This window comes from Perna viridis, chromosome 2 (assembly GCF_037379345.1).
Source record: "Perna viridis isolate PV_CMFRI_1.1 ecotype Kerala chromosome 2, ASM3737934v1, whole genome shotgun sequence".
NCBI classification, from domain to species: Eukaryota; Metazoa; Mollusca; class Bivalvia; order Mytilida; family Mytilidae; genus Perna; species Perna viridis.
Genome location: NC_142446.1, coordinates 26,843,538 through 27,131,895, shown reverse-complemented (window position 1 = coordinate 27,131,895; position 288,358 = coordinate 26,843,538). Strand labels below are relative to the sequence as shown.

The 288,358-nt window shown below is 32.4% G+C and overlaps 7 protein-coding genes and 3 long non-coding RNA genes across 46 annotated transcripts in view; 4 read left to right on the top strand and 6 right to left on the bottom strand.

The window, feature by feature from the left end:
• The window catches only part of LOC148624280 (uncharacterized), an 87,112-nt gene extending 2,113 nt beyond the window's left edge, over window positions 1–84,999 (top strand). The window contains exons 3-16 of one of the 14 annotated variants that reach the window (XR_015919658.1): window positions 222–265; window positions 35,151–35,240; window positions 35,832–35,948; window positions 39,494–39,609; window positions 50,240–50,421; window positions 52,900–52,959; window positions 53,342–53,460; window positions 55,399–55,500; window positions 57,791–57,969; window positions 62,217–62,313; window positions 76,698–76,783; window positions 76,986–79,342; window positions 82,589–82,680; window positions 82,983–84,999. This is a non-coding gene — a long non-coding RNA (uncharacterized LOC148624280). Of the gene's footprint in view, window positions 1–221; window positions 266–33,797; window positions 33,884–35,150; window positions 35,241–35,831; window positions 35,949–39,493; window positions 39,610–46,036; window positions 49,518–50,239; window positions 50,422–52,899; window positions 53,461–55,398; window positions 55,501–57,790; window positions 57,970–62,216; window positions 62,314–76,697; window positions 76,784–76,985; window positions 79,343–82,588; window positions 82,681–82,982 lie in introns of all 14 variants that reach the window. The other 13 variants (XR_015919655.1, XR_015919662.1, XR_015919657.1 and 10 more) reach the window with 13 other exon arrangements.
• Window positions 5,482–11,794, bottom strand: LOC148624282 (uncharacterized). The gene is made up of 3 exons (XR_015919668.1): window positions 11,673–11,794; window positions 8,108–8,535; window positions 5,482–6,232 (listed from the first exon to the last, which is right to left on the bottom strand). It is a non-coding gene; the product is annotated as an uncharacterized LOC148624282 (long non-coding RNA).
• LOC148624281 (uncharacterized) lies at window positions 11,483–19,309 on the top strand. The gene is made up of 2 exons (XR_015919669.1): window positions 11,483–16,518; window positions 16,979–19,309. It is a non-coding gene; the product is annotated as an uncharacterized LOC148624281 (long non-coding RNA).
• On the bottom strand, window positions 16,829–91,607 carry LOC148624279 (uncharacterized). Of its 11 annotated transcripts, none has more exons than XM_088566929.1 (14): window positions 91,452–91,607; window positions 89,600–89,683; window positions 53,021–53,048; window positions 30,808–30,865; window positions 26,484–26,654; window positions 25,946–26,245; window positions 25,361–25,421; window positions 24,271–24,528; window positions 23,007–23,067; window positions 22,052–22,182; window positions 21,587–21,756; window positions 21,029–21,245; window positions 19,394–20,378; window positions 16,829–18,563 (listed from the first exon to the last, which is right to left on the bottom strand). In XM_088566929.1, exons 5-14 carry the CDS (start codon window positions 26,550–26,552, stop codon window positions 18,422–18,424), a joined length of 2,394 nt encoding a protein of 797 aa, XP_088423055.1. In that variant the 5' UTR covers window positions 26,553–26,654; window positions 30,808–30,865; window positions 53,021–53,048; window positions 89,600–89,683; window positions 91,452–91,607; the 3' UTR covers window positions 16,829–18,421. The 11 variants fall into 11 exon arrangements, with proteins under 11 accessions (XP_088423055.1, XP_088423059.1, XP_088423058.1 ...); XM_088566933.1 differs by lacking the exons at window positions 89,600–89,683; window positions 91,452–91,607 and adding exons at window positions 39,349–39,420; window positions 72,057–72,412; XM_088566932.1 differs by lacking the exons at window positions 89,600–89,683; window positions 91,452–91,607 and adding an exon at window positions 87,995–88,013.
• Window positions 91,608–114,536: 22,929 nt separating this feature from the next.
• On the bottom strand, window positions 114,537–148,672 carry LOC148624278 (mitochondrial import inner membrane translocase subunit TIM50-like). 2 transcript variants are annotated; one of them, XM_088566938.1, is made up of 10 exons: window positions 148,269–148,671; window positions 144,235–144,266; window positions 143,475–143,496; window positions 141,225–141,283; window positions 140,744–140,863; window positions 137,925–138,032; window positions 136,802–136,900; window positions 133,677–133,833; window positions 118,122–118,225; window positions 114,537–115,543 (listed from the first exon to the last, which is right to left on the bottom strand). In XM_088566938.1, the coding sequence occupies exons 1-10, from the start codon at window positions 148,642–148,644 to the stop codon at window positions 115,454–115,456; spliced, it is 1,167 nt and encodes a 388-aa protein (XP_088423064.1). In that variant the 5' UTR covers window positions 148,645–148,671; the 3' UTR covers window positions 114,537–115,453. The 2 variants fall into 2 exon arrangements, 1 of the variants encoding a protein (XP_088423064.1); XR_015919653.1 differs by lacking the exon at window positions 114,537–115,543 and adding an exon at window positions 128,566–128,970 and having other exon boundaries at window positions 118,171–118,225; window positions 148,269–148,672.
• Window positions 148,673–148,883: 211 nt separating this feature from the next.
• Window positions 148,884–167,214, top strand: LOC148624277 (uncharacterized). Of its 2 annotated transcripts, XM_088566940.1 has the most exons (7): window positions 148,904–148,925; window positions 150,224–150,280; window positions 150,798–150,889; window positions 152,926–153,121; window positions 154,016–154,149; window positions 159,884–159,972; window positions 163,392–167,214. In XM_088566940.1, exons 4-7 carry the CDS (start codon window positions 152,932–152,934, stop codon window positions 163,579–163,581), a joined length of 603 nt encoding a protein of 200 aa, XP_088423066.1. In that variant the 5' UTR covers window positions 148,904–148,925; window positions 150,224–150,280; window positions 150,798–150,889; window positions 152,926–152,931; the 3' UTR covers window positions 163,582–167,214. The 2 variants fall into 2 exon arrangements, with proteins under 2 accessions (XP_088423065.1, XP_088423066.1); XM_088566939.1 differs by lacking the exon at window positions 150,224–150,280 and having other exon boundaries at window positions 148,884–148,925.
• Window positions 167,215–168,174: 960 nt separating this feature from the next.
• LOC148624274 (hemicentin-1-like) lies at window positions 168,175–264,960 on the bottom strand. Of its 10 annotated transcripts, XM_088566913.1 has the most exons (58): window positions 264,816–264,960; window positions 262,091–262,218; window positions 258,927–259,226; window positions 248,406–248,720; window positions 245,821–246,129; window positions 239,387–239,695; window positions 235,589–235,897; window positions 234,224–234,532; window positions 230,841–231,755; window positions 230,001–230,306; window positions 228,541–228,849; window positions 226,564–226,869; window positions 225,574–225,879; window positions 224,582–224,887; window positions 223,589–223,894; window positions 222,597–222,902; window positions 219,048–219,353; window positions 217,839–218,144; window positions 217,261–217,566; window positions 212,158–212,463; window positions 211,156–211,461; window positions 209,676–209,981; window positions 208,813–209,118; window positions 207,594–207,899; window positions 206,725–207,030; window positions 204,615–204,920; window positions 203,902–204,204; window positions 203,221–203,520; window positions 201,113–201,418; window positions 197,114–197,413; window positions 196,535–196,840; window positions 195,190–195,489; window positions 193,620–193,925; window positions 193,070–193,375; window positions 191,547–191,852; window positions 190,572–190,874; window positions 189,937–190,236; window positions 189,209–189,511; window positions 188,171–188,470; window positions 186,640–186,936; window positions 185,748–186,050; window positions 184,664–184,969; window positions 182,891–183,193; window positions 181,757–182,059; window positions 181,089–181,394; window positions 179,627–179,929; window positions 178,595–178,897; window positions 177,915–178,214; window positions 177,270–177,569; window positions 176,845–177,099; window positions 176,164–176,472; window positions 174,559–174,807; window positions 174,039–174,302; window positions 173,534–173,653; window positions 172,654–172,720; window positions 171,054–171,104; window positions 170,312–170,347; window positions 168,175–169,437 (listed from the first exon to the last, which is right to left on the bottom strand). In XM_088566913.1, the coding sequence occupies exons 2-58, from the start codon at window positions 262,164–262,166 to the stop codon at window positions 169,191–169,193; spliced, it is 16,608 nt and encodes a 5,535-aa protein (XP_088423039.1). In that variant the 5' UTR covers window positions 262,167–262,218; window positions 264,816–264,960; the 3' UTR covers window positions 168,175–169,190. The 10 variants fall into 10 exon arrangements, with proteins under 10 accessions (XP_088423039.1, XP_088423041.1, XP_088423042.1 ...); XM_088566915.1 differs by lacking the exon at window positions 206,725–207,030; XM_088566916.1 differs by lacking the exon at window positions 234,224–234,532.
• Window positions 212,470–217,254, bottom strand: LOC148624276 (basement membrane-specific heparan sulfate proteoglycan core protein-like). The gene is made up of 2 exons (XM_088566924.1): window positions 215,878–217,254; window positions 212,470–214,536 (listed from the first exon to the last, which is right to left on the bottom strand). Exons 1-2 carry the CDS (start codon window positions 216,230–216,232, stop codon window positions 214,214–214,216), a joined length of 678 nt encoding a protein of 225 aa, XP_088423050.1. The 5' UTR covers window positions 216,233–217,254; the 3' UTR covers window positions 212,470–214,213.
• LOC148624275 (neural cell adhesion molecule 1-like) lies at window positions 219,365–221,399 on the bottom strand (the record flags this gene model as incomplete). Its single annotated transcript, XM_088566925.1, has 1 exon — window positions 219,365–221,399. A coding segment is annotated over one exon (945 nt), but the record flags the coding sequence as incomplete, so codon positions are not given.
• Window positions 264,961–278,818: 13,858 nt separating the features above from the next.
• LOC148624273 (dynein axonemal light chain 1-like) overlaps window positions 278,819–288,358 on the top strand; it is a 13,874-nt gene continuing 4,334 nt past the window's right edge. For 2 of the 3 annotated variants that reach the window (XM_088566910.1, XM_088566911.1), the window contains exons 1-7: window positions 278,819–278,923; window positions 282,775–282,816; window positions 283,370–283,479; window positions 284,864–284,919; window positions 286,273–286,328; window positions 287,150–287,239; window positions 288,013–288,066. In XM_088566910.1, the coding sequence (XP_088423036.1) occupies window positions 278,921–278,923; window positions 282,775–282,816; window positions 283,370–283,479; window positions 284,864–284,919; window positions 286,273–286,328; window positions 287,150–287,239; window positions 288,013–288,066 (411 nt within the window). In that variant the 5' untranslated portion in view covers window positions 278,819–278,920. Of the gene's footprint in view, window positions 278,961–282,774; window positions 282,817–283,369; window positions 283,480–284,863; window positions 284,920–286,272; window positions 286,329–287,149; window positions 287,240–288,012; window positions 288,067–288,358 lie in introns of all 3 variants that reach the window. The other variant, XM_088566912.1, reaches the window with a different exon arrangement.

The window sequence follows — 288,358 nt, the reverse complement described above, 5'->3', positions numbered from 1 at the left end:
GTTATAAAGATTATTGTTTTGGTGATTAATTCGCAGATTTCATTCAGATATCTAGTTTGATATAAATCATGAATCTATTTGCCCTTTTTAGTTGACTTAGTGTAGGGTATACACTCAAGCTTGCTCATTCGTCACAGCAAACCAGACTGTATGAAGCAAAAGCCTTTGCTGAATTTAGTTGATATTTTTTTCAGTTGAAACAAAAGCGTTTTACATTTCAGAATTTTTGCACCTCAAGTCCGGAGAAGCAGAGTTGCCATGAAAGGTAAGTATATGTATAAACATCAGCATTTCTGTGCAAAATTTGATAACTTGTTATATATTGTCACTTGTTAAAAAAAACTGAATCTGATGATTAGAAGTTTGGTTACAAATATCTTTCATCGGCACTTGCTTTACAAATAATGGCTAATCTACAATTCAAAATATTTTTCGAAAGGATATAAGCATCTCTTGTGGAAAATAAGCCCTTTTTTATTTGCAAGCATTATTTGACAACATTCATGTGACTTCTTTTCCCATTGCATTCCCTGTCAGCAAGAGGTCATGTGTTGTTTCAAATTTCCATATCCAGATCCTATAAATAATGTCTCATGGACATGCAACTGTTTTAGTTTTATTTTGAATCAGCGTGTAGTTACCCTATACAATTTACAAACGCGTGTGGTATTATACTTCATTAATATGCTATTTTATTACTTTCATCGCAATGTATGAAAAAAGTGTTGAAGTTTTCCATTAATAAATAGACGTTTAGAATTCGTGCGAAGGTACCGTTACTACTTTTTTTTGTAACAATTAATGTTATAAACACATGCTTCGTAAGGGTTCTACAGATACTATAATATTATTACCTGATAATTACTTAATTGTTTAATTATTATTCTCTTGAGACAAGTCGTATTGACTTGATGCGCTTCATATTGCATAGTTGGACGATATTGCAGTCCTTTCTAAAATAATAATAAAAAAAAAAACATTTTCAGGACCGTTCTTTTTAATGTTTAATATTTTGAGCGCATTTAACCAATAGGTCTTAATTAGGATTCCACCTACATAGCTTTTGGGATAAATTTTCGCCTGTTGTACTTTAGCCTCTTGAGAATCGAATTTTAAGAGGAAAGGGCGATTTGTTGTCAATTGATGAAAAAAGATTTAAAACTGAAGACAATTCAATAAAATTAGTCAGCTAGACCATGTGATCGCATCCCCACATCTGCGAAGATTTTCAACGTTCGATTGACGTCCGATATAATTATTTGGAAGTGTATGGTCTGCCAATAGTTGATGTACAAAGAACTGCAATATCGCACAATACTCTATACACACTTAATTAATCCCCCAAAATACATAGTACTTTGCACCCGTTGAAGTAAGTTATCAATTTAAAGGTTATTTCAAGAATATTGCTCATGGTGCGTTGACAGGGAAAGCATGTGTCCGAGTAATCGAAAGACTTATAGTGCATGTCAGCGCTGTAGAATTTAGCAATTTCTGGATGCTATTCATAGAACAATTATGTAATATCGATCGAAATACATGTATTTTGATTTGTGGTAAATTGATTTTTCATTTGTGAGGTAATGTCAATAAAAGTATAATACAGGAAAGAGTGTCCATGCAAAAATCCGGCTATGGTAGAACATGACAAATTTTGGTAAAAAAAATGTTCACCCATTTCGTATTACAAATGCATCCTTTTTCAAAGTTGGAAGCTTTGATTAACTTCAACGACTAAAGAGAAACAAATTACATAGAAGGCATTGAAATTCATTGAAGAAAGGGAAATAACTTCTTATTTTGGAAAAAAACACTTGGTTGCATTGTTATGGAACTTTATAATCATTTTCTGAGCCATACATTGTCGATTTAAACAAACTTAATACTATTTGACATACATATTATGATGTATACATAACATTTGAACAACGAATTCAGTGGGATAAAATTACCCTGTGCCACCTATATCTGATTTTTATATGGACATCCTCTTAATTACTAAATCCACACAAGCTTATTTATACGTTAGAAACGTAGTTGGAGCTCCATTGCATTTCAACCTATATTGAAAGGGCGTTGACTATATTGTTTGAGAACTTTCGCGGTTCTCGTTTAGGCGTTTTTCGTGCCTTTGCTAAGCGTTTTGTGTGCGATAACCATCGTTTTACAACGCCCGATCAGCGCACGAGCGTTCGTTAACACGCATTTACACACATGACAGGAGCGTTCATATGATCGGACAATAGGCGCGTTCGTTTGTACACGATAGTTCAGCCTTCGTTTAAACACACAATGGAAACTCTAGCATATAAAGAATTTGTCATAAACATCGATATAACGGCTTAAACCTAGTGGTATTACGATGAATTTAGAAACCGTGTCTTGTCATTTTCTTATAGATAAATATATGCAGAGTTTTGAGCATCAAGAGTACTGACGAAACATTAAATAGTTCTAAAGGTTATCCGTACAATCATGAAATTAACGTCTTTGAGAATATATATGTCCAGCCTTTTTCTTTGGCTTGAAGCTCTGAACGATACTTTTAAATAGGGCGATAAGCATTAGTACAAGAAGAATTCCTGCTTTAAACCTGTCCTGTCATATCATTTCAGAAAAATAATGTCCTGCAATTTTATTTAAAATTTCATCCTTGACCCTGCATATAAATCAAATGGTACTTCCCTTAAGCTTTCTAGTGTTATATGTTAACCACCAGTTATATCACTACATGTATATGCATGTTTTAAACAAAGAAAATAGTGCAGAGTTTATGAAACATATTTCTTTAATTCAGCGAGATGTAAGAAAAAATATACCTATACAAATTAAGATTTTACACAAACCAAATCGTTCGTAGAGTATAAAAGGTTCGTTTATCGTGTGCTGGGCAAACGTTTTCGTCTGTTTGCTGAGCATTTTAACATGAGAGTACCTCAACAGCCATATTTCAACATAAAAAATATGTTTTCCAAAAATACTGAACACAAAAACCATACATTGTAGTTGTTGGAAAGGGAGTAGTTTGGAAATTTCCGACGGAAAGTGTTCAGTTTGGAAACATAAAATGTCATAAATGAATTTTAAACTATTTTTCTACAATTTTTGTATTTTTATTGATTTTATTTTCACAAATTTGCATTTCTACAGATGCCAATGAAGAATATGGCCTGCATACTTCGGGGGCAACCATTTGATTTTTTTGGGCGCTAGGATAATTTTTTTTTATCATGCCTTTTTATTTTGAGAAAATGTAGGTCCTGCTTCGTTTTTGTACGACCACAAACATTTTTGTCGGTCGTTTAATAGTATTACCCTGTCGTCGTTGATCGCGTCCGTCAACGTTTTATCATTTTTATTTACGAAAACTTTAACTTATCCAATCTTTTTGAACTTTTAAACACAATCTTTCTAAGGACATGGCGGAGGGCCCTTTTGGAAATTAAGTGCAAAGAGTAATCAAGGGAACCAAGGTTATAGCGGTAATCAAATGAATGCTATCCAGGCACAAAGACCGGACATGGAAAACAGACATACACAACAAAGAACACAAAATAACTAAAATCATACACACAAAACAACAAAAGCAAATGAGCAACTCAAACTCCACCAAAAACTGGGAGCATGGACCAGGTGCACCGGTAGGGTAAGTGTTAAAACAAATTTTATCATTGGAATTAATAGTAAAACTGATTGTTCATCCGATTTTTATAATTCAAATGTCAATTTATTTCTTTTGAAATTCTGTTTTGATTTTTTTTTTCAGGGTAGGCTCATCTTTAACTGTTTTGGAGTTGCAAAGGGTAAAAAATTGAACCATGCCTAAATAATCCACTTGTAATTTTAATCCGATTTCGAAATATTTTTTTATTTAACTCCTTATGAAAATCCCCAACTTTTTTCAATAAAATTTAAGATATCCCTTAAATAACATTTTTTTAGTTTTAAAGGGTCCAATGAGCCACACCCCAAAAACTCAACCTTTCTTCTATTTTTGGTCCGATTTCGAAATTTTATTGGAATCTTGATGACAATCCCTGCCTGTTTCTTTTCAATCAAATTTATGATATCTCGTACTGTTTTCGAGTTATAAGTTCAAAGGGCCTCGCCCTAAAGAATCGTTTTTTTTAGCTCACCTTGCCACAGGTCATGTGAGCTATTGCCATCACTTGGTGTCCGTTGTCGTTACAATTTTTCAAAACTCTTCTCCTCTGACACTACTTGACCAATTAGAACCAACTTGTTATGAATGTTTCTTAAGATAACCTGCATAGAACTGATGAGGAGATTTTTGATCTGTCGAACAAGGCTCGGTGCCGTTACTTAAAATGATTTTTCGCATATATCTCCAAAATCAATAGGTTTAACCAAATTCTGACATAGGGTGGAAGTGTTCAATATATATGATGAGATCTGTCCGTAGTGAAGTGTGTTTAAATCTGTTTAGCCGTGTTGGAGTTATTTTTAAAGGTTTATCCTCCAAAAATCTTCTCCTCTGAAACTACCAGACCAATTAGAACCAAACTTTGCATGAATATTCCTTATGGTTTCCTGCATAGATCTGTTGTCTGGGATTTTTATCCGTTGAAAAGCATGGCCCTTGTTACGAAATATAGAACATTGGGGTCAAAGTTTTTTGCATATACTTAGAAAACCGTTAAGTTAAGCAAAATTCTATCAATTGCCGAAATGATCCTCATTATAAGGCCTACAAAAGTCTGCAATGGATCAAAGTTTTTCGGACGACTTCTTGTTAGAGTTTTTGCCCTTGAAAGGTGAATCATGGTGGTTTTTAACAGTTTTTAGCCAATAGCTTGAAAACTATGATAGATAGAAACTTTCAGTTACTAAAATGATCCTTATGAAAAGGCCCACAGGAATGTGCGGGGATTAAAGTTGTTAGATGACTCTTTGTTAGAGTTATTGCCCTTGAAAGACAAAAAAATGATGTTTTTTTAGCAGTTTTCAGCCAATATTTTGGAAACTGTAATATGTAGACAGAAACTTTCAGTTGACGAAATGATCCTTATGATAAGTCCTACCATCGTCTTCTTGAGTCAAAATTGTTGCAAAATTTATTGCCCTTGAAAAACAAAATTTAAGCAGGTGAGCGATTCACGCTCCTGGGAGCCTCTTGTTTGTATATATCTCCAAAACTGTTAGTTGTAATCAAAATCTGACCACAAATGAAAGTGTTCAGCATGATGAATTCTATCTGTGGTCATTATTTTTTGGTGAAAATCTGTTATATTATCCATGTTGGAAATAAACTATTTTAGTCCGCGTTTTACAAAAAATAAAATGTGGCAAATTGAGCTGAGTGAGCGTTCTAGTTTCTGAAAAAAATCATTTCTGCTTTTATTTCAAAATCGAACCTTCCCCCATTAAAAATCAAACGGTAGATTCCTTATTGTCAGAATCATTTAGAAAATGATCGGTTGATAAGAATGGGACCACCGAAAAATTGGAGGAAGAAAAAAAACTGTTGAAAAACTTTACTAGTATTGGAAATGTTAATCCTATCTTAGTGTCATTGTTGGATAAAAAAAAACATTTCATTGCCTGCAATACATGCACGGTTGTATATGAATACACTTTCACCATTCTCATCAAATCCCCCAGTACTACTGGATTGAATTCACGGATGGACGAAAAGACGCAATTGTAGTGCGAAGTAATAATTACTAGAATTCCTTTGTTGACATTTAGTAGGGGCCATCTGGATATTTTTGTGAACACAATGGAATGATGCATTTGAGTGTTTGTAGACTCATTTATGACATTCGTAAGCGCTGGGGCTACCTGCAGTCAAATATACTGTTGATTTATTCGGGGTCAGTATCTATGTCCTCGTGGATTCAGAGAGTTGGCATTAAGTATTTGTTTTATGACTTGTAGTGATGATTGGGGGGTTTTTAACGACCTTGAATACCAATACAGGCCTCTCACGGTCGATGTTAGTGGGTTAGTGGAACCAACCGGTGTTGGTGGCGGAGCCCAGCCTTCGGGATACCTGACCGAAGAACTCGGTCAGAGTATGTCCTGCTAGCGCCTGGGCTGCTGTGTTGACGCTCTGGCCTACTCCCAGACCCCACGTGGTTCCAAGAGCGTGTCACCTCTCTAACTGTTTGGGAGTACGTCAACGTGTAGAGTGTTTATGAGTTGTCTTATGAGTTATCAGAAAGTAGCATAGTTTTAAAAGCTAATTAGGGCAATAAAAATTCTACACCAGCTGAAAAGGGAAAAAAGAATCTTATTAAAACAAACAGCCGTTTCTCGTTTCCAGATAATTGTCTTTGGGAATGCACTGATGATATAAGTTTGACAGAAAGAAAGCGACTACGGGACGCTTAATTTACGGTTCGCTCATCAGAATAAAAGAAAATGAATTTAACATATGTGTAAATTTTTAAAGCCGTTCATTATTTCGTAAAGCCGTAAAATTTACTTCAATTTAATTTCAGACACCTTTCAGTACCAGTTTTGATGGTAATTACGAGTTGGAATAGTTCAAAAGCAAAAACCATGAAAATAAAAAAAAGTGTGTGACAGGCGGAATGACGTCTATTAGTAACATGATTCACTGTAACGTTTAATGTCCAAATCAATGATAGAAACTTTGCAAATTATCATTATTTCCAATGGAGCTATAATTATCCAAGAATAATTATCTCTTTTCTTTTGCTAGAATTTAATTGTTTCTGTGCGAATGCAGACATTGATAGAAATCTAGTGCTGCATAGTCAGCAACATTTCCTTTGAGCTATCTTTAGTACGTCATTCTGGTGAAAAAGTTGGAAGTACTATACTCGTATCCATCTGGTCGGAATGTGGTTTTAAGAGTGTACGCGACACAACAATGGGTAGTGCTTGTTAGCAAAATAAACGTAATAAATCAATAATAAATTTGTTTCAGATAAAGTCATATGGTGTGACGACCTAACCTGAAATACAATTACTTTTTCTTAATGTATCTTCTTAGCACATTAAAAATCGTCGACTCGGAAAGATAATATCTAAAGATCTTCGGGAAAATTGATATCAAAGATTTCATATTTCTTCAAAGTTTGTTTTCTTCATCACATCGGTCAAACTAAATGGTCAGTATATTGACAGACGAAGTCAATATTTACTTTATCATCTGGCTTACTGTTTTGATTTCCGACGAACTTAAAAACAGACATATCCTTAGAATGTTTGTACTGAATGTCAGAAAGAGCTTCTCTGACACACAACTGCTGTTAATGTCATCAATGTATCTCGTTTACTTAAGCAGTCTGGTCATTGTTTACATACTCATGCAAGCTTACCAAAACAAAACTTATATGTCAAATGAGGGGAATATGCTGTTAAGCAAAACGTAAATATCCAATGATTGTTTGTTGTACAGGGGTTGTGACCGGTGGATCAGATAAGTCAAAATAAGTCAAAATAATAATACTAAATTTAAAAAGAGCATCTGAACTGATGGTCACCATGAAGTTACCACTTAACAATTCCATTAAACTAGCTGTATATCATACTTCTAAGTTAAAACTAAACTAATTTTCGAAAGCAAGCAATATTTAAAAAAATTACATGTATTAAGAAAGGGAAAATCAAATTTTATATCTTATAGACATTTGAAGGAAAAAACGAAAGACTGACATTAAACTTCATTGCATTTTGATTAGTACTGAACTGCTAAAAAGTTAACGACTGTTCAGAATAGTCGCGTAGTCCCTTAGAAGAATATATTTTGACCTATTGAATTAGGAATCAAAATGACAACAATTAAAACGAAGGTCATCAGTACTCGCTCATTTATTTAAATGTAAACATGTGATACTCTTTTGAATTATATGCAGAAGTTCTGGACTTTTGGGTCATATCGGGGAGCTTTTACATCGAATTTACTAATGTTTGTTTATAATAGACCCTTTAAAGCTAGCTTTGGGTAGATGAGCATGTGTGGAGCATGCTCAATATACACTTCCGCGAGGAAAATTCTTTTGTTCTACCTGCATAAGACCTACCTAGGAGTGTGTATATTGAGTATGCTCATCAACTTACCACAAAAGGGTATATGTCCATTGGAAACTACTACTACACCTTATTTTTAACTCACCTGGTCAAAGTCTGTCGTCGTTGTCGTCGTCGTCCGTCGTCGTAAACAATTTTTTCAAAACTCTTCTCCTCAGACACTACTTCACCAACTGGAACCAAACTTGGTATGAATGTTCCGTGGGGTATCCTGCATAGAACCATTGTGGGGATTTCTGATTCGTCGAACAACATGACCACAGTTATTTAAAATAGAACATAAGGGTCAGACAGTAGTTTTTCGCATATATCTCCAAAACCATTAGGTTCAGTCAAATTCTGACGGAGTGAAAATGTTTAACATGATGAGATCTATCTATGGTCAGTTTTTCGTGTTGATCAGTTAGGCCATTAGGTTTAGCCAAATTCTTTTTATTGCTAAAGGGATCTTTATTATCACAAAGGTCTCCAGAGGTCAAACTTGTTGGACGACTCCTTGTTAGAGTTATTGCCCTTAAAAGACAAAAAATATGTTTTAGCAGTTTTCAGCCGATATTTTGAAAACTATAATAGATAGAATGACACTTTCAATTGAGGAAATAATCCTACCAAAGTCCTCATTGAGTAAAAATTGTCGGACGAATCCTTGGTAGAGTTACTGCCCTTGAAAAAAAATAACTAGGTGAGCGATTCAGGCCCCTTGGAGCTTCTTGTTCCGACACACTCGGTATAATCTCGCTCTTTACCCTTTGACCTTAATGACGCTCTTCCATGGAAACGCAAGTCACTTGATCGCAATCTGTTTCCCGATTGGCCAAGTGCTAATAACTTAGTGGCGTTCGAAAAAAAAAACTGTAACGAATATTGAAATTGCGTGCCATGCGTTATTTCCTGAATGAAATGTAGAAAAAAATTAATTAAAAATAACAAATATTACTGCGTCGGCTGTCTTTTGTAAAGGTAGCACTTGTTTTTTTTAATGTACTGCCGGGTTACAAGTGCGAGAATCACCAAAAACATGTTGAGTAAAGTTGTTAAGTCGTTTGAAAATACTGACAACTTGTATGAATACCATAGATATAAGCAGCAATTACTATTCCATTCTTTCGAGCGTATGTTGGCTCCAATGAGAATGTTTATAAGGCTGTTCCCCGTTTTACAACAGATAGTCCGAATTTCCTCTGACCCTGCAACCCTCCTCTTTTTTATTTGGATATTGATATATCGGGTAGGGGTTAGAACGATGTGCCATACAAAAAGTTGGAGATTTAGCGGTACCGCGGAGTGCCGCCCTTCAACCGCTTGTAACGACTTTCAAGTTGAAATTGCGCATGTCACACCTACCTAGTTCGATTCCGGAATCATTTTCCTGTATGCTGATATCAAATTTGCTACAAAATTACATTTATTATTGAAGTTTCGATAATTTTCCACGAGAGACCCTGTTTTGTTGACATTTTGAACCGTAATAAGAATAGGCGGAGCTTGTTACCTTTGGAACGGAACGGAGCAGAAACGATTTTCAAAACCGGAATCTAACAGAATATTTCAAAATTCCGCTGAAAAATTACGTGTCCGCTACCCTTCCGTTCCAAAGGTAAAAAATAGAAAAAAATAGCAGTGATAAGACCTAAACTGCTACCACTCTCTCCGAAGTAGAGATTGTGGAAAACCATAAATCTGTGCTATCCTCTTTTGGTCTCTCTACCAGGGACGATGATTGTGATTTACCGTCTATGTACTGGATCCCTAAACTTCACAAGAATCCATATAAACAAGTTTCATAGCTGGATCTGCAAAATGTACCACCAAACCTCTTTCAAAACTTTTAACTTCTATACTCACAACTGTCAAAAGGGTCTGCAGTCCTACCACAACACTTATTACTCCCGTAGTGGTATTAATTCAATGTGGATCCTGAAAAATTCGAAAGATCTTTTGGAGACAATCAGTTCAAGACTATTATCTGAATATAATAGCATTAAAACCTATGATTTTTCAACACTGTGTACTTTTATTCCCCATACTCAGTTAAAATCCCGACTTAAAAACATTCTACATCGTTGTTTTTCCAAAAAAGATGGTACACCTAGATACAAATATATAGTTCTTGGTAGAGATTCCTCATACTTTGTAAGAAATAATTCCAAATCATCTTCCAAATATACAGAGGAAGATGTTTACAAAATGCTGGAATTTTTAATCGACAACATATTTGTCCAGTGTGGTGGACGTGTTTTTCAACAAACAGTCGGCATTCCAATGAGAACAAATTGTGCTCCTTTACTTGCTGACCTATTCCTTCACTCCTATGAGGCTGACTTTATAGCTGATCTGATCAGAAAGAAAGAATATCGTTTATCTAGATCCTTCAATCTCAGTTTCCGCTATATAGATGACGTATTATCTTTAAACAATCCTAATTTCGGGGATTTGATACATCGCATCTACCCAAAAGAACTTGAAATAAAGGATAGTACAGACACTGTGAAGTCAGCCTCATATCTTGACCTACACTTAGAAATCGATGATAAAGGAAAACTATTGACCAAACTTTACGACAAACGTGTTGACTTTTCATTCAGAATTGTCAACTTTCCTTTCATCTGTAGCAACATCCCTTCGGATCCTGCGTATGGAGTGTTCATATCACAACTCATACGTTATGCCAGAGCTTTGCGAAACTACGCAGACTTTTTGTATCGCGCTAGAACTCTAACAAATAGGCTTCTGGAACAGGGTTATGTTGCTACAAGATTGAAGTCATCACTAGTTCACTACAGAAGTTTTATGGTCGTCATCATGAACTCGTGGATCGTTATGGTGTATCCATCAGCACCATGAAAACTGATTTATTCAACGGGTCATAGTTTTCCTTTCCTCGTTTGTCTACCCCGGACTTGACATTTTATGAGCAACTCGGCGGGTGTTTCTAGAAAAGCAGAGGACGCTTACCCTACCGGTGCACCTGTTCCATGCTCCCAGTTTTTAGTGGAGTCCGAGTTGCTCATTTACTTTTGTTACTTTGTATGAATGATTTTAGTTACTTTATGTTCTTTGTTGTGTATGTCTGTTTTCCATGTCTGGTCTTTTTCCCTGGATTACATTCTTTTGATTACCGCTATAACCTTGGTTCCCTTGATAACTCTTCCAAGAGTAACAAGCTCCGCCTACTCTCTGTTACGGTTCAAAATGTCGACAAAACGGTCTCGTGGAAAATTATCGAAACTCCATTAATAAATGTAACTTTTGTAGCAATTTGGTATCAGCATACAGGAAAATGATTCCGGAATCGAACTAGGTAGGTGTGTCATGCACAATTTCAACTTGAAAGTCGTTACAAGCGGTTGAAGGGCGGCACTCGGCGGTACCGCTAAATCTCCAACTTTTTGTATGGCACATCGTTCTAACCCCAACCCGACATATCAATATCCAAATAAAAAGAGGAGGGTTGCAGGGTCAGAGGAAATTATACAACAGATTGTAATACCCAGTGTAGATAGTTTTTTTTTAACTATTGTATCTCGCCATGATTTTCCACAGAACGACAATCTCATTGAAAAAGAACTCTACGTTAGTGATAAGTTGGACATTGCCATACGAAAACACCGTGAACAGAATCCAATGACAGACTAAATGTTCATAATTACCTTTCGACAAATATGACCTCAGAGTCGCCATTAATTTCCCTCTCACTACAGACAAACCTGTGTATCTAGAATTTTTTAAGGCATAGAGAGTGCAGAAATAAACACCTGAGATTCACTTGATATGTTCCACTCATTTACACAGTTTAAATCACCTATTGTGTATGCTTTCTTTTGAAGAGTATGTCAGTGTCTTTATTACATAGGGAACATCTCAAAACATTATCTCGACTTCGTTCATTTTCGCCCTCTCTGCAGAATGGATAAAATTAAAACAGCAAAAGTTAGGCCAGTTTTTTATATAATTTTAAATGAAATAAAGACAACTTTTTTTCATGTCTAGGGGATGCTATGCCTTAATTTTTTAGGATACAAAGGTTTGTATATAGTCAGAGGGAAATTAGCGGTGAAATTGAGGCCATGTGCGTCTTTGAAAAACTCGTAGGATTTGTCAAAGACAATAAAAACCACCACCTTGCATCAACTAACTCTCCGGGGGGGGTGAATTGAAATTTCTCTTTTTATTCATTCATAGATTTTCCATCCATAGCAACTGTAATGATATTTAGTTAAGTATGAAAGTTGGTCCTTATTGGAAGTTTTCTTTTCTGAAATAAATAGGACAAAAATCCGTAAACCAAAATATTCATTATGAAATTAGACAAACTAAATGTAGTTTTTTTTTCAATGACAAAATGATTGAAATTCGATGCATATAACTGCGAGGATTTGATTTTTTTTAAAACTAAGTAACTTTTCTAGAATATGAGGTATAAAATTGAATCCATTTCAGTGATATGCTTTTGATTATCTAGAATTTACCAGTTCACGGCTAATGCACATATGGCAAAGTCGAACAGTTCAGTGTTTGCATGTTTTCAAAATACTGCAAATTACACGAGATGCAGATTCTCTTAGCAGACTGTTTTACATCATGAAGTTATTATCTATCTTACACAGCGTCAAGGAACCACAAAGAGATAGAGATGTGCAAAAACTGAGTTTCCCAGGGTTGAAAAATGCTTGTCTTTCGAACATCTGTGTTGTGTCAAACGGCACTCACTCTGAGAGACAAAAGAATATTCCGACTTCTTGAAATCTCATTAGCTTTTGAAGTGCAGTGTGCTCTCCTCTAGACATAATAAAGACTTACTATTTTTTATTATGGTCAAAACCAATTTGTATTATAATGCTGTAGTTATGTGAACTAATGAGTTTTAGTTAATTCTTTAAAAGTTGGAGCTTGGATCTTTGTTGTATTTTAAATGCTTAGTAAACCCATGTCGCGTTAGCATTAATTTTATCTCGAAGATATTTTCGTTTAGGTTATGTAAGATAAGCTTGAGCTTTATTGAAATAAATCAGAATTTAAAAAATGAACAGGTGCAATTGAAAATAGCACTATGATAAATTTCAGTCTGTTGCCTACAATAACATCATTTATTTTTCTTTTTAATTGTCGCTATTTGTTTATCTCGTTGTGGTATGAGAATCTGCAATCGTTTCCTTGGCGATAATATTGCTTGTATTGTTACAGGTTTTTTTCTATGTTTTTTTAGTAAATTGAACATTATTGTACTTTAAGCAGGTGTAAGTAAGAAAATCTCCATATCAATATGAACGAACATTACAATTTGCTTTGCCTCATTACGCGTGTGTAAAATGTATAGTACTACACTGCACTAGGACACCTTTTTTTAACGTTGCGTTGCCAACTCATTACTTATTTATTACCTTGCTGCGCATGATCAAAGCCAAGAAGAAAAAATTGACTTCACGTAATTATTCGAGGCAGTTTTATCTGTTTTTATTCTATTTTCATCCATTATGCCGCAACATATGTGTGACATATCTAGGCCAGGCCAGCACGGTAGAAAACCCATGCGTTATAATATTGATCGTCTAGAAATTTATTTTATTTTATTCTCTACTCAAAATAAAAGTTTGTGAGTTTTATATCACGTGTGTAGTATATTGATTTCTTAGCGATCAAGGCAACATATTGCATGTTTATCGCTCTCAGCATGATTTTTTAAAGGCTTTTTAGTTCCAAGTAAGTTTTGCATCGCCATTTTAAACGTCGCAAGTTATAACCATTGAAACATATTTGATACAAATGTATTAGAACTACTGTTGCATTAGACAACACATCTGTGTTCAGTATCCTCATTTTACATGAAAATTGTATTGCGTCGAGAGTACATTTGCATTGATTGAATAGTTCTAGATAACAATATTTTGTACAGATACAAAATTTCGTACTGTTCGTGATTTTTTGTTTGTTTGCGTTTTTTCTAACAACATTGCCAAAAATCGCACAACGTTAAGCAAAGGAACTTGTATGCAAAGCAATGATTCTGAAGTGCACATGAGAGGCTTAATAGATGTTTTGCAGCATAAGTTTACAGTCTGTCCAATGAATCATGTTGACTATTTACACGATCGTTGTCTTCCGTGTCAGCTCTTCACATTACATTCTTCTATCCCATTAATATTCTTTGGCAGAACAATTTACGTACAAATATCAGAAATAGTGCGTAAAACAAATGACTTCTTGTAGTAATGCGTTGTCACACAAACAACCATGGAAATACGGTTAGCACAGGGTTCGTTTAATTAACAAGCAGTGTATTGCGAAACTCCTAATGCGTTGACCCGAAACATACGTAATACATAGAAGACTTGGATGCGTGGAAAAATCTGTAAAAACTATTACTTCTCAGCTTTTATTTTATTCGCCTGTTTTCCCATTTATTCGCCATTTAATGCTTGTCTTTAGGTTCAAGGCATTATGACAGAAATTTGCTTCATCTTTCTGTCAAAGAAGAAAACATGGAAGACGTCAATAACGAGATCGAATGATCTATTTGTTATAGCTCTTGTAATCTGATAGAAAAGTTAAACATCTTTCCTTTAAGAAGGTTAGAAAGACTAAATATTACCATAAATGAAGCGTACGTACACTATAGAACACAGCGTATTTCGGAAAAAGAATACATGTTATATTTCTTTATGAAAAAATTTACACGGTATTTTCATTTGTTCATGGATTGAACTTGAGAAATTTTTCCACTAGCTAAATTTATCAAATGCTCAATTTACACTATCTTAATTTAATTTTTTGGGGTCTTTTTGTGTTTTTTTGTTTTTTGTTTTCAAAAGCAAATTTTAGCAAGGAAAACTAATTTATACTGGCAAAATTTGATTTAAACTCGAATAAGGCAAGTATTTCCCCTTAAATACGATCAACTTCTTTGTCATTTTTTGTATCATGAAGTTTAATGCAGCCAAAAGAAGCACAATCTGATTCAAAGGCGGATCTGCACAATTACTTTTGATGATTTTTATATACACAGAGTAGCTACTTTGATAGCCTCCAAGTCATCGAACATTTAAATATTGCCATTCCATTTTGTTATAATTGCAGGTATTCGACATGCAATTGTCATATGTTCTTCTACTTCATGGTCGTATATCTTGTCCTAGCTCTAAAGCCGGCCTTTAAAGTGATAATCCTCAGAATACAATCTGCCATTCCTAGCATTTTACTCAAGTAATGTCTACTCATGTTAAAAACGCTTCGTCAAATACGTCAAATGATTTACAAATACGATATTTCAATTTAAAAAATCTTGATAACGGTATAACGGAATATAAATGAACTTGAGGACTTGTCAATTATTAATTCGTTAATTTCCACTGAGAAACTCTCATTCTTTATTCAATTCATATACGGCATTGCACATTACCAGTTTAATATATTGGATCTTTCTATTTTTGAGAGGTTTTTCCAGGAGAGGTTATTTTCCACAGTAAAACGCGTTGTGTTTACGGTTACAAAAATCGTCTGTTCCATGTTGTGTGTCGTTTTATCTTTTCCATGGAATGATAGTAGGACACAGAAAAGCTGGAATTCCAAAGGTTATTTACACTGATAAAATCTCATCTGTATGGCGCAACAGAGTGGTGTTCTTGAACTTGTTCTCAATGGCACCATACAAGGCATATCTAAGCTACCATTATCGGCGACCGATTATGCACATAATCCATTCTTGCCAAGTGTTCTGTTCCGTTGCATTGGTTTTCGGACGTATTTATTGTCATATAATGCGATAAGTCTTGGTCAAGAAACTTTTTTTTCTTCACTTTTTGTCTTTGTTATTATGATTTAAACACTAAAATCCCGAAATTTAAGCCAATCAGATCGTTTGGGATTTAAGAGTAATATGGATCATTACAAGTCAATTTTAAGATTAAGACTCTATGTTTTAAGACTTTAGTTTCTTCTTTAAAGTCCAAATATTTTTCAATACGAAAATAAACATTTCAACTCTGGTGACATATTGTGAAATAGCCATCAGCATCTACCAGTATTTTAAAGGCCTAAACATCATAATGATGACATGTCGAGATACCTAACGGGACAAAATGTTGCACATATGCGATTATATCTTTTTTAATGTATGCAACGAAGTTATTTTGGTAGATATTATTTCATCTGTTTCTTTCCTGCTTTCCTGGAGCTTAAGGGTATTTTGTATGTTTCGGTGTATGGTTGTCTGTGGATGTTTTACACTGTTCGTGTATTTCTTATTGTATTTCTGTATATATTTATATGCAAGTTTATTCTGAAGAACTTTGGTCTGAGAATGTCTGGTCTACAATGTTGAAATTGTAGCCAATAACAAATTGCAATATTTAATATTTTGAATTTTACAGTTAGTAATATTTTAGCAGGTTACGGTCCGAGACATAAATTTGTTTAAAGTGAGTGCAGCTGTGCTTTCAACACTGTATGTTCACGGTGTTATAAAGCAGGTTGAACTACTATGGCTCCACACTGACTAAGGTGAAACCAAGTAAAGAATAATAATTTATTTCATTATCAATAATCCTTCAAGTATCTTCATTATCTTACTTAATGCAAAACATATCATCTGGTTAACTTAATTCAGTGGGAAACTTTTTTTGAAAATTATTTTCTGCTGATAGTAGGGAGTTTTTCTCCGAGTTGAGAACCAGTTGAAAAATTTACCAGCCGTTTCTTTTAATGAACATGAAAAGTTTGGGAGGGGGCATTGTTCCTGTTGATTGGTAACAATTTCCTTTCATTTCTACTGATGTTGCTCAATGTTAAAAAAAAATAGAACACCATAAAATTAAAGTCCTTATTGTTTACTTTAGGAAAATAGTCTTTGTGACCTCTCTTTATTCAATGATTTTCATGTGAAATACCAATAGTAATAATATAATAACAGTTATATACATCCAGAAAAAAAACATTATAAATATACATAATATATGTACAGGCATCACAGAAAAACAAAGACATGACTGGATAGATGATAGTGAGAAAAATGAGATCTGAAAGATGTAGTGTTAGGATGGGAAGCTGAGCATCATGGACCAAATGGGTTGATGTGAGATCCGTGTGGGATGTTATTTCATGCTGAACCTTGGCTTAGCCTGGTCCATTTTTGTGGAATGATGGAAGATATTACGTAGAAAGAAACACACTCGAAGCATAAGGTGTTTCTAGTGACATTTGTTCTTTATATCTTGTTGATGAAATACTTCAGAAGTAACTATTCAGTGAACAACATTTACTTTTTACACACAAAAATACCACTTTTGATCCAAATGCTAAATGTTTTGTCATAAATGCCAAAGAAGCAACAGTAATTACGATGCTCCAACGGAAAATAATAAATGCAACAAAAAATTGCCCTATTTCCAGTGTAACAACTTAGTTGATTTGATCCAATACTGCTGAAACTTGTTGCTCAGAACATCAAACTTTATATATATATGTGAAACATATATGAAAACAATAACTTCATCTGTATCAACAATTATTATCTATTAATTAAACAACAGTTTACAGACTTAAAGCCTAAGCACCAATCAGTTAAGTTTAAGCAAAAACACGTCCAAACAACAAAGGCAGGTTAAAAACATTTGTAAGATCATTTCTGTGTTTAGTTTATTTAATTACAGTAATTTAAATACCTTTAAACATGTTTTACTTGACTGGAATTGGTCCACTCTCTATTTAGCAAGACAAAAATGATGTGTTGTTCAACTTCTTTTGATAAATAGAAATTTAACTCTACACTATGCATGATCATAACTTTGTGCACATTATTTCAAACTTCACTTTTTTTTATGAAAAACATATTGCAAACTGTATAAAATTACTGTAACAATTAAATACAGACAATAAATATTTCATTTTCAACAAATATATGTATATCATCTTAACACATGTCTAATTTGGTAAAAAATACAATTAACACTTTCACCTCTCTCGTACTCTTTTTAACAAAAATAATAATAACACTGTTAACACATTCACCAGTCTCACCACACATAACAAAACATACACGTGAATAGCTGCTAAATTGCCAGTTGCCAACTCATTGGCACCAGAAGTTAGTGGATGGATTTATATCACAAGACTGTCTTTCCTTTTTCTTTGCATATTATTTTGGCAAATCTTAAGCACTGAAACTTACTTCAATGTCCGAAAGTCCCTCTTAACTGATCAACAATTGACTTCTACGAAAAGTTTATGCTCCAGTGACACAAACGAGTTCTCCTACTTGGACTCACATTAACAATTCTCGAGACAGAAACATCCTCAGTTCACCTGTCATTGCACTTCACAAGGCACTTTTCAATCCAATGTATGCACGTTCCACAGCAAAATATATTAAATAGAAAGAATTTATTGCAGTATTAGGAATTGTCTGTCATACTTCTGTCGCCAAGACGTCATCACTATAACACGAATGCCGATGTGCAGGTTCTAAATATAACGTTGACTTTCTGTTAGTGTCTTTTGAATAATCTTTGGAATAGTCTATGATGTGGATATCTGTATTATTATAACAACTGCAAAAGATGAAAGTGGCATTTATAATAACTAACTGTTCCCAAAGTGCTTTGTACAAATTTTACTCTTATCTTAAATATCACTTAACAGCTTCGTTAAGAACTCTTACATTAATGTAAGTAGCTGATTCTAATGATTTTAAAAAGAAATAATAACACTTCCCTACGTTCATTAGAATAGTGGTACTTCATAAATTTTCAGGTGGTGTTAAAACTGGCAATATTTTAAATATCCAGCGTAGATATACTTGTTTATGAGATTGTTTCTGACAAATTTCTGAGAGTTTTGCCAACATTACTGAAGCAATCTTCCAATTAAATGAAAAAGCAGAGAAGTCACACGATTGTGCCAATGTTTGTTTGAACTAATGGATATCTCCCAATTAGATGTTTTCTGTGTAATTGAGTAAATGAAAATGAAGTACCATAAGAAGTAAACTAAATCATGTAAGAACCAATTCATATATATCCTTTTCCAATTATATTATTTTAAGAACTGTTTTTTTGTTCCAGCCACTTACTTCAAAAGAAAGGCAAATTTTTTATCCAATAAGGAGTAGCACCTAAGGTTAAAGTATTTCCCACCTCAATGCGGTAAACTGAGGTAAATCCTATATCTAACAGCATCGTAGCGTTCTAGTTAAATGCTTTACAGTATGGTGTAAAGGTTTAAATACAGCCATTGTTGTCAAAAACTAAAAAAAAAAAAGCAAACAAAAAAAAAAGAAAGAAAGAAAAAACTAAACTTAAAGAGATTCACAAAAAGTTCACCTCACATCTTCTCAACCTTTTATGACTTTTCAGAGAACAATCTTCAATAATCAACTAACCTGAAATCATTTTTTGATGACGAACTAACTTCTGAAGAATAATTATCATCAATACGATTTCTGTACTTATCAATATCTTTTTGAGGCGGCGACTTTGAAAATTGTCCTTGTGTATTTAAGTCTTTTCTGTGTAAATATTGTTTACTACTTGGATATTTTTCCATGACCTTATTTTTAGGTCTAAATGTATTGAAGTCATTGATGTCTTTTTGTTCCTCATTAGAAATTTTATTAATATTAGACGCAGTCTGATTTGTTGTAAAAATGTTAGATTCTGTCAGTTTATTGTTGATATTGTTCACTATATTCTCTTCGTTTTCCTTGCTCGTATCAATTGGAGGAGAATCAGTTCTTTTCCGGAGGAGAAAAAATAAGACCATAAATATAATAAGCAACAGTGGAATTCCTGCACCCAGGCATACAATCAACAATAGCTTTGTTGTCGTGAACTCTTCTTCGGTTTGCATTTGCAGGATATTTGTTATGGCATTTGTCACCACTGACGCATTAGCTGAAGTTGTCCTTGAACTTTGGGTTGTGGGAACTTCATCACCGCGCTGAGAACAATCCTTTCCAGAAAACCCTTTGGGGCATAAACACTCAAAACCGTTCACTAAATCCCTACAAGTTCCTCCAAATTTACACGGAAAACTTGCACAGTCATTATCATTGACGGAACAATCCTTACCGCTAAATCCTGGTGCACAAGTACAGGCAAAATCATTAATTTTATCTTCACATGTACCACCATTTGCACACGGGCGCAGTTCACAATCATCAACATTCAGTTGACAGAGAGGTCCAACAAATCCGGGAATGCAACGGCATTCGTACCGGTTTTCACGATCTATACAACTTCCGCCGTTCTGACATGGATTTCCACCTGCAACGGCACAGTCATCGATATTCTCCTGGCAGAGACTACCGTTGTAACCGGAAGGACACACGCACCGGAAGCCATTTAACTCATCAACGCATCTCCCGCCTGAAATGCAACAGTGGAAATTTACTAGATTTATGCATCATTTGAGTCGTATATTTATTCTTTATTACAAATATTTTGTCCTCAAGGACGACCTGACAACCAGGCAGTGAATAAGAATGTTGTACATAGTTAGGGTCGGCAATCAATTTGCAATGTGTTGCCAACACAATAACCACATTTTATCAATATTTTTCCTGAAATACTGTTGTACTAATCACTTAACCCACAGTACCACAGGTTATGATTTATGCTATGTTTTAGCATTGTAAATATATCAACATAACAATTATTGGTCTCTAATATGTAAAGAAAACCAGCAAATTAGTGTGCTTCACTGGAAAGAGTACTATGACGACTTTGAACTATTGTGTATAAAATAAACCACATTTCATTTATTTCTGTGTCCAAGGCAACTTTGATTTCTTATCCAATATTTAAACACACACACACAGTTTCTTTCGAATAGTACAACCACATATTTTTGTACACGTGCCTACAACAAGAAACCTTGCCAAGTTTCGTGTTCAAAGCTTCAATGCATTTGGTAAAAATTCAAAATCAAATACATGCTTTATCCTCTTTGGCATCTTTTCAAAAGACATCAATCTACACAACTCTTTAGCATTTAAATTAAAATAATAAAACTTTACCATTCTGACAGAGATTGGAGATGCATTCATTTATTTCCCAGTCACAGTTGTATCCAGTGTACCCGGGTAAGCATTGACATTGGTAAGTGTCATGATCCTTCTCTATACATGTGGCACCATTTTTACAGGGAGAAGTGCTACAGGAGACAGCCACAGTTTCACATCGCTTACCAGTAAAGCCATCCGGGCATTTACATTGGAATCCAGCACCTAAATCCTGAATGAAGGAAAGAAATTTCATTATAACAAAGATAAAGTTTGTCTTAATTGTACCTATTCGTGTTTAACTGAAAACTTGGTCTTGTATGAAGTCAGTGGCTTCTAGCATACTTCATGCAAAACCTGATATTGTGGTTTTTTTTTTAGGAATAATATTCCTTCAGTGAATTGATATAACATATCTAAAGAAAGTCCCATGTCAGCAGTGCTAAATTATTTGGTTATCATATGGCTTCGAATTATCTGCTTTTTGTTGTAAAAGTGTTTAATATTTTATACATTTTTTTATGTTGCTAATGAATTTTGATCCAAAATTTTTATAACAAGTGATATGCTTACCAGACACTGTCCTCCGTTTTGACATGGATAAGTTTTACAATCATCAATCTCTATTTCACAGTTAGTGCCTGTGAAGCCGGACTGACATGAACAGGTATAACTTCCTTGACCTGTGTTCTTACATATTCCATTGTTCTTGCATGGCATGTGATGTGTGCAGTAGTTCAAATCTACAATGATGACCATATCAAATATCATAATTGTGTTGTCTCAACTAAAATTGTTGGATAAAGAATAAAACTCATTGAAAACTTTGTCTTTGCTGGGATATATAAGAAGAGTTTAAATACAGTGAAATTTAGCAGTTTGCATTGGAATTGCTCAAATACTAACAAGAAAATATGTGTTGGTAATAAGAAGGAAGTAAAGAAGGAAACTTGAAATGCGAGAGGTTGATTTGCCCACTCGACAGCGTTGAACTTTTCTTTGCTTTATTTTCCGTGAATACACTGAGAGAGTTAGTACCTTGGTTACAAAAAAGACCACCCCATCCCTCAAAGCAGTTACACTGGTATGGTTGGTCACATGAACCATGTAGACAACCCGGGTATGGTATGCACTCATCACAAAACTTTCCTTGCCAGCCTGATCGGCATCTGTAAGTGTAGAATAGGACTTGATCAATTTTATAATTCAAATTCAATATGATCACCACGTTTTTATTGATGCCTTACCACAAAAAAACTATGTTTTAGGAAGAAACAGACTTGTCAGCTTACATGGTTATAATTCAATTATTGAGAACCTTTAACAAAGAACGAATTTGTTCAAAACATTATTTCTTAAAAACTTGTAATTTCACCTGTTTACAATATTTATTCAATTAGTAATCATTTGTATGAAGAATTAGTTCAGGCTATTGTGTGATAAAGACTTCAGTGGGAAGTTCTTTTAAGTAATACTAAGTCGATAGACTAACGGTCTTTTATCAAATATTGGGAGACATTATTATTTCTCCTTATATATTGATTTAATTACTTAGACGTTGAAACTCTCAATGTTACAGTTTTGATGTTCTTAAAATAAAATATAAAGAAATGACAAAGTTATGTTTTAAATTAGTTCTCTTTCACAGCTACAAAAACACAAAAGTATTTGTCTTCTAATGAGTTGCCATCAAGTAGCTTAAGTTTGTTTTTAATTTACTTTTGTTTTGATCCCATATGGAACAACCTTTACACGAAACTTAATAAGCACTTACAAAGAAAATGTTGAAATTACAAAAGAAAAAGCACAGAAAATACTATTTATTATTGGTTGTGTGTAAAAGTTTCTAAAAAAAGAAAAAAAAACATTTTCCATTATTCAATTCAGTAAAATGTTCTTTTATTTGCCAACCAATCATCGTGAAAAAACGAGGGCACCTATAACTAAAATGATTCAGAAATTTACTTCTACTAAAATGAACTCATACACTTACTCGCACTCGTTAGGGGCATCACAATAGCCCCGGTCTTGGTGACAACCAGACAAACACACGGCTGCAACACAGAACAAATAACTAATTAAAACCAGACTCAGACTTTTAAGAAAAAAAAAAACACGCTATTTCTAGTGAGATATGGTGTAATTATATTTCCAGAATCTCTGTCTGTTTTAACATGCCACACGTAACTAATTTTCACAAGCACTGTTCAATTACGAGCCAATGGTTTATTTGAAATATCCTGGAAACCTTAATCGTTACATCCTGAAAGGTTTTCTGCAACATGTGTACACTGTAGACCTGAGGGTAAAGCAATGAATGACCGGAAAGGCATATTAACGAAATTAATTACGGTTATTTGAAAAGAAACAGTATCTTTTCGGAGTAAAGTGAAAACGTGTATTCCAGGATAAAGTTTTAATTAAAGCATGTGTGAACTGAAGGCCGAGGGAGACTAAAAAAAAGGAGTTTAACGGGTATAAAATTACGAAAATTTAGGGACAAAACAGCTGTTATATCTACCTGACCAAACCATTGGTGAACCTTTGACAGCTGGTTCAGCACGACGTTTTGTACGTGTCACTGCCTTATAATATTATACCAAATTATAACTAAATTATACGAATTGTGTACTGAAAAATTAATTTTGAGTATTAAATTTAAGTGAAGCGACAAAACAATGGAAAACACCAGATATCACGCTGGAGGTTAGGGTTATTGATTTTTAGAGTTACTTTGTGACTTACGTTAAATGATTCATGATGTCTGAACTATATAAAAGATTTTACAATGTGGAAAAGTATTTAATACCGATTTGGTCATTTCTGGTATTTTTTTTTACAGTTTTCTCAAAATATCTGCTAAATGATTTATTCCTGAAGTCACATGAACTTAAAACTGTTTAAAATAAGTTTGTCAACATTGTTAAAGAAACTGAAGTATGACGAAATAGCGACCCCGGGATAATAAAGCCTATCTTTTACTGGGGAAATGCGACAGATGGTTAGTTCGAATTCCTTTGTACTGTTAAACAGACTCAACTAAATCGTTTATCAGCAAATATTAGTGCGATTAGAATGTTACGCGTGTGCTTGATTATATCTTCTTTAGAGTATTACAGTCCCAATATACAAATATTAACAAAATCAATTAGGGAGTTGTCATACATAAACTAGACTTTTTATCTCTAATACAGTGCTTTATAAGTTTTGGTTGACTGATCAACATGGGAATGGATGCGTTTTAGTATTGTTCTCACCTTCTTCACAGTAAGACCCTTTCCAGCCATCCAAACAGATCTTAGTTCCATTACTGTCACATGTATAGTGCCCAAACTGGTCATCTCTTGGACGACAAAATATAGAACACCCTGTTCCATAATAATGCTCGTCACACACTACCCTGTATGCATATTCTATTGACTGGTATTGGGTTTCGTGACTTAGTTGTTTCCAGGAAGAGCCAGCAGTTATGGATCTTTGCACAGCTAACCGCATGATGCGATCTCTGGGACTGCCTGCAAGACAAACACAAATGATCGTGAGAAATCTTCATTCAGCTGCACGTTTGTCAAAGCTATAGCCTATTTAATTATACGGGTGAGCTTGAATAAGCGTGTCAACTTAAATTCATCGGCTTGGACAATAATCAGCCATGTATGGCTATAGAACAGTCATGGTGACCGTATTTAATACAACTGTTGATTGCTTTGTTATTTTCTCATGCCTCTTCGACTTCTGCATACAGTTGTCTCGACATATTGTGCAAAGGGTGAAAAACCTACTAAATGATGGGTGCTAACATCCACTAAACTTGTTTGATTCAACAAAACCAAGGTCATGAGAAGATTAATAATTAACTTGTATGCATGCAGGTGTACATAACATTGAATGAAAAGAATACCAACATAACTAAAGAGGATTTAAAATAAACGGTAGTAAAAAATGAAATTGTATTTAAGATAGATCTAACTGTGTCACTAATGTTTTGCCATCTGGCATTTCACATGAAATCCGGGACAACACATTGTAAATCCAGTGATATCTCAACAGTACACAGTAGGAACTATCTGTAGTGTATCTCCACATAGAAGCAGTATATTAATCCATAATCAGAATCACTCACATTAACTTGATACACGTTCCATACAAATAAATCCTTGTAAGAAATCACAACACATATCACAATAGCACGAATATATAGGTAATAATCCATAAGTTTGTTTCATATCTCCATAACTTCAAAGGAAAAAATGCAAGATTATCATATTTCATCAAATGTTATGGTACAAACACCGATTCTAGTCAATTAAAGCACTTGAAATTCGGGAAAAACACCGATTAACTTACCCTGTGTTGGACCTTGTGTTGTCCTGTCGTGCCATGCTTCCAGGATCAGTGAAAAGGTTCCCTAGAAATAGACACAACAGAAATAAACAAAGTTCTACTATGCATATAAAGATGCATTAGCCAAATATACATTTGTGCACTATGATATACCTATTCTCTGTACCTTGAAGTTGATGGAGTCTGGTTGAATGAACCCAATTAACATGAAATACATAGAAACTTTAAAAATTATGAAATATCATTTGAGGGAGTATAGAGAAACGCAGTTATATTTGAATGGTTACTGGTGAAGAGACAAGCTGTTTCTGGCGTCATTATGTAGTAAACTAAGTGCAAATCAATAGGCCGCTAATCTCCAATGTTGAACTTTTTTGTATATTCTATATTTTAACCATTCACATATGATATAGCAATGTTATGCTTGACCATACAGTTGATTCTGAAACAAGGTGACAATGTTTTCCTACTCCCAACCTCAGTATAATAAGGAAACAACTGTATACCCCTCACCCTTAGTAGTAATGTTATAAAATATGACTGTACTAAGTACATGATTTGAACTTAAATTTGGTCTACAATACTTACTGGCCATGAGAACTGGAATGGAAATAAAATTGGATTTTCAAATCGGACGGGTAATTCCTGTGTGAAATCAATTGTGTTGTCACCGAGCACAGCAGTTTCATAAGTTCCATAGTTACACGTTGGATTACTTGGTATATCTGCTTGATAATTCGTAAAACAGATAGTGAAGAAAGTTCGGCAAGAATTTATACATTGATTATTTCGATTCATTGTTCCATTGCAACATTCTCCAAATATGTTATATCCATTTGAATTTTTAAACACAGATAATTCCAATTCAAAAACACCAGTGCAGTATACCTAAAAGGAAATGTTATAAAATTATTCCAGAGGAATACTTCATTCAATACACATTTTGTATACATAATTGATTCTCAAAGCGATTTGATGTTACATTTTCTTTAAACAAGTTAGCTAATCAATTTGCAAAATATTACTAGTTATATTGTGCGCAAACTGTTGGCAATTTGATTAAGTATCTAGGTGTGCGTGTCAAATGCGCTAATTTTGATTATTACAAAAAAAGAAGAAAACATACCTTTGTTATTATCAAATTCTTTATTAATATCCAAAGTACCACAAATCGAGGTGTTTTCCACCACGGCATCTTTTCTTGTTTACTCTCTCACTCTGCAGTTGTTCGCTATTCAATTACCTTTACGCAAGCCTCGTTTTACGCTGACTCCGCCCACAAAATGATTGACAGGACCTACAAAAGCATTCAGATCATTTTCAATAATTTTATTTAATTATCTACACAGGTGTACTAGTACGCTATATGCTGCATTCACACTTTCGCAACAGTGATTATATTATAGATGCTTTGCCAATGTTCAAACAATCACTATTATTACTAAATGAGAATTGAACGCCATTACAAATTACGTTCCTTCAAAAATGATACCCATGCTTAGAGACAGGTAATAATAACCGTCTTCTCAACAATATACTCCTGCAATAAGTTTACTTACTTAAGTAATTGTGGATAATTTAGTTCACCACACGACACAAATACAAACATAAAACACATTATTTCGTGTATACGGAGATACACTATTAGAAACTTTCACGTGTTTTCTCAGAGTACATGAATTGAATACTGCCTCTATATATTGAACGTTCAGCTGTTGCTCGAGACACCTGTCTCAGAAACTGTTTTACACATGCAAATTAGTTCCTTATAAGGAGAGCGACACGCGAACGAGGTAGAAGGCTACAAAATGGACTGATAGTCTTATAATCTACTTTAAATTGAAAATCTTTCATTTTTTTTTCTAACGAAGCTACAAGGTATAGAATGAAATCATAGACCTGTAATTATAGGTCTCCGATGAAATTAAGACTATTATTTTAAAAACAAAGTTTATAGTATTTATTAATCGTTGAAGTCGGTTAGTCGGTATTTTATATTAACGTCTATATGGTCTTGTTATAATATTGATAAATTAATATTTATTTTACTTCATTTGTTTACAACATTTGTTGTTGTTTACTTTGAATGGCAAGATAAACTTGTTGGATTTCCTTTGTTGTCTCCGTCGCTTTAAGTGATAGGTGGAGCTAGTCACGGTTCAGATCCAGAATAAAATGATAAAATGAAAGTCGGCACGCGTCCACTCGTGCCATCAACCTTGAAAATTACTGAATTAAAAACCCGCCAATTCTGAAGTCGTTCAATTTGCATAAAGGTGCTACAGATGTTTTATTCCGTTTAACTTCGTCTCTGGAAAAAAAATATGAACCAAATTTGAACATACGACTGTGATTAGATTATAGATAGAATTACACCTGGAATACACCTGTATCCATAAAATTCTAATTTAACTGACAAAACTGCAGGAATGCACCTATTCAAAATAAGTGAATACATTAACTTTTTTTCATTCATATGTTTTGTTCGTCTTACCGTAGTGATTCGTGACACATTTGAAACAAAAATTAATATTAGAATTTTATCTCCTACCTTTTTACTTCCCTTTATATATTTGTAATAATGAGATAATATTGTCATTTTTAATCTTTCAAAATTATAAATTGACATTTATGTGAGTGGGCTCAGTGCTGGACAGATTTAAGCACGTTTTCTATGATTTCGCTAATCTGCAAAATGACTTATAATCCAAACCTATTACTTATGTAGATTAATTAATTGGTTGGCGTCGGCTAAATCAAGGACCATCAACTTATCCCCGTCTGTCACTATATTTTTACTATTGTCTTCTTGTTAGTAGTAATTGTCTAGGTTATGGAAAGGTATACTTGATGAAAATTTAACCCCTCGTGAGCTTTCCACTTAGGGGGCATCCCGGGAAAATTGGTACACAATAGAAACATAAATAGTATCGGCGCCTTACTGTGACACAAACTAAACGTTGTGAAAACAAACACATTTTTATACAATTACATTTGATCATGGGCACTAATTTAATAAAAAAAATAAATCTAATTATCTGCTAAGTACTTGATATGCACTTAAAAAAAAGAAAAGTTTGAAACTACGGGTTCCTATCCAGGGTTTTTTTTCCCACGAGCATTTTTTCTAGTAAAAAAAGAGTTTAAACATGAAATCTTCATTTTTATAATTATTATGATTGTTGCTTTAAGACAAATGCATATAATAAAGATAGCTTTTTAATGCACTAGGCTTTTGTGCTATAAACATTTGAATTATATTATGTCCTTGAGCGCATATATGCAACCCAAAATCAATGGCAGATTGAGATAGCAGTACTTTGGCGCGCTTGTCCTTTGAAGTGAAAAATCATCAAGATGTTTGTTTTGAATAGAAAAAGAGGGCAGGTGTAGATACCATCTGTCAGGTAACGGTACTCAGAATACCAATACAACAGGTAGATGTTCTCACCTGCTTCACTGAAGACATATAACCTTTTCACGAATGATGTGTTACCAAGAACATTTTTTTCATGATATAAGATCATGCTCTACTTAATAACAATTTTGTAAATATCTAGTAATTAGTCAATACGTCATACTTTGTTGTTTTTTTTTTAACCCGAAACCGCCCCCCCCCCCAAAAAAAGAAAAAAAAATCAACTGTGGGATTTTCGAACCATATAAAGAAGAACAATCCAACAACAGAATTTGTATGCAGTCCCACTTTTAGTTTCGAACGAGGGAACTTCACACATACACACATACAAAGTATCGAAGTGAAAATCATGTTGTTGAGGTTTTTTTTAAAGGATGGGTGTAATTGCACATTTGGCTCCTGTGTGCGGGCCTGTACATTACACTGGTGAACGTATGTTGCAACCAATATTTTTGAAGGAGTAATACCAGAAAGCAGATGTCAGATTTGTTCAGTCAGTAGTATCCGTTAATCGTTTCCGTTCAACCAAAACATAAACTAAGTTAGATTCATTGATGTATGATTGCTGAAACAGACCACACTTAAAATGTATTAATGTCTAGAAGACATTGCAAGGGACTTTTGATTAATTCAGATGAGTGCCCAGTGTAAAATTATTGACAGATGACTTCCGCGTCGGCACGTGCATATTAGATTTGTCTTCGCGTACTTTTTAAATAAAATTTGACCTTGTTGGTTATTTAGATAAATAAATATATATCTTGAATGAAATTATACGCTGCGTCTGTTTGTATCCAAAGAAAGAGTTCAATAAATTATGGAATTTAACCGAGATGAACTAAATACCGCGTATCAAAAACTACACATGCAATGCACCCGCAGAGTATTTATAAAATTATAATTAAAATTTCGCTTCTAAGCTTGGTCACATGAAAAATAAACAACAAACAAAGAAGATCACGAACTGACAGCCGAGTTCTAGAAAATCGAGAAATTAATGATGAGAATCAAAGATTTTCTTGAGCCGCTGCTTATGTAATGTTACACTTTTACTAAAATGTGGTAAGTCTGATGTGAAGATCAATCTGTCTATTAAACAATTCGTACATCAAGTGTTACTTGTACCTTATTAATTATAGCTGCAATAATTTACATATGAATGCCAGACTCCTGGTCATTAGTGCCAGATAGGTTGTACCGTACATCCCAATCGACCCTACTATTACTTCACAAATGTTTGGATGTAAAAATTCTACAAAATACATTATTCTTACCCATTTTTACAAATGGATGGCTGAATTAGTTTTTCCTTCTTGTCGGTATTTAATATATGTTGGATAAGCTTTTAATGTAATTAATTTTATAACTAACGTAACTTATTTGAGAAATGACTTTCAGTATCTAATTCATTAGAGTAAGGGGAGGTGGCTCGGTGTACGACTCGTAGAAAATTTAAAAACGGACACTTTTTATTTTGCATGAGATGTTGATTTTTTTACGAATTATGACCCCCTCAAAAGTGCGATTAATTTTCCTAAAGTCACGCGAATGTGAAATCCTGATAAACACTGGCCTTCATTTACAACATAGGGAAAAGCCGCAACCAGTATTAAATTGTTCACAAGAAACACAGTTTTTCAGAACTACTTTTTACACTGAAGTTACTGACACCATTTTATTCCTAGTGATTGTTTTGGTTTTAATTGTAACAAAGGAAAAAGGCTTGTCGTAGTCGCATTTCATTTGGCAAATGCCGGATGATATAACGCCCCTATACGCTTTATGATCTTTTGATCGGAACATTTTTTATTTATAAACATCATCATCATATAGCGGCAGTCGTAATAGTTTACATAAACTTAAACCATATGGTGAATAACTTCTTGAGTCTGTCCGCGGCACGTGGGAAAAAGTTTTATGAAGAAATTTGATAGGGACTGCTCGCGTACGCGACCTCGTTTCGTATACTGCATCTGTTATCAATGAAACGAGATTATCCACAGACTAAGGGAGATAACTCGACTGATCTTACCTTTACAAAGCAATTGTCGCTAAGTCCATTGAAGTTTTATCCTTTAGCAACGGGAAACCTGAAAATACAAAAGTTTGAAGTTTTTATCGCTTCACTTGAACCATAGACCTGGAATTAAATTTAATGCAGATCTATATGATTCAATACATCTTTGATTCAGCAACATTATGTATCAAAAACGTTTTAAAATACAGTATTAAATATTAAGATGTATGTTTGCTTGCTTTACATAGGATTTTTTTTTAATGGGAACGCAAAAATAACTCGACCGGTTCATACTGTCTCAACAAAACAAAAAAAAAATCAGACATACACAACAATTCAAGGGGGGGGGGGCGTCCAGAGATTTGCAAGAATAAAGGGGTGGGGTGGGAGGTGGCGGTGTTCAGAATATTACTTGCCATTTTTTGCAAAAAAATCGCTTAAAATAAAAGAAATTCCCCAAAGAGCGGGCAAATCCCCACACCCTCGTCTGATCCGACTCTGACTACGACGGCTTTTAACATTTTGTAGATGTTTCTTTCCCTTGTCCCAAAGCCCCCATACGACGTTCCCGTTGAGATGAAAATGAATATGAATGTCAGTGCATCAAAGTAGCCAGAAAGGAAGATAGACAAGTATCCAATATCCGACGATATGGCACTAGACCTCTTAAGAACTCGTGCAGAAGTGTTCTATTGCAAGAGTGGAGTAGACCAGTGATAACAATTTTTCTTCATTAACAATGTTTAGGTTAGGGTTTTACCTTTGCCTTTGGGTGGATAAGGAGGGATGCCAGCATGGGTTTCTCAGAAAAATGGGGTGTTAACACTGCTAGGACATTATTTGCCATTTTTTGTATATTTTACTCATGAATATGACAAATTTTCCATTAAAAAGGAGGGATGCCAAGTCCATGCACCCTCCCCTGGATCCTCCACTATTACCTTAAGATTCTGCTTGTAGTTCATATGGACAAAGTGCCAGCAATGTCTTATATATATATAATGTAAGACCAAAACTATGAGTGGCTATTAATATTCTGACAGAAGTAGACGATGTGTAAGTGTGGAGTCACAGTTATGTCTTTTTTAAAATATGAAATTGAGGTCTGTCCATCATAGGCATAGTATAAAATCAAATTTTTATTTAAAATATTGTTCTCTAATAAAAGACAACGAGATGATGATTATGAAGAAACAACAATGCAGCAAAGGGTTAACTTTGAGGAGGCTTTGGAATAATATCGGACAAAATTTTAAATTACCTTTTAAATTTTGTCATTTGTGTCATAATATCACATAAATTCAGCAATTTCAACACAGTTACCTTACAAAAATGTCTGTTGATGCTGGTTTACCATATTATACTACAACAATAGTTGTTATTACCCATATAGTATAAGACTTTAACTATTGAGGCATAAGTAAAGGGGGTGGGGCTGGGATTTTGTTTGAAAAAAAATTATTCAAAATTTTAGTGAACATTTTTACTCATCTATGGACTGAAAAAAATATGATTTAACAATGTTACGAAAATTTTCAAATGAAAATCTGCCAACATATATGTACATGTAATTATTGAGCTTGTAATAATAAAAAACTCAACATAAAATCTCTGTTCCTACCCCAAAAGCAAAATTATCTGTACCTCATGCTCGATATTTTTGGTCAAAGGAAGATGGAGCCAGGCCACAATATTTTCAATCATAACATGGTCCCTCTTGATGCTGAACATATTACCATTATTTCCTCCTTTTTAGCAGAGATGTGTGAAGATATAGTTACCATATTTACAAGACCATAACTTGTTGTTCTATATTATATGCCAAGTATATATGATGAACATATTACCATTATATCCTCCTTTTTAGCAGGGATGTGTGAAGATATAGTTACCATATTTACAAGACCATAACTTGTTGTTCTATATTACATGCCTTAACAACTGAAGTCCACTCATATCAACCAGAGATTGAAGGTTTATATGGGTCCAGTGGATGTTAATGCAAAAACAAATCATATCATTTTCTGCTTATCATGTTTCAATACTTGGATATCATGGGAGTGTAATATGTAGTTTTTCTGGGGTTTTTTTGCAGCCTGAATAACACCTAAGCAGGAAATCTGTAGTTTTTACTAAATATATAATAAAAACTATATTATGGGCCTATTTAAAAAAAATATGTTAACTGATTATGTATTGATATGTCAATTTATGTTAAATACTATTGAAAGAAAAATCCTTGCATAGCTTTTTGTGTGAGAGAAACAGGCAATAAGTATTGCCTTTAGTGTTAATCAAAAATGTCTTAAAAAAAACAAAACACAGTTTATAACACAGTCTATTTCTTACTGGTATGGAATGAAATTTTATTCACCCTTTAAAGAACTACTAAGAATATTCCTACATACTTTTACTTTTATGATATATTTTAAATGTAGTCATTGAAATTTGACAAAGAAGAAACATGTTTATTACATACCTAGTATAAGAGATGAACACCTTGGTTGTTATGTGTGTATGTTTTAAATATTAAACACCATTTTAGTTCCTATTTTTACTATTTATGTCATCTTTTAACATTCTTTCAAATTTTCCCACACTCGGTTATATACACCAGTGCATTAATCTTTCTCTGTAGATTTATCTGCTGACATTTGACCTAAGACCAAGGCAATTAGATATTTGTTTGTGGCTCTTGCTTCAGTTATGACAGAAAAAAACCATATCACTACAAGTATTTTATAAACCATTCTGTTATAAACCAATAGATTGTTATGTTATTTCCACAAAAGGTGTGCAATAAATAAGATACTTTCTCTTCAATTAATAAGATTATGATCTGTTATATACCAATGATATAGCTGTTGTAGATGGGAAATTGATAACAAAATATATTCATTTCAATGAAAGAACACTCACTTAATAGGACCTTAGTATTTACAGTGACAAATCAGATTTATGCTAATTGAATTTTTTTGTATGCATTTCCTTTTTGACTCCTCAAGAAGTTAATTGAGTGGTACAACAAACAGTTTCATAACTTTGAGCTCCCTAAAGTCTCATGTGGTGTAATGACAATTATATGAGTGAGGTAACTATGATTTGCATACTTTTTGTTTATATTTATATATCAACACATGGGCAATTCTTGTTACTATTTATAACTCTGATGCAAAAATGTAATGAAAGAGCCTGGGAAAGTTGTGTTTAAATGTGAATGGAATTACCTTGTGTAATTGATTGTGAATGATTCTGATTACTGTATGATACCTGATATAAGTACTATCTTTAAGCATGAAATTTTGTACTTAAGAGTATTATACCAAGTATTCTTGCCATAATCAAGTTATATAGCAAGATATTTCAGTTTGAATTATTTCGTCCCACTGCCATGATTATGTCAACATTCTGTTGTTGGTTCAATAAAATGGTAAACTGTACTATGACATTTTGAAAGCTTCAAAATATATAACAAATAAAAACACTTAAAAAAAAACAAATAACCAACATTTCCATAAGTATACTTGGCATTGTTCTAATCATTATAAAAGAATGACCATGGCAAATACATGTGCAAAATTTTCTTATTAGAAGTTACAGGAGAATAAAAAACAAATTTAAATCAAATTTTTGTGTATTGAAAAAAAAAATCCTTATTCATACAAAAAAATCACATTTTTCCAGTCTTAGGGAGAGGGCTATGTCAGGCTCCCTCTCCATGAAACTGGCCTTGATTTGTTAGCAAGTAAGCATTAGGAAGGGGTAAAACAAGTTGAAAATGCCACTTGTCACCTGTAACTAGTAAGAAGAAAATTCTCATATATAAACTAACATTGACCAATACAATATATTGCCCACTTAACAAGTTAAGTGACAATATTTTATCTTAAAATCTGGTAAATGGGATGCTAATTCTACTACTGTGTATGACAACATGATTAAACAACAACTTCATTAAACCGAACACCTGTAGTGAAGCAAGAATTGCCAGTCTATTTCCTTGGCTGTAGGTGTGGACTTACAGTCATTTGATCAACAATTACCTTCTATAAATTCCAATATCAGTTGTTAAAAGTACAATAAAAGACGTGACAGAATAATGATATAGCTGGTATGGGAGGTATTATTATACAGACTCTCTCATCATTAGTAGTGTCATCATTTGAATAATATTCTTTGCATGAGATAAACAATTATTTTTTACTCTTTTACTCATTTGTTATGTAAGAGGTAATTATGGACTCTGGCATTTTCTGTCACTACCACAACGTCACACCCAAATTCTCTTTGACAAAAAAAGTCATCACTTAATATTGTCCATAGTGTATTGTTATCCACCAGTTCTTTTATATTTTCAGAGTAAAGATTTAAGACATAATGGTATCCCTTGGAATAAAAGATATCACCAAGATAAATGTACATGTACATACAAGACCCAGGATGAGGAGGTAACACTTCTACTTTTGTTAATATTCATTTTGTTTCAAACATTTAGTATAAGCTTGATATATAAGTGATTGGGCTGTATCATATGATTTTGTTCAGCTGGAAAAAAGAGGATATTATCTAAGCATTCACTTCTATAATCTTAAAACTGAAAATAACTTATTTTGCTGAAACGACTGACAAATATTGAAACTCTGCTTATGGATATTTTACCACAATATTCTCTCTAACTTATGTCTTAGTTGCCTCACTAGCTACAAGGAAATCTTAAGTGGCTGTCACAGTCAAAGCAGTCAAAAAATCTACAGAAATGGAATAGAAATAACAAACATAATAAGAGGAAAGGAGAGAAGACCCCATCCCTAAGTTGGAGAGAGAAAAAAAATTTGAATGATGCATGAAATCTTGATGTACCACAAATATTTGGTATCTTGCTCAGTTGTTTACATCCCAACCTGAAGTGCTGGATTTTCCCCTGTTCCTGGCTATAACTTTCTGCTCCAAACAGCAGTAAATAATAATTTTAGTGGATACTATTGTACTTAAATTGCCTTAGCCATCCTTTGTCGTTTTAAAAAGATTTTTTTTTTCAGTTCCAAAGGATAGATGTTTTCTGAGATGAATGAGACTTAAAGGTTAACTGCTAGAAGTAATTAGCAATTAGAGTCTTAAAAATTCTGTTGAAGTATTCAATCAATAGTCTACAAAAGGTAAGATTCTATATGCACGATGTCTGCACCTTAATATTGCATTGCATTTAAGGTAGTAATGTCTTTTATACAAATAATTAGTTTTCTGCATGGAAGACTACTGACAGTTCTTTCTAATAGATCAAAGATTGTTACATCATTGTGTCTAGTATAGGAACAGAACAAACATGCCAAGCATGTATTCTTGGAATAGAAAGATTACACTGTGGTCAAATGTTATGCTAATCATGCAATGTTCTTTACAATCTTGAAACAACTTTTTGGTCCAAAAAATTACCAAATGGTAGGCATGTTGCTCATTTAAGTATGAAGATTGTTCTTTGGCTTGACCTTCCTGTTTATGTCTGGAAACTCGAAAATGATACTATAAAGTTGTTTGTGTCATGATATTTACACTAAAATTAACATGAAGATATAGGAGTTTGTTCTGATTTTTATGTTTTGACAAGTTTCAAGCACTTTAACCATTCAATATTATGCCCAGAAATTTTAAACTTAACAAATGCCAATTCAGCATAAACTGGGTGATATATGCAGAAACAACCCATGCTAAGTAAGGAATCAATATCTTCTTTAAGGAGAGGAATAATATGCACAAGTTCTGCATTATAGATAAGTGTTTTAAATTTCTGATAATCAAATTTCTGCTCTGTAGAACTTAGAGAATGTCTGATCAATGGTCTGGTATAGAATGATTTATAATGAAATGATGTGATGAACAGGAAAGACAAGCTATATATTGTCTGGAGAGAGTGATTAGGATTGGGGCAATGTCTTATTCTTGAAGCACAAGTACTGTTAAAGGTACTTAGATTTAGTAGTCTAGCAAATCTGCTGCTACATGTACACAAAAAAGTCATTGTTCTATGACTAGAACTATTAAAGACATCATGATGAGTATGTCTGCAACTTGTTTCCATAGTACATTTTTTTATGAATGGTGTTGGTGAGAAATTTTAAAACTATGGAAACTATAGAATTGCCACCTGAAATGATCCTGTTTCACTAACAGGGATGTAACTAATTTTTCTTCAAAAGATGAGTCATTGCTTATGATATGAGCAACACCAACACTGTCTTTTTAACTCACTTCACAAGGTGATGTCTAATTCATAAACAAGGTGTGAGATTTAACACACCCTGCATTTCTTTGGTCTACTCCATCACCTGTGTAGTTTCCCCATACCTGTGTCAGATCAATTACCTGATATTGCAGGTTTACATGTTACAATTAATGCATAGTTAGCAGGTCAGGTGAAAAACAAGCCATATGATTAAGTTCAAATCATCTTATCTTAACTATGAATATTTGATGATGTTCCCAATGTTCCTATGTTAAGTATTGTGCAATTCTATGAGAAAAGGTGATTTTACAGGAGTGGAACATTTCAAAAATATGAATATTCAGAATGCATTTGTTAGAGCCTTCTTGACATGAATAATATGATCAAGTTAAACTTAGAAATATGCTTAGTTTCACGATTTACAATTTTCATTCTATACCATAAGTGTGAGAAAAGTGAAGTCTTTTTAGTACATTAAATTGATATTGAGTTTTTACTTGCTGTTTACCATTGTTCTGGATTCGTTTTTCTAGATGGTCAACTACACAGCTAGAATCAATTATTTGTAGGATACACGTAGTAATTCTTTATGGAATTTCAGTGGAGGTGACGTCTGTTTATTGGTGTTTATTAACTCCACATATTACATCAATATTTTTGAATTAAAAGAAAAACTTTTAAATGATGTTTTAGTTGTTGCCAGGTTGGATATCATTCACATTCATTTAGATCATTTTGATAACTCATCTAAGAGCTGGTATAATGGCATTAATTCCTAAAAAAATTATCTGTGGCATTAAAATGTAATGGGTTTGTTGCTACCATTATTCTTTGTAGCTATTATGTAACCTTCCAGAGATAGGGTGCAGACTCAGTTCCACTGATAAATATTGTACTGGATAGTTACTTAATTCTTAATAATGAAACAAAAATGGAACAATTATGAAGATTTGTATATATTTTGTATGATATCATGGGCTGATTAATGTCATATGCATTCCCTGATGGGGGTTCATTATCAAGTGAGAGATACTAAAGTACATCATTTGATTAAACTGGGTTAGGTGGTTTTATCTGTTGGTTTATTTTTTTCAGAGAAAACTCAAGGGATTGTCATGTATGCTGAAATTTTCTGCCTTGTGATTCTTCTAAGTTCTTTAAATCTTTGATTATTCAAGAAAAGACTTACTTATTTGAACTTTGGCCAAAGTTAAACATGCTTACCAACAAGCTTGTATTTGTTGCTTACGAATTGTATAACACATCATTGTCACAAATTGTAATGTAAAACCCATCATATTTAAATAGTTGTCTTCTATCTCTCATATCATCAAGTATTATTTGGGTATCTGATTTTACAAAGCTGAATTTAAAAACAAGTTCCATCGAGTAGCCACTGAATCGGCTGATTTATTCTGAAAAGAAGACATGGTGGAGACATGAAGGACAACTACCTTCGGTTGATGTCACATCATATAGTGCTGTTGTGTGATAGTTATAGATGCTACAGGTGGTCTCTGTAGATTTTTATCACCTCTGCAATTTAAGATTGAACTTCATTTTTGCACAGAAAAGGTGCTTTTAGGTGTTCTTAGGTTATTATAATGATGGAAGACATTCTTGTAAAAGGATAGTTTAATGATTGATATCGTAAAATCTTTCCCAGAGCAGGTAACTAGGGCCCACCTGTCATTATTTCTGGGGTCAACTGTCATACAAGACCTATTAATTGGATAAATTGTCGTCAATCAATGAGTAGTAATAATGATCCATTATTTTCATAGCTACAACATTCTTATTTAAGTCTCCTCCTTACTGTTTTATGTCTAATGATGAGTAAGATCTGGCATGATTGGGTTCAGTATTGAGACACTCAAAATGAGGTTACCAGTCATGATAATAGCTGTCTTTGGAGATTAGTGCAAAATACATTTCTTAATGATTTTTTTATGTCTAAAGGATGTTCTTATTTTCAACTATTTTCCCACACTATAAAATTTTTAAATTGAATAAAACAATTTTTATGTCTTGTTATTTTTTAGCTCAAAGCATGACAGGCGTCCATGCAAGTGAAGACTAAATCTTACTACCTACGTAAATTTTTTAAAGTAAAATCATTGTGTAATATTTGTGATTATAAAAAATAAGTCAAAGAAAGTTTGGAACAGAAATCATTGATCTGTTAAATCAGTTGATCATAGAAACAGATCGATGTCCACAATAGCATGATTTGGATGACTTTATAAAGTCGTATACAGTATTGGCATTGTATGATGATAGTGATCACACTGATCCTTTATTGATATCCATTCAAATACCAGCCATTCATAACATACCTTATACGTTAATCACTGATAAGTCTCAGCAGAGACTGTGTCTTTACCAACTTTTGTCAAGCAGATACTTTACTTGAAATTAAGATAAAAGACAATCGTTATATCATTAATAATTGTTCAAATCATTGTCTCTCTCTATTGACAGGTGGTGATCTACTGGATTTGAAGTAGCAAATAGATATTGACTTCTGATGTGAAAAATATATTGACCAAGAAGGCGTACTTGAAACGTGGGTCTAGTATCTGAATCAGACAAACAGGGTATATATTTTGAGTATTTTTTGGTAAGCAGTAATTCTCTAATAGGACATACCAAAATACAGGTATCTTTTACCCAGTCCTGTATAGAGTATATTGATTTTATATTACAGAAATTATTTGTGAAATCATTAAAGTTTCAGACTTCCAGACAAAGTGATCGGGATTATCAAAATTCATATGTAATTTTTTCTATCTATTAATTACATTGTTAGAATGTTATTGCCAATATCATTGCTTGTGCCTGTCTAATTACAAGAGACATCCTCCATTGCCTAATTTAGAAACACTCTGAGACATTAATAGTTTCAGCGATAATGCCTCCAAGCAATAGACTACTTGCTCAGGAATTCTTTATCAATAGAAACCAAGACTAAATTCAGATTTAACGGATATTGCACACAGCAAGATGCAGTTGTTTAGATTTTGATATATTGAAAACGATCATTCATCATTTCATGTTGTGCAAAAATGTTTTATGTTTATGAAACATTGATAACGATATAAGTGCTATGTCCACAATTAATCTGATCTGTTGACATTTTGGTAATGAATCGTCATGTCCACTTAATGTGGGATCCTTTTATCTTGGTCTGACAAAACTTAGGGATTTTCTGATTGACTATATGTCTGGCTTTCTCTTTAAACTGTTTTTAATGGGCTACTGTTTTGCTATTTTATGCTTTCTATAAATTTGTAAGTGGACTTTTTTTCCAGGTAACAAAGTTTTCAAGTTGAAGAAACATTCTCTGCTTAAGGAGTGATCCTTGTAAGAATCATGCAAAATTCTGTAAAATGTGATACACCTAAAAAAAGGCTACATATTTTTATTTTTGATATGAAGTTGATTGATTTATTTAAATCTGTCTGCTCTTAGGAGATAATCAACATTGAAAATCCAATAGATTCTATTGTATTTGAGTGTCATTTGCAGAGTTATCTCCCTTAATTTTGAAATCTACAGTGCATTCTATATAATTTTTATCTCCTAAGAGCATGGGTTATATGAAAAACCGAATGTTAATTTCTGTTTACTATGGCATTTCAAACAAAATATCAAAAATAAAAATATGTACGCTTTTTACCCATGAATCACATTTTGCATGATCCTTAGCAGGAGTGCTACTTAAGTTCTGATTACCGGGGTACAGTGAAGCCTGTCTAACTGAACCCTGAATAAACAAAAAAAACTTCTCTACACCAGATAATTTTAGAAACCCTTCATGTCTATTCAAACATATTATGAACCTAAGTAATCTTATCATTTGTCTTCATAAAACAAATTTTACAGTGAAAAAAAAGGGGGGTTTGGTTTAGATAGGTTTCACTGTGAAAGAATCAATGACATTGTGCTAAGGAAATTCAACTGATGTAGTCTTTTACAATGAGATTTGAAACTTTAAGAAATTTGTAAAATGCTTATTTAGCAACTGTTTGGTGAGAGTGAACTTCCATGAGATTCTAATGTTAAGCACTGCCTACAAAGTAATTTACAGTATCGTAACAGTAGTATTTAGACTGACACTTTAATATCTTTCTTTTATATAGATAATCAGATATTTGTATTTTTATTATTTTAGCCAGACAGGGCACTATAAAACAGCAGATTCTAATGCATGCTAAAAGCCTATTCTTGTGTATTTTATTTCATAGCAGGACCAAAATTTTCAGATTGAGTTATCAATAAAAATGCTAAATCAGCCAAATTATTGATTTGGGGAAAGATGTAAGATTTTCTAGTCTGAACCATGTAATCCTATTAGTCTTATGAAAATATTTTGTTATTTCAAGAAACAAAAAGATGAAATTCAAAGGAGAGGAAAGATTAAGTTTTTGTCCAGGCAATGTAAAGTATAAACACCCTGTATGAATTTCCTTATGAAAACATTTTGATATAAAGTTAAAATTCCTTTTTCTTTGGGTGGAATGTGGTATTGTTATACTAAGCTATCAAGGGTTTCTGCACTAAATTCTTTTTTACAGGAAGTTAAATCAAATTGAAAATAGCTTTGTAAGTTCTTTTGGAGTTTAATGTCAACATTCATTATGAATTTAGATTTAAAAAAAAACATGTAAAAAAATCATCTTTTGTGATAAAAAAGGGAAATACAACCTAAGATCAACTAGTTACTTTGACTCAATTTCCTGTTCTTAGCACACATTTTCTACCAGTCCAATCTCACTATCTTATATGAGGATAAAACACTGGCTTTAGAATACACTCTTCTGGTTCTGGATAAGAACAGTCCATATGACAGAGAACCTTACTGATTCTGTGAATAGTACCAACACAAAAACACGATTCTCCATATTATTTTAACGTTAAATTTATGATTTACAAAACTGTTTGATTCTTTGAAAGACTATGAACTTATGGAACTAGCTTGTTCATAAATTACTTACCACCAAGTTGGAAAAGACAAAATCCAAGAGTCAACTGTTTTGAAATGATCAGTCATTGATTTAAGGCCATGAGAAATATAACAAAAATGTGGAAAATATTGTCAGGTTTATCTTTAATATCTTGAGTTCAGTTTAGGATCATTTAGGAAATGGTTTATCAATAATTAGTGGTTAAAAGACCAGTCCATTTTTCTTTGTTTAGTAATCAGAATAGTTTCAATGTATCAAGTGTATATAGGCATTATAACAATGTTCTGCAATAGAGCTGAAAAGTTTAAATCCATAGGAGAATTGAAGCCCAAGTGATGCATTAAAATGTTTGTGTCAGATTTGTAGCTTTGACTGGATGTTAAACAAAAGATACTGATAACCTGTTCAACGATAACTATCTTCCACAAATTCTATTCAACACTACAGAGTCAGTTTAATTGTGAATTAAAAGGATTTTAATAAAAAAAACTTTAGATGAATAATTTTTAGTTTTATCTCAGTAAATGATCATATTACTCAAATAAGAATTAATGAGTTTGAATACATATGTAAATGGTACATTTCTGTATTGAAGATTAAGTCAGCTCCACTCAGGCTATTGTAATTGTTGTTTATTTTATTATAAAATATTTGTCAAATTAATATACAAAAGTTAAAAGTCTTATTTTGAAGTTGTAAGTGGTCATTGATATAGAGCACTGTTGAAAGCTCTCAGGATAAAATCAGGAGTCAGTTCCTGTTTGTATGCCTCCCCTTGTTACTTCCTCTTGATTCAAAATTTTCCAGAAGTCATATTATTAGTAGTTATAAACTGTTACAATGCTTCATGTTCATACAAGATACATCTTCACACAAACTGGTGAACCTTTAAACATTTTAATCTTCTTCTAATATATTGCTTTTCAATTTTGTCAGTTAATTTTAAATAGGTTTCAGATCACAATTCTTCAAATTAACATAACAGAAAAACATCAAGATGTAATTCTTACAATGACTTGCTTTTATATAAATTTACTTGACTGATGTGTGAAATAGGCAATTATCCCAGTGATTTGTTATTTGAGTGGCTTATTGAAGCACTCGTTGAAAGTGTAACTGAGAGTGATAGTTTGTAAAATAAGAAATTTAAAAGGCCTAACTGTGACAGGTCATAGTATCAAAATTTAAGAAGTTTGGAACCCTGAGAAAATTTAAATGTGAAAGTTGTACAAAAAGGATGCATATTAAAAAACCAATTTTTGATGTAAGTTGAGAGGAGTTATCATGGTTGTGTAGTTGGGATGTTAAATAGTAAGTTACAGTACATTTTCTCAGTGTTTTTCCCTCAAACATTAGAAGTAATAAAGAGGGCCATTGAAGCTTTGTATCTGCACAAAGATGCTAGAACAAGTGTTTAATTCATTACCAGTGGAAAATTTTTTGTATTAATATCATATTACTTTTATATATTTCCCTTTTCCTGATTTGTTTCTCACGCTCAAAAATAAACTTTGAAGTAAAAGAAGACATGATCAAGTTCTTTTGTTAGATAAGGTGACATCTCAGAAACTAGAATACCTAAATAGGTGACCGCACAGAGACCAAATAATAAGTGAAGGTAACAGCACAGTAACCTGAATTAAGAATAGATGACAGCACAGAGACCTGAACTAAGAATAGATGACAGCACAGAGACCTGAACTAAGAATAGATGACAGCACAGAGACCTGATTTAAGAGTAGATGACAGCACAGAGACCTGAACTAAGAATAGATGACAGCACAGAGACCTGAACTAAGAATAGATGACAGCACAGAGACCTGATTTAAGAGTAGATGACAGCACAGAGACCTGAACTAAGAATAGATGACAGCACAGAGACCTGATTTAAGAATAGATGACAGCACAGAGACCTGATTTAAGAGTAGATGACAGCACAGAGACCTGATTTAAGAGTAGATGGCAGCACAGAGACCTGAATTAAGAATAGATGAAAGCACAGAGACATGAAATGAGTGTATGTAACAGCACACAGTCTTGAAGTAGGCAATAACACAGAGACCTTATGTATGAGAAAACAACAACACAAATTAGCGTATATAAGAGAAGATGACTGTCAGGGACTTCATTAAATAGTGGGTTAATGCACAGAGATTTGAAGTAAGCACAAATACAATCAAAGCTGTCTTAGCAATTGCATATATTCAACAATATCCTGTCTTAAAAGACTATGATTATAATATTCCTATGTAGTACATTAATGTATTTGATCAACCTGTTTAAGTAGACCATCTGTCTAATGTGACCAACATTTTGCTTTTCCTTCAAATGTCATGTACCGGTAAGCTAGTTTGGACTGTACTTGAAGTTGGAATAGGTGTCAGCACAGAGACCTGAAGTAGGAGTAGGAGACAGCTTGGAGACCTGAAATATGAGCAGGAGACTGCACAGAGATCTGAAGTAAGAGTAGGAGACAGCACAGCAACCTGAAGTAAGAATAGGAGACAGCACAACAACCTGAATTAAGAGACAGCACAGAGATCTGAAGTAAAAGTAGGAGATAGGAGACAGCACAGAGACCTGAGTTCAGAGTAGGAGTCAGCACAGAGACCTGAAGTAAGAGTAGGAGACAGCACAGAGATCTGAAGCAAGAGTAGGAGACAGCACAGCAACCTGAATTAAGAGACAGCAAAGAGATCTGAAGTAAGAGTAGGAGATAGGAGACAGCACAGAGACCTGAGTTAAGAGTAGGAGTCAGCACAGAGACCTGAAGTAAGTGTATGAGACAGCACAGAGACCTGAATTAAGAGCAGGAGACAGCACAGAGACCTAAAGTAGGAGTTATTGGTTAATGCTCTCCTTAGTCAAAGTGGAAGTGTTCCATTGATATTTTTTGTTTTAATTGCCTTGCACACTTTAGTACATCCTGCTACTGACCTCAATGAAAGAATTGATCTCAATAATATGGTATCCATCATAAAAAATATAACATTACTTGTTATTTATGGCCAAATGTTACCACACGGTAAACAATCTATGACACATAACTGAGTTGACAGCTTAGCCAACTGCTCCTAACATGTTTATACTTTTTCTAAGATTTGTAGACTTTCTTTTGATATTTTACTTAGATGTGTCAGGTTAACTAATGGTGCTTTCAATGTCAGTGAACTTAAGTTGTTTTGAGAAAGCTGTTGTTACCCTGGTTACATATTGTTTTATCCTTATTTGGGCCTCTTTCAGATTGGGCTGCAGTCAATAGATTCTGAATTACTGGTAGACTATAAGTAAAAGTATTTCTATTTTCTAGTCTTCAATGAACCATAGTGCAAAGTATGTGAATGGGACTGCTATCTTTTTTTAGGGAACAGTTTTACAATTGTCTGATGGTCTTCATATGTTAATATTTTTCAAGGTTCTATATGTAGATGAACAAAACATGTAGAAAATTCAGAACAAGTTTGATATTAACATTTGTAAGTTGTGCAGTATTTATAAAGTATGGAGTGTTAATAAGTTTTTGGTTCCAAAGAAACAGAACCTTATTATGCCCAAATTATAAACAATTTTAATGAAACTTTGGATTATAAAAAGTAATCTAACTCAACTGGATTATTCAGATTTGTTCTTAAGATACATGTAAAAGAGTTTTCATTGTAAAACACTCTTCTAGATCTATTGCTAGTTGTCATAGGTTCACTTTACAAACAGCATTCAGTAATTCTTGGAGTGTAAATTGCTATTTTGAGTGCATTTTTTTTTTTTTACAAAAATATGAAAATATTATATAATAAGAAATTCTAAGATGTCACCTGGTAGATATGATTATGTAATGGTAATTGCATCAGACATGAAGCATATGAGTATTTAAAGCTATCTAACTATACTCCTAAAGTTGTAAATCCTGATAGAGTAGTAAATTGTTTCCATCAAGTGTACTACAGTCAAATCAAAGTTCATTATTTTTATCATATGATAGTAATGTTTCACCATCAGCTCAATTTTATACAAGTTATAAGAAGCAGACGTATGCAAGTCTTCTCTTTTACTTTCATAGGCATATTCTAAAAGGATCAGATGTATCACTATCTAAGAAGAAATTCAAATAATTCTGAGTGTGTATAAGAAACAAAAGAGTTGATGAATAACCTCATCTTATGTATAGACAACAATGGGCAAAGACTTGACTGTTGGAAGAAATTGTGTGACTGAATGTTTGGAGCTATGCATATATTGTATGACAACTAAAAGTTGGTGCTGTGTACAAAACAGTGAAATGTAAGGTCTTCTCAGTTCTACAAAATCAGACTATAGTTATCTCTTAGTCATTGTCTTGACAGTTTTACAGGAAAAATGATCTAAATCATTCAAATCATTTTTCCTGTAAAACTGTCTAGAATGTATCCTCTTAAAACAAAACAAATAGGGTAGCAGTGAAGTTTTAAAAGACCTTAGAAAATGTTTAAATGCATATCAGTAGAAGATATATAAAGTCTGCCCTTAAAAATTTGTTATCCACTATGGTGAATCAACATTAATAACAAGCTGAACTTTAGGTTTATTCCATGTCTATATATAGTGGCGTATCTAGAATTAATTAATGTGCATGCCTATTTTACGGCGAGGGGTCTAGCGAAGCCCCCTGAAGCTCCTGGGATTTAGGAAACGTAGACAGTGTTTGTAATTGAAAAAAAAATACCCCAAAAAGCAAGGAATTATCGCAGTTAAGATCTCTAAAATTAATCTCAGGAAATTGAAATTTTACAATTTTGATGATTCTTGTATATTTGCAAGAGGGATTATTGTCTTACCGTTTCTATGTTGTATTGTGTCATTTTCGGGTATTCTTTCATTATCAGTGATTTTCTTATATTAGCAAGATAAGTTGAAATTCATTAAATAGTGAAATGTTTAAATTTGTGTATTATATAGCTCAACTACATGTATCAACTATTGGTATCAAAATATGCAAATGAAAAAAAAATACATCATGCAGATATCAATCAACCTCTTTACTGGTTTCAGAAGTGTTTACAGTTCTAGTCAGTCTAATAATAATTGAGGGTCATCTTCCTGTTTTTGCGTGGTGCAAAACTGTCAATTACTTTCTCTACAACTATAGGAACTTCCCGGTGAATGTGCAACAACTCCAATGATTTTTTTTGTTGATGTGTATGCCCGGGCGTTTTGACGTAAGCGTAGCTACGTGCCTGATATATACATAATTGTTATTCTCACTTCACACTTAATATTGTTTACGTGTTGGTAAGGTAAGAGTAATGTCATAGCTTTTTCCTTATGAAATAGAGAAGATGTTCCATGTGATGGTCCATGTGAAATAATGAACACTCAGAACTCTGTTTGTTATGTCACATTGAAAGGTCATATAACCTTTTCAATAAGCTAGATATAGGTTCGCAGCTAGAAATCTATTGGTCCTTATAATGAGTAGAGAATTGTTTTAAATTATGTTAGTGCATGGCTAATTAACATGCAAAAGAGTTACCTCCCTGTCAACAAAGTTGCAAAAGAGTTATCTGCCTGTCAACAAAGTTGTAACACTACAATCAACATCCTTGGATGGATTTTTACTTGGTACTGAATGTGGCACCTTATAAAAAGTCAAAGGTTAAGTTCATAAGATCTAATGTTTATACAATTAGAGGATGCCAGGCTTCACAGTGCCCTTGTTTCTTTGGCAACTTTGGTAGGGTTGCTTGTTTGGACACAAGTTACTCTTATTTATTTTTTTGTACCGTTTCCCATAAAAGGAATCACAGGTTGCAAACAGTGTAGTAAAACATCTGTACTTGAATTGGTATGTTATATGTTGTTTGAATAATTTATCAAAATTTACTACTACTGTTGCAGTAAATGTGGAAGTTGATTAGGTCAGTGTCTCATGCTCTAGTATTAACTAACCTTTTTTGTTATCATGTCTTAAAGTAAATCCATTTGTATGAATTGTCCAGTGGGAGTATCAGTCCACTTCAAAGGAAAATAATACCACTGTTTTTTACAGTGTTTGCTTATGTGGAGGTTGTAAGGTCTCTTAGATAATCAGAATGGTAAAATATTTGTAATTCACATTTTCAACTCATTTAAACATGAAACAGAAATTTTATCACCGAAGCAGTGGAGTATTGTAAATGGTATGTAGAAAATTTTTCATGATGCAGTCTTTTTTGCCTGTTCTTTAAAGCAATATAATTGAAAAAAAACTTTAAAACTAAGCTTCCAATTGATATACTGTTCACATTTGTCAAATACAATACCTCAAACATATTACTCTATTTCTTACAAGTTCAGAATTAACTGTATTTTGAACACCACAGCACTTAATTTAATTTGAAAGTAAATTACTGATAAGGTTCCAACTAACACATCCTTTAAAATCAAAGCATCAATCCTTGTGCATTTTTATTATTCATCAGTGAGTAAAAAAATGACTGAGAGAATGCTAATGCTATGAATAATATATGTATGGGTAATAAAAGGAGCATCAGATCTAACTAGATTTCCATAAATCTTGGTCAGTACTTGATTACACCTAATTGTTAACTGGATCTAATGTCTATTCTATCAATATTCTCCATGTTCATTATTTATTGTTTACTTGTACTTCTCTGTGTAGTCAGTCAAATGAATGATATTCTTTTATACTCTACTCCTAATTTTTAGCAGTGTAATGAAAGTAGCTGTTAAAGCATTCACAGACAGTCAAATATGGATTTTGCTTCAACTAATGAAATAAATGTCTAAAATTACAGCGAAGAATTTTTTTCTTGTGAAATGAGAGAATAGGAGTATTGATGGCAGACAGTTGTCTGTAAGTTTCTCTGATATCAGGAGTTTCCTACTGAGGAATTGTGATTTTATCTGGAAATCCTTTGTTAGTCATGTGGAATAAAATTTATTTTCTAAATGAAGTTTAGTGAAACCTTAAAAGTCTATTTTTACTTCCTTATTCAATAGAAACCATCACTTTCTAAAAGCCCCATACCCCTATCCTGTTGGTTATGCTAATCAGTAGAAGTTTTAGACCTAACTTACAACATTAAATGTAGAGAAATGAAACAAATCTAATATGTTTCTTTTATGGTATAATTTCTGTTTGTTCTGATACAAGAAGCAATTCACTGTCATGTAAAAGAGTCATTCTAAAACAAAATCAAGTATCATATAAAAATAGACTAAATTTTATCAGTTGATATTTAGTCTCTTCTTTTCTTCTGAATAATGGAAGGTAGGTATTTATCTTTCTCTATGGTGAATTGATACTTTAACTATGTTTGAGAACACTGATATTGTGTACCATTTGGTTCTTGTCTTAATGCTTGCAAGTTGTTTTCTAGTAATTAGTAAACTTTGACTATGTGCTTCTACTCATGTAACAATTAGTTCAAGGTTAAAAGAAAGAGATCATAGTGTTGAACATGTGGATGGCTTTATCTGAAACCATGTACATCTCACAGAATGTGCAAATTTTAGAAGCCTGGTTTCATAAAAAGTCAAATGTGTGACTTTGGTGTTACAAGGTAATTTTTTTATTATGACCATAATTTAGAATTAATATTTTTGTCTCTTTAATAACATATTATGAATTCAACCACTGATCTTCAGTGACAAAAAGTCTACAAGTACAGGATCTACCTAAGTAGAGTAAAATACTGTAACTCATTTGATAGTATAATAAGTACTAAGGTGTATAGTAAAAATAAACTAACAAATTTCATTAGTCTTTGACAACAAATATATGGTAGCTTTGTTCTAAATGTCAAAAACCAACAAAATAAGTCACCAGGAAAGAAATAAATGAAGATTTTTTTTTTTGCAAGGAGGGTTAAAACTTAATGCTGTATTACGAAACTAAATTGACTTGCTTGGGATAACATGTCAGTGAGATGTATATTGATTATAAAAATAAAACAGAATGCAGTCTACTGCATATCTAGGTTGTAGCTTGTTTAAATCGACATCTTATTGGCATTCTTTTCTTTAACCCTTTTGACCAGGAAGCCTTATTAGTTGTGCATCTTTACTCAATGCATTGATCTTTCTTTAAAATACAACAAGGTTTAATGCAATTAAAATGTCTAACTTGTTATCCATAACCCTTGTAAAGTGGATTATTGTTCCGAGTAAACATGGTTGTGTAGAGTTATTGATTGGAATGGTACCCTTTGGACAAATGCCACATTACCATTAATTTTTCCCTAAAGAAGTGCAGGTTTCTCCAATAAATTTTCTTTGTTTTTAGGTGATGAACTATTCTTTCCTTTAAAAGATTGTTCTAGAAGTCTTTAAGCAGAAAAATGAGAAAACTTGACTAACCTTGTATTTAGAAAGAGAAGTCCAACAAACATTTTATTGATGTGGTAACACAACCTTTGTGCCAGCTTCCAGTTTGAATTATCACACCTGACTGAAATGTTTTCCCAGGTAGGATAATCAATTAAAGGTGGAAAATTCAATAATGTTTATAATAATATAAGTAGAATGATATTAATGGTCCCAAGTGTCCAGTAAATGGTTTGTTATATTCCTTCAAGTTCACATTTCACAAACGAAAATGCATTACTTCTAAATCTAAAAAAACAACTTGTATATTGGATTTGAAGGCAGATTTTTGTATTGATTTTTGAACAACAGGCTGCAGCCATTGTGTGATAAGGTAATACAAGGTATATATTTTCCTTATGGAGTAAGAATTTGATGTAGTCCCTGTGTTCTATTACTGAGAGAATATATTTTTAACTCATGTAGGGTTAAAAGGGTTTTTCACATGAATATGCAAGTTAGTTTACAAATTGACAAAAAAACTTACTTCATTAAACTTTTTTATGTCTGTGGTAAAAATCCTAATTTAGAGAGTTCAAAGTTTATATTTGCAGAATTTGTCAGTCAATGACTGGCATTTTTGACCGTTTCCGGATCCATGCATTGGGCATTAATTCAGTTTATTTCAAACAAACTCAACTCTTTATATGATGCATCATTATGTTATGTGTATTATTATTTTTTGATCAAGGTAAATTATGCAGCTATACCCAACAGAGCAAATTAAGTAATTACCCTTAATTTCTGCCTAGCTGTGATGAAATCCAGTCAATATAAATTCCATGTTGTGTTGTTTCAGATATAAATGAAGTTTAAACTAATGCTACATTAATTACATAGGGCTCTTGAAGTTGTGAATAATATTAAATTTCAGTATGTCATCATTGAAAAGTTGAGAAAATAATGAAACTATTGTTTAGTCAACAATAGATGGGAGTCTGAATTTTAGTAAATTTGAAGTAAAATGTGATCTTTGTATGTTTAAATGACTATAACTATAGTATTCTAGTAAAAAATAACATTAAATCAAATTTACTGATATGAATCCTACTTATATTTGAATATTTTATACATATTCTATTGTTAGTAATACAGAGATGAATAGTTTTAATTCCAACTTAAAATTAACCAATACAAGTGAATGATCCTTCTCCATTTCAATGATCATTTTCCATTGACTTATAATTCAATACTATCTTCCATATTGAAAAAAAAATACTTACAGATTTTGATACATGATGGAATTTTTCATGTTTAATTATTTCTATTGAATCATTTTATCTAGTTCCTTTGAACAACAATATCCTCGGAATGCAGTAGTTATTGATATTCTAGAGAATACAAGCTAAACAATAGTCACACTATCATACTTATTCTGTCTTCCCATTTGTTTAGGGGATTTTGTTTGATTTTCTTTTCGATTATCCATTAAAGATAATTGTAGGCTAATGTGTTGCTATTATGGACATGATTGTGGTCATTTTTTGCCAATTATTGGTCTTGGATGTTATAACAACATGTTGTGGAACATTGAGTGATTTTATTGATAGTTTATATAGTACCGATCATTGATGGATCGTTGTGGTTCATTTTAGTACTTTGTTCTAGTATAATAACATACATCAAAAGATTATAAAGGGTTTTTATCAGAATTAATAAGCTTAGACAATACTTCAATAGAATGATACTTGACTTTAGAGAAATGGCCAGTTTTGGGGCTTTAGCAATAAATGTTATCTGATGCCTCTCTTTTAAATGTATAATATTACGCTGATGATATTTGCATTATAGATATAACAACTGATAGTTTGTTGTATTGTTTGTCTGTCTGTAATTCTGTCCATCATTTCATCAATATGAATTACAATAAAGATATTTGGAGTTCGAATGAACACATTGATTTCAAATTTGGTATGTGGCTTTATATATAAATATGGCATACATTGTAAGTGATTTTAGTTGCTTCATTTTTTGGTGGGGGGGGGGGAGACTTTGCCATTTTTCACTGTATGGAAGAAAATTCAAATGACAAAAATATTGGCAGCCACGCAACATATTGTGTGGCTAAATGTGGTTGAGGTGTATGTTTTAAGCTGGCTGGTGTCTGATTTTAACTTGTTATTTCATGGGCATTTCCCATTATTCACTAAATGGACTGAGTGAAGATATACCTGGCACAACAACATGTGCAACTTCATATTTCATATTGAAATTGTAATAAAAGTATTACTGTTTTAATCATGCAAAACCATTAAATCAAAGAATGGGAAATTATAATCATAAAGATAATGTACTTTTGCATCATCTTTTTTTCAAAAACCTGTTTTGAATATTCATGTCTTTTTTGGACTCACATTTGGAAGTAATTATACGATAAGATATACAGCTATAAGGTTCATTTCAACTAGATCCTTTTTATGTATGGAGGACAAGAAGGATGTTTAGAAAATGCTGTTATCTTTTTGAAGTAAAGAAAACAAGTATGGTATGCATTATTCACATCAGAAGTACTTATTTTTTTGTAACTAATAACTTGTCATGCATTTTTACTTAGTTCAACTTTAAACATGAATTTTGCAGGCTTGAGAAGTTAATTCTGGGCAGACGTTAGCAATGGAGGAAAGATTATATTGAAGTTTAGTTAGTAATCTGTGTTTAAATCTTTAACAAGGGAAGTAATAGAAATAGATATAAAACTTACTTTTTGATGCTTTTCGACATTTCTTTATCTGTAAGAGAAAAACAAAAATTGATTAATGAATACTGTTGATGTGGAATTACTAATTAAGAATCAGGTAGAACATTATTTGAAAGCATTTCACCTAGGCCACCACTGTAATGTAATTAAGAACCCCATAGTTTATCTCCTGCTTCTTGAACAAAATATGCATTGGGGAATAAATAAAGATCATTAGCATTGATTAGTCTCAGTGGGCATGTCTAACTTGTTTTTATGATTTGACCAAATCTTGTAGCTTTATTGAATACTTAATTTTGCATTTATATTTACATTGCCCTGTAGATGACAGTTTAGGTTGTGAAGATAGACTAAACTGAAAACCTTTTATACCAGCTCAAAAAGTTTACAGTTTACCTTACAGTAAGATAGTCCTCCTTGAAGTTTTACTTACTTATGATAATGTAAGTACAAAATTATAATGAGACCCCAATGTCAAAAAGATATCAAAGCCTATAAATTTAAAAGTTTAAAACAGTTGTTGAAGTTGATCTTGCATGAATTAAATCCTAAGAATTTATTTGTAGAATTTATTGACACTAAACCATGGATGATTTCAAAACATATTGTTTATTTGAAGAGGCTATGTTCCTCAGACTTCTTCTTTAGCCAATGTGATAGTTATTTATTACACAGGATTTGAATATTGGAAATTCAGTATCTAACCAGCTGAAGTATTGGGGACAGGAAATTGAAAAGAGTGAAGAAAAGAAGTGATGTATTATCTTCCTTATTTGACAGAACTTTCTCCTCTCCCTATCTCCCTATTTAATTTAGATCTTGTATAAAGATGCTATCTTTTTCCACAGGTAACTTCTTGAATAACATTATAAAATTTATGTCGGTAATTATTTTTATTTGGTAGGTTTCCCATGGTATATATTTATATGAACGAAGTTGCACAAATTGAAATTTAAAAGTCTATAAATTTAGAGAGGTGTCTTGTTTGGTTCAGTTTCCCACCCATTACTTCGTAAAATTTGAGATAAAATATATCTCTGATAAATGGAATAAAAGTTAAACTTCCCTCTTCACAAGATATGTGAGATTCCAGGTAAGTAAATGGCATTGTTTGTCCATAGTCTGTTGATCAGAACCTTTGTTTATAAATTCATTGACCTGATATTTTAGGAATTTTTATTCGCAGTAGGTTCAGTCAGAGTTGGTAATTCACTGGTCAATATCTCTAAAGTTTGTCTTTTAACCATGTGTCAGCATTAAAAGCACCCACTGAAATAGACTACATTTTTAGAAGCAATGGCTTCCATTGTGTCCAATATTATGTTAGGTCATTTGGCTCAAATGAAGTCTCGTGCCAAATATTTTTTGGAAGTTTAGACAAGAGTTGGTTAATGACTGGTCAATACTTTTACTGGTAAACCAGTTCAATCACTATCTTTTGAAAATTCTTGGTTTTATATAGAGGCTTAAATTCCAGCCAGGTAAAATGAAAAAGTCAATATATCTGTCTGTCCTTCAAAGCTTAAGAGCTTAGCAAAGTCTGAAATTCTGGATGGATTTGATTAATCTGTATTGGATACATGTAGGTTTCATTCTGTGCTAAAATGATTTAGAAAGAAAATTGAAATTGACATCAGACACAGATGAGAGTTGTCTGCTACAAACCAGTTATACTGTTTTAGAAATCTTTTACATTTTTAATAAGATAAGCTTCCAAAGAACCCTTTCAGAATTCCTATGTTATATCCTCTTACTTTTTTTCAGATCATTTGCATTATAGAAATGCACTTAGTTGTTTCTAATGAGGAAGGATAACTATGAGAGGAATAGGAACCTTTTGTTAGGAAATTGCCTCCCTTCTGATCAAATACAATTTAGGAAAAATTACTTTCAGTTCAAATTTGCTCTTTAGATAAAGGTTCAGGTGGACATTAACACATAAAGTGAACAAGTACTAATGAAGTAGTGCATGATATCTTGTCTTAGCTAGTATGCTTCAATATGTGAAGGTAACACCAAACATTGAAATATGACACAGAACCTTCTCAAATGTCTTGTCTGCATCCACTTGTCCACAAAAAAACCCCCAAAAAAAACAAAGCATCAAATCTTCAGTATTGAAACCTCAAATATCACAAGTTAACTAGATCAAACATGTTACAGACTAAAGAGCCTTTCTGGTTGGTCACAGTTGGTCAATTATTTCTCAATTAATGAATGCAAGGTATTATAATATCAATATGACCCTATGTCATGTTATAACAATGGGATGTCAGCACTTGAGAGTAGTATGTCTTATGAACATTACACTTTTCATATTAAAAAGATGTTTGCCTGCAAACACAAAAGAATTGTTAAGAGGATTTACTTTGTGATTTCAGATTGGCAAAAGAATTAGCAGTAATGATGAATAAGGCCAGTACGAGAAGATCTTAATAAGGACATGCAGTTTATTTAGTCATAAGAAGTACAAATAAGTTTAGGTAATATTTAGGGGTGATGGAAAGGATTCACATAAAATGCTTGTTATGCCCCCACGACAAACTTTCATATTAATTTACCCCAGTCCGTCCGTACGTTCATCGGTCGTGTGTCTGTACCTCCGTCTGTCCGGATTACATCTGAAATATTTTACAGGTTATTTCTACACATGATGAAGGTGTGCAGGCCCAAAGGATTTTTATTTTCGTGAAATATTACGGAAATTGGTGATAGTTACACTTAGACATTCCACTCAGGAACAGGGCTATATGGTTGTTCAGCTATCTTCTTGTACAGTTTTTGAACTACATCCAGAATATTTTACAGGATATTTCTACACATGGTGAAGGTGTGCAGGATCAAAGGATTTTGATTTTCGTGAAATATTACAGAAATTGGTGAAAGTTAGACTTACTTATTTTCTTCAAAAATAGGGCTATATGGCTTGTATGGCTATCTCTTTCTGTAGTTTTTGAACTACAACTAAAATATTTTTTGCAGGATGTTTCTACACATAATGATGGTGTGCAAGGTCATGGGATCTTGATTTTTCATGAAATATTACGGAAATTGGTGAAAGTTAGACTTAGTCAGTTTCATCAGAAATAGAGTTATATGGCTTGTTTGGCTATCTCTTCATCTTAAATATTTTTTGCAGGGTGTTTCTACACATAATGATGGTATGCAAGGTCATAGGATCTTGATTTTCATGAAATATTACAGAACTGGGTGATAGTTAGATTTTGTTATTTTTGTCAGAAATATATCCCAAGCAACAAAGATATTTTTTATGTGTCTATTAATACGTCCATTGGTCCCCTTTTTCTCATCCCAACTAGTCTGAAACTACCAAACATTTCATGACACTATGTGGCCAGGATACAATATGTAGATATGCATATATTTAGGAATTTCTGATCCCCAAATTGATTCCCAGTCCATGAGTAACACAAGTCTTGGAAGGATTTCTGAGTCTGCAAACCATGTCTTCATACAAAAATAAACATATTCCTAATTTGGCAAATCTAGTGAGCGGGGGAATCATTAGTGTCTTACAGACACATTTGATTTACTAAAAAAAAAAAAAAAAAAAAAAAAAGAAAAAATCACTGCTAACAAATGAGGCGGGGGCTCCTGTGATAAACAGGGCTTCTAGTTTTTTTTAAGTATTTTTTATTCTATCTTGGGAAAAAGTTAGGCTAAAATTTTTAATGACTTTAATTACAGCCAGTCATGTTTTTATGTTGTTTTGTATTCTGATATTAACAGGAGCGAATGCCAGGACTGCCATTATGCTAAAATTTACACTTTTGTTAAATAAAATTCTGAAAAATAAACTAGTAAGGCAAATAAAATGGGTTTGTAATTTAAACCTTTGGCTATAATTTAACTGTATCATGGCAAGCTGTTTTTTTTTCTGTGCTTTTAATTTTCTAATCAGCCTTCTTTTTATTTTGTTTTTATTTAGACTTTAGTTTCTCTTAGGTTCTGCATTCTAGGATACCTTCTGAAGTATTATCTTTTCCATGTATCTTTTCTGTTAAAACCGTATGAAATAATTGGACCATTACCTTCTACTGACATATGTCTTCCTTTATCACTTTAGGTGACATGGTCCTAGTTTTCCCACATAAGGTATAATGGACTAGTTTATTGAATGTTGCCTAGTAAAATAATTAGTCACTTAATATCATAATGCATTGTTTAGGTCAGTGACTTAATTTGGTGAAATAGGAGGTACAAAAGCAAGGGAAGCATTAATATTTACACTTGGAAACACCTGCAAATTGGTTTTCAAAGCTTTGGGCTATGAACACTGTTCATTCTTTATACATAAAACATTCTTATTTCCTGAATCTTCTGATGATCAATAAACATTTGGTTAGATTGGCTTTGTTTATGTTATGGTTGAGTAAGCCTATAGATATGTATTTTTTATGACTTGATGTTATTAAGCCATAATTTTTGTTACCTGCTCAGGTGAATCTTTTTCTAATTTTTGGTCAATTTCACTGCACAAACAATTCTAAGGCCTTTAGGTTTGTACATTATTTTATGCATCATTTGAAATTTTATAATTATAATTGGTTGAGATCTTCCAACAGTTATAGTTTGCCTTCAACTATTTATTCATGGTCATGTTAGTATTGTTATACACTTTGATGTTTTATTTGGTTCCAGTTAATAGTCATTATAATGTTTGTTTTGGAACTGAATATTACAGACAGAAACCAATGGTCTATTATCTGTTTGCTTTTAAAACATTTGCCCATTCTAATCCATTGATTATAGAATGATGACAAAACCATTCAGACCACAAGAGAGAGAAAAGACAATCAGAAATCAATGATTGTGGACAGCATTTTACCTGGAACATGATCTGGCAGAATGATTACTTGCTTCATTGATTGTCAGGTGTTTATTGATGCCAATTGATCTATTTATAGATTAGGAGAAACCCATTGAATTAGGTTAGATAGAATTCTAGGTATTGTATTGTTACTCCTTTTGGTTCTTAGACTTGAACTACCATATTTCTTATCCTACATTTAAAAAAAAATCCTGCAAAGCCATATTGCAAAAGCATTGAACTGTGTAGTATTTATAAGAACAATTCCAAATCTTCACAGTTATTTGTATCTGAGTGCAGGTACAAATCCAGAAATTTAAAAGAGGGTCCTTGGCTATAGTATGCTCATTTTGCCCATATTTTCACAGAATAAACATAATTCCCGTACAAATGTAGGATTTCCAACCCCAGAACCTTTTGGATCTGACACTGGTCTGATGAATAGGTGTTCTGTTATTATTCTTTAATGGTTCAATCATTTGGTTTCCTGAAGGAACAGTCATTTTCTTCTCCTTTTCCCCATGCATTTGGTTGTATATCAGTTTTGTCATCAATTGCATGTCTATCTCCATTGTGTACAACTGAACAACTCTTGATTGGTTTATAATCCTTGCCTTTATTGGTGTACAGTGCATTATGCTTTACTTTGTATAGGCTGTTGAACCTTATGCAAATGTTTTTAATATCAAATATTTAACATTAAGATGTGGTTTCCTCATATTAGTATTATTTTACTATCAATACCAGCTGGTGAATTTTGGTATGTTTTGGTAAGACTCTTGTATTTTCCATTGTATGATTTTGTTGTTCATTCTAATGAATGATTTATAGGATAGAAAGAGGCCCTTCACTATACTTAAATTTTAATTAATTTCATAGAATTGGTCTTTTCTGAGTTAACATTTTTGTGAAATCTTCCATATCCCTTAAATCTACTGAATTGTTCATGTAATTATTTTAACTAGCAGAAAAAATGAATTATAATAAGCCAAAAACATTTTCTTTGAGAGAGATATTTCACCGTAAATTCTCACTCGTTATTGGACTACAGGTGTACAGACCAAACCTAATTACCGAAACTTTGAATGGTTGATAATTATTACACTTTGTGGTAGCACAAAGTAATTTATTATTATGTCAAAACTTTGTTCTTTTCCCATGCTCTTTGTTGATACTTGAAATAACTCATGTCTGTCGTACTTTCCATTTAAGGATTTTTACTTAAAAAAGAAATCATTGTTACAACATTTTAAATCTGTAAATTAAAAAGTGAAGTGTTTTGAAGTGTGCCTGAAGGTTTTTATAACAATATGAGATTTTCAGTAATTGGTATACTCAGAAAATATTCCCAAGACATTACATGAAAGGAGCATTGGTGTCATTAGTACAAAATGATTTTTATTTGCTTTAATTTTTCCCCAAGTCAAATCAATTGTTTAGGGGTATTTAGAAGCCTTGGTAGTATTTAAAGCCATCTAACTTATATTAGAAAAAAAAAAGCATTGAACTTACAAGATGTCTTAAATGAAAGTAAGAAAAATTTCTGATCCTGTACACCCAAAATATTTGTGGATCGACGATGTTTTTGTTAAGCTAAGTCCTTCTAAATTAAATTTCTTGTATTTAAAGATAAAACACCTTGCAATAATAGGTCTTTGTCATAGAGTATATTGTTTACTTCATAACTTTATATTGTTTACTTCATAACTTTATATTGTTTACTTCATAACTTCAATTACCTATTTCTTATTATTGAATGAAAGAATCACCCACCAAATGACGAATCTCCCTATTCTTTTGTATTGTATTAAGAATTTCTTCAAATATTTAATGATTTATCTGTAGCCAATGACCATATTAGATGTTTGAAATATTTAACATATTATTTTAATATTAGTAATTAAATTTAAGGCTTACCTCCGATGGAATGCAATATCGGTCAACATGTAAATCCCAATTAACAATATATAAATGTCCACCAAAGTTTTAACTTGAAATAGTTAACTTTTGTCATTGTATAAAGTTCCTCGTTTGTTTTAAAGGTAAATGAAATATAATTAATTTACCTGACTGTAAAAACATCTCTAAGTGTCTTATTGAATTGCATGTCTTATGAATTTGTCAACCCTGACCTTGCATGAAGTGCCTTAACACCGTGGGAAAACTTGTGAGCTTAAATATTGATATAAAAATTAAGTGATTCACCAATTGTTGATAAACTTTTACCTGTTGGTATACCTGTGTAGGTTTCAGGTAATAGTATTATCGGTATAAAATATCACTTAATGAGTTTTCATGGTGTATTATCACTTTCATTTTAAGAAGCATAACAATTGTCACTTAAGGGGGTAGTGTAACCAAGAAAAGATGCAGACACAAGTCATGCGTCCTTGCCCAGTGATTGTCATTTAACTTTATTCGCGTACTAGTAGTTAATTTGTCAAGCAAGCTTAATTTAAAACAAGGGATCTTCAGTATTTTAGAATTGGATATCTACTTCTGTAGTCACAAGAAATTGCCACCATGTAATGTGACTACATTCTGTTGGTAGCATCAAATATTTTACAGAATATTGCCATCAAATAAAATCTTAGTTTGAAATTAATGAAAACTTGTTAGACTTTTTATTTTGTTTGGTTTACTCAGGTTCAAAATACTGGAAATCCAGTATAACCTGACAACACATAAAAGATTTAGACAAGATTTGTTGTATTTTTGGAGGATGTTCACAACATTTTTTTGTTGAAATCACTAAAATGACATAATACAGCAGTTAATTATGTTTTGAATTATTTTCTATGTTCTACTATGGCATCATAAGATTGGATATAATTATAGGAATGAAATTGACTTGACGATACCCTAATCGATATTGAAAAAATGCCAAATTTAACCAAATGCTCAATGAAAGTGCATTTCTGTGGCATGGTGTAGTGATAATTTCTATTGCAATAAGTAACATGAAACATATTCTGAAAGGTTAACTTGGGGAGGATCTGTTAAATTACAAATGAATTAAATTCTATTTTCATGTTTAAAACAGCTGGGCATGAAAAAAGTAAAAGGGATTCATTTTCTGTCTTTCAAAACATCCATGATAATAAATCATCACTTCTCATCTTCCAAATAGTGAAGAAGAAAAGCGAACTGTGGAAAATTAACCTTTGACCTGACATTTACTTATAACTTTCTATATTTTTTACTTGATCTTTACTTTGAAGATTCTGTATAAAGTTGTAGTAAGAGTACATTAACTTGAATCATTGTGAATATTATGTTTTTGTTGTTGCTTAAGGTATTATTTTAATGAGACCAAAGTTACACTCACAAATCAAGATTCCGTCACAGTTTGAAAAAGTTGTATGTTGATAAAAAAGGACGTCCTATATGTCTATTGTGGTATTTTCCCATACCTTTAGATTATGTGATAAATATAACAGGTTAACTCATATCACATGAAGATTGAAGACTGTGAATGAAGCTTATATGAATTTTAAATGATCATACAATCCTGGACCATAGTTTTTACATTCAGTGCTGTTGATTTGGACAATTGTTAATAGAGTTGCTTGTAACAGATAGAATTTATAAATATTATTAAATTCTAATTATCTAACTTGAATTGTAGTTCCATATTTCAGAAAAGGTCTAACTGAACTCATTGTTAAGTAACTACTCTTCTGGTATCAACTTTGATCATTGCTCCATTAGAACAGGTGTAAATAGGTGGACCAGTTCTATGTACAGAATTATCTATCACACAGAGAGCTGAAATATTTACTGTAATAATGCAAAAGTGGCTGATCCCAATGGGTGAGGGTGTAGGGATTGGAAAAAATGTTTTCATTTGGTGCAAAATTTAAACAAAATGTGCAAATGATAGCCTGGGAACCTTCCCTTTATTAATTTCTTGAACTGTCTTATACTACATCCGTTGAAAAGTCCCAACCAAACTGCCCAATCCAAGGGAAAATGTATCAACCAGGCATACCAAATTAAGGGACAAAATATTTCCTCCCAGTAGACAGTGATATTTGAGTTGGTTTTAATTTATTGAAACTTCTCTGTGTTTTATAAGGATGCTGTTTTAAGTTGCCAGGATGCATATAAACAGCTCAATTTCTTTGATTTACATAATGTTTGAGAACAAACAACATCAAGGACTTGTATTATATTGGGAGCCATTTAGTAACTGATCAGAGATCTGTATACAGACAGCATTGTGCATGTGCATTGTTAGAATGAGTCATTGTTAGTTAAGAGACAAGAGCAATGCCATTTTAAAATTAATTTACTCCCAACGTCTCTAGGATAGGTATTTTTTGCATAAAACACCACTTTATAGGACTTAAGACTCTTAATTTTCAGAGTTGCCATGAAACTGCCAGCACATCAAAGATTTTCTCATCCATATGATGTCAAGGACCTATCACTGATGAAAAAAAGGAAGAAAAAAGATAAAAAGGTAGTAAGATAGAGTGATCTTTTTTATCTGGTGTTGACAGGGAGACTTGTACCTTTTAAGAACAGATGAGATATGAAGGAAAACTTGAGATGATAATAACTGTATGCTACCAAAATATTTAGTTAGGGTTAACACAGGTTAAATCATTAGAGCTGAAAAGGAAGAGAGGAAAGGCAAAAAACTATAAAAAAAACTTTGAAGTATATGATAGCTGGAGGAAAATATAAAGAAAGTTACCTTAAGCATGGTCTGCAATATAAAGAAGCAATATGTTGTAATTTTGTCATCAATGTAAACAAGACTTTACCATTTTTAACCTTTAGTTTAGGATTTTGTATTGTGATTCAATTCATTCACATTATGTAGAGTTGATGGGTGTATTAATTTTTTTTTGTATATTTAACCAACAGATGTATAGATCAATACAGGTACAGCATTGTAACAAAACATGCAGTATAAAGAATTAAGGAAACTTTCTAAAATTAAAACAATTAATGAATACAAATAGTTAAAAATATTTATATAACATCTGGATATGCTAAACAGATTAAATTTGAATATTAAACATTTCAAATGCTGGTGGGTATGTTGGAGTATGTTGCTCTGCTCTGAAGGCATGTAGCATTGCTATATTATCTAATCATATAATATTTATAGACAACTGCACTGTCCTACCTTTGTAATGTGCATGCACTCATTCACTACTGTACAATCCTTAGGGAAACAAATATTGTTGTAAACAACTAAACTTATAACTGATCAATTTTTCGTTTTCCTGCTCGAATCTCTTAATTTAAAAACCCAAACAAATACAATATTGAGCATTATTGATGAATGGATGGTTGTTTTATTGAGCATGCCTCATTGTAATGTGGAATGTAGCGTTAAAACTGATTCAGCTTTAAAATCATCTATAAAGGGTAAAGAAAATGACCTTACACATTGATTAATGGTAGAACAAAGTAAAGCTTACATGGAACAAAGGTGCGTTTGATTTTTGAGCAAGGTAATACAGGTGCTTCATGACAAAGATTATGTTTACAGATATCAGTTCCTATATAAACAGTGATAGCTGAAAAAAGTATTTTTGTAAAAATATGACCACCTGTAAAGCTCTGTACAGGTTCCTATTTAGACGTGTAGGGGTCAATGGAGGATTTATTGAGTCATATCCAAGTCTTGATTTTGCCGTGGTTACACCTTTATCTAGAATTCAAACTCCTTAGTTAGTATTTACTGTTTGTATTACTAAGAGCAGCTGGTTGATTTCAAATCTCTTATTCCTATTTAAAAAAATCAGCATCATATTCTTTGAGATGGAGGAAATAATAGTAAAAAAAGGCCATTTTGTCGTCACTTGGCATTCCACATTGTCATTGTAGTCTTAGTCGTCTGTCATTAACTTTTCTTTAAAAAAATCTTCTCCTCGGAAACCATTCATTGGATTATTACCTAGCTTGGTCACCAGTATCCTGAGGGCATCAAATGTGGCCACCATTGCTATTTTTAGACCACAGGGTTCAAGTCACTAAATTCTACATATATATCTCAAAAAGTATAAAAGATATTGGAAAATAAATGTGACCCCCCTTCTTCAGCTTGAAGAACTGTACTAATGTATGCATTTGGTCAAAGTTGTCGGGCGACTCCTTGTTCAAGTTATCGGCCTTGAAAGGTGAAAAATGATGTTTTTATTTTTTTTAGTTTTTAGCCAATATCTTGAAAATTATAACAGGTAGAAAAAACTTTCAATTAATGAAATGATCTTTATGATAAGGGCTACAAAAGAATACCGTAGGTCAAAATTGATGGAAGATTCCTTGTTATAGTTATTGCCTTTGAAAGGCGAAAAATAGGTGATCTTTGCAATTTTCAACCAATATCTTGAATACTAAAAGAGAAAGGGAAAAACTTTCTGTTTATAAAATAATCCATCAGATAAGGACTACAAAAGTCTCAATTGGGTCAAAGTTGTAGGAAGACTACTTGTTAGAGTTATTGCCCTTGAAAGAATTGAAAACTGTTCTGCATAATAAGATCTGGTGCAAATTTCAGAAAAATCGGTTTATTTTTCGTTTAGTGGGATCTGAAAATGTAATTTTGACCATTCTTCCAGCTTTTTCCTTTATCCAGAAAACCAAAGTTGCTGAAATTGTATATTTAATTCACTACTATTTTGATTATAAATACATAATGATATAAAGAGTTGAATATGGCAATACTTTCAATACTGTACAGGTGAGTGATTCAGGCACTTGTGAGCCTTTTGTTTTAAAATGATTTGTTTTTAAATTCTATAAAAAAAAACTTTTCACAATGTGTGAAGCATTATGGTCTGAAATTTCAAATTGAATTGTGGAGTGAATACAATTTCTTTCTAAATATATAGAAAAAAATCCCTTTTTTTACATCTAAAATTAGAATGAAATGTAACTGAGTTTGAAAAATGTAGCAATTCAGTACTATTTTTAAACACAAGAGCTGATATTTTTTTACATGTCAGGATTAAGTTTGATGCTTGGCAAATGAAAAAAATGGTTGCTTCAACTGAAAAAGTTGGTAGCATATGTAGAGATATTGATGGTTACGTAGTTGAATCAATCATCCTTACTTTGACTAATTACATTGCATGTTTGAAATGATGAGAGGTTCTTCCTATCCTTCACTTAGAAAAAAAAAAGGATTATACATCTGTTTTCTTTAATAGCTTTATAGTAATGATACAAGGCAGACTGGTCTACAGGGATAATGCCTATATGGTATTTTTAAAGGACTGTAATTTCATTTATAATCAAATGAATTCATGGCCACATCTTTTTTTATATGTTGAAATAAGTTTGTCAGTCTGTAGAATCAGTAACAGTTTTGTAATAATATTAAACTGTTTTGATTGAAGTGAGTGGAAAAAGCAGTGTGTGCATGTCCATGTACGCCATAAATTGCCCAAAATACATTGAAATCCTTTAACTTTTAGTATAATTGTATAAATACATGTAGTAAAATTCATATGTTAATGATTTTCCCAGAACTAGATTTTATGTTAAATGCTTTACATCAACTCAGGTGGGTAATTTTCTCTATAAACTCATCACAAGACCATTAAATAATGATAAACTTCAAATTGAGAACTTTACTGTAGGAAAAAAGTGAGAGTTAAATGTGTTCCAACAAAAGATAGTGAGCTGGTACTATCAGTTGTTGACAGAATATAGCTTCCCTGGCAGAGATGTCTGGTAGTGGAGTAGAGATAATGCCAAACTCTGCCAATTTAGGTACACTTACACAGTAATTAGGACTCATCAATTTCATAATGAAGAATTTGGGTTTTTTTTTGCATTGATTGATTGTTTTTTTCTCATGTGCCCTGATTAGTTTTTGTGTCAGGTAAGTTTGTGTAATAGTCATAAGAATGGGATTGTCTGAGTCCTGGATTTAAACTACCGGTAAGTTGATGCATTAGATAGCTGTCTATCTGTCTAGTGGTATACTAAGTCTGGGAGAGAGTTATGATTGGTTAAAGACAGTGGATCTATTAAAGATCATATGGTTGATTTGTAGGACTTCGTTCCTCCTAATTGTAATCTTGTAGTCTTTTTTTCTGATCATAAAGTCTATAAAAGATAGTTTTGTTCTTAAATTTATTGCTGTAATGGCTGTGGTGTGGCCAGATGGCCTGTATCCATGCTCAATTATTGCTATGATTGTGGTGTGGCTAGATGGCATATCTCTGGGCTCAGTTATTGCTATGATTGTGGTGTGGCTAGATGGCCTGTATCCATGCTCAATTATTGCTATGATTGTGGTGTGGCTAGATGGCATATCTCTGGGCTCAGTTTTTGCTATGATTGTGGTGTGGCTAGATGGCCTGTCTCTGTGCTCAATGTGGTGTGGCTAGAATGCCTGTTCAAGTTTTTTATGAAGCATAGATCATTTCTTTTTTAAATTAAGACACATAAGAAAATAAAGGTTACTTCTTTGTATTTTTGTTGCACTGCATGAAATCTGTTTTGACTTTTATGATGTTGCCAACTTTCAATTTATCACTTCAATCAGCTTTCTTTTTTTCCTATTATTCAGAATGATATTGGTCTGATTTGTATCTTATCTCCATGAAATTGATGGAATTGTTTTTATATTTTGCAGACTGTAAAATTAATATCAAAACTGACTAGCAAAGGTATCTGATAAGAATTTAGTGCATTATTTTACTAGTTCTGTTTGATATATAAAAAAGATTATTAAACTTAAACTGTTATTCCAGGTAACCTTGACTTCAGGTGCAGTTTGGAAGCTCTGAATACCAACATTTTTTTTTATACAAGTTTCATATATATTTAGTTGAATACACCAAAAATCTACCTTGTATCAAGAACTGAACTTTCTATGATGAGGATGCATTTATTATTTTCTGCAGTGAAAAACATTTTTAAGCAGTGTTACATATCACTTGTTTTATTTTTACCTATAGTAATATAATACTCCTGTTCTTATAAAGAAATTGACTTTTGCTTTTTATGTGGATCTGACTGAAATTTAAGTTAATTTTATTTAACTTTGATTTAAAGTTCTAACAAACCACAAACACCCCCACAAGGTCAATAACAAGTGATCCTTAAAATTCTTCATTCTTTTCTCAACTCCACCTCAGCTTACTCAGATCCAATGTAAGATGTCTAGATCCCATACCCCTTTATGTTCCTTAAATGTAAATTGCTAATAATGGAAAAGGAATGTTGATATTTTGAAGCGTCACTATGTTTTACCTATTGGTTCTAGAAATAGTGTCAGGAATATCAGCAAATGTACAAGTCATGTACCATGTCAGTAATAAAAACAATCACTGCTTATCCTTACCATCCCTGAAATAACATCAGTACCCTTTAACTGGTATCAGCCTCATGGGAAGTGATAAAATTTAATTACTATCTGTTGGAATGAATCCTTATCAGATAAAAGTCTATTACTGACCAGTGTCAATCTGATAGAGACATCAGACTAGAACAGATGTTCTGGATAATATTGAGTATTCAGTATGCAACTCTGGTTTCTACTTGTTATACAGACTTGTGTTTGACATTTCAAATATTTGATAAAATGTAAATGTAAAAGTTTTGTCAATAAAGAGAGTCTCATTATTTCTGCTCTCTTATGGCAAGTAGTATCTGAAGCACAACATCAGATTGACACCCTGTAAGAATCTTTATGATTCTTGGCAGACAAAAGGTTTATAATTTTGTTTTTAGAGGATCGAAACTTTCTTTGTGTTAGACACAATTACTGAGTTAAGATCTACCGTTGAATGATGAGAACATGGCACATGGAAATTTTCCTTGAGCAACAAAAATTGTAGAACAACAAACTCTAAGATACCATCTTAGACGATCAAAACAATACTTTGCATGTAGGATTTTTATAATTAAGTTCATATGGTGATGGATTGGTACATGACATACAGGATTAGACTGAATGTATGAAAAAATGCTAGTCTAAACAAAGAAATAACATTCTAAGTTCACTTCAGGGCCTTCAATGTTGAATGCATACTGTAATTATTGCAAAGGATGAGACAAATTAAATCAGAGTTTAGGGGACAACCTTTTGGTTCTGATGAGGGCTTGCAAAATTCATGGGGTCAGAATATTTATTTTTAAAATCTTGGAGGTCAGAAATCTTATTTTCAACCACATGGTGGCAAGATTATTATTTCCATTTCACTGTATGAAGTATGTGGACTGAGGTCAGAAAATTTATTTACTTCCAAGGACTTATAGGCCAGAATATTTATTTCTAAAAACAGCCAGCCTGCCTCGGAATCAAATGTTGTCCCTAACAACGAACTCAATTGTCAATCTGTTATGAGACTGCCTCATGTTTATTGTGTTTTCTATTGAGACTGATGCTGTAAAAAAAATTATACATGTATACAGTTTACCACAAAAAAGTTTGTTTTTTTTTATACTGTTGAAGTTCAAGGTCAAAGAAATAAAAATAACTTGTTTGTAAAAGTTTTTGAGGCCTCACGAGACATTTCCATCTGGAATTGTTATTTACAGTTTAAAATCACTACAAGTATTGCACTTGATTGCAAATGCAGTAATATAGTGTAGTGTTAAAGATTAAAATTTAAAAAATCTAGATATGAAATTTTTGTTGGAGGTTATGATATCAAAGTAATGATCTGTTGTGATCATCTTCGGTAACCAGAAATCAGTGGTGAGAGTGAAATGTTATGTAACTTATTGCTATTGCAGCTAGTTATCACTATTCTCTGGCAGGTATGCATGTCAAAGAAGTGTGGAGGACATTAACCCATACATCACTAATATCTTGTCAAGTTTGTCACTATATGTGTTTATGAACTTTATTATTGTCCATGTTAATATAAGATTTTGATAGCTACTGATATAATGGATGAGGCGTTTAATTCAAATATACAAGTTCTAGTTTTAGGGTCCAGTGACAAAAAAAAAATGGTATGAGTGGTTAAAACCATTCTCATTCCAAAAAGAAGGTGATATACAGGAATAAAAACATTTGTGCTATAGGTACATTTTTGTGTTTGTCTATGTCAATAGTATCTAGAATTTCTATTGAAAGCATAGGAGGAACAAAATGGAGGTCCATGACTCTTATCAAACTGATCATTGGATTCATTTGTAGATTTAAATATGTCAAAAATATGGTAAGACAAGACCAGACATTTCAATCATTTCATGTACATTACAATGTGTTTCTACAAATGGTACTTTGGGAATTTATTTGTCACTACACACTTTTAAAGAAAAACTATTTCATTTGGGTTAAATTAATGTAGACTGTATTGTTTGGGTCTTATTGTTGAATTGAATGTAATTTGCATATAAATATTATGCAGTGAAGTAAACTTAGTTAAGAGAAAGTGGAATGAAATAAGTTTGACATATTCATATTAGTTTTGCCAAAAGTTGTAAGAAAAATTGTAATGAAAAGTGCTTTGGATAGCTGCCATTGACAATTGGTTTCAAAATTTAAAGAAATAGCAATTTTTGACTGATAATCCCACCCTTTGTTATACATTTTAAATTGAAACCATTCTAAAATAGATGCTATTAGATATGATACACCCATTACCACACTGTTGGTACAATTTAACAGAAAACAAGTAATACATCTAATTTGTAGTGGCACACTTCAGAGTATGCTTTTATTTACCATGAAGTTTTTATCTATGTTGGAATGCTATATATATTATTAAGTTTCTGATAAACCCATATCTAATGCCAACTATCAAGCTTATATGTTTGTTTTTGATATACAATTTATACCATCTTCAAAACAAATTTTTGCTCCAAGCTTCTTAATTATAAGGGCAAAAACATTAAACTGATTATGCCTGTATGCCACACTGACTATAGTATTACAAGCAATTTGTTTTGTCCATCTGTTCCTCATTTTCCTTTCTATAAAAATCATACTTTTGGTATAGATCAGGGGAATGGGTTACAGGCCTGTTCAACTTTTGACCATCAATGACAGAGTCAATACTGCTCAATCATAGCCGATATACTTCACTTGTTTTAGTCTTAGTTTATAACCCTCTTCCTTTTTATTGTGCCTATGCATATTGTGACTCTAACACATGTTTGAAAGAACATCTGCCCTGTAAAGAATTTTTCCCAAAGTTACAAGTTTAAGCCTTCAACTTCATTTTTATTTTGCAGGTTTATAGCATATATAAAAAGCGCATGATGGTTTTTATCAAGGCTCTAATTGAATTGAGTAATATTTCTGCAGACGGATATGAGTGTCCTCTGGACACATTTTCTGAGTTTTTGCTTTGAAACTGTACTTTGTTTCAAAACCAATGTTTTTTTTTATTTCATAATTAGAAATATTTGTGGTTCAGCAAATGAACAGCAGCCAAAACTGTGGTCTCACCAGGCTATCCTTACTGTACTTTTACAATCAAGTTTAATGGCTGTAGGTTTAGTTTGAAGCTGAACATTAACTTTCTCACATTACCAATATTAGTTCAGCTGCTGTAGCAAGTGTTATATGTTCAATTGAATGGAATCAGACAAGTAAATCAGAAAGAAATAGAACTTCTTTTGAAATTACTCTAAATACATGTAAGTTCCTTAACCTTAAACTGTCTAAATGATATCAGGGGACAACCTTGGTAAAAGTGGGGTGGGAATAATACTGTTCTTTCTGGCTATTGCCTGACTACTCAAAACCCCTTCACTTTGTGGACAACCATGGTTATGAAAGTTACTGTATCTTATCCATTAGGCATTGGCTCAATTAGTTACATTGATACATTTAATTTCATGACAGTTGATGAGTAAAGAGTTTCTTTAGTCAATGAACCACATGACATACCATCATAAAGAAAATTTGCCTTCATTTACTATGATGGAGGATAAGTAAGGTTTATGTCATAGAAATATTAGGCAAATATCCATTCAAAATCTGAAGTTGTAACAGTGTTAATTGACCATGAAAGACAGTAGAACGATTTCCTTCTCTTACCATGTACCAGACCTATCCGTAAGCAACCTTTATGCCCTGAATTGTAGGTGTAGAGTATTTTTTTTATGAAGGTTATTCAAAAGTTGCCAAATTTAAGTCACGACAATTCTGGAAAATTCATTTACAATTGATTGTTTTTGGTGATTTGTATCAAGTTGAGAAGTAATTACTTAATTATTGTTGACTTACACTTGTAAACAACTAATTACGTGTATTTACTTAGTGAAACTAAGACTGTATCTGGAACACTATGTACTAGACACAGAAATTCTGGGTAAGATTCAACTATTTTATTATAAATGGCAACTACTATGTTATTTATGATAATATTTTTGGGATGTGATCAAAATAATATGTGTCAAAACAATGGCATGGGTTCCTGTCTGTAAGGGAAGTGTTCTGGCAGGGATAAGCTATTTTAGCAAAACGGTCTGTGATAATTATGCACACTTAAACTGTATTGATATCTTTCTTTTAGGGCTAGGAGTGCTATCCCTTTAAGTCTTTTTTAGGCTGGTGAACAATGAATATTCATTGAAAAGAGGAAAGATTTGATAGAATTGTTTTAGCTCGATGTTGTTAACAAGCTCAAAATCTCAAATTGTCATAATTTTACTGGATACAATTTCTACAAATTTCTACAAATCTACTACTTTATGTACAGCTACTAATCATAGACACCAGGGTATCTATTAATGTATCAACCCTATTACAAGAAAGTGTGATGTTGCATTGACAACACCCTTTCAAAATATTTGTACTTCCCATGGACTTAAAGAGACAATGATTAATTCTAATTAGCTGAAGTTCAAAAATTTTCATCACAAACTGTTTTCTCTCTCACATAGCTAATGGTCATTTGTCTTGAATATGTATATTCTCCTTCACAATTAACCATACGGTAGTAATATTTTTCAGAAAACTCATGCTGTAGAACATTTTCCAATTTTTGCTTTGGTATAAAGCCACCAGTTTAATTGAATTAATGAATTGTAAAGTATTGCTTATAATTTGATTCAAGATAAATGCTCTGATTAGGTCATTTGATTAGTCCACAAAAAGAAGATAAAAGCATATATTGATTAAGCCTACACCATGAGCCCAGTAAAACATATTAGGTAGACTTAACAGTCCACTCTGTAGGATACTTAATATGCTGAACTTCAGTATTAACCATTGAACATAGATACAAAAATGTAATTAAAGTCAACAGGAATAAATCTCAGACTCACCTTAACAGCTAATAGAAATTGGTTTTAGATTCCATGAAATAAAAATTCTCTATCAATTTAGTGTTTCTGTCCTATACGTAGATCTGGGCAGAACTCCAGATCATGGCAGTTTCTAACTCTCCTACCAGATGGCTTACTATAGCTTGTTTAACATCCATACAGGACTGGTTCATTCATCTGATGTAGAATTTAATCCGCTTGGAAGAATTTCATTATGTTTTTACAGATATCCCATTATAATTTGCACTTGTTTATATTACAGCATGACAAATCATCTCAGCCTTGTTGGCTTGTTACAGATATTTTTTGTTATGATACAGAATTATTGTTGAAGTTATTCCAACTACTTCATGATAAATTTTTTACAGTTTTGATACGACTCCAGAATCCAGAGTAATGTTACATACTGATTGCGTAGTGCTGCTGCTAACAAGATACACAAGGATCTAACACTTACATAGTGTAAAAAATTAATAAATCTGACAATGCTTTTTTTAATGTGATGTATAACTGGTTTGGTGGGTTGATTGGGCAAGACTTCAAAGTTGGCATTGACCTGAGAATGGTGCAAATATTTGGCTGTTCATGTACAAACAGTCTCTTTAGTCCGAAGTCCTACACTTAAGTAGTTCACTCCCAAGAAGCTAGTGTTTGACAAGAAACAGATAACAATTTTACGATTGTGTTGCATTTGCAAGGCATTGTAGAACTTCTTTGTAAGTTTGTTCTGCCATCACTTTTTAGTTTCCATAGCAACTGATGTATACAAAATAGATTACCCCTATGTTTGCTGGGTGTTCCTATTATGATATAGAAATTATAGCACCCTTATGCTATTAAATACCGCTAGGGTCAGATAATGGTGAATTTGTCAGGGAGAAATATTATGTCAAAGATGTAGTAATCCATCATTTATATAAAAAAAAATAATATATATAAATCTTCCTCAAAAAGAAAAAAAGATTTGATACATTATTGACCTTGTAATTTATTGGGAAGTGTAGGATAATATAGGTTTTACTTGCCAATTCTCATCTGTATTTTATGATAGGAAAAACATATGAACTATAATGTGATAATTACATTATTAACATAATTGATGTGTAATTATATTGCATAATTTATACATTGTTATTTTGGGTCATTATGTTTCCTTCCTCAACTGACTTCAAAGGGCAGTCACTCATTAATGATATGGTTTTATGCCAGCTAGAGCAAAAGGCAAGCTGAGTAGGAATTTTGCCGTACTATATAATGGAACTGTAAGGCTGGTTTACTCTTGGCAATGGATGCTCATTTATATTATTTTATTGTTACGTAACTTTTACACTTGGGATTGATCATTGACGTATAATCAATGGAAATTGTCAGAAATATGAAGATTTTGTGTTTTTTATGTTTCTTTGCTCAAACTTTATCTATTTACTAGGAAAGAAGGATAGACTTTGACACTAGATTGCAATAAAAGGAATGATTGAGTACTCTTGACTCGACTTACGGTGCATTATGTTTATAAGTTACATGTCTTGGATGGAGTTATGCCATCAACATGTAGTAAGGAAGTACTTACAATATCAGTGCTTTACCATATATGTTACGAACTTCATAGTATGCCAAGTTAATGATACCATATGATGTTACCTTTGAGTTTTCTTAACTCTTACTAGATTGATATGCTGTATCATACTGTAGAATCAATCTGTATTGTACCAGGTGAACATGCACCTGTAGGACTGGCAGGTGAGAACAGGTGGGCAATGGTACATGTCTAGATTTACCACAAGGATAATACAGATTGAGCCATTCATTAGTCACAGACTTGAACCTTAGAAAGTGGGTATATTCAGTAAATATCAACATAAGCCCAAATTAACTAGAACATTTCAAATTCAAATAGATTAAAAGAATCATAATTTATTAGCTGAATGTGAAACAAATTTATATTGTTCAGGGAAATCAAGCTAAATTTGACAATTAAGCTAAATTGTTGATAGAGTAATCAAGGGAACCAAGGTTATAGCGGTAATCAAAAGAATGTAATCCAGGGACAAAGACCAGACATGGAAAACAGACATACACAACAAAGAAATAAAGTAACTTTATGAAAAATCATTTCAAGTCAAAGAGTATTAATGTGTAGGAAAATTGAACTGCGGAACTCATTGATATAACAAAGCCTCTTGTTTCATGGCAACTTCTGGCAAAATATAAAGTTTCTTTTAAAACTACCACTGAACCTTCCATTATGATACAAATTATTTGAAAACTGTTTAAAAGCAATATTTCATGACATACTTGTGATATAACTATGACCTAATCATTTTGTAAATTCTGTGTGCCATTATTGGATTATCTGTTTATGTTTTAATCTACCAATATAACCTTTCAGATAGCAAGTTGAAAATTAAAGTGATATGCTAAAAACTGGTGTTACTTTGTCTAATACTCATTGACACTATGGTTTTTTATCTGGGTTATACCCTAATTAATCTTGTTCAATTTTTAGCAAAGTTGATCCCTTAATTCAGGGCAATACCACCCCCAGAACTGAGTTTGGTCCTAAACCCATTGTGACCCTCCAATCCCAACTGTTGGATCTGCAAGTAGACATCCCTATCTACATCTAAGTATTGCTATTAAAACCCATTTGCATTTTTGTAATACATTTAATAAAAACACCATATCAATTCTTAAATTCAGTTTTATATACTATGGATGCAGTCAATGGTTTATGCATGTACTTTCTAGTACTTTTGATACAAAAAGTTAATATCCTGTGCCTTATTGACTGTGTATATAATGGCATTACATTTACATACTACAGTGACTGGATGTTGGTTCGTTTATTATGTCTGTAGAATTGTATATATCTTTTCCTATGCTATCTTGTCCATTATGATTTCTCAACTGATACCGTTTTAGAACCTCTACACCTCTGGAAAGAGCAAGTTTTTACATCATCAACTAATCGTGAATCATTTCTTTTCTTGAAAAAAAATATCCTGATATTTCTAATTAAAAATTTCCTAAATATAAGCCAGGATTTATTTCTAGACATGGCTGACAGAGGAAAGAATACCATCAATTAAGGCTGAAGGCTTCAATGTTTTCTTGTAGCCATGACTTCAAGTTTGCCTTATCACTCTTAATTGATGAAAATAATTGACAGAATTTTCTGGATGTTTTTGAATTAAGACATCACTTCTTTGGTATTGTCTTTTTTTTTATTGAATAAATGTATTTTGTATGATTTTATCCTTCTCTCTACAATATTTCTAATCAAAAGTAAATTTAATTGTAGTAAATACCATCTGTTTGAACAAAATTATGGTTGAATTTTTTTTTATATAATATTTGCAGGTATTAGTTAATAACTGGGAACTGTTTATGCTTACTCACAACCCTGGGAAAATTTTAACCTGGGGTTTATTATATCATCTTGTACACCTATTTTGTTGGGAAAAAGATTTAAATACAGGAAAAAAACCAACTCATCCTTCAGGTAAAATCTACTTGAGACTTTTCTCACACAGAGTCAAAGATAAACCAAACCACAAAATTACAAAGGCGTTGAAAACAATTCTCAGCTTGGTTGCTCTATCAGCTAACCTTTTGATATTACAAACTTAAGCCTTAACTATCATAAGTGCCTATCATGTGATTGCTTGCACAATATGACATCTATTACAACAAATAGTTCAAATCAACAGAATTCAGTCTGATGAAAAAATACAAAAATGAATTTTAAAAAAAAATCATATTTGTACAATTTATCATTGTCAAAGGGATAATCTATCTCTTTTATGAATATTGATTCCTCAGTCAGGCTTCTGTCAACGCTGGACTGACAAGAGATCCAGATCTGGTTGGGATCATAAAATTCTTCTGATAAAATTTGTCAAATTTTATTGGCAAAATCAATTTATTAATCTAATCATAAAAGTTGTCAAGGGATATAGAACTAACAAAAAAAAAGGCCATAAGAGGTTTTAAAAAAAATAGGCCATAAGAGTTTATAAAGTTTTAACTGTATGTGGTTATTTATGTTTTAGAAGTACTTGTTTAAGTGGAGATCTGTACATTGCAGAGATAGCATTAAACAATCTCCATGTTGGCACCTAAAAATTTTCTCAGAATAAAAAAAAAAATTCAATTATTTAGAACTCAGCATGGAATTTGATAATTGGTGGAAAGTAGTGAGTAGAAATGAAGAAGATAAGATTCCCATGCTATTATCAGTCAACAATTTTAAATTACTTGCACTTATTTTGAATTTCAGCAAATAAATATGAAATTTTCAATGATAAACATGAAATTATCATCCACATATCAGTATGGATCTAAGAATATCACTTTGATAAAGTAGAACTTGGAGTATGACAGGTGCAGTGTAGTAAAATGTATAAAATGTTATCAAATCTTCAAAAATTTGAAGATGGTGTGATATTCAAGTTCTGTTTTCAAGACAAAGATAATTCTAAAATCAAACTCTTGTAAGATCAAAAAGACAACTGTTATGCTTGTTGCAATCCATTTAAAACTCGAAAAAATCCATTTGAGTAAATTTTTAATCAAATTAGATATGTAAAGTAAATTTCATTGGTTTTTAATGTATTCCATGATGTAATTTCAATTATATAGATATTTCATTAAGCCATGACTGACTATAACAGGCTGTGTACTTTTTGTTGAGGGCTGACCGACTTCAGTACATAGAACAGTTTTTGGTATGTAAAATGTAAATAGTAGATTTGTTCTTTGTACAAGCCATATTTTATCATTTTTAATCAAAGGGAAATGCATGAAATAGTCTAACAACCTTGTACAAAAACTTTGCTATTGTTTCAATTAGAAAGCCTATTTATTGATTGTCAAGTACAATATTTTTGCTTCTAATACATCTTTGCAGACTTGCTTCTCTGTTTCCAGGAAAAGAAACAATATTTACATCAAGCACAAACAAACAGAATAAGAACCATTGTCATGCATTCGACTGCTATCATATCAACTGATTGCTTTCCTTAAATATGCAACATGATGCTGTCGAGATCCTGCTGTAGGTAACATTGCCTGGTACAGCATTCTGGATCCTACTGTAGGTAACATTACCTGATACATCATTCTAGATCCAGCTATAGGTAACACTGCCTGATATAGCATTCTAGATTCTGCTGTGGGTAACACTGCCTGATATAGCATTCTAGATGCTGCTGTAGGTAACACTGCCTTATATAGCATTCTAGATGCTGTTGTAGGAAACATTGCCTGATACATTATAGGTGCTATAGCAGGACACATGGCCTGATACATTCTAGATGCTGTGGTAGGAAACATTGCCTGATACATTATAGATGCTATAGCAGGACACATGGCCTGATACATTCTAGATGCTGTGGTAGGAAACATTGCCTGATACATTATAGATGCTATAGCAGGACACATGGCCTGATACATTCTAGATGCTGTTGTAGGAAACATTGCCTGATACATTATAGATGCTATAGCAGGACACATGGCCTGATACATTCTAGGACACATTGTCTGATACATTCTTCCCTGTGCAGGTCCGGGTGTTAAAAGAATAGGCCTGCAGCAGCGCTAAGCTTGTCGTAAAAGGCGACTAAATAGTGCTCAGAACCCTAGCCGGGGGCTAGAGCACTCTGCCCACAGAGCAACTGGGATGTGTGCCCAGGTGGTGGAATGGGGTACCCCTGGCATGTTACATGCTGGGGTTGTCAGGCTATAATACGGAAAACCTGACCGCAAACCATAGTGGTGCACCGTGTTGGGAAAGATGCCACGTTCCTTGCACGTTAAAGAACCCTACTGTGGTATTCCCGGAGTAGGAACCATGGGGCTCGGCCACAGGAGGCTAAATTGCCCGACCCTACCCACCTCTCCCAATTTCCAGTGGCAATCAAAATTTGTCGACCCCATTGTCCTTGTGTCCCATCCCTTTTTCATTTCATCATCATTTCATGTTCATTTTATCATCAATTTCATGTTCATCGTCTGAATATAGCTGAAATATTGCTGCTCGGACGTTAAACCCCAACAAACAAACAAACAAACTGATACATTCTAGATGCTACAGCAGGACACATTGCCTGATACATTCTAGATGCTATAGCAGGACACATTGCCTGATACATTCTAGATGCTATAGCAGGACACATTGCCTGATACATTCCAGATGCTATAACAGGACACATTGCCTGATACATTCTAGATGCTATAACAGGATACATGGCCTGATACATTCTAGATGCTATAGCAGGAAACATTGCCTGATACATTCTAGATGCTACCGCAGGACACATGGCCTAATACATTCTAGGACACATTGCTTGATACATTCTAGATGCTATAGCAGGACACATTGCCTGATACATTCTTGATGCTATAGCAGGACACATTGCCTAATACAACAATCTATAAGTACACTTTATTGCTCCTTTAAGTAAACTTACATCAGGGTATAATATATATAAGAGATTTAAACTCATGTGTAAGACATTTTGTGTACTAGTATGCAATAATATTAAAATAATTAATGATAATGTTATTAATATCTTAAAAATTATATATAATATGAGATACTTTGTGTAATAATCATGATATTTTTATGTATAAAATATGAAATACTTTATTGAAAAGTATTTGCAAGACCTGTTAAATGCCATATACTTTGTAACATATCTAAAATACTAGTGAAATATCTATCAATATTTTATGTGATATATGAGATGTCCAATATATGTAAATTTATATGATGTAATTTACTATCGTATATATTATATGACAAATCTTTTTAATTGAAAAATTATTTATTAAAATAACTTTCCATATATAACCTATGACATGATGAGTATTTGTTGTATAACACATTATAGAGTAAGTATTTATTAATTAATTTTAGTTATAAAATGTATATTGAGTGGCTCTTTTACTCTATATAAGATTTGATTTTGATGTTTTTATTTAATTATGAGCAATATAAAAAAATTGCTTTCAAAACCAATAAACTACAATTACGTAAGGAACAGCAAAGACCATCAAATTGTACCCAAGAGATAGACATACTTTTACATATATTTGTATGTCTAAAAAAAAAAATAGAAGAAAAGAAACGATGAACTTTGTATTTGCTACAGGTGTAATTGATGATATTTGATGGTGGAGTGTTAGGGAGGAATAATTCTGATACAAACACCTTAGCAGTGTATTGTGTAAAGTACAGCAGTACTGAACAGGACAAGATTAATGTCTCACATTTATGTCTGACAGTAAGTGGTTTGATGACTTGCTGTATAGCTTTAGAACTTTACTGCATACAGTAGATATAGAGTTGAGTTCATCAGAAACTACCATTATAGTTCTAATAAATAACCATTAGAAAACAACTACATTGAATGGTACTTACAGAACTTATCATGTTTATATGACCCAAAAAAGTTGCCGTCAAATAATGCTTCAGTACTGACTTTCGTAGTCCCCTTTTTTGTAGTCACTTTTAAAAGTTTTCATATGAATCTGTAACAAATTTTGTCATTTTGAATAGATTTTTTAGGGTTATGGCCCTAATCATGTAGGACTAACTGTCATAAATTTGTAAAAATTGTGAGTTTTCTTCAAAATACTTAGTTTCTAAACAGTCTAAGGTTTGGGTTGTTACAATGCAAATTCAAATATCAAGGAATTTGTTGAAAGCAGAAATTTAAGGATAAAAGCATAACTGCATAATAAATCCCTAAAATTAGGTTAGTCTCACACTTAATCAATGAAAGCTTGATCCTTTACTTTGAAGTACAAAGATTTAAGCTTTTCCAAGTTGGAACAGTTTTTCCTTTTGAACCCCTGTTTTCCCTAATCACTCTCTTCAAGTTGCTCACCCTTGTATGTGATATTAAGACACTATTTAACAGCAGTTTTGGTAGGTAGATGAAACTGATTTAAAAGCATCTGTCTTAATGTTAAACTGTCATAAACTGATCAAAATCTACACCAGTCAGTTAAAAAGTCATGTTATGCAATGGTTAGTAACATTTGTTAAGGCTGATAAAGTATGGTATGGCACAGAGAAAAGTTTGACCAGGGTTAGGCACCTGATGAGTAGTCTGATAAAGTTATAGACATTTATTACATTAAAATTCAAAACTGAGGTAATCATAGAGAATAAGATACCATTTTATCACTATAATCTTCCCACAGATCGTACAAGGTTAAACTTAAGCCCTATTTTCTGTTAAAATGCCCTGCATTGGTTTAAATAGGAATGTTTTGACTTGTGATCATTAGTTTTTATTGAGAAAAGTAGAAATAATGGAAGTCTCTGGGTTTTTTCTGACCTGCCAAAGCACCTGTGTATGTTTATTAGTATGTGTATATGTTGATGTTTCCCCTTAGAATTAAATATTTATAAGCAAAAATTCCATTGAAATATCAGTAAAAACAGCATTTTCTTTTTCAGAACTATTCTTGTGAGAAATGTACAATTTTTGTTTACAGAATTCATGTAAAGTCATTTCTTCCTATCTTTAAATATCTTTATCCAAATATTATATATCCCGGTACATGTATAATTTTTTACCCCCTCCCCCAGAAAAAAAAATCCATCCTTTCAATACCTGGGGTTCAAGTGCAGATGATGATAAGGTCCATTCAAAAGTGCCCTTAGGTAACCAAAAATTGCATAATAATTCATTATTGTAATGAAGAGGGGACCTGAAATAACCTGTCAATAAAATGTATTGGAGAGGGCACCTGAGATAACCTGTCAATAAAATGCATTGGAGAGGGCACCTGAGATAACCTGTCAATAAAATGTATTGAAGAGGGGACCTGAGGTAACCTTTCTATATGATGTTTTGAAGAGGGGACCTGAGGTAACCTTTCAATATAATGTATTGAAGAGAGGAACTGAAGTACCCTGTCTTAATGTGTTGGAAGGGGCCTGGGATAATCTATCTATATTATTTATTAAAGGGGGGCCTGAAGTAACCCGATTCTGGAATTATTTGTTGTGCACACTTTTTATGTGCGGCGTGGCCTGGGGGAACTTGGTTACCTGAGGATACTTTTGAATAGTTCTTATCACTATCTGCGGTTTAAAAAAGTACAGTTCCATATTAAAGGGGAGATAATCTAGCTGTATATGATTGTGTAGGAGTTAAAAAAATTTTTTATTCAATTTTACAATTTAAAATTTTCATATTTTTTTTCTTATCTCTTTCGTTACAACATTCTTGTACATCATCATCATTTCATATCACAGTTTTCATGTTTCTTGTGAAGATAGTTTACTTATTCAGCAATATAATACATTTTCTTTTAATGTCTGTCCCTGGAGACTACATGCATAAAAAGCAGGTCTTACAAAATAATAGAAAACCTTTTTATAAATGTACAATATTCATGGAAGACAGTTGTATTCTGTTTAACACACATATCTGTCTTGTGATAAGAGTTAATACAGTTAGGTCCCCATTAACCCATTATGTTTACTCATGTGAAGTATGAGCTCAGTATTGAAGGCTAGACTTTGCCCCTTTTGCCTCTTCTATACAACTCTTTCTCCGCATATAAAAAGGACAAAGTTTCCAGCAGAATTGTACAGGTTCTGCAAATGTATTGGGGGACAATTCTTATTTTTCATTTGATAACTAGAGGTTTGTTTTGTAAGAAATTTGTTTGGGAGATCCCTACCCTTAGTGCAACAATGTTTATAATAATATCTGATGGCTGTGGTCATATATAAGGTAACATTGCTGCTAAGTTCTCCTTTGTTATCTATTCAAAGGGAGGTAAGTATGTACCGAAAGAATGCACACGATTTGGTGCATTATTATGCAGATTTTGAATTAAATTTGGTAAATATGTCACTTGAAACTTATTTATGTAATGGTCCTGTTTAAAATTTATCCACGATTCTTACAGATTATTGCCAAGTCTTTTTATTTAGCAATTGAGGATTTTTTAAAGTCAAGACGTATAAATGACAAGATTTGTTTTACAAATAATGTCATAATGGTATTTCTAGTTGGTTTTAGTCAGAAATTAAATATTAGATGTTTATAATCTTATTGATAATTTATCTCTATGAAAAGACTTGAATCATCAGGAGTTGATAATAAACTGGTATTTTAAATATCCACTTTACTCGTTCCAAAAGGAAAGAATGCAGTATGAATACTTGTCCATTAATCCAATCTTATCCCTTTCATTGTTGAAAATGACAAAATCTTTTCAAAGGCACAAAATGTCAGATTTTTGTGAATTTACTTGTTTCTGTTTTATACACTAAATCATTGTCTTGGCTACTGAAAATCTTGCACATAGTCATTATATCTAATATTTTTCTTTTTGAAAACCCAGCTTTTGATTCAAGAACAAGGGCTTATTATTGTATTGTACTGTATTTCATTTCACCTTAAGATGAAGGAACCCCTTTACAGTAATTTTTATCAAGTTGAAAGACATTAGGGTCTCATTTAATGATTACTGAATTACAATTTAATATTTTTTTATTCCAGTGATCAAACCCTGTTAGTGAATTTCCATTACAAGTTTGTGCAGAAAAAAAAGACATCAAAGAAAATAACAATTGTTCAGGTAAAAAATACAGGTGAGTAGAGACTATTAAATCAGTGATAGTGATGGATTACATGGTTAGAAGATAATGACCAATCATTGAATCAAGGAATATATTCCCTTTAATTGTCACCAGTATTGTTCTCACATGATGACACTATAACCAAATGACATACAAGGCTGAGACACTATAATTTTTGGCTTATTCGGAAATACTTTTGACAGAGTATTACCTCAAAGACAGAAAATCGTTTGTTCAAAAGAAGAGGGTGGTCATTAAGTTTAAATGGATTAATATATTGTCACATGATTTCTTTTTCTTCTTGTTTATTTTAGAATTAAGACGAGACATATTTTGTACTTTTTACTGGAGAAATATTGACAGGAATACGTCTATTAACTGGAAGAAGTGGAATGTGATCAGAGAATTATTAGGCCACAATATCCAAAGATCAATTTGTCAAGCATTCTAGGCCATTACAAATATTTATGTGTTTTCAGACCAAAAAATGGAGTATAATATCTAAAATTAATTCTACTAGAAAAAAAATTGAATTTACAAATTGTGCCCTTAAGCTTAAACAAACTTTTTGTACAGTGTAAAGAAGTTGAATATTTTTAGGATAAAGAGAGAGTACAGTCATGACTTCCTAAAGTTTAGATCAAATTATAAAAAAAAAATTAAGGGATGGAATTGAAAATTATAAAAATTTAAAAAAAGAGAAATGGAGTAGGGACCATAAGTCACTCAGTGTCATCTGGACAGATACTTAAAATAATTATAAGAAACAGAGTATAAATTACTAATTTTAAAAATAAATTTTACACAAAAATTATTCTGATATCTTGTACCAGTAGCAGCCCATATTTTGCCTTCCTATTTAAAGCAGGATAGGAGACAGAGAACTTATGAACCAAGAATTTATTATTTTGGCCTAATAGTAATAGAGAATGCACGGAAGGTGACAAATTTGAACAGATTGGATTATGTAATCATACTAGTCATCGAGAAATCGACGAATACATGTACAAATATTTGTCTTCTTAGATTGGTCCTTAGGAAGACGGATTACAGCAGCTTAAAGCTATTGTCTTAGTCACGCCACCTGCTCTCTACAAAGTTTTTGACTTTATGGATATTTTTCTAGTGGGAAAATCCTGGGCAAGAAACATACATGTCAATTTTGCAATATTTTTTTCTGCACTGTGATTAAAAAAATATTTTTTTAGGACTGGTATATATGTATGGTATTGAAGGTCATTTTGGTGAGAAGTGATTTAGGTATTGAACAATTTATACATACTGGCAGTAAGTGTCTCCTTGTTTTTATTTCTCCAACACCCTCCAGCAAACTAAATTTTCATCACCCTGTCTGTTTGTCTGTCTGTCCATTTATATGTCAAGGCATTTCCTTCCTAACTGCTCCATGGATTTTTATTAAATTTTATAGGAAGGCTAGTCATCATATGTAGGTGTGCATTAAGGAAGATAATTATTGGCCCATACCTGCAAAGGGGGATAACCCAAGTTAAGGGTTTTACATGTAAAATCCTCTTAAGTCCATCTCTTCTTAATTCTCTCAATATATGTTGTGAAGTTTTTGAGGTATGTAGGTATGCATAATTGAAAATATCTAAAATATCAGGTCACTGCAAAGGGAGATTATTGAACTTAAATGTATAACATGATTAAAGCCACTTGAATCATGGGATATTCCCTGTGAGAGCTTGCTCTCAGAAATTTACTTATATGCTATTGAGTAACAATAGTATAAAATCCATAAAGTCTTATGAGCTGCCTAAATCTAAGAAGAATCTTTCTAATTGTTATTTCTTTACTCTGTTAAAACCATTCCAGATCAGTTATTATTGTGTCTTTTGTCTGATTAGGGAAAATAATATAGGATGGGTTGTGTTGTCAGATTCATCTAAAATCCATTAACTGGTTAGAAATAATGAAAATTTAATGTTTTTGATGGAACCTGAGCTGCTTTCATTCATATATCAGTGAAGAAAATATTAAAATGGATCAAGTAGTGAAATTAAATATTCTGATACACTGTGTTGTCATTAGAGAAACCAGACAATAATGAAGTTGACAGATTTGCTGACCTAGTAGGTTTTCTGCATTAGATAAGTACAATGTGTACTAACTGATTATGCAAGATATGGAATTACTGTAAAATATTATTTCATTGATGTGGCATGACAGGCTGAAGAGGTTTTGAATGAGTCAAAATTTTATTGGCTTTATAGCTTTATAATGAATTTAAATGTTAATGCTTTATCTTTTTATGCATGTTTAATAGTTATTGAAAATGACTTGGCGAAATAAATGTCTTTATAATAAGTATATTTCTATTATCATATTGTTTTCAATATTCTTTAAAGAATAAAAAAGTCCAACAAAAAAAAAATGCAAATCAAATTAGTAACATGATAGAAATTCATTGATTGGTATAAAATATCTGCAGGTCTTCACTGTATATGGTTAATAATTTATTGCATGAAAAATTGATAAGAAATTCATTCATACTTGTAGATTAGAGAGGTATTAGTGAAATCAGAGCTGAAGATGATGAATAGATAGCTTTAGGAGTAGAACTAGGTGTTAGTTTCCAGTTTTCCTTGACATAGAAAAATCTTGTTTATCTGAGGGTTATTTTCAAATATCATTCATGTAGAATAATAGATCTTACTTACAATCTCTGACCTTGTCTGAAGTTTTTTCATTGTCCAGTTACTGATAATTTTCATGGTTGATTTTTAGTTGGACTTCCTTCACGTTTTTTAGTTACAGTGCTTGAAGTAGTTAATAGGCCTTTGATTTTACTGTTACCTCTCTGACAATGACCTTGACAGAATTTTGGTTGGTTTTTGCTTACCAAAAAAGCCTTAGACTGAGTTTCAGTTGGGTTTGGCTTACCAAGGAAGCCTTGACTGAGTTTCAGTTGGGTTTGGCTTACCAAAAAAGCCTTGATGGAGTTTCAGTTGGGTTTGGCTTACCAAAAAAGCCTTAGACTGAGTTTCAGTTGGGTTTGGCTTACCAAAAAAGCCTTGATGGAGTTTCAGTTGGGTTTGGCTTACCAAGGAAGCCTTGACTGAGTTTCAGTTGGGTTTGGCTTACCAAAAAAGCCTTGATGGAGTTTCAGTATGTTTTCACCTAAGGTTAAAAAGCTTTGACTGAGTTTCTAATTGTTTTCACTAAAAGTCCTTGACTGAGTATCGGTTTTAGCTATGACTGAGTTACAGTTGGTTTTCACTTACAAAAGCTACGACTGTGTTTCAGTTGGTTGTCACTTACAGACAAAAGCTATGACTGAGTTTCAGTTGGTTTTCTACTTACAGACAAATGCTATTTGTGAGTTCCATTTTGTTTTTACTCATTGACAAAATGTTTTACTTTTTTTAGTTGGCTTATCCTGACTGAAAAAGTTATAACAAAATTTCAATTTTCATTTAATGAAAAAAAAAGCTTTGACTGAGTTTCAGTTGTTTTTTTCTTACTGACAAAAGCCTTGATTGTAGTATTTCAAAACATTATATGTGTTTAGAAACATCAGAAAGTCACATACAAAACTTGTTACAATTATACGAAATTACTTGCGGCAAGAAGAATAAATAAGATTGAGGTATCTAATTTATGTAAATAGAATATCTGCTCCATGTAGAAATAAAGTCTTTAAATGCCCGTAAACTTGTAACACTGAGTATTGATGGAGTGCAAATCGATCAACCTTGCATAGTTTTGCTGTAATATATGCACATACATGTATCAGCATTTCTTTTGTTAAGTGAACTTACATTGCAATGTTAATCAATTTTCTGCATTATTTAGTATTATGTGACTGAACATGCAATGTAAGGCTAATTCAGCCACAATTTAATTAATGTTGCAATACTTATGCACTGTTATGTATTTACATCTGGGTACTACATGTACTTCATACTTTAAAGCCCTATTTGTTCAGTGAACAGTATCGATTATCTTAAACTTCAAAGGAAAGATCTTGTAAATGAAGAAAAGAAACACATTGTACAATCTAAAATTAAAACCATTTTGTCCAAAATCACTTTGCAAACTTTGTGACCATTTGATAGATTATTTGTTCCTGTTATAGTACAACATATTGCTAGTCTGTCTTTGCTAATTTAGCTCACCTGAACTGAAAGTCCAAGTTAACTATTGTCACAACTTAAATTAGACCTGATTTTCTTCCTATTTAAATAAATATTTATCTAAAATTCTGGTATCTTAAGTTACAGATCTTTGTCTGAACATTGTTTTTCTAGACCTTACCCCCTAATTCCTATTTTTTTTCTCCAAGTATCTACTTTTTTTGCTATGAGTAAAATCATATCAAATTTTGCATTTGTCATAATTAACTTTTCTTTAAACCTTTATATCTTGAACTAAGTAATGAATTGTTACCAAAATGGGTCACCATCATCTTTCAGTTGCCCACTTCCAGAAATTGTATCCATTATGATTTGACCTGGCCACTCTGGCTTTTTTAGAGTGAAAAGCTTTACAAAAGTCTTCATTAGATTGGAGTTTGATAATAATTTCTTATTAAGGTTATAGTTCTTGAAGGACCAAAAATAACTAATTTGCAGTTATTTTTATTTTATTTGATAACTTTTGATTAATGAAATGATCTTAACTATAGGGCCTACAAAATTCTCCATTTGAGGAATTTATGATGTTATGACAATTCCTTATATGAGCTAATGCATTTGAAAGGCAATATGATGTTTTTTGCAGTTCTTACGGATAAAATGACTTATGACTTGGCCTCCAAAAGTCCTCAAGGATCAAAGTTGTCTGACAATTTAAACTATTCGAGTTATAGGCATTGAAAGACAAAACTTAATGATCTCTGGTATTAAGCATCAATATATCTTGGAAATGATTACAGATCAGAATTTTTTTTATTTATGTACCCTTAGACACAATGATGCCAGGAGGAGTCTCTCTGAATGATAAGCATTTTGTTCTATTTGATCAGATGATAAGTAACCAGAATTTTAATATTTCAGGCTCTTTGGAGCCTCTAGTATATAGTAAGTCTTTCTATTTAACTTAAAGAAATCTTACTGTGGAATTTTACTTTTCATTTGCCCATGGTATTCATGAAATCACTTATGACTTTTTTCATTATTCAATGTTGTTTCCGTTATTTTGAAATTAAGAAATGACCTGAGGGACAGTATGGCACATACCCTGTAACATTAAAAAATGCCAAAAAGCCATCTTGTTCATGACTATCCAGATCACCTTTTCACAGAACCCTTATCTTCCAGTCATGGAAACCATTACTACCAACAACAAAAAACTGAAGTCTTACCTGAACTGGAGCTCTAATTACAAATATCCAAATCTGCTAGAAAAATTTGTTTATAGCTCAGTATCATTTGACAATTATCCAATTATGAAATACAGCATAGTTCCTGTGCAAAAAATATGTAAGGAAATAATCTATAAAGAAACTAAGAGATCGATTACAATTGAATGATGGATGTGATTGTAGACAATTGTCTTGACAAGGAGAGGTGCTAGATGCTCCAGGCTAAATGCATATCTGATCACTGACCATATTTTGTATGATTGACTGACTAATCTTGACAAAACGATTGCCTCCCAGTTAAAACACAAGAAAAAAATAAAGTCATCATTTATACAGCCCCAATATACATCTGCGTAGATAATCAGCTGATTATAAAGTATAATGATGTGAACAGAGAACACCTCCCAGTTGTACAGGTGGGTCTACCAAAGGTAGATTTCACCTAAGTTTCAAGGTATACAAAGATTTTTTGATTTAATCAAATTGATGTTGACGGAATTCAAATTCTATCAAATTTTAATATCTCAAATCTTGCATTCAAGGACATTTACATTGCATTTTATATAATTTTTACTCATTCAGTCATGTTATTGGTCTGTTGTGTTTTAACAATGCTCATTTATTTTGACCGTTAATGTTCCTCATGGAAATTTTCAATTACAGTTCTCTGTACAGTCTGGCATGTTAATTGTTCTTTATGGGGAAACTTAGTCTAGTTAGTAGCTAATTTTTAAATAGAAATTGCAATATCTTTTTGCAGATATGTCATTTATTTGTGATTAATGCATCAGGGCCTTAGAATTGTATCGGGATTTAGTACATGTTTTTGCAATGTTTTGCTGACTGTTTATAGTTGCTATGTATTCAGAAAGTTGAAACAATCAAATAAATGTTCACATAGTGTGCATTTACCATCATGAAGTTTTATAATATGGTACCTTGATTTACAAAAAATGTTTATCTAAAAATATTTTTATTGACAAATAGCAAGGATAAAGTTATGGTGCTTAAATAATAAAAGGCTTTGTTGATCAAAGGGTCATGTTTGATGTTGGACTAAAGTTCATAGAAGATGATAAAAGTGGAGTGGTCACTTATTTAATTCATGCAAATCAAATCATATCTTATACTTTAGATGTCCAATTTCAGATGCCATGGGCAAATTTATCCATCATCCTGGCAGATCCAGCTATGCTTTTGTGGTAAAACTTATAACTTTATCACATTTATATTGTTATAGATTATAAAACGGGGCAGGAATTTTCACTCCTTTTTGATACCCCAAGGAAATGATAAACATTGAAGATTTTCAGATAAAATTAGCTCCCTTATTTATGACCAGACCATTCATCTCTTAAATTAACTTGAATTTATGTCAATGATGATGTTTTTCAAATAGGTATATAAATATTGATTCTTTGGTTTTACAATTAAAAGCACTTGTAGTGTGTAGTTAATTCCCTCCAAAACACAAGCTATTTATGAAAGTCATCTTAAGGAAATATGAGTTCACTTTGTATTATTTTAATTTACTCACCTGTTTTTAATGAAGTGTTTTTATGAATGAAAATATGGGAAATTTGAAAGGAGCATTTAGAAACTGACCTTATATGGCTGTTACTGCATATAGGTTTGATTTGGGAGGAACAGAAATTCAAGTTGTTAATAGCCTCACTTGTTACACTGCACCTGTGTGAGAAGAAAAATATCATTATTATATAAGTTGTAATTCTCAGACAGATTGTATGTAACAAAAATAATACTTTTTTATGAAAATTGATTTGTAGAGAATATATTGTTAGCTTATTTTCACTTATTCATGTATTAGATTTTTGGTCTGGTTATATTATTTTTATCATTTTAGCTGTTTGGTGTATTGTATAATTAGCCACAAGCATTACTCTTGATAATTCTAGAATCAGTCAATGACAATTTAGTTTGAATGCATAACAATCTCTATACATGGATGGGTGATATTCAGTATAACAACATTATGTCTGAAATATATCCTACACAAATTTTTGTCATGATATAAAGAAGGAAACCAATAAATTGAGTATAGATATCGCAATAAATCATAAAGGTAATTATTGCTATAAACATAAGAATAAATTATTATATTATTGTCCCGTCATGAACTGGACTATTACACTAACTCCTGGTCACACAATATATGTACGTAAACTACGACCTTAGGCCAAATTTTACACAAAAACTGTGAGCACTTTTGTTTAGAATATAAATTTTGTATCGGATCATTTGACTTTAATCTCTATTGGTTGGCATGTTTTTCTTTCTGATTATGACTGAAAGTGGTCATTTAATATGAAGTATTCTAGGTGGGAACATTTTTTTAGACGCCAGTCACGTAAAGCACCTGACGTTTCAAAGCCATGGACAATTATTCCTAATAATAACTAGAAATTATTTTTATATCTTTTGATAGAAATATTTTTTAGATATTAAATTCTTTTTCAAAAGGAATTATATTTATTGTTTATTAAATAGTTTAAATTCTTTTCATACTGCCATTTGGCTTGTGAAAATAGAACTTTACAACATGTTGAGCATGTTTTTATTAATTATTCTGTCAAGTGGAAGTCTTTGGGCTGCAAATGAAATAATTCAATTTTGTTAATTTCAAATTATCACATTGTTACATGTCAATTTCAGAATTATCAGTAATCTTTTTTACGTAACCAGATCTGTTTTTATTAATAAATTCCATATTACTTGGTTAGTCATGGAATAAAGGTATTTGTCACACATACATGTATATATTTGTAGATAATGAAAGGTCTTTGTTAGGAACTAACAAAAATGTCCAGATCCTAAACTTTACCTGTAGATACGAGTCCTTCATATGGCCATTTTAATAATAATTTTGTATAATTTAATGGGAAATATTGAAAATGTAAGAACTTTTTCTTTTCAATATTGTAGCAGAAATTTTGATTTAAAGGGTTCCAACTACATACCAACCAATTAAACGGGTTATTTGTGTAAACCACTTTCTAGCCTTGTGTTTTAGTGCAAAATTTTAGCTTTTTTTAATTTTGAAAAGAGGGTCTTCACCTTCATATCACCTTAAACTTGGCTGTCAAAAGATAGAAAATCAGAAAAAAGTGCATGGACCATAATGGGCCTTCAGACACTGAAGAAATTAGACAATGGGCTTGCTATTGAGGTGTTTTTTTGCCATTGTTAAGAAAAAAAACAATTTCAAAAAACACCTTACTTTCAAGATCTTGTTCAAGTTAACTGACATAGAAATCAATTCAATTGACTACCCAATGGGGACAAGCAATGAGTTGACTATATTGTAATTATTGTTTTCACCATTATTTTTACATTATAGCCACTAGTAATTTACTGTGGTCCTGTGAGAAAAAATATCTAATAAAAAAGTAATTTATATCAATAAAATAAGTATATAAAAAGATACAATGATATTTACCATGTAATATGAACTTCTTCCTTTCACTACTTCTTTGATAATAAGGATCTTCCACTTAAATACATCTTTGGGAATAGACTTTAAAATATGTCCAGATGAATATAACCATTTTAGTTTGCTTGAAGTATCAATACGATCCTTATCATAGCTCGAAATTTCACAAATAAATTTTTAAAAAGCTTTTTCAAAAAAGCTTTTAAAGCTGCATTTTGAAACGGATTTGTCAGGTTGAAAAAATTATATTATGAAATACAGGGCAAAATTTAATACTTGTAATAATATTCAACACCATTGTTTTGATTAACAATCATACATCCAAAATATTGATGTTTTGATTCAATGAATGCAAAAAGAAGGTTTAAATTGAGACATAGTTGGTTTAATTGAAAATATTTCTATTTGAATAAGATGTCTGGACTGTTCAAAGAACAAATTCCAGGTTATTCATTAAAAAAAGATAGATTAATATATTTAATTGACTAGAAGGTCATCATTAAGTTGTACATCTTTGTTGTATCAATTCTTTCCAAGGATTAATGTTTTTCAATTTTTGTTAGTACCCTTTCTTGTATTTTATTTTTATTTTAAAGCTCTATTTTCACAATATCTATTAGAATGCTTTATTGGACACAGCTTTATACAGTCACAAATGTAGAACACCGAAGAGTGAAGGGGTATGCAAGAGTACTCAAGGGAACCAAGGTTATAGCGGAGATCAAAAGATTGTAATCCAGGGACAAAGACCAGACATGGAAAACAGACAAACACAACAAAGAACATAGAGTAACTAAAATAATACATACAGATTAACGAAAGTAAATGAGCAACTCGGACTCCACTAAAAACTGGGAGCATGGACCAGGTGCACCGGTAGGGTAAGCCAAATAGGCTTTACACCTAAGCTCAACTAATCTCTTAATTTCAACTACATATATTGTTAAATAGAGTGTTAATAATTGCCCCAAATACATGGGTCAACATTTACAGCCACATGGAGCTGTTTATTTTTAAGTGCTGGAATCTGTAAAAATTAGGCAAAATTGAATAATACTGAAACAACACACAGATTTGACAGTGTAGGCACATAGTTTATGGTTTTATTGAAGAGGGATTGACCGTGTTCGTTTGTCTTAGAAGTGTCAGAGGATGCAAAAAAGCAAGTTCAAACTTACAATAGAACAATGGGGAAATACGAGTTATTTCCCTTTGCAAAAATGAAATTGCAATCCATTTTCATATAATTTATACTTAGAATTACTGACAATTAAAAAGAAATGAATGCCATTTCTTCATTTCAGATAACATTTTGAATAAGTTTTCATGGAAAGACTTGTGTTGTTTTCCAACATGATTTACAGTATGCCTGATTCTTACAGAAATTAGTACTTGATTACAATATTTTGTTTTGTTTGTTTGTTGGGGTTTAACGTCCGAGCAGCAATATTTCAGCTATATTCAGACGATGAACATGAAATGGATGATAAAATGAACATGAAATGAAAAAAAAGGATGGGACACAAGGATAATAGGGTCGACAAATTTTGATTGCCACTGGAAAAAGGGGGGATGGGTAAGGTCGGGCAATTTAGCCTCCTGTGGCGAAGCGCAAAGGTTCCTACTCCTATCGAATACCACAGCAGGGTTCTTTAACGTGCGAGGAACGTGACATCTTTCCCAACACGGTGCACCACTATGGTTTGCGGTCAGGTTTTCCGCATTATAGCCTGACAACCCCAGCATGTAACACGCCAGGGGTACCCCATTCCACCACATGGGGCACACATCCCAGTTGCTTTGTGGGCAGAGCGCCTAGCCCCCGGCTAGGTTTCTGAGCACTATTTAGTCGCCTTATACGACAAGCTTAGCGCTGCTGCAGGCCTATTCTTTTAACACCCGGACCTGCACGGGGCACTTGATTACAATAAGAATTAACTTAAAAAACATTTCAACTAATGGCACCTATTAGTAGTTAGTCCTTCCATCAGTTATTAAGTCTGTCAGATAGACAATTCCATAGGTCTGTCAAATAGACCATTTCACAGGTCTGTCAAATAGACCATTTCACAGGTCTGTCAAATAGACCATTCCATAGGTCTGTCAGATAGACCATTTCACAGGTCTGTCAAATAGGCAATTCCATAGGTCTGTCAGATAGACAATTCCATAAGTCTGTGAGATAGACCATTTCACAGGTCTGTCAAATAGGCAATTCCATAGGTCTGTCAAATAGACCATTTCACAGGTCTGTCAAATAGGCAATTCCATAGGTCTGTCAGATAGACAATTCCATAGGTCTGTCAGATAGACCATTTCACAGGTCTGTCAAATAGGCAATTCCATAGGTCTGTCAAATAGACCATTTCACAGGTCTGTCAAATAGGCAATTCCATAGGTCTGTCAAATAGACAATTCCATAGGTCTGTCAGATAGACCATTTCACAGGTCTGTCAAATAGGCAATTCCATAGGTCTGTCAGATAGACCATTCCATAGGTCTGTCAAATAGACAATTCCATAGGTCTGTCAGATAGACAATTCCATAGGTCTGTCAGATAGACCATTCCATAGGTCTGTCAGATAGACCATTCCATGGTCTGTCAAATAGACAATTCCATAGGTCTGTCAAATAGACAATTTCATAGGTCTGTCAGATAGACCATTTCACAGGTCTGTCAAATAGACAATTCCATAGGTCTGTCAGATAGACCATTTCACAGGTCTGTCAGATAGACAATTCCATAGGTCTGTCAAATAGACAATTCCATAGGTCTGTCAGATAGACAATTCTATAAGTCTGTCAGATAGACAATTCCATAGGTCTGTCAAATAGGCAATTCCATAGGTCTGTCAGATAGACCATTTCACAGGTCTGTCAAATAGGCAATTCCATAGGTCTGTCAAATAGACAATTCCATAGGTCTGTCAAATAGACAATTCCATAGGTCTGTCAGATAGACCATTTCACAGGTCTGTCAAATAGACAATTCCATAGGTCTGTCAGATAGACCATTTCACAGGTCTGTCAAATAGACAATTCCATAGGTCTGTCAAATAGACAATTCCATAGGTCTGTCAGATAGACCATTTCACAGGTCTGTCAAATAGGCAATTCCATAGGTCTGTCAGATAGACAACTCCATAGGTCTGTCAAATAGACAATTCCATAGGTCTGTCAAATAGACAATTCCATAGGTCTGTCAGATAGACAATTCCGTAGGTCTGTCAGATAGACCATTTCACAGGTCTGTCAAATAGACAATTCCATAGGTCTGTCAGATAGACAATTCCATAGGTCTGTCAAATAGACAATTCCATAGGTCTGTCAGATAGACCATTTCACAGGTCTGTCAAATAGACAATTACATAGGTCTGTCAAATAGACAATTCCATAGGTCTGTCAGATAGACAATTCTATAAGTCTGTCAGACAATTCCATAGGTCTGTCAGATAGACCATTTCACAGGTCTGTCAAATAGGCAATTCCATAGGTCTGTCAGATAGACCATTTCACAGGTCTGTCAGATAGACAATTCCATAGGTCTGTCAAATAGACAATTCCATAGGTCTGTCAGATAGACAATTCTATAAGTCTGTCAGATAGACAATTCCATAGGTCTGTCAAATAGACAATTCCATAGGTCTGTCAAATAGGCAATTCCATAGGTCTGTCAGATAGACCATTTCACAGGTCTGTCAAATAGGCAATTCCATAGGTCTGTCAAATAGACAATTCCATAGGTCTGTCAGATAGACCATTTCACAGGTCTGTCAAATAGACAATTCCATAGGTCTGTCAAATAGACAATTCCATAGGTCTGTCAGATAGACCATTTCACAGGTCTGTCAAATAGGCAATTCCATAGGTCTGTCAGATAGACAATTCCATAGGTCTGTCAAATAGACAATTCCATAGGTCTGTCAGATAGACCATTTCACAGGTCTGTCAAATAGACAATTCCATAGGTCTGTCAGATAGACAATTCCATAGGCCTGTCAAATAGACAATTCCATAGGTCTGTCAGATAGACCATTTCACAGGTCTGTCAAATAGACAATTCCATAGGTCTGTCAAATAGACAATTCCATAGGTCTGTCAGATAGACCATTTCACAGGTCTGTCAAATAGGCAATTCCATAGGTCTGTCAGATAGACAATTCCATAGGTCTGTCAAATAGACAAATATATATGGACAGTATAAGATGATGAACATGTATATATGAACTGTATGTTTTAATTTCATTAATTTAAAGTGGCGATCTAGAAGACCTGGAGACCAAGTGATATTGATATATTGATCAACTGTTTAATAAATCCTTTTGTTTGTGTAAATAAACTTCACCAATATGTAGTGTTCCAGATGTCACAGGGGTCATTTGTATATATGAAGGTAATTATGTAAATAAGCTTTGGATAATGGAGGACACTCTGTGTTTTAGGGCTTCTGTCAATCAAAGGAAAAGAAGAATTAAAAAACAAAAACAAAAACAAACATTGAAATTAATTTTCTTCATACTTCAGCATAACTTATTTTATTGATAATAGACAAAATCAGTATAATTAAGATTTTTCATGACAAATATTATCCTGACTGTTAATAGTACTGTCTCTCCATTGGTTACAAAATCTTGTTATCAATTATCAGATGATTTGCTCAATGCAGATTTTTTTTGACAGCTTATATGGGAAGAGGGGTTGTTGTGGAATGTGATAATGACAAATCCATTTCATATTCTGTTTATTGTATGCTTAAACAAATAGATGTATTTCAATGTATTTTACTATGAATGATGTTATTGCTCGACATAATGGTATCTATTAGTTACCAAGTAAATAAACACACCATGACATAAGCAGGATCACAGTTAGACCAACTTAAGAAAAGGGGGGACTTAGCTGTGAAATATCATAACTATAGGACTTATTTGTCGTTTTTTTTTTTTATACAGGGGTCAAAGGTGCCACACCCTAAAAAATCGACTTTTTTATTTTTGGTCTTATTTCAATTTTTTTTTTATTGATACCTTATAAAAATTCTTTCGAGCACTTTTCAATCAGATTACAGATATCGCCTATGGTTTTTGAGTTATAAGGAGTCAAAGGGGCTACACCCCAAAAAATGGACTTTTATTTTTGGTCTGAATTTGAAAATTTTTATTTGAATTTCAAATTTTTAGCAATATAGTGTCCAAACCAGTTGTTGTGTCCATAATGAAATGTAAGTCCCTATGTTTAAGTGTGTCAAAAACTGATATTGTGTCCACGCTTGCACCAACTGTTCAGGGTTGGACCACTGGGATTGTATTATGTTTTATTATCATGATATTATAAGTGTTTGATGACAATAAATTCTCAGATACCATTCTGTAGATGTACACATGTACCTGTCTTATTCATTTAGAGAGAGAAGACATATTAAATATCAATATTTGTATATTACAAAGAGGAAAATTAAGTTTCCACATGTTTTACAGTGTTTGATGTTTAAGCTTGGAAAATGACATCTGTGGTCATATCAAGCTTGCCAGTGGAGCATTTTATATCTTGTCAAATACCTGAAAGCATTTAAGAATAGAAGCAATGCAGTTCAACTGTACTTAGAAGGCATTAGCATTTTTTTCTTTTAAATATTATATTATTTAAGGCTTAATCTCTTTAAAAAGAAATGGTAATTCATAAAACATATAGATTAAGGTGCAGCCATTTAACATCTTAAGGGAGTAGGGGAATTATGTTATTCAAGGGTCATTTAAGGGACAGCATGAATGCAATTTAGGTGTTTACCATTTTATTTGCAGGATATTTTCATCACTGAACAAATTGTCATCATACACATCCCACTTATTCACATTAGTTGGTAATATAAATTATTTTAGTTAATTTTTTATTTAATAATGGGTTTTCATTTAACAAGTACATTTTTAGTTGCAAATGAATTTATAGAGAAAAGAACAATTTGTGTGTGTGTGTGTGTTTCTTGCAATGTCAGTGTTGTTCTGACATTCAGAATATTCAAATAATTTAAATGGTATTTATAACGGTAAATTTTTTGGAAACCTTTTGATATGATCTTCAGTCTCCCAACACTGACAATCTGCTGGAAACCAACCAAAAACCTTATTATCAGTGTTTAATTTACCTCAGTGCTAATGAACTGCTGGAAATACCCCAACCCATAGTATGATCTGTGTGAATTTGAACCTAATGATTTTCTTAAAAACAACCCAACCCTTTAGTGAAACTCAACCAAACCTGTATGATCTAGTGAAAACACAAACTAACCCAGAAGTTCTGCTGGCAACAAAACTCAACCCATATGATATGTTGGAAACAGATCCAACCCTGATGATCTGTAGCAAACACTCTCCAACCCTTAAGAGATCTGAGTGTTATCTAGAAATGTATTACAAACATGACTTTTATATGTTCAGAAGTATCTTGATGTTCAATGATTTTTTTCATGGTAAAATTAATTTCTTATTAAGAATATCATATAATTTTCTTGAAATTAAACACATATATATTAGAGTGGGGCTATATTGCAGTTACCTTGTCTGTAGGTTTGTTAGAGATATCTGTTGCAGATTTTTCCACTTCTATTGGGGGGAATGCTTGGATATTTTGTGTAATACTTTTGCCTGATGAATTGTACTATTTCTCTCCTTTCTCACTTATTTACTTCCTGTTAACTGTGCAACTTAATTTGACAGAATTGATTGAATTTGGGTATTCTTAGCACAGCATAGCATTTAACATCTTGTTTGATTTAGGATATTTATTTATTAAAAACTGGGAAAATATTGTCCTAAAGTTTTATTCCTACTATTTTCTTTTTATATAAACTTATCTTCCCGGGCAATGATATTGTGTCAAAAATATTATTGAACTTTTGCTTCATGAACTGTCTGTTGTAAATATTTAGGTATCAGTCTTGTATTACATATTCCTGAGCGGGTGTATGTCAAAACATGGAGGCTAAAAAATATAGTGCACCTCCTTTTTGCCTTTTCCTGTTTTTGTTTCTTGTCATTTTTCATCAGAAGTACAGAGTAAATATCAAGCTATGACACAAAAAACTTGTTCTTGAGGAAAAACAGTATTTTCATGTAAAATAATGCTTCAGGAAAGGGCCTATTTTATAAACTCAAAATAAAAGAGGAAGTACAAAAAGTCTATTTTTAGTTTGACCTGACCTGGTGTACCAAAGTTCGTGCCTTTTTTTTCTAAAATGGACTAAAAATTATTTTTGACATTTCCTTAATTGGAAAACATGATCAAAAGTTAGATTGAAACTCCCTGTCTATTTTTTAAAAAATCATGAAAATATAAGGTATACTATAGAAGCCTATGGGTCAAAGTATAGAAGACAGACCTTTATGGATACAGTTTTGTTGAAGATAAGTGCTTTTTTGAACTTTTCTCAGTTGTATTTTTTAGACTTTCATGTATCATGTACATTTGTTCTGAATGGTTTAGTAGGCAAACATCAAATAGGAAACTTTAGACACAAACTTTTCAGTAATGTGTTGGATATACTATTTAATAGTCCTCATGTATAGCTCTTAGAATAACTTCTACCATCGAACATTTTGATTCCTAGACCAAAAATTGACCTGCATCACACTACAATTGGAGAGGCACTCAAGAATAAAGATTTGAGTCTAGTCTGAGCTTAGATCTCCCAGACACAGAGCAGGTGTTTTATGTTTTATCATTTCGCAGATCTGATTTTTCTAGTGGCCACTAGAAATCCAGATGACCAATGTACCTGATGTTTACCTGAAGATAAAGTCACTTTAGGTGAGAAAATAGTTTAAACAAGTATTATTATCTGATAGGGCAAGGACATAATTGATCTAGTCGTCCATGCAGTGTGTGATAATGCAAAATACCTAAACCAAATAAAGTCAAAGTACTTATCTACAGAGTCAATTAAAATTTAATGAGTATTTGATAACTAGAACTACAGCACATGAACTAAAGAGTATGAGTTAGAAATGGCCTTGACTTGACATGCATCCAGTTTCTTTGTGATCTGTGCTTTTATGAAATTAGCCATTGTTATACATGAATTATTCTCGAAAATAGTTTTTTATTTGGAAATCATATTCAAATGAAGGAAATCAAGAAGAAGAAATGATCCATACAAATAGATTGGTACAGTAACTTTTTAAAGTTTTTATAAATAAATTAATTGATTGAAATTATAACAAAAGAAATAGAAGAAAGACACTCAATGAGAAACTTAGTGTATGTCTTGCAAGAAGTGGGAGCTCTTAATCCTTCTGGAACACATGAGTTCATCCTGGTTTTCTGGAACACATGAGTTCATCCTGGTTTTTTTGGAACACATGAGTTCATCCTGGTTTTTTGTATGGTTCATGCTGTTTGTTTTTCTGTGTGTACTTTTTAGTTCTTTGTGTAATCTGTTCATTAGGTGTTTCCTGTATTGTTTTGTCCAGTAATTTCCCTTTGGTTTGTACTTTGACTGTTGCTATTCTTCAATAAACAAATTTTTTATTTGACTCTTTTTATGTGGAACATATAGCACATTGAGTTTATTTGGTTTTATTCATCCCAGTTGACCAAAAATCACACAAAAAACAAGGAAGAAAATGATATATTGCAAAATATTCTACTTTTGTTAAACCTTTATTTTCTTAATTGATTTCAGTATTGTATGTCATATACTTTTATAAATGAAGTGCACAGCGAAAAAATATTTCAGATTTACTTTCAATATTTACTAAATCCTTTAACTAATTTTTATAAAATTATTCTGAATATTACAGTCGTATAATCTGTTTTATAATCTGCAAATACAAATACCATACTTCAACAAAATTAAGATGACAGAAAATCTATGTATATGTACTATGAGATGATATTGAATCTTGGTTTATTTGAAATTGCCTGAAGACCTGACCTTAAGGTGATATGAAATATAATTGCTTAAACTGTATGGTTACTTCTGAAGTTATGAATTTTAAGTTGTGCGGGGGTGCATTTGTTATAATTCTTCATTACTGTCCTTTGTTCCATTGTCTATAAAGAAATGGTGAATTCTGATTGCACTAGATTTTTCATGGCCACATTAATTCTGAATTCTCCTAGAATAATTTATGAATCTCCAGAATTGTATTTCACATTTTAATTAAGAATAATTCTGGACTTTTTTGTACCATAAGAAAGGTATTTATATAAGAAGTAAAATACAATTGATATTTTTTTTTATAATAATACAGTCATCAGAAGGCAATATTATAGTATGGATGTGTATGATGGAGATGATCAAAATATGTGTATTTTTCACCTCCATTTTTTTTCTTACTCTGTTGTGTATTTTAACAACATATAATTGTCTAAATCTTTAATACAGCATTAGTAATAATATAACAACTACATTTTTTAAAACACACCATTTAATGAACTGTCCATACAAATTTTGAAAGAGTAGAGGAGGAAGTTAAAAAAAAAAAAAAAGAAACTGAGTAAGTTAATAATTTACTGTCCATTGTTAAATTTGTTTTGCTGTGTAATTAATACAGAAGATCACTGTTTTGAATAAAAAGGAAAACTTCAGATTAGGTAGTCTTTATCATGTCAAACCAGGCTTCAAAATGATTTAATTGGCACTGATTGTACTTCTATATAACATCAAATTGTTTAAATAAGAAAATTACCACAATTCACAAGGGGATTAACAGTTTTAACCATGATACACCTAGTACAGAATGTGAAGTAGTCATATTTTGGTCTGATGACAACCACTAAGAAGAGGTGTTGGTGATGACACTAATAAAGATAAAGACTTTATCAGGTCAGATGTCAGAGAGAAAAGGACCAAACATAAACAGGAAAGGGAGGGAAGCTGGTCCTATGTCAATATTTGGTCCATTATGATATTAGTAAGGATTTAGTTTGTTAGGACTTGGGTCAATACCAGCATGAAGTTATCAAAACGAACATCTGTATAGGTTTGAATTATGACAAATGAAGATTTTTGATAGAGGACTAATTCTTTTAAACACTAAAAAGTTTTTAAGTTATCAACCTCTAATCTTAGCATGAAATTTTCTCCAGTCTTACCAAAAGTACTAAGTTGTGGATCTTTATAATATAATAACTGCTTTATGAAGAGCTATGTATCCAGTGTTTAGTATGTTGCAGAAGTCTGAAACAATTTTTATTCTTTTATTCTTCTTTAATTCTGTATTGTGATTTTGCTTGATATATATTTATATCCTTTATTTCCTCCAATAATGAAGAGTATTATGTTATTTTTTTTTTGCAAACTGAAACCTGAACACATACTATCTTCAAAATAAAGGATAAAGTAAAAGTATGGTACTAATCCTATTTTCTTAGAACTACCATTTTGATTTTCCTTTCTCAGGAAATAAAATGATGAAAAGTGTACAAGGACAATATGAATTTGTTACGAAAACCCCCTCCCAAAAATGTGAATCAGCTACATTTGGTTGCTTCTGATCAACTATTTATGACTTCTCCACCCCCAACCCCCCACAACACAACTCCTCTGAAACTACTCAACAAAATTTCATAAAACTTGGTAGGTAGTAAGGACATCACATATACCTGGTAGTTGTGCATATTTTACGAGGAAGTTTTAGTCCCTTTTTTTCTTGGAGTTCAGAAATTTCACAAATATACTACTGAAGCAGTTTTCACCACAAGCTCAGAAAGTACTCATCCACATTTTGTGAAAATTGATAGGTGTAACATAGAAATCGTGCATGTAATTAGAAAATTTTGATTCCCTAAACTTTGTAGGTGATATGCACTTTTGAAATTATCCAATTATACTCCTGAAGCAGCATGTCAGTACAAAATAAGACCCTCTTACTCCTGAAGCAGCATGTCTGTACAGGATAAGACCCCCTTACTCCTGAAGCAGCATGTCAGTACAGGATAAGACCCCCTTACTCTTTTGAAGCTTGTAGTCAGTGTGTACTTGCTTTAACTTCGGGAAAGTTATTTACTGTTATTCATTGTGTTATGTTATTTAAAAAATAATTTGTGGAGGGGGTAGATTTGTACTCATTTTAACATGGGTACAGCATTTATAAATGCCAAACCCTTGTTAAAATGAGTACAAATCTAACCCCTCCACAAATTATTTCTTTTCTAATATGACAAATACGGTAATTTTTGTGACAAAAATTTCCCTAGGCGTAGCCAAATAAAAGCTGTTCCGTTTAACCTCCCCCATATTGAAGTTAAATTAAATTTGCATATTTATGTCACCGTACTTGTTAAATGTGTGTATTTATATAATTGATTTCAATTAGATAACCTCTCAGCCATTAAATCATTGTGTAAACATTTTTAAATGAGTGTTTTGTCTCGATGCGACAGCAAAAGAAAAGAGACAGTGCGCAGTTGCTATAGATGGGATTGTACCGACTGTTTGATGATATGAAGACGTCATATTAGAAGGCATATTAAACTACATGTATAAAGTCATTTTTACATAGTATTTTATTCCAAGAATCAGCTTATTGGATTTTTTCAATTATCTAACCATCTTTTGTTACTGTTAACATGATTTTCCATCAAATCATTTCCCATAAAATTTATGATAGTTGCACATTTTTAGAGTTTAATTAAAGTCATGCCTAATTACAGACATGAATTCCTTGTTATAGGCTTGTATTTGTAGTTTCAGACATGTATCCTTAGTTACAGTCATGTATCCTTAGTTATAGTCATGTATCCCTAGTTACAGATATGTATCCATAGTTAGAGACATGCATCCTTAGTTACTCACATGTATCCCTAATTACAGACCAATATCCCTAGGAACAGACATGTCTCCCTAGTTATAAACATGTACCCATAGTAACAAATATGCATCCCTAATAATAGACATGCATCCCAAGTAGCAGATATGTATCCTTAGTTACAAACATGTATCCTTAGTTACTGACATATATCCCTAGTTACTGACATATATCCATAGTTACGGACATAAATTCCTAGTAACAGGTGTGTCTCCCTAGTTACAGAAATGTATCCCTAATAACAAATATGCATCCAAAGTAAAAGACATGTATCCATGGTTTCAGATCCCTGTTACAAAAATGCATAATTAGTTACAGGCATGAATCCCTAGTAACAGACATATATTTCTAGTAAAAGACATGATCCATTGTAACAGACATGTATCCCTAGTGATAAACATGTGTCCCTAGTTACTGACATGTATGCCTAGTAACAGACACATATTCATAGTAACAGACATGTATTCCAAGTAATAGACACATATCTAAGGTTATTAACATATATCTAAAGTTATAAATATGTATCCTTAGTTACAAATATTTCCCATTGTTACAGTCATATATCCATAGTAACAGACTTGTATCTCTAATTCAGGACATTTATCCCTAGTTATAAACATGTATCCCTGGTTACTGTATCCTTAATTACAGACATTTACCCCTAGTAACAGACAGGTATCCATAGTTTAAAACAATGTATTTCTAGTTACAGACATGTATCTCTAGTTACATATATGCATTCTTAGTGATAAACATGAATCCAGATGAGGCTGAGCTACTTGCTTTTTTAAAAACTCAATAGAAAGTCAATGTCTGTTTTGCTACAATTACAACTTTTAAATCAATATATTTTTTCTGGTGTCTCATTTAAGCTGAAATAAAAAAAATTCATTAATTTTAAACAGAAAGTTACAAAATGATATCATTTAGTGTTTTCTATTTTTTTTTTATAGATTCATACTTTCAAATTTAGATAAAAGATGTCTAATTAAATGAACCCAATACTTCTTTAATTATTGTTAAGATGCGTTTTTTTATAAACATTGAAAGTTTTGTTTTTTAACACCTTTATCTTGACAGAATGAAAAAAACGATTGAAAAAAAAAATTGCGGTGAAGCTTGATAACAAAAAATGCCAAGCTAGTATAGGGTCTCTGATATTGAAAACTACTTTGCTGCATAATGTGCTATTTTCTGCTCCATTGGTGTATTGATGTGCTATTCTGAATGACTTGTGACATGTGACAGTTTGTGCCCTTATATGATCATCCTCGTCAGGGAAACAATAACTCATCCCATCACTATGGCACTGAAAATTTTAATTATAAATCCCAAGCAATTCAAAATAGGATCAATTAAACAAACATTAATAGACAAAGTATTGACATAGCCGTGTTCTGTGATTTACTTCAGCGATGGACTGACTAATATTTTAGATCAAGATCAGAAATTTGATCAGGATCAGTCCTATACTTCACTGTAATTCATCTTCTTTATCTCCTAATCATATTAGGCCTCTTTTCTTCTGAAGTAATTGCACCAGCAATAAACTATTCAATCTAGTTCTGTCGTTATTTTGAATAATTAAAATCAAAGAATCTTATCGTAATTAATAAGTTCTGATAAGTATCAAGACGTTTAATTTAGTACAGTTTCATGATGTATTACTATTGAGGTTAGCTGTTTGTAAAGGATATATTGTTATAAAACAAAATTGGGTATGCCAATGTTTTATGTGAAAAAACCTATATGTAGAATCGTTGTTTTATGACATTTGTTGCTATTATCTATCCCATTTCTTGCCATTCTTTAAAATTAGGAAAATACCTTTTTGTATTTAAGAATATGCTCGAACTTTTGATTTTTAGTTTTTGTCTCCTTTCAAATCAATTTTTGTAAAAGCCGTTTTTTTCTGTTGTACTAGAACCATAAGAAAGTTTTAATGAGTAAATCAAAAACCATTTATAAAGTGTTTATTTGTGTTGTGGTTCTATGTATTACTTGACAAGTCAGTACATCCACGTACACTCAGATACTGTTTGACAGGGTTTTTTGCAGGATTTTGAAAGCTTTAGTTACTTTCGCTTGAGAAAATGAGGACCATTTTTTAAAGTAGTATTTGCATCTGACATAAGAGATTTCATTGTCATCTGTTATTTACAGCACTGTGTAAAGAAAATAAATAAAACTTGAATGTACATTACATATGAATAAAGCACATTATTTTTAAATCACTGTCATGCAAGCATGTTTTCCACACAATCCAAATAGCATATATACCTGAGATTTAATTAGAAAAGAAACTCCACAGCCTTTAAGATTCATCAAAAATAGAAATCCTTTTACACTCTTATACTTAATCAGGGACTATATATTCTATATGTCCATGGCATTGTTCAAATTCTTTAATATTGAAAAAAATGTTGAACACAAAAAATACATAGGTATTTCCCCTGATATGCCTCATGAAATTCTATTTTTAGCACAATTTCAACTCTGCTTTTGGGATCCAGACTGAGTTAATGACAAATTTATGTTATTATTTTGTTAGTATTTGTGAAATTTTCATATTGTAAAGTATAGACAATAAGCTACAATGGCTAATAATTGTGGGTAAACTCAGAGAGAACTATGGGCAATTGTAAGAGATTAGTGCAAATTTTACTGGAAGCCTTTGACATTGTGGTTTGTCCATCTGTTTAGCCTTTGATAGTTCTTCATTGAGCAATTTTTATTCAGTAGTCAAATAAAATAACACCACCTATACATTATCATTAGGTTTATGTCTTCCTTAATTGGATTAGAATCAGTAGCCCTTTAAAACTGTTTTCTTAATTTATTTATACAAAATGAATAATTAGTACTGAAATAGTATGACCTGAAAAATGGTTTATTTGTGTTCTGAGGTTAAATTGAGTTCAAAGAAACATTGAATGTTTTTAAAAGTACAACAGTTTATATTTCTTAAAAGATATAGAGTCCATTTTTGCTGACAAGGTTAACAATGATATGCACCACTGCTGCTGAAGAGAATTTATCATTAGTATGTAGTTTTATCATCAAACTCTTTTTTTATACTCTCATAAAACCAGAGCAAAGGGAGATAATCCAAAATTTACACTCTGCCTTGACATTACTGGTTAGGCAAGTAAAGTTCTGCTTATCACTTAATATTTCCAACCATTCAATCTATGAAACCAATACCTATATTTATACAGAGTTTATTTCATTGCTATGTTAAATCCAACATATGCTGCTTTCTTGGTCATTCTTATTTACAAAGAGTCTGAAAAATAACAAGTTTCTGGACACTGCTAAAACCAAAATAAATGACAAAATTATTTTGAGCAAATATCTTTACTTGAAAAATAGAATTTATGGATTAAATTTCAATAAACCAAAACAAAAAATATTTACGACTTTGTTAGTATTAAAATTTAATTATTATTATTGACATAATAGTATGAAAATAATAATTTAGATAAAACCTCTCTTGAAACTTCAGAAACCTTAACTATGACCTTCATATTTCAAAAGAAAAAAAAAGCATTTCAAAGTTTTGATTTGAATGGAAATTTACAGTAATAATATGATGTCATTGCATGAAATTGGAAATTGTTGACTAACGATAGAATATTCACCTAAATATGAATTCTGTCAAAATGTCTATTAGACCACAAAAAAATGGTGTTGTATAATGTTATGTGGCTGTTATTGTGGTCATAGGTCATATACATATAGTTTCTCACCGGGACTTAGGAAAATGTGCAAGGATTTCTATGAAGTTGTACCACACAAGATTTATCACGTCGTTAGTCTGGTTAGATTTTTTTTCCGGGGGCATGACCCCAAGTATTAGGGGTCAAAAGAGGCTAAAAACAAACATTTTCTGGCTTCTGGACAATAACTTCAGTAAAATATAAGCAAGTACAGATCTCTATGAAACTGTAATACATAGTTTAAACCACATTTTATATTAATAAATTTAAATTGTACTCTTTGGAACTGGATACAGACCATGAAAAAAATGACTAAATAAACCACATAAGAACATTGGTGGATTTACAAGGTGTGTTTGATTTTTGGATGTTGGATCTTGTAGTTCTTTTGCCACTTTCATTCTTGTCACAGTCATATCTAATCACATTCAAAACTGAGAATGTTATGTCCATACTTACATAACTGTTTAAAGCTGTATCAAACTGTCCTCTTTGAAGTATTTAATTATTATTTAGTCACCTTAAGAAATTTTTGCCAAAGGGAGATAACTCAATATTATTATCTCTTCATCTTTGCTTGTGTGACTAACCATAATTACAGGTTTTCAGAATAGCATCCCACTCTGATTACCTAATAACACCCACACCCTTTTAACAATCAATTTAATTATACCTTGTTGAAGAGGAAGTAAATTATTTATTTTGACTATATATCCTTGGTAACTAACATGTCTTGTTGATCACTATTATGTAGTCAAAAGAATTAATTTTTCTTTTTTTTTTCTGTGAGTAAATAAATAATGTAGGCAGGTTTTTCATGACAAGAACTTATATGCCACTCAAGACAGCTTACATCAGGATTAGATTAAAATGAATTAGACAGAAATCATACACCTTTAGTTTTTGCAAAGACATGAAATTTGTGAACAAAAAAAAAACTTTTAAAAGTTTTATTTATTTCCCTTAATGTGTAGATGACAAAAGAGTAGTTTAAGCATGTAAAGTCATCAGCATGGTAGTTTTTATATGTGTCTATAATTCTTAGATTTTGGGAATCATTTATCTTCACTAAAAACCCTCACATATTGCAATAGTGCTAAAGAAAATGTTCTGAGCCATTTTGCTAATGTAAATCACTGTTAAAGGATAACTAAATGTAGCATTTAGTTCTAACATAATCTCAGTTTAATTTGGTATGTGTTATTGGAAGCGGCTCCAGAGATTTTAAGAAAGGTTGTTCTGGAAAAAGGGGAATCCAGTCTAAAATTTTGCACAAAAGTAACAATTTTTTCCAACGATAGTGGAGTTAAAACCCCCAAAATCCCTTGATCTGTTACTTATGTAATACTAATGTTCAGTTTGTTCTTCCTTTGAAAAATTGTGACCCATCTGATTAAAGTATATATGTATACTCACCTACAAATTATATCCGAAGAAGCAGTTTACTTGTTTAACCTTAACTAAGTTGTTGGTGACCAAGAATTATAAAATTGTATTTGAAATTGACATGTTATTGGAGGGCCTTCTCCTATTATTTACATACATGTACATTGTCATAGTGATCTTCATTATGATACTAATATCAGTGTAAAGAGGGATAGTGGAAAACATTCTTTATGCCTTTTTTGTCGAATAAAGAATATTATGTAATACTTCATTTCAAAAAGAACTTTGGTAATCAATTATCAATGACTTTAAATAAGTTTGACATTTCTGACAAGAAGACAAAGTAACAAAAAATTAACACCAATTCATATATATTTTTAAAATAATTAAACCAAGTTAATAATGATTTAAGACATCCTTTTTTATTTCAAAATTATAGTTTTTACCAAATAATTTTTGATAATTTTTTCCAGAATAAGAATCGGACTTACCTGCTAGGCTGCTACAGACAGAGTAAGTATCACATCATGTTTGAGAACCAATCGTTAGCTCTTCCTTATATTTATTGATTTAAAATCTTTGATGAATTTCCACTGTCTGTCTCCTTATGGGCTTAATTAAAGCTAGGCTAGACTGCTGCTGTTTTAAACCTCCTAGAATTCTTTCCTTTATAGCCAAATGTATTGGAGTAAAAAAAGATGGTCAAAATTAAATCAAGACATATTTAAGATCTTTTGAGAGAATGTGAATTAAAAATAATAAAAAAAAAACCTTTGAAAATATTCATTAAAATCTTTCTTGTAAAAAAGTTAAAACAGAAAAATTACTGTTTGTAGTATATTGTTTAATAAAGATACAAATATATTTTTTGGTGGGAAAATTTTCAGAATGTTTTTTTTTTTATTATTGTTTCATTGGTAGAATCGATTAGCTTGGAGTTCTACAACAGAAATGTTTTTATTCTGTAACTACAGGTTATCAACTGAATTATCATGTTTCACATGCATCTCTCACACTAAATTTTATGAAAAAAAATGTACACTTTTCTTTTAATTTAAAAGTCTGTGTAAAATTGATGTAAGGATTGGTTTTTATTTTATCCAGTTCTCATACATACTTTAGTAATTGTTGCATCAACAAGATGTTATTATAATAAATACAGTGTAGATATAGGAATATTTTTATGACAAATGCTTGAATGGTTTTTTTATGGATGAATTAACAAGTTTTATGATTAGGCCCACTTACTGGTGTCATATAAATGGCCATGCCTGCATCAGTTTTTCAGGGTTCAGACATTTACAGTTATAGTCAGCTGCATTTTAGCAGAGCAATTAATATGAAACTTGCACAGATAGAAGCAAGTGCACAATTCATTTAGGAGCCAGTAGAGCAAGGCTCAAAGTCATAAATTTTTTTAAATTATTGTATTTTTAAGTGGGTAACCAAGAGCACTGTTTTTGGTCAATCTGTTATGCTTGAACGTGTCACTGTAGATTTTATACAGTAAATCATTCTCATTAAAGAGCCCACACAATTATTTAAAAATAGACTTCAATGCCAATAATGGTAAATATGGTTCTAAGTGTTACCTCCAGTAAAAAAAGTTATATCATGCTATCATCATGCAACTACTATTGTTCTTAAATATTTTATAAAACTGTTCATGTGTTGCAAGGAATAACTGACATGACAATTCAGATTTATTTGTTATTTTTTGGTTCTAGGATTCTAATGTCATTGGCAACAACAGAGAGATAAGCAGTGTATGTGTGATCAATAATTTTGAGTACAAAAACAATGACATTTGAATTTGTTAAAGTAATGGAAAAATCAGCAGTGCTGTTAACTGATATCGATTTTCATAAAGTCAAAACTTTCAAGATGTTTGCATTTTAATCAATATGTAATAAACAGTTTCATAGACAAGTTATTTTACCAGTACTTGTAATACTTGTAATGTGGCCATGACAACTAGGAGATAGAGTGAAATAAGGGACAAATGTAGTACATTTTTTTTGGCAACCTTGTGAAATCTGGAAAGATAGTATACCTTAACCAAGAAAGTTTATATACTGGTTCATTTTTGTTTCATGTGTTGCTGTTTTACTATTCTAGTGAGGTAGCTCAGCATGTTTTATCCCCCCCCCTCCCACAAATAAAAATCATCTGGTTAGGTGTGGAAATGTAAGGCATTGGACATAACACAAGGGTTAGTTTGGACTGAATTAGAAGGCAAAGTAATATGAAATATGAAGTTCAAGAGTGGAGATGGCATTATAAACAACCTTATAAATCTCAAGGTCAAAAGTCCTTGAACTGTATTGTACTGTTACTAATCAATCATGATTAGTGCAACGCCATATCTAGTCTTTGTCAGCATATTTCAGTATCAGTAGGTGTTAGAAGCATTCTCTGCATGAAAACATCCAGGCTTCAGTCTAATGAAACTGAATAATTACCTTTAATGCAGTGATAACACAGAAACAAAAAAAATCTTCTCACAATCAATGTCTTATCTCAATGTTACATAATTCTGATGGAGTGATATTGTACAACAAAACTTAATCAAATCTGTTTTTAATTGGAAATTCTATGATTTTAGAACCCAGACAGCGATAATGTCCAAGCCTGCATTAAAAGCAGTATCATAATCATTCTGTTAAAATGACTTCACACCAGTTCTGTGTCTGATAGACCTTAGTAGAGATAATGAAGGTTATTGTGTATTTATAAATAAAAATTTAAAACAAAAGGGCATGGTAAGACCTTTTGGGTATGTGATATTTTTGGCAGGGTGAGATATTAATCTTTCATATACCGGTGTTCTGAATCAATTTTTAAAAAGTTGAATTGCAGAAGATAATCATTTGACTATTTTATGAGGGAGTGGGTTAGAAAGGAACATTAGGAATAATTGTATTTAAAAGTTCAAAATGCATTGAACATGACATGTTAAGTAACAAATATAAATGCCCAAAAATGTCTAGCTGAGAACAATGCAGGCAGTAATGGACTATATTCAAGCTTGTTAATTTTTTTTTATTTGGATGATGAAATAATTGACAAATATGTGTATAACTAGAATGGATATGGTGAATATGTCTAAGAGACAACAACCTCACCGAGATGTCAGGGTAGTTTATGGACAAAATGTAAATATATGTGAACTAAAAGCTCTCAAGAGTCTGGATTGCTCCTCTGAAAACAGATCTGAAGTTTTTAATTGCACTTCAAAGGCAACAGTTCTTAAATGGAAAATTATACATTTTTTTAGAGAGAAGGCAAAGGAAGAATTGTTATATATTGCCTATGATGAAAAATATCATATTTAAAATTTTAATGTAATAAATTTTTAGCTCACCTGGCCATAGGCCATGTGAGCTATTGCCATCACATGGTGTCCATCGTCATCGTTGTTAACAATTTCTTCAAACATCTTCTCTGAAACTACTAAATGGATTTGGATGAAACTAAGATGATTGTTTCTTAGGGTATAATGCACAATATGACCATTTGGATTTTTTATCTGTTAAAAAACATGGCCACCATTACTAAAAATAGAACATAGGGGTGAGACAGCAGATTTTTGCATACATCTCCAAAACTAAGGATTAACCAAATTCTGACACAGGTAAAAGTATTCAGAGTGATGAGATCTATCTGTGGTAAAATTTTGGTGAAAATCAGTTGACCCATGTTGGAGTCATTGCCCTTTTTGGACGTTTTTTGCTGTTTTTGATGTTATTACTTTCAAAAATCTCCTTCTCAGAAACTACTATACAGAAGTCAATGAAAGTTGGTATTTTTGTTTTATAGGGTATCCTTAACAAATGACTGGATATTTGATGTGGTAAAAAACATGGGCGCTGTTTCTAAAAATAGAACATAAGGGTCAGACAGCAGATCTTTGCATATATCTCCAAATCTGTTAGGGTTAGCCAATATCTTTCAATTGCTGAAATGATCCTTACTATAAGGCTTACAAAAGTCTCCAATGGATCAAATGGAATCATAATTGTCGGACAACTCCTTGTTCGAGTTCTTGCCCTTGCAAGGCAAAAATTTAATCAGGTGAACATTTCAGGCTCCTGGGAGCCCCTTGTTTACCATTTCATTGATAGAAAGTTTCACCCTATCTATCAACAAGAAAAGAACTGCCCTTTTCCACTCCATAAAAATCATACAGGCAGTTCCACAAGTCTGTCATTCAGATGAAATAAAGATCAACATTTAAACTCATTCCACTTATTTCATCATGATAACACCCATTTAAACTTATTCCATTAATTCTAATGATAACACTCATTTCAACTTATTCCATAATGATAACACCCATTTAAACTTATTCCATCAATTCTAATGATAACACTCATTTCAACTTATTTCATCATGATAACACCCATTTAAACTTATTCCATCAATTCTAATGATATCACCCATTTAAACTTATTCCACCAATTCTAATGATAACACCCATTTAAACTTATTCCATCAATTCTAATGATAACACCCATTTAAACTTATTCCATCAATTCTAATGATAACACTCATTTCAACTTATTTCATCATGATAACACCCATTTAAACTTATTCCATCAATTCTAATGATATCACCCATTTAAACTTATTCCACCAATTCTAATGATAACACCCATTTAAACTTATTCCATATTTAAACTTATTCCATCAATTCTAATGATAACACTTATTTAAACTTATTCCATCATGATAACACTCATTTAAACTTATTCCATCAATTCTAATGATAACACCCATTTAAACTTATTCCATCAATTCTAATGATAACACTCATTTCAACTTATTCCATCATGATAACACCCATTTTAACTTATTCCATCATGATAACACTCATTTAAACTTATTCCATCAATTCTAATGATAACATCCATTTAAACTTATTCCATCAATTCTAATGATAACACTCATTTCAACTTATTCCATCATGATAACACTCATTTAAAGTTATTCCATCAATTCTAATGATAACACTCATTTCAACTTATTTCATCATGATAACACCCATTTAAACTTATTCCATCAATTCTAATGATATCACCCATTTAAACTTATTCCATCAATTCTAATGATAACACTCATTTCAACTTATTCCATCATGATAACACTCATTTAAAGTTATTCCATCAATTCTAATGATAACACTCATTTCAACTTATTTCATCATGATAACACCCATTTAAACTTATTCCATCAATTCTAATGATATCACCCATTTAAACTTATTCCATCAATTCTAATGATATCACTCATTTAAAATTATTCCATCATGATAACACTCATTTAAACTTATTCCATCAATTCTAATGATAACACCCATTTAAACTTATTCCATCAATTCTAATGATAACACTCATTTCAACTTATTCCATCATGATAACACTCATTTAAAGTTATTCCATCAATTCTAATGATAACACTCATTTCAACTTATTTCATCATGATAACACCCATTTAAACTTATTCCATCAATTCTAATGATATCACCCATTTAAACTTATTCCATCAATTCTAATGATATCACTCATTTAAAATTATTCCATCATGATAACACTCATTTAAACTTATTCCATCAATTCTAATGATAACACCCATTTAAACTTATTCCATCAATTCTAATGATAACACTCATTTCAACTTATTCCATCATGATAACACCCAATGTAACTTATTCCATCATGATAACACTCATTTAAACTTATTCGATTAATTCTAATGATAACACTCATTTAAACTTAATCCATCAATTTTATTGACAACATCCATTATCCCCTTATTTTCAAGAGAGGTAAGGGAAAAACCTCTGAAAACTATAGAACTCTCTGTCCTGTCCCTAGGAACAATGATTTTAAATTTCAAAAAGAAAAGTTTTAAACAAGTTTTCATAAATAAACTGAAGTTAACAACCCAACTGCCTTGGTGGTCTTAAGGTAGTGTGCTCACTTACAGTGTGCAAGGATGTGGGTTTGATCCCCGGCCAAGTCACACCAACATTTGTTTGTTTCCTTTCCTTCTTCAAACAAAATTAGTAACACAACCATTTATTCTCATAAAAAGAAAGCAAGACAATCTGATTCTATGACCATTACTCTATATTTAAAGCTAATTACAAATTGAAATCAAATAATTAAGTCATACAATATAACATGTAAGTTTATTGTCATTTAAGTTTATACACACATTGGAATAAGTTTTAGTTTTCTATGACTGTGACGGCTAAAATGAAGAGTTTGTGAACACTCAAACCTGTTTTTTAAAAATCCTCTATACCATAATTTACACATATATGTACCTTAATTAAAACAGTTAAAATATGTAAAAGATTACTTCTGTATTAGACCAACAGTCTAAAAAGTCCTTTTATGGATGGAGCTTCTTCTCAAAAGGGTTAAAAACAGGTTTGACTGTACAAACAAATGCAACATAGTCATTTTGAGTACATAAACTAAAAATTGCCAACCCACCCAAGGGGATAAGGTGATGACTGAACCAAAAAAATTGTCAAAAAAGGTGAAGCCTTCAAACCATATTCCAAAAAATAAATAACAACGCCAATTTAAATTTCACATTCATCTCATTACATGACCCACAGGGTCAATGAAAATTTTTAGGTCAAAGGCTGATTTGTTAGGTGTGTCTGAAATAAGTTGGATCTGTTGGCAAAAGTTTATACTGAAGAATCTACACACTACATGGATTTCCTTGTCGAGAAAGGAAGCGTTACATAAACTTTAGCTACCATGAGACTACTTTCAAAGTAACAAAACCATATTCTGCAGCCATAAAATCATTCAATTCATTTAACAAATAGTATATTAACAACATGCAAGTTCTAATTCATCCATCATTACACTTAGGTACACAATATTGTGCTCAATCATCATACTTGAGTACACAATATTGTGCTCAGTCATCACACTTAAGTACACAATATTGTGCTCAATCATCACTTTTGAGTACACAATATTGTGCTCAATCATCATACTTGAGTACACAATATTGTGTTCAGTCATAGGTCAAAACATTAACCAATGGAAATGTCTTTGTACATATAAACTCATCGTCTTCCAAAAAGTCTGCTTCCAAGGACAGATGTTTTCTTTTTATCTCTTTCTTGCATGAATTTTGCTTGTTTTTCTTGCTCTTCCTGCAAAAATGAAGGTAAATTAAAAATAATATTTTGCCAATGATTTGTATAACTTATCATCTAATAGTCTCCTTACTTTTACTTATAACCATAGGTTAGAAGCAATGTACAGATATAAATATACTTTCTAAATATTAAATATGAACCAGAAAATGTATCTCTCCTGGTGGTGCAGCTTGATTCAACCACAAATGTTTAACCTGAAAAGTTGAGGGAAATAAGAACATTATGACCAAATATTCGGAATTGTGGTGAAATATTTGACATATGAAAGGTTATTGACATATTGTAATATGATTATCAATAGACAATTAGATGTATCTGTAATACAAGCAGAAAAATGAAGAAAAGCAGGCCATGCCAAACTTGTAATGTCTTTTTTACATTACAGGAGGTCCAGTGACAATGGATTTTTACTGGGCCTCCATTGCTTTTACAGATCTAGCTGTTTTGAAAAAGATTGCCTTGAATTATTAAAGCCACTTTGTGTAAGTCCTAAATATTATCATCTTTCAGCCAAAATTATATTCTCAATCTTTGAAAAGATATTTAATGTTGAAAGCCCAAGTTTGAAATCGTATCCCTACCTACAGTGAAAATTATGAGTTAGGTAAATTAGGCCTCATAATGAACTGAAGCTCAAGTTATTGTCCAAAGGTAAGAAAAATGCCTGTTTCATGTCCCTGTGTGGTCCCTAATTCTTACTTGGCTCAAGTCACAACCTCAAAACTCCATCCTGGTCTTCCTTTTTTTGTTATTGAATCTTGTAGTAAAATTTAAATGAAATTCATTCACTTTTACTCTTGTTATTGTCTGAAAATCAGGATAAAGCTAATTTCAGGTCCTTTTTGGCCCCTAACTCCAAAAAGGCTCAAGTCTTAATCCCCAAACTAATCCCATGCTACCTTTGGTGGTATGGCACTTTGTAATACAATTTCAGGGCAGTCAAGGTATTGACTGAAAATCAGGAAAATTCATGTTTCAGACCCCCCTTTTAGGCCCCTAATTTCTAAAATGTTCAAGCCCTAACCCCAAAAAATCAATCCCAGTCAGACCATTATAGTAGAAAATATTGTGTAAAAATATCAGATATTCCTATGCTTTTACTGGAGTTGTATAGTTAAAATCTATGAAATGCTTATTTTTGCCCTTTTTTGGCCCCAACTTCTAACAAGAGGCTCCCAGGATCCAGAATCTCTCACCTGGTAAAATTTTTGCCTTGCAAGGGCAATAACTCTGTTGTCTGACAATTTGACTCAAGACAACTTTGGCAGGACTTGTCATAAGGATCATTTCAGCAACTGAAATCATTCTATCTATTAGTTTTCAAGATATTGGCTAAAAACTACTAAAAGCATAATTTTTTTGCCTTTCAAGGGTAATAACTCTTAAATGGAGTTGTCTCACAACTTTGATCCCTGGAGACATTTGTAGGCCTTACAACAAGGATCATTTCAGCAATGGAAAGTTTCCTTGATCTATCATAGTTTTCAAGATATTGGCTGAAAACTGTAAAAAAAAAAACATCATTTTTCACTTTTCAAGGGCAATAACTCTAACATGGAGTCGTCTGACAACTTTGATCCTTGGAGACTTTTGTAGGCCATATGATAAGCCTCATTTCAACAATTGAAAGAATTTAGCTAAACCTAAAGCTTTTGAGATATATGCAAAAAACTACTGTCTGACCTGTATGTTCTATTTTTAGTAATGGCAGCCATATTTTTCATCGGATAAAAAATTCCCACTACATTTCTATGCAGAATACCCCAAGAAACATTCATACAAAGTTTGGTTCCAATTGGTCAAGTAGTGTCAGAGGAGTTGATTTTGGGAAGAAATAACATTAAAAGTAGCAAATAACTCCAACATGGCATAACACATTAAAACTAAAATTTATCCACAGATAGATCTCATCATGCTGAACACTCAACCCCGTCAGAATTTGACAAAAACTACAGTTTTAGAGATTATGTGAAAAAATACTGTACGACTCCTATGTTCTATTTTTAGAAACAGCAGCCATGTTTCTTGATGGATCAAAAAAATTTTTTTTGAAAATAACATTAAAAATAGTAATAAAAAAAAAAACCTCAAAAAGGGCAATAACTCCAACATGGCTCAATGGAGTAAATCGAAAACTTGATCACTGATAGATCTCATCATGCTGAGCATTTTTACCATTTCAGAATTTGTCTTAACTTAGTTTTGAAGATAATTGTGAAAAACTACTGCCTTACCCCTACGTTCTATTTTTAGTAAAAGTGGCGATGTTTTTCAATGGATCAAAAATCCCCACTAAGTTCTATGCAGGATACCCCAAGGATCATTCATACCAAGTTTGGTTCCAATTGGTCAAGTAGTGTCAGAGGAAAAGAGTTTAAAAAATGTTAAAGACAACGGACGATGGACACCAAGTGATGGTAATAGCTCACTATGCTAATGGCCAAGTGAGCTTAAAACTGTTTATTAGACATAGGCATTAAAGCTCAAATATTTAAGCATTGACAATTCCATTTCTCTATGAACCATAATATGGGTTTTTTCATAAAACAAAATAATTTTATTGCACAAATACCTGCAGCTTTCTCTGGTTATCCTTAAAAGCTTCTAGTGGGTCATCAAAGTTTTTATAATAATCTAAAACTTCTCTTACATCTTCAACTTTGCTTGCTGCAACAGCTAAAAGTAAAAAGATATTATAATGGTTACACTAGTGCAGGGTTTTTTTCCAGGATTTTGAAAGCTGTAGTCTCTTTCGCATGAGAAAATGAGGACCAATTTAATGGTATATTTTTTATGGTATGGTATGGGAGTATTTGCATCTGACATAAGATATTTCAGAATCATGTTTTATTTACAGCTCTGTTATAAGACATGAAATAAAACTTAAATGTACATGTACATTGCATGTGAATAAAGCACATATTATTTTTTCCTATAACCATGCAAGCATTTTTGCCAGAGAATCCAAATAGCATGCCTGAAATTCAATTAAAAAGAAATTCCCCAGCTTTTAAGAATAATCAAAAATAGAAATTTTATCCCATTAAACTCTTATACATTTATCAGGAGCATACATCCCTGGCATAATTTTAAATGTATTTCATATTTTAAAAAATGCTGTTTTCTGCATTGCCACCTTTTGCAGAAACAAAAATACATCTAGCACAGTGTAGATATACAATTGCCATAACATGCGACATTGCTACATTGCGCAGATGTAAATATTTTCAAATAAGTATTTCCGTATTGCTGCCTCATAAGATTCTATTTTAAGCACAATTTTCAACTGTCCTTTTGGGATCCAGACCAAGTTAATGACATATTTGTCAGTAGTTTTCAATTATATTTAGTATTGGTCCCTGAGGAATTAATAGATAGCATATATTTTCAAGAACATAAATATTGCTGACTTGCATATACAAAATGTATTGACACTGAGGTAGTCACCAAAATTACCCACATTGATGTACAAAAATAAATAACTTTTATGTCATGTTGATACAAATTGATGAGAAGTAAAGGAATTTTCCCAGCAGTAATGAATAGTTATTGGCATTTGAACTTTCACTTGCCTGATTAGTGTAATTGGTGATTTGGTGATTTGAGAATTTTAATTAGGTTGGGGTAATAAAATTGTCACTTTTGCCACTTGAACCAATGTTGGGCTTACAGCTCTTAATGTTTTTAGTACTTTCAAAGATTTCAGGTAACAAAGTGAGACTAGATTTTTTCATCATTCTGAAGTCTTTCATCATTGGCGAAAATGACAAGCGCTAGAAAAATCACTGCTAATGTAGTTAAAGCATTTTTAACATGTAAGGACAACTGTATATGTTAGTTCCATTTAATTCAAGTAAGATCATACCTGTTACACCCAGCATTCTTTTCTGTCATCTTACAAGTCATACAGACATGTAAAAACAGTATGTTCAAATTATTTTAAAATAATTTTTAACATAAAAAGTTGTATGGTAAGATTACAAACATTTATTGTGTAAAACCTCATTTAAGGGGAGACAATTGGCAGGAAACTGTTCTAATGAAATGTAATGGGAATTTTAGTTTTTTTTATATTACCAGGAAAAAAGTTTGATGAATATTTCAGCATATTTTTGATGGTTTTTGTGAAAAACAAATGTGGCCGCATGTATGTTCATTCTTGATCTTTATATATATTGTGTTGTATTGTGAGATACAACATGTATGTCAATATTTTAGATAAACATGGATGCGGCCACTTCCGTTCTAGGCAAAAACCATCGAAACTAATGTGCAAAAATACAACAAAATGGAAGATTTCACTAATATTGTGTTAATTTTTCCTGCTATTTGGTCAAAATCATTCATGATATCGCCAAAATCGATTGAGATGCATTTACTACAACCATTATCCTTTCAAATAAAGTAACTAGTATAGACCATAACAAATCTTTCAAAAACGTTGAAAACTGGGGCCAAAATAGGGCCTTACTGAATCTACTTTAGAAGAAATTATTATTTTTTTTTTTTTTTTTTTTTTTTATTTCGGATGGTTTGCCAAATAGTGAAATTCACCATAGAATACACTTAAAGTTGGCTTTATTAACTTCAAGTTTAAGGCTCATCAAATCAAGTTTGGTGACTTATGCTTCTTATATAAAAACTCTAAAGTATGTTCATTCAATGTCATATTCCAGGAATCTAGGAAAATTTATCTAATTAGGTATAATCTACCTTAAACATATTTTATTTGTAAATTAACAAAAAGGACTGGACATAACTTCATACTTCCTCTCCTCAATACAAATCTTATATTAATCTGATCATGATAAATCACAAGGTACAAGAATGTGTAGAAGGAAAATTCAATATATCTTACATGTATAAAAAAAATCTTTTAGATATCATGATTTCTAAAAATAGTTACATTATGTTAATAGGTAAGTTCACGATTTCTGCAATTGTTCCATCAGGTAAAGATAGATCAGATAAATGATATAGTTTGTATACAGGGACATTCAAAGAAATAATGACATCCTTCTTCAACTTCATGAAGCTAGATCAGTAAGATGGATTTAATTTAGAAATGATGCTGAACTAAATAAGTGAGTAACAATAATATTTAATTTACATGGCCCAAATGTCAAGTGTAAATCACCAATCTGCTACCTAAACTATTACTTTTTGCTTTTTTGAAAAAGCATTTCTAATACTGTGAAATTACTCCACTATCTAATTGCAGCTAGAAAAAAAGACTGATTAGTGACAAAAAGTCTGCAAAACTGAAGAATGATATCATCACCATATTGCAGTGGATAATTACTTGGGCTCTGAACTTTAATCAAAACTAGTCTAGTTAAGTAGTCAAGAAGGTCTAATATTCCCAACAAATTTACAGAATAAAGTCTCTATTTTAAGTGAAATAATGTAGTCTTTATACATGTACAATACGAGGTGTTTCTGTCTGAAGTTTTGAACAGCACCACAACTATTCTAGACTTCAGATATGTATTTAAGCAGAGGTCTTATGTAAACAATGCATAGCTTTTTCCTAAATTGTTTCTACATAACTGGTGTTTTAATTTTCATTGCAGTACATTAAGATGCTTTTGCACACATGATATAATCTTTCGATAAGTGTGGCCCTTTAACCCCTTATGACTAAAAAACTGTAGGAGATGTCTGAAATGGGTATACTAAACACTTATTTTACTCTTTAAAGCCTCTTTTCTTCGCAGAACAGTAGGGGTCAGTGACCCCATTTTAAATAGCAAGCCTCCACTAGCCAAAAGTAACAATAAATCAGACTTATGGTTTACTACAACTAAAGTTATTGTAAGGAAACAAAGAATTAACAACAACAGTATCACAGCATTAATACAACCACAAAATTGTGGTCGAATAAAAACTTGGGTACATACATGTAGCACTAAACTCAATTTATCTTTTAAATATCATTATACTGACATGCTTTTAAATAATTCAGAAACATTTTCACAAGAAGTAGAGCAAATTCAATCTGCAATAAAAGAAATAATTTCTTATCTAAAATTGAAACTTATTAAAAGTACCCTTGGAGGCCTAAGACAGAGGCTACTGAAGCAGAGGTAACTTGACATGAACTGGAAGGGTAAGAGATCTGACAGAATAGAATATATTCATAACAGTAATCAATGATGCTAGAGCTTCTCAACTGTCTTTCTTTTTTATGAGTGTAAACTGTAATGGCGATGTTGTAACCTTTCAAAACATGCAGTTTTCTGACAATAAACAAGCTTTGATGTGATTTGTTTACATACTAAATATCTGATATTTAAATAAAAAGACAAAAAAAGTTATGACTCATACAAAATTTTGTATGGTATTTTGCCAAAATTGTGTATGTTATTTGACCTTGGAGTCAGAGGTCAAGGTCAACGCTCACCCACTCGACAATATTACACTCCGCCTTGGTGTGATACACTTACATACCAAATATCAGATATGTAAGTGAATACAAAAATGTTATAGCCCAGACAAAATTTTGTATAGTATTTGGCCAAAATTATTACAGAATAATATTAGGAGTCTAGGTCAAAAGACAAAAAAAGTTATGGACAAATTTTGTATGAAAAGCATCAAGAAGAAAAGTCTTAATTTGGGGGGGGGGGTCATTTCTGGTCCAGATGAGCAAAAACAAAGATAGGTTACATATTTTTATTTTTGATGTGTTTCAGTAGAGAGTTCCTGCTTTACAACCATGCATGTATTTAGATATCTTCTTTCTTGTCTTGGCAAAACAGGTCTGAACATAAATTATTTTAACATAATTCAAAATGTCCAAATTTACAAAATTTGGTTGTTATAGTTATCAGATTCTTTTGTACTTTATGGTAAATCATTGTACTCAAGACATATTTCATTAATATAATTATGTATTTTGACAAATTTCCACCAGTTAATATAAAAAACTACATTCCAACAGTGATATTTTTGTGATTTTTAAGCCCAAAATTGGTGGTTGCTAAGGAGTGGCTATTGCTATGGTAACAGTGAAAATATTTATCAATTTTTAATATTTTAATGTTTTTTCCATTATATACACCTGATTGAAAGTCAATAAGGTTCAAATATCTGACATCAATAAATCACCCTCTGCATGATTCTTACGGGGACTGCTACTTAATACCACAAAATATAGCATGAGATTATTTTTAGAGGTTGTGAGTTTTGGAACTATGGGCCAAAAAGGTTTCAAACTGAAACTGATCATAGGGATTGTGGTCTCAAATGATTTGGAAACTGCTTATTTTACTAATTTTTGATGGAGTTAATTTCAAGTTCTAACTTACTGGTTCAAAATTGCAAATAGTTTTCTGTAAATATTCAAACATTTTTGTCATAAATTGGAAGTACAAAATGTGCTTACTACATTTTTCTATTTCTTTAGTTTATCTCATGTGTTTGTCTTGCCACTGCCTAAAATATTGATGACGTAATCTGTGCATGAAAAAATTAAATTAACTATTATTTTTTAAATCAAAAAATCTTTTCCAACTACCGCATAAGAAATTTGGAAGAATTTGGAAAAAAAAAGTAATATCTGTTACAAACTTTGAAAAACAAGAGGCTATTGAAGAGTCTGAATCACTCAACCGGAAAACCATGCCCCATTAACTCAGTAAGTGAAGGTAACAGGCTGTGTTACCATATTTGATAAAAACATTGAAAAAGCATATATTGATGAATGCTGTACGTTCAATTGAGTACCTTAGGCACTGTAAAATTTTGGAAATGCCTTCAGAGTGTTTCTAGAACCTCTGGAAAAAAAATTAAACAAGCCACCCCCAACTATTGCCAGTGACTCATGTTAATTGTACTCATTTTTGTAACATTTCAAGGCACACCGTAACTATGTACCCTTTGTAACGTCACATAATTATTACATTTATTAGCTGTGAATACATTACGTTTTGAGTTGCATACACTCATTTAGAGAGCTGCATATATATCTTTGTTATTCATGTTTTACGAAGTTTAACACAGTTAATATATCCGTGACGCCTATGCCCTGTTGTCCCACCAAAGCCTGCTATATATTTACTGAGAAAGAACATAAAATGAAGTTGAATCATGGCTAAAAATCTTCACATCTGTTCTATGCAGGATGCCCAAGGAACATGGGGTCTCACAATTTTAATCCCTGGAAACTTTTGTAGGCCTTACAACAAGAATCATTTCAGCAATTGAAAGTTTCTTCAATCCATCATAATTTTCAAGAAAATGGCTGAAAACTATAAAAAAAAAAAAAAAACCATCATTTTTCACTTTTCAAGGGCAATATCTCTTACATGGAGTCATCTGACAACTTTGATCCTTTGGATAAACCTAATGGTTTTGGAGATATATGCAAAAAAGTACTACCTGACCACTATGTTCTATTTTTAGTAATGACAGCCATGTTTTTGTAAGGATCATAAATTCCCACAACGGTTCTATGCAGGATACCCCAAGGAACATTCATACCAAGTTTGGTTCCAATTGGTCAAATAGTGTCAGAGGAGAAGAGTTTTGAAAAATTATTAATGACGACAACGAACGGCAAGTGATGGCAACAGCTCACACGCCCTTTGGCCAGGTGAGCTAAAAATTAGCAGGAAAATGGACGCCCAGAATGATCTTTTGTCATCACCATTCAACAAAAAACACCTAGTATCCTTAAGAAGAAATCTGAGCAACTAGTGAAATGGTCATAAAATGGCAGCCAATTTGAAAATGGCCTCCTAAAAATAATTTCTATATGATTTGCTGCCTGTTGTAGGATCTATGACCCCTGAAACAGATTTTTTTTGTCATTTTAATGTGTACAACTCTCTGAATCCAATTGCAACAAAATTTAATAAAAGTTGGCATAATTTTTTTAAGGGTTTCCTCCACTAACTTATCACTTAAAATTTTTCATTAATCAAGAAACATGGTCATCCTTACTAAAAATAGAACATAGCAGTCAAAATGCTTTTTTTGCTATTTTTTCCATAATTATTGAAGAATAATGAAAATGAAAGCTACCCACAAGATAAACATGATATTCTGGCAGTATTGAAAATTATTATTTTTAGGAGGCCATTTCCTAACAATTATGGCGATATATGCAAAAAATTGCTGTCTTACCCTATGTTCTATTTTTAGTAACAAAGGCCATATTTTTTAACAGAGTCAGAGGAGAAGATGATTGAAGAATTGTCAACAACAACAACAATGGATGCCAAGTGATGGCAATAGCTCACATGGTCTGATGGTATATCCTCAGTCAGAATTTTGCTAAATTCAATGGTTTTTGAGTCATTTGCAAAAAACTGTATTCTGACCCCTATGTTCTATTTTTAATAACAGTGTTCATGCTTTTTGAAGTTTCAAATTTTTTAAACAATCAGCTTACAGGATTTTAATGAACAACCAAGCCAAATTTCATTCCATTTGGTCAAGCAGTTTCAGAGGAGAAGATATTTGAAAAAAGCTAACAACCACAGATGACTGCTGCAAAGTGATGACAAAAGCTCACACGACCTTTAGGCCAAGTGAGCTAAACATTTAATCATTGTCCTAAACACGATTCCCATCTTGAATACACAGGTTTACTTGGGTAACATTTTCATTTGAAAGAAGTACATAGGGAGTACCTGAATCTTACATTGGTCCTAGGTAACCTGTATGAATATCCTGTTTTACACGCCAAACTTCTACTTTATGTCTGAGTTGATCTATGGATATCTCAAAGTCTCCAGTCCAGTACATTTTGAGATAACAAAAATTGACTCTTAGTAATTTTATTAATTGAATCTATTTTTAGCTTTCATTTCCTAAACTATAATATAAATGAATAAAGCTGAATTTCAATATCTCATGAAAACCTATACTGGTTTATTGGTATGACTTGTGCCATTGCTTTCATTACCCGGCTACGGTAGCGTCTGGTACCGGCAGAATAAAATAAAAGCAAAAAAAAAATCATGAGGAAAAATCTAGTAAATAGATAACTAAGATCATTCTGTCTGTAGGCTACGGGTATGTCTCCAAATTCGCGATCTGTTTAGTGTTTATTATTGTTTATAAGGTGTAATACCACTGTTTCGGAAACCAGTCGCCTGAACATACAAGAAAGTAGTTCGTAATGACACGAAGTATACAAATGTCATCTGAAAGCTGAATGAATCAGAATACTCTAAAAACTTCATTTTCTTTATTCAGTGTAGGGTAAAACAATTTTGAACAAAAAATCTAGGCCCCTTGAAATGGCTAAATTTCAAAACGAAAGTATTGATTTCAGCACCTGTCTACTTTCACTTTACCATTCTTTCTTAGAAGGCACATAGTAATGGAGACCAGAAATAGTGGCATGACACCTATAAAATTGGTGTCCTTGTCGAGGTCCACGTCGGAATCTAATTGGTAAAGTGCTTTCACCTACGACAATTTAACATAGTGTCAATTAATAGAAAGCAATCACCGATTATTTGTGCGGAACAAAAAAGGTCTCTTTGCCCCATAGGCTTCTATAGTATACCTTAAATTTCATGATTTTTTTTTAAATACACAAGCAGTTTCAATCTAACTTTTGACCATGTTTTTCAATTACGGAAATGTCAAAAATAATTTTTAGGTCCATTTTAGAAAAAAAAAAGGCACGAACCAGGACAGGTCAAACTAAAAATAGACTTTTTCTACTTTCACTTTTCAGTTCATAAAATAGATCCCTTTTCTGAAGCATTATTTTTCATGAAAATACTGTTTTTCCACAAAAACAAGTTTATTGTGTCATAGCTTGATATTTACCCTGTACTTTTGATGAAAAATGATAGCCATTTGCCAAGAAACAAAAACAGGAAAAGGCAAAAAGGAAGTGCACTATATTTTATAGCCTCCATGTTTTGACGTACACCCGCTCAGGAATATGTAATACAAGACTGATACCAAAAGCTAAACACAGGTGAAGATTCTATGAAAACGTATTAAAAAAATGCCGTTCATATTAGGAATTGCCCCTTACCCGTAATTTTCCCAATATTTGTTGTGATTTGTGCAGACAAATGCAGGAATTTTTAGTGTTGACAACGAGTCAACACGTGAAACAAACTTTAACATATTAAGATTTAAGGGACTACCATTCAATTCTGCGGGGAGGGGGAGTTTTGGCAAAAATGTTCTGGCAACCCTAAATTTGAAAAGAACATGTCTGAACTTTGCTCACAAGAATATAAGAAAAATATTGGATCCGAGATTCAACACTGCTATAGATATTAATAGAGAATTAATACATTGTAATGTTTAAAAAAATCTGTCTGTCTAAAAGTCAACCAAACTAAAATTGCAGGCCTTGTTCTTTTTCAAAAGCAAAGAATTTCTTATCAGACTATGATTTTAAGACCAACATTTCACAATGCAACACATGCAATTGCTCTACATGACATAGTAATAATTAAGCAATAAACAACAACGAAGTTTTATTATGAAAATAATCAGCACTAGGAACCACCACATGTTATGGAATTTCATTTAATAAATGTTTAGTTTTGTTCCTATGCTTTTATTTCCATGTGTTAACAAGTAAATAAAAGCCTAAGAACAAAATATGACAGGTATCAAAATTTCATATAAAATGGCATAGTATTAAACAGTCAACAAAGTTTATCAGCATTAGTCTAGAAATGGATCTGGATATCAAGATATATCTTGATTTCAAATTCATATATTTTAAACAAAACTGCAGCAAATATTGCAGACTTAATCCAATATTTTCAAGTTAAAATTTAAATCTCAAAATGGTTAATATCCAGGAGCTTCCGGGGGGCTATGCCCCCCCCCCCCTGGACCACCCACCAAGGCATTGCCCTGGACCCACTGGGGGTCTTAAGCGGCCCACAGACCCCTTGCCAAATTTATTTGGTACCTCCTACTTTCTGTAAAGTACCTCCTGCTTGAAAAATTAATGAAACCCCTCTTGCACAGTATTTTTTTCTTCTAAAACTGGTTTCTACATGCATGCAGTCAGATAAACAAGTAATAAAATTAAGATTAATCAAATAGTCAATTGTATTGGAGATATTACATAATCAGGGCTTAGAAACAAATTATTTTCACTTTTATCACAAAGTCTTTTGTCATAAACTCTGTATCATTTGCATCACATGTAGCCCATCATGGATAGCTAGTGAAATTTATTGGACTGATTACAGGTATGGTATTTAATGCAAGAAAATTATAACATGCAATTCATATTGAACTTGTTAAAAAAAACAATTAAATTGCAAGCATTACAGTATGAATAATAATGAATTCTATTCTAAAAGCTTCCTGTCTACCCTGAAATGGTTTTTGCCATAAATGGATTGGAAGCAAGTCATTCGGAAAACTCTAGTTTCTCAAACACAAAAATAACCATCATGTTAATATTACAAATTTCAATCTGCTGTTTACATGCTTTATGAAGTAACCTCTCATCAGCAGCATTAAAATCAAATGCATAAAAGATATATATCCAAAAAATAACTGCATACAAGAAATACTCAAAATCAAAACTGTTGAAACTGGAAACCTTCCATTACGCAAGTTTGTGTTAAAAATTACCGGATATGTTTGTCACACTAAGATTTTAATAGCTTTGGTATGTTGGTAGACAACTTCAAGGTAATGTGTTGTGAATAAAGATGGCTTCCTTTGTCTTAAATCTGACCCAGAGGTCAAATCTTGTGGGTCTTTTTCTTTCTTAATGCAACAAATTATTAATTTTATTAATAATTATAAATTTATTATTTAATGTTTTTTATTTCCTATTTTGAAAGAAGGCTTCTGATCACAGGTTATAAAAGAACACCTTTAAGTCTATAGTTAGTGACCTTTGACCTTGAAATGGTGAAAAAAAAGAAAAAGATTTCTTTGCTATCAAGACTAACACTTTCTCAACTAGGACAAAAATTCTTCTATGAGCCACAATCTTATAATAACAAATTCATATATTTACATATAATAGTTGTTGAAATTTCCAAGAGATGTACACTTACATTGATTTTTGATCCTGCTGATGTCTGATGCAAGTTAATAATTTATCTGATTTTATCAGTTGTTCCTAACATGATGAAAGGTTAAAAGCTGTAACGATGGTTATAATCAACTAATAACAAAAGGAACTAGACATATCAATCACATGCTGGTCAATCTTATCATTGTACAAAACTTCTTTATAACTATGATTACTCCCTGCTTAGATACTAGTAAAGCTGTAATGGCTGTTAATGATGAGTTGAGTTACATCTTTGAATGCTATTACATTTATCAAATTTGTTAATATCTTATTGCATGAACCATTCAACTTAACATAAGTTCATGTGGTCTCTATTGAATTTCTGTTGCTGATATACAGGAGAGCAGGAACTTCAATGCCAGTGAAACTTTAAGGCAGCTCCATTCTAAGGATACATCACCAAATGTAAATCAAAAGCACTCATAACTTTCTCCATTCTATAAATAACCTTTATATAAATTTATGACAAGAATAGAGAATAACAGGTTTTTTTTAGAACATTAGGGCACTATAAATACCACCTCCATCATCTTGCATTATATAACAGTAGACATTCTTACATAATTTTAATCATCATTCCAATAATATGATACTAAAGCATCTGTAATGCTTGCTGGTTTGTCCACAACCGTCTGTAATATATCAAGTATTTTGTGAGGTTATTGATATCATGTTCCATCATATTTCCCCTTTAAAACTGAACAACAGATTAATAAATCATTTGTATTCAAAAGTGAAGTAAACCACTTACAAGTTCTTCTTTGTTATGTAATGCATACTAAGATTAAACATGTATAGTTCTAAAGTCCGATAATCTCCCATTGGAGGCATTAAACAACAAGAAGTTCCATGCTTTGTCATTCTATGTATACCCAACTCTTACACCAAATTTGAAATCAATCCCTCCAGTGGGAGCTAAGATTTTTGTGACAAAATTTCCATAAGGTGACAAATGGATTTGTACCACGAAACAGGAAGTTGACAACAGATAGCACCCATAATCACTTACAACATTCAACCCATCTATTTAAAGCCTCACACCAAATGTGAGATCAATCCATCCAGTATGAGTCTAGATTTATTTCCCCATTGAAGCATTTAACAACACTAGGAGTACACCCACTTTTACAGTAAGTTGATAATGGACAGCAATCAAATTGATTTCAACCTATGCCCCATCTAGATAAAGCTACACACCAAATTTGAAATCAATCTATCATATGGGAGCCAAGATATTAGCACCTAAATTGGAACACTGAATGACAGACCGAGTGACATATAGACAATTTAATTCTAATACATTTTGTTGGGGTAATTATATTCCATCAACAGATCTGCATATAACAGTAAAATTTCATCAAAATTCATAGAGCAGTTATGTAGTTGCACTTATAAGATATATGGACAGACACACTAAATTTTTATAAGTAAAATAAAGAGCTTGGCCCAATGTAATATGATACAACTGTAACAAGTTTAACTTGTGTCAAGTGTGAACACAATTTAAGTTTTTGATGCACTTGAACTTAGAATCTTACTGTTTATTATGGGCAAAAAAAAGGGTTTAGACAAATTATTGCACAAAATTTTGAAATAAACCTAAAATTAAAAGAAGTTCTGCTTAAAAGGTGCTCATCAAACACCTTTGTCTTTGATTCCTCAAAGAAACATCAAAATCAGATCAACAATTAACTGTTTCTACCATTTTAGTTAATTCTTAATGAAAGCAGCTTTTTGGCCCCTTAGTACATTCATGATTCATAAAATACAAATAACAATTGGACAAGATTTTGCACAAGCAATTTGAGGTGATATATGCACAAATTGTTAGTTCCTCTAGTAAGAACAATAAGTGACAATTGAAGGAATCTCAGCAGTATCTAAGACAAATTTATTTGTTTGTAAATCAATAAATTTACAGTTTTGCCTTTCCCTATCATATTTTATTTCTTTATTCAAGGGTTATAAAGATAAACAGGTTGCTTATTGTCTGCTTCAAGTTTCTCGGCAGTTGCATTCACTTGGTTTTGAATGTAAAATTAGAATTAAATAATGACATTCTGACTTATTCTCTGGCACATGATTGGTCAATGCTACCATGGTACTTAGCATAATGTAATCACAGAAAGGCACAAGTGACTCAAAACTAATGATCTCCACATCATTCTGTCAAAGATTTTTTAAGTGAAAAATATGGTGAAAACAGGGGAAGGAATTTAAAAACTTCTTTAAGAGCATGCCCAACTGGCTTCTTGCAAGTAATCAAAGCACCAAAGGTGCTGAAACTCGGAAGTCGCTTGGCATGCAACCTACAAGATAGGTTCCCGATGGTTATTTTTTAAGCAATGTGCTAGAGTGCCAGTCATGACATGAACTAAGGTTTGAGAATGTTTTGGTGTTGAACCCATATTTTCCTTGCAACCTGCAGCAAAACAAAACAAAGATGTACACAAATATCGTGAAAAAAAGATTATTGCATTTGTTTACGTTCTTGAGACCTTAAACTTGATGTTGATTGTGACGCTTCTTGATAAAATGATTTTGCTTATAATACCATTCATGGGGCATAGTTAAAATTCAACACCACCAAAAGAGAGATAACTCCAATTATTAACTATCTTCTATGAAATTACTATGCGGACAAGCGGCAAAAAAATAGTTCGGCATCTCGATTTACCAGTTCGACAATATTTAGCTGAAAATTAACACTTAAAATGTTTGAAATATCATTCATTTTGGATATCGGTGAAATATTTAAAGTTTAAAAGAGAATCCCGCATTAATTTGAAGGAATCATTTCCGTCCATGAAGTTATCTGCCGGAAGCCCTTTAGTCGTTTTTATACTTACAATACTCGAAGCCACTCACGTGACTTCGGAGTAAAAATGGCAAACCCTTTGTTTCTACTCCAGGGCATCAGGGATGAATTTTCAGTCCCTGCATAAAGGTCTTACTTTTAACATATTATAAAATTAATATGCCCTTAGAGACTTATATATGCTCTTACACCTGTTTTTAAATACCAGTGTAGTGAACATTCAGAAAAGAATGAAAACTAAAAAATAACATCCCTCAATCATACGGTTTATAAAATGCTACACAGGCATAACTTTTTATGACCACAATTATAGATCTAAAACTTTATGTGCAAGCTCTAAATATCTTTTTAATTGGATTTGGATTAGTTATTTAAAGTTCTGAAAATGAGTGAGTGTGAAAACAGACCTAATAGAAACAGAATTTTTACCTGACCGTAACCAATAAAGATTGTTAGTTAAAGCTTATATATATAATTTTGAACTGCCTTTCATAAAAGGTGTTCAACATCAGAATTTGATAAATTATCAAAATCAAAATGCTGATAGCACTGGAGGTTTTTGATTCTTGTGAAAATTATAACATGAACAAGATTTCAAACATTATATGATGTTAAATAACATTGTGATCATACATTGCATTTGATATATTATTAAGAACTGTCCTTTTTTCATATGTATTAACTGAAAGTCAATCTATACTACTGATCCAACTTCACACACATTTACAACTTTTTGTTTCATTTTACCTTTTTCCCCAATTTTAAATTATCAAAAAGTTAATATGCATTTTCATTCAAAAGTTATATTAACAGAGTATTTATCGTACATATTAATTATGCTAAAATAAAACCAATATCAGCTTAAGATAATAATTTCCTTAACACAAGGTTGTCAAAATCTAAAGACTTTTATCAATTCGAATTTTCCCACCAATTTTACTTGGTTAAAATCACTGCTCTTCACGTCCTGTTGATAAATGGTAAAATATTAATGATAGGATGGAAGATTTGATTTATAAGTGTGTTAAAATAAACATATTAGATGCATTTATGCAAGAAATAAATTTCCTAAATGTAAATTTATTACTAAATATCTTTCAAGGCCAAAAAGGAGTCCCCCAAATCTTGAGTTGATATGAAGACTAGATCTTAATTTTATTTGCATAAATAATAGAATATTACTGAGCAGATAAATCTGTAAGAAGCATATTTACTTGTTTTAAAAGAGGTATTGAATGATATAAAAGGAATTACATTTGGACTATATTTTTGTGTAGTGTTCAGAAATAGTAGGGAAGTTCCAGTGATAGACCGGTGACATAAGGTATTTTGATCCTGAAGGATCACAAACCCCAAAAATAGACCCCGTTTATGTCATAATCAAGATAGCCTGCATCTACATATAGATCAGATCTATAAATCCAAACTTTGAAAGAAACTGCATTTAATTTGATCAAGCCTGACTAAACTGCAAACCCTTTATGCCATGTACAAAATTAAGTTATTCCCCTTTACACCAAAATAAGCAATTTTTCTACAGTTTTATTGAGTTTTGTGCAACTGTTTCTTAGCCCCTTATATGTAAATGGCCAAGGAAACAAACTCCAAATCAGTCCGATACTTTCAATAAGATATCTATTGTGCTAATTTCATGTGGATCCATTCACAGAAACTCTATCACTGTCAACAAAAAGGAGCTTCTTGTTTATTAGTACAGGAATTCATTCTATATTTAATGCAACCTTTTACAGAGTAAGATTTTCCCCACATTTGAGGTGGTCTAATAATATAAAAACATACAATAAGACTTATACAAGATTACATGGACAGACAAACAGAGAGCAGACAAAGAGATTCACATATATCAAAAATTTTGTTTGTAGAGAGTATGATAAGAATGTGATTAATAAAGAGTAATCAAGGGAACCAAGGTTATAGTGGTAATCAAAAGAATGTAATCCAGGGGCAAAGACCAGACATGGAAAACAGACATACACAACAAAGAACATAAAGTAACTAAAATCATACATACAAAGTAACAAAAGTAAATGAGCAACTCGGACTCCACTAGAAACTGGGAGCATGGACCAATAAATGTATACCCTCAATGACATGACAGTGAATCTTTTCTATTCACCAAATTTTGTCTGGACACCAAATGTCCATGGATGATGACAAGTATATGACCGCACATTTTTTTGCAGACATATAAAACACAGTTGTATACACAAAAGAAATTTATTTCTAAATATATATCTAAAAGACAAACAAACCTTGTAAAAAGTTGGCCAGATCTATCAAAGTTCTATCCTCATCATTTCCATCCCAGCGGTTCATTTTTAGGGCATTCCTAGGCTGTAGGGAGTATGACTTCTCATTCCAATCAACGAATATAACCTTAGACAAATCTCTGTTTAAACATCCCAAATCCTACAACAAAATATATTACCCTAAATAACTTAAGGGTACATAATGTAACCACCTCAATCAGAATTTGTTTTTTATCTGATCTTGATTTTTTGGCCAAGAAGTACTCCTACACACAAGAGATTGGAATTCTGTCCTTCCATACCCTTACCTCTTAATTCTGAGTGCAATATTGCATACTGCTCATTCCAATGTTCTTTGAAATCAGCAGAATTGAAGTAAAATATTTACCATTTACAACATTTTATACAATTTCTTTACCCTAAGACAGGAGAATGTGACAAAACAAGATAAACAAATGACCTACCGGATTAGAAAATCTAGCAATCCTGGAAATCCTTTGTAAAAGAGTTTAAATGAACTTCACATTTGGTTTTCAGTATTTTGAATGGGTACATCTGGTTGATAAATTTACTTTTTTTAATTGCAGAAATATTAAATTAACCAACATTTTGCCATTACCAATTTTAAATTTGTTTTGTCAAAAATACATATATTGTATTCCATAAATTTAGTCACCTAATTCAAAATGGATGGTTACTATGATAACTATATTACAAATGTTTTCTAGGTATTTAACAAAAATTTAGGATTTTTGTTGCTTGGTTTGCGGTGGGTTAAACTATTTTTAAATAAATTAAAACACACACGTTTAGCTTATTCACATTTGTGGCCAATTCAGAAAATAGCTTGCCAGACAACCTCTAGCACCAAGAGTAGGATAAGAAAAAGCAAAAGCAAAACCCCAAGTACACATGAAGTTGCAGGTGTTGGTGTGCTAGGTATACCCCAACTTCTACAGGAAGTTTATGTCAGACAGCAACCTTAATTGCTTGCAACATTTGCCAGATCTACATAAAGCCATAGGCAAAATTTGAAATAAATCCATCCATTGGTACCCAAGATAATTGCGACAAATTTCAGACTGTTTAAAAATTGAATAGATGGCAAGTAATGAGACTTTTGCTATTAAGATACAGGAAACAATAATGCAATATACTCAGGTAATATTATAATCAAGGAGACTGAAATCAAATTAAATTGCAAATTATAAAAATTCAAAAGTAATGGAAATATAAAAAAAAAAAATCTATGCTTAAGTTTGAAATGATTTAGCTTAGAGTAGTCAAACTACCTTATGTTCGACCGTATGCCTAGACCTTATGACCTCTTCATGTGGCTTCAGCAATAAGTCAGGATGATCAGAATGTATTAAAATATAAGATACCCCCATTATTCAAACCAACTGCATCTATACATTTAAATGAGGAGACCTCATTTGTGTGTCACTTCTCTTCCTTCTGCGATAAATTAATCATGATGCCTTTGTGTGCTACAGGTACCATGCATAGTTGATAAATTTTTTTTTTTTTTTTTTTTTTTTTTTTAGGGGGGGGGGGGGGGCAATTTAGCCTCTTGTGGCGGAGCGCAAAGGTTCCTACTCCTATCGAATACCACAACAGGGTTCTTTAACATGCGAGAAACATGGCATCTTTCCCAACACGGTGCACCACTATGGTTTGCGGTAAGGTTTTCCATATTATAGCCTGACAACTCTAATTTTTTACTTTCTATTTTATAACTGACTCTTGCCTGGCCCTGTTCAAAAATATGTATATAAAAAAATAATCTTTAGAAATCACTCTGATCCCACCATAATGCTTTCACATATTGAAAATGAATACATGTAATTTGATAATAACTTCATCAAATAAGTGGTGAAAAATTAGAACAAAAAGCAGATTTATGATGGAAAGGTTAAAGGGTGGCTTATTCTTAATGGATTATTTTGTTATCCCCATTATATGTAATTCAATCTTTTCTACATGGCTTACATGCACATGTATCTCTTCTGGACCAAGGACAAATTCAAGAGGGGGCCGGACCACAAGCCTACCCCCTTTTAGTTACTGCTCAAAAAGTTGGATTGTTTATAAAGTAAAAACTGAAGACCAGAAAGATGTCAACTCCCTAATTTGGAAATTTTCCTGGATCATACTGGTACCATAAACATTTTTTTTTTTTAATCATAACTGCACGTGCAATTCAATGACACAAATTCTATCCCCCATGATGTTATGTTTTCATGTTAATTGGAGAAAATTGACTTCCAAATATATCCATTTGGTCTGCATACCCCTATTGTCAAACTTCATGATCCAGGACTGTTGCCATGACAATGTATATCCATATTCCAGGCAAGGCAACATGTATATATCTACGGCAAGCCTAAGTGAACAAAAATTCCTGTTTATTCATATTTATAAATATTTATAATATTTATAAATATGGCAGTTATAAATATCAATAATTCAATTATAATTATTTACAATTCAATTATAAATATTTATAATTCAAGCCAAAGTGGATAAAAATGCTCATTTATAAATATTTATAAATAATTATAAATATTTATAGTTCATTTATTAATATTTGTAACTCATTTATAAAAATTTACAAATACACTTTGCTGCTATTGTTTTATCCTAGCTATTAATGAACATATTCTTTGCTGCAATATCAGGGGGGGATCCAGGTTTCTAGTGTTGTGTATGGCAAGCCGCTTTCATATTTATTCCAGATTTTAGATACATCATACAAGTAAGGTACAGACTGTGAGATGAATGTGCTTTGGGTCCTGTTTTGCCCCTGTTGAATATATATATATGGCCAAAAATGGACAAAAAGACCATTTTTTTCTGCACTATCAGAAATACCAAATTTGATGTCTCTTCCATATTTGCCAGCATTGCTGACATAACAAAAGTTTATAAATTTCTGTAATATGCATAACAACATATCATATCCTAACTACCTACAAAGTCTTAAGAATTCTAAGGAGTTGCACTTACAAACAGACAGACAGACATATGGACATGGTAAAAACAATATGTCTTCCTACAAAAAAGGGAAGACATAATTTCTACCTCTCTAGATTTGGCTTGTACTATCAACAACATTAGTATACTACCTTTACATGATGTCCATCCATGTATCTTGTAGCATCTCTGTATAGTCTGTAGTTAATATAACCTTTCTGATCTAATGTGTGTAGTATTGGGTCAGCATTCTATAATGAACAGAGTAAAATATTCTGAAGAATGATAACCTGTATCAAATTGCCTATACCAACTAAAAACTTAATATTTCATGACTTGGTCTGATAAGACTGGCCAAGCCTAGGTCTGAAGTTGGGATGTAAAATACCTGGCAATGTGAAGAAAGGCATGATATATTTGCATGGTAAACATTCCATGAGAGGTCAATGCACTTGGAAGTTGTCTTTTGCTATTTTTTTACTTTCTAAATGTATGTTGTATTCAAATAACAGCTGCCCTTTAAGCACATGATACGCCCGTTGCCCTTTTAACTTGTCCTTCTGCTTTTAATGAATTTATTATGAATTTGACACTATCAAGGCTACCTCAATTTTTACTAAGTTTGTTGTCTTAATTTTTCACACATACATTTCTACCTTGTTTAAAACACACTTTTCTGACAAGGTTACCAAGTACCTTTTATATTTATTAGTCAATCATCAGAATAAATGGTCTGTTTTAAACGATTTTTCAACAAATAAAATTCCCTTGGCTGTTTCCTGCCATTTTTATAGAGTTAAAATTCCTAATATGGAAAACTTGAAAACCTCCCTTTTTTTAAGTATAAAAATTCATAACACAGAAACGAAAAATCTGAATTTATAAAAATCGAAAGGAAACTTATGTCAATGGATATGAACAATTCACCAAAGCTTCATAAAAGTTGGTGAGAGTGTTTTGGAGTTATTGCCCAAAAACTTGAAGATCCCCCTTTTTTCAAAGGAAAAAAATCCATAACACGCAAATGAAAAATCTGAAATTTATGAAAATCAAAAGGGAGCTTACGTCAATACACATGAACAATTCACCAAAGTTTCATTAAAGTTGGTGAAAGTGTTTTGAAGTCATTGTCTGAAGTGTGGACAATGGACGGACGAATGGACTGATGGACAGACAACAATATACCATAATACATCCCATCTTTGATGGGCGTATAAAAACCATAATAGTTTTAAGAGGACACCATAATGATGTCATGATAAATTAAATAGTTACCATGCCCGAGTCTTGAGTGTATACCACTACTTCATACACAGGAGCACCTACACTCTGTAGAAAATATTCTAAATGTGGTCTTTTCTTAAATCTCCAACCTGTTCCATACTGAAATAAAAAGCAGTTCTTTAAATAATCCACCATTTCAAAAGAGTAAACAAATGAATTTGCGTGGTGTACCACATTAAGATACCACAAAGGACAATAAAAACATGAACATGTACATGCAATAACTCAGCACATAATGACCAAAATCAAGGGAAAATAAATTCTTCTTGGGATACAGATATGACACCTGAGGTCAAATTATGAACAGATGGGATACAACATTAAAACTTGATACTTGACCTGATTTTTTTCAGCTGGGAGAAAAAAAATAGATATTCAGTTTTACATTATCATTTTTACTGCCCCCAACTACTACTACCTACAACTTAAGAGGTTGGAATTCCATTTCTCTATACCCAAACCTCTTACTTCCAAGCACCATATTGAATAACGCTCGCTCCAACATTCTTTGAAATCGGCAGAATTATAGTAAACTATTTACCATTTAAAACGTTTTATACAGTTTCTTTACCATAACACTGAAGAAAGGGACTAAACTGAAGAAAAACAAATGACCTACCTGATGAGAAAATCCAGCAATCCTGGAAATCCTATGTAAATGCAGTTAACATGAACTTCATATTGGTTTTTAGCTTTTTGAGTATAAAATTACAGATTTTAAAATTTAACAAACGAACTGCCTTTACCAACTTTAAGTTCGTTTTGTCAAAACTATATTGTATTCCATAAAATTAGTGACCTAATTAAAAATTACTGATTATTTTGACAACTGTCTTCATTACAAATGTTTTCTAGATATTTAACAAATATTTAGGATTTTTATCACTCGATTTCTGGTAGGTTAAACTTCTTTTATGTAAATAAAAGACTTAAAATATTTTAAAACACGTGTTTAGCTAATTCACATTTGTGGTAGCTTTCATCATGTCAGATGTTAGAGGTTAGGAATGCACCAAGTCACAAAATAGCTTGCCAGACAACCTCTAGCATTGCTGGAGTACCAAACTACAAGAAATTGACAATAACAAATTGTAACATCTTTTTTTGAAATAAAGTTATGGACAATGCCTGCTTTTAGTTTGTTCATTTAAAAACTAGAAAAAAATCAGGAAGCCAAGTCTGTGAAAAGATCAAACAAACATGACTGCATAGATTTTACCACCTCAATAAAATCATGTTGAAGGATTAAGGTAATTTGGGAAACAAGTTAACACTAGCTAAAGATAATAAAATCATAATACCTTTAATCAAACAGAATGTTAACAGTCCATATACACAAACAAACAAACAAAACACAAGAGGCTCCCAGGACCCTGAGTTGCTCACCTTGTTAAATTTTGCCTTTCAAGGACAATAAATTTAATAAGATGTTGTCCAACAATTTTGACTCAAGTAGACTTTGGTAGGACTTATTACAAGGATTATTTCATCCATTGAAAGTCTCTTTCTACCTATCATAGTTTTCATGATATTGGCTGAAAACTGTAAAAAAAAAAAAACCAACAAAAAAACTTCATTTTTCACCATTCAAGTGCAATGACTCTTACAAGGAGTCATCTGACTACTTATATCCCTGGAGACTTTTGTAGGCCTTATAAAAAGGATCATTAGCATCAATTGAAAGAATTTGGCTTTTAAACCTAATGGTTTTGGAGATACAATAAGCTGTCTGACCCCTATGTTCTATTTTTATTATAAAAAATGAAAATGCAATCCAGGGGCTGCTCTGGCTTTCAGAATTCTGTTGCCAGAAAAATTGCCAGCTGATGCATGAATAAAGCAGGTTTTTAGCTCTAGTCTTAGTCAGGATCTAAAACCATTAGTCACTTTTTGTATGCAAAATAATAAAGTACTTCTCCAGAAACAAGTGTTTCATTTCTACCAAGGACTTTATATTACTATGCTCATAAAACATGCTCATTGTTGACCTTGTCCTTTGTGGTCTAATTAAGTTTATCTTAAAATATAATTTTGTTTTTAATTTATAAATTCTCAGCAAACTTCGTTCTTTTTTCAAGTGATAAAACTTCTAGCAAACTACCATTGACCATTAATTGTGTCCCTTTTAAATTATCTCAAATTCTATTTATCTGAATATAATTAGAATTTGGGAATCCCCATCTATTTGTTTATCAATTTTCCTGCCAAAAAAGGCACAATGACAAAAGTGTAAACAAATGTCATCTATTTTCTTTTATTAATTCTTGCTTTTCAAAGTGTTTTAGACACATCCTGATAGGATAATCATTGTTAATTGGATTTAATTTATTCTGTTATAAGGTAAATCTGTTTCTGAATGTATCATATAGTTTAACAGGGCTGTGGCTGTGAAGCTTGTATGTAGCCACGTGCACATGGCAATGACTGTGTTAACCTTTTACCAGAAGATAAGAGTTTTTATTGGCTCAATAATATATTTACATCTGATTGACACATCCCAGGAGGATATTGTGAGTCACAGTCACCTGATCTTATTACTTTTGATAGGCTTCAGTCGTAAATTGTTTATGGTCAATTAACTTTGACCAGGTGTCAACACAATTGTTTAACTGGAGAGAATATCCATTGCTGAAAAACTTCATGTCAATTTTAATATACAAAACCTAGGCACCAAGGAAATCGCCAACTGGTTAATTTTGTTGCCAGGTCAAACAAAATTAGCAAATTGCGACATTGGCGAAGCCCAGCGCGGTCCTTGGCACCAAAACATTATACAACCACAAAAATTATATAAAAAAGACAATACATACAGTCCAGTCTGGATGAACTAAGACGTCATTCATTTCTAGAACCAGTGTGTATGGAGGTTGATAGTAGGGGTACTGTACAGGATCTGGTAACAACTTCTCTCTAGATGGCTCAATTATTGCCTGCGTAACAGTTGAAAATGTTAATAGCATATCTATCTGTATATTTGTGAAATTTAATTTCACCTAAAACTTCAATTGATTAGAAGTACTTTCTCTCAGGGGTTTAAATATAGGGATTCATACAGTATACTGGATTGGAATTAGTCCTGACTTCAGGAAATGCTTGCTTCTGATCCTTTACTAAGTCCCACTCCAAAACAGTTCAAGTCTAAACCCCCAAAATGATCCAAGTATGACCTTAGAATATGGTAGAACAATATCATTAACATTGATGTTTTTAATGGAGTTCTTTAGGTAATTACAATTAATGTACACAACTTTCTTTGCTCTCTTATAAAGCCCTTTTTTCACATGTACTTACTTGCTTTTGTTTATTTGCTTCTTTCCAAGCTCTTTTAAAGTAAGCTTCAACAACTGGTACTGTGAAAAGCAAAAAAAAGTCATTTCAAGAATGATCCATGTCTATTTCAGGCCTTGACTTAACTAAAATGATGAACATATTAAATTCCCTATTGGAATCTCTCAACACCTGAAGAATCTGTAACAGCATTCCAATGGCAATAACACTGCCTACCATAATCTTCCATGTAAACAGCACACTTTTTTTAAAGCTTTTTCTTTGTTCTAGAAGGGGGTACATGGTATACATCAAAACAATGAGTTTCTAGATTTTTTTCTGGAGACATAATTTTCAAGAATCAGAACCAAAGTCGTCAACAAAAGACAACATCAAGCCATTTTGTATTTTTGAGAACAGTTTTATGTGAAATAAACAAATAAAGTTTTACTGCTATTTAATACTTGTTTTATCCATAAATGCTGTTTTCTTGCATTCCAGTTTGTATGAAAAATCACGACTAGCTTTTAATTTTTCTCTCAAAACACATCCTAATTTGAACTTCTTCACCTGTGTGCGGTGGAGTGTCAAATACACAATAACAGGAGTACCAACCTGTCATTGGACCCATTGTCACTTAATTATCAAATATCAAAAGATCAACTTCAAAGGTGAAAACAATTGTCACTAGGATTAATCCTTTAATCTGCTTGATGTCAAATATCAATACACAAGAATGGCAAATTAAAACATCATTTTATAAACGGAGGGACTTGATGCATTTTGTTTTAGTGAAATACCTAATTTGCATACGAACAGGTCTTCTAAACATTTTAGCTGACTTGATGAACGGATCCAATACATTGCTGTATATCAATCAATGAATGGCATGCAAATGTACGGAAACATAAAAAAATACTTTTATTTAAAAGATTAATGATTGAAGGAAATGGATTTCAGGGAATTTACCATAAGTCTTTCACCTCAATGTAGTCTTCAGACTTCTGCTGGTGATTTTTCCTTGCTTCCCTGTGTGTCCTTTACACATAAACTAACTTTTTTTGTTGATCTGCCTTGCCAAGAATGTGGTGTGCAGTACACATGAAATGTGTGTGCAATACACAGAAGAAAACAGTAAACTTCCTAGCACTACCTGTAAACTTTACTGGTCACTTTTAACAAAATAAGCATTCTGAGAGTATTCACAATTGCATGGCAATACAAAGTCCCCTACCAGAAGAAATTTCTGTTGAAGTGAACAGAATGCAAACTTAATCATAATTTGTTAATGAGAAAAATGCAGAAAACTGAGTTTGCATTAATTTCCTATGTCCAACGGCCATACCTGAGCAAATATTCAATAGACCAAAACATAATTCCAGCTTAATTTGCAACTTGTCAATGTAAGCAATGTACCAAATACCAAAGGTATATCTGCTAGCATGAGGAAAAAGTGCAGAAAACAGTTTTTGCACTAATTTTCCAAGTCCAAGGGCCATGACTCAGCAAAAATAAAAACAAAGGACCAGAACACAATTCAAACTAGATCTGCAACTTGTCATTGTTAAGCACTGTACCAAATATCAATTATACTGCAATCATGATGAAAAATGGAAAACAGAGTTATCACATGAATTCTTAGTGTCCAAGGGCCATAAATGAGCAAAAAAAACAATGGACGGGAACAAAATTTAAACTTGATCTGTAACTTGACATGGTAAAGTAATGTACCAATATCAACTGTATACAGGTAGACATCAATGACAATGAGAAGTTTCTGTAAATTCTGTTTGAAAATTAACAATTGACATTTTCATCTATGAAAAACTTCTCCCTGTCAAAGACAAATGGGAGAAATGAGCACAAACAAGGGGAAGTTTTTGCATATATGTTAAGCCCTGGTATCTCAGCAAGCATGTAAAAAAAAAGTGCAGAAAACTGACTTGCCAGACTGATGGACAGTGCATAAAGTCCCCTTCAGCCGAAGTTGCCAGCAGGAGACTAATAAATTACGTGATACAGACTTGAGTCAAGACCCTGAACAGATAACCCTTCATACTAAGGCTGCAAAAATTTCAAGTTATTTCTTTGTAAGGTTTCAAAGTTTTAGCTTAAAAATACTTGGAGAATATGCAAATACTATAATTATTCTACAATGTCCTAATAATATAAGTGAGACATGGATGATAAGAATAACCTGAACTACATTAACAACTCTTCTCAAGCATTACTATCATGTTGAGAAACTTTATCGACTTAAATATGTGTACATACATTTTGTAAACTCATCTTCAATCTGTAAGAGAGAAAAAACCATCACATTTCAGTAAAAAATTTTATATTATATACTAACATCATCAGCAAATATAAAGCTTCGCAGAGTACAGCATGACATGACAGCAGCCAGTTAAACTCGAGTGTGGATACATTATTAGTTTTTGACACACTTAAACATGAGGATTAACAGTTCTTTATGGACACAACATGACTGGTTTAGATACAGAATTGCATAATATTTTGAAATTCGATTTAAGTAAAAAGTTCGGTTTCAGGGTGCTTTCACATGTCTTTTTGTACCACATTATCCCAAAAACAGTCAGTGATAAAGTAAATTTGATACATACTTCTTAAACCTCTTGTAAAGAGGAATAGTTTACAAAAAAATCACTAAAATCAGCTAAAAATTTTTATAAATAGTCTTTCAAAAATAATGTGTATGGTCCCATTGACTCTTTGTATACTGGTTGAAAAAAGGCGGATATGGACTTTCAAAAGAATCTAATGATAAAACTTCTAAATCAGACCAAAAATTAAAAAACTGATTTTTCAGGGGGTATGGACCCTCTTTTAACTCGAAAACTGTAAGAGATATCTGAAATCTGATTTAGACAGGCAGGCAATTGCATAAGTACCACAGCAGTTTGACGGTCTTAAATTTAGGGCAGCTCATTCCTCTACCAAAAAACTTACAGATCAAATGGTGGAAAAGCAGCTTTTTTTTGGATTGATTACATAAAGCTAAAATATGACTTACTTCATTTCCACCAGGATCCACTAATGGAGCTCCTGAAATAAAAAATACATCACAATTTAATTTATCTAAATTACATGTTTTATAGCTAATTCAGTATTCTCTATTTAGAACCCTAAACCTATTTATTTGCCATTGTTTGCAGCACTATAAATTTTAAAACTGTACTATTTTAATTGAGTACACTAAAGGTACTGTGCTATACATGTACATGTATTTTCCAAGAAAAGCTGCCAGAGCTAAAGAGAATGGAAAGCATTTTCCACTACATTGTCCTTGTCGAGAAACTAAACAAAAACCATTTATTGATAACCTTAAGGTTAATTGTAGAACTTTCAAGCTTGAGACTGCTGGTATTTTTGTTCCTGTACAAATGTATGTCTTTTAGTGTCAGAGAAAAAAGTTATTAAAAAATGCTGCGCAGGGCACAGCTTGTTCCGACCTTAAAGATAGAACATTTTGGGCATGTATGGACACATTTGCATTGAGTCACAATCTCCAAAATGAATCTTAAACTTTCTTTGGGAATATGACACCTTGTGTTACATATTCAAAGAGATCCATTCTTTTCCACTAAAATTGCATTTATCATCCAGAAATCAGAAAATGCTCGTTTCTGGCCTTATATTGGTTCAAGACACAACCCCCAAAATCAATTGCAATCTTCCTTTTAGTGGCATAGCACCTTGTAGTACAATATAAAAGAGATCCACTCACTTTTGCTCAATTTATTGTACGGACATCAGGAAAACAATTGTTTTACTGCAGTTAAGCTTCACGATCACCTTTTAACAAGTATGGGCTTTACATGTATTTCACCACAATTTTCTCTCTAACTAAAGATGAACCTGTGCACTTGGGTATAATTTAAAGCATAATTAAAAGGAAAATTCCTTGTTAGTTTTAAAATATCAAAATTGCTTTTGCTGTGCATTTTTATATTACATGTAACAGTGTTCTCCCCAGGATTTTCAGATAACGCTGTATTCAGTGCAAGTGACACGACGTTAATATGTATCGTGTCGAAACATGCCACTTTGTATTAATGTACTATATAAAAATTGATCAGTGTATTAAAAATATCCATTGCTGTTTATGTTTACATGAGTTATTTGTAGATAAATATTATACGTTTTTTCTTCTTTTGCAATAATTATTACTTTGATACCATTTTTTATTTTTCCTTTTTAAATTAACAGGAAAACCAAAGATATTCTATCAAATTATGATAAGTAATTCTTCATAAACATTTCCTCTAATTCATACAAACCCAGTGTTCTTCGAATTTTTGCTGACAGCAGAAACATTGGAAATTACAATTTTTCATTTGTTTGGAGGCTCAATGGCTCATTTGAATGTGATATTCATTTGATTAAGAGCAGTCTCTATTAAACTCTTTTTCTAGTCTGTAACTTACAATACATTTATAAATTTAGAAAATTATCTAATCAGGTACATATAATAGACTATTCATGTTTCCTAAAAAAAATCAGTAGTGTGGAGTCGACTTAGTTATACCAGAAAAAAACATAAATCTTATTCTTGTTATTTAAAGCTGGCACACTACTTGTTTTTTTTGTTCTTAAATATTATGTTAATATGTAGTTTATTAGTGACAAAAACCCCATATAATGACTTACAAAAAAAAAATTTTCCTCATAACCGTTGTACCATTTTTAGACTTGGTTTTTCCCACAAAAAAAAATTGTGCTCTTGATACACAACAACATGGCAATGTAAACAAAAGACAGCCGTTTCCTTTTTCTTTTCAAAGTGTTTTGGAAGTATCTGATGGAATAAATATTGTTTGGGAATTTAATATGTTCTTTTATAAGGTAAATCATCTTCTTAATGTTGAAAACATCTTGTGATTGTGCAATTATTCAACTTTGCATTTATAAATAGCCATGTGCTTTTGGCCGGGGGTTGAGTGAATTTTTACAATAGTCAGTTTTGACTGGTTCAGTAGAAGATATTAGTATCTGATTGACACCTTCATTAAAATTAATTTGTGGCCAGGTGGAGTGACTGATAAAGAATTTGTCGGCAATGTCACAATTTGTTATTGGCTTCAGACACCTGTGCGGTCATGCTGTGATCAACTGACCATAGCGTGTTTACTGATATCGGTTTCAAGGGCTAATTACCTTGTAGGATGCCATAATAACCTTGGGGCACATGTTTCCTGTTGCAATTGATTTTTATTCCTCAAAATTAACTTTATAGCACAGCGCTGGTAGCAAGATAGTACAGTACCGATCTCGATAGTGCAGCACTCAATCGTGATAGCGATGTAAAGCGCAGAGCTTTAATGGCCTGGAGAGAACACTGTAATTTTGCTGAGAGTGCCAAAATAAACTAAGAAGAGATAATGTTTTGTGATCTTCCACATGCGTTAAAAAGGTATTCAAATTGATGTGTTGGTCAATAAAAGAACAATAGACACCTATAAATAATAGATAATTTAAACTGTATAAGTGAGTAGACCATATTAAGTGACAATCAGGTGCTGGTTTATTTTGTGACCCTCTGCAGAGCACAGCAATAGTCAGGCCATTTTTGATATAATTTTACATGAAATGAAAGTATCTTTCTCATAACTGGAGCATGCAATGCCATAATAACTTTTTAGAAATGCAGTTATGTCTCTGGTCAGAAGGAAAATTAAGGTCAAACTAAACCCATTTATTGAAAGGTAATGATGGACCTTAATATACTGTAAACCAAGAAATTTTTGCACTGTCTTTTTTTTTTTGGCTATTTCTGTGATCAATCTACTTCCATGCAGCTTTCAATTCGCAATCATTCCACACATTGCATTAGAATGTTCCTAGAAGAAAATATTCACGACAGTTTAATTTTTGCAAAATAGGTCTTACCATGAAAATTTCACAAGTTACAATAGTAAAATTCTAAGAAATGCTTGTTTTTGGTCCCTTATTCCAAAAAGTTGGGTTCATACATGTAACTCCTATAATTAAAACAGACTTTCCTTTAAAGCTGCATTAGCTGTCAATTTCATAAATTTTTGTTGCTGTTGAAAAATATACCTTAACTTTGAATTATTTCTACTAAATTGTACTTTTCGTGTATAACTTCATTTGATATCCACAAATAAAATGCATTAAATACATGAAATAGGAGTCTATATATTTATTGTCTTGCAAGACAAAAAATCGACCTAGATGAATTTGTATGCATGTGACTTCTGATAACCTTCATCCGTGCATGTGCTGTAAGGGTTGCTTCTTTAATAACAAATCTGATTGCAAAGCGAAAGTGGTTATTCAACGGTAAGAAAGACTGACGGACTCAAGCTGTAAAAGAAAAAAGTTCGAATATAGCGCAAGGATCCTTTTGAAATTTACCTACTGTGATATAATGTGGCTCAAATATGGTCATTATTTATTTATAAACTAATCAAGAAGTAGATGAAATGAAATGAAAACAAGACACATGCTCACCTGCGTATCCCTTATTGTTATTTTTTACAAAGGTTAAAGCGTTTCAAACCCAGGTGAATGTCCTGTCAGCCATCTTCAGAAGTAATGGTGAAAAATAATTAGATCAAAGCTATCGATCTTCTCTGATTAAAAAAACATTGTTTTCACAATATTCTATAGGTATTATCGACATTTATTGCTTTCAATTGGATTACTCTTATTTCATTGAATCAGCAAATTTCAGTAGAATCATAACTGAACAAATTTGGCAGCTAATGCAGCTTTAATAGTATGAAACCTTGCTATAGTTCAACATTCTTATATTCAAGTTATTGCACAGAAACCCAGTGTCTACTGACATAAAAACGACACAGACAAAAACACTGAAAACAAAACAGACGAAGACAACAGTGCCATACCATTAAATAATGGCAAAGTTAGTGATTGTATAAAAAGGTATATGTAACTAAACCCTGATGTTTCATAAATACAATTGGTATCAATGTTTTATACTCCACCAGCAAAAGAGAGTCAAATGTATATATATATTTGTATGCAAATGATTATGGTTGGAAAATGATTTTTAAAAATTACCCCAGGAGTATACAATGGTGCTACCAGCGAACAAAAAAGTTCCTCCCATGGATATAAGTCCCAACTTCCAGGCATTCTCTCCGGTCCAATTGGACTTCTTTTTTTCCTTTTTATCTGATTCCTTGTCACCATTGTCCACTTTTTCGTCAGTTTGAACTCGTTGGCTTAAAATTTCATCAGTCAAAGAAGCAGTTTGCTTTGTAGAATAGTATAAAACGGTAGGAATATTGTGTACTGTAGGCGTGCTAACACTCTTGGACGACAATAAAATAGTGCTTTTTTCATGGAGTTTAGAGAAGTATGTCCTTGAGTAAGTTTTATGTGATTTTAAACCAAATAATGTCCGTAATACACATGTCGACTTGAGGGCTGACATCTTGAGACCGAAATATGGCTATAACGTCCCAAGGACTGTTTGTCCCTTCTTCGTTAATTTTTGTGTGGCAACTATTTTATTCTAAAACGCATGTATGGAAGTATTTTAATAAAATAATTACTAATCATTAATCATTTCTCGTAAACTTGACAATAATAATGTTAATCAACCTAATGTGTAAACGTGTATTGTCAGAGATTTTTTTTTTATAAAATCACCTGCCCGTTTAGCACTTCCGGTTTATTTTGTTATCTCCCTTGTTACAGCTGAACTGCAATCCAGTGAGTTACTGTGTCGTCATAAGAATTACCATCATTTATGAAATAGTATCGAGGTTGATGCCTGTGACAAAAACTATACAATTTTTCAGTTACATTTTCCTAGGTTCCCTTTATTTAGTATGAATTTAAAACAGGAAGGACAGGTTATCTTGTCTGACACTCCATATATCCATGGCATTGGCATTATAGCCTATAGGAACTATTTTGGATGCTGGCATCTATGGCACTATATCTTACTCTGATTGATTGTTCATTCAGCTAGACTTTGAAATAATATTTCACATCTTGATGTTTCCAATGTTTTTCTAGTCCTATTTAAAATTGTTTCAATGTTTTTGCGTTCACAACATCATTTGGCAAACTATTCCAAACGCACACTATCCTATTTGTGAAGGAGTATTTCATCAATTTCAGACGACGTTTTTTTTTTTTTTTTTTTTTTTGCTGTGTCCCCTTGTCCTGGTGTTGTTGTCTTTATGGTATGTCTTACGGAATTCCTTTCTGTACAGGAGCTTAAATCTTACAGTAAATGTGGTATAAAGCTCCCAAATATAGATTCGCATTCAGAATAAGTTACTCCTTAAACAGCATATCAGGTAATGAATATGTGCCATTTATCATTTTGCCAAGTTCACAATTTTTTTTATCAGTAATAATTTATGTGGGAACAGGCAAAGGACATTCCAAATATTTGTGAATTTATCAGAAGACTGGGTTCAGCAAGGATTACTGGTTTTTATTAAGATCCTTCAACTGGAAGTAACTTTTCTGAAAATATCAGAGAGGTTCCTAATAAATAACTTTGATGTCTAAGTTACGTTTTGTCTAGCCTACATTTTTACTATTTCTGAAGTTTCAATGGATTGTGATATAGTATTATGCTTGGATGAAAGTTTCATAAGTGTCAGAATGATTAATTTTTAGATGAATTTCTATACATTTAAGAGCAAGCTTTGCTTGCTTATAATACAATTTTAAGCTTTGCCTATGAGGGGCTGAGCTATTTGTACTCAGATAACATTTGATTTTGTTAATAATTAATGCACTTCAATATTGCTTACATGTATGAAATGTTTGTCTTGATCAATGGGAATATGCCATACTTCCTACAGCACATGCTGTGCATCTGCATTCAAAATTCGAACAAACACTTCCTTAGCTGCATACATCATTTCATAATAAGTCACTTCCTACAAAACAGTTTTGAGCCATTCTATGAAGTAAAGTGTCTTCTCTGCTATAAAACAGGAAATTAACCATTTAAGGAACCAAATACATCATAGACATATACATTGTAGGAGGAACAGTTAAATGTGTGAGAAAAAAAACCAACATGTGTACAAGTTTTGATCTACGTATGTATTTGTAGATTGAAGTTGGATTTATTAATTTATATATGGAAGAGGTCTCAAACATGAATTGCTCAAAATAGTTCAGTCAGAAATGACTTGCATAATTCAGAAATGATATTTTTTAACTTTAAATACAGATCAAATGTTCTAGGAAAACTTATTTAACAATAAAATGTAGTGGTGCATTATTAAGAAAGTCATATTTGAGTACAAACATGAAGCTCCACCCCTCTTATCGTACATGTATTAGCCTTTTTATATACATGTACATGTAAGTCATCCTGAACATACACCATATACATGTAGCAGAATGTGCCTCAATCTATAAAATGCAAGTTCATGTATTTTTAATGTTGTACTTACATCATACTCTAGTGATGGTCTTGATATGTATAAAATATGCATGCCTGCTTTATTGAAAACTACGATCTTCGTCTTATTAGGAATCATCTAAATGTACATATTCACTGTATCTATTTTTTGTTGTTAAAATCTTTAAAAGTATTAAATGAATTTCCAGATATATGTACTGGATGAAACTGGATGCAGTCTTTAAAGAACTCTAATGTATGATATTCTGTATGATAGTCACTTGGGGAGTAAAGACAGAATGTAAGTTGCATTTATTATCATTATATGTATAAACAAACTTTGCAGGTAAGTGCATTAAGAGGTTGAATATAGTATTTTATCATGCAGTGTTTAAAAAGAGGTCCTTTAGTTCCAAAACATTTTTAAACAACCACAAAAAAGTCATGCTACATGTATTCCCCTGGTGTCCTAACAATAACTTTTTGAATCTTTTTGAAATTGAATCACAATTGCTATACCTTAAAAGGAATGCTGGAATTGATGCTTGAAATGTTTAGTACCGGTAATTAGGGGCCAAAAAACAAACACCTGAGTATAAGTGTTTGGATCTCTATGTTACAAAGTTTTCATACCACAAAAGAATGGTTTGATGAATTTAAAGGTTATGGCCCAAATTCTTTATGGGTAAACAGGGGGTCAACCATTAGTGTATTCTTCAACTTTTTACAATTTCTTATTTGTTTTGTCTAATTGCAAATTTTTTTTATCACTTTTCATTTTATCCCTTTCTTTCCAGAAGTGTACACTATGTCAAACATTTAAATAACAATTCAAACTCAGAGCTGTAACAATTTTGAATGTTTTTTCCATACATGTCCCAACTGTTTAGGGTTTGAATTCTGTGGCCTATTCAGGATGCACCCTGCTAAGTTTTTCATATTGTTATATTATACATTACATGCTATATACTGTATAGGCGAATTCATAGTTGTGATGATCCTCAATTAGTTTTAATAAAAATTCAAGACAAGAACAAAGTTTCTGATTGTTTGTTGTAAATTAAAGACTGTAAGTCTTCAAAGTTGTTTTTAGTAGAAATTCTATGTAAATTACATTTTTTAAAAGGTGCATTTCTAGCCTCCTGAATAATTCAGTGGATTTTGAAATCTGATGAATGTCGACTCTCTTTCATGTGCATGTACTAATTTTAATTATATTTCCCATACTCAGTTAAAATTCCCACTCAAATTCATTATTCATCGTTGTTACTCGAAAAAGATGATACACCTAGATACAAGTATGTAGTTCTTGGTAGAGAAACTCAAACCTCATACTTTGTAAAAAATAATTCCAAATCATCTTCCAAATATATCGAAGGAGATGTTTTCTGGAGCTGAAATTTTTTGCCGTCACCATATTTGTCCAGTGTGGTGGGAGTGTTTTTCAATAAAAGGTCAGCATTCCAATGAGAACAAATTGTGCTCTTCTACTTGCTGACCAATTTTTGCACTCCTAGGAGGCTGACTTAATAGCTGATCTGATTCAAAAGAAGGAACATCATTTAGCTAGATCCTCTAATATCAGTTTCCGCTGTATAGATGATGTATTGTGGTTAAACAAAGAACTTGAGATAAAGGATACTACAGATACAGTGAAGTTAGCCTCATATCTTGACTTACACTTGAGATTGATGGTAAAGGAAAACTATTGACCAAACTACATGACAAAAGCAATGACTTTTAGCTCCATATTGACAACTTTCCATATATCTGTGGCAATATCCCGTTAGCACCTGTGTATGGAGTTTTCACATCACAACTCATTTATGCCAGAGATGGCAAAACTATGCATACTTTTTGTGCTAAACTTCTTATTGTTAGGCTTCTTGAACAGGGTTATGTTGCTACATGATTAGTCATCACTACAGAATACTTATGGTCGTCACCATGAACTCGTGGATCGTAACGGTGTATCCATCTGCACCATGTAAACTGATTTGTTCAACATGTCATAGTTTTCCTTTCCTCTTTCATCTAACCCGTATTTGACTTCTTATAAGCAATTGGGGGGTGGGGTGTTTCTAGAAAAGTAGATTACGCTTACCCTACCGTTGTATCTGGTCTATGCTCCCTGTTTTTAGTGGAGTCTAGTTGCTCATTTACTTTTGTTACTTTGTATGTATTATTTTGGTTATTTTATGTTCTTTGTTGTATTTGTCTGTTTTCCATGTCTGGTCATTGTCCCTGGATTACATTCTTTTGATTTCCGCTAGAATCTTTTCCCTTGATTACTCTTTAACCCAAACAGAGTAAGCACAATTTCTATATCTATTTTAGGACTTAATGCAGGCTAATAACATAGTTATAATGTTTCATACTCACACCAGCTGGGCAAGGGCACATAATACTCGATCTGGTCTACATACATTTTTTGGAACAGTTCAATACAGGAAGCAAATAATTAGACGAGCCATTATACTGTGTGTTGTTGCTGGAATATTTCTTTTGGTTGGAAGCATTCTAACTTGGCTTGGTAAGACAAATTTGTTTCTAGTCAGTGATATTGTTTGTCTTAAGTTAATTAGGATGTTTCCCCTAATGAAAGTTTCCCATTTTGTTAAAAAATACCTAAAAATTATTCCAAATAAGATCATTTTTTTCTCAATCAAAGTGCAGGATATGGTGTTAATTATTTCACTGATTAATCATTTCTGACTCATCTTTTTTGGTTATGCTGTATAAAATTAATGATTTTGACCACTAAATTAGGTATTTTACTGTTATTGCAAATTTCCCATTTAAAAAATGTGACCCACATTTTCCCTCTTAAGGAGGATGGGAAAGTTTTGAAAAATGTGAACAATATCACTGCAGATACTTATTTAATACCAATACACTATTTTATGTACTATATACACAATGTAGTGTAGTGTATTTAAGGATACCTACATTTTGTATATACACTGTGTATTACACATGTACAAATATATCTACTTTTGAAGAATTACGGAATAGTTTTGGAATTTCTTTTTCAACTAGAGTTGAAAAAACAGTCACACAATAATTTGAGAACACTTTTGAGGATTTTGAAACTTATTAATATACCTAATGTCTTGTTGGAAGTTCACTTATACTTATGTTTTACAACATATTCACTGAACATTTGTACAATAATTATAAGTGTTGTTATACAGATGTAATCAATATTATGATAAGTGTTCACCATCATATGCATGTAGAAAGTATTTACGTGTTGGTGTATAGAATTGTATATTTCTATGAACATAAAATGAATTTTAATTGATACAAGACCAACTGCATCATCTCTTACCATTGTCCATCAAAATGGAGAGCCCTGACATATTTACAAAAGGAATATCAATTGCCTATTTAAGACAATAGTGCAGGTATATATTATCTGTTGTAGCATTTAGAGACATCTTTGGAAACAGAGTAACTGGTCCTGTATTCCTTGGTTTATCCTTCATCATTGTACTACTAGCTGTACAGAGATTTGTCAAAGCAAAGAAACACGTCTCACAGAGTGGTAACCCTGATCAGGTTGGAAATTTAACTTAATCAATGAAGAAAAGTAATTATAAGTGATTTTGTTTGTCTTTCTCATTGAAACTAGCAATAGTTTTGAGGTTGTTTTTACTTGTTTTTTTTATTACATGGTATCAAGCTGTCATCATATCTGTCATATGTGCTGTCATTATCATCATATTAATTTGAGATTTGTCTGATGACCACAAAGTTCCAAAATCACAGTAACCCACAATTAACAATATCACGTTCACCGTCTGATTTGTCAAATGTAGGGTTCTAGTATTGTCAATAAGTCCTGTGTCCATCCTTGTGAAAGTTAAAGTTAGTGTTTCATAATATTTTAAAAGTAGTTTAAAAAATGAAGTTACATGTACATTTATATATCTAAGATCCTTACTTACAAGTGTTATGCAAAATACATGATATCTATCCTCCAAGACTTTAGGAAAACAACTATCGACAATGAGTGCATTTTTAATTGATAAAATTTGAATTGGAATTAATCAATCTGGATCAAATATTGAAAAAAAGTCTTCATTTTGTATATTTAACGACGTACATGAGAGGATGACCAGTTATTAGAAAATAATTGAATGTACTGGTAAAAGAGAAAAGTTAGTCACGTGAAATTTACATGTATTTATAAAAAAAGATTGTTTGAATGTTCATTGAATGAAAGAATTTTTTCAATACATGTATTTAAATTTAAAATATCTTACACATTTTGAGCTGATTGTTATTCAGTTTTATTCAGAGAACTTATAAATTTACATTTATTTCCAGTAACCATGATAGGGAGTTGGGAAGCAAATTATAACAGATATAGCCTATATACATTTCAGTTGATTCATTAATAAGATAAAGTCTTATTTATAAAGCACCCTATAAATTTTTAACTTTTCATGTTTTAATTTCTGAAGTCACAGCAAAATAGCAACATCAAGTTCATGTGACAGGTGTGTTAATTGAATGTATGGGCACTGCCCTGGGGTTAAATAATCCTAGATACTTCCTTTGTAATAACTTTTGACATTAAACATGCATTTTAGTTTGGTTAGAAACAATTCAATGAACTTTACAATCTCAAATACATAAACAGTCAGGAATAAAAAGTGGCTTAATATATGTATATCTAGAAATTATCTGGACTATGTGTACATCTAAAACAAACTTTCCACACTATAAAGATTAAATTGATTTTTTTCAAATGCATTAGCATCCTTATTTCCCTTTTTACCTTCATCGTTTGTGGCAGAAGTGTAAGACTAAGGATAGAAAATTGTCTTATCATTAAAGGTTATACACATTGACCAATTATCCTGACTCATGGATACAGGTCTTTGCCGATACCTAAAGTTGGAACAGTAAGGGTCAATTTAAATTTACATTTATCAAAATGATATTCAATTGTTATTCTCAAACTAATGAATGAAAGTAAGACAAGAGATATGGCATACCCATGATTTGTAAAAAGACAATATACTGGTATACATGTAAAGTATTTGCTATAAATCTTGAGAAAAAAGAACATTGTTCATCTAGGAATAATTTGATGAAATTTCGTATATTTAATCTCGAGTGCTTGCAACACAATTCATAATGACCATATATAAAATGGGTTGTAGCCCAAAATGTCGAATCCCAGAATGTCTAAAGGTAAATTTTACCTAATTAGACCTTTAATTCTCAGAATGTCTTATTACAAATTTAGGGTAATTCCCAAAATATCTGAAGGTAAATTTATAGTTGCTGTAGTCAGTTGCTGAAGCATCAGGTCTGTTGCAAAAGTGACGATACATTGATCTCCTTCAACGTCATCAGCTATCAGGAAATGTTGCTTGTTGAGTGCCTGTGTCCACTGCTCATTCAACTCAATGTTCTGTCCAAAAGTTGGTAGAGTTGGGTACATCTTCTGTCATGCCCTGTAGAGACTTGAACCAATAGAGGTTAATGTAGGCATAGCAGCATTGACGGCGTCTCTGGTCACAGGTATCATACAATATTTTGACCCCCGCGAAATACTGACCTCTGGGTTAAAATATTAAAGTGTAATTTTGACCCTCCCCCCTGTATGATATTTTAATCCCCTTGCTGTGGTATTTAATACCCCTGCTGTGATATTTTAACCCACCTGCTACAATAAATTAATCCCCTATAATGATATTTTAACCCTACTGCTGCAATGTTTTAACCCCCCTGATGTGATAAATTAACCCACCTGTTATGATAATTTAACCCCCTGCTGCAATATTTAACCCCCTGTTATGATATTTTTACCCCCTGCTGTGATATTTTAACCCTACTGCTGTGATAAATTAACCCTCCTGCTGTGACATTTTAACCCCCTGATGAGATAAATTAACCCACCTGTTATGATAATTTAACCCCCTGCTGCAATATTTAACCCCCTGTTATGATATTTTTACCCCCTGCTGTGATATTTTAACCCTACTGCTGTGATAAATTAACCCTCCTGCTGTGACATTTTAACCCCCTGATGCGATAAATTAACCCACCTGTTATGATAATTAACCCCTTGCTGCGATAAATTAACCCCCCTGCTGCGATATATTAATCCCCTTTCTGTGATCAGTTAATCTCCCTATAGGGAGGGTTAAAATATACGGGGGGGGGGGATTATGTTAAAATAACCCCAGGGGTCAATATTTCGTGAGTGTTAAAATATCTTATGACACCATTTCAGCAATCTCCTCTAGTGCATTATTGTAGACTGTGCTAATAGCAATGTAGGTTTGTGTCTTGCAGGACTCGCCCAGACTGCTTTTGATCTTTTGTACTGTAGTAGAGGTTGTCATGAGTGCTGGATGATACAGTTTTTGAACTACATCTAAAATATTTTACAGGATGTTTCTACACATGATGATGGTGTGCAAGATCATAGGATCTTGATTTTCATGAAATATTATGGAACTGGGTGATAGTTAGACTTTGTAGTTTTTGTAAGAAATATATCCCCAGCAACAAAGTTAGGGATTGGTTATTGGGGGTATTAACATTTTTTATGTGTCCGTCAGTCCGTCCATTAGTCCTCTTTTTCACATCGCGACTAGTCTGACACTACCAAACAGAATTTCATGACACTATGTGGCCAGGATACAATATGTAGATATGCATATATTTAGGAATTTCTGATCCCCAAATTGATCCCCAGACAATGAGTAACACAGCCTTGGAATGATTTCTGAATCTGCAAACCATGTCTTCATACAAAAATAAACATTTTCCTAATTTGGCAAATCTAGCAAGCGGGGGCATCATTAGTGTCTTACAGACACATTTGATTTACTATATAAAAAAAAAATGTTACTAACAAATGACACGGGGACTCCTGTGATAAACAGGGCTTCTAATTTATTTTGTTTTAGACCACTTAACACTTATTGTTAAGACCACTTTGAAAACCTTATAAAAACAAATTGTAATGGTGTGCTAAAATGATAAAAATATAAATAAAAATTCATATTTTCAGTAAATATTACATTTTGTTTCTTTTATTACTATTTTTTCCTTTTTAGACATTTGGGGGATAAAACTATTTTTAAGTTGCTAATATTGTAAGCGACTTCTTGCACTCGTAATTTCAGTACTTTATATTCGCATATGGTTCACATGATTATATATTACTACTCCACATTATGCTGCAGTTCTGTGCCGTGTATGCCACCATAGCGTCATAGTTCTAGCTTTATATGAGATGAAAATGTACCTCTTAAATATCACACATGTGTGTTCTATGTGCTTCTTAGTTGTATGAGAACAGGAAGTTTACATGAAATGATCGTTTAGCTTTGAACATTACCCAGTTCTCAGGCACAGGGGCTCGTTACAAGACTATATAGGTCATATACATTAGCAGGATCCCAATATCTATAAATATTCATTGCCAATTGTTTAATCTGGTTCCCTGGTGAATGTCATAAGCGACCCAAAGATCGCTAAAATGTACATCTTTTAAAAAATATCATACATATATCTAAGTGTGTTTTTTACTTTAATGGGAATGGGAAGTTTACATTGAACTAGAAATAATCTGTTTACATTGAATTTATGTAATATTACCCAGTTTCCGATTCATACACAGGGGCTTGTTACAATTGACTATATAGGTCATACACATTATCAGGGCCCCTATATCTGTATATAGCCATTTTCAGTTGTTTAATCTGGGTCCTGGTAACAAGTTATTTTGATTGAAAACATTCAGGACATCATGGTAATTATATCAAGAGAACCAAGATTCTAGCAGAAGTCAGCCGATTTTAGAGCATATGGCATCAGTGCCACTGCGGATGTTGAAAGTAAGCCAAAATCAGTGGCAGAGAATATTTGGCAATTAGTGACTTTGAAGTTCTTTGATTTTCATTGGGCATAAATTCATTAGCCATTCTTGGATAAGACATTTTGGGAACATTCCATAAAATTTTACTTGTATGAAGTGCACCTCTGTATTAACATTGTAAACATTGATGTAGTTCTATGAAATTTCTCTTGTTACACTTGTACCTGATGTATGATAAAAGAAGCTTTCCTCAATTGGTATTTACAAGGTCATGGTACCTAATACACTTCTTTGGGACTTTTTATATATTAACAACCTTTCATTTAGAGTGTAATACTCAATTACAAAGTTAGTTACAAAATAGTTAAAAGTAAGAAAAACAATGAATTAATGAAATAAAACAATAGCTATACACAATAAATGAAACTAATGGTTAAAATAGTTAAAAGTAAGAAAAACAATGAATTAATGAAATAAAACAATAGCTATACACAATAAATGAAACTAATGGTTAAGTTTTGAAGAGGAAAATTGATATATGATATTTTAACCCTACTTCAGTTATGACATAAGCTAATACAAACCTCCTCAATGTAACTATGCATTTTATCAAGTTTTCAGTCTTGTTATGCTTTGATTAACAGCATTTATAGTTCATTTTGAATAACTGGTAATCAACACTTTAATTGAAATACACAAATTAACAGCCCAGGTGTACAGGTAAAGGTAAAAGGATTATAAGATTACATAATCTTGTCCAGTGACATCTGTGGCTGTTCCTTTGCTACCCATTGAAAATTGACTCCCTTCACGTTTACAGTTGATGTTTTTGCAAAGAAGCAAGTCTTGTCATTTCTATAGGATATCATGTACTGAGTTAAGTAAATGTTTAGCATGTTTTAATTATTAACAGTATTTCAATTTAATATTTCCATTTTTTTCTGTAAGTGTGGATGTTATAGCATCCTTTATATATGTCCTGGCATTTTGAGGTAAAGCTTGTTTCTTTTCGTTAATAATTTTTAACTTTTAAGACACACCCAAACACACCAAATATGCAAACATCATCGGTCAGTATCAGCTTCCAGTCCGGTCGAAATAACCTATACTAAGATGGCAAAATGTATTAGTTTACTAGGATTTTTTTAATGATATCATTTCTGTCTGTGAGTGCATTTGAAGGAGGTCAGAAAGTCTTAATCTAAGAAGGAGTTTCTGATTTTTCAGATCTTCATTTATGAAGAAGCTTAAAGACCTAGTTCTTACATAAAAGCAGTGTTTAGGCCTTGCATTAAAATGGCTGTGGTCTAAAGAAACATCAAATGACAATTTACATGTAACCAATCAGTCCAATTGATTATAGTGTTAGTTCTAATTATAGAAATAATGTAATAATGTGAAAAACATGAAGAAAATATATTGCACATTGAACTTGTTATTTTGTAGACTGTAGGGGTAGTATTGGAGGATAACACTGGTGATGGAGGTGCAATCACAGTTATAATGGATAGCCTGCAGTTCACAAATTCTTGGAGGTGGTTCCTTAATTTATCTAGAATAGATCTTAAATGCAGCCATTGATTATCTGGTTTTTGTCTATTATTTGTCATTGTTAGATTTCAGTCATTCTACACATTGGTAGACATTGGAAATAATATACATGTATCGTAATTCATGCCTAATCCACTTCAATTGTATCAGTTGTTACTTGTTGAAATTATTTGGTTTTTTTATTAGCATGTAAGAAATAAGCAGTCTTTTACCCTTATAGAAAGGACATTAACAATTATTCCTGGAATTCTGACCACAAACAGGGCCATCTTTAGCCAAGGAACTTTAGATTTACACTTCGTGCATCTATCCATCTGTCCGTCCATCTGTCTGTCTGTCAGTCTGGAAAAAAATTGAACTTTTCCACACTTTTTTCACTAAATGCTAGCAGAAATTAAGCTGTTTTTTTTTTGTATCTGAGTCAACCTTGATTAGTTACAGATCAAGTTTACATTTTGTTCCACTTCACTGATTTTTGTTCGAGTTAGGGCCCTTGGAAAAATTTACCAAAAAATTTAAGTTTTCCACACTTTTTTCAAAACACTTGCAGATATATTGAGCTGATTTTTGGTATGCAAGTTTACCTTGATGAGTTGCAGATCGAATTAACATTTCGTTTTGCTTTGCTGATTTTTTTCCAAATTTAACAACTTTCAGTTTTACATACATTACCAAAGTTTCAGTTTTACACACTTTTTTTTGGCTAGAATTTCAGTGAGTTTCCTGCCCTGCCATTGCTAAAATAAGAACATAGGGTTAAAAAGGCAGTTTTTGCAAATAACTCGAAAACCATTGCTTGTAGCAAAATTGTGGCAGGGGGATAAAATTGTTCAGCATCATGAGATGAATCTATGCCAGAATTCGTCTACTGATGTAGGAGTTATGGCCCCTGAAACAGTTTTTGTGTTCTTTTTTCACATGTACAACTTTGAAAATCTTCTCTTAAACCATTTAAGATTGTTGAATGAAAATAAGCATATTTTTTTAGTGTATTTTGCTAAAAATGACTTTTGTGATTTTTAATCCATGAATAGATATGGCTGCCTATACTAAAAATAGAACATAGGGGTCAGAAGCAAAATTCTGGTTCAGATCATAAAAATGCTATTAAAAGTACTTCCTGTATTTGACAATTCAGTTGATTTTAACTTAGCCTGTCTCATTCCTCAAGTTTTTCAAGTAAGCAACGGTTAATCAGGTGAGCGATTCAGGCTCTCTAGAGCCTCTGGTTTACTTTTGGTCAGATTTTAAAAATTCTTTTATTAGATTCATTAAGAAAATAATTGCTGTTGCCATCACTTTGCGTCTATCGTTGTTGTCCATAGTTTGTCGTTAACAATTTTTCAAAACTCTTCTCCTCTTACACTTCTTAACTAATTGGAACTTATGTGGGGATTTTTGATCCGTTGAAAAACATGGCTGCCTTTACTAAAACAGAGCATAGGGGTCAGACAGTAGTTTTTCACATATATCTCAAAAACCGTTAGGTTTAGCCAAATGTTCAGCATGATGAGATTTGTCTGTGGTCAAATTTTCATTTTAATCTGTTCAACCGTGTTTGAGTTATTGCCCTTTTTTGATATTTTTTTGCAATTTTTAATGTTATTTCTTTCAAAAATCTTCTCCTCTGACACTACTTGACCAATTAAAACCACACTTGGTATGAATGTTCCTTGGGGTGTCCTGCATAGAACTGATGTGGGGATTTAATATTCATTAAAAACATGGCTGCCGTTACTATAAATAGAACATAGGGGTCAAACAATACTTTATCACTTATTATATCTCCAAAACCTTTAGATTTAGGCAAATTATTTCAAATGCTGAAATGATCTTTATTTGAAGGCCTAGAAAAGTCTTCAGGGATCAAAGTTGTTGGATGACTCTTTGTAAAAGTTACTGCCCTGGAAAGATGACAAATGATATATTTTTTTTTTTTTTTACAATTTTGAGCTAATATCTTGAAAACTATAATAGATAGAAAGAAACTTACATTTGCTGAAATGACCTTTATGATATCTCCTACCAAAGTCTTCTTGAGTCTAAATTTTTGGACAATTCCTTGTTAAATTTATTGCCATTGAAAGACAAAATTCAACCAGGTGAGCGATTCAACCTCCTGGGAGCCTCTTGTTTTTTAATCTCAAAATAATTGGTGGTTTATTGTGTCCAAATCAGTTGTTGTGTCCATAATGAATTTTAAGTCCCCATGCTTAAGTGTTTCAAAAACTAGCATTGTCTACACTTGCCCAATGTGAACAGAGTTCAACATGTTGTGGTTATATCATGCTGTGTACTGCTAAGCTCTTTTTTATTTATCATACCCTACAGAAACAAATTCTGGGATTTATAGAAACCACTTTTTGTCTGTTCACATAATCTTTTAAAAGTTTTATTGCTAATATGTGAGTTACTTCATTCTGGACAACATATAATCCTGTGTTATACATTTAATCACAATCAAAATGGAAAGCTGTATCAAGCTTGAATTTTGTGTCCATATATGCCGGGATCAGGGTTAGACCTCCTTTGGTGTATCTAGCTACACTTGACAAAGCATTTTATTTGAAAGAAGTTAAAGTTGGGGTTTAACCTGAGTCTTGCTTAAATTTTGTTGGGCTCATGACCTTAAAAGTTCAGTATCATCTAAAGTCTATATTAGGTCAAGTTTAAACTAGGTATAAGTTTTCTACTAAAATTGGCCTTAATGTAACTCTTAATTTTTCTGTATTTTTTTTTCCGTTTTCAAAGTTAGACATACTGGCAATTTTTTTTAGATGTTTACAAATAATACTTAAGCGTCAGCAGTGGAAACATTCAAATACATAATAAATGTGAATACAGGAAACAAAGACGATACATACTGTGAAAGTACTTATATTCGTAGGGTACCAATTTTCGTGGATTTCGTAGTTGACACAAACCAAGAAATTAAATTGCTGACGAAATACGTATTTTTCATTTATTTGCAATATGTGACATATCAAACAATGAATTCAAGAATTCACAAAACAAAGGTTTGTCTGCTATCCACGAAAATTGATATTCATGAATAAAAGTCCTGTCACAGTACATAATGTAACGAATAATAAAATAGATTACACATAAAAACTGAATATTAGGAAAACAAGACATCACTTAAAAAACTTGAGCACTAGCAATAAGAACTTCCCCAAAAAAACTGGGAGTGACATCAGGTGCCCTTAAAGGGTAAGCATGTCTTGCTCAAACAATAACACCTGTCGTACCGGTATTGCATGCGTGTATAATCCACTAATATACTAGTAACATGAGTCACAAAGAAGTTATTAACACTAGGTGAAATTATTCATTTCAGCAAAGTATTTGACTGCATTTCAGTTGAGTTATAACTGGAGATAATTTGTTTTATATTTACTTATAGGGACCCAGATATTGGAGATAACATAGCCCCTCCATCATACACAGAGGCAACTGATAGCAGTTGTTTAGAACCACCATCAATAGTGCCAGAAATTCACCCTGATGAAAATGAGGCTCCGCCATCTTATGAAGAAGCCATTGAAGAATCTCAACATTCCATGAGTGACATTGATATGAGACAGCCAGGCTGAGCTCCTTGATAAAACATTAGCATTATGCATCTATCTATGTTACCAAATGTTGCTATTGTTTTATGTCAGTAAAACATATTATGCCGTCCATTTTACTATGGTCTTCATAGCAAAAATCATCATTTTTTTAATACTGCATAGAATGAAATCTATTTTTGATTTAATTTGATTTTTTTACCTCTTAAATTTCTATAGCAGTCAGCCCTTTTGAAAAAAATCAAGAAAAGGGATGATTCAGGTAAGTTAAATTGTAACCATTCACATCTATTTCTTTTTATCTATCAAATTGCTACATATGACAATCATCATCAGGAGAGTTTTTTTAAACTCGTGATCATTCATGAAATTTCTTTTTGAAAGATTAGGCATAATATGACAATGATCATGAAGGGAATAGAATTATTGTCTGATGCCTCTAAAGGGATATAATCCAAATATCATAACCTGATAAGTACAACTTCTTTTAAACCACTGAAGGGATTTTTATAAAATTTAATAGGGAGGTTAGGCATCAAATATAAGTGTGCATAAATGAATATAGATATTGTCTGATTCCTGTAGAGGGAAATAATTCAAATGTAGAGTTTTCCTTAAAACCATTAATCACAATGAATCCTAAACCAATCAATGGATTTAGATGAAACTGAATAGGCTTTATGTGTAGATGAATTGTAATTTCCAGGGCAATTATCCAACTGAAGGGTTTTATGATTTTTATGTCCACTTCAAGTGGGTATTTTTGTGAGCTGTGTGCAAGACTCTGAGAATCATGTTCTTTCCATTGGGACAAGTTTTATGTGCCTATCTGTCTAGATGGCATGATTTGTGGTATACCAGTGTCCGTTTGTCTGTCTATATGTCATTCACATAACTATAACATGTCACCAATTTTTATGAAGCTTTGGTGAATTGTCTTTTTCTATTGATATGAGCTTCCTTTAAATTTATATAAATTTCTGCTCTTTCATTTTTGTATTCTGGGATTGTAATGGCTCAGAATTGTGGCAATTTAATGTTTTGGGACTATAACACAAAAATCCTTGCAGCAATGCCAATAAAATTTTGATGAATTGTTTGTCAGTATTGTTCGTCTTAGTTTTTGTTAATTTCCTCTTTTACAATTTAGAATAATGGGACTTAGTTCATAAAAAAGGATGGACTTCACAGTTTTTGGACTATACATAACTCAGTAGTGGTTTCCTCATTAAACTTTGGAAAATAGTTTATTACTATTGAAGTTAGCTCCCTCTTCAATTGATATGTGACACTGATTTTCTGTTTTCTTGTTTTTGAGACTAATCTTATAAAAATAAATGCACAATATCTTTAAAATACTATAAGCAATTTTCATAGAGCTTTGTTTAATTGTTTTTGGTTTTTAAGCTCACGTTGCCAAAGGCCATGTGAGCTATTGCCATCACTTGGCGTCCATCATCGTCAACAATATTACAAAACTCTTTTCCTCTGAAACTACTTAACTGATTAGAATCAAACTTGGTATAAATGTTCCTTGGGGTATCCTGCATAGAACTGATGTGGGGATTTTTGATTTGTCGAAAAACATGGCTGCCGTTACTAAAATTATAACATAGGGGTCAGACAGTAGTCTTTCACATATATCTCCAAAATTGTTAGGTTAAGCTATATTCTGACAGAGTAATAGTGTTCAACATGATGAGATCTATCTCTGGTTAAATTTTTGTTATAATCTGTTAAGCCATGTTGGAGTTATTGCCCTTTTTCAATGATTTTTGCTATTTTTAATGTTATTTCTTTCAAAAATCTTGTCTTCAGATACTACTTAACCAATTAAAACCAAACTTGGTATGAATGTTCCTTGGGGTATCCTGCATAGAACTGATGTGGGGATTTTTGATCCATCAAAAACATGGCAGCCGTTACTAAAAATAGAACATAATGGTCAGGCAGTAGTTTTTTGCATATATCTCCAAAACCATTAGGTTTAGCCAAATTCTTTCAATAGCTGAAATGATCCTTTTTATTAGGACTACAAAAGTCTTCAGGGTTAAGTTGTCATAAAGTTGTCAGATGACTCCTTGTAAGAGTTATTGCCCTTGAAAGGGGAAAAATGACTTTTCTTTTAACAGTTCTCAGTCAGTGTCTTGAAAACTATGATATACTAAAAGAAACTTTCTATTGTTGGAATGAGATAAGCCCTACCAAAGACAAAATTGTTGGACAACTTCTTGTTAAATTTATTGCCTTTGAAAGGCAAAATTCAACCAGGTGGGCGATTCAGGCTCCTGGGGACCTCTTGTTTTATAATGATATAAGCTTCTTTTTTATTTTTTTTTTATATTTTGTGTCAAATATTTAATCACAATCAAATTCATAGTTGTTTCAAGCTTGAATTTTGTGTCAGTATTTGCCCCATCTGTGCAGGGTTTGACCTCTGCAGACTTATCTAGCTGTGCTCTGCAAAACATTTTTTGTAATACTTGAAAATGGTGGTGAAATTCTAAAAATTCCTATGTTTTGTGATAATGTATGGAGTTATTTTATTAAGTCATACTTCTTGTAGATTTAAGACTGAACATTTTCTTATCAATACAATGTAAGAATACAAACATGCTTTTTTATTTATAAATTTTATTTTATGGGTTTTTTTTTACAGTTGCAATATCAGAATGTGCAATAATTTTTGTTCTTATGTTTTGTTTTTTGTTGAAATGTTAGTTTGTTTTGTAAGAGTTATTTGTTGTGCAATATTGTATTTAGTAGATAAATAAGTTTGAGTATTTTAAGTAGTGTTGATAGAATAACTGTTTATTTTTTGTTTATAAAGTTATAATGTTAAAATAAATCGGTATCAAATATGGTAGAAAAGGTCTATTAGAAAGAAAATTGTCAAAAAATTTTCTAATGTTCAGATTATGACAAGTCAGATTTTAAGGATAATCCAGTCACCTGATTTTTTGGCTTATCACCTCCTCTGTTCGCAAGCATTAATAAACACATTATTGAGAGATATTCACTACCCAAAAATATTTTGTTTTTATGTACTCATTTAAGATAACATTGATGTACATTCAGTGCATGTGCATACCACCATTTTAAAGCCAAGATAAGGTGATTGTTTTTTATCAAAAAACATACATACATTTAACATTGCAGTTAAAAAATATACTGTTATTGTGTTTAAAAGTCTTCCATTCATGCAGACTATTTGGAAATATACAATTTGAATAGGTTGTTTAACTAAAAGACAGATAATAAAGGGATCTTTTTCAGTTAAAACATAAAGTTCAGATAGTTTTCAGTAATGTTTTCTTCTATTATGAATTTCAAAATGCATTTACTGTCAATTTTTACGTCAGCAACTGAAGCAGGGTGCAATAGTTGACCATTCTTTGTTTGTATGGTTGTTTTTTTTTATAATTACTTTTTAAGCTACTGGTATATTCAAGACACGGTTAAGATAAATAATTGTTTGTTTTAATTGTTGAGAAATGTACATGTAGTTGATAGGATGAATTTGATACACAACTGTTTGCATTGTATTAACGACATTTATGTAATGTTTCCTATAAAGCATTTTTGTTCATGTTTTTTTTTTTTTGTTATTTTAGATATTTTTGTTGTTAATGAAGAAATAAATCTTTTTTTTTAGTTGTTCAGTGTTAACTGTCATTTTTTCCAAAAAGAAATCTAACTTTTAAAGAATGATATTCTTTTCAAAGCTTGACTGACCTATATGAGAATTTTGAGTGGTAAGTTTTTCTTTGTTATACCTTAAGTTGGCTTGAAGTATTTTTTTTGGGATCACAGGCCCTTCATTGCCTCTACAGGATGCCTCATCCACAATTTTTTATCACCTTATCATTCAATTCTTAAAATTTTTCAGAAGGAATATTTTTTGTAAAACCTGTACTCACTATTCTCCTATCTGATTGGTTGGACACTGGTTCTCTAAGAAAATGACCATGGTGTGAAGGTCAATGAAGGTTACTTACAGTCCCATTGTATCAATATTAGTATGTTTCCTTTATATCAAAAGGTAAAGGTTGGATATCAGCTAATTACAGAATTCTAGTGTTCCATTCACAATAACTTTGGAGACATTTTTAGCTATGATATTTTTTATACTTGAAACTTTTTTCCTTCTCAGCTATCTTATAGCACAACAATGTTAAAAGCAACTTCTTATATCAAAACATGTTTGAGCCAATATAGACCAATGAGCAATAACCTGGTGTAATATTGATCAACCCTAAGAGCAGCTTTTCCTTTTGGATTTATCCAGAGCAACCAACTCATGGTGAAGTTATAATACCAAGTGTCTGTGGACAAAGATGACAGAGCCATACCATTATACAACTGCAATATTTTGGTAACTACTATCCGAAAACAATTGCAAGGCTGGGTTGAATTCACACTAAGTAAATCTCATTAGTACTCTTGTCTAAAATGAGTAGATAAGACTCCTAGAAATCATTGAAGGTCCAATGTAATGGACAATATATACATGTGTATATATGCATCTTAAAGCAGGATGGAGAGTTACAGACTGTTATCACATTGTCTGTATAATCTCTACAGACCCTAAGGTGGACAAATAAATAGGAAAAAAAATATATTAAAAGAGATTTAATTAGATATTAAAAAATTCATATAATGTATATACATGTGTGTATATGTTTATATATATATATATATATATAAAACAAATCAAATACATATGAGAGACAGATTATATGATCAATGCTACATTCACTCACATTCATTCATTACTCTTAGATCCACCTTAAAATATCTCGTAAAATGAGATGACAAACTTACTTAAAATGAATATCAATGATCTTTGCTTTTAGATCCACATAATGTCCTCTCAAAACTCTGACATTGACTAATCCATTTACATGAGTTCATTCCGATTATATTGGTAAATGTTTGTTCTACGGAAAACAAAATAAACTGCAGAAAATAATTTGATTTTGAATTAATGATAAAGACCTCCAAAAGATCTTTGACAAGTCAGAATTGCATAGACAATTGTTCTTTTTAGGTTAAAGTTGCTCATCTGGTAAAAAAAACAATGAACAATAATCTGTCTTCAACAAAATTGATATAACAGAATTTATAATTAAGCTATCATGGAATCTATATACAAGAATTGTAAAAAAATAATATTTATCTAATTCTAAACTACCATTCTCTACTATGCTAAATTCCAAATTTGAATAAAACTTTCACTAATCAATTTATTGTACTAGAAAAAGAAGAATATCACAATTTTAAGATTTCTACCAAGCTGGTTTGTCTAACTATTGAATTCTTTATTCTAACCAAAACAATAACAAACAATATATATAATGTAAACTTAACAAATGTTGATATGCATAAAAGATCATTTCTAAGTTTATAACAATTGTAAGATGATCTAAAACCCCTAAAAAATTGTTAAAAAGAGAAAAATTAAATACCTGTAAAAAAAGTGGGGAATACAAAGTCATTATTATGTTAAACAATGTTATATATTATAATCAGTACCCATGTACTATTGTCATTAAATTGCCACTGAACTTGTTCACACATGGGGAAGTGTAAATACATATAAGTTACTAATTGGCATATTGATTTGTTTTTGTTTACTGAGTTTCTAAGTAAACATCCTGGCTGCCAGTACTTGGTCTTTCAACAGAGCGATAAACAGCACTGTCATTATTAGCAAGAAGGTCCCCACCATAGACAACCCTTTCCTCCATTACAACCTGCTCTCCTCTTCTGGTTTTCTTCTTTTTCCTCCTCCTTCGTTCCTCATCGTAATCAGAAAGATATTCCACAGCAGGTAAGTATTGAGATTCTTGGTAATACCTTGGAGAGTTATCATAACGTCTAAAACAGAACGAAGTGTAAACAATTAACAGAGATTTTGTAAGAAAAAATAAAACATTGGAAAATCATTCTTCAAAAACTATAAAAACTGTAAGCAATGCTCACTTATTTGATACCACACCTTTGATAACATGCACCTATTAATTTGATCAAAATCTAACAGAGGAGGTGCACTGCACAATGGGAACATGTCATAAAAATGCATTGAAAGATCCAATTCAATTCCATTCATTGTTATAGGAGGAGTAACAGATAAGAGATGGGTCCCCCATGTCCCTATATTTACAAATGACAAAGTCTTATGTTTTTCTATGAGAAACCCCCAAATAAGGAAGTTACTTGATACCCTAACTACCCATTTGATAACATGCACCTTTTGATTTGGATCAAAATCTGAAATAGGAGTTACACAGTGGGAACGTGTAATAAAGATTCTGTTTCGATCAATTTCATTCAGAGGTATAGAAGTAGTAATGGATAAGACATGGATCCCTCCTGTGGCAGGCGGAAGGAAGGACAGGCACCCCTATCACTGCTGACCCCCACTTGCAAACAAATATCTGTTACAATGCAAAAATATTTTTAGAAAATACAAACCAAAGACTTCGTGTCATAAGGAAAAATATTTACTTTAATCAAATTCTAAATACCAGTACATGTAACATGAACAGTTGGGAAGGATGCAAATTACCCAAGCATTCATTATTTAAGACAGGACACATATTGAGATAGTTATTGGTTTCATCATGACACAAGCTATAAACACTGTTTTCTTGGTAAGGACAAAATCAAAAGAATAAACTTATCCATACATAGTCCAACAAAAAGGAATTGTCAAATTAATTCACATTATCCTATAGCTATCGGTACTTACAGATATTGTGGCTCTTGCTGAACATATTCAATGGACCTGAAAAAGAAAAATAAAAGTTTTCAAATAATTATGTCTGTAAACTGCAACTACAAACACGCCCCTCCCCATAAACCATATAGGAAACCCCAGAAGTCATTCAAATAGATATTATAAAATGAGAGGTACACAATGTAATCATATAATATAGGATTTGTGAAAGTTTCATCAAATTCAATTCAGTGGTGTTATAGGCGATGTGAATTAGAAGGTGGTCCCCATAGTTAGAGCAATGACTAAGTCCATGTTTTACATCTACCTAAAAAAAACCTAAAAATCATTCAGATGTACAAATGAAATAGCAGGCGCCCATCACATGATTAAGAATATGTGATAGTTTCATCATATTCTATTCAGTGGTTTAAGAAGAGTTGTGGACTGGAACTTGAGACAGAGGAACATCACTACATACTTCATTACAGGGGTATAATAGTAATCTTAATTGTCAAAAGATTTAGTTAACTACTGTAAATTCTGAAATTATTGCATCTATTTATTACTGCAATATTGTCATGCAGTTTGACAATGCAATTTTGAAATAAAAACCTTACATCAGTACATGTATTGTTTAAAATTCCATAATGCATGTTTTCATTGTGAATATGAAATCGGTAATAGTTGCACACAAATATCAAAATAATTTCTGCATTTACAGTTTTGAGGAACATTAGTCCTCTGAAGATGGAAGTTTTGTTAGTAGACTTACTTGTATTGTGGAGCCATAGATAAAGCTACATCCTTCAGATAAATTGGTTCTCTAAAACAAAGAAATTATACTAGAATAATCACAGAAACATCATTGGAAGAGAATCAACTATTGACAATAACATCTTCCCATACATGTTTTTACATTCTAACACTGTGTGTGTGTGTGTGTGTGTGTGTGTGTGTGTGTGTGCGTGTGCAAGAATTTAGTGACGAACTGAATATCAAGCAAAAGTTGGAGGCTCAACTGCTATAATTTTTTTATGAAATCATACATGCCATTGATTAGGAAGATTAAAAATAATATCCTTACTTTTTCTCTGAAGACTATCATATATTTATCATCATTACTGGTATTATTACAATTTTTCTATAGGGCTTAATCTAAAACAATATTACTCAAAGAGCTTTACATCACATCACATGTTTAAAAATATACTACTGATAAAAATATAATACATTAACACACAAAAATATATCAGAGTAGTAAAACTTGTCTAGTTATTTATTAAAGTTAATAAATTGGAAATATTTAGAAAAACAAGAATATATATAAATGAATCATAGTCAAATTGAGTAAAAATATATTGAATAAATTTGGTAAAAAGTCTAAGATAAGTTTGCTATTTAAAAATTACCAAAAAGAAGTTTAAAATTTGAAATCTTGGAAAAAAAAAACTTTGAAAAGAAATATATGTGCTACTACAACATACAATGTACACATTAAAAAAAGAAAAATATCACCAGTTAAAACAAAGGTTCAATAATCAAAAGCAAGCAAACATCTATGGCACTACGTATCACAGAAACGAAATTAAGGGCTTCAAAATGCTTGTCACAAAAAGTGAGTTTTTAACTTCATTTTGAAAATAGACACTGATTTTGCATTATGCAGTTCTTTTGGTAATGCGTTCCAAAGGGTGGCAACCACTTTATCGAATCTTCTATTGCTGTAGGTTTTGGTTCACACAATATGAGTTACAAGTGTTAAGTTGTTTTCAGACCTTAACAATCTTGATGGCCTGTATAAGTTTACAAGTTCACTTATATATAGTGGCATTTCTTGTTTCATGGACTTGAAAACATACAACAGAATTTTGTATTGCACCCTGTACTGTACAGGCAACCAATGGAGAGACTCAAGTGTCGGAGAAATGTGTTTGTGTTTCTTTTTTCTTGTTACCACCCGCCCAACAGTGTTCTGAATCCTTTGTAGTCTCTGAATGACACAAGCTGGTAGTCCATAGAGTAATGCGTTGCCATAATCCAATCGAAAGACAATTGATGAATTGACCAAAGTTTTACATGCATCCTCGTTGATGTATGGAGGTATGCAGCCTATATTTTGGATTTGAAACATGATCGCGACACTGAACCAGTCAATATTACCAGTTGAAGTACTGTATTTTGTATAATTTTATTTTTTTTGACACAGTAATTATCTTTCCATTTTCATTTCACAGTTGATTAGAGACATAGTGAATTTTCTCATTATCTTGAGGATTGTTTTCATTATGGTCAAAATAAGTACTACATTACTGTGTAGGGTTCCATGGGACCTGATAAAGGTTAAATGATGACAATATAAAGATGAAACCTACTTGTATGTGGTTCTTGGTTCAGGTTGGACAGGTACTTCAACGATTCTTTCCTTCTTCTTACACATGCCTGGTAAAAATAATTAAGAATGTGATGTTATCAAATCTTAAAACTCCACAGCCTTTTTTTTTTTTTTGTTTTCTTTTTCTAAGCTACCAATATCCTTTTAAATTCCAAACAGAATATCTTGGTTTTTTATTTGATTCAGAATCGTTACTTTCAGGCATTTTATAACTAAACCTATATTTAGCTTTCTAAGAAAACCATTGGTAGCATTACCCACATTCCTTACTGTCAAATTACAAATTATTACTAACAGGATAATTAATTGGAAAGAGTGAATAACCTTCATATTATTATGAGTACCAAAGAACACCTAGATTTAACGAGTTAAATCCTCAAGCGTTCTTGGTACGAGTGATAATATTTTGGTTATTCATGATTAACAACTGATTATCCTATTTATTATATAGAATTTCTTCATAACTTGTCGATATTTTTAACATGAATTTTAAATTCTGTGAGTGGCGGATTTATATCAAAGTTGTGACATTTCAGGTGGAGAAAGTCAGAGAGTGAAATTACCAAATTTATTTCACAGCGTGAATTCGATAAAACACTACTATCTATATAATAAAATTATTTACAAAAAAGTCAATTGAAAGTGTAATAAACAGTGATGTAAAATTAATCAAAAATGTTTATTTACATATTATATTTTGAACCATTTTTAATTTTCATATATGTTTGAAGTGTTGCTACATTTAATATATTGTAGAATTATCAATGGGAGGGTAAATAACTCAAACAGGATTTAACAAGCATCTCTGTTACACATCTGTTGTGAAAATAAATCATTATTAGAAATTATGAATCACTTACCATGAGTGAAACAACAGATAATGAGGATAGCTACTAAAGCAATGGCAAGTAAACAACCAACAACAATGGCTGCAATTTCTCCTTCAGACAAAGCACCACTAGTTGTGTTGACAACAGTAACTGAAATAGAAATATGGAAAAAATATTTCAATGGTTGATTCAGTTTTAAATGTTATTATCTGTAGGTGTATATCTCTCTGTATAATCCTGAACAGCTGTTTAATGATCATTTTTCATATTGAACTTTAGTCCCAAGTATCTTCATTTGAAAACAAAAGTAAAATTATTGTCATTTTCCAAATTTTGCTCCATTACAACATAGTCTTACAGGAGCAGCTGGCATAAACAATATAAATAGAAGTTTGCCACAGATTTAATTCAAAGGAGAACTAAGACAGCTTAAATGATACCATTCATGTATTCATTTTTACTATTAAAATTTTCATAAGTTCTGTCAAATGTTTGGGGTACACTACAAGCCCTTAAATATAATCTAATATCAAACCTCTCTCAGCTTCCTTGATATGGAATTCAATGATAGAAGATTGTCCAACTGTGTTCTTGGCAGTACATGTATAGGTTCCTAAATCCTGAAGACTGTCCATGTCAACCAACAAGGTATCAGAATAATGATTGAGCAGATTTGAACCATCCTTTGTCCATATCCACTCAGTAGCAGCCGGGTTGGCACGGGTAGAACAATGCAGGGTTACAGGGTTACCAATAGCTCGTTTGAATTCTGTTGTTGTTACTGTGCTAATTGGTGTAACTAAATGGACAAAGAGAAAGAAATAATAATAATAAAACAAATTAAGGTAAAAACATACACAGTAAAATTTTAAAAATAACAAATATATAATAGACTAAAGAAACTTTTTTACCTTTTTGACTAAAAAAAATGGTCTTTTTTCATATTAAAATAGAAGAACAGACTTTGTGGGTATTAGTTTTGAGTGTTGTAATATCACTTATCACTTTTTCATGACGAAAAAAGGAATTATTAGTTCAAACTACACAGTACTTACACCTAACATTAGCATCTAATGTAGCTTGAGCCATTCCAAGGGCATTAGTAGCTACACATGTGTACAATCCATCATCAGTGCTGACAGAACTAGTGACAGTAAGTTTGGGTCCAGTCTGAATCATCCTGTCAGAATAGTACCAAGCAAAGCTAGGAGCAGGATCTCCCTTGGCTGTACATGTAGCTTCAAATGAATCTCCGGCCACAACATCTACATACACAGGGTTGATGGCAATATCGAAAGGTGCAGCTACAAACAAATCCAAATATACATGTATAAAGGCATGCTTACAATTGTTCATTCAATTACAGTTTGCTTCTTTACAAATTAGTTCAATTTGTGAATTTGTTTTCTAATATCGTTATAATTCAAATTTTTGTAACAAATAGCAGCAGTTTTTCAAGTTATAAAATAAAGCCAAAATAAGGATGTTTCTAAATGCCAAACCATGATAATTTTGCTGTTGATTTTTTTCAGTATTACATTTCAGTTATTTATTTCAAAATTATTTTCCAAAACTGGAAGGCACAGGCATATATTTCTTTTTAAAAATGTTGAAAATCACTGTGATGTAGGTTTTGGTTACTTTATACACTTTGTTATGCTTGCTTTGGTTATATACAATTGGTTATGTGTGTCTGGTATATTGACTATGAATGGAAGATTTGCTTCTTTGGCTATGTCTGCATGGTTGTGCTTTATAAAGAAAATTACAATAAGAGTGGTCAGTTTTGTGTGTGTAGTTACAGTTACAAGGTCTGGCCAAAGGGCAGGTACTTGGTGAAGGAATTTTAGTACCAATCATGATTGAAAAACAGAAATTACTGATGAAAGTGTTGAGGCAAATCACAAACATAAAGATGAGGATGAAACTGATGCATACATGTTAAGTTTCCTGCTTTTGGAGGGAGCCTCCCCATATTTCATGAAAAATTTAAGTCTGGTACTCATGTCAAAGCAGGAGATTTAGCCAAATTTGTGTAAAAAATTTCTCTGTTTACTTAAAATTTCAGTAAAATCAATTACTTCAATTTCTGTCAAAACATGTCACTTCAATTACTGTCAAAGCATGTCACTTCAATTACTGTCAAAGCATGTCACTTCAATTACTGTCAAAACATGTCACTTCAATTTCTGTCAAAACATGTCACTGAAACAAAAACTTTAAAAATGCCAATAATGATGAAGAAGAAACTTATGTGACAACTAGTTCAGGGAGGAAAACCACGGACCTGGAAACATGTTATTTAAATATATGGCAATAAATAAATGGTATTCAAACAAGAAAAGTATATTTCTTGTAAAGAATACTTAAAACAAAGTAGGAGGTTTTCATTTTGTAGAATGACTAGAGAGGGAATATTTTTTCTTAATCAGCTTTAGAGGTAGGTTACATATTTTTTTCTGTTTTCAATTGTTAGAGATAAGGAGTCCTGCCAGTCAAAAATCATAAGTTCCTTATGTAGTTCTGATTTATATATTGTGGGACTTATTCAGGCCAAGATTGCAAGGTTTTGACTAATAAGCAGTGTTTATGTTTTCTGTTGACTTTTAAAATCCTTGTCTTTTTTTGCCAAAATTTAAAACCTCCACACATATCATTACCTCGTGTGTCTACAGAGAGAGTAACAACTTCACTCTCTCCAGTACCAATGGTGTTGGTTGCCAAACATTGGTATGATGCTATGTCATCAGATCCTAAGTTGTATATAGTAAGACCAGCCTGGGAAAGACCACCTCCACCATATTTGCTGCCTGTGATGGATAAGATATCTGTAACTCCAGCCTTAATCTTTCTCCAGCTAACACTAGTCACAGCTGGGTTGGCAACATATGTGCATGGAATGTTGATTGATCCTCCTCCTGTTCCACTAAAGGCTGATGTTGTTTTCGAAATTGTTACATCAGGTTTATCTAAAAAAATTCGAAGTCATGAAAATCTATAAAGAGTACATCATCTAAAAATACTTTTCAAACAAGTTAACCAAGTTCAAGTGAGAGTAGATTTATAAATTTATTTCTTGTTTCACCAACATTACTCCCTTTCTGCAGAGCAACATGTTTTTTTTCTATTCCCAAATTCAAATGAAATTCAAAATTGTGTCAAGCCTATATTACAGAATAAAGAATCCTATAAGAATTCTTCATTAACAGTATTTTGGGTTGTCATTTAGATATGTACAACAAAAAATAACAAACTGTGTAAATCCTTTTCTATCCTTTAATTTTTTTGTGTATTACCCTTAACTAAAAACTCTTCAATAAAACTGCATATCTAAAGCTTACATTGAACATCAACAGTGAGCTGAGCATCATCAGTGCCATAATTGTTACTGGCTCGACATGTGTAAACACCCATATCACTCCTCTGAGATGTTGTAATCCTAAGTTCTGCGCCAGTGGCAAACACCTGATTGCTATTGTCCTTAAACCACCGGTAGGTTGCGGCTGGGTTGGCTGTACTGACACAGGTGGCTAATACCAACTGACCCTCTGGAACTGTTATCCTGGCTGGTGTCACATATGTCAGTCTTGGAGCATCTATCAAATGAAATTTCAGAACAAAATGAGAATATTCTGTTTAATAAGATAAGAAGTCAAAATATTAGGATTCATTTAGTAAATTAGTACAACTTTATGTCAACTGAAAATGCTTATCACCTTGATTGTTAAACAAAATATCCAAAAAAACTAATTTAAGAATGACTGACCTCCTACAACATCAAGGTAAACCTGGTTACTAGATCCAGTACCAACACTGTTAGTAGCCTGACAAATGTATTGTCCTTCATCATTGTCCTCAACATTAGCAATGGTGAGAGATGGTGTTGTTACAGTTCCACCGGAGTATCTACTGTTAGATGTTATAGACAAAGAGGTAGGAACATTGTTAATGACTTTCTGCCAGGTGATGGATGTCTCTTTAGGATCTGATGTAACAACACACTGAATAACAACGGAATCTCCTACACTGACAGTTGGTGTAATACTAGCAACAACATTTGGAACATCTAAAAGTAGAAAAATAATATTACTGTCCCTGTAATATTCAAATCACAAGCATAGCAGTTTTGGACCAAGGGTAATCCTATAACTGATTTACAAAGACATAACAGTTTTGGACCATGGGTAATCCTAAAACTGATTTACAAAGAATTACTATTTACAGTTATTTTTACTTTTTATGAAACTGTTATATTGTCCTTATCATACACTTTAATATAAAATATTATTATAAACATTATGACACAAATTTTCAGTTCAACAAGTTAAATATTATCCCATTAATTGCCCCAAAAAGCTAGTATGATAAATCTATACATTTTAATATATTCTAATTTTACAAAAAAACTTACAGCCTTGGACATCAAGAACGGTTTGAGAACTGTGGCCTGTACCAATTCCATTGGTAGCATGGCAAATGTATGAGCCTTCATCACTTTCTGCAGCATTAAATATAATCAATGATGGTGAACTTGGTGTAGAACCACCATATTTAGCACCAGTCATTGTTAGAGTAACAGTCTGACTATTGACAATACGTGTCCAATAAACACTGGTATGGGCTGGAGTACCAGTAACCTCACATTCCAGTGTAATGGGATTACCTTTCTGGACAGAATAACTGCTTTTCAGTATTCTAACACTTGGTACACCTTAAATAGATAAATAAATAATTAGCATCTACTTAACTAGGGTATTGCTATACTCAGCAACACTGATGATATATTTGTAATGTAAGTGTTGGCCATTAAGAGGGAGCCCCATCGTTTATTTAGTCAGTTAATTCCATTTTTTAATTTGTAGTATTCATTTTATAATAGTTATAATACTTCAGCAATTTAGAGAGGCATTTCATATTTCCTCCAATAACTTGCACTTTTGACCACATTCCAAACTTTTTTTTTGATTTTATAGAATGACATTTTTCTTTTTTTTATGTTTTCACAGAATGGCAGAAGAAATTAACTTTAAATTATAAAGTTTCGATTTTACTTAAAAAAAGTGATTATGGAGAAGTCTTATTGAAACTGACTTCCAGTAACATCTACAGTTCCTCTCCCACTCTGACCAGTTCCAACTGCATTTGTAGCAAAACATATGTAATCTCCCTCATCATTGCCATCAGCATTGAAGATGGTCAGTGACGGAACCTGTAGGGATGATCCAGCATATTTGTTATTATTCTGTACAGTGATAGTTTGGGTAACACCATTGCTGATTCTCTGCCAGTAAACACTAGTGTGGGATGGATCAGATGTGATTGTACAAGTAATGGTCAGGGTATCACCATATGGTACAGTGTAAGCTGATTTGTCCAATACAACAGTTGGTACATCTAAAAAAAATATCAATAATCAACTGTTAATAATTCTAATCATGAGATTCTTCGTGCTTATAGCCATTTTTGATTGATCGAGAACATTGTTGCCAGAAAGTTCATACATGCATGAACTTCGCCAGAAAGTTCATACATGCATGAACTTCGCCAGATCATTCATACATGCATGCACGCCAGTCAACTTGAAACCAATATGGCGGTCATGCAGTTCGAAAGAGTGTGGCAATGAACTTAATGGAATAATATAGCAATAAGAATAGTTTATTATATGCACACTGATTTTACCGGTCAAGAGAGTAATTTTCAGCTCCGTAAAAAAAACTTAGAACTGAGTCTGACTGAAACCTTAAAAACACCTTGTTGTAATTTTCCTTCTTCCTAGTTATATTTCCTTAACAATTATATTCCTGCTGAATTTTTTACATGTCATATTTTCCAATGCCAACTATCACTTCATCCACGCCGCCTTCACTGTCGTTGTGCAGCCGATTATGTGTAAATATTCATCCATGCTCCCATACGTATGCAAAGGAATATGTGTGTATTGAAGCGTAAATTCATGTATAGTTTACCTTTTTATTCAATCATCCACTGCAGACACACTGTCTTCTTTTTTTGTCATTAATTAAACTTTGACATTTGAAAAGAAACTTACGTATAATCATCGATAAAAATTTCTGTCTTCTTCATTATTTTGAAAAGTTTATCAAATTAAGTGTTACTTACTGCCAAGTACATTGAGAATTGTAATCTGTGATTGGCCAGTACCAACACTATTATCAGCCAGACAACGATAACTTCCAGCATCAGCTTGCACAGTATTACGGATAGTAAGTGATGGTGTTGTCAAGGTAGATCCACTATACTTGTTAGATCCTGTTACGGTTATAGGCTGGGGTTGGCCATTAACTAACTTGTGCCAGTATACAGTTGTATGGGCTGGATTAGATGTAATTGTACATTCCAGTTCTATGTCACTTCCAAGGTTCACTTGGTATGAGAGCTGAACAACATTGACAATTGGTACATCTAGAAATTTAAAAGTCAAAAAGAATTTTATGTAATAGGTAAATTGACTCAATATCAATCAAAAACATGCGAACAGGGGCCTTGTAATTAACTCATTGATGAAAACAATGGTACATTACTCATACATGTATTTTAAAAAAAATTAAGATCTGATTTAAAAACATAAAAAATATTCCCAATATTTAAGTCACTTCATCAGAATAGAAGAGATTTTTCTCTTATTATAAAAAAATGTTTATTACTTTTTTGAAAAGAAATGAATTTTTTTACAATGGCCTAATAAAGATTCTATTAGAGGACTAAGTTTAGAAGCACTGAAAGCTTGATTTCAGTCTGACAGGAGTTTATAGTTTAGAAGCACTGAAAGCTTGATTTCAGTCTGACAGGAAGTCACGTCTTACAGAGTTTCCATACATTTCATATCTTCTTCACTAAAAAGCCTTAACTATATGGTCTTAAATAATTATTTTTATTCAGTTTATTATTCTATTTCTGTGTAAAGAATAACAACATTGCCATACCATATTAAACCCAATTTTCAAATTTACATATATAAATATGAACAACCAAAGCACCTGCAGTTTCAGACTCTGTTTGACTATTGTAAGCAAATGTATGTTTTTTTTACAATGCAACATGAACCACCAAGATACCTAGAAAAGCAACAAAAAGGAAAAAAATTGTGGCAAGAAGATTTTGAAATATGTCTATATATTCAAGTGTCCTCTGACAGGTTACACCTGCCATAAATTAATTACTGGTATTTTACCAAATTGAAATGTTTTAAAGAGTACCATGTAATCAAGATAACCAAAATTCTACTGGAAATCAAAAGAATGTAACCCAGACATGAAAAACACACACATACAACAAAGAACTGAAGTAAATGAGTAATTTAGACTCAACTAAAAACTGGGAGCATGGACCAAGTGCACTGGTAGGATAAGTGTCCTCTGTTTTTCTAGAAACATCCGCCGAGTTTCATATAAAAAGTCAAGTACAGGGTAGACGAAAGAGGAAAGGAAAATTATGACACATTGACCAAATCAGTTCTCATGGTGCAGATGGATACACCGTAATGATCCATGAGTTCATGATTAAGAATTTCCACAAGTTGAATATACCTATATATGTATTTAAAGAACAAATATGAACTTACTTCCTACAACATCTAAGAATGTTTGAGAACTCTGTCCTGTTCCAACGCTGTTATCAGCATAGCATACATAGTAGCCTTCATCTGCTACAACTGCATTGTTTATAACAAGAGATGGAGATGTGACGGTAGATCCACTATATTTGTTGTTAGCTGTAGCCAGATTTACATTAGTTGGAACTCCATTGACAACCTTTTTCCAGTATACTGTTGTATGTTGTGGATTGGCAGATACAACACACTGCAGGGTAACAGAGCTACCAACATTTACACTGTAGGTATTGGCTAAAATATTCACTTGTGGAGCATCTACAAAAAGATCATTAAAGATAATTTTATGATTCAAATTAATTTTATATCAAATTATCAAGTTATTATATTATGGACAGACAGTGTTCAATACATCTTCAAAACAATAATCTGGATTTTGTAAAAAAAAAAATAATAGAAGATATTTTTTCTGATTGTCAAACATTTCATTACATAACAAAATATGATAAGAACACATTGTAAAACATATATCTTATCTGTGAATTTTTTTTTTTGTTCTAATGACAAACACAAGTGTTTTTTATATGATGGTTTATGCAAGGAAACAGATATCAATAGTAAACAGATGATAAAAATCTTGCCACTTGTACAATGATATTTTCTATCTCTACACCACTTACTTCCAACTACATTAAGGAAAGTACTTTGACTTTGTCCAGTTCCAACACTATTAGAGGCATAACATTTGTAGTATCCACCATCAGCACTTGCGGCACTGCTGATTGTTAAAGATGGTGTATTTACTGATCCTCCACTGTATTTGTTGCTGTTGGTTACAGTGATGTCGGTTTCAACATTGTTCAGAGTTTTCACCCACCTTACACTGGTATGAGCAGGGTTAGAGGTCACACTACAGACTAAGGTTATACTGTTGCCAATAGTAACACTGTATTGACTCTGTGGAATGCTGACAATTGGAGGACCTAAAATGATACCAAAATATTGTTTACTGCATCCATTTTATCATTCAACTTTCATGAAAGACATAGATATCATGATATTTTTCTAAACTGAACCACTGTACAATTTGTTTGAATAAGACAGGTATTTGATTTACCCAGGTTCAAAATACATTTTAGATTGATTGATTCATTGTTGGGGTTTACCACCTGAGCAGCAATATTTCAGCTTTATTCAGGCGATGAACATGAAATGGATGACAAAATTAACATGAAACAATGATGACGAAATGAAAAAAAGGGATGGGACACAAGGACAACAGGGTCGACCAATTTTGATTGCCACAAGATAAAAGGGAGGGATGGGTAGTGTCGGGCAATTTAGCCTCCTGTGGCAGAGCGCAAAGGTTCATACTCCTATCGAATACCACAGCAGGGTTCTTTAACGTGCAAGGAACGTGCCATCTTTCCCAACACGGTGCACCACTATGGTTTGCAGTCAGGTTTTCCGTATTATAGCCTGACAACCCCAGCATGTAACACACCAGGGGTACCCCATTCCACCACCTGGGGCACACATCCCAGTTGCTCTGTGGGCAGAGCTCCTAGCCCCTGGCTAGATTTCTGAGCACTATTTAGTCGCCTTTTATGACAAGCTTAGCGCTGCTGCAGGCCTATTCTTTTGACACCCAGACCTGCACAGGGTCAAAATACATTTTAGTAATATACAGTGACTTCACAAAGTACTTTGGTTTATTCAGAGTTCAATTTAGACATGTTTCACTACATACAGTAACTAACTATAAAATGAATATTTTTATAAATATTCTGTAAGTATTTTTATTATCAACTTACTTCCAGTTATGTCTAAAAATGATTGCTGTGAGGTACCAGTTCCTACAATATTGGTAGCAGCACACGTATAGTATCCTTCATCACCGTTCTGTGCGTTAGAAATAACAAGTGATGGAGAGTTGACAGTTCCACCACTGTAACGTGCCGTACCAGCAATATCTACAACATCAGTATTACCACCAACTAATCTAGTCCACTGTATAGTAGTGACAGCAGGATTACCAGTAACTACACATTGTATGGTGACAGATCCTCCAACAATGACTGAATATTGGTTTGATTGTATCGTGGCAGTTGGTAAATCTAGAATAACAACATGATTCCATTTCTAATTGCCCTAAAACTGACATTGTATAAACCATGGTGAACTGAATGTTTATTGACCAATTTTCAACAAAATTAGCACTACTGTGAGCATACCTCACAAAAGAATACCCACACACCTACAAGTCACGTAGGTACATAAATACTTTCTAAAACTTCCATGTGATCTTTAAGTTTTGATCTGAGCCTAAAACTTATTCAAATCAAAAGTTTTAATCTAAGATGCATAAAAGCATTACTAATATAGAATAGGAACCTCGTTGGAGTATTTCTAACATGGAAAAGTCTGAATACGGCATAAGGAAACCCAAAGTCCATCATACTGATCAAATAAATCTACATAGCAGGTGCACAATGCCATTTATACTACACACACTTGAGCAAGCTCACACAAATTATATCCCCTGCTTTAAGTAGTAATACATTAAGATAAATCCTTTGCAGGTTTAATAACCTCCTAATGCAGCAACCTGACATTAAAAACATTTGAAACATTAGCTGGATTATCTATTCCTTCAAAGACACCTATATATGAAGCATTACATTAAAATTTCAACAAAATCCATTGAGCAATTTATGAGTTGTGCTAAAGAGAGCAACAATTGGATTTTAATGGGGTTCAGGGGGTTAGATGAAATTTTCTATCCTGCTTTTTTTCATTATGAAAAAATGTATAAATATATATTGCCTGAAAATAAACAAAAAATATCAGGATAATAATAGGTCCTGCCATTTTATTTTTCTTATTTCTTATGGCCTGTCTGCCTTTTTATTTCTTAAAAATTTCAATCCTGCATTACTTATTTCAAATCTCCTCCTCCCTTCTCCACCAAAAAAAACCAGAACTACTCAACCTTTCTTCTTACATAGGAGAAAAACCTCAAATGTACTGGGTGAAAGAATTTATCCCAACTTTGTCTGATCTTATTCTTAAATTATAGATAAACTAGTTGATTTTTTACCCTTACTTTTTTTAAACTCCTCTTTCTTCTTCCTGATTAAAAAATCAAATGGTAGTTCTCCAAGATATCATTATGTAAAATTCTGAACTTGAATTATCTCCCTTTGAAGGCATCAAATAATTATCTTCCTTTATGCCCATATCCATTTACTGCCTATCATTCCCTTAAATTTTCATTAAAATCCATTAAGCAGTTTAGAAGGGTGCAGACAGGATAATTCCTTTAAACCCCAAAAAGAATGTTTGAAGAGGAGGCATGATGACTGGTAGTTAAAGACTGAAAATATCAAAATGTTTTAAATGCAGCATGTTATAATTCATTTCATGATAAATTATATCTATACATTCTTGACTCAAAGTTTCAAAGTGTATAAATATGTTAAATGGAAACTGCAGTAATATTCAAAATATTAAAGATAACAATATTTTTTTCAATTTGTACTTGATACTAATTCTTTAGTGTAAATTCGAACAAATATAAGACTTACTTCCAAGAATAGAGAGAACAGTTTGCTGACTCTGGCCTGTTCCAATAGAGTTAACACCAAAACAGGTGTAGGTGGCTTCATCAGAATTATCAACATTACTAATAGTCAGTGAAGGATTCTGCAATGTAACTCCACTGTATTTGTTACTATTGGAGTTGGTATTAATTGTTGTAGTTTGGCCATTCTTCACCTTCTGCCAATACACAGATGTAGCTGCTGGTGTTCCAGAAACAGAACAAACCAGAGTAACAGACTGGCCATAGTTAGCACTGTACTGTGACTGGGGTACAACAACAGACAAAACACCTACAAAATATTGATAACATTTAAGGTCAAATATGAATAAAGGCTATAATGTTTTCATATTTCATTTTGCATATTGTTAATTTAGAAAATATTACAATGTTTTTATTACTATGAAAAAAGAGGCAGGGTTGTACTAAAGGCAATAATCAAAACTTTTAAAAGAATGTAACTGGATTAATCAGATTATTGCAATAATTAAAATCACAATTTTGTCTTAAATCACAAAATTTAAACATCCACAATTGTTTCTGAATTTACAGCATATCTTACACTACTTAAGTAGCACTCCACATAACAATCAACACATGCAAAATGTGATTCATGGTTGGAAAACCTACATATTTTTATTTTTGATATTTTGTTTAAAATGTCAGTAAACAGAAAGTACCATGTGATTTTTCATATAACCCTTGTTCATAGGAGATCAAAGTTATATAGAATGTACTGTAGAATTCAAAATTAAGGGAGATAACTCTGTAAATGTCACTAAAATTCAATAGAAACTGTTGGATTTTCCATTTGGAAAATCTCCTAAGAACAGACAGAATGGAATGAATAAACATTTCATCATATGCACCTATAAAGCATCTTAATAACAAAAATAAAAAATATGTAGCCTTTTTTTGAGGTGTATCACATTTTATTGAATTTGAATGATTCTTAAAAAGACAGTTACGTAATAGTTAAAACCAAATTAATTCTAGAATTCTTCTCTTTATGAGCTTTTAAAGGTTATCTCTGCATGAACAATACACAAACAAAATTAGGTTTTACTTACTTCCAATGACATCAAGATATGTTTGAGAACTTTGACCTGAACCAACCGAGTTGGTTGCCTGACATATATAATATCCTTCATCAGCGTTAACAGGATTATTGATAGTAAGTGATGGTTGGTTTACTGTAGAACCAGAGTATTTGCCAACAGTTCCAAGATTGATGCTGGATGTGACTCCATTTAGGACACGGAGCCATTGCACAGAAGTGTGAGCAGGGTTAGAGGTCACTCGGCACTCTAATGTAATGCTAGCTCCAACATTGGTACTATATGTGTTGGATAAGACTTGTACAATGGGGACACCTGAAAATCAATTTCAAACATATTATGTGTGTCATAAAACTTCCTTCTGTTTACGTATATACAGTGAATCCACAGTTTTATTTAGAGAGATCCTCAGCAGATAACTTTGATCTTTTCAAATCAACTTCACAAAGTGTATTGTTTGGTTTTATAGCTGTTATCCAAGACCTAGTTAATCACAAGCAAGATGTTTAGCTGTGGAACTCACCAGTCAGGTTTCCAAAATAAAGAAAACTACATTATTCTTTCTTTTCTCTTTGTAGTAGATACTGAAGATCTTCTAAGAGTATGATCATACAAGTATATTACAAGTAGCTCAATTAACTGTTGTTTATGTAAACTTTAGCCAAGTCCCATTCACCATAACCTTATTTTATGATGGCTGAGCAAGTAAGGAATACAAGAATTATGAACCCAGCTGTAAGTACTGCCCAATTAGGTCTTCTATATACATGTAATAGTTTAAACTAAGAAATTGTGTAAAATGGAAGCTGGATATTAACTATATGTATATCCAAGTAACATTTTACATATTTACTTTACTCAATACAGACACACCAATCCCATACCTAGTAGACTCTACACTTACTTCCAATAACATCTAAGAATGTTTGTTGACTGTTTCCTGTTCCAATGCTGTTAGTAGCATAACATACATAAAAACCTTCATCTGATTGTTCAGCATTTGTGATGGTCAGTGAGGGAGTACTGACAGTTGAGCCAGAATACCTGTTGTTGACACTGACAGTTGTAGCAACACTGTTGACAATTTTTTGCCAGTAGACTGTGGTATGAGCAGGGTTGGCTGTCACAGTACAGGTCAAGGTCACAGTACCACCATAATTAACAGTGAAAGTTGGACTGGGAATGTTGACAATTGGAATACCTGAAAACCAGAGGGAATAAGTTCATACAGTATGTTGGCAATTGTAATACTTGATAACCTGGGGAATAATTAGTTCATAGTGAATGTTGATAACTGGAATACCTAAAACCAGGATGATAATATGCTGATAATTAGAATACCTGAAAACCAAGGGAATAATTAGATCATAGTGAATGTTGACAATGTTAACAATGTCCTTTGGCCAGGTGAGCTAAAAATGTTGAAAATTGGCTTGCAATTATTATACCAAAAAAATATACAGTATATATAAACTTAGATGATTTAACAATCACATGTTTATTTCAACACAAAATCTCAGTGTATTGCAGAGAGCAAACTTGAGTCACCTACAAGCCACAATATGAAGAAATAAAAGGGTCAAAACTGTACTTTCTATCAAAAATTCTGACAATAATTTTATTCCTTTATTTACATATACATATGATTCCCATCCTACATATAAAATTCCACAAAAATCCAATGAGTTCAGAAAGAGTGGTACTAACAATGAATGAAGACAGACCAAGGTATCAATGGACAGACAAACAGACAGACAGGCTGATCCCTACATACCCCTAAAATTTGTTTGTAAGGGGTACAAAAATGTCTTAACAATTGAAAATTGCATATAAAAAAAGACCAAGGGCCATAACTCTATAAATAACAAACTAAAATGAGCTGTTACTTATTTATTTATTAAGATCTACGTATAAGCAAATAATCAAATCATTCAACTCAGAAAAAGGTACATACAACTTAACATTTCACAAAAAGACAATGTCAAAGGGCAAAACTGGCCAAAAAGTTATTCTGATTGATCAAAGTTGGAATTTAATGTGTTACTAAACTAACATACCAATTACAAATGGAGATCAATAACGCAAACCACTTTATCCACTAAAAAATAAAGCAGAGTGACAAATCAAACCTATACTATAGTCTTATTCTGCTTTGCCAGAAAGAAATTGAAAAAAAAAACTTACTCATTAATGGTCAAACTGCTCTTCAAACATATGCTCACCAAGCTATAAGAATATTATTTCACAACAACTCTTACAAAGAGGGAAGACTTATATTTATAGAATTTTTCAACTACTGAGCCTTTCATCATCAAGATGCATCAACCTTATGAATGGTTAGACAAAAGGACTAATAAAGGAATACCCTTTCCATGCCCCTTTGTCACTTCCCAGCAAGAAATATAAATTAAATTGATAATTATTAACACACTTACTTCCAATAACATCAAGGTATGTATTAGCACTTTGACCAGTTCCAACACTATTGGTAGCAAAGCAGATATAGAAACCTTCATCATTATTCTCAGCATTATTTACAGTCAAGGATGGGTTACCAACTGTAGATCCAGAGTACTTCACATTGTCAATTGTGATTTGAGTTAATTGGCCTGCAACATTCCTCTGCCAATATACATTGGTATGAGTAGGGTTGGCTGTCACTGTACATTCTAAAGTCCTGCTGCTACCAATGTTTACTGAGTACTGACTCTGCAGAACCTGAACTATTGGTATGTCTGTAACAAAGTCATATTCAATTATACATGTACTTAGAATAGTTTTGTGAAAAAGATTTGTGAGACAAGAGATCTCCATGGTGACATGCCCTTATGCTGAAATTTTATATTACAGCAAATATGTAAATAGTTCGGTCATACTGCTTGAAAACTGAGAAAAAAACTTGCATTCTAATTAACTTTTGGCAAATACATATAACACTGATCTGGAATAGTTTCAGATCTTAAGCCATCATGTTGATAAAATGTATTTTGAGGGTGCTTCCAAAAAAATTAGCTCAATTAAATCAATCGAAACTTTATTATCATTCAAGTTTATTTTGGTATTAAAAAGTATCAGGTGAACTAAGCAAAATGGCAATTTGATTAATTATAAACTAACAATACAAAATTTATGATACAATGCATTGTAAAACAAACAATGTTTATACTTACTAACATGTTTACACTAGTTCCCATTTTAGATGTAAGGTGAAAGCTGTTTCCAAGACCATTTACTAATAGAATATCTTTATTTGAGATATGCTTTGAACTGAGAGTGATATTAAAATAATTTAAGAAATGTTTCAATGTAACTAACTTCAAATATAAATGGTTAGTGTTTTCAAAGAGTAATCAAGGGAACCAAGGTTATAGCGGTAATCAAAAGAATGTAATCCAGGGACAAAGACCAGACATGGAAAACAGACAAAGTTAAGTGGCATCGAGACTGTAGGTATACTGTACAAATTAACATACTTCCTACTACATCAAGGTAAGTGTTCTGACTCTGTCCAGTTCCAATGCTGTTGGTTGCGTAACATCTGTAATTTCCTTCATCACTGAGCTGGGCATTGCTTATGGTTAAAGATGGATTCTGAACAGTTGAACCAGAGTACTTGACTAAATTCATATCAATGGTTGAACCTGCACCATTAGAATCAATTCTTTGCCAGTACACAGTGGTGGCTGCTGGACTTGCAGAAACAACACACCCAAGAGTAACAGATTTTCCTGTATCTACATTGTAGTTTGGCAGAGAAACTTGTACTATTGGTGCGTCTGAAAATAAAAATAGGTTCATCATGATAATACTTGATATCTAAAAATACTGCTGTTGCTTCAATCTTTGTTGTAGTTACTAATTTTTATACAATGCTTATGTGGTACACTGTACTTTAACATCTTTTTGACTTAGTAGGTTTTCACATCATTTCCATTGTTATCTTGTATAAATTAATTCTTTAATGTAAAATTAAACTTTTTCAGTGAAACTTTTTTAACAGACTTGGATTTAATAGATTATTTTAGGGGAGTGTATAATTACAGGTACAAACATATATAATTCAGACAAATTACCATATTGATTAATAAAATCAAATGTTGCCTTGGAAAAATATTGAAAATTTATTGTTAGCAACAAAGACAATATATAGACAGTTTGGAGTCTAATGTTTTGAAGATAAGCTAGTCTGTTTTAAACTTACTTCCTGTAACATCAAGATAAGTCTGCTGACTACTTCCAGTTCCTGCGATGTTGGTAGCAGTACATGTATAATATCCCTCATCAGTGTTCTGGGCACCAGATATAGTCAGAGATGGAGTTCCTACAGAAGAGCCGCTATACTTGCTATTAGTGAGGTCAATATTCTGAACCTGTCCATTGAGAACACGTGTCCACTGTACAGAGGTATGTGCTGGATTAGCAGTGACAGTACACTCTAATGTAACAGTATTACCTAATAGTACAGTGTACTGGTTGGAAAGAACTCGCACCACTGGAACGGCTGTTAAAATAAAAATTTTAATGTTTAGTTGTTAAGCAGCAAAACAGAAGTCTCCTGTCAGTGGGGGATGCAGTCATTGCCTGGTCCAACATTGGATACAAAATAGAAGTCTCCTATCAGTGGGGGATGCAGTCATTGCTAGGTTAGATATTGGATATAAAATAAAAGTCTCCTATCAGTAGGGCATGCAGTCATTGCTTGGTTAGAAATTGGATACAAAATAGAATTCTTTGATGTCAAGGATAAATGGACATGACACAAAACTAGTGATGAATTCTAGACCATCAAAACGGAAAAAGTGTATTACTTAAGTTTAATAAATGAACAATACTCACAACCCTGGACATCCAAATAGGTCTGCTGACTGTTCCCTGTTCCTACACTATTTGTAGCATAACATGTATAGAAACCTTCATCTGCATTATTAGCTCCTGTTATTGTTAATGATGGTGTACTGACAGAGGAGCCACTGTACTTGTTGTTATTGGTAACGGTAATTGTTGTGGTGACACCATTAACAGTTCTCCTCCATTCTACAGATGTATGACTAGGTGTAGCTGTAACCTGACACTCCAGCTGAATGGTATTTCCAAAAGGTACAGTGTACTGGTTTTGTGGGATAACAACAACAGGAATGTCTACAAAAAGAGAAACAAATGTTTTATTGTAAAGAGTAGATCTAATAAACCCAGTAATTTAGACTTAAAGAATTCTTAAATTTAAAATTAATGCATTTTTCCAGTTTGATCTAAGTGAATATCTATATCTAGCTCAGTAACAGTCAGAGAATGTATGCTAATGTGTTTTGAAAATAGATATTTGGGCATTTTTTGACTCAACTGTAAGTTTGTAAGTAAAACTAAGGCTCAATCTATTTGGAAAACATTATAAATTTTGACCTCTTGACAGTTGTTCTAACAGAATCAACCTAGATATCATGAGTTGGAACCTGTTTCTGTGGGTCCTGCCATAAAGGAGTTTAAATTTGTTAAGACCCTCATGCCAAATTTCAAAATCCTATTATCAATGACAAAAAGTTACAATTGGAAGATTGTTTAATACTTTGAAAAAGCAACAAAAATGTACAAAACTTTAAAGGTCAAAAGTTACAAACCCTGGTAACTGACAAATTCTCTAGAAGTTTCCTAGCTACCTGCAAAACATCAAATCCTTAGCTTGAAATTCGAAAAAAATTTCAACCTGGACACCATTTGCTATGGATAGAAAGATCACTATAAAAGGTCCTCCATATATTGTGGCAGGACCTTAAACAATATCTAAAGGTTATTCTATCCTTAGGCTGTACTTACTTCCAAGAACATTTAATGTAGATGGCTGACTGTTACCAGTTCCAACACTGTTGGTTGCAAAACAGACATAGTTAGCTTGGTCACTCTGATCAACATTAAAGATTTGTAGTGAAGGTGACTGCACGGTTGATCCACCATATTTGTTTTGGTTGCTTCCTGCATTAATGGTTGTAGTGACACCATTCTGTATTTTCTGCCAATACACGCTAGTCTCACTTGGATTAGCACTTACAGAGCAGCCTATGGTTACTGTGCTGCCAATGTTCACGGTGTAGGATGGGTTTGTGATAACCACTGTTGGAATTGCTGTAAGAATAATAGGTGTGTAAATATTTTAAGATATTTATTTATCCTTAGTTATTCCTTTACATCTTTACATTATAGTAGCAGAACAGATAATTGTAGATTTTTGTACTAAAGACTTGTATAGTTTTAGAGATTTTGGGTTCACAATACATAAATATGGACAAAGTGTCAGCGACGTCATATATATGTAGAATGTAAGACCAAAACTATGAGTTGATGAAAAATCTTCTTACGGAACTGACAAAATTTGTCAACACTAAAGTAGACGATTGCACAAATGCAACATTGAACTCCGTCCATCATAGGCATAGCATAAAATCATATTAGCATTATCTGAAGCCTAAACTTAAATATACACACCTGCAGATGATATTAAAGAAGTGTACATAATTTGAACTTTGAACAATGTTTAGTTTTCATTATTGCATTCTCGAAGTCTTACTCTCATAATCATGTGATTTTTCATCACAACTATTTTTACTAAACTTTTCAGCATTGAAATACAATACACACTTCTGCAAATAATAATAAAAAAGTGGGAAAAAAATAACCAGTTTGTCAGACTTTCGTACTCCTCTGGTATTATCCATTTCATAGCAATGCTAAGCATTGCTACTTTTTGCCCAGTGACCCTGATTTTCTTTTAAATTCATTAACACACCTGAAAATGTTATTTGGGAATTTTTTATGAAATTCTTGTTATTTCTTCAGGTTTTTTAATAGATAAAACCTACTAAGACAAAACATATGAAAAGTAAGAGAAGTCCTTTTCCTGCCAAAATTTTAAGGGCTTTTATCCCTAAAACAAGCACACTGACCCATCAATTTTGATTACTTATAGTGTTCTTGCAAATTATTTTTAAACAGAACAGCAAACATTCTTCAAATATCTATAGATTGTGTTTTTTTTTCAGTTAAGGCAGATGTTTGGTTTAGTCAAATTTAAAATAATTTAAACTTATATGAAGGGGAAAAAGGACTTGTTTATACAGGTTTTCTGTTTTGGTTTTTTCAGGGTTCAGGTTAGATAGGTTTCACTGTACTAGGTAAATATTTTTTAGATACTGTACTTACAAAAACTGTCAACCAACAGTCAAATGAGCAAAGTGAAAATTATAGGATGTCTGTCACTTCTCTACGTGCAAAAAAGACAAATTACATTCACAAAAACTGTAATAATTAGGGCTCTTTAAAAACAAATATGTATAGTAACTTACCACCAAAAACATCCAGGAATGTTTGTGAGCTCTGACCAGTACCAACTGAATTACTGGCAAAACAAACATAACTGCCCTCATCGGCTGCCCCAGCATTATTTATGGTCAGTGAAGGTGTACTAACTGTGGATCCACTGTACTTGTTGTTACTATTGGCTACAGTAATATCTGTGGTAATACCACTGACAGTTCTTCTCCAATAGACACTAGTATGGGTTGGGTTTGCTGTGACTGTACAGACTAATGTGACAGAGTTTCCTACTAGCACTGTGTACTGTGCCTGTTGAATAACAACTGACGGTACGTCTATGGAGAAAAAAAAGGTACAACAATGAAAAGAAGTTTTGGGATTTTATTTGAAATTTGAAAGTTTGAGAAAAAAACATGTAATACTATTAAAACTGCTGACAGAAAAGTTACTATTTTTAAACAAATTCTTAAAGAATATTTACTTTATACCAATTCAAAAAAAATACCTGAAACAAAAATGTGTAATGATGTAAACCTGAAACAGCTATTAAAAACAGCTATACATTAAAAAGGCACATACTTCCAGTGACATCCAAGAAAGTCTGTTGACTATTTGCAGTTCCCACAGCATTTACAGCATAGCAGACATAATTAGCTTCATCAGACTGATCAGCATTAAGAATGGTTAGAGATGGTGTAGAAACAGTAGATCCAGTATACTTATTAGTGTTAGTGTTACTATTTATAGTGGTGGTAGAGCTTCCAACAATCTTCTCCCAATACACACTAGTAGCACCTGGTGAACCAGAAACTAGACATTCTAATGTTCTAGACTGACCAATCAAAACTGAGTATGATGATTGTACAATCTGTACCGAAAGGACGCCTGAAAGATAAATCAAAGATCAAATGTAAGTCCTGCAATTTGATAACAAATTTTTTAAAAATAAAAAATAGATTGCTTCTGATAGGAGTTAGTTTCAAAGGTTTTACTTTTTACATAAATTGCAAGGTTTAGACCAATATTAATAGTGAATGGACCTGAGACAAAGTTTTACTCACAAAGAAATTGTCTTGACTTTTATTCCAAGACAATAAACATGGAGGACCTAGTGAACTTAGAGATTGTTAAATAACTGTTCTTTTGGCTCCCTACTAGTCTCGATTTCTTAACATGGTAATACCAATAGAATGATACCAATCTGCGCGTGTTAGGAATTAAAAGTCTTACAGTAAAGCAGACATATGTATCTTTTCCTATTATACAGAATATACAAGCTGTTGTGTCATAATTGAGTCACAATGATGTCACAAATACTGTATCTTTACAGTTTTCACAAAATTTCTACAAAAATGGAAGGATTAGGGGTAATTATTCCAAAAATGTATGGTACAAGCTTTGAGCAACAAAATATTTTGTATGGAGTTGTAATGATACAACTATCAAGGCTATTTTTGTATAAATATCAAAGAGTTTGACAATTTGGCAATTTTTTCTTATTTTGCTTTATTTTCATTTTCATTATTAGTTCAACACATGTCCTGCAAGGGGATTATTACTTAATGAATGAACAAAATCAAGAAGTGAATTATGCAATTTTCAAATTTATTAGAACAGTGCAGTTTAGCGACTGATTCTGATGCTTTCTGAATATATCTTCTTCGATACAAAATGGAACATTTTTTTTTCTTTTTAAAAAAGGTGATACCTGTGCCACAGTACAGAATCTAGACCAGCCAAAATATAAACCATAAGACTACTAAAGAATAAAGATAACATCAGCTCTATGTTGGCAAAGCTATCTGTATTTCATCTTTAATTGGTAAATTACTTTGTAATTTTCTTTTTTTTAAATATTAAGATAACCTAACTTGAGTTTTTGACCAAAACATTCAGTATAGACAAACTGTAAATATTGGCAATTCAACTTTTTAGTTTAACACTTTGGTTAAGTATGGAAAGTTTGCTTGGATTCTAACATCAATTTTACAAAAACTAGTACAGCCAATATCCTCACAAATGTGCCCATGTATATCAGAGGCCTAACAGCCCAAAATTGATTGGTACTGCAGAATGAGTAAAACAACATATTTTGTAGAGTTTCTAAACCCCTGTGTATTGGACATTATAGGTAAATATGAGCACATACTTCCTACAACATCTAGGAAAGTTTGTTGACTCTGTCCAGTTCCAATACTGTTGGTGGCTGTACATATGTAATTGCCTTCATCAGAGAGATCTGCAGAGTTGATTGTTATTGATGGTGTATTAACAGTTGATCCACTATGCTTATTCTGGACAAGATTCAAATTTTGAGACTGTCCATTAATAACTCTCAGCCACTGTACACTTGTATGGGTAGGGTTGGCTGTTACTGTACACACTAATGTGACAGTGCCTCCGAAATTGACACTGTAACTGTTCTGAGCAATTTGTACCACTGGAATACCTACAAAAAAACACAAATCTTAATTCCTTTTAATAAATGTGCATTTTCATTTTTACTTTTTTTAAAAAATCATGTGAACCATAAAGCTCACATACCGAGTTCATTGACCTTGATCTGCAATAAAATACAATAGGAAAAATCACATAGAATACTGCAAGTGTACTAATGTTTTTGCATATTCTGTCAAGTGAACATAATTGTGGATATCAATTTCAAATGTTTAAAAAAAATTATAAGCATTTTAAAGTCTTGTGAATCAATTCCAGGGGTACTTTTTTTGTGCTATTCTGTCAATCACAAAAATAGCAATAACAAGAAGTTGCATATGTTGTTGTGCTATGCATACCCCCACTTGTACAGGAAGTTAATATCAAAGAGAAACCAAAAACTGCTTATAGAATATGCCTATCTATATGCCTCACAAACAAATTTGAAATCAATCCATCAATAGGGAGCCAAAATTTTTGTGACAAAAATTTTCTCTATCATCCCATATAGTAGAAAATGGCAAAGTCCCAAGAAACAGGAAGTTGATTTTAGAGAGCAATTAAAAATGCTCACAACATATGCCCCATCTATATGAAGCTACATACCAAATTTGAAATCAACTAATCCATTAGAATTCAAAATAATTGCAAAGAAAATTTGGACGGAATGACGGAATGACAGGGGGAAAAGGTGATTCCAATATACCACCCAATGGTTGAGTGGGTATAATAGAACACCATGAAAATTAATATGTTTACAATGATCAAGGCTAACGTTAAGTTAAGCATTCACTAGATTTTTATTGTTTATTTGCAAAAGCTGTAATGGTACCTATCATAACAGCTTTTCAGGTGAGGGTCCAGGTGAGGATGTAATGGACATATGTCCCCCTTTTCAAAGAAAAAAAAACAAAAAACTTATTGTAATCTGCTGAATATTTATTGAATATGTCAATTTATCATATTCATTCATTAAACATGTCTGGTTTAATTATGCCTCCCATTCATAAAATCCTGGATCTGCCCCTGCTTTTCTCAGCATAATTACATGTACTTACTGCCAGTAACAGTTAAGAAAGTAGGCTGAGATTGTCCAGTACCAACAACATTGGTAGCAAAACACACATAGGAAGCTTCATCATTTTCCTCAGCATTAGCTATAGTTAAAGATGGTGAATTGGTTGTGGAGCCAGAGTACTTGTTGGTGTTTGTATTGCTATTTATAGTTGTTACAACACTATTGCTAGTTCTCTGCCAGTACACATTGTTAGCAGCAGGGGAACCTGAGACAGTACATCCAAGGGTAATTGTTCCACCACGAGTTACACTGTAAGCTGTCTGCTGAATAGTTACTGTTAAGATGTCTGAACGAAATGAACATAAAATATTATAAACAGAAGAAAGGTACATTCTTTTTTATTATGGAAAAAATTCACATGATTTTAAAATTCTATAAAGTAAATATGCTTAATAGAGGTTAATAAGAAGTCTACACTTTGATCAGAGAGTTTTCAAATAAAATTTAAAAAATTTTGTTAAATTAAAACCCATCCTACTATAAAGTTAACTTTGAAATACAAATGAGTACAGATAAAGTGTACTTTTCAGTAGTGTAAGTAGAATATAGAATCACTTACTTCCAAGAACATCAAGGAAAGTCTGAGCACTCTGTCCAGTTCCAAGACTGTTAGTAGCAGTACAGATGTAGTAACCTTCATCATTCAGATCAGCTGAGTTGACAGTCAGAGATGGGTTGTTGACAACAGATCCTGAATACTTGTTGTTAGCAAAGACAATATCAACAAACTGATTATTGACCTGCTTCTTCCATTGCACACTGGTATGAGTAGGGTTGGCAGAAACTGTACACTCCAATGTTATTGAATTTCCAAAGTTGGTACTATATGTAGATGAAAGCACCTGCACAGTAGGAATACCTAAATATAAAGAAAAGTATTAGACTTTTCATCTACTGGTAAGTGTTTTATTAGCGAGGAAGGGGCTGGGATCTTTTTGAAAAATAAAAAAATATTCCAAATTATTTAAAAAAACATAAAAACAATGGTCAATTTTTTTGCTATTACTTTACAAGGCAGATTTTCAAGTAGTTCCTGTTGAAATATAAATATAATTTTGTACATATGCAAAAAAAAATGTCTTATCTTGACATCAAATCCCAAAAATGGTCAGTGTCTATAAGAGTGTTATGGGTTATTGCATAAAAAAGTCATTGACTTTAATCAACCAATACCTCATTGAATTCTGTATGGGTCTGAGAAGTAACAATATCAACTAGAGGCTCAAGAGAGCCTGAATTGCTCACCTGGTTAACCATTTGCTTATTCTAAAAACTTGAGGAATGAGGCAGGCTAAGTTAAAATTAACTTAATTGTCAAATGTAGTAAACGCTTTTAATGGCATTTTTATGACCTGGACCAGAATTTTGCTAAAGGCAACAGTTTTTTAATTATTTTCAAAAAAATGTCTTCCAACCACTTCGTTCAGTTTTTAGAAGAGGCAGCCATATCTATTCACAAATTAAAAATCAGATGTCATAGCACAATATACTTAAGAACCAATATGCTAATTTTCATTAAATGATCTTAAATGGTTTTAAATGGTTTTAGAGAAGATTTTCAAAGTTGTACATGTGGAAAAAAAAAATTTCAGAAATGTTTCAGGAGCCAAAACACCTTCATTAGTAGACAAATCATTTTTAAAATATCAGCATTGGTAGGACTCATGATGTTGTACAATATAACCCCTGCAAAGCTTTTGCAAAAGGTAACGGTTTTAGAGTTACATGCAATATCAATATGCTTATAAGGCAACAGGTTTTGAATTATTTGCCAAAGAAAGATCTTCTGACCCCTATGTTTCATTTTTAGTAATGTCAGCTGTATCTTATCATGGATTAAAAATCACATAAGTCAATTTGAACACATACCCTATTGAACAAATATGCTTATTTTCATTGAATGATCTAAAATAATGTTAGAAAAGAAGATTTTCAAAAGAGTACACGTGAAAAAAAAATGATTCAGGAGATACAACTCTTACATGAGTTGACAAAATGTTTTGAACATTTTAGTACAAGTCCATCCCATTACGTTAAATAATATAACCCTGCAGAATTTTGCTAAAGGTAATGGTTCTTCAGTTAATTGCATAAAACTGCCTCCTGACCCCTATGTTCTATTTTTAGTAACAGCGGCCATGTTTTTTTTAACAAATCAAAAATCTCAATGGTCATTTTGTGTGGGAAACAATAAGGAACAATAAGCCAACTTTCATTGAATTCTCTCAATGGATTTTGAGAAGATTTTCAAAGTGGCACAGGGAAAAATGAAAAAAAAAACTGTTTCAGGGGCAGTAACTCCTACATCAGTTGACGAATCATTTTGAAAATTTCGGCATAGGTCCATCTCATGATGCTGAACAATATTACCTTAACAGAAATTTCCTTAAGACAACGGTTTTTGAGTTATTTGCAAAAAATGCCATCTGACCCCTATGTTCTATTTTTAGTAACGGTGGCCATGTTTTTTCATGGATCAAAAATCCCAACAGTCATTTTGTGTGGGGTACCCTAGGAAACATATATTCCAACTTTCGTTGAATTCTGTGCAATGGATTTTGAGAAGAAGATTTTCAAAGTTGCAGATGCAAAATATGCATACAAACTGTTTCAGGGGCCACAACTCCTACACCAGATGACGAATAGTTTTGAAAGTTTCGTCATAAGTCCGTGTCATGATGCTGAATAATATTACCTGCTCCCAGAAATTTGCTAAAGGCAATGGTTTTTGAGTTATTTGCAAAAACCTGCCATCTGACCCCTATGTTCTATTTTTAGTAATGGCGGCCATGTTTTTTCATGGATCATAAATCCAAATGGTCATTCTGTGTGGAATACCCTAAGAAAGATATATGCCAACTTTCGTTGAATTCTGTGCAATGGATTTTGAGAAGAAAATTTTCAAATTTGCACATGCGAAATATGCAAAAAAAGCTGTTTCAGGGGCCGCAACTACTACATCAGTTGATGAATCGTTTTGAAAATTTCGGCATAGGTCCATCTTATGATGCTGAACAATATTACGTGCCACCTAAATTTCCTAAAGACAACGGTTTTTGAGTTATTTGCAAAAAACTGCCATCTGACCCCTATGTTCTATTTTTAGTAACGGCGGCCATGATTTTTATGGATCAAAAATCCCAACAGTCATTTTGTGCAGAACACCCTAGGGAACAATCCTGCCAAGTTTAAAACCTAGGGAACAATCTCGCCAAGTTTAAAACCTAGGGAACAATCCTGCCAAGTTTAAAACCTGTCAGTCTAGTAGTTTCAGAGGAGAAGATTTTTGAAAATTTGTCCACGACAACGGATGCCAAGTGATGGCATAAGCTCACTTGGCCTTTGGCCAGGTGAGTTAAAAACAATAACAAAAAAAAACTTCCAAATAGGGCAATAAACCAACATATAACCACAGATAGGGCAATAATACCCAACATATGATCACAGATAGATCTCTCTTCACTATTTATCCTCAGTCAGAATTTTTAAGAACTTAATGATTTTTGAGATATATGCCAAAAACTGCTGTCTGACCCCTATATCCTATTTTCAGTAACGGCCACCATTGTTTTTTCGTGAATAAAAAATCTGAAGTAATTTTGTGTAGGATATCCTAAGAAACAATCACACAAACTTTTGTTGTATGTTAGTTTCTGAGGAGAAGATATTTAAAAGTAATAACATCAAAAATATATAAAAAAAAATTCAGAAATTTCAGTAACTCCAACATGGGTCAAAATATTCTCACAAAAATTTGATGACAGATGGATCTCATCATGCTGAACAGTTTTACCCCAATGTCAAAATTTGGTGTAACCAAATGGTTATGGAGATACATGCAAAAAACTGCTCTCTTATTCTTGTGCTTTTATTTTTAGAAGCATCCTCCATTTTTTTTCAAGGCTCAAAAATCCCAAATGTCATTTTTTGCAGGATACCCTATGGAACAATCATACCCACTTTCATTGAATTTTGTCCCGTAGTTTCAGAAGAGCATTTTTGAAAAATATGCTAACAGTCAAAGCCAAGTAATGCCAATAGTTCACATGGCCTTCAGGTGAGCTAAAAAAGTGAAAGCCAATGCTTATTCTAACTACCGGTATACAATCCAGAATTCAAAAAACATTTTTCTGCTGTATATTTTAATAGTCAAAACAATTGACTATGTTATACAAACTTATAAACTTAATTTAGAACTCTGCTTTTTAAATTTGCTATTATAACCATTACAATAGGCATTGTTTCTACAGGTGTTGACCTATTCTAAATAAGAACAAATATTTTCTTGTAGTTTTTTATCATTAATAAAAGCAATTGATTTCAGATGCATTAAAAAAAAATTTGTTATTTCTTTTTCAAAAAACACTACAGGAATACAATTTAATGTTGAGTGCATTACCTGAGAATATTTATACAAGTTAAAGAATGATTGTCCATAAGCTTATTATTACAATAACATTAGCAAAGTAGAAAACCCAAGTTAGTTATCAAAGTTTTTACTAACACAGTCCATTGTTTTACCTATAAACCTTCCTCAAAGTTTAAAATGTATACATACTGCCTGTAACTGTAAGTGTAGTAGTCTGACTGGACCCAGTTCCAAATTGATTAGTGGCTCGGCAAACATAGTCTCCCTGATCACTATTGGCTGCATTGAAAATTGTCAATGAGGGAACATTCAGGGTTGAGCCTCCATATTTATTGTTATTGTTGACAACATCAATTGTAGTTGTGACACCATTTCTGGTGAATTGCCAAGAGACTGAGGTAGCAGAAGGGTTGGATGTGACAGTACAAACCAATGTCATGGTGCTACCTATCAGTACAGTGTAAGAATTCTGTGCTATCACTGGACTTGGTGGATCTGCAATGGAGAATGTTTTATGGTGGGTCAAGATATAATTCAATGTTACCACGCTTTATCAAACATACTAGAGATAAATAATATTTCTTTATCTTAACAAATCCAGGGGATAACAAGCCATTCCCCTGGATTGGGAGAAAATACATCAGTTTTTGGTATAAAAAAAGTTTCATTTGTACACTATTTTAAAGAGAGTTCATTTTTTCACATCTTTTGACATACTTTTTTACAGAATAATGTGTCAATTTCTGCAGCTTTATAATCTATTGCATAAAAGGCAAAATTGCAACACATGGAAACACATGTTTAGGACTAATAAATATATGTTTTTGTGCATTTAAAAATATTTAAGAGGCAGTCCATGAAAAAAACAGACACTGGGTGGCACATGACAAAATTTGTTTTAAAAAAGTTTTCTCCCATTTCATATCACAAATGCATCTTTCCCCAAAGTTGAATGTTGGTGTTTCATTAACTGTAATGATTTAAAAATAAAAAAATTACATAGAAAGCATTGAAATTCATTGAAAAAAGGGAGATAATTCTTTAATTTGAGAAAAAATTGGTTGCTTTCTTAAGAGAATTTTTTTCATTTTCTGAGCCATTCATTGATGATTTAAAACAATCTTTATACTATTTGACACACATATGATATATACATTACATTGGAACAAAAAATTTAAGTGGAATTTACACTGTGTCATCCATATCATAGGATCTGCCTGAATTTTACATGGACAATCTCTTAAAATCATTTGTTTTTGACAACCACACTCTTTTCATTTACGAAATCCAACTGAAAACACAAAATTACTAAATGATTCTTTTAATTACTTGTTTTTCATGAATTAATTTGTTAGTTTGCATATGTGTTTCATGGTTATCCTAAACACAAGAAAAGCATATAACAAACACATGTTTTTTTGTACAAGAATATATAATAAAGATAAGTAAAAGTCAAAGCCATCATCATGTTTAGATTCACTTTTGAAGATTTAGTTAGGACCTAAGTAATATGAGTAAGGCACAACAGCACATCACACTAATACACTTTTCATACCTATGTGAAAAAGGGACAATAGCTTGAAGAGGCTAGATAGGAAAGGTAAATGATTGTACATTTTTTAAAAAATAATTTAGCATTACAGAATCTAGATACTGTATGTAATACTGTAAATCATTTTTTCCTGGTTTTGAATTGTATGCTTTAATTTTAAATCAATTTAAAAGCTACTTCCACTTTGAATGAATTCACTTCCCTGATCCATTTCTATGGGCCTGTCTGATACCTTTTCCGGTTTGACTGAACGTCAATCGTTAGTCTGGCATGTGATGCTCTGTAACAACTCACAATACCACATTTTCAATAATGGTATGAGTATAATGAAATTTCATCTTTCATCTTGCTTAGATACTCATATTAAATGTTTTGAACAAGAATGAATGCTAAATAAACAATCAGCCTCTACAATCTTGTTTTTTTTTCTAAATGTTTAAAGCAAGAAATTGGAAGTTAATTGGAAGTTAATTGCAAAAGACAAATAGTAAATATAAGTAATAAAACAATTAAAATGCAAACTGTGAATAAAAGGTGATCATATTTAAGGAATGACTATTTTCTAAAAAAAAAAAAAAAAAAAAAAAAACAGTTAATTTTACATACAAAAAAACAACAATGCAACAAATTTGTCAAAAAAGTTATTGATATAAATAATTTGGTTTAAGTGGGCATAAATAAATTTATCATAATTTTTTTGGTTGTATTTATTGTAAAGTTACTATTGGATTATGGAACTACTTACTGCCAGTGATGGTAAGTACAGTTGTTGAACTTCTGCCAGTTCCAACAATGTTAGTGGCAGTACAAACATATTCTCCATTGTCATTAAGATCTGCATTATTTATACTCAGGGATGGTGAGTTAACTACAGCACCACTGTATTTACTGGAGGCTGTATTAATGGGTGATTCAAGACCATTCTGAATCCGTCTCCATTGAACACTTGTGTGAGTGGGTGTGGCCGATACTGTACATTCTAGAGTAATAGTTCCTCCAAAAATCACAGAGTATGTTGGACTTAAAACTTGTACTACAGGAACATCTAATAAAATAGGGGGAATGTTTCATTGATGATTATTGTTAGTTTTGAGATGATCAATCAACATATCCTTGAAGTGTATCTTCATCTTCAAGAGTAATAATCAATAATTTCGGAGAAATACCCTGGAGACAAAATTTTATAATTTTCACATAAATTTACATATATTGTTCAGAGCAGCAGGAGTTGAGCTATTCATCAAAACTTTAAATTTGATAAAATTTCATCTTTTCACTAATTAAATTTGTCCCCAATATCTCCTAAATTACGAAATAACATGTTTAATTTTCTGTTCTTATATCTTGCCAATGACAAGCGTCAATCAGTAGGATTTCCCCTCATCAGTAAATTAATTTTCCATTACATTCCATTGTCATAACTTACTTCCAGTAACAGTGAGTGTAGTCTGTTGACTCTGACCAGTTCCTACAGCATTAGTAGCTGTACATATGTAGGTCCCAGAATCAGTATTATCAGCATTGTTAATAGTAAGAGATGGGGTATTGACTGTTGACCCTGAATATTTATTGACAACTCCAGGATTGACAGGAACAGTACCAGTGTTTGTCACCTTACGCCATTCCACAGACGTATGTACTGGATTAGCTGACACAGTACAGACAAGAGTAACTGAGTTTCCTATTAAAACTGAGTAAGTTGGGTCTTGAATGGTTACAGTTGGTATATCTAAAACATTTCAAATAATAAAAAGGTTAGAAACATCTCTTTTTTTAAATGAATTCAGTTTTAGTAAGAATTTGGCCTTTTTATCGACCTTGAATTTAACAGTACTTGGACAATAACTCAATTAAGGCTTACAGGAAATAGGTACCACTAGTTTTATATGCAATGCTTACTTATGATTTGGGTATGCTGTTTAAACTATAATATGCCTCTACTTTCAGGGCAGATACAGGTGTTTGGATTTAAATATGAATAAAGATGAATATAAATCAATTAGCTCATGGTCTCTACCAATCATATTGTCAGTAAATACATTTTTCAATGAAATGAGCCATACCTCATGAACCTTCACCACTTAAGGAAAAAAAATCATCAAGATAAAATATGACTTTCCATGTAAATGTTGTACTTACTACCAGTTACACTAAGTGCAGTAGCACCACTCTGTCCTGTTCCCACACTGTTGGTAGCAAAACATGTATAAGATCCAGCATCAGAGGAACTAGCACTGGATATCGTTAAGGATGGATTGGCAACCGTACTGCCACTATACTTGGCAGTATTTGTGGATGATGTAATGGTAGTTGTGATGCCACCAATATTACTTTGCCAGTACACAGAAGTTACAGGTAGGATAGAACTGACAGTACAAACCAAGGTAACAGGCTGGCCAGTGGTCACTGAGTAGGAGTTCTGAGCAACAGTAGGCACAGGTGGAGCTAAAATTATAAAGCTAATAATGGTAAGGTTGGTTTAAACCTTTAACATATCCATAATGTAGCCAGCTCCAACTATCAGGTTTCAACTTATAAAAGATTATGGTAAAACATGAAATCACAACTATATGTGATAAACTACGGAGTAATTTATACTATGCATAACACACGAAAAGACAAGCAAACAGATGCACATGATTTGTTTTAATTATATTCACATCATTTTATTTGAATGTCTTTAAAGAAACCTGTAAATAAATACATTGTTGTACCTCATTATTTCAATACTGATAAAAAGTAAAAACAAAAATTAACATACAAATGTACACAAGTATCGTTGGTTAATACCTGCAACACAAAAGTAAAGATTGTTTGACTATAGACATATTTACACTTGTGGACACCATTGACAAAAATAACACATTTTTCATGTTGTTTTCTTACTGAATTTTCCTTCAACATAAAGATTAATGACATCACAATTTAAAAATTACATTGTTTCAGTGACGTCAAAAGGTTATTAGGACACAAATATGAGGTCATTCAGAGCAAAATGACCAGTGTTAATTCATGTATAATAAAGAAACCTGTAATTAATATTAGAAAAATTAAAACATAAAACATAAGCTACAATCACAATTTTATGTCTATGTTGAGTATTCAAGGGAACCAAGGAGTGAGCAGAACTCATAAGAATATATTCCAAGGATAAATACAAGACAGGGAAAATAGACACACACAACTAATGTTCTCAGTGAAAGTTCAAAGATCAATAAAAATATTACAGACAGCAAACAAAGAATTATAGATACAATAGAAAGTTAATTGTCACTGTTCCAGTTTTTACTATGGTTGACCAATATCAGTAAATCAATAGACAGTGTCAAAGTTTTGACTATGGTTGACCAATATCAGTATAATACTGTCCAAGCTATTGTTATACTGACCAATATCAGTAAATCAATAGACAGTGTCAAAGTTTTGACTATGGTTGACCAATATCAGTATAATACTGTCCAAGCTATTGTTGTGTTGACCAATATCAGTTAATCAATAGACAGTGTCAAAGTTTTGACTATGGTTGACCAGTATCAGTATAATACTGTCCAAGCTATTGTTGTATTGACCAATATCACTTAATCAATAGACAGTGTCAAAGTTTTGACTATGGTTGACCAATATCAGTATAATACTGTCCAAGCTATTGTTGTATTGACCAATATCAGTTAATCAATAGACACTGTCCAAGTTTTGACACTATTGTCATTTTGTTGACAAGTATTTAGTCAATCATTAAATATTACCCAACATGTTGCTATACAGCATTGGTTGATCATTTACCAAACTATCAAACTGTCTAATGACCGAATTAACTCTGCATATTAGCTTAGTGTATAAACTTAAAATTGCAATAAATCATTGTTTTGAATATAAAGTACTGAAATCAACCTTGTACAGATGTAAGGTACGAATTATAACATTTGTCAGATATTAAGTAAAACATTGCAAATGATTAATGTGATAAAAACAGAATAAGAATTTAACTCATTTGAAACTTTCCTGAATTAAAATTAAATGTCAAGGTTAATGATGTATGCTTAAAAGAGTTGAATAATACCAACACAAGGGAAAGATACAATGTGCGGAAAAGAAAGTGGGGACCTAGGGAAAAATATACGGGAAAAGGGCTAGAAATATTCCTTTCCCGCATGGAATACCAGTAATGGATATGTGAATAAATGTATATGGGATGAAAGTGATGTAGGATGAAGGCAATGCATAGAATGTCCTTTAAACAGGAACCTACTTCCCATAACTGTAAGAGATGTAGTACTACTCTGTCCAGTTCCTACACTATTAGAAGCATAACATGTATAGTCTCCAGAGTCATCCAATTCAGTAGCAGATATGGTCAGAGAAGGGATATTGACAGTACTTCCTGTGTATTTGTTGGTGTTGGTGGTGGATGTGATGGTCGTTATGGTGCCACCAATATTCCTCTGCCATTCAACATTAGTCACAGGGAGTACAGATGTAATTGTACATTCTAGAGTGACCATATCACCAACAGTCACAGAGTAAGTAGGCTGTGGTACTGTGACAGTGGGAGGGGCTGAAATCAAAGGATTTACTATCAGTAAATCATAGCAGGAAAATAATCCGGTCTTTGTCTTCTTTTATATGCATTTTAAGTAATGCATACATTTTAACAATTATATACTGCAAAACAACTTCAAGATATTTTACATTGATCACAGATTTGTGACATAATCAATAGTTATCAAGTCAACTAGCAATCATTAAAACTGTAGGTATTCTTAATAAAGCAATAGTAATGGTATATAAAGATGGAAGAAAGAATGAGAAAATACATAGTAATTCGTTTTCCCTGCAAACTTGATTGCTAAGCTGCTTCAAATCTGTTTTACTTGATATCAGGGTTATATCTATTCTTTAAAGCAACAATAATGTGGCAGGAATGGTAATATAGTTGAATATGTTAGAATGTTTTTGGAGGCATGGAATAAAGCGGAAGGGGTGTAATGATAATGAAAGGCATAAAAATAGTTTGTGAAATGGATTATTGATAATTTTTATATACAAATGTAAAAGTGTAATATGATAAAAAAAATCAGATAATATGGGAATCTAATCTATGTGACCATCAAAACCTACTGCCAGTAACTGTCAAGGCTGTAACAGTACTCTGACCAGTTCCTACACTGTTGGAAGCAAAACATGTATAACTTCCAGTATCTGCTAATTCTGTTGACAAAATTGTCAGGGATGGTGTACTAACAGTACTTCCTGTGTATTTGTTGGTGTTGGTGTTGGATGTGATGGTTGTTATGGTACCACCAATATTTCTCTGCCATTCTACATTAGTCACAGGGAGTACAGAAGTAACAGTACACTCAAGGGTAACAACATTGCCAACTGTGACTGAGTAAGTAGGTTGTGGTATTGTGACAGTAGGAGGAGCTGAAATTAATTATTAAGGATAGAGAAACACAAAGACAGAGATAGACACTTCAGATATAGTTCATTATGTTTAATATTTTTAAATAAATTAATTACGCTAAAATTTTAGGACCAAATTAAAAATTAATGACTCCATTTTATACGACTTCAGACAGTGCATTTAAATTAAAAAAGGTTCTTATTTATCAGTAACTTGTAGTACCAATGTTTTCTAGCTCCATTAGAAAAACATATCTTTACAAGACAAGAGTAATAAGAATTACTTCTACCCAAAGTGTAACACCATTCTAAAGTTATACACTATTGGCTAAATAATTGAAATGCCTCACGATTTTTTTAAAATTTTTTCCAAACTTTTTGTTGAACAGAAATACAGGGTTTTGCTCAATCTGACTGACTAATTTAAATTTATATTTGTTGATGTGAATGACAAAGCTCAATTAATACACTACAATTCAAATAAAAAAACTTCCATGTGATTGGTTAAGTACTTTTTTCTTGCTTACACATGAAGATACCCTTAAATTTACAAATGAAAGGAGATACAGTAGTAAAGTCGTAATTCTAAAGATGATATAAACAAGTGTAAAATGAAAATATGTACATTGGTTAATTATAATTAATATATCTATTGAGATAGAATCCATCTCTGTGAGTCCTGGTGCAGTAAAAATGCTATATACATTTGCAAATCATAAAATTGACAACTTGACCTTGACCTCTAAATTAAAGGTAACAGGTCACAAACCGTGGTATGCATCATCAAAAGACTAATGTAGAAAAACAAATAAGAAAAAAAGTAAAACAACAAGTGTATGTAATAATATCTAAGGACATCTGTGGATTGGAGCAGTGGGTTGGTTACAAGAAAGGTTAATAAATACATGGGAAAGCCATGCCAACAGAAACCTACTGCCAGTAACTGTCAAGGTTGTAGCAGTACTCTGCCCAGTTCCTACACTGTTAGATGCGAAACAAGTATAACTTCCAGTATCTGCCAATTCTGTGGTTGATATAGTCAATGACGGAATACTGACAGTACTTCCTGTGTATTTGTTGGTGTTGGTGGTGGATGTGATGGTTGTTATGGTACCACCAATATTTCTCTGCCATTCAACATTAGTCACAGGGAGTACAGATGTCACAGTACATTCAAGGGTAACTGAATCACCAACTGTGACTGAGTAGGTTGGCTGTAATATTGTGACAGTTGGGGGAGCTGCAAAACAAGAGATTAAAACAATAACCCCTAAAAAGCAGGTTTAACAAGGGTAAAACAGTATACCCTATTGTCTTTGGAGTAGGGGTATAAAAGGGGTGATCATAAAGAAAATGAAGTGATCAATATATAGTTGAAAACAGGCAAAAAGTCCTAAAATAATTGCATGTTTAAAGAAAAAGAAAGCTAGAAGCAATAAATACCTACTAACAACTTTAACAAAAAGAAATATTAATACTTGGTACATAGGTGATATGTCAGAGAAATAATTACAGCAAAATAGTTACAGAAAGAGTCTGTAAAGCAAGGTTTATCTATCAGTAGCTACATATACCAGACAGAGTTGATTGCCACTGGGTTTGGTGAGATCATATTTGAAAACTTGGATTGTGACACAATGATACATGTGACAGTGGGAAATAGCAGTGTAAGAACCATCAGGGTTTGATTACAAAATTATCTTAATGTTTGATACAAGATATATCAGAGTGCAACAGGGATCTCAGGAATAATGTGAAGATAAAATACATGGGAAAGCCATGCCAATGGAAACCTACTGCCAGTAACTGTCAAGGTTGTAGCAGTACTCTGCCCAGTTCCTATACTGTTAGATGCGAAACAAGTATAACTTCCAGTATCTGCCAATTCTGTGGTTGATATAGTCAATGACGGAACACTGACAGTACTTCCTGTGTATTTGTTGGTGTTGGTGGTGGATGTGATGGTCGTAATGGTACCACCAATATTTCTCTGCCATTCAACATTAGTCACAGGGAGTACAGAAGTAACAGTACATTCAAGTGTAACAGAATCACCAACTGTGACTAAATAGGTTGGCTGTAATATTGTGACAGTTGGAGGAGCTGCAAAACAACAGATTAAAAACAATGACCCTTAAAAGGCAAGATCCATATCTTTTTTTTTTGTGTGGGGGGAGGAGGGGGGAGGAGTTTTTTTGTGGGGGTTGTTTTTTTCTATAAAACATCTGACAAAGGAGAGGAAAAAGAAAAACTTATTAAAAAATATCAGTTAAATTGAGACATATTTATATTAAAATGGTATTGATAAACAAAATGAAGTCATACACAATTTACAAATAGATAAAAACTATAAACATTGTAAATAACCCCAAAAGATAATACCCCTGCTTCAATTAGACACCCTTCATGTTAAACCCCTCTCATTACATTAACATGGGATTAACCATCGTATCTAGTGTATATATACAAATGATGCCTTAACTTTCTATAAAAATTTGTCAACATCAATTCAGTGTTTTAGGAGATGTTTTAAGAAGAAAACTCCTTAAGTTGTATTATCTCTGTTTGACAGGTATAAGACAATTATTATCTCCTTTCATGCACATCTACATTTGATTTCTATCTTCTACACTAAATTTCATTAAAATCTGTATTTTCCCCTTCAGTTCAACTGTTGTTTAAAATTGTATGGAAGGGGAGAAGACCGTGTTAGTTGGAAGAACTGGTATTCTATCCCAAAAAGTTCTTATCGTTACATGTATAAACTAAATCAAAACCGACTGAAAAGTGCAGAAGGAGTTATAATTACAAGATATGTGGACAGACATATATATACATGTAGGGTAATCCTATATAACCTACAACCTTCTCAAGGTATAAAAACAAAAATAAGTGCATAATCAAATAAAACAAAAATTAGAAACAATATATAAATCTTTTAACTACTTGGTCAAAAAATATTAATACTGGGTCCATTAGTTATTTAATTATAGCAGTATGGGTTACAAAAAGATTCTGTAAAGCAAGGTTTATCTATCAGTAGCTACATATACGAGACAAGAGTTGGTTGTTACTGGGTTTGGTGAGATCATATTTGAAAACTTGGATTGTGACACAGTGATACATGTGACAGTGGGAAATAGCAGTGTAAGAACCATCAGGGTTTGATTACAAAATTATCTTAATGCTTGATACAAGATATATCAGAGTGCAACAGGGATTTCAGGAATAGTGTAAAGATAAAATACATGGGAAAGCCATGCCAATGGAAACCTACTGCCAGTAACTGTCAAGGTTGTAGCAGTACTCTGCCCAGTTCCTATACTGTTAGATGCAAAACAAGTATAACTTCCAGTGTCTGCCAATTCTGTGGTAGATATAGTCAATGATGGAACACTGACAGTACTTCCTGTGTATTTGTTGGTGTTGGTGGTGGATGTGATGGTCGTTATGGTACCACCAATATTTCTCTGCCATTCAACATTAGTCACAGGGAGTACAGAAGTAACAGTACATTCAAGTGTGACAGAATCACCAACTGTGACGGAATAAGTAGGCTGTAATATTGTGACGGTGGGAGGGGCTGAAATCGATAGATGTATGTTTTAAACAAAACACGGGACAACTACATTTGATTTATATTTAATACTAATGAATAGGATCAGCTTTGAAAATTTTAAATAAAAGACCCTTATGAAGTTATCTAATGTTTAATACAAAACCCAGCTTATGTTTTTCACCTTAAAACAGAATCCTTTTCACTAAATTTAAGTAAATACTAACATAAAATAAGTTTAAGCATTTTTCTTCTCTCTCATTCATTTAAATCAATTTGAAGCATAATTTATCTCTTATCTCTCAAATTATCAATTGCAACATTTCAAATTGATTTTTTTCCCTCACACTCACTTTTCATTCTAAGTAAAAGGATAATTAAGACTATTAAAAAAATCAAGTCTAATTACAATATTTCTTTTATCAGTTTTTCTTCAGTAGTTCAAATAAAGTAAGCCTTCTACAAAGAAATACCATACAGAAGTCACTAAATCAAAAGTTCACTGTTAATAGATGGGCACATTTTAAGAAACAGAAAGACAATAGACAAACAAGCTGGTAAAAATAAAGATATAACATGGATTAAGTGTTAAATGCAGAATTGGTGAAATAAAAAAAAAAGCATCAGGATTGTAACTGGGATAAGAAAGGTTGGTAAAATGGGTTGCAAGAGTGATAGTGTGTTCATTAGATACATAGGAAAGCCATGCCAATGGGAACCTACTGCCAGTAACTGTCAAGGTTGTAGCAGTACTCTGCCCAGTTCCTACACTGTTGGATGCGAAACAAGTGTAACTTCCAGTATCTGCCAATTCTGTGGTTGATATAGTCAATGATGGAACACTGACAGTACTTCCTGTGTATTTGTTGGTGTTGGTGGTGGATGTGATGGTTGCTATGGTACCACCAATATTTCTCTGCCATTCAACATTAGTCACAGGGAGTACAGAAGTAACAGTACATTCAAGGGTAACAGAGTTACCAACAGTCACAGTATATGATGGTTGTAAAATGGTAACAGTTGGAGGAGCTGAAATGAAACAGGAATCAAGTAATGACTTTCAAAATACAGATGACGGTATAAAAGACAACAAACACTGTAATGCAGTGAAAATGAAATACTGCAGAACCAACAGACATGTCTTGTTTTTTTTTTTTCAGTTGCCCAAAATAGAAGAAAAGTTCAAATAAGAGATTCGGTCTGGTACCAATTTGGCATACACTGCTGTAATGATGTAACAAGCATGAACCCAATACTGCAATGATAGCATGTTTGTATTGTAGCATAACTGAGTGTACTCATATGAAAAGCAGGTTATATATATATATATATATATATATATATATATATAAAAAGGTCTGAAAAATTCCCAACGATGTTAGAACTGTCAAATTTGCGATGCAAATTTTTGGTCGTTCCCTCCGCGGGACTCGAACTCGCACAGCAGAGTGACCTTTCTATACGTTTATATATCTTCCCTGTATCAATTTGATCCGATGGAGCAGTGTTGCAAATAGAGTCATCACATTCTGAGACGTTGTATATATATATATATATATATACACGCACGTTTGGAATTTTTCAGACCTTTTTACATTATCTTCCTTATCAATTTTGATCCGATGGAGCAGTGTGTATGTATATATATATATCTTGTAATGTTTGCAGAAGTATATATATATATCATATATATATAAACTTCTGCAAACATTACAAGAACAAATAACAGAGAATAAAAGTAGATGGAAACAAAAAGTAGAAAAATGTTTGATGATTCAAAGGCTATTATCCATTGTTTACTTTAAAAAATAGAATGAACAAAAAGAAATGTATTAATCAAATAAATAAATCCATGCAGAATTTGCAAGACCACATAGAAAACTGCAACTACTTTTCACAAATTGTGAAGAAAGAGTTGAGCAGCAGCACAGCACTGTTGATTTAAAACATCATTTGTCATAATTAAATTGGCAAATTAATTATACAACTATACATGAAAAATGATTGGTTACATAAGTAAGTAGAAAAATAAGTTTTATCAGTCTGGAAAATCAGATTTTGACCATAATAATCAAATGAAATTGAAAAAACTATTGTACAGTAGTTTACCATTAGTAAATGATTACAACTGTATCTAGTTAAAAAATATACCGGTAAACATGCAAGAGTATTTCAGTGGTTTTAAATGTACCAGTACATGATGTGGTATCAATAAAGCACAGTTTTTAGGTTATTGAAATAAGACAGCAGAAAATACCCAAACAGAGCATGAAAGATATATATAATTCAGACCATAGGTAGAAGTGATACAGGGTGCAGCCTATCAAACAGATGATGCTTTTTTATCTAAGTACACCATATTTTCATGTAACTGTAGTTCTTTCTGTATATAGATCTGTATTTTGGGAACAGACTATATATTCCTGTACTTCCTTAATAAATTAAATCAAGAATAAAAGCTCTTTGATAGCACTAATATACAGTCTTTATTATTTTTACAACAAAAAAGCAACAATCTAGTGACAAAGTGGCCTGTAGAAATAAGTTTTTGGCATTATTTAGAAAACAGAAGAAAAAATGGTTTTAAATTAGATGTTTTGATATAACTACAACCATTGAATACATAATAAGTCATATGCATTAGATATTTCAGACAATGCTCAGAAACAAATACCAGCAAAAACTAATACCATAGAAATCAAGAACAGGGTTGACAATATTATGTAAATATGGAAGAGAGTCATTTAGCCCTGATAGAAGTTGGAAACCAATAGCGAGTTTATATTCGAAACCTACTGCCACTAACTGTTAAGGTTGTAACAGTACTCTGACCAGTTCCTACACTGTTGACTGCTAAACATGTATAAGTTCCAGTATCTGCAAATTCTGTTGACAAAATTGTCAGGGATGGTGTACTAACAGTACTTCCTGTGTATTTGTTGGTGTCAGTTGTAGATGTAATTGATGTTATTATACCAGCTATATTTTTTTGCCATTCCACTTTAGTGACAGGGAGGATAGATGTAACAGAACATTCCAGGGTTACAGCATTGCCAAGGGTGATGGAATAAGATGGCTCTACTATTGTGGGGATGGGAGGAGCTAAAATTGATTTGACAATGTTTAAAATGTTATAGTACTTCAAATATATTCTGAAGTATTATCATAAGTAAAATGAGAGCAGTACAGAGACAAAAATTCCCTTCAGCTTTAAATTAACGTCAACTTTTTCTGTCATTAACAACACTTTGTGAGCTCTTAGTAAAGCTCACAAAAGAATGCCCTCCACAGAGACACACCTAGGTCATGCATACATGCAAATATAATCTTGACTTTTCATTCTATGCTTTCGTCTGAATATAGCTGAAATATTGCTGCTCGGACGTTAAACCCCAACAAACAAAAACAAACATCATTCTATGCTTAACTTTGATATAAACTACTTCAATAACGAGATCAAATATATAAGCAAAAACTAAAATGAAATGGATACCTCAACAGAAGGCATAGCCTAAGTGAGGTAACAGGCTGAAAATTAGTTACAACACATGTACCATCTAATTGAGTTTATGGCAATTTACATCATTTTAATGGAAACCAAAAATTCATTTTTATCAAAAATCAAAAAAGCAGGTGTAAAATATCATTAAATAATCATTCACTGAAAATGTCATAAAATACCATCAGGCAGGTTTGGAGTTGTGACTACTTCATGATACATATGATTTAAGTCCATGTAAAATTGATGAAAACCTAAAATTCGTTCAGATAGCAGATGCACAGCAGCATTGCATAACTGTAAATTTTGAATCAGTGGCAAAATCCATATTCTTATTAAAGATATTCCAAAGTCCCATTAAAATCAATTAAAAATAGCAAATGTACAACAGGAAAAACAAGCACCTAAAAATTATTCCCTGAAGGATGAATTCAAAAATGCATAAAGGTATACAATGTGTGGATAAACAGACATCCTGATCACTATACTCCATTAGTACATGTATTTAAAGAAGGGGGTATAAAATACATACAGTTTACCAATAAAGAGTTTTCAACCAATATAATTACCATTAACTGTTATCTATATTGGAATAGTTAATTTCTCCATATAATAAAAGTCAGAAAGTATATTATAACTAGTAAGTTATCATTGTCAATTTTATTGCTCAGATACAGTTGACCCATATTCCTAATTTGCAAAAAGAAATATCCAGGAATTCAGATCATGCAAAAAATGTCAAGAAAATATTTAAAAAGAAATACATCATAGTAAACCTAGATCAATGTAAAAAATATAAATGTTTTGTGTTGAGTGACAGAATGCATAGGACACAAGGAATAGGAGGCACATCAATGTTATGAGTATAAGAGCTTACAGTAAAGATGAGAAAAAATATATAAATAAGGTTGATATTGCCATTCCAAGTGTCAAGAGAAACCTACTGCCAGTAACTGTCAAGGTTGTAACAGTACTCTGACCAGTTCCTACACTGTTGGAAGCAAAGCAAGTATAACTTCCAGTATCTGCTAATTCTGTGATTGATATTGTCAATGACGGAACTCTGACAGTACTTCCTGTGTATTTGTTAGTGTCAGTGGTGGATGTGATGGTTGTTATGGTACCACCAATATTTCTCTGCCATTCCACATTAGTTACAGGGAGTACAGATGTCACAGTACATTCAAGAGTAACAGAATCACCAACTGTGACTGAGTAGGTTGGCTGTAATATTGTGACAGTTGGGGGAACTGAAATAATTTCATTTAAAAATGGCTTGGGAATAACTATTGAAACCATTTAGAACATTTTATTACCTACTCCACTTGTAAAATCCGTTTTATATGAAGGTCAATAATTCTTTTTTTTTTGTGTGTTGAAGTTTCCATTCTAAATTAGGGTCACTTTCATATCTTTTTTACTGATAACAACTGTAAACGAATGCTTTCCAAATTATGTACAAATATTTAAATAATGAGGACAATATTTACAAAATAGTATAATACATTTTAATGTAACATTCCTGCTATTTTAAAGCATTTTTTTCTTCCAAAATAAATCCATTTACCGGTACCATTATTATCAGTTAAGGACACATTTGAAAGGCTACAAAAGTGTAGGCACAATACTTAGGATAAGATAAATATATAAAATGTACATTGAATTTGTATAAGATAAGGGTGGGTGTATATAGGTGTACAACAAATATGGTATGGTCATGTATACTTAACAGCGTATGTCAACCCAAGACAAAAGATGCCAAGTGAAAACTTATATCCAGTAATTATGTGGTTGAAACAGCCATCATCAAAGAAGTTAACATTATTTGATACAGGCCTAACACAATGGGCAGTCAAGTACACTGACTCTCAGGATTTTTTCATCAATTTTATAAAAAAAAAGAAAATTAAAGGTCATTTGTTTGGGTCATATCATTCATAATTGATAGTCCAAATGTTATCTTACATGCATTTCTTTTTTGTTATTATTTAAAATGTTGTCAATTTATTTACTTTGAGGATAAAAAAAATAGAAAATTCAAATAATTTTGCATGTATTCAAAAAGAAATTGTTTTGTAAAGTCATTTCCTATGTATGTTGAGTAAAAAAAACAAAATATTTTTATTCCTATAATTGATTATTAGAATAATGAAAAAATACACAGTTATAGCAAGAAAAGAAAGAGTATGAAGCTATATTCCAAGACCATATTATGCTTCTAGCTTATGGAGTACATTAAACAAACATTCTGTAATGGTAATGGAGATTATAAAGATAATCTATGTTATATATGAGTATCAAGGAACACAGTGCAAATGAAAACCTACTGCCAGTAACAGTGAGGGTGGTAACAGTGCTTTGGCCAGTTCCTGCACTGTTAGATGCAAAACAGGTATAACTTCCAGTGTCTCCCAACTCAGCACTTAAAATGGTCAATGATGGTGCATTAGCTGTACTTCCAGAGTACTTGTTGGTATTGGTATTACTGGTAATAGTTGTGACAGAACCCCCGACATTTCTCTGCCAGTAGACAGAGGTGACCGGTAGACTAGAAGTAACAACACACTGTAAGGTAACAGAGTTACTAACTGTTACGCCATATGATGGTTGTAATACATTAACAGTAGGTGGATCTGAAAATTGATTCAATATTTTGTTAACAGAAAAAAAAAGTTCCAATCTTGTGTATTGTTCATATTATTTCCTTTAAAAAATCAAATCTATTTGTCAAAATAAAGTTAGAAGTTTTTACCTTTATCAGAAAAGAATTATCCATAACAAAAAATAACTACATGTATTAGAACCAGTATAATGATTATGAAAAATTATAAATCAGTAAAAAGCTCAGGCAATCCTGAATCAAAATTAAGTTGTATGAGTAGACAGCAAAAATCTTTAAACATACTGGCATTGACAGTAAGTGTAGTAGCACTGCTCTGTCCACTTCCAACAATATTAGTAGCAAAACATGTGTAACTGCCACTATCTCCAAGTTCTGCTGAATTAATGGTCAATGAAGGAATACTGGTAGTACTGCCACCATATTTGTTGGTGTTGCTAGTGGATGTGATGGTGGTTATGGATCCACCAATGTTCCTCTGCCACTGGACAGAGGTAACAGGAAGTGTTGATGTAACAGTACATTCTAAAGTTATGGTGTTTCCAACATTGACAGAATATGATGGTTGGAGAATAGTGACTGTAGGGGGAACTGAAATTACAGTTATTAAATACTTGAAGTGCAACAAAATTACAAAAATGGCAAAAAAATGTCTATGCTTCACATTCTCTCACTGTTATATACTGAACCTGAAATGAAAGCCATGTAATGGAAAAAATTTTTCTAGCTTTTGATAAAATGATTTATTTAAATAATCACAGACTAATTTCTATTAATACCATAAAAGGGAACCAGAAATATATATCATTAGCTGTCAACTACCAACTAAAATATCTGTTTAATACAATTAGTATCTATGAGGCTGAAAATAACAACATAATGACTTCTAAAACTACGTGAAATGTAAAGGAAATGCAGATCTATTCTAAAAAAAATAAAAGGCAAACAAAAAGGCACGAGATGGAAATTCAATGACAAATTTTATACATCATATCCAAAATAATGCAAGCAGATAAATCCTACTACTACTACTAATGATTATAACAGAACTCTTTCCTATTCTTACACATCAGTAAACAGGTATAAATCACATTACTTATACAAGGCAGTTTGTGTGAACACTGTACTGTCTTAGTGTACCTGTTTGTAGCATTGTACATGTCACTCCAATTTCTCTCAAATTATAAAAAAAGTAATATTTGGTGTGAGAGCACAATTAAGGATGACTGAACCTTCTGTTGTTATGTATAAATTAACCCATAATTGCTGTTTTGAAACTTATATGTGTCATTCACTTGTTTTTATTGCCTTGTCAATTATAAGAAGTCTGAACAAAATCAAAACTTTATATCATTTCATCTTCGACTGAAAATAAAAATCTTTGGAGTCGTAATGTCATGTCAAAATAATACTGGATTAAATATGTAAATTAATCTTTGATAAACTTTTTTCAAACTGATAAATCATTTCATATAAAAAATGCAGTAACCATACCTCCTGTAACACTGAGAGTGGTCGTTGTACTTTGTCCAGTTCCTACACTGTTCGTAGCAAAACAGGTATATGTACCAACATCACTCTGGGCAGCATTAGAGATGGTTAAGGATGGTGCATTAACAGTACTTCCACTATATTTGTTGGTGTTGGTGTTAGATTGGATGGTTGTTATGGTACCACCAACATTTCTCTGCCAGTAGACATTATTGACAAGTAGGTTAGAGGTCACAGTACAGACCAAGGTCACTTGTTGTCCTGTTGTGGCAGAGTAAGATGGCTGAGCTACTGTAACTGTGGGTGGACCTATAAAAAATTAAAAAGTTATATGTATGAAAACTTGTCAACCAAGCATTGCTACGATTGTATTGTTGTAACTTATGCTATTAAAAATATCAAAATTTAGGCAAACAGTTGTCTAAATATCTCAATATTCCTTGAAAATTATTTCAGCAAAAAATGATATCTATCGAAGACTTATTGATCAATAAAATGCATAAACAATTGAAAAAAGCAATATTAAAACCTTTAGCTTACTGATATTACTGTAGACAGGGGGTAAAAATTAACCAGATATATCACAAGAATCATTTATAGTAACACCAGCAAATCTCTGTTCCAACTTAAGAGTGTGAATAAATGAGACAACAAAAATATAATTACAACACAAAAAAATGTGTATGGTAGAAGTGTAACAAAACATAGGGATTTTTCCCCGAATGTTACATTTGCAAAATATTTTATTTTTTATGTGCTTGTGAAATGTCTGAAATTGGTTTAAAATAAAATGGGCATCATTATTGGAAAGTAAATTAGTTTAGTCTGAACAAAGCCTTGATTACACAACTCCTGAACAAAAGGGCAATGAACAAAGCTATAGCTAGCTCAATAGAACATATATATAATATTTTAAAAGCAGTTCATTAAGTAGGCTTGTATGGAGATGTTAAATAATTCATTATATAAGTATACATATCTGCATTTTTCACAAGAAGAATTCATTTCTTAAAGTATTTTTCAAAATCTTATCCTTTAAATTTCCTTTCCTTTTGCATAATTTCAGAAATATAGATTTTAGCTGTACATTTTTCTATATGTATACTGAAAAAAAATTGCTCTTTCTACACTTTCATCCTTAAAGTTTTCAAGCGATTATTCTGTTGCCACAATAGTAGCAAAAATGTCAGCTCCAGGTCACTCATGTGTCTTCAAAGAATTTCATGGAAGACCCATGAGTGGCCTTGACATTTTTCATCCTGCCAGGTTTGTTGTCTCTTTGACATAATCAACATTTTCACTCTCCTTATAATTCCTTACACGTGTTACATGAAATACATGGATTACATAATTCAAGTTGGAAGCATGAAAGCTTGCATACCTACTTTTATAAACATGAACCATGTAACATTATGAAATACTGCTACTAAACCTACTTCCAGTTACGCTAAGAGTTGTTGGGTTGCTTCGCCCAGTTCCAGCGCTGTTAGTAGCAAAACAAGTGTAACTGCCAGCATCATTGAAGTTAGAACTAAAGATTGTTAGGGATGGTGTGTTTGTTGAACTGCCACTATATTTATTAGTGTTGGTGTTAGAAGTAATCGTTGTTATTGTGCCACCAACATTTCTTTGCCAGTAGACACTGTTGACAGGAAGGGTAGAGGTCACAGTACAAGTCAAGGTTATAGCCTGGCCAGTTGTTATTGAATAAAATGACTGGGGAACACTCACTAAAGGAGGCAACAACACTGTTAAAGTTGTTATGGTACTCTGGCCTGTGCCAGCACTGTTAGAGGCATAACAAGTATATTGCCCAGCATCATTCGAGTCAGTGTTTGAAATTGACAACGATGGAATGTTGGTAGTACTGCCACTATATTTGTTGGTATTTGTGTTGGATGTAATGGTTGTTATGATACCACCAAAATTTCTCTGCCATTGCACAGATGATATCTGAAGACTTGATGTTACTGTGCAGACCAAGGTCACTGATTGACCAGCACTGACAGAATATGATGACTGCTGAATTACAACAGTTGGTGGAAAGGAAATAACTAATGTAGTGGTACTACTTTGTCCTGTTCCAACAATATTGCTGGCAAAACAGGTATAAGTGCCCAAATCAGATGATGCAACATTAAAGATGGTTAGGGATGGTGAAGACGAAGTACTGCCACTATATTTGTTGGTGTTGGTGGTGGATTGGATGGTTGTTATGGTACCACCAACATTTCTCTGCCAGTAGACATTATTTATAGCAAGGTTTGAGGTGACAGTACAGACCAATGTTACAGACTGTCCCGAGTTAACAGAGTATGTTGCTTGTTGTACATTAACTACTGGTATTGCTACAAAATTTTGTGATAAATATATTTAAAAAAAAATTATGAGTTAAAGCAAGTCAGTTATTAATTACTACCAACTATAAATGGTTACTTAAAGAAAGCTTCTGACAGCAAAAGCAAATTAACTGAGTACTAAAAATTAGCAAGACAGAATTTTATGCCAGTGGTTTAGGTAAACCAAAAAAGACAAGACCCTCAAGCTATGGAAGGCAACCTTTGTTTTTAGTTACTAGTATCCTTAAATTCATTTGAAAGAGGTGATGTAAAGGGTTCTACAAATCAACAAATTTTCTTTATTTATATTAATAACTGAAATATAGTATTTTACTATCATTCAATTCAGGCTTGACAAGGTTAAAAAGAACAAATCATATAAATAAATATATCTGGACTGTTTGGATCATCGGCTTGTTTTTTTTCTGTAAATCAGAAGCACACCTTTAATTACCTGAAGAAAGTGCACACTGAATTTTAAGATGACATAAGCCAAAATTTTGTCAACTAACATCCATGCCTATTTTCATTTTTACTTACAAATTGTATACGTAGTTTGTTTTCTTTCACTAACAAAGGGATCTTTGATTGACATTTAACAATCACCCCTTATATGAGGAAATCAAATCACATTCCATACATATAGACTTAATAATGATGGACTATGTGCGACATTTTTATCATCATTTACAAAGTTAAATTACTCAAGAAAATATAAACAATTTTGCCATTTTGTTGAATGTTATTATTTTGCAAGAGATAAAAGACAAAGACAAGGAAAAGAAGCAAACACAGAAGAGGGACAAACAACATTGTCTGCCTACAGCTAATCAAGATCTAAAATAATGTGGGAAATGTTTTTTAATGTAACAGGGAAAGTTTTTTTTTCAATTATTTAAAATTACTTTTATATTAAAAAATGAATTCTTTTTTGAAGGATAATAAATACAAACTACAACAAAACAGTAGTTCATTCATATTTAAAAAGTATACAAATTTTCACTTTTATTTCTATGCATTTAGTTATATTCATCAATTTGTGTATATTATCATGACCTGCATCCTCAAATAGCTGTACAAAACTGGAATTCAATCACAAAACTGATGTGTAAACCAAAATGATACTCAAAGATACACAACAAAAAGACATCTCTATATTGCTAGAATTCTGGATATACATTATAACTTATTAACCAAACCAAATTATACATACTTCCTGTAACACTGAGAGTGGTCGTTGTACTTTGTCCAGTTCCTACACTGTTAGTAGCAAAACAGGTATATGTACCAACATCACTCTGGGCAGCATTAGAGATGGTTAAGGATGGTGCATTAACAGTACTACCACTATATTTGTTGGTGTTGGTGTTAGATTGGATGGTTGTTATGGTACCACCAACATTTCTCTGCCAGTAGACATTATTGATAGCCAGGTTAGAGGTCACAGTACAGACCAAGGTCACTTGTTGTCCAGTAGTGACTGAGTAAGATGGCTGAGCCACAGTTACTGTTGGGGGACCTGAGGTTAATGAAGATGGAATATGTATCAGTTATCCAGATATTAAAGTGGGAAATTATTTTGCATATAATAAGGACAGAAATACAAATATTTCTATAAGTTGTAAAAAATATCTAAATGATGATCATAGTAATTTATCAGTATACAATAAGTAAACCTACCATGATTTGAAAGGCAACCAAGAGTTTTGTTAACAGACTTGAAATACTAATGTTTATTGGCAAAGGATTCTTTAAATTCTTACAACATTTTATCATTATTACTGGTATTCTTTATATTACTGCTAAAAACATTGAAATTCAATTTAAGCTCAATGTTGATTACTTCATGAATCTATAGCATAAGCTGGCTATATTTATCTGGCAAGGATGTAATTCTTATAATAAAGTGATCATATGAACAAACTATCCATCTATAACAAAGGAAGCATTAAAACACTTTTTTGTATATAGCAGGACAATTATCATACAACAAATGTTAATATTTCAAGTTATTTAACATCAGCAAAAAATAACTTTAATTATAAACAAAACATGTTTGGTGGTAAAATAGTGTTATATGTGTTAATGACAAACTCATATATAAAACATGCAAAAACAAAGGTGGGACAAAACACATATACAAGTAACTTGTCTTTGCAAAGGCACAATTTCTATTACCAGATTAAAAGAGACAAAAATACATACTTCCTGTAACACTGAGAGTGGTCGTTGTACTTTGTCCAGTTCCTACACTGTTAGTAGCAAAACAGGTATATGTACCAACATCACTCTGGGCAGCATTAGAGATGGTTAAGGATGGTGCATTAACAGTACTACCACTATATTTGTTGGTGTTGGTGTTAGATTGGATGGTTGTTATGGTACCACCAACATTTCTCTGCCAGTAGACATTATTGATAGCCAAGTTAGAGGTCACAGTACAGACCAAGGTCACTTGTTGTCCAGTAGTGACTGAGTAAGATGGCTGAGCCACAGTTACTGTTGGAGGACCTGAGGTTAATGAAGAAGGGATATGTATCCGTTATCCAGATATTAAAGTGGGAAATTATTTTGCATATAATAAGGACAAAAATACAAATATTTCTTCAAGTTGTAAAAAAATATCTAAATGATGATCATCGTAATTTATCAGTATACAATAAGTAAACCTACCATGATTTGAAAGGCAACCAAGAGTTTTGTTAACAGACTTGAAATACTAATGTTTATTAGCAAAGGATTCTTTAAATTCTTACAACATTTTATCATTATTACTGATATTCTTTATATTACTGCTAAAAACATTGAAATTCAATTTAAGCTCAATGTTGATTACTTCATGAATCTATAGCATAAGCTGGCTATATTTATCCGGCAAGGATGTAATTCTTATAATAAAGTGATCACATGGACAAACTATCCATCTATAACAAAGGAAGCATTAAAACACTTTTTTGTACATAGCAGGACAATTATCATACAATAAATGTTAATATTTCAAGTTATTTAACATCAGTAAAAAATAACTTTAATTATAAACAAAACATGTTTGGTGGTAAAATAGTGTTATATGTGTTATTGACAAATTCATATATAAAACATGCAAAAACAAAGGTGGGACAAAACACATATACAAGTAACTTGTCTTCACAAAGGCACAATTTCTATTACCAGGTTAAAAGAGACAAAAATACATACTTCCTGTAACACTGAGAGTGGTCGTTGTACTTTGTCCAGTTCCTACACTGTTAGTAGCAAAACAGGTATATGTACCAACATCACTCTGGGCAGCATTAGAGATGGTTAAGGATGGTGCATTAACAGTACTACCACTATATTTGTTGGTGTTGGTGTTAGATTGGATGGTTGTTATGGTACCACCAACATTTCTCTGCCAGTAGACATTATTGATAGCCAGGTTAGAGGTCACAGTACAGACCAAGGTCACTTGTTGTCCAGTAGTGACTGAGTAAGATGGCTGAGCCACAGTTACTGTTGGGGGACCTGAGGTTAATGAAGATGGAATATGTATCAGTTATCCAGATATTAAAGTGGGAGCTTATTGTGCATATAGTAAGAACAGAAATATAAATACTTCTATAAGGTGTAATAACTATCTAAATAATGATCATAATAATTTATCAGTATACAATATGTTGACCTACCATGGTATGAAAGGCAACCAAGAGTTTTGTTAACAGACTTGAAATACTAATGTTTATTAGCAAAGGATTCTTTAAATTCTTACAAAATTTTATCATTATTACTGATATTCTTTATATTACTGCTAAAAACATTGAAATTCAATTTAAGCTCAATGTTGATTACTTCATGAATCTATAGCATAAGCTGGCTATATTTATCTGGCAAGGATGTAATTCTTATAATAAAGTGATCATATGAACAAACTATCCATCTATAACAAAGGAAGCATTAAAACACTTTTTTGTATATAGCAGGACAATTATCATACAACAAATGTTAATATTTCAAGTTATTTAACATCAGCAAAAAATAACTTTAATTATAAACAAAACATGTTTGGTGGTAAAATAGTGTTATATGTGTTATTGACAAACTCATATATAAAACATGCAAAAACAAAGGTGGGACAAAACACATATACAAGTAACTTGTCTTCACAAAGGCACAATTTCTATTACCAGATTAAAAGAGACAAAAATACATACTTCCTGTAACACTGAGAGTGGTCGTTGTACTTTGTCCAGTTCCTACACTGTTAGTAGCAAAACAGGTATATGTACCAACATCACTCTGGGCAGCATTAGAGATGGTTAAGGATGGTGCATTAACAGTACTACCACTATATTTGTTGGTGTTGGTGTTAGATTGGATGGTTGTTATGGTACCACCAACATTTCTCTGCCAGTAGACATTATTGATAGCCAGGTTAGAGGTCACAGTACAGACCAAGGTCACTTGTTGTCCAGTAGTGACTGAGTAAGATGGCTGAGCCACAGTTACTGTTGGAGGACCTGAGGTTAATGAAGAAGGGATATGTATCCGTTATCCAGATATTAAAGTGGGAAATTATTTTGCATATAATAAGGACAAAAATACAAATATTTCTTCAAGTTGTAAAAAAATATCTAAATGATGATCATCGTAATTTATCAGTATACAATAAGTAAACCTACCATGATTTGAAAGGCAACCAAGAGTTTTGTTAACAGACTTGAAATACTAATGTTTATTAGCAAAGGATTCTTTAAATTCTTACAACATTTTATCATTATTACTGATATTCTTTATATTACTGCTAAAAACATTGAAATTCAATTTAAGCTCAATGTTGATTACTTCATGAATCTATAGCATAAGCTGGCTATATTTATCCGGCAAGGATGTAATTCTTATAATAAAGTGATCACATGGACAAACTATCCATCTATAACAAAGGAAGCATAAAAACACTTTTTTTGTATATAGCAGGACAATTATCATACAACAAATGTTAATATTTCAAGTTATTTAACATCAGTAAAAAAACATTTAATTTTAAACAAAACATGTTTGGAGATTAAATAGTGTTATATGTGTAACTGACAAATTCATTTATAAAACACGCAATAACAAAGGTGGGACAAAACACTACAAGTAACTTGTCTTCCCAAAGGCACAATTTATATTACCAGGTTAAAAGATACAAAGATACATACTTCCTGTAACACTGAGAGTGGTCGTTGTACTTTGTCCAGTTCCTACACTGTTCGTAGCAAAACAGGTATATGTACCAACATCACTCTGGGCAGCATTAGAGATGGTTAAGGATGGTGCATTAACAGTACTACCACTATATTTGTTGGTGTTGGTGTTAGATTGGATGGTTGTTATGGTACCACCAACATTTCTCTGCCAGTAGACATTATTGATAGCCAGGTTAGAGGTCACAGTACAGACCAAGGTCACTTGTTGTCCAGTAGTGACTGAGTAAGATGGCTGAGCCACAGTTACTGTTGGGGGACCTTTAAAAAATAAAATGAAAATTGCTTATCACATAAAATAATTGATCTTTTATGTCTTTTATTGATCTATACAATTACAACATTGAACTTCACTATAATACAGTTACCTTAATTACTTGCCAGACTTGAATGTTATCACAAGTTAATTCATTGTTACATGTACGAAATTTTTGCAGGTCAGGAAATACAAAACCTCTCCAAGTACGAACAATTTTCATGGTTAATCAGATCAAGCAAGCACTTCGTGAAGTGTCTGAAGTATTAAAATCTTCAGATTTTATAAAAAGGATGCAAATGTTAAACTCTACAAAACCCACAATTTATGCCTGAACATTAAATTGTTGCCAAAATTTGTTTTTAAAATTAACCTGCCCTCAAATGACCCAAGGTTGTCATACTTCCTCTTTATTCAAGTGTGATAATTTTTCTTTGAAATTACTTTTTTAGACTTGATAACTTTGCCCATACAGCAACCCTCAGTGCCATTACAATGAGATATTTTAGAATATTGTATATAGCAATATGCACCAGCTCTGAAAACAAAAAATTAACCAGAGATAGATCTCATCATACTGAACACTTTTATCCCATGTCAGAAATTGGCTAAACCTAACAGTTTTGGAGATATATGCACAAAACTTCTATCTGACCCTTATGTTCTATTTTTAGTAACATTGACCATGTTGTTCAATGGATCAAAAATCCCTACAACAGATCTATGCAGAACACCCTAAGGAACATTAACACCAAGTTTGGTTTGTATTGGTCAAGGAGTGTCAGAGGAGAAGATTTTTGAAAGCAATAATATTAAAGATAGCCCCCAAAAAAATCATAAAAGGGCAATAACTCCAACATGGCTCACTGAATATACACGAAAATTTGTCCACAGAATGATTTCATCATTCTTAACACTATTCCTCCTATCAGAATTTGGCTAAAACTAACAGTTTTGGACATATATGCAAAAAACTTCTGTCCGAACCCTATGTTCTATATTTAAGAACAGCGGCCATGTTTTTAAACAGATCAAAAATCCCCATATCAGTTCTATGCAGGATACCCAAAGGAACATTCATACCAAGTTTGGTTCAAAACCCCTTCATCAGTTCTATGCAGGATACCAAAAGAAACATACTAAGTTTGGTTCAAATTGGTCAAATAGTGTCAGAGGAGTTGAGTTTTGATAGAAATAACATTAAGAACAGCAAAAAACATTGAAAAAGTGCAATAGCTCCAACATGGCTACACAGATTAAAACATAAATTTGACCACAGGAAGATCTCATCATGCTGAACACTTTCAACTATGTCCAAAATTGGCTAAACCTAATGGTTTTGGAGTTCTATGCCAAAAACTACTGTCTGACCCCTATGTTCTATCTTTAGTAACTGCAGCCATGTTTTTCAAGGGATCAAAACCCCTTCATCAGTTCTATGCAGGATACCAAAAGAAACATTCATACTAAGTTTGGTTTCAATTGGTCAAGTAGTGTCAGAGGAGAAAAGTTTTGAAAAATTGTTAATGAAGATGAATGATGGACGCCAAGTGATGGAAAAAGACATGTTAATAATTTCTTGGGCAGTCAAAATGGAAAAATACATCTCCTTATTTTAAAATGATATTGTTTCCTATCATTCAGTTTTGTCATGAAGCATTACTACAATTACTCACTTCCAGAAACTGTGAGAGTGGTGGCAGTACTTGAGCCTGTTCCAGCACTGTTAGAGGCAAAACATGTATAACTTCCAGCATCACTGGAGTCAGCATTAGCTATTGTCAGAGATGGAGTAGATGCTGTACTGCCACTGTATTTGTTTGTGTTAGTATTTGAAAATATAGTGTTAATATTCCCTTGAGAATTTCTCTGCCAATACACACTGGTCACTTGTAGATTAGGTGAGGTCACAGTACAGGCCAAGGTCACTGACTGACCTGTGGTTACTGTGTATAGTGGTGTTGGAACAGTGACAGTTGGTGGACCTGTAATTAATAAATGTATATTTAAATATGTTGTACTTGAAATTGAATAACACAACATTGGCAGCATAGAAAAACCAAATAATTGTATTTAATAATTTAATTCTTAATTTTCTTTGTAAAATTTCAATGGCACTTCTGACCTTTCTTTACAAAAAAACATGTTTACGGTTCCCATTTTTATGTACTTTTACAAAAAAAAACAAGTAAACACAACATTTGAAGTAGATATAATAATAGCAATTAACACTAGAAGTCAGCAACATGATATTCAGATTCAAAAGGGGTTTTTATTTTTTTCAGTGTGCCCATTTAAAGTAAAAATATAATTTCTTTAATTTCATTTTAAATATCAAAATGTTTTTTTTAAAACATGCTTTTCATTATCCTAATAGTTAAACTTAAAACAAGATTTTGACGCAATAAAACCAAATAAAATTAACAGTAGATAACAAGGGCTAATTTACCACTACTTATTTGAAGGATTTATAACCTAAACAATGAACATAAAAAAAAAACCAAAAAACACAACAACAAAAAAACAATGAAACACTAATGACAATCCTTTAAGTATCCTTTGTTTTCAATGAAGCAAGAAAAAATGATACATATGTAATGATTTCCAATTTTTTTTCAAATTGGCAAAAAAGGTACTTTTCAATTTGGGAACATTTATTTTTTTCAAAATAACCCGTCAAAACCCAGATAAAAAATTTCTGACACCAGGCCTGTACAACTATACCCTGATGGTATATCAAGTCTCTAGGAGGTTGCATCATGTATTACTTATTCAGAAAGCAACCTAGAATTAGTTTTGACATTAAATATTTCCATGAAAGTTTCAACTTTTTGAGGTCATACTGTTATTACATTTTCTACAGGAATACAATAATCAACAACTAACACACCAAACTTTTTTACAAATAAAATTTTGAGAAAGGTTTTGTATCCTCCAGTAAATGATAATCCTTGTTGGACACATCATGAATCTGTTGACTTATATCATCATTTATTTTTACTCAAAGCTATAAACTTTACATAAGTAACATAAAGGGTGTTCCATTAATAGCAGAGACCAAATACCAGTCTGTCTTCATTGGTCCTTTTTTTATGTATACCATTTTTTTTTTTAACTTTTATTTTTAAACTCTTACTTCCTGTAACACTGAGAGTGGTCGTTGTACTTTGTCCAGTTCCTAAACTGTTAGTAGCAAAACAGGTATATGTACCAACATCACTCTGGGCAGCATTAAAGATGGTTAAGGATGGTGCATTAACAGTACTACCACTATATTTGTTGGTGTTGGTGTTAGATTGGATGGTTGTTATGGTACCACCAACATTTTTTTGCCAGTAGACATTATTGACAGCCAGGTTAGAGGTCACAGTACAAACCAAGGTCACTTGTTGTCCAGTAGTGACAGAGTAAGCTGACTGAGATATTGTTACTGTTGGTATATCTAAGGTAAGTGGATAAGGGAAATATAAGAGAACAATGCCCATGTTATACAGAAAAGAATTTACAGTACATAAAAAGATAGACACAGGTATGAGAAACAATAGAAAATAAAAAAGTGCATGTGTATCCCATTATGAAAACTAAATCATGCGGCTGATTTAGTTTTGATTCTATCAATTTAATGTCTCAAGTGTGTTCAAAAGTAACTGTAATAAAATGCCATTTCAATACATTCTAGTATGTCTTAACAAATTTACAGCATGGCAAGTTTTAGCATATTAAGGAAACATTATTCCACCATCAGGTAGTGCTATAATTCTAATATTTTATTTGTAGTTAATGAAACATCTATGTACATTGTGTTCGTTTCTTAACAGTATGAGTGTTGGAAGGCATTAGACAGTGTGACATGTAACAGACAAACAAATTGAAATACAGACAAAGGTGAGACAGAACACATATACCAGCAGCCTATCATCAATCATTTCAAAGGTACAGTTTCAACTGTTATGTTAACAGAGACAAAAATACATACTTCCTGTAACACTGAGAGTGGTTGTTGTACTTTGTCCAGTTCCAGCGCTGTTAGTAGCAAAACAGGTATATGTACCAACATCACTCTGGGCAGCACTAAAGATGGTTAAGGATGGTGTATTAACAGTACTACCACTATATTTGTTGGTGTTGGTGTTAGATTGGATGGTTGTTATGGTACCACCAACATTTCTCTGCCAGTAGACATTATTGATAGCCAGGTTAGAGGTCACAGTACAGAACAAGGTCACTTGTTGTCCAGTAGTGACAGAGTAAGATGGCTGGGTCACTATAACAGAAGGTGGTGATGAGACAGATAAAGTTGTAACTGCACTTTGTCCTGTTCCTGCACTGTTTGTGGCAAAGCATGTGTATGACCCTGCATCACTCTGGGCAAGACTGGTAATGGTAAGAGATGGTGTATTAACAGTACTACCACTATATTTGTTGGTGTTGGTGTTAGATTGGATAGTTGTTATGGAACCACCAACATTTCTCTGCCAGTAAACATTATTTACTTGTGTTGTGGATGTAACTGAACACTGAAGTGTGATGGTGCTTCCAGTGTTGCCAGAATAGGAGTTCTGTAATACCTGTACAGTGGGTGGACTAGAAACAGTAAGGGTAGTTCCTGTTGCACTTTGACCAGTTCCAACACTATTGGTGGCAAAGCATGTGTAAACACCAGCATCATTAGCATCTATATTAGAGATGGTTAGGGATGGTGAAGTTGGAGTACTACCACTATATTTGTTGGTGTTGGTGTTAGATTGGATGGTTGTTATGGTACCACCAACATTTCTCTGCCAGTAGACATTATTGACAGCAAGGTTTGAGTTGACAGTGCAGCCCAAGGTCACTTGTTGACCACTAGCTACTGAATAGGAAGGTTGTACTATGGATACAACAGGAACACCTAAGAAAAAGAGACGAAATAGAATTATTCAAATCATTTTGATTCATGGGATTCCAAGACTATGGGACACAAAGATTTATGAATCCCTAGAACTGTAAAAACAAGGACAAACTTGTTTTGTCCAAAAAATCAACCCTTAAGGACTAATAAGAGAATGACATCAGAAAACAAAAAGTAAAGTCTTTTTAACATTTATTTAATTGAAAATATAGTTGTGAAAAATTAAAAATTGTATTATCATCTAAAAGTCACCACTTGTTCAAGTATTATCAATTGGTATAATTTGTTTTAATGATGCCTGATATGACCATTAACACAACATTTCTCGAAATAAGACAAGAGAGTATAAACACTGTCTCAATATAAACTAAAATATGAATACTGAAATAAAGCAAATTGAAGGCAACTATCAAAAGGCAAATCTTTTTTAAAAAGGTTATCATGTTGTTGCAGGAAATCTGTACGTCATGGGTAACAATTTTTCAAGGAAAATTCAATTGGTTAATATTGTTATAAATGTGGCTAATGCCTTTTCCCTAATCTTTTTTTTCAAAAAATTTTTAATATATATTTTAGGAATGTTTTGTACAGGTTATATGAATTAACCTGGTTTGTGGCAGTTAACAAACATATAAACCATGAAGCGGTATAGAAAAAGTGTTAACTGGTCCAATCCTTGTTTTTGAGTATAAACTGTTCAAAAATCATCATTATATTAGTTTCAAATGAGTGAAAAATATTATTAACTAATTCCTTGTTACCAATCAAATATAACTATACCAGTATTAATTTAACTTTGAAAATTGACACCCATGCAGTGCATCAGTTACTTAACTACAGTGAGAATAATATGTTAATGTTAGATAAGTAGTCTTTTGTATTAAATGTTGGATTTATTAAATTTAGACTGACATTAGTTTTGATGCAAAATCAAAAAGGACATAAAAGATGGTCATAAACATTTAGGATTGAAACTAATTAGATCATTACATCTCCATCACCATTCGTATAAAGTCACCACAATCACTGTCTTTATACATAAAGTTATGTTATTCCCAAGGTACTCACATTCACTTAGTTACTATTATTTTAATCTACTTTCAATGGTCAGATGGGGCAAAAACCTTATCTTAACAGTCTTTAATGTTTTTGTGACGTGAGTATTTCCCTGCTTATTGTACTTATTAAAACACAGTACATGTTTTCTTATCATACATAAGAAGCTAGCCAGGAAGTTTTTAAAAATTGGTTTAGGGATATACTGGTGACCTCAACTTCAACAGATAAAAATCCTGGCTGTTATATAAAAAAAAAATATTTCCAATCATTGTTGAACTCAAGTAAAATATTATCAACAAGAAAGCATATATATGCACATACGACACCCTCAAGTTGACTTTAATGTAACAATCCTACAATTCCATCATTAACATGGGCACGTATAGAATTAAATGGCGAGCAAAGTGAGGTGAAAAATATATTTGGTACAAATTGTGAAAAATCAAGATTTCTTGCTTGAAAAATAAATTTCCCAATTTTAGGTTCTGCCACTGATTAAATACAGGTAATACGGCAAACAAATATCAAGCTTAAGAAAAAAATTCAAATGTCAGGCAAGAAATTGCAGAGGAAATTTGTTACAATTTTTTTAATCAAAGGTCAATTTAATATAATGGTTACTTCATCATAAAATTTGATGGTGGCCTCAGTAAGTATATTGTATGTATATAGTGATATTATTGTAGCTAAGGAAGTAACAATACCACTCTTTATCCCTTCAAACCAAACCATTACAAAAGGCAAACTCTGTTCACATAGTTTCTTTAATTTAAAAGAATTTTTATAGTGAAGACTTAAGTAATTATATTATAATTCTTGAAAAAAATAATGTTTGTGAGTGTGTGTTTATTTCTACATATCAATTTTCCAACTTTCCAAGATCTGTCAGTGTTAAGGGATTGAATGAATTTTCAATTAAAATTTGTATATCTTATCGAATCAACAATTTTGACTTGATTTACAGTCTTCTATATCATTTTTTCAATAATATTTTAACATTCATCTGTCCGTGTTATCATTTTAAGGGAAAAGATGATAAAAAAATAGTTCATGAAATATATCATTCAGCGAATCAATTTATTGATAGTTTTATAAACATGTAGCTCCTTCCAACCCATTGTTGTATAAAATTTGTAAAATATTTAGATAATGGAAGGAAGTAATCATCCATTTTTCTTTTTTTTTTCAAAGTTGTTACACTGAGAATGCTGAAAAAATAGGTGATAATTTTGCAGAACTGTTTATTCCATATACTTAAACGAGACTATGTCCATGATATAGGTAGATAATTAGCTAGTTACATCTATAAAAGTAAATTCTGATTTACTTGGTTATGGCAAATTCAACTTAACATTTCAATGTCATGACACATGCCCTATATGTAATTAGACAGATCTCCACAGTCTTACTTGGTGCTAGAACTGTCAATGTTGTGACAGAGCTCTGTCCCTGTCCTGCAGAATTACTGACATAACAGATGTAGTTTCCAGCATCTCCAATATCAGCATTTTGTATGGTAAGTGATGGAGTGGTTGGTGTGCTCCCAGAGTATTTGCTTGGATCAGTATTGGAATTGATAGTGGTTATGCCACCTAAGACATTTCTTGTCCATGACACAGATGTTATGGCAAAATTTGAAGTTACCGAGCAGACAAGTGTTACAGCTTGTCCCTGAACAACATTATAATCTGGTTGACCTATAGTGACTATAGGAATATCTACAACAGTTATATAAGTAAAAAAGAAAAAGTGCAGAAATTATCCTATATCTTTGCAAAGAATAACATATAATACATGATAAGTGCATACCCTAAAGAAATGACAGCATTTTGATTGGGTAAAGCATAGCTCAAAAAAGAATAACCCACCCCTAGCTGGCTATTTCCCTCTGAAACAAAATGGGTGCCTCATGAAAGACAACTGCATTGTGCTAATGGAAACCAAATATTCTTCCGGATTTAAAAATGAAAAAACAGGTGCTCTCTGGTACTTTTTATAATCATTCCCTATACTGGTAAGTTTCATAAAAGTCCATCATGTAGCCAGGGAAGAGTTGTGGATACAACATTGGTACCCCTTACCATTTATTTGAATCAATGTCAAAGTCAATTAAGGTGATTGGAAACAACAAATTCACTGGATAAAAAAAAATTACAATATGGCATTAACTAATAAATATTCCCTGAAAGTTTGATAAAATTCCATCATGCAGTTAAAGAAGATTTGTGGATACAACATACCCCTTACCATATATATGGGTCAGGGGCAAAGTAGGTGATACCAACGGAAACCCCAAATTCATTCAGAACAAAAAATCAAATAGAAGGTGTAATAATCGTTTCTTGGAAGGTTAAAAAAAGTATATCACAAGGATTAGCCGGACTATAATACAAGATAAAGAATGGCAAAGCCTGGCAAAACAAAAATGCTTCATAAACTAAAAAGATTAATATAGGAAAAGGAACATTATGAGGCTTATAATGAATAAGTCATATCTCTACATAGGAAGTGGTGGAATGTTTCAAATGTTAGCATATCTAATTGGTATGATGCACTGCCAAAGATTCAATTCATCTGAGAAATAGATACCATCTTCCATGTAGAAATAAGGACTTAAAAAACTATTGGGATTGTGAAATATATTTTGGATGGTGCTTTAATAGAGGAAAAAAAATATTGTGAAACATTTAAAATCAAAGAGGATTTTACAATGGAAATTAATAAAAATTTCTAGATTACAGAATTTCTATACTAGGATATTATGTCAAACTCACTATTACTGTTCACAGTCAAAACAGCTGTGCCACTCTGACCCGTTCCTGCAGCATTGGAGCCAAAACAAATATAATTTCCTGCATCATTGCTGCTCAGACTACTGATTGTCAGAGATGGATTATTGGCAGTGACACCAGAGTACTTGTTTACATTGGTGTTGGATCTAATGGTGGTTACTGAACCTCCAGCATTTCTCTGCCAATAGACATCTGTGATGGTTGTAGATGATGAGATGGTACATCCCAATGTGATGGAATTTCCTGCATTTGCTGAATAGGAATTCTGGGAAATAGTGACACTTGGAATACCTGTAAAGAGTAAGAATAGATTTAATTTAATCATGGACCATACTACACTATTAATCATGGACCATACTACACTACATAGTATCACTAGGCAAATCAAATATGCAAAAGTAATTAGGAAAGTTTCATCTCCTCAAATGCCAACATCTTATTATAATATGTTACCTTTTACCTGAATACCAGAAAGCAGTTTTAATAGTTGTTTATATACTAAAATAGATTTAGTAAAAAATAAATCTGTTAGTAAATGCCTACTATAGTCAATATAATCAAAACTGGATTTATAAATTGTTCCATCCATATAGTGATACCCCTGGAATTTTAGTATAGGCATCATAACCACATGGTCAAAATACAAACATGATTCAAGTTGTATTCACCGAAGCCAAAAATCTAATCCTTAAATAAACAATAGACAATTTTATTTGCACAAATACATTTACAGTAAATGGTTATGTCATGAACAAAAACAGAACAATGTAAGAGTAATCAAGGAAACCAGGGTTATAGCGGTAATCAAAAGAATGTAATTGAGGTAAGAAGACCAGACATGGAAAACAGACACACACAACAAAGAGCATATAGTAACTAAAATCATGCATACAAATTAACAAAAGTAAATGAGCAACTCGGACTCCACTAAAAACTGGGAGCATGGACCAGGTGCACCGGTAGGGTAAGCGTCCTCTGCTTTTCTAGAAACACCTGCCGAGTTGCTCATAAAAAAGTCAAGTCCGGGGTAGACAAATGAGGAAAGGAAAACCATGACCCATCAAACAAATCAGCCCCCATGGCACTGACAGACACACGATAACGATCCACGAGTTCATGATGACGACCATAAAACTTCTGCAATATATACTGTATATATGTAATATACATTACATATAAACTAAATTTATGACCATGGTGCGACAGTGGTGTAAATCTGATCAAAACATATAATAATCTGTAGTTTAACATTATATATTAATATAATTTCTGTTAAATTAAGTTGACCTGCGATTCCAACATTCATTCATGAATTTGACAGTTATTTTTAGTACAATGTATTTCTATAGAGCTACTGTTTAATATATATATGCTATGTCTCTTGGTGTGAGGTGAGGTTTTGATGAAGAAATTAAACTATAGTTGTCAATTTCATTCTGTACTGATTTCTTTGCAGTGTGTCGTGGGTGCACACCGAGAAGATATGATATTCTTCCTCTATGTTCCCATTATTACATGATTAACAAATACCTTTTTTTTCTCTCTATGTACCAACCTCTTTCTATTTCTAGTGCATGTGCACTCAAATGAAATTAACTGATAATAATCTTTCTATTTTAGATTTACTTAATTCAATATATGGGGGTCTTTTAGACAGAATAAATATTTTACGGAAAAATGACAGTTTTTCATTCATAGCTAGTAAGCCTACTAAATTTTGCTTAAATTGATCGTGTAGTCTTTGTTCGATTCTTTTGATATAAAATTGAAGGTTATTAAGTTGTAAGTTAAGATGACAGCACCCTAATTTATTTAGTATATTCAAATCTGACATACCTGTATAAACCTTGCATCAAAATATCAAGTGGCTGTGACAAGTAGTTGCTGGGAAAAAGGGTGACAAAATGATGTCATTCATCATAATGGCTTGAAAATACCCATTAAGTCAGGAAAAGTAAGTTTGTGAAGGGTCTCAACTTGGTTAGCATAGTATAATTGCATATCAAGTATCAAGTGGCTGTGACATGTAGTTGCTGAGAAATGTGCAACATGTGTTTTGGACTAACAGACAGAGATACAAAAGAATATCACCACTTCTTTGGAGTTGAAGAAAAATAACTACTTATAGTACTCTTTTCCCTTCTTGGGTTGTGTATATTGCCATTGGATTGGCCAGACTCATATATATGTTTTAAAAGTGGTTTGTCAATTGCATTTACCAGATTAAAACCAATTATTTCAAGAACTGCTACTAGAAGCATTCTAAAACAACCATATGAGATTCCTTTTTTTTGCAAATCATATAAAAAAATATTTCAGTAAATATTCAGGAGTCATTCCCCTTTACAAATTCAAAAATTGGAAAAATGGTCTCTGGTTAATGTAGGTAAACAATTGTCTAGTATCTCAATTTAGAGCTTTTATCATTTACAGGTGTATTACAAAAAATCAACTAAAACTATTACAGCTATCATCCAATAAATTATCACTCACAAAATAGGTGTCTAGTAAGTTGGCTTGCTCAGAGGCCTGAAAAGAGGCTCATTAAGGAAATTCCAAATTTATCATATAATTTTTAGTGGGTATTTTTCGTGGGTATTTTTTGGTATCTGTTTTATTTCTTATTGTATCCATGAATAAAATTATAAACAAGGATGTATATAAAGATGATTGATTTAATTTATTGGAAGGTATATAAACAAGACCCAAGTGAGTTGTAATAATGTTTTTATGGTTAAGCTACCAAGCTTTGGGCACACCTCCTAATTTAAAAGGCTGGGTTTCTTCATATATATCTCAACCAAAGTTATAATACATGTGATACTCAATCCATTCTTATATCACCTGTCATGAGTAAAATGCAGCTCTTTTTCCAAATACCAGGGAGCACCGTCTTCACAAGTTGAAGAAGAGGACAATTTTTTTAACAAACTCAAAATTATGAGAGAACATCAACATTTTCAGTTGTGTGAGGTTTAATGCAAAGTTACATTACAGGTGATACTCAATTCATTCTTATATCACCAGAAAACAAATGTTCCAATGAACAATTAGAGACACAGTAAAATTTACTTTGTATTTCTGAACAGCACCTTCTCAAAGGTAAGTCTTGCTTTTGCATTCTCATGAGCCATTGCTGTCAAAACCTTTTAGTTAGATTAGATCCCTTTTGGGGACATCCAACAGTAATTACCTGTATATTCCTTCATGCACATCTCCATATAATGCCCAACCTTTCAATAAAATTTTATAAAAAAATCCCTATGGTGGCTTACTGAGAGTTGTCCTGGCAAGGTTTTAACAAGTAAAATTTACTTTGTATTTAAACCCTATAGATGGGTTATCTCCCTTTGGAGTGAGTCCTCCCACAATAATTGTATTTCATGCATATCTATATACAATGCCCAACCTTCCTATGAAATTTCCCCAAATCCCTGGAGCAGTTAAGGAGGAAGTGTGCATACAAGGTTATAAAATATAGAACCCTGAATTTAACCATCTTCCCTTGGAGCCTCCTGGGAATAATCATTTTCCTTCATGCACATATACACATAATGCTACTTCCTGCAAAATACCATCAAAAACTCAGGAGTTGTTTAGGACCAGTTGTGCTTACAAGAAACAGACAAACAGACAAGGTAATTCCTATATGCTTCCTTAAGTTTTATATGAGGGGGTATAAAAATATCTCAGGGCTTCATCAAAGGTCATACCATTTGTAGCTTGCTACCAAAGCAAAGGTCACCTTATATTGAAAACAATAATTTGATGAATACTTACTCTGTTGTATAACACTGAGAACAGTTGTTCCACTGTTTGCTGTTCCTCCAGAATTGGTGGCAAAACACACATATGATCCTGCATCATTACTATCAGCATTGATGATAGTCAGAGTTGGTGTACTTGGTGTGGAACCCTGATATTTGTTTGTGTTAGTATTAGAAGTAATGGTTGACACTGTACTTCCAACAGTTTTCTGCCAATAGACATTAGTGATGGTTGTTGTTGAGGAGACACTACAAACCAAGTTGATATTGTTACCTGCATTCACTGAGTAGCTATTCTGGGTAATGGTCACAGTGGGAGCATCTAAACAAAAGATGAGAAAATTTATTAAAAACAATATGTTGGGCACAACTTGTCCCTTTCTAAATATACAACATTCAGAAGTGTCTTTACGCTACAGCTATTTCATATTAATGTCATGAATATTGCGGGAAATTAACATAGTTGTAACCATGGTTGACGTCAGTGACGCCAACGACATCATAACATAAAAAATGGAGATTGAAACATAAACGTAAAACTACACACGCTGTTTTTCTTGTCTTAACACGATCAATGCCAAATCCCCAAAATTAGTGGTGCTGGACTGTCGACAAATCAGAAAATGAAAAAGCTCAAAGCAATTTGCGCGGGGAACAAAGTGCAGTAACGAGATTATTACGGAAATTCGACGAAGTGAAGGAGAACCAAATATTTGGCAGAGAAGATTTCTAAAAACTTGAAAGAGAAGGCAAAGTTCTTAGAAAAACAGATATTGAAGAAATGGGACCAGAAGACGTTGAAACAGAAATAGACAACACAGATGAGTATTCTAACAATCTAGAAACTAAACTTAGACATATTCATAACTTTTTGAAACTTAATTAAAACCTTATACCCCATTCAAACATCATCCATTCTTCAATTGAAATTCTGAATGTTGAGAGCCCACAGTTTGTCCCTTCTACACACCCAATGAGTGAAGGTAAAACCCACCATAACATGTACGTCAATCATCCAATGAGTGAAGGTAAAACCCACCATAACATGTATGACAATCATCCAATGTGTGAAGGTAAAACCCACCATAACATGTATAACAATCTCCAAACAAGTGAAGGTAAAACCCTGCAGAACATGTACTTCCATGCTCCCAATGACCCACAATTGTCATCTCAGAGATACATGTATTCCGCATCGGAAACCAGTAGAAATATGCCACATGGTACAACACGTAATCATATACTGCCAAAGTTATTAATGTCTACTTTTAATGGAAGCACCTTAGACTGGCAGATGTTTTGGGACTCATATAAGTCAGAAGTTCATTTCAACCCCATCCTGACTAACTTTGAGAAGTCAACTACTTGAAATCTCAATTGCAAGGGAAGCGTTGTATATGATTACAGGATTTTCACTTACATATGGAAATTACATGGAAGCCATCAGTGTATTAAAGGAACGATACGGGCAACTACACAAAATAGAAATCGGCAACTACACAAAATAGAAATCCCATCACCAAGGAATACAGTTAAAAGTCTATGATCACTTTTATGATAAGTGTGAAGCCTACAATAGAGGGTAACAATCACTAGGTCTAGCAGAAGATTCCTACAGGACGCTGTTAGTGCCAATAATCATAAAGAAGTTGCTGTTTGAAGTTCGTAAAAATCTTGCCAAGGAAAATGGTCCTACAAGTTGGAAGCTGAGTGAGTTGAGATAAAGTATATTGAAAGAGATACAGATTATGGAAGTTGGACAAGGATCAATATTGAATTTTATTGACACTCAATACACAACCACATCTACATTGCACACAGGAGCTAAGTCACAACAAAACAACATAAAGTACCAACGAAGACACATTACAGAGAAACTATGTGTATACTGTAAAGAAATGGATGCACCAACAAATTGTACAAAGGTATGTGATCCATAAGTTAGAGTATCCATAGTTAAGTGCAACAACCTTTGTTTTAACTGCTTAGGAAATCACCATGTCAATGATTGAAAATCAAAAAGTACCTGCGGCCATTGTAGTAGAAGGCACAATTCTAGTGTATGTAATGGTCCAAGCAACTCCTCGACATTCGAGTCAAACAAAAATGAAAATATGAAAGACAAAAAAAGTCATGCTACTAATACTTTACCAGTATCAGTTAACGTAGTAAACGACAACAAAATCGTAACGAAAGAAGATGACACTTCAATATTTCACTCCGCAACAAGAAGAAATTCCAATATTCTCCTCAAAACAGCTGTCGCACATACTTTTTGACAAAAGTGCCCAAAGATCATTCGTTACCTAGCAATCAAACTGAACTTGAAAAGCAATGATATTGAGAACGGTACAGCTTTCAAGAGCCATGAAAAGCTATCATTTACATTGAAACTGAGTCTAGACAGAAAATCCTGATTGAGAAATTAGTAGTATCATCGATAGCAGTTCCTCTACAAAATTATATTGAACAAGTCAATGGAAACATGGCATATTTGTGAGGGTTGCGACTGCCTCATCCAATAACTGAAGAAGATATGTTCAAAATTTCAGTATTGATAGGAGCCCATTATTATTGGGACTTTGTAGAAGATGAAGTAGTCAGAGGAAATGGACCTACTGCAGTGAAATTGAAGCTAGGCTATTCTACTCTCAGGACCGATACGACGAAGAAAGATGAACTCAAACGATCCTAATTCATCAAACATACACATTAAACGTACTATTATCACACAAGACTGAAGAATAAACCTACAGAAATTTTAGAACCTTGAATCTCATGGCATAGATACATCAGCAAAAGAAGAAAGAGAAAGTAGTTATTTACAAGAATACTAAGAGTCATCCACTGAATTTAGAGAAAACCGCTATTATGCAAAATTAACATGGAAACAAGAATGTAACGAGTTGGCAACCAACCACAATTCTCCAAGAGCAAGAGCGCCGTGGATTTATCGAGAAAGTAAGTGGAGAGACAAGCTTGACAGAGAACTGAATACACTATCTTCTGCATCACCCGGTATACAAAAAAGACTCTAGTACAACACCAATAAGAATAGTGTATGACTGTAGCTGTAAAACATCATCAGGACAGCTCAGTCTCAAAAATTGCATCATGTCTATGCCACCAGAGCTCAATGACTTATCAAAAATCTTGTTAAGATTCAGATTAAATCATTTTGCTATCACTACTGATATTGAAAAAGCATTGCTACATGTAGGTCTTTGTGAAGAGGACAGAAATGTCACTCACTTCCTATGGCTAAGTCATCCTTCCGATGTCCGCAGTCAATTAAGTTTATTTGGAGCAAGGTGCTCACCATTCATTTTGAATGCCATTTTACTGAAACAATTACGGAAGTCTGAAAATAAAACAGCAAAATTACTTGAACAGGATCTATATGTTGACAACATTCTAAGCAGCATATCCAACAAGGACAACGCATTGTCATATTTCTGAGAATCCAGAAGTTTGATGAGCGAGGCTGGATTCAACTTTAGATCATGAACTTCTAACAGCCAAAAAGTATGAGAATTAGTCGAGCATGAACAAGTTTTAGACAAAGACAAATTCATCAAAATACTAGGCTTGAGATGGAACTACAAAACAGAAGAACTATTCTACCAAGAGAAAGAAAAAGTAGTTGGAAACCTTGTTACTAAAAGAGAGATTCTTCGATACTCATCAAGAATTTATTACCTGTTAGGATTTCTCAGCCCAGTTACGATAGGAGCCAAAATATTACTGCAGGAGATATGGAAACTTGGATCAGAATGGGATTTACCCTTAAAAGGAAAGATACACACCGATTGGACAAATTTGAAGAAAGACATCAGTAAAGCTACACAAACTACATTACTGAGACACTACTTTACAGATAGCAACAACTCAGATGATCTACATGTATTTGTAGACGCAAGTGTAAAAGCATATGGAGCCGTAGCGTATGTATGTAAGGGAAAGAAAGTTCAATTGTAATGGCTAAGACAAGAGTAGAACCATTGAGAAACTCACACTGCCTCAACTTGAACTAATGGCAGCAGAAATTGGTGCATGACTACCACAAAATATTTGATCAACGATTGATTGCAAAACAACAACAATGTAGTCAGACAGCCAGATACTGTAATTGTATTAATTTTCGCGGCAGCTAATTTTCGCAGTTTCTGGAAAGTCAACATGTTAGCAGGTATTAATTTTCGTGGTTCTCAAGGTTGAAGAAATAAAGTTTTTGAATAGTCTCGACAGTGCGTGATCTTTCTTTGATCAATCATATTACTGTTAATATTTCAATTAAACTAATGATGGATGTTAATACGACATTTTATAAATTGACAAGTGCACATTTATAACTTGAAAACAGTAAGAGATATCTGAAATCTGATTTGGAAAATGCAGGCAGGGATTTTTTTTTCCAATTTTAGCCCCTTTTTCTACAAATAAAGTGGTCACAAAGCCCAAATTAAAATGGATCTTTCCTTTAGTACTTAATAAAATCATATAAAAATTACAAAACAATTAGTCAGCCAAACTAAAATTATTGCACAGAAACAAAGTGTCCCCAGAAGAAGATGCCGCCACGGCCACCACTGAAGATGACTGTGCCATAACATTACACAATTGCAAATTTTTTTGTGGTCGTATAAAAAAACAAATAAACAACCCAAACAAAAAAACATCCAAATATGTACCTGTATTATAGACAAAGATGTATATGTCAGTACAAAAATCACTTGTCACTTAAATAATGTCTGATTTTATGTTTAAAGCCATTTGAATTACAATATTACATAAATTACTGGGTAATTCATTCCATAGAATTGAACCAGAATATTCAAAAGCCTTTTTGTAAAATTCACTCTCAGGTTTTGGGACTGCAAACTTACCGCTTAACTGTATTTGGTTCTCACTAAGTAAACATGGTTTTTTAGAAGCATACCAGTAGTTGAACTTATCTACTAGATATTTTGGAGCTAGGCCTTTAGTTATTTTATGCATAAGCAAATATCCTATGGTCAAAATTCATAATACAAAGTTGTTTTAATAATGGGACAGAAGGTGACATAGGATCAACATCTACTATTGATCTAGCTACTCTCTTCTGCAGTTGTAATGTTTATTCAAATTCTCATTGTTACATCTATCAGACATAATACAACAGTAATCTATCAGAGGTAGTATGTAACCACGATAGAAAGTTTTCCTTGCCTCAGTACAAGAAAATATTTGATGTAGACAGTAAATAAATTCTAAGTGACATTTTTTACAGATAGTGTAAATTTGTTCTCTCCAAGTCAGACCATGTTCAATATTTTACACCAAGTACTGTTTTACATGATGAATTGTTTATCACTTCTGATAGAATTTTCATTTCTAGTGGACAAGTTTTTGATGACATTCTTTGTTTTGTTCCAATTAGCTTATACAAGTACATAAGTATTGTCATTTGCATGTAAGTCAGATTTACTGTTATTAACACATAAAGGTAAGCCATTGATGAATAATACAAATAGCAGAAGGCAAAGGATTGAACCTTGTGGAACACCATATTCAATTAATCTTTCTTTCTGATGAGGCATTGTGGATGTTTACTTGTTGTGTTCGTCCAGTAAGATAGGATTTTAAAAAATTCACAGATCTGTTACAAAATTAATAAATTTTGGGTTTTCTACAAGAATATCAAGATCAATTACATCAAAGGCCTTTTATGTCTTGTAACCATTGATCTGTAATATTTTTGAGTGATTATTGTCAGGAGTGATTTGGCTGAAACCTAGATTGTGAATGATGCAGCAGGTCAAATTTAGATAAAAGATAAAAAGCAATATGCAAGAAGCAAGAAGCCCAAAACTGACTACATGTTGAAGAAGGTATACTGTAAATTTATGTATGATTAAGTTCTTGAGAATGTTTTTGTTTGTTGGGGTTTAACGTCCGAGCAGCAATATTTCAGCTATATTCAGACCATGAACATGAAATTGATGATAAAATGAACATGAAATGATGATGAAATGAAAAAGGGATGGGACACAAGGACAATGGGGTCGACAAATTTTGATTGCCACTGGAAATAGGGAGGGGTGGGTAGGGTCGGACAATTTTGCCTCCTGTGGCGGAGCCCTATGGTTCCTACTCCGAGAGAATACCACAGTAGGGTTCTTTAACATGCGAGGAACGTGGCATCTTTCCCAACACGGTGCACCACTATGGTTTGCGGTCAGGTTTTCCGTATTATAGCCTGACAACCCCAGCATGTAACACGCCAGGGGTACCCCATTCCACCACCTGGGGCACACATCCCAGTTGCTCTGTGGGCAGAGCGCCCTAGCCCCCAGCTAGGGTTCTGAGCACTATTTAGTCGCCTTTTACGACAAGCTTAGCGCTGCTGCAGGCCTATTCTTTCAACCTTGCACGGGGCTCTTGAGAATGAGTTTAATGTCAACTTACTGTTAACAATTACATTAAGTGTTGTTGTGCCACTCTGACCCGTTCCTGCAGCATTGGAGCCAAAACAAACATAATTTCCTATATCATTGCTGCTCAGACTACTGATTGTCAGAGATGGATTATTGGCAGTGACACCAGAGTACTTGTTTACATTGGTGTTGGATCTAATGGTGGTTACTGAACCTCCAGCATTTCTCTGCCAATAGACATCTGTGATGGTTGTAGATGATGAGATGGTACATCCTAATGTGATGGAATTTCCTGCATTTGCTGAGTAGGAATTCTGGGCAACAGTGACTGTAGGTGAAGCTAAAAAATATTTTTAAAATTTCATATTATTCAACTAATATTAATTTGTTCCCTTCTCTAGAAATCTTATCTATACTTGGGAAGGAGGGGCTAATGTATTTTAATGTTTTGCTTGGTTATTTTTATTATAAACAGAACTTATTATTCCCTGTGTACCAGTGCACATTGAGGATACAGATAGATGAACCATGGGGATACACCACCAAAGCTCAAAAGAAACAGATATGTCTTCTTTTTTTATATCATCCTAAATTTTGAGTTTTGTTTGAAAACTCCATATTGCACATTTTAATCAACCTATACAACACACTAACATTGTCCTCAATGAAAAAATCAATGTTATCATTTTACTCTGCATTTCATTCACATTTAACTAAATATTATTCAATCTTTCATGACATAGATTCTAATATCAACAGTGATAATAGGCAAGAAAATTAATTTCGCTAAAAAAGACTGATCACTGTGAAAGTACATTTATTTTCATGGTGAAAGGAAAAAAATATAATTGCAGAGATTCCTTATATTTGAATAGACTTGACAACTCCATCATATAAATGAACGAATGAGACATTTACTTTTCATTAGGTACCAAATTTCAATTTGTCGATTTTTAAACCCATATGATAACTACAACTACAGGCTTCAAAAATGAAAACATCAGAAAAGTAACAAAAAATATCTAAAAGGACAATAACTCCAACACAGGTCAACAGATTTTCACAAAAATAATGCCATGGTTTAATTACATCATGATGAATACTGTAATGCAAGTAAGAATTTGTTTAAACCATAGGTTTTCTTCTGTGCAATCAAGGCACTGATGGTGTTGAACCTCGAAAATCAAGAGATATATATAGATATTTTAAAAACTTAATAATCTACTGATAGTAATTTGTTCTTTCTGTATTTCTAAAAAAAACTATTTACAACGGGATCAGCGCTTTCATCACTAAAAGAACTATATATCCACACAATTCTAATGATTCATAATTTCAATATAAATTTTGTTTTGTTTTCTTCTTTTTTGTTTTTTTGTTTTGTTTTTTTTTTTGTTTCGTTTCATTTTGTTTTTATTTTCTTTCTCAATGTGTAATCCTGACAACCTATTTTTAGGTTCAAACTTTACAGATCATGTGTAATCCATATATGGATATAAAAGGCAGTAATAAAATATAGTTCAAACTTCTATATATGTATTTTTTTCTTTGACAATCATTTATACTTTAAAAATGGGCAATGTATTTATACGATATAGTCAATTTGATACATTTTAATATTCATCCGCCAGATCTGTTCCGCGGTGGTAGTACTTTTAAACCTGAAGTCCTTTGATTGACATCAGATGGTTTTAAGACTCAGAAGACACATGACTTCCGAGTAAAAACTGCAGTTTGACTCCTGCTGTCTATTTTTAGTAACAGCAGCAATGTTTGTCAACAAATCAAAAATCCTCACAAAATTTCTATGCACAACACCCTCAGAAAATGTTTACAAAGTTTGGAAAGAATCTGTTATAAAGTTTAAAAGAAGTTGAGTTTAGAAATGATAACAATAAAATAGCAAAAGTTTTTAAACAAGAGGCACTAAAGAGCCTACTTTGAGTCTGAATGGCTCACTTGGCTTGATAAGCCACAACCATTTCTTGTAAAAGCTAAGGAACAATCATATCAATTTTCATTTAGTTCTGTCCAGTGGTATTTGAGGAGAAAATTTTTGAAAGATAACAAAATGGTATTATAAAAGGTAATAAGTCCAACATGCCTTAACAGATTTTCAGAAAAATTTGACCACAGGTAAATCTCATCATGCTTAACACTTTTACCCCTGTCATAATTTTGCTAAAATGGTTTAGGAAATATAAGCGAAAAATCCCCGAATAAGTTCTATGCAGAATACCCAAAGGAAAATTCATACCAAGTTTTGTTCTAATTAGCCCTTTGGGCACAGTGAGCAAAACAATGGTAAGAATGACATAAAGGGGGAACAACTCTTAAACAGGTCTTCAAGATTTACTTGAAACTTGAAGGGAAAATAAAATCTCATCAGACTGAAAGGCCAAAATAGGCAAAAACTGGTGACAGACCCCTATGGTCTATTTCAAATATCAGAAGCTACTTTTGTCAACAGATAAACAATTCCCACATCAGTTCTAGGTAAAATACACTGAGAAACATTTATACTTAGTTTGGTTCTTAACAGTCCAGAGGAGAAGATTTTTTTAAAACTGAGACTAAGAATGCAAATTATATTATCAACAGGTATAATATACTTACTGAATGTTGTGACACTCAATGTGGTGGTAGTACTGCTAGAGGTACCAGCTGAATTGGTAGCATAACAAACATAGTTTCCAGAATCTCCACTGTCAGTGTTCAGAATGGTCAGTGATGGGGTTTGTGTTGTCACACCTTGGTACTTGTTAACATTTGTGGTGGATCTGATGACTGTGACAGTATTTTGAACAGTTCTCTGCCAGTACACCTCAGTGATAGTTAACCCAGAGGTGATACTACATCCAAGAGTTACAGAATTACCAGATTGGACACTATAGGATCCCTGACTGACAGATACAGTTGGAGCATTTGGTACTGAAAATGAAAATAATACAAATTAAACCAGGACTTCATATAACCTCGATGTTAATGAGCTGCTCCCTTGTGTTTCACAGCTTTCTGACTTGTGGATGATACCGTTTGTTTATCATCCTGCCCTTTTTTTATTTTTAAATACAAAAATCCAGGTCTTACTACTTTTATTTTAACTTTGGTAATGTTATATACATAGTAAGTAAAGAAACATGTTATGCTATCCATGTTTTAGTCATTACATAATGTATTTTCTATTTTTTATATTTTAAATTAAAATCATATAATCATAACTACATCTATTCAATATAAAAAAATTGTCTGACCAGATGATGTTTTTTTTAATACTTCAAGGATAATAAATGTATCATCTGAAGGTTTGTGGTACTTTAACTGTTCTCACTTTCAAATTATCTATCCATGCTGATATCTATCTTTATCAAAGGATACTCATTTTTTTTTCTTAAAAGATATGGGAAATCTTAAGGTGTACATCACTATACACAGAGATATCATCCATACTTACCTCACATTTATCTCAAATAAACAAAAAAAAACATGACAGAATAAAATATTGCACGAAAATTCATTCTTAAGATATATTATCGTAATATTCAGACTTGCATTCACACGAGAAACCAACTGATGTAAAGCTAGGGGTATAATAAATTTCATCTAAGTTTAAAAATTGGTTTAGTTACACTCATTTTCTATGGCTTTTTATTTTAATAAGAATTCAATTTTTTTGTCTATGTCCAAAATGCACTTAACTGGACTGAGTTACTACTACTACTACTTCGTGTACTTTGGACATTAAACATTTTTGTACATGAATCAAATTTCTAGATTTAGTTAAGTAAACTAGCTTATTTACACAGCTTCACATGACCCTGTTTTCCACCTACACAGTGCTTTTAGAAAAGATAAAAAAAAACATCACAATTCGTTCATTTTATCAATTACAATTATAAAACCCATCAACCTTACATATCAATAGATAAAACCAACAATTTTTAACTAAGGTTTTCCCATTTGATGGTCCATTAAGATGTTAAACTTGGGATTTTCCAGAAGATTCAATGCTCCAGTACATCTGAATATATTTTTTGTGATTCAAAATAAAATGTACATTCATTTTTAAAATCATTTCACAATAAATGTGTTATTAAGTTGTTTTGCACAAAGTTTAAAATATTAGGCCTCTAAAACAAATCTTAGATTCAGCTGTCTATAAACATACCCAGACCACCATTTGAACCCTTAAGGGTCTAGTAAGGTATTACTATTGTAACCATTGTACAATCATCTACAGACAAAAGGGTAAAAATTTATCTACTTTAAAATCTGACTATGGAACCAATGAGACAAAAAATCTGTCTACAGAACCAACAAGACAAAAACAAGAATTGTTAATAGTTAAGCCTAATAAGTGTTCTGCAATTTTTTGTACCCCTATAGTTTTCCAATTTTGAAAATTTACTTACTGTATCCACAGCTAAAATACTGAATAAACAATCACCTAGGCCAATAAGCAGAACTATGTACCAGAGGTGAGGTTTTCATATACTGGTACATATGTCATATGTGCCAACAAATATGTGTTTGTTCTGTTAAAAAAGTTTTGGGCAGGAATTTTTTTCACAGGCTTACGATATGATTTAAGAACTTATATCAAAATTATTGTCATTTGTTTTTTTGTGAATGAAATATTGATTTATACAAATTGAAGAATATGAACTAAACACAACTAGAGGCTCCCAGGAGCTTGGAATCATTTATTCCCCTTTCAAGGACAATATCTATAAAAAAAAGTTGTCTTTACTTCAACCATATGTAAACTTTGGTAGCCCTAATTCCATAGATCATTTCTTCAACTGACATGATGTCACTACTAGTTTCTTGTTGGAGTACAAACTGCTAGTACTTTAATTTTTTTTCTTCTGACATCTTGTTTCCCTTATCCTAAGGATTTGTGTATAATCTTTTATATTTGATTCAACTTGGGGGCACTCGTTATACTCCTTTTGGCGTTTTCAATTCCATTTTTCTGGAATTACAATCCCCAATTCAGACTGCACAAATGCTTTTATGTTATTAACCTGCTGGGCTCCCCCCAGGTTATCTTTTACTCCCTTAAAGTTTTTTCAATGTTTAGAAATCAGTTGTGGCATCTGCCGGGCTACCCCCAGATATCTAGTCTGTAGCTTCCAAACATCAGTAGGTGTGCCTGCCGGGCTTCCCCATGTACTAAGATAAGGTTGTAGGCATGTCTGCTGGGCTCCCCCCCCCAGACACTAAGATTTAGGATGTAGGTGTGCCTGCTGGACTCCCCCCAAGGTATTAAGATTAGACAAAATTTATACAGTATCTGCCGGGCTCCCCCCATATACAATATACTTTTGTTTTCTTTCATTTTTGTGTTCACATGTATTTTCATTTTTTACATCTTTCATGTTTTTATTATTGAATATTGTGTTTATGTAAATATTGTGTACTTATGTTTTACTTCGTTTAAATGCAGTTATTTTAATAGATTTATTATAGTCATGTGTTTGTGTTTACAAAAATGTTACAGGTTTTAACTGTATATACTCACCAACTTGTTAACTTGTAAGATACAAATGTATATTAAGACAAGATGTACATATACATGTATTTAATACATGTAGTTTTTTAAATTCCATGAAACTTACACAGAGGTGTCGACAGTGAAAATAATGGAAAAGATGTGACAGAAGTTTGATATGTGTTGAACTTGCATAAATGGGCACCTAAGGTAGTGTTCCTCTTCTAAGTATGAATTTGGTTTCTCAGTATGATAAATGCATACAGATGTACAGAATAATTTAATGCATTTTCATGGTTAAGAGTGCATTTGGGAAGGTGTGTATCTTGTTCTTGAAAGTATATAAAATTTGGTTCACTACATTGTGTTATAATGTAGATTGTCTCTGTTTCATGTGTTCACATTTAGGCCATGTTTTGGGATTTTGACGTATTTGAATCATCCTGGTGCTGATTCTTCAGTATTTTTTTTTGCTAATATTGACAACTTTTTCATCTATCACAGTTATCAAGGTATTGGCTAAAAAACTGCATAAAAAGTAATTTTTCACCTTTCGAGGGCAATAACTATAACAAGGAGTCATACTTCAACTACAACTTTTGTTAAAACTCCCCAAGCTAAAGAATGAAAGTCACATTTATTTTCCAGCATCTCTTATAGTTTTTTTTTAAATTGATGACTTGACCCTGTGGTCTAAAAAGTAAGGGGGGCATATTTTACACTTGATCTATATAATCAAAGTAGATACCCTAAGGATGCTGGTGACCAATTTGGTAATAACCCACAGAGTGGTTCCACAAGAGAAGTCTTTAAAAAAAAAAGTTAACAAGGACAGAATACATACAACAGACGGCAAGTGATGGCAATTGCCTAAGACCAGGTGAGCTAAAAAAGTTACAATGTATGTATTACTATTATTTCCTTTCATTTCATCTGACTTGCTGCATAATTTTGGGGACATTTTTATTTCAAATGCACATCATTGTCATAATGCACATTTACAAAATTCAGCTCAGGAGTTTGAGAGGAAATAAATAACAAATTGCTTCAGCAGTGTTTTTGGATAGTTCAATGAGAAACAACTACCAGTGATGTAAACAGACCAGAATTTCAAATCCATACCCACATTTTCATACAGTAATCTTACATCCAGTTTAGCAGTTCTAAGGAAAATCAATGATTGACTGTTACTTAAGAATGTATCAAAGTTCAATGGAACAGACTATATAAATATGCAGATTGGATATTTCCAACTAATTTGTACATATTATCATTGTGTCTTTAAAATCTGCCATATTTCATGAATTTTATTTCAGAAGTTACAACAACAAGAAAAGGACTGGTGGATGGGTAAAAAAACAATGTGTGTGGTTGAATTATTCCATAAACTGAATGCTTCCCATTATATAAAAAAATACTGATAGATATTTTCTTCTATAGACAACCATGTATATTAGGAGGGATTAGGAAGTCAATTATAAGGGTTTAAATACTAAGTTCTGGTTACAATGTGATTACTATCCAACACATTGTTGGGATTTTAGTAAAAATTACATAACAAGATTAGAACTTTAAAGTTACCCAAAAACATCTAATTCCAAAAAGAATGATATATAGTTATTTTTGACAATTCACCATGAAACATTTAATGTCCGGCTGTTTTTGCTTACATGACAACTATAAAATGTAGCAGGTTAAGTAGCTCCATGATGAACAACAGACTGTTTCATCTCAATTTTGTTTATAAACTAAGAGATGACGGAAAATAACTGAAAAGGTGGCATCACCACATTCAAGTTTTTATGATGGCTGCTTTTGTAGGTAAGTATTTTGGTCATGAAAAATCTAGAAATAAAATTAACATGATCAAGTAAAACTGACAGAAATGCATTTAACAAAACTGGTGATGGACTAGGGATGTCCTGGACAAACCAGCAAGCATGATATAAAGCTTTAATGAAGACTCCTGCAGGAAAATGAATGCTATGAAACTCAGAGACCTGGAAACATCAAGTTTTGCAGATAAGCTTTACATAAGGATAAACTAGAGCAGACAGTCATATCATAATGCAGACAAATGAAAACTCTAGCCCCAGGCCATTGTGTCTCAGCATTCTGATGCAAATGAATAGTTAGTAGATTAAACAAACTTGCTGATAATGCTTTTTCACAAATGAACACTATATCTAAATTGAACATGAAAATAACTGTATTGAAAAGGTGCTAAGGATTATTTCAAAAACTATCATGTTCATGACACGCATGTCATTGTGTACTATTAGAAGGTTGGCTGTATCCAACAGTGAGGGGAAAGGTCTATATCATTATCCAATACAAGTTTTAGTGTTGAAAGAAGATATTAAGAAATTTTAATCCCTTACACAATTACTTGAAGGTCTACCCTTATACAATATATAAATAAATACATAACACCCATGGTTAGGCACATGAATAAACAAATGACCTTCAAACTAAATTGAGAAAACCTGTTTGCCACTCCCTTGCATTTTGAAGGACATACCTTACCTTTAAATTATATAATTGAGGTTCAGGAATTTTTTTTTCATAGATGGCTGATCACTTAAATTAATATATTCCTTGTAAAAACACTTTGAAATAACAAACAAAGGACTTGACAAGACAGGCTGCATGAAAAATTTTCATACAACCAACTCATAAACTATATCAATATTAGTTAAAGAATATTATGAACTTTTAAAAAAATTCAATGCAAGATTTTTTTTTTCCTTTTATCAAATGATGTAAGCATCTTGGTTCTAATTCTTGTTTCTAGGTTTCAAATGTAAATTATATGCACTATTTTATAGCATGAGAGTAAATGAGGGTTACTGTCAAGAGCCATCAATTCTGACCTGGGTTCTAACCATCCTAGGAAATAAAAGTTTAAACATTTATTTTCAGCGTGTCAATCAAATGGCCATTTTATTCATAGAGGTCACCACTGTGATACAAAGGTACACATGTAGTGGTTGTACCTGCCATTTATAAGCTTTATTGAATTTATTTTAAATGATAATAGACTTATTACTCAGCAAGGTGAATATTCCCTCAGGAAATATTGCCAGGTCAAAACATTTAAACATTTACAAATCCTGTCCAAAGGATATGAATACCTTCTAGTAGATGGTCAATTGAACAACATTAAAATGGTCTCAGAGGAAAGTAGTTCATGGCTATTTACTTAATGAAAATTACAAGAAAAACACTATATACTATTTTAATAACAAGAAAAATGATGACTATTGCCTTTTTTAAAAACTAACAACAAATTTGAAAAAATCGCATAATTGCAGAAGTTCAAAACTTGGCAATAACAGCTGTTACAATCCAGTATGTGCAACCAAGCCTATCAAACCAAGTCATTAACATAGCATAGTATTAAAACAAAACTTTCAAGTCAAGTTTAAGTCTGGTCATAAACTTACAGGGTATTTTTTTCCTTAAAAAAGAACTTGTTATCATTAACAGACTGGATACATGTAATAAAATCATTGATCTAAATCTCAGTGACCTAAATTCTATCTAACATTTGATTGCATGGATGTTACAAACTATCTGTACAAAAAAAACTAACAATGCTCCCTAAATGGACACCCCACGTCCACATTTAATAATATACCCACTAAATTGACGTCCAAATTGACTTAGATCCAAATTTAAGGTGTACAATGTGATTATGTTATACAGATTCTGTGAAACTTATATTTAATTCCATTCAGTGGCAAAGGATGAGTATATGAAAATACACAGCTGTGCCATTAGTGCACAATACGCCCATCATCTAGTGAAAAAAACATGTTTCTGGAATAACATGGGGTTGTACAGGATGTCATGCTAAGTATACCCTGCTGCATTCCTTATTCCCAATCAAATTAAAGTTATATATGAGACTGACAAAATTGCTAATAACATGTTTTATATGATACCAAATTGAAGCAATAATTCTGATTAAGGGAGAAAAGATTTTTGCAACAAAAATTATGCATGTCAATACAAACATTTAAAATTTCAAAGTTCCATATAACAGAAAGTTGATTAAAGAGAGAAACAAAAATTGTTACAACATGTTTCAGTGTTCATGGTATAATGTTTCTCTAAAATCAATTTCCCATCAGTGGTGGATTCAGAGTTCCTGACAGGATCACCGGCGAGGATCACAAAGTGAGTGTTTTTCATGACTTAACACATAATTTTTCAATGATTTTTTTTCTAAAAGGAGGCCCAGTGCCCCCCTGAATCCGCCACTGCCCATATTGGTTCGTTGTAAGGGCTGTTCCATCAATTAATGTATGGGAGGGTTGAAAGGCAGTTTTTGTGACCCAACCAACCATACATATATTTTAAGGATTAACGCACCCCCTGAATTCCCCTCATATGGTGAGAAATGTGAAAAAAAAAAACATCCCTCTTTTCAAAAAAAAAAACTCAAGAACTCGAAAATAAAATATAATATATACAGATCTTCAGTTTAACTAACAAGTATGTAATGTTTTAAGCAATAATCATTGCATGAGATACAGTGCGACATGTCATATAACTACCCATCCATCCCCTATTTTAGTTACAAAGTCTTGAAAAGTTTTAATCTAATTTTCACCAAAAACTATACAGACCGTTTGACCATTATAGTAACAACTATTCATAGTTTTTCTCATTATATATTAAGTTTCAAGAAATTTGAAAATTTGGATAAGTTGTTCTCAAGTTACGGTGCGACATGTTTACAGACAGAAGCCAGACATTTGTATACCATTATACCTCCTGTCAAAATTGAAGGGCATATAAAAGGGTGAAGTCAATGTTTTGCTACAAAAAACCCTAACAAACATTCACATGCTCTTCTCCAAAATGTTGTGTATACCTCTTTGCCTCTAAATCGCCAAATTTTACACCCACCAAAAAAAACCTATATGGTATCTATTATATTTTTAGGTTAAATATGGGGGATGTATACCGAAGTGATCATGCTGTCCATCTGTTCATCCATCTGTTCCCAGTTTATGTTCCTAACTCTTCTAAAACTGTTTAATGGAAGTCAATGAAACTTGCACACATTCTAATCAGATGATACCACTGAGCACCTCCTGTTTGTATTTTCATCTGACTTACTTTTTCGGTTATCCATGTGGTTTCTGGGGAGGGGTGTCGCCTAGAAAGCTTTGGATAAAATTTGTGAAGTTTGGATGGAGTTTTGTTACAATGGGAAAATTCAATATGTCACAACTACCTATAGGATAAATATAGATTCCCCTTCAATCTCGAGGGGATTACAGGATTTCTCCACTTGAGACAGTTATAATCTAAATTCAACTATTGAGAGTGGAGAAATCCTTTAATCCTCGAAAAAAATGTGGGAGAATCTGTTTCTCTCATAGATAAAACCACCAAAAATAAATCAAACAACACCCTAAACTCTCCAAACATCAACTACAGCATCAAGAACCTCCCCTGCAGTCATTAAGTTATTGCGTCATCGATATCACTACCATTATGATTAGTTGATAAAAAAGGATTATTTTTACGGCAACAAGAAAGTACAGAAAAATTTCCTGCCTGAAATTTTACACTATAACCAGTAAAAATTATGTGCTATTAAATTAAACAACACCCTAAATTCTCCCAACATCAAATACGGCACATGGCAGCAAATTACAAATTTTTAATCACTTGCTCGTGGGGTGTGAATGAAGCCCATGAATGGGAGAAAATCTAATTACCCATATCTAAATAACAGCCTGCAACATGTTTGAGTGTGTAACAGACCTTAATTGATTAGAGGAGCTTTCTACAGTTGAGTATTGAGTAAATGGCATAACATAATTGAATAAAATAATGTGGTCTAACTAAAAATCAGAATGAATTCAGAGCCAATGCTTGCTGTAATTAATCTCTACAGACCTGGATTGTCACCACTGTATTTCTCTCTATGGCTTGGTCATATAATATAACAGCCTGAGAGATCACTCACCTGGAGAATTGAATTGAAATAGTGTTTTTGTGTTACCTACCAGTATGTGGTTTCTGTGGAGGGTAGTGGGGTTATCACCTAGTGAGCTTTGATCACAGCTTTGGGCTGGGTGATCTAATAGAACTTTTAACACCCTATTAAGATCTTGATAAATAAGAACATTGAAAAATAATTATTTAAACCTAACTTTCCCCATGCCTACAAAGTTCTACCAGTTTGTTAATCATATACTGATATAGCCAAAACCAATTAACTTTACTTTTAAAACATTAATTATTTTGTAAAATACATACACTGCAAAATCATATTAGGTTTCTATAGATTTTGTTAAATCATGTTGGAGTTCTCCTCCAGTAATAATACAAGTCATAAAAACAGCATTAAATTTGTTCTGGTTGAAAAAATAACAGAATTAAAAGGTGTAACAAGTACAAAAAGGGAATCCTAGATTAAAGCTCATTGTTGGGAATCTTTTCAGAAAGGGATGTGGGGCCCATGATTCATTTATCTTTGTATATTCTTTTAAACAGAGAGAAGGGCAAACTACAAAATAATGATCTATAGAGTTAGAAATGTAGTACTGTTTAAAATGTTAAGACTTTTTGCCATTTCTTAGTTCTTGACATAATTAACCCATCATTCAAAACAGTGATGTTACTTTTAATTTACATACAAACACAGGCTGTTTCTCCTGGCAAAATTATTGCAAAATTGTGCAACATTACAAAATTTCACAGTTTGCCACAGCTTTTTTTGGTTCCCAATTGCTTTATTTTCTTCCAAAATCCAACATGAAGGGGAAATTTTGAAAAAGTGACAAAATCACTGCAAAATAGTAAACACCTTACCAATCAAGAGAATACCATTACCATTAAATGTACATTTTTTGTGGCGAGAAAAAAATGTTTTAAAATTTGTAGGAATTAAAATGGCAAAATATACAACGAAAAAATGTAAACCAGACAGTTATTGGTTGACTTTGTATGTAAGATAAAAATCTGTCAAGAACTCTATATAACTCAAGTGATACATAAAACTTTAATGGATCTCCTAAGAAAACCTGTTTTACAAAACTAATACACATATCAAGTTTCCGTCTCAGTCTTTCTTTACAAATTTTAATTTAAATGCTCAACCCACTATAATGATTCCACTTTTTTTCAAATACTAAAATTCATTATTCTTTTTACTTAATGATATCATATTTACACAAGTTTTAATAATGATTATCAATTGAGCTCTGTAGATTCAGAATAGACATTTAATGTGTCACCCAATCACCAACATTTTTAATTGTATTATTACATATCCTTATTCAATGGAACCTAAAAAAATATCCATCTCCTACAGATCTAAGTACAAAATTGATGCCTACTGTATGCAATAAAATATTTTAGTATCATATAAATATTCTTTTTTACATTTTTAATACAAAATGTATTTGCCAGACACATTTTTGTCAGCAGCCAATTTACAAAGAGAGTGAATTGCTGTCAGCTCTTTTCAGTTGGTTTCTAACAACTCATGCAGATGAAATTTTAAATAGTCTGTGATGCATGAAATTTACGGCAAGCCTATAACATTGATAACAACAGTACTCACAATGAAATACATGTACTATTTTTAAGCAAAAGGTACAAAAATGTATACTCACTTATAACAGCAAGGTTGGACTGTGAACTGGATCCAGTACCAAATGCATTGGATGCAAAACAAGTATAGATACCAGAATCATTGTTGTCAGTATTTAGTATGGTCAATGATGGTACTGTTGTTGTACTTCCACTGTACTTGTTAGAATTTGTGATTGGGTTGATGTTTGTAACAAATCCACCCACATTTCTCTGCCAAAATACTGCTGTAACAGTTGTACTAGATGCAACAGTGCAGATAATAGTGACACTGTTGCCTTGATTTACAGAATAGGAGGCCTGCTGAATTGTAACAATTGGGACTGAAAAAAAAATAAAGCCTTCATTACAGCAAATCTATGAAAACTATCCATATAAAAAATGGAGATGTGGTATGATTGTCAGTAAGTTAGTTACCCATTAATTACCCAGAAATGAACAATTAAAATTCTACAGGCCACCATACAGTCTTCAATGAGGGGCAAAACCCATATCATAAAGTGAGCTGTAAAAGGCCCCAAAACAAGGCAGGAAGAATTTTTTACCTGAATTACTAAATTATATATCTATAAATAAAATTTTTGACTACTGTACTATCAATCACACTTCATATAAACCTTAGTATATTGTGAATGTCCACTACTCAACTTCACCTTCACTTCACACAGAACTCAGCTACAATCAATATTAAGTTAAAACACCTTTAATTCATGTAGAACTCAGCTTCAGCCAACAAGTTAAACACCTTTAATTTATACAAATGACAACTTCAGCCAACAGGTTAAGCACCTTCAATTTATACAGACCTCAGCTTCTGCCGGTAAGTTAAACACTTTCAGTTTCAATTTATACAAACCACATCTTCAGCCAACAAGTTAAGCACCTTCAATTCATATTGACTTCAGCTTCTGCCAATAAGTTAATTACCTTCAATTCATACAGACATCAGTATCAGTCAATAAGTTAAAAAAAAGTTTTAAAATCATTGAAACTGCAGGGATACAATTGGTTACTGGAATCCTTAGAACTATACTAGACTCACAGTGATATCAAACCTAATTGAATGAAGTGTCTTACCTCTCAGCCATTGTCCCAAATTAACCTACATGTAACTGGTGTCCATGACAGACCATCAATATTACATGCCAATGATACTTAATGCAAAAGTATTGTGGTTAATTGGGTAGGCTCACTAATTTCTTATTATTGCACTTCATTATATTCTATATAAAAAAACATCTCTGTTATGTTTTTAATATGTTTTAAACTTCAGTAGATAACAAGTATATGCCTACATACATAATCTATAACTTGCTGTTGATACAATTTGCATATTTCAAATTATAATATTAAACTGCACTGTTATGATCCTATCCTACTTTCAGATTACCATCTAAACAAAATTCTTAGGTACTTATGTGTGTTTTCTTTGTTTCATCTTTCATTTCCAAAGTTTGGTCTTCTTGTGAATTTTTTCTAGTGTTGTCTACATTGTGGGTATCCATCTTTCTGTTGAATGCATTAAATATCCAATGTACGTCAACCCATTTGGCATTAAGTTAAGTACAGTACTACCATGTATTTAAACATTATTGAATACCTGTTTTTAACTCATTACATTTCGTTTTGTCAAAAATGTATTGTGACCTCATTAAAAATTGCTGGTCGCTCTGATAAATGTCTTTATTACAAATGTTTTCTACGTATTTAACAACAATTTAGGATTTTTATCGATTGATTTCCCGTGGGTTAAATTTACATTATGTAATAAAGACATAAAATATTTTTAAAATAAATATTCAGCTTTTTCACATTTGCGGTGGCTTTCAACATGTCAGATCCTAGAGTTAAGGATGGCACCAAGTCAGAAAACAGCTTTCCAGACAACCTCTGGCACAGCAGGAGTATTTACTTCCCTTGCCGTCTTCAAGCACAAAGCTAATTTATATTTTTTAGTGTTAGTTAATTAGTAAAATTTAGTTCCTGAATCCTGTGCCTATTTGGGACACTGTTTGTGATGACCAGGGAAAATAATTAAAACCACTGAGATTTAAAGAGTAATAACAAAATTACCAAACTGACATGTCAGGCAAAATATTCAATGTTATGCTCTCAATCCGGAAACTTCTTTAATAAATAATGCACTGTTGTCGGAAAACAAAGATGTCCTTAATCAGTGCGGCGTGTTGTCTTTGGGAACTGATTACGTAATGAAATCCGAGACAAGTAAGGAAATATATAGGGTCACCTGAACGAAGAGTGATACTAACGATAAATAAGCCAATATTCGGAATACGGTTATGCCCATTGGAGAGCCTCCACTAATGGCCCACGCTTGCAATTGATTCCCCGCGATAGCTATCATGTTATTATTCAGTTGTCATAAACTATAACTAGGTCTTAAAATGCAGCAAACCAAACAAGTAGCCATCCAAACAGAACCATATATAAGGTTACAGACCACCAATTCAACCAATGAGCATTTGGAACGTAGGCAAAAATAGTCCTACGCAGAAATTACCCCTGTTCCTCATAGGGCTGTGAAAAAAGTTCTCATCTTATTTAAAAAATGTAAACAGTTTCTGAAAGGAAAAACATTTCTGTACATTTTATAGGTGCATTTTGCTTCTTGTGATGTGAAGCCTAATCTCCATAATGATTTTTAAATATACCCCTATCTTGTGAAAACACTGGGATTTCCCATGCTATTTATAGACCCTTCACTTCCGGTGACCAGTACTGCACTGCAGGTCTGCTAACCCCACATGCCATTCTGAGGATTGTGAGCTGACATATGTAGAATCATGCTGATATATAGTCCTCTGCAGGTTAAAGTTAAGGTAAAGTCCAGAGAAGCCATTGAATATTGTGAAATTAGCATAGAAGCCTATGGAAAGTGGAATTAGTGGTTTTTAGCCTATAAACACTTATGTAAAAATACGTCAAATTCAACAAACCTGAGGTGCCTCAAGTCTCTTACATGTAAAACATCCGAAGTGGGACACTTTTTCAGTTGTGGAATCATCAGTTCATAAGGGTTGTAGGTTCATATTGGACGTGACAGAGATGAAATCCCTTGAGGATCGAGATTGATTAACCATTGCAATCTACTTAACTGACATTATTACAATAAATACTTTTATAATCAGATTTACCATGATATATATCTAAAATAGTGTATACTTGCCTTGGGCAATTGCTGAGTGAAGCAAAACCCCAACTACCAACGCAAAAGGCAAACTATATGTAGTTATGCCCGACATTTCGTATGTCAGGATGACTAATGGGAATCCGCCCTAACCTCTGTTTTATCACCTGCAATATGAAAACATTAAATCACCAAAATTTAGTCAGTGCTAGAAAGAAATTAAACGTGGTCAAATCGCAAATGGGCTTACATAGTAGCTCAAAAAAGTCAAAAAGGGATTTCCTGTTTTATATTGTTGTTACATGTAAACCCCAAATTTTTCTTATACATGTTGTGATCTTGCTTTGTTTTGTGCTTTCTGTACTTATATGTATAGACACATACAAGCAAACATTTATTATAGATGTTTAACACCATATTAACAGTCCACACTTTTATCGTATATTGTAAAACTTGTCCATAGTATACAATAGAACAATTAATATACATTATTAACAAACTTACTATAATATGTAGAGAAATGCCCGTTCTTTATGAACCGGAAATTTCGACAACTGGACATTAAATTGGCGTACATTTCTTACAAAAAGTGACAACTTTTATTAAGTGTGACCTAATAATTTAATTAATCAGATTAGGAGATTTAAAGTTGCTGAAAGATGGTACTGGGACTGAATATATTGATTTATTTGGTATGTTAATCTTGTACTATAAATTTACGATTTTTTTTGTTACTGGAAAAGACAAAAAAACCTTCATGATTAATTTTATAATTATATTGCATTTGATTCATCGAGATGTGAACTTATTTCAAATTAATGTGAAATCATATGTATTGATAAATGGACTCTATGTCCTGAAATATAGTTGGTTAATAAAATTATCAATGTATGGCCTTCTCCATATTGGCCATGTAAAATGCCTTTGGTATCAATAATGACCTCAGGCATGTTAAAGGGCCAATGTGGAAAAGCCCATACTTTAATACTGTACTACTTTAACCTAAATGACCATTACTGTATCAAACCTGGTTTTGGCTTTCAGGAAGTTAATCATACTTTACACATAAACAAGGACAACTAATATTCTACTATATTCGATTGAATATCAACATAATATAGCTATTTAACTAAACATGCATTTTACGATAGGCTTGTGGATAATCCTGACAAGCTCAGAATTTCGTCAAAATTAAAATAGTATATGGCAGAGAATGTAACCTAAAACATCATTAGATGTTAAATTGTACGACGGAGAACCCAACCTTAAGGCGAAATAGGCGGTAGAAATGATTTGTAGAAGGTAGAACCCAGCGTTGTAGCTAATTCTATAATTTGAAAGGATGATTCCAGACTATTCAATATAAAGAAAGCCACAGTTACATCTGACCAAGTTCTTGTCACCAAAACCCGACTATCTTACAATTTTTACTATTGCATTTCTACTCATTGTTCAACTGCTAATCGCCTTGTGAGGTTGGATTAGACCCTTTGTAAATAACCATTACGTAATTTAAGTTACATTTCAGAAAAATATCTGCCAAAGGTTTGGTCATCACGGCATGCATGCCCATCACAGATACTAACCAGCGAGTTCTAAACAAAATTATTAAAATTTTAAAGTGATGGTTTGCAATTATATTTTCACGTGATGCCTCCTGTAATTAATTGAATTTCGCGTACCTTAATAAGCGGCTGTTGAGTCAAAACACACTAATAAAATCGATCAGTGTCCGCTTTCAGATTTAAATGCCATTCTCCGAGAGACGTTAAATCGATCCAAAATAATGAAACGTCTGAGATGGCACACAATTGCCAACAGATTTAATCTTTAAACAGTGAACCCTGACCATGAAAAACCGGTTTCTTTTATACATTCAGCAAATATTTAATTTTTAAAAATATTTCACAGATGAATAGGCCATTGGTCAATAAATATTTCTGTTGAAAGCTACACTTGAGTTAAACGACTAAAAGTGTTAAGAACCTCGTAATACAAAAAATTATGATAATTATACAATATTTTGGGGTTTTTTTTCAAAATCATTAAATGTAAAGTACAGTTTTCCATAAAGTCCAAACATTGAATGTTTAATGTTTTGAGAGCAATTTGCATTTTGCTTTTTTTTTCTTGAGAAAATGTTAATTTGCGGTGTTAGCTTTCGTATATTAGGCATAAAATGTTGCACACTATATAAGTATTTAGTGCTTCTCAGTTTGTTTAATATTATGCTTTATAAGACAATAATTCCCGCTGTAATCACACCATCAACATCTGCTCATCATATTCAGGTTATGAGATGCAGCTTTTCGCCTTTTTTGGCATTTGATATACGATTGGTATTTTTGTATTAAAACAGTATTGTACCCCATAATGGTTAAATGTGTTGCATTTACGATATTCTGCAGGATAAAACAACTCTAGTAAGCACTTGCTTAGTACCAGTTTAGAGTCGTATTTTCATAATGGTTAAATGTGTTGCAGCATTTACGATATTCTGCAGGATAAAACAACTCTAGTATGCACTTGCTTAGAATCAGTTTAGAGTCGTATTTTCATGATATAATATTTCACAACTTAAGTATTGAATCTGAAATAGAATTCAACTGTAGCACAAAAGTATTTATAATGTAAATGAAAAACTTTGAGCGTAAAAAGTTAAAAAAAAAAAAAACGCATGTGCATTTTTTATGTCATCGACTTTCAGAATGAATTAAAACCTGTTGAATGCTGAGGTGTGAAAATATATAAGGCACTGGCCTACCTTTTATCTGTGCCACCAACTCCCTACTGACGGCTATTGAACATTTAAATGTCTTTTTCTGAAACAGTTAACGCCCACTGGTAAATACCACAATGTTTCATTGGAATATGACAATCAGAGATCCCATTCTAATACCCGTTTTGAAAAGAAAGCTTGTTTATATTAAGGTAGTGATATATATATTTATATCTAAATAATAACTGGAATGCTGAGGGCGGCAGTGTTTGTACTTAATACTTTACCTGTAACACATGGAATTAAAAGTTAATAGTTTCTTGATTCTCGAAAGTGGTAAAAGTGCTTGGTATTTTAGTAAAATTTTCAAACAGATTGAAGGCTGTATGAACAAAGACATGTTGTTAAATGTCTTTTCTAACTTTAATTCATCCAATATACGTAGAGTTTAACCGGTTTGGATGTACTTTCATTCCAAAATAAAACGTGATTAAATCATTTCATGGTGGAACGACTAGAAATAATATTTAATAGAGAATGAAGCACACTATTATTGGGTTTATTTATTACTTGTTTAGTCGCAGGCGGTGTTGCCATAGATGTCAATAAAGAGAAGAGGTTCCAATCCTGCTGAGTGAGCGACCAAATTCTTGATGAATTTAGAATCGATGCAAATTTGGTCTCTCCCTCAGCGAGTTTCAAACCCATTCTCTTCTCTGATATCTATGGCAACACCGCCTGCACTATATATATAAAAAATTACACAATATTTCGGACAACCAATATCCTTCTTCAGCATAAAACTAGCAAAGGTCAAGATCAAAACATAGATTCTGAAATTGATACAGAGAAAATAAAGTAAGCATAACAGGATCTGAAAAATTTCCTACGATGTTATAACATCCTCCTGCATGTTGGAACTGTCACATTTGCGAAGCAAATTTTTTGTCGTCCCCTCCGCGGGACTCTATTTCGTACCGTTGTGGCATCTATGGCAACACCGCCTGCAGAAATTCCAAGACCTAGACCATTGGGCCAGCTAGGCTATGACTCGAACTCGTACCGCTGTGCCATTGATATTACAGCGGTACGAGTTCGAGTCTCGGGGAGGAAACTACAAAAAATTTGCTTCGCAAATTTGACTGTTCTAACACTAAGTTTCATACGCCAAATTGTTGAACATTATTTTAACCGTCGGCTAGAAATATATTTTATTATAAATATCCATGAATTGTCTTGACCAAAAAATGTTATAAAACCATTTAAATCTCTGAGGTAGAACATCAAAGTGCTTCAAAATTGTTTAGAAAGGGTGCGAGGCTCATGACAGTGATCATAAGGCGGAAAAAGTAGCTGATTAAATGTATTGATGATACATGTTATGAAACATGACAGTAAGTTTTAAAAAAAAAACACTCATCCTCCGTGTCTCTCTTAGCGGGATTCGAACCCCTTCTCTTCCATCTATGGCAACACCGCCTGCATTAAGTCCAACGCTCTAGACCACTCAGCCAACTAGACTATACAAAAATGTAGCACCCCTCTAGTGTCATTTTTACTGAGTTATCTCCCGTTATTCTGAATTCTACAGTACATTCTATGCAACTAATATCTCTTATGAACAGGAGTTATATGAAAAACTACGTTAATTTCTGTTTACTATAACGGTTTAAACAAAACATCAAAAAATAAAAATATGAGGCTTTCCAAACATGAATCACATTTTGCATGATTCTTAGTTGAAGTACTACTGAATAGAATATGGAATCGGAATCGGATTCTATACAAGTGTGAGCTTTCCAAAAAGCTTGTTCACCGTGACCATTTCCTTTTTTTTTGTAGTGTGGGATTTGTTTTCAATTTGACTGAATGTTTGTGTTGTATGTCCCATTTAAGTTTAACTATAATTCACAGCTAAGATAGTTAACGAAATCAAGTTTGGGGTTAATAAAGCTAGTGTCGTAATACCAGTCTTCTATTCATTAGCAAGTCTAATGTATACAGGTTCATTGATATTATTCAGAATTGTTAGGCTGCCTTGAGTTATTAAGTATACATCAAAGTTTTTGTAATGGACGCTTTTTATGTATAAATGAATGACTGCCACAGCTTCGGCCATTACACCATTGTGCACCTCTTATTTTGTTTTTACATCCGAATATTTTGGGATTTCCTAATGTAAAACATGGACTTCGTCATTCATCGACCAAAAAAGGGAGATTTTCTAATCCACAACTCCTCTAATGAATCTTTCACATGATGTCAACGTGCACCTTTCTCGTATTTCTATCGGAGTGACTTTGGTGGCTTCCTTGTGTAGAACATGGACTTTTTCATCTGCTAATGAATAGTTACACAAAAACTGCCGAATGGAATTTGGTGAAACTTTCACAAATTCTTTATTATATCATGCCATATCTTTATTCTTATACACCGGTTGATATAGAACACAAGCAAGTACAATTTAAGACAACAAACACACACAAAACACTCACAATAAATAAACAAACACACTTTTTGGATGACATCAATTTTGAAAGCAGTGATTTAGATAAATTGAAATATAATTCTTTGTAAAGGAGGAACATTCGAGAATATAATGGTATCCATCACCTATAGTTCCTGACTCTTTCTATACCTTGTCATCTATATTAGTTTCGATAAGTAAAAATGATTTGTAGTTCTAAATCTGCAGAATGTCATAGTATTGGAGAAATTTAGAATATCGAGATATTCTTCGAATTCGAAGTGGTAAATTCACTAACACTAGTTTCTGGCCAACTATTTTGCCGAAGTTTCAACTTAGTATTGGAAATTTCCATTTGCCTAATTTAAAGCTAAAACACTACCTTAATACTACTCTCCAGAAAATACAAGCTGTTGCATCATGATTTAGTCACAAGGAAGGCATAAAACTCTGCTTCTACACAGTTTTAAAAGAATTTTCACAAAAATGAGGGGATCATGAGTATTTTTTTTACAACAAGATCTTTTGTCGGAGTTGCGATGGTCCAGGAGGCTGTTTTGTATAAATATCAAAGAGTTCGACAAATGCGCTCTATATTTTCTACATAAAATGTCTTATGAAGTATGCCAATTTAACACAATACGGCTATTTTGTTTTCTTTATTTTGCTTTGTTTTCATCCTCAGTTTCAGTCTAACACATGCATTTACAGCAATGAAACTTAGTTTTTAATGAAGGCATGTATACTACTAGTGAATTATGCAATTTTCCAATTTATTTAAAACATTTTAGTTTTTGGGTCTGATTTTGATAATGTCTGAACCTACTCCTTTGGTTTTGAAAAATCTATAGTTTAATCTTTTGGCGGATTATTGGATTCAGGGACATTTAATAAAACTTCGGTATCTTTCCTACAATGTACTGGATCATTGTAAATCTCTGAATTTTTACTAACAATATAAATTGGTGCACAACTAGGGTAAATATCACATGCCAGGTTGCGAATTAACAGTGCTTCACTTAACGAACATATGTTCAATCATTATCTTGTAATGCCCCTATTTACACCTATGGTCATGCAACTTCCTATTTTCTGCCTTTTATTACCCAGATAATCTGGTTTTTACTACCATTTCCATCGAAAATGTCTGTACCAAGTAAGTTAGGTACAAACTTTCCGCCCCCGTGCAGGTCCGGGTGTCGAAAGAATAGACCTGCAGCAGCGCTAAGCTTGTCGTAAAAGGCGACTAATTAATGCTCAGAACCCTAGCCGGGGGCTAGGGCGCTCTGCCTACAGAGCAACTGGGATGTGTGCCCCAGGTGGTGGAATGGGGTACCCCTGGCGTGTTACATGCTGGGGTTGTCAGGCTATAATACGGAAAACCTGACCGCAAACCATAGTGGTGCACCGTGTTGAGAAAGATGCCATGTTCCTCGCACGTTAGAGAACCCTACTGTGGTAATTCCCGGAGTAGAGCTCCGCCACAGGAGGCTAAATTACCCGACCTTACCCACCTCTCCCTATTTCCAGTGGCAATCAAAATATGTCGACCCCATTGTCCTTGTGTCCTATCCCTTTTTCATCGTCATTTCATGTTCATTGTCTGAATATAGCTGAAATATTGCTGCTCGGACGTTAAACCCCAAACAAACAAACAAACAAACAAACTTTCCGGTTTAAAATGAACTTGGTATTGCATTTGTTAAACGGACTTTCCTCCAGAATAATGCCCATAGTTTATCTGTTCGGTAATTTTATTTTTACTCTTCATAGACACAATTGTTTAGCCAAAACACTCAAAAGGCACTACTCTAGAAACATCAGGTTAAAGACGCCTAAGTTGTCTATTTACACTTCGGCAACACAATCAATAAGAAACTTTTCATTGAGCTGTCAATTTAAGCTGCTTTCTTCCAATCCTCTATAAAAAAAAAAATACATGTGTCCGAAGGGGAACACATATAATGAAAAACCGTGCCGATATGGATCAAATATAATCACGAAATTTCTGACGTGTCATGTTGCTGCAAGTGTAAACCAGTTTTTCAATGAAAAATTTAATATGACCCTTTTTTTTAAATTGAATGCAGCTTACCACCATGGATATATACACTTACCTAAAATGTCATTGTAATTGGTGCAAGCGTTTTCTATTTTTTTTTGTGTGCAAAAACTGGAAATCATTCGCCTTTTCATGAATAAATTTTCGTGACTCGATATTTTTTTAAGGGTTAAAGGGGGTCAACCACATTTTTCATAGTTTCATTTTCAAAAATGGCATTAGTAGTTTTGAATTATTGTGAGAGAACTGGCGGAAGCACCCACTTTTCTGTGACCTGAAAATTGAAATTTTTAATTTAAAAAAAATCAAATAAAGATTAAACACTGTAGACATACACTTTCCTAGGAAAGTTTAATTTTCATTGATGCAAGCGAAAACTTGCGTGACAGACAGACAGGCAGACGGACATGATTTAAATAATATGACCCAACTTTTGGTTGCGGGAGCATAACATGTTTTTTAAAGGCAGATCTGGTATTCTTTTGGACAATAGAGCCTTGTTCCGAGAGAATCGGTGATTCAAAGATGAATGGAATCACATTCCATGTCACGATCCAGCGATATCAGTATATAGTTTGTACCGTGGTTCGACCGGTTAACTACAGGTATACATTTCACCTGCTGCAGGCTAACACTGAACTACATTAATGATACATACAAAATGTGTTCAGTCTCCTTGAAATGACATGATTTCGTATGCTTTATTAATCGAAGTACCCAAGCAAGTTTACATATAATAGGCTAGCAGTTCCATACTTCAGAAAGAACAAAGTTCAACATATTTGATTTTTTTTAATGAAACAACATATAATTTGTGAAGTTTTTATTTAATATATAAACAAAAGAATTTCTGCCAGAAATTACTGTTTCGATTGATTGATTTATTTATTGATCCGTATATATATGGAAGATTCACTCTAGTCACACTGTCAATTGAGAGAACACTGGCCAAATTGAGAATAAGTTTGTTTGTTGTTTTGTGAATCTTGTATTCGTTCAGGTATTAATGAAATTTGGACCAAGCAAACTATGGTTTGAATACGGAATCACGAATTTTATAAATTTGCTAAGTTTTCAAATGGAAGGATGGTAAATGGCTGATGCCGACTTTCGAACTATAAAACCCATGGTTCCGATCACCCCCTTTTTCGTCGACAACCATTAGGTTCGTCTGATTCGTTAATCTAGTTAAAGATCTACATTTTGTCGGTTTTTAGGCTCATTTATTGCAGATGGTAGAACTTCTTAGTGCTGGGTTAGAGAACTTATTTTTAGCTTTAGATCTTCATTTATATTTGATTTTAATGCTGCTGATGAGAGGTTACACCTTGAAACATGTGTACAGCATATCGAAATTTGCAATATCATATGTTTTGCGCTTTTGTGTTTAATAACCACTTGGTCGATGCCACTGTTGGTGGACCAAAGGTCCTCAGGGGTATTCAACACAGTAGTGACTTGTCTGGCCACGAATGCTACTGATGAGAGACGACTCCTAGAAACACATGTACAGCATATCGAGATTTGTGATATCATATGATTGGTTCTTTAATATTTGAAAATATCGCAGAAACTAATGCATGATTTCAATATATGATAAAAAAATTACTGAATTACTGGTTAATATATCTTTTTTGGGGCCTTATGATAAGGATAATGTCATCAGTTGAATTTTGTTTTAGGTTTGTCTGTTTTCTTTTAAATTTACCAATTTAACAAAAACAAATGTCCATTTGTTACCTTCAATTTGCATGTGTTCTGAAGGAGTCATACCCTATTTGGAGAGAAGTTATCGTGAACAGATCGATCGAATTGATCTTTTTTTGTCCCCATCTCTTGTGATATCAAACTCAAAATTAAAGATCCAGTTTTTCAAATGAAACCGTATATGTACGAGGCGCCGAATGGGACTCTTGTGGTTTTGTACTCAAAATTCAATTTTGTACATACAAAAGTAAATTTTGTTCAACAATAATGAATTCAGATTAACAAAATTTATAACATATTACAAATTTTCAATTTTGTGTCACAAAAGTCAATTCTATGGCACAAAAATCAATTTTTGAGACTGAAGTCAATTTTGTGTTACAAAATTCAATTTTGTCACAAAAGTAAATTTTGTATGCAAATTAGTTTACAGAATCCTTTGAGTATGCAAATGAATTCTCTCATCACGAATTTGTAAGGTTTCTCTTTGGATATAGGCTAAAAACCACTAATTCCACTTCCCATAGGCTTCTATGCTAATTTCACAATATTCAATGGCTTCTCTGGACTTTACCTTAACTTTAACCTGCAGAGGACTATATATCAGCATGATTCTACATATGTCAGCTCACAATCCTCAGAATGGCATGTGGGGTTAGCAGACTTGCAGTGCAGTACTGGTCACCAGAAGTGAAGTGTCTATAAATAGCATGGGAAATCCCAGTGTTTTCACAAGATAGGAGTATAATTTAGAAATCATTATGGAGATTAGGCTTCACATCACAAGAAGCAAAATGCACCTATAAAATGTACAGAAATGTTTTTCCTTTCAGAAACTGTTTAAATTTTTCAAATGAGATGAGAACTTTTTTCACAGCACTATGAGGAACAGGGGTAATTTCTGCGTAGGACTATTTTTGCCTACGTTCCAAATGCTCATTGGTTGAATTGGTGGTCTGTAACCTATAGTAACCGCAGGTTTCGATTACTTCGAGCAACGTAGGACGGTTAAGGCCGTTTTAAGTGAAATTAAAAAAAAATCTTTTAGTTGCATTCTACAATAAAACTGTTTTGAAATGACTAAAATTGCTAGTATACGTTTTCTATAAGATTTGTTTGATAAAACAGGTTTTAAAATACGCGATTTTTCTACTTTCGATTTGTCGGGATTTCTCCTAATGAATCACGCGATCACTTCCTGACATCTTTCAACTCAACTATACAATGCTTTGACCGACCTGTTAATCGCAACCAAATTTGTTAAAACTTTTGACAAAATAATTTGGATTAATGTATTTGTCCCAAATTTTGCTGGTGTCAGATTAGCCAAAAAAAATCATATAAGAAATGTGTTGTGCGATGAAATTTGTTACTCTGTCAAAGTCGGCGAAAGATTATTTTGTTCCACTATCCCTTACGATTTTTTTGGCAGATAAAGATATATTCCTTATTTCATTCCGATTCTATTGATGGATGACACAAGAAATTCGGTTGAGTGGAACAAGTCGGGCGAGATGAAAAACCGACATAGTGCGCGTCTAACTTTCGTTTCCCCTTTGTTTAATCTATCTTTAGATTCAAGATTAAGTGACACAGTGGGTTATACATTGCACAATACTATGCAATTACATCCGATATTTCTTTCACTTATGTGCTTTCATACCCTATCCACTGTATTGCAGTGAATGCTTTAAGTTTGTAATACACGTGTACATGATCATGCACAATTTGAATTCATTTGCATATCGAAAGGATATCATTCTATAAACTAATTTGCATACAAAATTGATTTTTGTGCACAAAATTGAATTTTGTCTCACGTACTTTTGTGACACAAAATTGAATCATGTCTCAAAAAATGAATTTCGTCACTACAAGACTGAAGTGATCATAAAATCAGTGTGTGTAACATAGTTTTGTATGATAAAAATGATTTTGTTTTGACGGAATTCAGTTATGTGTACACAAAATTGATTTTGATTACAAAAAAGATCAAGTCCCATTCGGCTTTTTAATTAATAACCTAGCAAAAAAAAATAGTCATTTTGTTGATATTATTTAAAATGAAACTTTTGTTAGGGTTAAGAATGACCTATTGCAAATCGGGTAAATTACTATAAATGTTTTAGCTGGTGCAATATTTATGTTAGACTGGAAAAGTGACGATGCTTAAGTCTTGTATATAACGGAAAATTTTAAAACAAAATTGAGAAAAAAAATATAAGGTGGAAATGGTAAAATCTAACCTGTAAACAAATTCAGTCGGTTTCGTATTTCGGACCAAAAACTGCTCCATCAGATCAAATTGATACAGGGAAGATAAAGTAAACGTATAGAAAGGTCTGAAAAATTCCCGAGTTCGAGTCCCGCGGAGGGAACGACCAAAAATTTGCATCGAAAATTTCTTAGTTCTAACATCGTTGGGAATTTACGCCAAAACCACATTACTTCCGATAATATGCTATTATAGGGTATGTAAGTCTCGTTCTAGTTTCGTTTTCTTTACCGGAATTTAAGACGTAGAAAGTATTGATAACCGAAGACCGATCTGCATTTTATTGTTTACTTCCGGGTACTCGAAACGCTGTATAACAATGCAAAATCTTCTACATAATGTTTTTTTCTTAATACCATTATCATGTAGAAATAGATATTTGTCATTTATATCGGTATTTTTTACACAAAAAGTTGTTCTGCTCTCAACACTGAACTCAACGCTCTCTAAATGACAAGTCTCCATGCTTTTGAATGGTAGACTATGATCCATTCTCGTGAAATCACGGGGTCACATGACGAGACAGATAATCCCATTTTATCAGAATTCGGATAATTTTTGTGTGATTATATGCACCGTAACCATATTAATTCAGCTAATATAATATTATCGGTGATAATAGCATATCTAATTAATTTGGTTTTCGCGTTCCAAAAAGGCCCATATAAAGTTCAATTCCGTTGATCATTTATCATCCTCCCAAGTCAGGGTTTGGAGTCCGATCAATTGGCTAATTTATGCATTACCTATTATCTCATTATAATGACAATCAAATTCGTATTTCATGAAGACCTACACAAACTTTTAAATCAATTGATCATTATCCTGGAAATAATGATGAATTCAGTTAATTTTCGCGTGACAATATGAGCCGTAACCACGTTCATCCAGATAATGTAATATTATCGGTGATGATAACATATTATCTAATAAATGTGGTTTTGGCGTTCCATTTTTATAATTAATGAAAAATGTTACCTGGTGTATGGCACGTCGTTCTAGTCAAAAGTATGTGAATAAAATGTGATGTAAAATTGCACACTCAAAATGTTTATATTCCGCACTGAAAATTTCTTATTACACATTAGAATTTTTTATTATGTACTATGATATCAAACATGCACCAGAAATAGCTAAACTGTACAAAGAAATGAAAAGAAGCACTCAAAAAAGAAGACAGCGCAGTTAAAATGGCAATTACACACTCAAAATTGTGCACACTTTTTACATGTATTTTTTCCTGGCGCATGTTTGAAATCCAAATTTTAAGTCTGCATTTGGAAATTCTGAGTGTGTAGTTCAACCTCACATTTTATTCCCATACTTTTGACGAGAACATCGTACAATAACCAGGGACAATTGTTTAACGTATTCTTTAATGTTTGTTTCAATACGAATAAACTTATACAAGCCGACTTTCATATAAAATGTTCAAATCAGCGTAAGTCATGAAAGTTTACCAAAATATTCGGTATTTGTATTCAATGTCGAGCTTATATCCCAAAATAAATTAAAAAAATATATGTTTTTTCCTCTCACGAAAATAACGATTTCATATGGTTCTGGTCATATGCATGATAATTCGTAGGAGTGCGAACAACGCGAGACAGACAGAGACAGAGACAGATTTTATAGATATTCCTAATATATCAAATTTGATTTTATGTAATTTATTTCAATAAACAAACATATAGTAAACAAATTTTACTGGGAACTAAATATTTTGATTATTTATGAGTGTACAATCAATGATCCAATTAAAATAGTTGTTCTCTAACCTCCTATCAGTGCCTGTTTATTTCTATGCATTTATCCGAATAAATAAACCAGTCGTTCACTGTTGTCTATTTATTTTCAGACGCATAATAAACCGTTTGATGTTAAGCTAGAAATGAAAATCCTGCGCGACTCTTAATAAGACAATTTTTATACTGAGAGGGGCTGGGATTATTTCGCAAAAGATAAATTTATTTCGAATTTGAGCATTTTTTAACTCAGCCATGGACAGAAAAAAAATATGATTAAGTATTTCCCCATAGGAGAGTTCGCCAATCTCATTAGTGATGTCATATTTACTTATTTGCATATCATTAAGTATCGAGTTGGTTGGCAAATAGACAACGAAATAAACAATTAACAATTTCTTGATTAGATTCCCAATTTTCAAAACTTTATAGCTTTGTTATTTTATATCCAATTTTGGTTCTGTAAAATGTTTCATTTAGATAAAATAATTATATTTTGTATGTGAATTTTTTACTCTTTTACTTAAAAATATATTTGAACTGATATTTATATATAAACCTCTATTTTCATTGAAAAATATTTTTAATTTTTTATGCTCGCATAGTCTAATTACTGAATATTTATTTTAAAATTCCGTGGATAAAAAGAGTATTATTGGCAGTGGAGTGAATTAAAGGAATTTTTTCAATTATCCTAAAAAAACGAAAAAGTTATGATGATTTGAAATTGATGCCCCATGCCACTCAATGGATGTTTTGCCAACCAAATCCAAATCACAGGTAAGTGATGACATCACAAAGAACTCTCCTATAATACTCACCTTAACAATGTAGATTTTCAAATAAAATTTTTCATATATGTATATATATATATTTTTGCGTTTGCGTAAAAAAAATTCTAACGCAACATAAAAGTCCAGCCCCCTCCTTAAGACTTTGGAGTTTATGTTCATGCACGCGTGTCTGGAACTATGTGTCTTGGAACTAAGTGCATTAAATGATATATAAGTGTCTATGCGATAGCTTGTAACACTTATCAACTGAGGAATGCAGCTAGTAAGGAGGGACATGTATCTAAGGACACGATTTATTTCAATGATTGTGGCTTAAGTTTGAATAATTCGACAGACAGCTTCGACTTGGGGTCGATAAATTAAATTTCGACTTGAACATTTATAAACTGGGAAAGGTCAACTGGTACTTTATAGTCCAATTATGCAGTATGTCGGTGGGTTTGTGTAAATTCATCTAGGTGTTCCGTATAAACCGACATCGACCCCGAATATTACGCAAACTGGCGCACTGCTACGATGAATCGTGAATTTGATGTGCATTTTTTGTAATATTCTTCGTAATCAGAATGGTGAATTAAAAAAAAACAGAGTTAAGGAGGTACACCTAGGGTAAGGGACATAACTCATGGAATCAATGATATGTTTGCACCATACTCGATTTCACCAAAGCCTCTCAAGCTTTCATTTGAGGCAGAATAAAATGAATCCAAGTTAATTAGATGCTTACATAAGATTGTTGTAATGGTGAATACAAACGTTCCGATGATTTTTAAGAGTTGTGTCCCTTACCCTAGGTCTCCCTCCTTAAATATTAACTATATTTATAAAAATGTAAACTTTCTTTAGATGCGTTTGAATTCGATTCCCGTGCTTTTCTTTTATTCATTGTTTTGAAATTTGACGATTACTAGTATTTGAGGCGTAAAAATTCAAACGATCGATATAAATTGATTCAGTACATGATAGAATGGCATGCGCTGTACCTTTTGGACACATGTTCATACAATGCATCAAAGACCAGTGACTTTTACTTGATATATCTGTTTGAAACTGGTTTTTACCATTTCTTTTTCTTATAGAAAAATTTTCTGGGTTTTCTAGGTTTTGGGGGGGGGGGCTAAGTTTAAATCAGGATTGAAATTTTCAAGAAATATAAAGCAAGGATTTTTTTAGTAGTCTACTGTAAAAATCCTTGTAAAAAGGCAGGACAGCCTCGATCTACCACAGTTCTTATGTTGTTTTGTATTGTAAATGATATTTCGGGACAGTTTAGGCCGTAGAAAAAGATCAAGACAGGATGCAGAATAAAATTTTCAAATAGTTTTAGTAAATATTTTTCATCCACTTGCGGAGTATAACAAGGGGATGTCATTAGTCCCACTTTATTTAATCTTTTCATAAATGGACTTTCAGGTGAACTCAATGATGGTTCTACTGATCCAATTTCAATTGGTGACATAAAAAACGCCTTTAATGTACGCAGATGACATAATTTTGTTATCAGAAACACCAGAATGGCTACAAAAAGCACTTAATAATGTCAATAACTTTCGTATGGCATGGAAACTTAATGTCGACAAAGAGAAATCAAAGATTATAATTTTGAACTCAAATGGTAAATCATACCATAATCAGTTCCAGATAGATACTGAAACGCTAGAATAGTTAAATCTTACTGTTACCTTGGTATTGGCTTTAATTATACTGGTAACCTTAACCTATCCAAAACACATTTAATGGAAAAGGGAAGGAAGGCATCGTTTAAAATAAAGAAATCAATATCATTAGACAATCTTTGCAATTTATTGGAAAAATTATTTGATCCTTTGGTTGTTCATGTCATATTATATGGAAGTGATGTTTGGAGAGCTGTAAAAATTTCCAGAGACTCCTACCCATATGAACACCTACACCTAAAATTTGTAAAGGAAATTCTTGGAGTTAATTGTAAAGCAACAAATATGGCCTGCTTAGCAGAATTAAATAGAACGCCCTTACACCTCAGCGTTCAATTAAATGCTTTGAAGTTTTTAGTTCACAAACTTAACTTTCCAAATTTTCTGATTCATGATATTTATGATGAAGTTAAAGAAAGTAGTGTTGGATGTCACACGTCAAAAATATGTTGAATAATCCAGGTTTCAGCTACCTAAATCTGAACGTAAATAACATTGAATTTTACATAAATAAAATTGAGCCAAGAATAATTGATCAATCTAAACAGAATATAAATAATGTTATGAACAGCAAGTGAAATCTTTTTTTTTTCTCGAAAAATCTACACACCTTCGAAACGACCTGCTTATCTAGACATTTGTAAAACTAAATCTGAGAGATCCATCCTTGGTAAATTCCGTATCAGTGTCCATGGTTTAGCAATAGATAAGGGAGATAAAATAATATAGACAGATATAAGAGAATTTGTAATTCATGCAGTAATGGTGATATTGAGGACAAACACCACTTTTTCTCAATATGTTCTCAATATACACAAGAAAGAAAACAATTGTTTGAAAAACAGAAAAAAATCAGTAGTTTTTCTTACTTCAATTCATTTTTCTCAATGAAAGAATTAATTTACTTACTAAAATGCAGTCCATACAGCATAAAGTAATAATAAACTTTATGAAAGAATGTTGGGAAATCAGAATAAATGTTAAACCACTGTCACATCATGCTCATGAAAATATTCATATATGTGATTATCCAATGGGTGTAATATGTTGCTTTGTTATTCATTAAATTACATGCCACAACCATTTAATTTAGACGTGTTTGAGCTAATAAATATTGTATAATATTGTCTATTGTATTTTCTCAAAATAACTGATGAGGCAGATTAGAACCCCCCGCCCCCCCCCAAAAAAAAAAAAAAAAGAAATTAAAATTTTGCTCCCTTACGTAAATGCATAATGTTCGGATCAGAGTGATTTGAAAGGTCCGATTCAAATTAAAAGGGCAGGTGCCCGTATTTTAACATCCAGTACTTAGTAAGATCTCGCACTTGACAACTATACTGGTTTCCTGTTCAATATTTGTGTAAGGACCTAACATAGGTGCTTATCAAAACCAGACGACTTGACGACAACCAAGTTTCAAAATGGTGGGTAAATCTGAATGATTTTTTTGTTTTTACAATGGTAATAATCAAGATTTCGATAATTTTATGAACAGTGTATATAATTCTGACCCTTTTAAATTAGGTTTTATTGAATGATCAATCATTTTTGACAGAGTAATTTGATACAAATCAAATATTTTATCATATGCTCAAACATTGTCATTAAGGTACGAGGACACAATTAATTTCGTAGTGCATTTCAACAGACCCATCTTGACATATAAAAAAATTTCACCGCTTCAAACTCATTCAAACTTCACCATTAAAATGTACCCAAAAAAATAGGACATAAAAAATATAAAAAGAATATAATTAGACATTTCACGAGAAGTGTTTTCAACTTGTCAATTTTCTAAATACATCTTATTTACCACATTAAACCTTTTTAATACTTAAGCCCATAGTTAGGACACAAAAAGATTTTACAAGCAGCTATTTATACACTGACATTTATTTGAAAAAGATATAATAAGCTATTCAAACATCTAAGAGTAAGATGTAAGTTGAATTTCATATCCATTCTCCTTAAATAACTACAGTTTAAAAAACAAATAGAAGTAATATTGATAATCAACCTAGGTATTTTATTTGGGACATTGAAAGGAATCCTAAAAAAAAATTGAAAAGCTTAGGGAATAAATAAACTTCATGCTAATGTTCTCTTTTCTCTAATTAGGGAATACTTTGGCTGGTACATGTGAGAAGATTAATTTTCATAATCATGTGTTCAGCTGACAAAATGTTCTATGCAATCGATGTCAACATTCAGTAAAATCATTGTAAAATAAATGTGATTTTATCAACGATAAATACATGTACATAATGTACAGTTGAAATAATATGTTCATATTGTTTAAAAATTATCATTTTTTTTCCTGTTTGGCTTTTTTTGTTATTTCTTTTACATGTTTTTTTTTCTATTTTTCCCTGTATGAATACATGAAGAATGCATCTTGATTTAAGTAGATTGCACTGAAGGTAAAAACAAAGAAAAGTAAATAAAATGTAAATATTTGATCAATAGATAATGACGAGTAGAAATAGGAAAACAATTTGCATGAAATTTTTTTTTGGGTGTTGTTTTAATATGTACAGTCTATCCTGTGAAGCATCCCATGCATCATCACGTTCAGAACTGTGACGTCAATGACATTATTGCAGAAAAATCGACTTGCTGAATGTGTAGACAACAGTTGCTAAGCCTAGATATAGGCTCCTGGCAAAATATGGGAATATGAAAAGCCTATTTATTGGCTCTTTGGCATAGTAAGGATTAAACTACTTTCCCCCTTTTCGGGCTTTTGAGGAAATGATCTGAAATAATTGAAGCAGATGCCAAAGAGACATAAAAATGGGAAACTGAAGATTTTATTCATTCATCTTGAAAAAAAAAACTTTTTAAAGCTGCATTAGCTGCCAAATTTGTTCAGTTTGATTCTACTGAATTTTGCTGATCCAATGAAATAAGTTTGTAGTAGTGCAATTGAAGCAGTTAATTTCGATAATACCTACAGAATATTGTGAAAACAAAGTTTTTTTAATCAGAGAAGATTGATAGGTCTGATTTCATTATTTTTCGCCATTACTTCCGAAGATTGCCGATAGGACATTCACCAGGGTTAAAAATATTTTAACCTTGGTAAAAAAAAAACAATAACAGACACGCAGGTAGCATGTGTCTTGTTTTTATTTCATTTCATCTATTCCTTGATTAGTTTTCAAATAAGTGATTATCATATTTGAGCCGCATTATATCACAATACATAAATTTCAAAAGGATCCATGGGTTATATTCAAACTTTTTTCTTTTACGGCTTGAGTCCATATTGGTCTTCCTTGCCGTTGAATAACCACTTTCGCTTTGCAATCAGATTTGTTATTAAAGAAGCGACCCTTACAGCACATGCAATAAGGTCACCAGAAGTCACATGCATACGAACTTATCTAGGTCGATTTTTTTGTCTTGCAAGACAATAAATATATAGACACCTATTTCATGTATTTAAAGCATTTTATTTGTGGATATCAAATGAAATTGTTCAAGAAAAGTACAATTTAGTTGAAATAATTCAAAGTTAAGGCATATTTCAACAGAACCAAATTTTTGAATTATGAACACCCATTTTATATAAAAAGCAAGTTTATTTAAATATAGTTTATCATTAGCTAAACCATAAATTACATGACAGTCAAATAACCTACATGTAAACAATCTGATTACAGACGACATAACTGCTTTTCCTTTAAGCCCATCAGGATTTTTTTAGTTTTCAAAGTGGAGTACATTTTTTGGCATTAAAGAAACATAGCTGCACAGTAAGCTTAATGATAAATTGATACTTACATCTTTAAAGGCAACTTTAAACATTGTTGACAGTTGTCACTTGGATTGTTTGTTGTTCCAAATTAAGGAACTGGAAGACACATCAAAATATATGTGAGTGTAGAAAGAGGAAACAAGCATTGATGATATGAAAACATATGGCAGGATGATAATATGAGGCATTTGTAACCTGAAAGAGTACAAGATGAATATATTACTAAAAAATAACAGACCTAACAAAATCACTTGTTGAAATGATTATATCTATATATATATTAATATGGGGCCTAGGTGGTATCTATGAGTTGGAAAAGGGAAAGAAACAAGTTTGGTGTTGCCAGTTTTGAAACTGCTGAAAATTCAAACTTTTTTCACCAAATGATTACTTACTTGGCATTTTTCTGTAGCTTGGAAGCTCATTTTCAAGTTGAACCATGCAGTTGGGATGCTAAGGCAACAGAATTGGTGATATTTCAGGAAATTCGGCTGTTCCATACAAAATCAACAACAACCCAGACTGGAAAAGCCGCTGTCTCTGTGAAATCTTGCCAATTTACTGTGGAAATACTGTTTGGAACCTCTCTACTCCTTGGTTCGCTAGAAGATTGGCCCAGATGATGTCAAGCTTTCTGGTCATTGTTGTTGATTTTGTATGGAACAGTCGAATTACCTCCAATATGCCAACTCCCTTGCATGAATATCACCAATGCATAGTTCAACTTGATGATAGGCTTCCAGGCTACAGAGATTGAAAAATGCCAAGTTAGTGGTTTTTTGGTGAAAGAAGTTCTAATTTTCAGGAATTTTGAAAAGTGGTTGGACAAAACTGATTTCTTGTCAAGTAAAAACAGCAAACTCACTAATTCGCTTTACAAGTAATCACCTGGACTGTGTAATGTCAAATAGGAAAACCAGGTATGAAATGTTTGACATTCACCATTAATATTTTTTTTTTACAATTCATATTTTTGAAATGGTAGTATGATCTCCTGAGTGGGAGGATGGAAAACAACCTCTGAAAGCAGGATATTTGATCCTCCCAGCAGGAGGTTCACATGTATGCAAACTGAATTACAGTATTATTGGTTTAAAATTTTGCATGTAATTTATCATTTGTGGAAATATACTTTGTAGACAATTTATAGAAATTGTTTGTTTTTTAAGGCCTAAATAAACCTAGCAGACCATATCTAATTATTTCAAAATCAGTTAACTATAATGCAATACTGTTATTTTTATTACAGTTTATTTTATAACTCAATTAGTGGTCTCAGATAACTTTGCAAATTTGGACTATTCTGCCATCTTAACGTCTCTATCTCTTTTGGATTTCTCTGAAAGGAAATGAAAATGTTTTATTTCATAATTCGTTATTCATTGTATTGGTAGTGATATTAACTTCATTGTTTCCAAATGAAATAAATTATCATGTCTTTTTTTACTACTGTATTTACATGATAATGTTATATATTGGTAGATAAAAGTTTTGTTTTTGTATGAAATTTTTCAGTCCTCAAAAGGAACAACAATAAAAGAAGCTCTTGCCAAGTGGGTAAGTATAATTATTTTTAAAATTTGCCCAGGAGGGGAGTAATTATCTAACTGTGAAATGATTCATAATTGTGTCAATTCTTTATTGGCTATAGTTCACATACATGTACTTTGTCTGAAAAATGTCCCTGCCATATGTGACACATAATGTACCATTATCTAATTTTATCACACTAAACTAAGTTATAGACTTTTAGTTTGTGTATACATGTATATCATTGACCGGTCACACCATTCTGTTATAAAACACTAGTGCACTTCTTTAAAAATGTGCTATGATCAGTGCTTTTACTGGCCAATGAAAAATCAAAAATGAAACATTCAAGTCTTAAATAAAACACTGTATATGTATTTGTGTTGTAATATCAAAATCTTATAGTGAGGATTTATCTCCAACTTAAACTTGTATTAGGTGTATATTCATACAATGTCTCTGAAATTTTGTGATAGAGGACAAGGTTGCAATATTGAATATTTTTGGTTTAGAAGTGCTAATGCTAACTCTTTTATTTTTTAACAATTTTATTCAGATTAATGTTGTATATTTTTGCTAGGCAGAGAAGAATGAATGTAAACCAGAAGAATCAAAAGAGGTCAAACTTTTTGGTCAGATTCCACCTATTGAAAAAATGGATGCATCTCTATCCACTTTATCATGTTGCGAGTAAGTACAATTAGTTATATTGTTCTCCATAGAGAAGATAAATTGCTGCTAATGCACCTAACACTATCAATTAGGTAAAATCTTTCATGTTAATATACTTGTACATGTAAGGTTAATGGCAATGAATATAATCCATTTGATTTTTATAGTATAATGACCAAAAAAAATCATCAAAAATAAGATTTTTGTCAAAATTCAAAATGAATTTGGCTAACGCATTTTTAATATCATATGTTGTCATGAATCATTTACTCAAAAGATTCATTTAGAAATAAAGTTTTCAAATACCCCTGATGCAAAATGTTATGGTAAATGGTTTCAAAGTTCTGACAAAAATCTGATTTTTAAAGAATTTTTTTCTTTTTGTTTTTTGGGTGTCACAAATGTTTTTGCTCTGCATATCAGTATACTATCATTATTATTATATTTCAAAGAAACATCACACAGTTATTTATTGATATTTGAGTACAACAAGATTTCATTAAGAATTATATGGTTTCCAACAGGAAGACTTACTAGAGATGGTGAAACATGTACATATATGAAGCTAGTGCATGGGAAAAATTGCACCACCATGTTTCATATTTTTTAAAACAAATTGAAACATATGATGAAGACAAGTGGCAAAAATATGTTTTTATACTTTTAAAAACACATGAAATCATATGTTTTAAAAAATTACATGAAAACCATACTCTTTTTGTATGTGAAATCCTATTGAAGACATAAAAATACAATATACCTTTTATATCATTGTTTTTCATGGATTAGTTAGTCAGAAACATAAGTTTTTCACGGTGGTCCTAAACATATAGTAAACATATGTTTTCCAGATGTTTTCAAAATATAAGAAAAACAAATGTTACAATTTTTCCTGTGTACATATACATGTTACTAATTCATTATCCCATCCATAGATTAATACACATTACTAATTCATTATCCCATCTATAGATTAATACACGTTACTAATTCATTATCCCATCCATAGATTAATACACGTTACTAATTCATTATCCCATCCAAAGATTAATACACGTTACTAATTCATTATCCCATCCAAAGATTAATACACGTTACTAATTCATTATCCCATCCAAAGATTAATACACGTTACTAATTCATTATCCCATCCATAGATTAATACATGTTACTAATTCATTATCCCATCCATAGATTAATACATATTACTAATTCATTATCCCATCCATAGATTATTCTCATCACAATGACAGTTAACTGATCTAATTGATCTACATTTATTATATGATATATATATGCTAATATTTGCCTATGTATAACGGTTACCTTGAAAAGTTACTGAATAGAATGATGTCATCTCAATTAAATAGGTATGAAAATACTTATTTTTTGTTTCTTTTAGGAAGCTTTCATTATCAACGAACACAATTGAAAAGATTGCTAACTTGAATGGCTTAAGTAAGTACATATATACACAAACAAAATACATTCAAGTCAATCATCTAAATAATCACACAAAAATCATTCAGAATCAAGTATTTTTTTAAGAACACAGGATACCTGGTAGGAATCACATGACCTGTTGATATATGTCACATGGCAATAGACACAATATTATAGAATATTTATATATTAAATTGCTGATGTATTTCATTGTTTCTGCATTATTTTGACTACTTCTAAGTATACCAGTCAGACAAACAGCCAATTATTAGTGGTCTTGGATCTGCATGCTCATTCAACCAGACAAAGGGTGCACTATACAGTTATATTTAGGGGCATTGTTTTGTACAGGTTTTGATCAACTGTCATAATATTGTTGCCATTTTGTTAAATGTATGTCTTTTATCACTACTCTGTTGTACTTTCTCCTTGAGAGCCCTTAATTGGTCAAATAAACTTATATTCCTTGTACAAAAATTTGACCCAGCCTAATTTTGTGAAACTTACATTGAAAAGTTGGACTTTGGTGGATAATGATTATCATACAAAGACTGATGTTATAGATGCGATATTTAAATGAAGAAAGGTACATGTATCTGGAACAATTCAGTCCCCTCCAGTATTAGGTTTTCTCCTCAGCATCACTACTGACTTTCAAAATACCTATAAATTTCACACGAAGTTTAAGAACTTAAACTGCAAGAAAATGAATTGAAAGGGTGTTATTATTATGACCTATATCCCACATCCTCATTGCATGCTTTCTACCCATTGCAGTTTCTAAGTATCTGATATTTTATAAAACTTAGTATTTGGATGTTAGCTGATTTGTACTAAAACTGTGTAATATATTTTTCAGTATGTTACTATGATGACTGGTTTTTATGACAGTATTCACTGATGCACTTATCAGTTTATTATTTGAACCTCTACACATCCAGGATTAGAAATATGTGTACTTTTTAAAAAAAAACCACTTAATTTTGAACCACTATCAATCCACCAATCAATCAAATCAATCCACCAATCAATCAAATCAAATCAATCAATCAACCAAGTAAGTACAAGGTTATCACATCAAGACTGAATAAGATTCTTAAACTTGTATGACAGATCTTAAACACATCTTTAATTAATATCAATTGTTAGGTAACAGCAGACTATTTTAATGCCTATAGATTGACTGGCATTAATAGCAAATTAGATGATTTATTACATGTATGTTTGTAATTTCTGATTCTTGTGAGACATTGACAATTATTTTTACCCAATTCATTTTTATTTAATTGTAGTGCTTCCAACTATGAATTCAAGTATAAAGTGTAATTATAAGAAGACTTTTAACTTTTTCCTGTATTTTTTTTCCAGAAAATCTGAAGATTTTGTCATTGGGCAGAAACAATATAAAATCTTTGACAGGGCTGGTAAGTTATCTACTTTTTCATTAACACTGGTTAAAGAATGTAGGCAGCATTAATAAATATTATAAGTAATGGACACTTTTGAAAATGGATCTACTCTGACAGAGTAGTGAAATTCCTTAAGGTCTATTTCACATATCCAATACATGCACTATGACATATTTTTTGAAAGAAATGATGATCAGAGTACATGTATTAGTTTCGTAAAGAAGTTTTTCAAATGGAACAGAGCACATTTTATATTTTTTTTTATTAACCTAATGATCTTCTTGTATGGCATGTTCAGTGTGAGAAAAAGGAAGATTATTTGGTAAATTACTTGTAATTTTAAATGTTCTAGTCTCTACATTGATTGCTTCATCTATCACAATTTAAATTTTACGCAGCAACACATACTGTCATAATCAACTTATTGGTAAAATGTCTTTTTGTAACTTGCATGCAGACACTTTCATTGCATTCAAAATATGGTTAGAAAATAACAAATTCAAGGCATTTTCAGACATTTTCAAGAAACTGAATTAAATAGAAAATATAAATTATTTACAAAAGCAACATAGAATGATCAAATACTATAGTATCTGATTATTTTTTTATACTTTTTTTGATACATATTTTTGTATTATGTAATTTTTATATTTTGACAGGTTTATTGACTGCTCTTATTTAGGAATTCTTAAGGAATGAAATTATATTGAACTGATTTATTTACTTACATTCAAAGTGATATCCTCTGAACTATTAATTTTAATTTCATTTTGTTAATTTTTTGTATGTTTAATTTAATGTGAAGAAGAACAGTAGCACATTCTTTCATTTTACAGGAAGCAGTTGGTGATACATTGGAAGAGTTGTGGATTTCTTATAACAATATAGAGAAACTAAAAGGAATAAATGTTCTGAAGAAGCTGAAGGTATAATATTTCTATCTTTAAAAGTTGAGTCATGAGTTTAAAGCAATTATTCTGTACATTTGTGTTCTCAAATTCTGTATATAATGATTTTAACTTTCATTTTGCAACCTGAAAGAATCTGAAAGTAGTAGGCTTGCATAGTTAGTTACATTTGATAATTTTGTTATACATGCACCATAAAAAAGAACTGTCAGTCATTTAGTATTTCTTGGGTAAATTAAAATTTTATTGATTTCTAATAAATTATTAATACACTTTCTACCACACCTTAATAATGTCATGCATATTTATATGACATATCATTTACTATCAAAGTTTTAACTTAAGAAAGGGTCTTAATCCTCCATACAGATTTAAGTAGCACTCCAGCTAAGAACCATGCAAAATGTGATACATGGTTGGAAAGCCTACATATTTTTATTTTTGATATCTTGTTTAAAATGCTTTAGTAAACAGAAATTAACATTTGGTTTTTCATATAACCTATGCTCATAGGAGATAAAAATTGTATAGAATGCACTGTAGAATTCAAAAGTAAGGGATACAACTCTGTAAATGACACTAAAATACAATAGAATCTATTGGATTTTGAATGTTGATTTTACAAAGAGCAGGCAGATTTGAATGAATAATTACACATTTCATAATAAAGACCCGTAAAACAACTTTATTACAAAAATAAAAATATGTAGCCTTTTTTGGGGTGTATCACATTTTTCAGATTTTGCATGATTCTTACAAAGACAGCTACTTAACATGTTTAATTTTTTCAGGTATTATACATGTCAAACAACTCTGTGAAAGATATGGGTGAATTCTCTAAACTTGTAAGTACTTGTGTATTAGTTAATTTTTTGTGGTATTTGATCCCTCGGATCAAAGTACATTATATCACCTGTCCATGCCTGGAACTTCCCAACTACTTCTAACTCTACAGAGAAATATAGTCCAAAAGTAATTTCTTTTATATCCTTCAATGCCTCTTTTATATCTAGTAAGTATGTTTCTGGCTGTTATTCAGCTCAATGATTTATTATTCTATTGTTTCTGCAAAATAAAATTAAGATCTAGTCTTCAAATCAATTGAAGATTTGAGGGACTCCTTTTTGGCCTTGAAAG

Coding starts and splice junctions, on each gene's coding strand:
- LOC148624274 (XM_088566913.1), bottom strand. CDS start 262,166: ATGTCGGGCATAACTACATATAGTTTGCCTTTTGCGTTGGTAGTTGGG. Junction 234,533..235,588: donor TTTGACTGTGAACAGTAATA/GTGAGTTTGACA, acceptor TAACTGTTGTAG/ATATTCCTATAGTCACTATA. Junction 174,303..174,558: donor ATTAGATGCTAATGTTAGGT/GTAAGTACTGTG, acceptor TTGTCCATTTAG/TTACACCAATTAGCACAGTA.
- LOC148624278 (XM_088566938.1), bottom strand. CDS start 148,644: ATGTCAGCCCTCAAGTCGACATGTGTATTACGGACATTATTTGGTTTA. Junction 144,267..148,268: donor CACCATTGTATACTCCTGGG/GTAATTTTTAAA, acceptor TTTTTATTTCAG/GAGCTCCATTAGTGGATCCT. Junction 143,497..144,234: donor TGGATCCTGGTGGAAATGAA/GTAAGTCATATT, acceptor TCTCTCTTACAG/ATTGAAGATGAGTTTACAAA.
- LOC148624279 (XM_088566929.1), bottom strand. CDS start 26,552: ATGCCGTGGTGGAAAACACCTCGATTTGTGGTACTTTGGATATTAATA. Junction 21,246..21,586: donor AAAACGGAGGACAGTGTCTG/GTAAGCATATCA, acceptor TCCTTCATTCAG/GATTTAGGTGCTGGATTCCA. Junction 18,564..19,393: donor TCATCAAAAAATGATTTCAG/GTTAGTTGATTA, acceptor CATCTTTTGCAG/TTGTTATAATAATACAGATA.
- LOC148624277 (XM_088566939.1), top strand. CDS start 152,932: ATGCAGGCTAATAACATAGTTATAATGTTTCATACTCACACCAGCTGG. Junction 153,122..154,015: donor AAGCATTCTAACTTGGCTTG/GTAAGACAAATT, acceptor TATCTGTTGTAG/CATTTAGAGACATCTTTGGA. Junction 154,150..159,883: donor AGAGTGGTAACCCTGATCAG/GTTGGAAATTTA, acceptor GTTATTTTGTAG/ACTGTAGGGGTAGTATTGGA.
- LOC148624276 (XM_088566924.1), bottom strand. CDS start 216,232: ATGGTTTCAATAGTTATTCCCAAGCCATTTTTAAATGAAATTATTTCA. Junction 214,537..215,877: donor AACCTTGACAGTTACTGGCA/GTAGGTTTCTCT, acceptor AATCAATTTTAG/CTCCTCCCATCCCCACAATA.